The sequence below is a fragment of the Manis javanica genome, chromosome 14 (assembly GCF_040802235.1).
Source record: "Manis javanica isolate MJ-LG chromosome 14, MJ_LKY, whole genome shotgun sequence".
Taxonomy (NCBI): Eukaryota; Metazoa; Chordata; class Mammalia; order Pholidota; family Manidae; genus Manis; species Manis javanica.
In genome coordinates this window covers 6,841,892-7,119,629 of record NC_133169.1, presented here as the reverse complement: position 1 = coordinate 7,119,629, position 277,738 = coordinate 6,841,892, and the positions used below count along the sequence as shown (strand labels likewise).

Genomic DNA, 277,738 nt, shown 5'->3' with positions numbered 1-277,738 from the left:
TGACAATGCACCCGGTCACCCAAAAGCTCCGACAGAGCTGTACGAAATTGATGTTTTTGTGCCTGCTAACAAAACATGCATTCTGCAGCCCATGGATCAAGGAATCATTTTGACTTTGATGTCTTACTATTTAAGAAATACATTTCATAAGGCTATAGCTGCCATAGATAATGATTCCTCTGATGGATCTGGGCGAAGTAAATTGAAAACCTCTAAAGGATTCACCATCCTAGATGCCACTGAGAACATTCATGCATGATTCATGGGAAGAAGTCAAAATATCAACATTGAAATAGGTTTAGAAGAAGTTGACACCAACCCTCACAGATGACTTTGAGGAGTTCAAGACTTCAGTGTGAGAAGTAGCGGCAGATGTGGTGGAAACAGCAAGAGAATAAGAAGCTGAGTCTGAATTGAAACTGAATTGCTACAACCTCATGATAAAATGATGAATTGGAGAAGAACTGCTTCTTATGGGTGAACAAAGAGAGTGATTTCTTGAGATGGAATCTACTTTTGGGAAGATGCTATGAAGATTGTCTAAATGACAACAAAGTATTTAGAATATTACATAAACTTAGTTGATAAAGTAGTGGCAGGATTCGAGAGGACTGATTTCAATTTTGAAATAAGTTCTACTGGGAGTAAAATGCTATCAAACAGCATGGAAAGCTACGAGAAGTTTTTTGTGAAAGGAAGAGTTAATCGGTGCAGAAAATTTCATTTTTTATCTTATTTTAAGAAATTGTCACAGGCATCCCAAACTTCAGCAACCACCACCCTGATCAGTCAGCAGCCATCAACGTCGAGGCAGGACCCTCCACCAGCAAAAAGATTATGATTCACTGAAAGCTCAAATGATGCTTAGCATTTATTAGCAATAAAGCATTTTTTAGTTAAGGCATGTACATTTTTTTTTAGCCATAATGCTATTGTGCACTTAATAGACTTAAGGTTGGTGTAAACCTAACTTTTATATGCACTTGGAAACCAAAAAATTCATTTGAGTCACTTTACTGCAGCGATCTGGAACTGAACCTGCAATATCTCTGATTTCCCAAATGTTTTCATTACCTGCAATATTGTAATTTATAAGAATGATAAATTCATGTAAAAATGTAAATCATAAGAAATAAAGATTTAGCCATTCAGATGGCCAAAATATGCTTTTCATATATGTTTGGTCTCTGTCCATGGTTCCTGGCTCATAGCTCCCAAAACCCTTGAAATTTCCTGGGCAATTAGAGCTGTGGGAGAATTTTGCTCTGCTATTTGGTATCTTGTCCTCAGTTGCTGAAATCTCTTCAGAGCCATAGAGGTGAAATAGGTGTCTTGTTATTTAGAGCAGGTTCCTATCCATCAACTGGGTGACTTTCCCACTGCATCTAAGAATGAGGGCTTGTTGCCAGGGGAACCAACCCTGTGACTAGAGGATTGGACATTTCAGCCCCACTTTCTGACACAGGAAGAGGGGCTGGAGATTGAATCAATAGCCAGTGGCCAATGACTTAATCAGTCATGCATATGGAATGAAACCAGAGTTCAGACTGATGCTGAGTTGGTGAACACATGAAGATTTGGGGAGCATGCTGACCTCAGAGAAGGCACAGAAACCATTCGCCCTTTCTCCACGCCTCGCCCTCTGCATCTCTTCCATCTGGCTGTTCATGAGTTATACTTCTCGTAATAAACTGGTAATCTAGTACATAAAATGTTTCCCTGGATTCTATAAGTCACTCTAGCAAGTTAATTGAACCTGAGGGAGGGGATTATTGCAACCTGCCATCTATAGCCTTGGTCAGAAACCCAGGTGATAACCTGCACTTCTGACTGGCACCTGAAGTGGGGGGACAAGGAGTAGGGGCAGCCTTGTGGCACTAAACCCTTAACCTGTGGAGCCCAATGCTTATCTTTGGGTAGATGATGTCAGAATTTAGTTAAATTATAGGATACCCATGTTGGAGAATGCCCTGTTGGTGTGGAATATCCCCAACCCTATGCACACATGTTGGAATTGGGTACAGAACCCTTTTATTACCCCAAACAAAATCTCTGTAACCAATCAGCAGTGGCTCCCTATTTCCTCTTTCCCTCAGCTCCTGTTACTTTATCAACTTTCTGTCTTTACAAATTTGCCTAATCTTAATACCTCATATAATTGGAATCATACAATATTTGCTCCTTTGTGTCTAGCTTATTTCACATAGCATAATGTCTTCAAGGTTTATCCATGTAATAGCATGTATCAGAATGTCATTCTATTTTTTATGACTGAATACTATTCTGGTGTGTGTGTATATGGCATTTTCCTTACCAATTCATCTATTTATGGACACTTGCATTGTTTCTACCTTTTGCAAATTGTGAAAATGCTGCAATGAACATTAGAGTATCTGTTTGAGTCCCTGCTTTCAAAGCCCTTGGATACATACCTAGGAACTGGAATATGGTCATATGGTAATTCTGTTACTTTTTGGGGAAACACCAAACTGGTTTCCATAGTGGCCATACCATTTTACATTACATTTGCACCATCAATGCATAAGGATTCCAATTTCTCCATATCCTTGTCAACATTTGTTGTCTTGTTTTTTTTATAGTAACCATCCTAATAGTATATGCTTTTGATTTGCATTTCTTTAATAATTAGTGATGTGGAGCATCTTTTCATTTGCTTATTGGCCATTTGTATATCTTCTTTAGAAAAATATCCAAGTCTTTTGTGCTTTTAAAATTTGAGTTATGTTGTTATCAAGTTGTATAAGTTGTTTTTGTATTGTAGATATTAATGCCTTATAAAAGGTATGATTTGCAATTATTTTCTTTTATTCATGCTTGTGTCACTTGATAGGGTCTTTTGATGCACAAAAGTTTTTAATTTTGATGAACAATTTATCTATTTTTTTCTTTTGTCACCTATGCTTTTGGTGTCCTATCAAATAAATCATTGCCAAATCCAAAGTTATGAAGATTTTCCCAAGAGTTTTAAAATATTAGCTGTTATATTTTGGTCTTTGATACATTTGAATTGATTTTTGTATATGATTTAAAGTAAGAGTCTCCAACATCATTCTTTTAAAAATTTTTCAAGTAATTTTTATTGAAGTATCATTCATATATTAGTCTTATGTTCATTTCAAGTATACAACACAGTGGTTCAAAAGTTACTCATATTAAATCCTCACCCCCAAAAGTGTGGTTACTATCTGTCAACATAGGGAGATGTTACAGAATCACTGGCTCTGTCTCCATGCTGTACCCCCATCCCCATGATCAACTTCTATTATAATTGATAATGTTTGTGCCCATTAATCCTTCTCACTCTCCCAACCCCACCCTCCCCCATGGTAACCACCAGTCACTTCTCAGTGTCTATGAGTCTACTGCTATTCATTTTGTTTTGTTTCGTTTTCATATTCCACAAGTAAGTGAAATTATACAGTATTTGTCTTTCCTCACCTGGCTTATTCCACTTAGCATAATACACTCTAAGTCCATCCATGTTGTTGCAAATGGCAGAATTTCTTTTTTTATGGCTAAATATTCTATTGTGTATATGCACCACATCTTCTTTATCCATTTACCTGTTGATGGATACTTTGGTTGCTTCCATATTTATTTTGGCTATTGTAAAAAATGTGGTGATAAGCATAGGGGTGCATATATCTTTTCAAATCAGGGATTTTGTTTTCTTCAGGTAAATTCCTAGAAGTGGAATTACTTGATCAAATTGTATTTCTATTTTTAGTTTTTTGCGGAACCTCTATACTGCTTTCCACAGTGATAATACCAATTTACATTCCCACCAACAGTATAAGGAGGGTTCGATTTCTTCACATTCTTGCCAACATTTGTTATTTCTTGTCTTTTGGATGGTGGGTGGCCATTCTGACCGGTGTGAGGTGACCTCATTGTAGTTTTGATTAGCATTTCCCTGATTAACAATATGGAGGATCTTTTCATGTGCCTGTTGGACATCTGTATTTCTTCTCTGGAGAAATTTCTTTTCAGGTCGTCTGCCCATTGTTTAATTGGGTTATTTGTTTTTTTGGTGTTGAGGTATATGAGTTCTTTATATGCTCTGGATGTGAACCCCTTATCGGATAATCATGTATGAATATATTCTCCCATACTATAGGTTGCCTTTTTGTTCTGCTGATGGTGTCCTTTGCTGTATAGAATCTTTCTGGTTTGATGTAGTCCCACTTGCTCATGTTTTGTTTTGTTTCCCTTGCCTGAGGAGGTGTATCCAGGAAAAAATTGCTCATACTTAAGTTCAAGAGATTTTGCCTATGTTTTCTTCTAAGAGTTTTATGGTTTCATGTCCTACCTTTAGGTCTTTGATCCATTTCAAGTTTTCTTTTGTGTGTGGAGTTAGACAGTAATCCAGTTTCATTCTCTTATATATAGCTGTCCAGTTTTGCCAACACCAGTTGTTGAAGAGGCTGTCATTTCCCCATTATATATCCATGGCTCCTTTATTGTATATTAATTCATCATATATATGTGGGTTTATATCTGGGCTCTCTATTTAGTTCCATTGATCTATGGGTCTGTTATTATGCCGGTGTTGTACTGTTTTGATTACTGTGGCTTTGTAGTATAGTTTGAAATCAGGGACTAAAATCCCCCCAGCTTTGCTCTTCTTTCTCAGGATTGCTTTGGCTATTCAGGGTTTTTTGTGGTTCCATATGAATTTTAGAACTACTTGTTCTAGTTCATTAAAAAATCCTGTTGGTATTTTCATAGGGAGTGCATTGAATCTGTAAATTGCTTTGGGCAGGATGGCCATTTTGATAATATTAATTCTTCCTGTCAATGAGCATGGGATAGATTTCCATTTATTGATGCCTTCTTTAATTTCTCTCATGACTGTCTTATAGTTTTCAGAGTACAGGTTTTTCACCTTCTTGGCTAGGTTTATCCCCAAGTATTTTATTCTTTTTTTAAAATTACAGTATTATTGATATACACTCTTATGAAGGTTTCACATGAAAAACAATGTGGCTACTACATTCACCCATATTATCAAGTCCCCACCTGTACCCTATTGCAGTCACTGTCCATCAGTGTAGTAAGATGCCACAGATTCACTGTTTGCCTTCTCTGTGCTACACTGTCTTTCCTGTGACCCCCCATACCATGTGTACTAAACATAAGACCCCTCAATCCCCTTCTCCCTCCCTCCCCACCCACCCTCCCCCATTGCTCCCCTTTGGTAACCGCTAGGCCCTTCTTGGAGTCTGTGAGTCCACTGCTGTTTTGTTCCTTCAGTTTTGCTTCATTGTTATACTCCACAAATGAGGGGTATCATTTGGCACCTGTCTTCCTCCCCCAGGCTTATTTCACTAAGCATAATATCCTCCAGCTCCATCCATGTTGTTGCAAATGGTAGGATTTCTTTCTTTCTTATGGTTGAATAATATTCCATTGTGTATATGTACCACATCTTCTTTATCCATTCATCTGCTGATGGACACTTAGGTTGCTTCAACATCTTGGCTATTGTAAATAGTGCTATGATAAATATAGGGGTGCATATATTTTGATACAATTATAAATGGAATTGTTTTCCTGATTTCTCTTTCTGTTAGTTCATTGTTAGTATATAGGAATGAAACAGAACTCTGTGTATTAGTTTTGTATCCTACAATTTTGCTAAATCCAATTATTAGTTCTAACAATTTTTGGTGGAGTCTTTAGGGTTTTCTATGTATAATATCATGTCATCTGCAAATGATAACAGTTTAACTTCTTCCTTACCAATTTGGGTGCCTTTTATCTCCTCATCTTTTCTGATTGTTGTGGCTAGGACTTCCAGTACTATGTTGAATAAAAGTGGTGAGAGAGGATATCCTTGTTTTGTTCATTATCTTAGAGGAAAAGCTTTTAGCTTTTCACCATTAAATCTGATGTTAGCTGTGGGCTTGTCATATATGGCCTTTATTATGTTGAGGTACATATTCCATTTTGTTGAGAGTTTTTATCATGAATGGATGTTGAATTTTGTCAAATACTTTAACAGCTCCTATTTAAATGACCATGTAGTTTTTATTCTTTTTGTTAATGTGGTATATGCTATTGATTGATTTAAAAATATTATACTGCATCCTTGGAATAAATCCCACTTGGTCTTGATGGATGATCCTTTTGATGTATTTTTTAATTTGGCTTGCTAACATTTTGTTGAGGATTTTTTCATCTAGGTTCATCAGGGATATTCGTAATAATTCTCTTTTTTTGTGGTGTCTTTGCCTGGTTTGGGTATTAGAGTGATGGAGTGATGCTGACCTCATAGAATGAGTATGGAAGTATACCTTCCTTTTCTACTTTTTGAAATACTTTAAGAAGGATGGGTATTAGCTCTTTGTTAAATGTTTGGTAGAATTCAGCTGTGAAGCCATCTGGTCCTGGACTTTTGTTTGGTGGGAGTTTTTGATTACCAATTCAATTTCATTGCTGGTAATTGGTCTGTTCAGATTTTCTGTTTCTTCCGAGACCAATTTTGGAAAGTTGTATTTTTCTAGGAATTTTTCCATTTCTTCTAGATTGTCTAGTTAATCGGAATATAATTTTACATAGTATTCTCTAATAATTCTTTGTATTTCTGTGGTATCTTTTATGACTATTACTTCTTTGTTTCTGATTTTGTTTATTTGTGTACTCTCTTTTCTTTCTTGATAAATCTGGCTAGGGGTTTATTTTGTTTATGTTCTCAAGTCTGGGTTTCATTGATTGTTTTCTATTGTTTTATTCTTCTCTTCTGCTCTGATCTTTATTATGTCCCTCCTTCTACTAAATTTGGGTTTCATTTGTTGTTCTATTTCTACTTTCTTTAATTGTGAATTTAGACTGTTTATTTGGGATTGTTCTTATTTCTTGAAGTAGGCTTGTATCGCTGTGTGCTTCCCTCTTAGTACCACTTTTTCAGAATCCCACAAATTTTAGACTGTTGAATTTTTGTTTTCATTTGTCTCCATGTGTTGCTGGATTTATGTTTTAATTTTTTCACTGATAAATTGATTATTTAGAAGCATGTTGTTTAGCCTCCATGTGTCTGTAGGCTTTTTTGTTTTCCTTGTGTAATTTATTTCTAGTTTCATACCACTGTGGTCTGAGAAGCTGCTTGATACAATTTCAATCTCTGAATTTATTAAGGCTCTTTTTGTGGCCTAGTATGTGATCTATTATGGAGAATACTCCATGTACACTTGAGAAAAATGTGTATCCTGCTGCTTTTGGGTAGTGTTCTGTAGATATTTGTTAAGTCCATTTGATCTAATGTATTGTTCAGTGCCTGTGTTTCCTTATTAATTTTGTATGCTTGATCTGTCTATTGATGTGAGTGGTGCATTAAAATCTGAAATGAAGGTGTTGCAATCTATTTTCCCCTTTAATTCTGTTAGCATTTGTTTTATATATTTAGGTGCCCCTGTTTTGGGTGCATAGATATTTATAATGGTTATTTCCTCTTGTTGGACTGACTCCCTTTCTATTATGTAATATCCTTCTTTGTCTCTTATTATTTTCTTTGTTTTGAAATCAACTTTGTCTGATATAAGTACTGCTACTCCTGCTTTTTTCTCCCTGTTATTTGCATGAAATATCTTTTTCCATCCCTTCACTTTTAGTGTGTATGTCTTTGGGTCTGAAATGAGTCTCTTGTAGGCAACATATAAATGGGTCTTGCTTCTTTATCCATTTGGCCACTCTATATCTTTTGATTGGTGCATTCAGTCCATTTACATTTAAATTAATTATTGATAGATATGTACTTATTGCCATTTTTATTAATTGTTTTCTGGTTGTTTTTATAGTCCTTCTCTGTTGCTTTATTCCTCTCTTATGCTCTTGTTGTCTGATCATTTTCTTTGTGTTGTTATTAGACTCCTCTTTTTAAATTTTTTGTATATCTATTATAGGTTTTAGGTTTGTGGTTACCATAAGGTTCAAGGATAGCTTCCTGACTATACAACAGTCTATATTAAGTTGATGATTGCTCTATTTCAAACACAATCTAAAATGACTTCTTTTTTCTTCTTCTTCCTCCTCCACACTTTATGTATTAGATGTCATAATCTGTACTTTCTGTGTATCCCTTGACTGATTTTGTATATAGTTGGATTTTTTCCTTTTGTTTTGTTTTAATTTCATACTTGCTTGATAATTAATTGGTCTACTACCTTTACTGTGGGTTTATTTTCACTAATGAAAACTATTTAGCCTTATGAACATTTTTATCTATAGCAGTCCCTTTAACGTATCCTTTAATGTTAGCTTAGTGGTTATAAATTACCCGAGACTTCATTTGTCTTGGAATTGTTTAAACTCTGCTTCAAATTTGAATAGCAGTCTTGCTGGGTAGAGGTATATTGGTTGAAGTTCCTTTGGTTTCAGTACATTAAATATTTCATGCCACTCCCTTTTGGCCTGTAAAGTTTCTGCTGAGAAGTCTGCTGATAGCCTGATGGGGTTTCCCTTACAAGTAATCTTTTGTCTCTCTCACCTTATCCTTGATCTTAGTCATTTTAATTATTATATGTCTTGGTGTTGTCTCTCTGGGGTTCCTTTTGATAGGGGCTGTCTGCGCTTCTATGACTGGAGTGTCAATTTCCTTCCCCAGGTTGTGGAAGTTTTCAACAATTATTTCCTCAAACAAAGAGACTTTCTATCTCTTTGTCTCTCTGTTCTCCTTCTGGTACTCATGTTATGTGAATGTTGTTTCATTTGGATTGGTCACAGTTCTTTTATGATTCTTTCATTCTTAGAGCTTCATTGTTCTCCAGCTTCATTGTGTTCCTATGCTCTAACTTCCGTCTCATTGATTGTCTCCTCTACTTGCAGCAATCTGTTATTCATTCCCTCCATTGTATATTTCATATCAGTTACTTTATTCTTCAGATCTGAGTGCCTCTTTTTAAACTCTTATATCTCTTTGTTGAAGTCTTCCCTGAGATCTTCAGTACTTTTCTGCAGCTCAGTGACAATATTTATAACTTTTATTTTGAAACCTTTATCAAGAAGATTGGTAATCTGTTTCATTTAGTCCTATTTCTGGTGTCTTATCCTGTAGTTTTGTTTGGAAAAAATTCCTCTGCCTCTTTGTTTTTTCAGGGTTTCTGTGTTTCTTCCTTTTTATTAGATGGATCTGCTATGCTTTCTGGTCCATAAAGTAATGACTTAATGAAGAAGGTATCCTGTGGTGTCCAGAAGCTCAAGACTCTTTACTATCCAGTGCCTAGTTCTTCTTTGTGGTGGAGTCTCAGTTGCTGTTGGTGGGCAATGGGTAGGGCTGCCTTTCTGTCTCAGTTCACTGCAGCTGGCAGTTTCACTCAACCAGCCCTTTGTTATCAGAGCAGTGGCTTCTGCTGGGCTCATTGTGGGTGGGTCTGCCTTCTGCCTGCCCTGCAGCCATGATGGGGATGCCTTGCAGTGAGAGCTGGGTGTTTGCAGGGCACTAGGGTAGGGCAGGGCCCAGTGAGTTGTGCGGGTGATCCTTGGCAGCAGTGAGGCATGCAGCAGTAGGCTTGGCCACCTGCCAGGAAGAAGGCATTCTCAGAGCTAGCTCCTGCAGGCACCTCCTCAGTTGGGCTGAGACAGGGCCCAGAAATCTGGGAGAGCTCCCTCTGCCTGCCAGGCAGCAAAGTCCAAACACTGCTGGGATGATTGTGCTGGCACATTGGTGGTGCACAGATAGTGCCTGAGGGGTGAGCCAGCAGCAAGAGGTATAAAGTATCTTGGGCTCCCAAGATACTGTCGGGCTCAGGGAGGGCTGGGGGATGGTATATCCACCTGCCCTTTCTCTTGAAGAGAGAGAGCTCTGTCCAGCCCTCCCCCCTCTGGTACCCCTCCCACTGCTGCCCCAGAAGGCAGAGCCACCTACTTAGATACAGATGACAGAGCATAAATCCAAAAGTCTAGCCTGTTAGGTTTTGGATTGGCTTGGGTCCTGTGACCGCCTTCTTCCTTTCTTTCTTTCTTTCTTCCTTCCTTCCTTCCTTCCTTCCTTCCTTCCTTCCTTCCTTCCTTCCTTCCTTCCTTCCTTCCCTCCTTCCCTCCTTCCTTCCTTCCCTCCTTCCCTCCTTCCCTCCTTCCCTCCTTCCCTCCTTCCCTCCTTCCCTCCTTCCCTCCTTCCCTCCTTCCCTCCTTCCTCCTTCCTCCTTTCTTCTTTCTTCTTTCTTTTCTTTCTTTTCCTTTCTTTTCAGGTGTATAACATAATGATTTGATATTTGTATGCAATGCAAAATCATCACCACAATAAGTATACTTACCATACATAGTTACAAATTCTTTTTTTCTTATGATGAGAACTTTTAAGTTTTACTTTCTTAGCACCTTTCAGATGTGCAATACAGTATTGTTAATTATCCTCACCATAATGTATATTACATTCCCATTAATTATTTATTTTATAACTGAAAATTTGTATCTTTTGGCCACTTTCACCCATTTTGCACACTCCTCCCCTGCCCCAGCAAACACCAATCTGTTCTCTGTATCTAAGAGCTTGGGTTTTTGTTTTGTTTTGACTTGCTTGTTTGTTTTATTTTTCTAGATTCTACATATAAGTAAAATCATAGCACCAACAGGGATGGACCTTAAGGGTATTATGCTAAGTGAAGTAAGTCATACAGAGAAAGACAAATATCATATGATTTCACTTATATGTGGAATCTAAAAACAAACACGCAAGCAAAGTGTGGCCCCTTTCTTCTTCTCTATATCGCCCTTTTGGAATGGGAATAATTTCCATCCTTTGCTCCATCACTATATTTTGGAAGCATATAACTTGTTGGTGTCATAGTTTCACAACTGGAGATGGATTTTCCCTCAGGAAATCATACCTTGAGTTGCCCTCATACCTGATTTAGATGAGATTTTGGACTTGAGTTGAGGTTGGAAGGGGCTTTTGGGATGGAGGTGAGTGTAATTTGCATGTGAGAAGAACATGGATTAGGGGTTGCAGTTGGGAAGAATGTTATAGGCTGTAATGTGTCTCTCCAAAATTCATATGTTGAAATTTTAAGCCCCAGTAACTCAGAATGTGATTGTATTTGGAGATAAGGTAGATAAGGTCTTTAAAGAGGTAATTATGTTAAAATAAGCTCATATGAGTGGTCCCAAACCCAATCCTCATAAGAAGAAGAGATTGGAACACAGACATGCACAGAGATAAGACCATGTGAAGACACAGGGAGAAGACAACCATATATAAGCCAAAGAGAGGGGCCAGAATGAAGCCAACCTTGCTGACATCTTAACCATAGACTTGTAGCTTCCAAAATAATTCTCACAATAATAATTCTGTTGTTCAAGCCACCTGATCTGTGGCTCTTTGTTGTGACAGCCCTAGAAAACTAACATGGCTTTTATTATGTTGAGATAATTTCCTTGTATTACTAATTTGTTGACTGTTTTTAATCATGAAAAGGGTATTGAATTTTGTAAAATGCTTTTTCTGCATCAACTGAGATGATCATATGGTTTTTCTCCTTCTTTCCATTAATGTTTTCTATTACACTGATTGTATTTTTTTTGTACCATCCTTGCATTCCAGGAATAAATGGAACTTGGTCATGATGTAAATCATTGCAATATGCTGCTGAATTTGGTCTGCTACTATTTTGTTGAGGACTTTAAATCAATATTCACAAGGGATATTGTTCTATAGGTTTACCTACAGGTAGTACTGGTGAAAGACTGGAAGGTGGGAGGAAAGAAGAAAAGGACTTTTTTCATCATCTGATAATGTCTCCAGCAGTGGCAGCAATAGTGGTAAATGAGTGTAGCTCTATGGTTCCTGATGTAACAATGCAGTTCCAGCAGTCATTCCAGAAGAGTCTTGGCAGTGTGGTATTTGTGGGCTCTGGGTCCAATGGTGGCAGCTGCAGTTGTGGGTGACAATAAGCTCCCAGATGCTTACAGTTTGGGTGGGAGTATGGACTCCTAGCATCCTGCAATGTGGCAGCACTGGTTCTAAAGGCAAATTCCCTTAAGAGTGGTAACAGTGTCATGGAATAAGATTGTTCAGTAACCTCTTCTTTGTTTTACTCCTCAAACTTTTGTATTCAATTTCTTACATTCAGTTTGCTGGGTTTGCAAGATTTAACAGTTTCAGTTTTCTGATCAGACATTGAAACACCTATTTTTAGCTTGCTAACATTTTAACTGATCAGGCATGGGTGTTGAATTTTATCAAATATATTGTTTAAAATCTATCATGATGATTATGTATTTTTCTTTCCTTTAATGTACTTAAACAATAAATTACAATAGAAGGTTTCCTAAAACTAAATCATCCTTGCATTTCAGGGATAAACCCTACTTTGTTGGATTTATTTTCTTTAAATGCATTGTTTTGGTTCAATTTGCCAAAATTTAAATTGAGATTTTTATCATTTATAAGTAAGGTTGGTCTATACTAGGAACTGACAAATTTTTTTCTGTAAAGGTCAAGACGGTGAATATTTTAGACTTTTGGGCCATATATTTAGCTCATAGCGTGAAGGCCACAGTCAGTACATAAATGAATGAGTGCTGGGTGTGTTCAATTAAAATTTTATTTATGAACACTGGAATTTGAATTTCATTTAATTTTTACATGTCACCAATATTATTCTTCTTTTGAGTTTTTTTCAACCTTTTAAAATTATAAAAACTATTCTTAGTCCACAGGTCATATAAAAATACTTGACAGGCTGGATTTGTCCACAGGCTGATCCCTGGTCTACATTTTCCATTTTGGGGAATCATCCTCATCTAATTTGCAGTTAGTGTTACATTAATAGTGCTTATTGAACTTTGAAGTTTTCCACTGTTTTTATGCTTGGGAATGGTTAAAATTTCATGGGAATTATCCTTTTATTGAAGGTGGTAGAACTAGTTCGTAAGACCATCTAGGCTTGGTACATTTTGGGGAATTTGATGACTGAATATCTTTTTCAATTTTTCTCTGATTAACAAAGGGTTTCGAGTTACAAACTTTCAATTTATGAACGAACTTACAATATGGCTATGAAGCTCTCCATTAGAGCAATGCATTGGCTCTTTGTGCCACCAGATGGCGTTACCATATTTGTGTTTTGGAAAGACCCCTCCAGCTGTGGGGTAGAGAATGGATTGGACAGGGGCAACTATGACTGCAGGAGGTAAAGTGCTATTGTCTAGATAAGAGATGATGGTGGCTTAGGCTACAGCAACTACTGGTGGATGAAAAAAGGAAAGAGCTAGATTGAAAAATATTTAGGAAGTGTGTTTAGGGTTTCAGGACCACTTCTAGGTTCAATGATTTACTAGGAGGACTTACAGGATTGCTTAATCCTCATGGTCCTGCTCGTGGCTGTGATTTATTACAGTGAATAGATACAAAGCAAAATCAGCAAAAGGGAATGGCACATGAAGTAGTGTCCAGAAGAAACCAGGTACAAGTTTCCAAGAGTCCTGTCTCAGTAGAGATACACAGGATGCGCTTAATTCTTCTAGCAATGTGTTGTGTGACAACGCATGAGAAATGTTGTACAGTAGGCAAACTTGCCAGAGCCTAAGACTGCAGGGTTTTTATCAACAGTCAGTAACAGTGACTATGTAGGAACTGTTGCTTTATATGTACCCAAATTCCAGAATCCTAGAATGAAAGCAGTTTCAGCACAAACCAAACTGTTTGTGCAAACAGCTTAAGCTCAGTGAACCAAACACTCATCAGAAATGGCCAACCTCTCCCAGAACCCAAGCTCCCAGACATCAGCCAAGGGTCAATCTTGTAAGCATAACTTTCAAAGGATAGCAGTCTTAAGCCTCAATGTTAACTCTTTTCTGTGTTTTCTAATTCTTAACTGTGTTTTCTGCACAGAAAGTAAAGTCGATGTTTTTTTACTGCATTTCCACCCAAAAGTTGGAAAGTTATTAAGGATCCTAAAGTTAGAAGTAGGTAGCTTTGTCACTAAAATATGAGCCAAAGGGTTGTCACCTTCCAGGTAAGGCAGGTGGACTGCACAGACTGTTGCATCTTCATTAATTAAGCAAAATATTATACATTAAGGACTTCCTTTGTAACTTACACGGTGGATACAAATGGTAAGTAAAACCAGACACTGTCTGTGTCCTGTTGGAGCTCACAGTCTAGAGGGGAAACAGAGACATTAATTAAATAATCTCAAGGAGAAATATTTAAAGACAAAATTTGACAACTGCTATGAAGGAAAGAGATGTATGATGAGAAAAAAATATGGGCATCAGACATAGTCCGGGGGACCAAGGAAGACTTCCCCCAGGAAAGGGCACTTGAGCGGAGCGCTGAGGGATGAGTGGGCACGTCCGAGGTGAAGCCGTGTGCGGGAGGTAGTGAAGGGAAGGAAGGGAAGGCAAAGCATTTCAGGGGGGAGGAGCATCCCAGAACTAGTGTGCAAATTAAATTAAATTAAATGTGTCAAAACCTCAAAGGGAAAAAAAATCACCAAAGTTTTTCTGTATCTTCTCAAGTAGTTCCTATACAGAGTTTCTAGACAGGGGCTCTGAAATTCTTCAGGGTAGCGGTTTAATTTCCGTCCAACAAGAAAAGGGTGTAGAGAGGTAGCTGGGGAAGCTGGGGGCCTGAGCACACATGCAAAGAATTGCACAGAGCACAGAGTCCAGGCCTTTGATAAGCAGGGAGTAAAGGAAGTGGTCTCATATCTAAAGGTTTCCACTTGCTATCTCACACATCACCTCTCAGTAAGTCACTTCTGCAGTGTTTTGCAAAACATCCTGAGGCCAGGCACCCACAGTTCTGAGGAAACCACAGCCTCATTTTCACTGAAAAGTCTGGGTCCTTTCATCCCATTCATCCAAATGGCACTGTGGTGGCCCAGATAAACCCTATTCTCCAATCCCTTGGACCTGGACTGTGAAAGGGCTCCTTTTCTTCTCCCAGTGTCTGGGTCCCAATCTGAGTTCAGGTCAACAAATACTTATTCGCACATTTATGAAGCTCTACCAGGCATTGTCTTCCGTGATGAAGGGATGCTGTGAGCATAAAGATGAACAGGACAAATCTCCTGTCCTGGAGGGAGATGGACCTGAAAGCATGTGACTCGGGGCCAGCTTCCCCGACTCCAGGGTGGCTGAGGCGGGACTCCTGCCCCGCCCCCCGCCGTGCGCCCTGCGGTGCTCTTGCACCTGTGCTTCTGGCGTCGGTCCTCCCTGCCTCTGCTTCTCCGTCCTCTCCCGGGGTCCCGGCCATCTCTTTCACAGCAGGCTTCCTTTTCCTCATTCACCGTCTTACTTCTCCCCTCAGTCCCTCGGTCTGTCTGTCTGTCTCCTCAGGGCCTGCGTCTTCAGACTGCACAGAGCCTTTCTCGTGTCGCTGGTAGAACCTTCGCTGTTTCCACTGCTTAATTGATCTCTTTTTCTCTTGAAACACAAAACCAGTAAGGCACGAAAAGAAGATGCATGATGAAATACTTTCATGTGTTTACCTGCCGAAAGGCAGCCTGTAGTCTCATTTCTTAGGTACTTACAAGCTAAAATTTATGGACAATACATTTTTCATGGAAATGTACAAATGTGTGAATAAAAGATGCCAGTAGAGAGGATACACACGTGCCACCTAGCTTCTGAAATAGCTTTAGCAGCATTTGCTACTAGTGAGCATGGTTTTCATGTTCTTAATTAATTAACTAACCCAATAAACCTTTTTTTGAGGACCAGAGGTTCATTAGGCACTGTGGACACAAAGAAAAAGAAGAAACATTTCTGACCCCAAACAATGTATTGGCCTGTTGGGGAGACAATTAAGAAAATACCGCACTGTATAATGACAATAGAATGTGGTTAAATGCTACTACTATGCCCTTATGTACTAAATGTTGTGGGAGTGTAAGCAGGGAGCTACGTATCTTGCTCTGAGTGGGAGATCTTGGAGGGCTGCACAGAGGGGGGATGCCTGTCTGATCCTTGAAGGATGAAAAAGCCAGAGATGGAAGGAGGAAACAAGCATTCCAGGCGGAGGACACAGCGTGGCGACAGCATGTGAGTGGGAAAGGGTTGGCTGGGTTCATAGATCCATGGTATTTGCACATTAGGGAGCCAGGAGTGGTGCCCGGAAGACCTGAGGGCCAGATTGCTAAGAGCTCTGGCCCTGCAGGAAACTCTTCTCAGTAGGAAATGAAGAGATAAGGTTGTGTTTAGAAAGATGGCTCTTTCTGTGACTGCAGCCCAAGTAACATAGGATAAAGGAATGACCTGAGTGAATGGCCTGGAAAGGGAGGGTGTGTTTGAGAATAAGCAGGCTGAAGCACGTGACTGAGGAATTGACAGGACCTAATAACTGACTGGATGTAGGGAGGGGCCGGAAGAAAGAAGGAAGGGTCAAGGATAAAAGGGTTTTCCGCCTGGGGTAGCTGCTAGTTGGGGAAGCGGCGAAGAAGAGCCCTTCAGCACACAGGCTCTGGAATTGGAAGGCCAGGGGTCGAATCCTGGTTTTCATTTACTTGGATGAGTTACTTAACCTTTCTGTGACTCAGTTTCTTAATTTGTAAAATGGAGAATGACTGCATCCACTTCAGGGGGTAGATGAGTTTTAATGTCTCTTCTGGGCTTTAAATGAGTCAGTACATGCAAATAATTGCCATGGTAAAGTGTTAAGACTAAGCTCGTGGGGCATGGTGCATAGTAAGCACTAATAAATGTTAGCTAGTACGATTATGGCAGGTCATGAATTAGCACAGGGGAAATAGATGGAAAGCAAGTTGGGGGAGTCAAGGGGAGACCCATGAGTTCAACTTCTGGGCACACTGAATTTAAGATGACTTCTGACATCCATGCAGAAAGGACCCATAAACAGCTGGAAATACAGGTAAAAAAATGAAATGGTTGAGATTGTGTGTATTTTTAAAAATTCTCTGACAGATAAGTTACATAATTATTTGCCTACAATAAGGCATCATAAGAAAAAAAATAATCTCCACTTCTCACCTGCAAAGTCGTGGCTGCTCTCGGGGCCCAGAGTTGATGCAGCCCAAATACAGAGACAAACATAGGGCTGTTCAGAACTGTCAGGCACTCAGCCAGCACGAGTCAGTCATTATCATTCAAAGAGGGCTCACTCTGCTCTTTTATGCATTCTCGAAATAGATTTCTCAAAGACTCCAAGTCCCTAGAAATGTAGTAGTCATTTGCTTCCTCAAGTCAGAAGTTCAGGACCTTCACTAATGGTCCTTTGTCAAAATGTATTGACACTTTATTACGATTTGAACACCATCAAGGCTTCTCACACTTGGTGGAGGAATGATTGAAATGTAAATAGAAGTACACAGCTATTTTTTTAATGACTGCATAGCATAGCCCAACTCCCCAGTTCTTACCGCCTCCTGTTTCTGTTAGTCTTGTGATATTAACAGTGGAAATTAACACTGTGTTTCTCTCATTTTTTAACAACTCCTCAGAAATACTGAAGGCCTGGATCGCATTTTCCATGAAACCCCCTGAGCCCCAGATGCAGAGAGCTCAACCCCCAGCTTCTTAATGGATGTGCCAACAGAAAGTTGAAGGAGTATCCTGATAACAACAGAATTTTAATATATGAACACATTTGCTTTGGGCTGCTTATTACTATGTGTATATACTCATTCAAAAAATATTTATGGTCCACCTATTATGCATCAAACAAAGTGCCAGGTGTTGAGAATCCATAGTGGCTTGACGAGGCAGCATCAGAAAGCACAGGTGCATGGCCCTCGATGACAAGAAGGCTTGAGTTCAAATCCCATCTTCCCCTGTTTCCTGACTTTGATAAATTATCTATTCCCTCGGGTTAAACATAAACTATAAGAATTAATTTCTACTTTCAAGCGAGTTGTGAGTATTAACAATGTATGAGGCTTCTAGTCTAACAGATGGTATACAAGGTAAGCCCTCAATTAATTATTACAGGCTCCCTGTCTTCATTTCCATTACTATTATTCAGCCATAGGTCCTGTTCTCTCAGTCTAGCTGGGGAGACAGGTATAGTATTAGAGTGTGCTAAGTGAAATAATAGAAGGAACACTCATTCTGATAGGAGGATTGATAATTACAAGTTTGATAAGCAATATTAGAATAATATCAGATACATTTTTGTTGCAGGAACCTTATTTCATGTTTAGTTTAGCATCTAATGAAGGTCTCAGACTTATAAATACAGCTAATACAATCATCTAGGGCTTTACCTTTGTGCAGGCATGTTCTAACAGTAACACCTCATTCAGTCCCCACGTCAACCCTGCAAGGTAGGAACTATTATTACCTGCATTTTACAGATGGACAAACTGAGGCACAGAGAGGTTAAAATAACTTTCCCGACATCACACAACCCAGGGAATCCAACATCAGAGCCTGCATTTGTGACCACTAATTACAATTACACTTTTTCCTATTGTTGGCTTCTTCAAGCTTCATTTTACAGCCAGCAGAGACTTTCACTAATTATTCTTGAGAAAATTAAACAAATCAAGGAAAATTCTGGGAAAAGTCGAACAGGAGAAAAGTAATGGATCTGGAAGAAAATAAAACCCAACCATTAATATCTCCAGGTGGAAGCCAGGAAGGGTCCTGGGTGACCCAGCCTAGACCAGCCAGGCCCCTTCCTTCCTGTGTCCAGAGGTGCCCCAGCCAAGCAATTCTGTGGGCTGTGTCATTTACAGTGGTCTATAGCTTTTTTAAAAAAACACATTTTAAATCAGCTTCACCTCTTTTTCTGAGAGGCATTAGCGGCAACATTTCTCAGGGTGTCAGTGTTCTGGGGAAGCCCACGCTGACCTGCCGCAGAGGAACTGTCCTGGCTTCCTGGAGGGCCCTGCCCCTGTGATTTCAATTTCAAAGAACATTTTTTTAAAATTGGCACATCTTGGTCTGATGCAAGATCCTGTTCCATTAAAAAATATTTTGACTTTATAGCCCAGGTGGTCACAATCTAGCCACCTAGAAGCCGTGAAGTGGGAAATAAGAGCACATTCATTTTACAGAAGGAAAACCTGAGAACTAAGCCCTAGGGCATGGGGTGAGGAGCTTAGGCCTTCACAAAGCTCAAGACTCCTAAGAGGGAGTGAGAGACTGGAGGTCAGTGGCCCTGGGTCCCGAGAACCACTCTAGGCATTTCTGTGCTCTGGTTCCATTCCAGGTTTCTTCTTCTGGAAGACCTAAGGAATGCGTGCTTCTGATACTTTCCTCCCTCCCTCCATTTCTTCCCCCTCCCCTCCTCTCCTCTCCCCTCCCCTCCCTCCCCTTCCCAGTTAGAGAATGGGAATGTTCAGGAGAGATCCAACAGCTTAGGTAAAGGCGAAGGGGCTTTTATTTCAGGAGAAACCCAGCCTACTCCACGCCACTTCCCCATCCTTTATGACCAAGTCGGTTTGTTTTCCTCCTCCATGTCTCTCCCTAGGGCAACTGCCTCTCACCTCCTCACATCCGGTTCGTTGCTTCAGGTGATGTTTTAGTTGGTCTGTCCAACCCTGAAAATCTTTTCCCTCCAAAATGCCCTCCCACCGGGAAGAGCCTCTGACGTCTGTACCCTGATATTTAATGCTTGCCCTAATTTGACTCCACTCTGCTTATTGGCTGTCAGTACTCCCAACACGTACCTTCTGTTTGAGCTGGCCGGTCACTTTCAATGCTTTTCCACAGCATTAACTGCTCACAAGCATGGTACAAGGTGCTGTGCTGGTCAGTGGTAGAGGCAGAAGTGATCAAACTGCCACCTCTCCTGACACTTCTTCGTGATCATGAAGTCACAGATCTTACATAATGTATAATGCAATATATAATGTAGAGGGAAACAAATAATTATTTGTTCTGTAGGGCAGAATGAAATGAGTTAATAGTGATAGAAGGACCAAAGACAGGGGAAGGAATGCAAAAAAAGCCATAATTAATTTGACCAGTGACACCAAAGGGCACTTCACAGCGGAGGCTCATTTGAGCTGAGCATTGAGGGGTGTGTAAATGGGCAGGAGCAGGGGCGCACATTCCAGAGGAGGCACTCTGCCACGATAGACGAGGGGCTGTGAGGGTGCACGGGGAGTGTGGAGAGGTGCTCAGGAACCCCACAAGGCCCGGGGCCTCTGCTGCCTTCACTGGGATGCCCTCTGTCTTCTCCCTTCTTTGCCAGTCCATCCAAGGCCCAGCTTCAGCCCCACCTCCCCGTTGGTCTTTCCTGACCGTGCCAGCTCATGCCACTCCTTGCAGCATATAATTCAGGATTTGACTGTAATGTCTTCAGCTAAGACCAGAGCAGACATTATGCTCATCTTACGCCTTGGTGGTCCTTACAGCCCCCAACATAGTGCTAATGGTAATCAGGCCTCGACGGTTCTGTGGATCCATTCGCTGGGACCAACACCTCCATTCTTCATAAATGAAGCTTATTTCTGCTGTCCAGACCGGGATTGTTCATGGGGACTTAGGGTTCAGCTGGTTATGTTTGCTCACGCATAAGGGAAATGATTCTTCAAGTGCTCACTGGAATGTTTTGCTCAGCCATGGGCTACTGCTCCTTGTGCTGACAGGGTGGGGGTGTGGCACCCAAACACAGTTTGAAGTCCATGGCTCTCTGGGCTGAGCCCACAGTCATTTGCACCATATCTCCCGAGTTCCCTCTGAAGAATGACCCTGCTTCTTTCAAGGTCTCTGACTTTGATAGTTGGGATATATTCAGTTCCCCTGAAGTGCCAGAAATACAGCTGGTCAGTTCCCTTTGGAGAATGGGGACACTTGGCTCCTTTTTTGCTCAGGCTGCTTGGAGTGTGTTTAGTCTGGCTCTGCAGAGAAACACAACCAATAGGAAAATATCATTATATATATAACAAGGAATTGGCTCATGGGGCTATGGAGACTGAGAAATCCCAAGGTCTGTAGTGTGCACGCTGGAGAGGCAGTGGTATGAGCCCCTAGACCTGAGAACTGGAGAGCTGATGGTGTAGGTTCCAGGCCAAGTCCGAGTCCTAAAGTAGGAGAAGATTGATGTCTCACCTCAGAGACAGGCAGGCAGAGAGACAGGATGAACTCTCCCTTACTCTGTCATTTTGTTCTATTGAGGCTTTCAGTGGATGGTATTTCTGGATGAGATTAACATCTGATTGGTAGACTAAGAACAGCGAATTAATCCTACCCACCCACTCACACTATGGGTGGGTATCCCGAGCTGCTCTGTGGACTGGCGAAGGCTGTGCCCCAGGGCTCCTCACAGATACTGTGGGTGAGCGGAGCATTCTAGGCGGTATGCCGTGGCATATTACAGGTGTGCAGAATATTGGTCTTCTCCATGTATGGGGTGGCTGGGAAGGGTCATCAGTTCCAGCCATATGCAGCCTCCAGCCATATGCAGCCTCTAGACATGAGCGATCTTGATTGTTTATCCCAGTGTGTCATAAAAATATTGTCTTCTACATGTACTCTGATGTGAAGAAGGTTGGGAGGCACCGTACCAGGGCACCCGCCTCGTCGCTCAACTGCAAGGGACCCATTTCAGAATGGGCACATGTTTGCTTGTGATCTAGGCACAAGCTATGCCCAGCCCCAGAGCAGTTCCTGCTTTGCTTCCATGTTGGGATGTGGTGATTTGCAATCTCCAGGTAAGATCTGGGCAGAGAAATTCTGGGTTCGGAGCATCTGCGAGTGTCTATGCTGTAGCTCAGCTTCTATAGGGAGAATGCTGTCTGAGAGCTTAGATCACAGTTTCGTAGTTTGAAGTCCCAGAGCGTTTGCTGTCCTGAGCGCTGCTTTTCCCCTGTGAACAAGAGGGACAAGGAAGACAGGTCAGCTGAGAGGTGCTGCTGGGGAAGTCCAGCCCCGCGAGGTACCCAGGTGAGTTGTGCAGATGGCACAGCAAGATGCCTCAGGCCTCCCTGGTGCAGGGAATCTAGGGTGGCAGGGCCTTGCCCTTTGCTGAGTTCCTCTCCTCTGCTCCAGCCACCCTAGTTGAAGCCCTTGGGTAACCAACTTATTAGCCCAGGGGGAAAAAAAAAATCAGCAGGAGAGAATGGGGGTATCTGCACTGATTTTGATTACAGGCTTGGGGCAATACCCAGGCTCCGGCTGCCTGCCTGCCATGTTCCCAGTTAAGCCCCAGTTCCTCCTGCTCCCCAGAAACTGCACCTTCACCTAGATGCAGCGGTGAGTCACCTCTGCTGGCATCTCATGTGCTCTGGTTAATTATTCGGGGACTGCAGACCACCTTCCTGCTGGCCTGAGGGGTCTCAGGGCTGAAATTACGCACCAACCAACGAATCGTTGTCATCCCACTTGTCTAGGGTGTCTGCTTGGAGATGCCGCTATCCAGGCCTCCCTGATTAAGCCTTCAGATCTGGGCCTTCCCATGGTGTTTCTTCCTCCGTTTCCTCCCACTGTCCTTCCATCCTGGTGCAGACATGTGGGCACCCCACCCCTCACTTCCACCTCCTCCTCCTCTTTCTCACTCACCTCCTGTTCCCTCTCCCTACTTTCCTCTCTTGGTCACTGAGGACCAAGTCCTTCTGCCTTGCTCTCTAGGACCCGTGGCTTGTCTTTACATTCAGGCTGCCTGTGTGGTTCGTGCCCCTGCAGCCGTCCTGCTTGTCCAGCTCATAGACGCCTTACCACAGCAGCTCTCACTCTTACTCATGCACCTACGTGCATCCCGTTTCACTTTCCCCAAATTTCCTCCCGCTGTCCATTTGTCATCATTAATTTCCCGATCCTCTAGACTTCTGGGTTCAGATTTATCTTTCACGATTAGCTTCCTGCCTCTTAGCTCAGCTGTTAAACAGGGACACTTACAAAACATTTGATTCACCAAGAGACCCCCCTCAACAAGCCGTAGCAGAAATGAGGACACTCAGACAGTGACAACCCCTCAATCGCCAAATTGAAGGTCCTGTCACAAGGCGGGACTTACCTTCCGTCTTTGCATAACCCAGAGAGGGACACAGGCACTGGGAATTGTGTCACTGGACCCCACCCAGTGGCTAAGCAGGTTGCACACTGTAAAAGTCAGCTGAGGGAGCAGATGGGAACTGAAGTTCAGCCAGTGTGCTGCTTGCCAATCTGTGCCCCTGCTGTGGGCCTGTGGCGGGAAGGGCCTGTTTTCTGGTTTTCACACTGTGAGCTGGCTGTGGGAACCAGCTGGGCCCTGACCAAGTGGACAGGGAACAGCAGAGCGGCCGGGACAGATAGAGCAACAGGAAGAAAAAGTCATATAGGGCTTACCTTATCAGAGCACTGCACCATGGAATAAACTGTGTTCATTTGTTCCTTGTCGGGGAGCACCTGTAAAACACCCATCTACCCCTCAGTGAGGGAGCCCAGGAGACAGCCTATGAATCCCTCTTCCTAATTCTGCCCCTGCTGGTTACCCGACCCTGGTCCCATTTTCACCAGGTGGCCTCTTCTCCCAGCCTTAGCTCTGGTTCTGTCCAGCTTTGGAGATGATCAGGTGGGTGTGGGGTGGGGGGTACAGATGGGGCAGTAGTTGGGTAGAAAAGCTCAGGAGTGGAGAGGAGTGCAGATCAAGTCTCGTTCAGTCAAGATTCCCCTTTTGGTGGGCTCCGCAGACCCGGCTGTCCCAGCAGTCCAAGCACAGCACTGGGTTGGCAGGCGGGCCTCTGTTTTCCCCTTCACCCCCTTCAGGCTGCAGGGGAGCAGGTGGTGGAGGCGCCAAGGAAGGCGACCCCGTGTGGAAGTGGCTCTGAGTCTGAGGAAGTGAAGCTGTGCCGCAGCCAGGCCAGAGGGCTGAGTTCGAGGGCAGCTCTCTTAGCTCCGGGAGCTTGGATTCCCTGAGCAGCCTGCCCACCTGTCAGTGGCCTCACACCAGAGGCTCTCTTGCTGTTTGTCCGCTGTAGGGGGCACATCACTCCCAGGCTTGACTCTCCTCTGACCCAGAGCCAGGCCCCCATGTGGAGGCTCAGGGCTCAACCCCTGGAGGCTGTAGTCCTGTTGGGACCGGCCAGATTCTTAGCTGTGACTGCTGTCTAGGCAACAACAAGCAGAAGCCTGGTGCCCCTGCCTCCCTGCACCCATGAGTAGCATCAGCTCACCTTGGACTGGGGGATTTCATCATAGATTCTGAGCTCTGCTGGCTGGGCATCTCTTACAACCATGGCGTATGTGTATATTGTCTTCTTTGAGGCAGCATCTGTGTCACAGTTACACAGACAACCACAGTAAGTGAAAGGAGGATGAATTTTAAAGATGATCTAATCTAATGTTCTTTTTTTCTTTTTTTAAAAATTAAGATATATCATTGATATACAATCTTATGAAGGTTTCACATGAGCAACATTGCGGTTTCAGCATTCACCTATATTATCAAGTCCCCCCCCAACCCCATTGCAGTCACTGTCCATCAGCGTAGTAAGATGTGTGGAGTCATTGCTTGTCTTCTCCGTGCTGTACTGCCTTACCCGTGACCTACCTATGTTATGTGTGCTAATTATAATGCCCCACCCGCCCTGAAGATCACCAATTACCTCTGTGACCTCTCTACCAGAGGCCACTTGAGTTATGGTTCGTGTCACCAACCCTCTTCCCCTAGGATACCTCCTTCGGTGTGAAGCCCAGGCCCAACAGTTTTAAGTCTAGTAGCTAATGTTTACTGAGTACTTAATATGTACCAGGCACTAGGCCAAGTATTTCTTACGGGTAATTCCATTTAACCCATTGAATAAGTATATGCAGCATGCACTATTGCCATGCATACTTTACAAAGGAGAAAACAGACTTACAGTGATAAAATAACTGGTAGCTGATAAATGGCAAATAAAAAAAGCTGGGACCTTTACTCCAGACTGCCTGCAAAGCACGAGCTTAGTCTTAACCACTCCTCTGTGAACTCGTCTCTCTCACTTGTCATCCAGGGAAACATGTGGCTGAGAACTTACCAGGGTTCTTACTGAAGATCTTCAAGAAGGAACCTGAGGAATCAAACCCAAAGGAGAGTCAGGAACATGGAAGCAGAGGTAAAACCTCTCTACACCCAAGCTGGTTATTAACAATTGGTGGAAAAGGAAGATTTTGGGTGCATATGGGGTTAGAAGGATTAGGGGCCTAAGGCCAGGTTTCTGAATTGAGAATGCACAATTATAGAAGGACCCAGAGGGATCCGAGACAACTGTAGGACACAAAATCAGTTCATACCCCCCAGTGACTCCCCAAAGGTCATAGTCAAAATACAGTGGAATATTAGTCCAAACTTCATTTCATATGTGGGAACTCTGAGCCAGAGAGGGTAAGACCTATGCCCAGTGGAGCACAGCCTGGTAATGGCAGTGCTAACCTTGAACGCACATTGTCACCCACCAGATGTTGGTGATCCCAGTAAGAGATTCTGAAGACCATGCAGTCCTTGGGGCTGTCATTCTGGGAAGCAGTGGGGTAGTGGGGTGGGAATTGTAGGTAGGCTGATTCCCCGGAATAAAGGACCTCTCTACACCACTTTGGATAAATGACTTTGGTCCCAGGAAAAGGGAAGGTGCATTTCCATATTTTACTTTCTGGGAGACTCCTACCTTGTCCTCTCTTGCACAAAAGGAACAAGAGCAGTGAAGGTAGAATGAGGACAAACAGAGAGAGCACAGCCAGCCCACTCAGCAGCCCAGCATGACGGGTACCGAAGCCCATTGCGATGCCTGGAAATGGAAGATGCAGTGAGACTTAAATCTCAGGAAATGGGCCTAAGAAGCTGGGAGGGCTTGTCCACATTCAGGGGCTGGATACCCGCCAGGGGAGGGCTAAAGTTCGGAGGAAACTGTACTTCCTGCTATTAAAGCTGGGATGAGAAACCGAATCGGAGAGTCAAGCGGGGGCTGCCTCAGAGCACCCTGAGATGCCTGACATCTTGCAGAAGGCTTTGGACTCTTTCCCAGGGCTTCCTGAGGGGAGATGACCCTGGAGACTGGCCTGGCCGAGGGAGGCACATTGCCCTGGAGAGCGAGGCACAAATTCAGGCCACACAGCAATTCACAGTGATTTCTGAGATTCCAGGAGAGATGGACAGAGCTGGTTACCTGTACACAGCTGCTGGGCAGCGATGGAGTCAGAACTGTTGCTGACAGGGTTCCAGGCTGTGCATGTGTAAGTCAGCTCCTGGTTGTCAGGGGTCTGGAAGATTCGAAGGACATGACCCTCTTCCCCCAGGGGACTCCAACTGTACGTCACGTTCTTTTCTTCATTCTCCACAGAGCATATCAGCGTGACGTTACAGGTGTTGTTCACAGATGTCATTAAACTCTGAGTAATTTTTGGCTTCCCAAGCCGACCTATGAGGGGAAAACACATGAGCCAGGTAAGCTGCAGCTGGCCTCTTCCAGCCTGTGAGAAGCAACTGTTAAATTTTCAGAAATTTTTCATGATGGCTGTTCAACATAGACATCATGAAAACTTAAATTACAAAAAGTTACAAAATAAATGATATTAAAAAGGAAACTAATATATTAAATACTCCAAATTCATCACTTTCTAGTTTTTTGGATAATTGTTATCTACGCTCCCTAAGTTATTTGCATCTCTTGTGTCTTTCCTTAGTAATGAGGCACAAATTCTTTCCAACTCTGCATGTCTTAAAATCAGCCTCAGTGGGAGGGCAGGCAACCCCACTTCACTCCACTGCATTTTGCAGAGATGGCGTTTGTTAGTGAAGATTTGTGGCAACCAGGATCGAGCAAATCCATCAGCACCATTTTTCCAGCAACATTTGCCCGCTTCATGTCTCTATGTCACCTTTTGGTAATTCTCCCAATATTGGACTTTTTCATTATTAGTATATTCTAGTGGTGATCCGCGGTCAGTGATTATGACTTGCTGACAGCTCAGGTGATGGTTAGCATTTTTAGCAATAAGGTACTTTTAAAAATTAAGGCATGAATATTGTTTTTAGACATAATGCTATTGCACACTTAATAGACTACAGTTTGGTATAAACATAACTTTCACATGCAGACAAAACAATTCATTTGATTTGCTCTGTTTGTAACATTCCCTTTCTTGAGGTGGTCTAGAACCAGACCTGTAACATCTCTGAGTATATCTATATTTACACCAAGAAATTGGAAATGCTACAAACTAGGGCTTGATTAAATGCTAAGACTTCGGAGTCTGGTATGTATCTCACACTTATGACACATCTCAATTTGGACTCACCACATTTCAAATACTCAAGAACCACATGTAGCTAGTGGCTACCGTTATTGGACAAGGCAGTTAAAGACCAGTGCTTCTTGAACTTCAACACATATAGGAAGAGTCCCTGGGGGTGTTAAGACACAGATTCCTGGGCTTCCCAAACAAAGGTAAGGGGTGAGACCTGGGGATTTGAATTCCAGCAAAATCCTAGGTGACACTGATGCCACCAGACACTTTGAACAGCATTGCCTGCTGCACCTTGCACATCTCCCAGGGAACCATGGCAGTTTCCGTGATGATAGTTTTAATATTTTACCTTTTGCAATCACTTTGCATTAGCTACTAGAGAAGTCCAAATTAAAACCCAAAAGAGATAAAACTGTTTACCCACCAGAATGGCCAAAATGAAAAATAATGATAACACTAAATGCTGGTGAGGATGTGGAGAAGAATTGGATCACTCACCCATCATTGGTGGGAATATGAAACAATCTGGCAATTCTTTGAAAAGTAAAAATGACTCTTAAAAGTTCTGGAGAGAGCTACCAAGCCATGGAAAGACAAGGAGGAAACTTAAATGTGTATTATTAAGTAAAAAAAGCCAAACTGAAAAGGTTACATACTCTGTGAGTGCAACTACATGACATTCTGAAAAGGCAAAAACAGTAAAAAGATCAGTGGCTGCCAAAGGTTGTGGGGAGGAAGGGCTGAATAAGCAGAGCACAGAAGATTTTTAGGGCAGTAAAACTATTCTGTATGATACATGTAATGTTAGATACACGTCATTATTTATTTGTGAAAACCCACAGAATGTACAATACAGTGAGTGAGCCCTAAGTTAAGCTATGGACTTTGGGGGACAATGATGCATCAGTGTACGTGATCAACTGTCACAAAGGCCCCACTTTGGTGGGGGATGTTGAGAATGGAGGAGGTCATATGTGTGTGGGGGCAGGGCACATCTGGGGACTCCCTGTACTTTCTACTCAAGTTTTCTATGAACCTTAACATGCTCTAAAAGTAGAATCTGTTTAAAAGGAAAAAAATGTCCTGGAGATGGATAATGGTGCTGGTTATTCAACAATGTGAACGTGCTTAATGCCACTGAACTGTACACTTAAAAATGGTTAAAATGATACATATATTTTATCACAATAAAATATTGTTAAAAGAATAATAAAAAAATGAATTTTACCTTCTGATTTCATCCTTGGGCATTCAAAAACTTCTTTCCTGAAGAAACTTGTACCCAATGTTCAGAGTAGCATTATCTATAATAGCCCCAAACTGGAACCAACTAAAATACTCCTCAAAAAGTGAACAGTCAAACAAACCAGTATATGTAAGCCATGGAATAGTATACTGCAGTAAAAAGGTATAGACTCTTGAGACTTGCAATAATTAGGATGACTCTCAAATAAATCACACTTTAACATTTGTGAAATAATATAATTGCAGGTACGAAAAATGGATTAATGTCTTCTGGGAGTTTGGGAGGGGAAAAGAAGGGTGTAAGGGTGACTATAAAGGGATGAGGGATCCTTGCTGTGATGACAGTTAAGTATTTTGATTGTGGTCGTGGTTACATGAAACTCCATATGTGAATACACTTTGCAGAGTTACACACATACACCTCAAGAAGTACCCTTATAACTGGTGAGATCTAAATCACCTCTGTAGATGGCACTGATGCCAGTTTCCTGGTCCTGGTATTGTACTACAGTTACATAAGCTGTTACCATTGGGAGAGGCTGGGGAAGTGTGCACAGAATCTCCCTGCATACTTCCTTACATCTTGTTATGTATCTGTAATTATTTAAATACTTAAATATACTTAAATATATTTTTAATGTTTTTCTGAAAAAGTTCTTTGTATACATTATCTCACTGGATCTTCATGATAACTATGGGATGTGAATAGTATGATTATTCACATTTTACTGAAAAGCAAAACAAGCTCCATGGGACAAACTGTTGGTGAAAAATTGCATAGCTAACAAGTGAAACCACATCCTCTTTATAAGTACTAATATATTTATGTAAGTGTTCATAGGTAGAAAAAGATTTAGGGAACCTGATTGCTAGAATTATAGGTGCTCTTTAGATAGCAAATTTGCAAAACAAAAAGTAAGCCCCCCATCTTCCCACAACTTACGATAGACTTGGAGGTTATAGCACCTGGTGATGGTGGCAATCTTTTCAGAGGTCTTTATATTTATGTCAGCTTTGTAGATCCCTGCATCTTCCAGCCTCAGACGGCTGATCTCCAGGTTGTAGCTCTGACCTGAGACATTTACTCGTTTATAGTAATTTTGGTGGGTCACAGTAATCTTGGCTGCTGTCTCTGCATCTCCTGGTACTACAAAAGCAACAGATGTTCCAGAATTCCAAGCGATGCTCACAACTTGCTGTGATTCTTGGATATTTAAGGGGAAAGTAATTGACTCTCCCAGAATCCCATTCACCATGAGGATGTTTGTGTCACTTGCGACTGCTTCCAGACCTGAGGACATAAATAGAAAACTGTAGCCATTTGACTGTTGCATCTCTTAGAGTTCCCTGTCTCCCCAGGCCTGAGGAAATGCCATGGATGCAGCAAATTCAGTTTCTTCAGGATTTTTTTTTTTTTTTGCATTCTACTGTGGGGATATGTAATATGCTGTGATGGCTAAATTATCTGAACAGTTCTCATTCAAACCCTAAGTTTCCCAGTGAATTTCAAGTGATCCACTTCATTAAAAACAAGTTCATCTAGATTAATAGACTCTGAGAGCTAGAAGGGATTTGAGAGACAAAGACCAAAAATCTCTATGAGGTCCTAGATATTAGCTGTCTTTCTTTCCAAAGAGCATATTGGCAAGTGGCAGAAAAGTTGGGACAGGAGCCTGGGATGGTTACTGTGGTCTTTGCAAACAGAAAGTTGCATTTATGCCTCTATTCCTGGGAGATATAGGCATTGAGTACTGTAGAGGCTCTGGAGTAAATTTTTCCCAATTTGGTGATTTTGGAGGATCTTTCTTGTTCACTGCTAAATCTCTAGTCTCTAGAAGAGGACATAACACATGGTGGGTGCTGAGTAAATATTTGTGGAATTGATAAAGGAAACCCATGTGTTGCCTAGAATCTCTTGAAACAATTTCTGATACAAGCAAAGTTCACTTATTCATTCATACATTTATGAATGAATGTATGTATTTATTCAAGGTCAGCTTTGTCCTATGGCAGGTATTTATTAATTTAATTTATAACACAAATGGTTGCTGAGCTTTTATTCTCTTAAGCATAATGAAAGGAGCTAGTAAGTAAAGATAGATAGAGTCCCTGCTCTGGAACTTAGTTAAAAGAAAAGACCAATATTGGTCAGATAACCACAAGCAGTGAGATACAAAATTTTTAAGTATTATGGTGCTTTGAGAGAGAAGAGCAAAGGGGATTTGATCTGTTCTGGGGACCCAGGAACACTTTACAATAAAAGCTGGTTTCCTTTAGGTGTTATGTTTTTCTTCCTCTTCTTCTTTCATTACTCTTGTTATTCTCCCCAAACTCTACTTAGTGAGAAATAGTTTTTGGAGCCAGCATGGATGATATTCCAACTATTTAACCAACAGACACAGGCACTGACGAATCAGAAAAGGCCTCACACATAAACAACAATCAGACCTCTTCCTTGAGTCCTGATGGCATGGAAGCCCCAGAGAGAAGGACAGCAGTGGGTCCAGACTGACCCTGAGGTTTACCCAGGGCTTGGCATAAAAAGAGCAAGAATACAGGACATTGAATGCAAGTCATTTAGAAGTGTCAGAAAAGCAAAGGGATTTCTGAATCGAATGGTGTCTCACTGTCACTACCCTTGTCTTTCAGCCCCGTAACTCCTGAAAGAGCCCAGGGACTGCTAATATGAACTTCTTTCCCTTCAGACCCACCAAGATTCTCCCTAGGGGGAATATCCCAGGCAAGACCTGACAACTGATTTGGGGTAGGCCGCGCACAGAAGGTGTAATGGTGCCCTCTGAAGCAGGGGGGAGAGTAAGAACCCTTGTCTACAAACATTTATTCAATGCTAAGTGCCAGATGCTGTGTTAGGGACCAGGGGTGAATAGCCCAGAGAATGAGACAGTTGTGTGTACAAGTGACAAGGCAAAGTGAGAGTCTAAACGCTAAGAGCGAAAGGAACACACCACTGGGGGAACAGGAGAAACTAGGACCGCCTTTGGAGGCGGCAGTCATGGTTTACCACCACCCAGTTCCTTGAACAGGAATTCTCTCCAGACAGACTGTCTCCTTAGGCTGAGGGGATCTGGTAGAGAGGCATTTGGAGTGTGTGCCCTGGATGTCCCAAGCGTGGGCATGGGACCCGGGCTGTCCCAAAGAGCCTTCGGCTCAGAAGGACCCTGAACTTAGTTTACTGCTGCTGTGCCTCCTTGAAATTATTAATATCATTCAAACAAAGGGCCCTACAATTTCATGTTATACTGGGTTCCATGAATTATATAACTCGCCAAGTGCCCAATGTCCCATGTCTCTTAAGGCGTATTCTGAAGTCAGGCCCTAGGACCCGCTTGCATCCCACTCTGCAAATGTGCGTTAAATGCAAGGACAGGATGTGGGTTCCACAGGCTTGTAGTTCTGGTCTCCTCAAACCTCTAGAAAGTGTGTAGGCAGTTTGCTAAACTTGAGAATCTTCTTAGTGTTATACAATGGCACAGCCACAAAACGTTTGGCATGCGATAACCATTTTTGAAGAGTGTCATATTTCTCTTGGCAAGTCACTCAGGAAGTGACACTAGAGTATCAAAGGGGAATGGAGCAGTGGGGGCCGCAGATAAGCCAGCTGGGGAAGTCCTGCTGCTATTTTGCTGCTGTTTCTGTTGATGAGGACCCCAGCTCGCTGCAAAAAGCCACAGGCTGTGCAGAGGCATAAGAGGAAGATTCTGCCACTTTGAACACCTCAACTGTGGTCTGAGAGAGGCGGCTGCAAAACCATATCATGTAGCGGAAAGACAGCTGCAGACTTAGGTGCTAGAACTTCTACTTACAAGCTGAGCAACCTTAGGAAAGTCACAAAACCTTTCTGCGTGTTTGTTTCTTCATTCAGGGAATGGAAATAATAGCTATAAACCTGCCCTGGCTAATTCGGGATCAGCAAATCATATAATGTGAGTGGAAATGCTTTGTTAACCACCAAGGCTGAATAAATGTTATTTATTTCTGAAGCTGATAATGCTCATCGTAACAATATCATCATCATCTTAACAATTGGTACATGCCCTTTAGGGCTTCCCTAGGCCATCCCTGAAATGGCCTTGGTGACCCCAGGGCCGTAATGAAGGAAGTATAAAGAGCCATTACTAACGGCTTGTTCAAGTGAAGCCAAGAAGGACAGTTTTAGATACCATTCTACTTGGTGGCCTTAATTTTTCTCTTAAAGACTTCAGGTTTTAAAAAAGAAGCTCTGTTATCAACCAAACCTGATATTTATTTTTCTAGGTGCTGTAGGGACTTAAACCTTATATTAGTGTTAGAAGGGACCTTAGAAAAACTCAATCTCGGAGCGACCTTGTGGCACAAAGGTGTTCTGAGGACTTGTCGTGAAATGCACTATGCCAGTCTATGACCAGGAGAACCCTCTGGTGGCCAACCCCCTACCACCAACCCCCCCTCCCCTTTTTTTTTTTTTAGGAATTTCACATCTGGTTATGGAAATAAGACACACATACACATAACTCTCCTTTGCAAAATGAGGTAGTCAATAATAAATTCAAGCGAATGATAGAGACTGTAATTGCAGTAAGAATTCAAAGAAGGGAGTGGTCACTTTAAGCTGTAGTGGTCAGAAAAAAACTTAGACAAAGTAGAATTTGAGAACCTTGAAGAGAGAGTTGAAGTTTACTGGACAGAAAGTAAGGATGGGTGTCTCAGGTCCTTGTGTCTTGACTAGAAGTTTAGAAGTGGGAGAATGTGTGATATAGGTTGAATGAGTATAGATTTGTGTAAGAGAGTAGAGAGAAATGAGGCTGGAGGTGTAAATAAGGTTTGATTTTGGACAGCCTTGGGTTTGAGGTCTATACCACAGGCAAAGGGGAACTATTACAGTTTCTGAGGATGAAGATTAAAATGATGGTTTGGGAATCATAGTAATGCAGTAATGATGTAGAAGAAGGTAAAATAAGAGAAAAAGGGCTTGAGAGACCATTTCAGATACTATTATAGCCATCCGGGCATGAACCAGAGGATGACAGAGAGAATGAAAGGAAGGGCTTGATTGAGAGCGTGCAAAGAAATGCAAGGATGAAGGAGGCATCAGATAGAATTCAGTTGTTCAGTATGTTTTGAGTTCCTAATTTGTGCCCGGCTTCCTCCTAGCTTAGTTTGGTGAGATGACTGAGCGTTGCATATGACTCCTATGTCTCTAAGAAGAGGGCACTTTGCTTGCATCATCTCTTCCCTGCTTCTTGCAGGCTGGAATGCCGTGACAGCGGGTCTCAGACAGTTGGGATCAAGAAGAGGGGACCAAGTACTGAGGGTGGAGCAGGAATATTGAAAAAATGTGGATCTCTGGTGACCTCATGAACTATTCTAGCAGTGGAACTGCCAACTCCAGACTTTCTACATGAGCAGGAAATAAATTGCTCTCTTCTTTTCAAGTTCCTGTCCCTTGCTATTAAACTGAAGCCCAAGTGGTTTAGGAATCGTTCACAGAGAGGAGGTGACTGGAGGAGAGGAAGACCTTAAGGAGAGGAAGGCCGAAGTCCAAGGCTGAGCCTTGTGAACAGCGCTCATGGTCGTAGAAAACGCACTGTCGAAAGAAACCAAACAGACCAAGGGGCAAGAGAGACCAACGGTGGGCAATATCATGGAACCAAGAGGAGAAAGAGTCTCAAGAAGGGGACTGTCACAGATGTCTAATGGTTCACAGTATATAAAGACTGAAAATGGACCCTAAAGCTGTCTGTTAGGAGGTTACTGATGGCCTTTGAGAATATAGTACAAGTAAGATGATTCAAATACAGGCCAGAGTGTAGAGGATTGAGGGTAGAATACATGGTAAGGAAGCAGACACTTAACAGTGAAAGAAAGGTGGTAAAATAGGGCAGTAACTAAAGAATTGAATAAAACTAATTTATTTGATTTTTTTCAAATAGAAGAGATTGCCAACATACATATGGACAATTAATTCATGACAAAAGAGCCAAGAACAGACAATGGGGAAAGGAGAGTTTCTTCAACAAATGGTGTCAGAAAAACTGGACAGCCACTTTCAAAAGAATGAAACTAGATCACTCTCTGACACCATACACAAGAATCAACTCACAAGAGATTAATGACTTAAATGTAAGAGTGAAACCACAAAATTCCTAGAAGAAAACTTGAGCACCAAGCTCCCAGCACAATTGAGGATACACAGACCGCTGATGCCGGTCGTGGAACAAGATATGGAAAGGAAATGGTGGGCAGTGGAAGATACGGGGTTTCAGGCACAGCAGGGTTGTGCCTTTATCTGAAGTGGAAGGGAAAAAGGAAAGGATGAGTGAAAGCATCAAGTCTGAGTGATATGTTTGTGGATCTGATGCCAAATCGGATTACATCAAACTAAAAGGCTTCTGCACAGCCAAGGAAACCATGATAAAAATGAAAAGGCAACCCACTGAATGGAAGGCGGTATTTGCAAATGGATGGAGAAAGACAAATACCGTATGATGTCGCTCATGTGGAATATAAAAAAACAACCAAATGAAAAAATAAAACAATACAAAACAAGCTCGTAGAGCACAATTGATGGTTAACAAAGGGGAAGGTAATTGGAAGGTGGATGAAATGGGTGGAGGGGGTTCATTGTATGGTGAGGGATGATAACTACACTTTTGGTGGCAATCGCTTTGTAGTGTATACAGATGTAAAATTATAATGTACACATGAAACATAATGATCTTATCTACCAATTTTATCTCGATAAAAAAAAAGAAGAAATTTGCGGGGGAGGAGTTACAGATGGAGATTTCCTGAGCAGCCCTGCTCTGGGTTAGATGTTCTGCTCCTGGGCTCTGTGCAGCCCTGCACTTCTCTCGCATAGTACTTGCCACATTTTGTGGTATTCGTGAATCCACGTGTTTATTTCTGGACACTGTGAATGACTTGAGTCCAGGGATGTTGCCTTCAGGTCTCAGACCCATCACAGTCCAGGATACACAGACCACTAATGCTTGTCATGGAATAAGATACAGAAAGGAAATGGTAGGCAGTGGAGGACACAGGATTTCAGCCAGAGAAGGGCTCTGCCTTTATCTGAAGTGGAAGGGGAAAAGGAGAGGGTGAATGAATGGATAAGGGCATTTTGAGGCATTGTCGGGAGTGGGGATGGGAGAATGGTAAGGTGGAGGGAACACAGGTTTGAGCCAGTGGGCCTGTGTTGAAGTTCAATTCCTGACACTTACTGAGGCCCTTATCTTACTTTACTACAAGATAGGATATAATAATACCTGCTTCATAGAATTGTTATGAGGGCACACAGAAGGTGCTTAATACATAGTGGACATTTTGGAGTAGAGAGGATAGAAGAGAAGACATTCATGCTTGATGGCCTTCATCTCTTCAGTAATGTAGGAAGTGAGACTATTTTTCTAAGAGCAAAGAGGAAGGGTGAGACTAGTTAGCTCAGTATAAAGATTAGGACTAGCTAGTATAAAGATTAGGGGCAGAGGTTTTGAATCCAGGTATATTTGAACCTGTGTCTTCTTGAGAAAATTATTGAATTCTCTGATCATTAGATTTCTCACCTCTAAAATGTGGATAATTATTAAATGCAAGTATGTAGATAAAGCACTTAGCACAACGCCTGGCATATATAAATGGTAGTTGCTATTATTATTTTGATGAATGTAAAAATTTTGAGGAAATGCTACTGTAATGGATACCCTAGAGAATCCAGAAGAGATTTATTAAGGTTACGGAGGGGCTGCTGGGCAGCCTTGGGAGCTCAGTGAAAAAGAGGTGACTCGAATTTATAACATCTCCCAGTGAGTGCAATTTCTTGATTTCCATATGCCAGACCACAGAGGGGAAAGGGTAGCAGAAAGGCAATACTTCTAGAGAAGCAAAGGCAAGAAAAGGCTGGAACTCTGGGGTGTTAATTTGGGCAGAAAAACATGTTCGCTGTAATAACCCCTAGGTAGCTATGGTGAGGAGGAAATCCGCAGGCAGGATGATGACACCAGCTTGGACAAAGAGCACTGCGGGTAGGCTGTTCCACAGAGGTAGGCGCCCCCTCCTGGCAGGGGAGCTGGGCACCTTTCCCAGGCTACTATATCTTTCTGTGTATGAGGTGGTAGCTCCTGTTCCCCTGGGTGAACCCAGGTGTATGTGCGGACTTTACAATGTACTCTTCGTGATAAAGTAGCTGCCAGAAACCGCCGACTGGATGAAGGCAATAAAGCTAGGAGAAAAAGAAAGGCATCTGGGGAATAAACAGGATCAGAAACTTCATCTGGGTTAGAAATATTGATGGGGTAGGATTGCTAGAGGGAAACTCCTGAGAACTGAGCAAGAAAAACTTGCTAAAGAAGAGTTGGGTGGACCCCAAAGAGATTTTGAGATATCAAACATTGACGACAATAGAGAGGGCAGTTTGACCTAAAACCTCACAGTTCTTAGAGGACCAAAGGTGGTGCACACCTGCAATTTGGGGGGCCTCCTTCTGTTTACTCTGCCATCATCTGTAGGCCCTGCCTGCGCTGGCCACTGCCTCCTCACTCATTCCATCCCCACTGGCTTCCTCCCTGCTCAAACGGGCCGGGACCTCTTAGCGATTCTGTGCTTGCTGTCCTCTCGTGTGACAGCCCTTGTCAGCCTTCCCTCTCTGTGAAACTCTACCCCGGGGTCATCTCATCACAGAGAGCTTTCCTGATCATCTCTCCCCACCACTGTCTATTGCCTTACTTTATTTTTCTTCGTGACAGTTACCACTGCTAAAGCCTTGTATGTGCACTGTTCTTTATTGTCTTCCCCTCCCCGGCCCCCACTAGAATGTAATTGCCCAGATGGCAGAGTCTTGGTCTATTCTGGTCGCTACCATTTCCCTAACAACTAGTGGATGATTATTAAATGTTTGTTGGCAGAATGAATGTGTTTTTGGCTACTGACCCAATTATCCTCTTTCCAGCAATAAGAAGCAAGAGCTGGAATGTTGGAGAATGTCACCATGCAGCTATTGATGAAGGTGGAAGTGAGGACAACTGCACTGTAGCTTAACAGCGACCCAAACCCCCTTTCTTCATCGGGATCCTGCAAGTAAGCACTTCTCATTTTCCCTTTGGCCCTAGCCAACCGCCCCCTCCTTTGCAGCCCAGATCCAGAAGTGGGGGGGAACCTCCGTGAACATTGCAGGCCTGGCAGGACAACCAGACGTAGCTGCACCTTGTGGCACCCAAAGAGAGCTGGTTAGAGCCATTCAGGCTGAGTGAGGGGAAGTAGAGGGCAAAGAGGAAACAAAAGGCTGAGCCGCCAGAAGTTTGTGCCATTCTCCATGAGAATGGAAAGCCCTTGGTCATGAGGTCTTGGGAAAAGAACCTACCACCCCATAAAATAGTAAACAATTTTATGCTGGATTTTTTACTTTACATCATCTTTATTGAGATTTAGGTTGACTTGAATCAACTTCTTCAAAACAAACAAAACCAAATATAAAAATTATCAAAACAGAGATGGGATCCTGGCCAAATTGTTTCATCACCCCTCCCCTGTAGTAGCATATAGACAGAAATTGAGTATAATGGAGAAAACAGGGGTGCATACCTCCCCAAACATCAGTCCCCCAACAGATTGTTCATCCTCCTGCTTTTCCATCTTCCACATAGATGAGGCTAGTTACCCCAAAACTCACAGATTCATCCCTCTCTAGGGTTCAAGACAAGAAGGGTTTGATTCAGGAAATACTTCAGTAGCCTGAGCGGCCCAGCACTGACCTCAGCTCCTGTTGTGAGGTGCTCCAGCTGCTTTGTCCCTCACCACATTTATCTCTGGGGCTGCCTTTGCAGATGGGGCTGAAGAGGAAGGTCTTTACTCCCTCTTTCTGGAGCCCAGAGTTGTCACGGAGACGCAGCTTCCCACCCTCTATTTGGAAACTGCATTTTTGAGCTCATGTCCTGATATGCATTTTTCCCCATACATAATATATTTTTCTACTTCTGTAACTGGGCTTTCACTTTTCAGCCATCTCTGAGTGTCTGGTAATATTCTGCTCAAATCTTTTTCCAGAATGGAGGCTTTACCTGCATCTTGAAGGCCTCTCTCTGCAAGGACTTTGGATCAGTGGCAGACTGGCCCTCGCTAGGACTCCTCTCCAGGTATGAATACCGTTTCTAATCCCAGGATACTGGACCCTTGTGTGTTTTGAATAAGCTAATTTGTCAACCCAAATCATACTGACATGCGTGATATTTGAATCATGTCTGATATGCCTGGATATTCTGCCTTGCTGGCCTGCATAAACTTCTGTTACAGCCAAAGACCTGCCCACCAGCCCCCACCCTCCCTGAGAAGTGCAGAGACAGGCCCAGTCTATGTCTGAATAATCCTGTCTTTCTGGACAAATCTCAAAATGTGATGATGGTCAATAGGAGGGACAGTATTTTATTCCACTTCAGTGTCAAAGTAGATAATGGCAGCACAGTTTGTGGGCTAAGTTTGAAACACTATAATTCAAATCCTGCTTCCTCCTCTTTTTTGGCAAAGTGACCTCTAGTTTTCTGTTTCTACACTGTCATCTGTAAGATTGGGGTATTAATAGTACCCATCTCATGGGGTGTTGTGAGGATCAAACAAAATAATAAATGTGGACTACGGAGAGTAATGCCAGGCATGTAGTGATTGCTCCATAATGTTTAGTTATTGCTGTGATTGATGAGGGGCAGGAGAAGGGAACAAGGGGGAGGGACTGAAGAAATGAAGCAAGAAAGGTGTGGAGTCATGAGTGTGAGAGACAGCAGGCGGTGGAAAATAGGCGTGGAAAAAGTGGTGGGCTCTTCTGTCTTCTACCTTGTCAGGCAGGTGGCTGGTAGGGTTCTTGGAGGGCTGATCAGAGTCACCAAGTTCACACGTCATGATGGGAACATTGGGATCAGAGCATGAGACTGTGAGTCTTGGTCCTTAGAGAAAACTTTTCCAACATGGAAAACTCACGAGTTTGTATACTAAGACTTCTCTTATTTCAGTGACTTCAAGGGAAAATGGGGGTTTCTAACTTCCTTTCTCCACTGCTGCTTCAACAGCTCTGAATTTCAGGGCAGTGCACAAAATCCATAAGTCCAGTGCTGAATACAAAGGACCACCTTCACCAAGAGTAGCAACAGGAAGAATTTAGGGTGTATTTTTACACTCAGGAAATGTCTGTGGAATAATATTTAAGAGGCATATACTCCATGTAGCAAAGGCAAATAGTACATTAAAGTACTTCTTGTTTTACTCCTATAAAAACAAGCCCCCACCTCTGATTTCATGGACTCTGACAAACTGAGTGTCTCACCCCCGGTTTCTTCTTTCAGAACCCCAACAGTCCACGCATAAGCTCAAAGCCCTACCGCCTTTCCTTCTGCTCATGCTCCGTGGGTCATCCCAGAGGAGTCCTGCCCAGGGTCTCTGTGTAATATAGCCCCGGCCCTTCCTAATACTACATGAGAAACAAGTGGGAAAAACAACATCATTAGCTAATGTTTGTTAAGCACTTACTGTATTTAGGTATTGTGCCACGTGTTGTATGTGAGTTATAATTTTGATTCTCAAAACAATCCTATTGTTCAAATAGTTTCCCCATTTTGAAGTTAAAATAACAGAGCGAATTTATACAACTTCTCCAAAGTCACAAAGTTAATGAACCAATGATTCACTTCCAGCTAATCTGATGACTTTGATTTCAGTTTCAGTACATAAAGCACTTGCATCATAAGAGCTGATTTTTATCTTAGCATATGTTAGCTCTTTTAAGAGCGTCAGGACTTGAAAACTTAATGAATGAGGAGGTCAGAAAGAGCTATAGCCTTGGGGTCAGAAGCACCCATGTCCCTCTCCAGCTCTACCAATTTCAGGTTGTGAAACTGATGGTGAATTGTCTAACCTGACTCTTAGCTTATACATTTTTTTGCATAATGGGATTAATAATATCTCATATTTCATTGGTTTTAGTATGGATCACACAAGGCATAAAATTACAGAATGCTTTGCAAATTAAATGTTATCAAATGCCACCCTGGTCAGCCCTTCTCTGGAAGATCAGGGGCACCCCTAGGTTTCCATTCAGGTTCTATCCAACTTTTTTTCCCATCTACTTGCATTTGCTGTCTGCCTTGTCAGGGTGACTAGCATAGGCTCCAAAAACTTGGCTGCCTTGTGATTTGAATATCCATGAAGCTCAAATTAAAAGAGCCACAGCTTTAAATGGTCAAGGGAACCAGAGACCAAGGTGTATTGATTCTATCTTCAAGGGAAATCTTAACCCACTAGATTCACTGTGTTCTAGCTCATGCCAGAAATTTGCTAATGCACTTTCAGAGCTGATAAGAGGTTTAGAAATGCCAAACATAGTCAGTTTTTATATAAACAAGGCATTTGTTTGGATTTAGTGAGATAATACATGCAATGACAAAACACTTCCCGGTGCTATGTTAATATAATGTTACATAGTTTTTGTTGTACTAACATCAACCAAGATTCATTCATCCTTTTTAGTCAGTTTACTGTTAAGTCATAAGTAAGAAAACACAGAGTTTTTATTTCAAGATCTCCATTTCTTTTTTGAGAACTAACTTATTTGTAAAACAGGGATAACAATCTCTTTCCCATTTATCTAGGAGTTTTGGGGGGATAGAAGCAGAGTAATAGCTCTGACTGTGCTTTGAATGTAAAAGGGATGAAGTTTTTACATTAACTATAGTCATGCATCACTCTAATTTGATAGATCAATGAGATATAACTGGGGAGGGCATGTCTGTTAAAAACTGTGTAACGCATCCAAATGCCAAAAAGAAATTGCTTTTAAGTTATTCAAGATTTTGAATTATCTATCCTTTTGCTGGGTTTTCTGAGTGGGCTGCCATGTGCTCCCTCTTTGGAGCAGAAGGTCTTATCTCAGACCTTTGGAGATGGCACAGATGGAATTCAGAAATATAAAACCCAAGCTGAAAGTCAAGCTTGGATCTTAAGTCTCTCCCCAGCCAGCTGGTTCCCTTTGGAGACCCAGGCTGTTTCTGTTAACACAGACTGAACAGGCACTTCAATGTCTTCCTTAAGAGCAATTTCTAAAACTTATCAGAAAACTCTGAGGGGATCAGGAATGGTCCGAACTCACAGGTTTGCAGGCAAAGGAGCAGGATCCATAGGTAATGCCGAGCCATCTTCCTCCAGGGTTTAATCTTCTGTGGACAAGAATGGCAATATTCTAACAGTGAGTTTCACTTGAGTTTTCTTGCTCCCTTTTATAGCCACGTTTAAGGAAGGAAGTGTGAGTTAACGGATTTTGGAAACATTGACAGTTTCTTTTCTGTTAGATAACATAAAGTGCCTAGCATTAATTAATCATTTATTCAATAAATACTTATTGAATGCCTACTATGTGCTGGGAAGTATTCTGGGCACTGGTGAGATAAAAAGCAACAAAGCAATTGACCTCTCTCCTTTCATAGAGCTTATATTCCTGTTGGGCAGACCAACACCTAAACAGGCAATTCCAAGGTAGTGTGGTAAGTGTTGCAATAGAGAAAATAGGGAGCCACTGAGGAAGCAGTGGGGGTCTCTAACCCAGGCTAGGAGAGTGTGGAGAAGGGTTTCTGAAGGAACTACCAACAAGCTGAGACGCAGCTGATAAGTAATCAGCGTTAGTAGGTGAAAGGTTGTGGGGGATGGGGACTAGGAAGTATTGATGTGCTACCTTAAATGGTAGCAACTAATGTTACGTAATTATAGTTAGATATGATAATATATAATAGAATTACATATAGTCTACTACATATAGTTATAAAATTATTTATATTGTATAACACATCATATAGAATATATACTTTATATATTATATATAATAGGCATATAAATAAATAGCATATTATATATAATTCTATTGGTTATATAAATTATATATTATGCATATAATATCTGATATAATTATATTATGATTGAGCTAGATGTAGCACAGGACTGTTCTCTTAATAGAGCCCACCGATAGGAAGAATAACTAGGGCTTTTGTATGTGTGGGGGGCTTTAGGAAGTGGGATGGAAATAAATACGTGGGTGCAGAAGCCAAACAATTTAAACTTGAACCCAGCTGTCTTGGGGAATGCTGTGAAAGATGAGGACCCAGTCCCTGAGCCTTGGGGGAAGTAAGATTGTGTGTAGTTTTTCCCACTGAGAGGAGCTGTCAGCCAGCTAGCTCATTTCTCAGCAACCTGAGCCCCCAAAGTCATCCAGTGGACAACCCTGCACATTATTCTCCCCATGCATTTGTTCAGTATTGAATAGTTGAGTGCCTTTACGTAGACACAGTGACCTAGGCAGCTGTTTGGGACCAAAGAAGAACAGAGAGTAAAAATGAAATTTCCCAAATTCATTATTTCATTTCAGAAAGCAAAATCATATTGCATTCACATTTTTACCAAGCATGTCCTGGAGTATGTAATTACCACTTATGCAAAAATACACATCTATCATATATTAGTTGCACAGAGAAGGAAGAAAGAATAGGAAGCTGCCAAGAGCTGCTGAAAAGCTGGCTTTGTATCATCCTCCTTCCTTCTGCTTTCTTAGTAGGAGTGCCGATCTTCCCTTGCCATTTGAAACTCTTGCTTGGTCTCATGTCTATGTCTTTAGAAATCCCAGATTCGTATCCTACTTAAGGACTTACTTCATGTTGAGCCTGGACCCCTTTCTTCTCTGTCTTTCAGCCTTAGGCTGCCAGACAACTATTGTATTTTTATGGGGAAGTACTAGCTTTTGAGACTTCTTCTCTTGATATGATGTAGAAGGATATGAAAGTCCTTCTATTCCATGGTAACAAGAAAACCAAAATAGAAATCATACTTTTCTATAGGATATGCAATGAATGGTGCATGCAAAAAACCCTTGATAGACTGAATTCCAGAGAGAAACATGCCTTTTGTAGAAGAACAAAGAGCCAAATAGCTTGAGACCTGGGGAAGAATTCTGGTCTTGGGTACAGACCAATAGAAAAGAGAGCCTGATATGAACAGAGACTTTGAGAAGAAGGACAAATTAGGTGAAACTTAGGTGGCAGTATGGGCTGGCAAGACAGGCTGGAAACTGGAAGAGCCTCCAGTGCAAAATCAAATTGTTTTGCCCAATAATTCCAATAATCCCTATCCCCTCCAGAATTTTGCTGAGAAAGAGGTACTGAGACAGGACTAGGAAACAGAGACAAATTGTATGGTACCGCATAGTCCATAATAGTTGGATTATAGAATTTTAATGTGAAAGTAAACCAAAAATGCTGAAACTATTGCCAAATACTTACCACCCCAAACATTGGTAAGATCTAGAAGGCAATGGTGATGAAGGAAGTTGGGGGTTAGGCTAATTACAGGTGAATTCAATTTAATTAAAACTGAGGATCTATCCCAGTTCAATTTAATTCTAAGGGAAATGTTAATGATCAGCTTTGCACTAAAATTGCCAGGCAGAAGGAAGGGATTAGATTCCCAGGGAAATAAATAAAGCAAAGCAAAACAAAAAATATTACATTTGAATGTATGCTATTCTTGTTTTAAAGTCTTTTTATCTGATATCAGTATAGCTATTCCATAGCCTAACATATCATTTTCCATCCCTTCACATTCAGCCAGTGTGTGGCCTTCCAGCTAAAGTGATGTATATCAAATTACATAATGATAAATGGGTCAATCCAACAAGAGGATATAACATTTGTAAATATTTATGCACCCAACACAGGAGATCTAAATATAGAAACCAAATATTTACAAACCTAAAGGGAGAAATAGATAGCAATGTAATAATAGTAGAGGACTTAATATCCCACTTACATCAATAGAGAGATCACACAACAGATAAACAATAAAGAAACATCAACTTTAAATGACACATTAGATCAGAAGGACTTAACAGACATATACAGAACATTCTATCCAAAAACAACAGAATACACATACTGCTCAAGTTCACATGAAACGTTTTCTAGGACAGATCATATGTTAGGCCACAAAAGAAGTCTTAATAAATTTAAGAGGATTTAAATAACATTGAGCAGCTTTTCCACCCACAATGGTACCAAACTAGAAATTAATTACATGAAGAAGTCTGGAAAAGTCACAAATATGTGAAGATTAAACAACATACAATTGAGCAGCCAGTGGGTCAGAAAAGAAACCAAAAGAGAAATTTTAAAAATACTTTGAAATAATGAAAACTGAAATATAACATACCGAAATTTGTGGCATGCATCAAAAGCAGTTCCAATAGGGAAGTTGATAGTGATAAATGTTTACCTTAAAAAATAAAAGTCTCCAATAAGCTAATTAACTTTACACCTCAAGGAACCAGAAAAATAGGAACAAATGAGTCCAAAGTTAGTAGAAAAAAGGAAATAACAAAGACTAGAGCAGAAATAAATGATAGACTAAAAAGACAATAGAGAATATCAGTGAAACTAGGGGCTTGTTCTTTGAAAAGATAAACAAAAATTATGAGACTTTGGCTAGACTCACAAGAAAAAAGGACTAAAATAGAATCAGCAATGACAGAGATGTTACAGTTGATACCACAGAAATACAAAGGATCATAAGGGACAACTATGAACAATTATGTCAAAGTACAACCTACCTAGACTGAATCATAATGAAATGGAAAATCTTAACAGACAAATTACTAGTAAGGAGATTAAACCAGTAATTTAAAAAACCTGCCAAGAAATAAAAGTATAGGACCAGACAGCCTCACTGGTGAATTCCACCAAATATTCAAAGAAGAATTAATAGTAATCCTCAAACTCTTCCAAAAAATAGAAGAGGATGAAACTTATTTTATGCAGCCAGCATTAGCCTGATGCCAAAACCAAAGATGTCACAAGAAAAGAAATTACAGGCCAATATCTTCAACAAACATAGATGCAAAACTTTTTTTACATAACAAAATATTAACAAGCCAAATTCAACAATACATTAAAAGAATTATATATCATGATCTCAAGTGGGACTTATTCCAAGAAAGAAGAATGGTTCAACACCCACAAATCAGTCAATGTGATATACATCATAAACAAATTGAATGGTAAAAATCATTATGATCATCTCAGTAGATGCAGAAAAAGCATTTGACAAAACCCAACATCCATTCATGATAAAAACTCAACAAAGTGGATATAGAGGGAATGCACTTCGATACAGTAAAGACAAGTGCTCAGCTAACATTGTACTCAACAGTGAAAAGCTGAAAACTTGTTCTCTAAATTCAGGAACAAGGAAAGGTTGCCCACTCTCACCACCCCCTTTCAACATAGTGATAGAAGTCCTAACCAGAGTAATTAGGCTTGAAAAATAAATGAAAAGCATCCAAATAGGAAAGAAAGAACTGAAACTGTTTACAGATGACATGATATCATACATACCCTAAAGAATCCACCAAAAAGTTGTTAGAAGTAATAAGTGACTTCTGCAAAGCGAATAAATGATTGAGCAAAAATTGATAATCAGTACACAAAAATATGTTGTGTTTCTTTATACCAGTAATGAAATATCAGAAAGAGAAATTAAGAAAAAATCCCATTTACCATTGTATCAAAAAGAATTAAATACCTCGGAATAAATTTGACCAAGGAGGTAAAAGACCTCTTTATTGAAACCAACAAGACATTCATGAAAGAAACTTAAGATACACAAATAAATGGTAAGATAGTCCATGTTCAAGGATTAGGAGAATCAATATTGTTAAAATGTCTATTCTACCCAAACCAATTTACAGGTTCAATGCAATCTTTATCAAAATTCCAATGGCATTTTTCACAGAAATAGAAAAAATAATCCTAAATTTTATATGGAATCACAAAAGACCTTGAACAGCCAAAGCAATCTTGAGAAAGAAGAACAAAGCTAGAAGCAACATGCCCCCTGATTTCAAACTATATTACAAAGCTATAGTAATTAATTATGGTACTGATATAAAAACAGACACATAGATCAATAGAACAGAACAAAGAGTCCATAAATAAACTCACACGTATATGGTCAGTTAAGTTATGACAAAGAGGCAAGAATATAGAATGGAGAAAGGATAGTTCTTCAATAACTGGTGCCGGGGAAACTGGATATTCATATGCAAAAGAATAGAAAGAACATTTATATTCTACTCTCTAAGCGAATTTCAATTATACAATACAGTGTCATCAACTATAGTCACCATGTTTTACATTAGCTCATCAGACTTTATTCATATTTTGGCTGAGAATTTACTGACATTTTTATGAACCTCTCCCAATTTCCCCTAGCATCCAGCCCCTAGAAACCACACTTATACGGTCTTTCTGCGAGTTTGACATTTTCTTTTAGATTCCACAATAAATGATATAATACAGTATTTGTGTTTCTGACTTTCCTCTGTTAGAATAATGTACTCAAGATCCATTCATATTGTCACAAATGGCAGAATTTCCTTCTTTCTCATGGTTGAAAAATATTCCTTTATTTATTTTACCACATCATTACCCATTCATCCAGTGATACACACGTAAGTTGTTTCCCTATTTTGGCTATTGTGGGTAATGCAGCAATGAACATGGTAAAGCAGATATCTCTTCAATATCCTGTTTTAATTTCTTCTGGATATCTACCCATAAGTGAGATTGCTGGATCATATGATAGTTCTATTTTTAATTTTTAAAGGAAACTTCATGTTGTTTTCTATTCCATAGTGGCTACACCAATTTATGTTCACACCACCAGTATACAACAATTCACTTTTCTCCGCATCCCTGCCAATACTTGTTATGTCTTGTCTTCTTTGTGACAGCCAGTCTAACAAGTGTGAGGTCGTATCTCATCATGGTTTTGTTTTGCATTTCCCTGATAATGATATTGAGAATCTTTTTACATACCTGTTGGCTATTTGTATGTCTTCTTTGGATAGATAACATGCCTGTTTTTTAAATCAGTTTGTTTGGGTTTCTTTTGTTTGCTATTGAGTTATGTAGATATTGCTATTGGACATGGTTATATTGCATGTGGATATGGGTATATGCTATTGAGTTATATTTTGAATATTAACCACTTATAGTATATGTGGTTTGAAATATTTTCTTCCACTTCTTAAGTTGCATTTAAATTTTGCTGATGTTTTTCCTCTGCTGTGCAGAAGTTTCAGTTTAATGTAGTCCATCTTGCTGATTTTTTCTTTTGTTCCTTTGCATTTAGTGTCAAATACAAGAAATCCTTGCTAAGACCTATGTCAAGGAGCTTCCCTCCTATGCTTTCTTCTAGTCTTATGGTTTCTGGTCTTACATTTTTAAATCCATTTTGAGTTGATTTTTTTATATAGTGTAGGATAGGGGTCCAGTTTCATTCTTTTGCATGAGAATATCCAGTTCTACCAACATCATTTATTGAAGAGATTATCCTTTCCCAATTGTATATTCTTGGTTCCTTTGCCATAAATTAATTGGCCATATATGCATGAACTTATTTCTGAGCATTCTTTTCTGTTCCATTAATCTGTGTTTGTTTTGATGCCAATACATACTGTTTTAATTACTATAGCTTTGTAATATAATTTGAAATGAGGAAGTATGCTGCCTCCAGCTTTGTTCTTTCTAAAGATTGCTGTGGCTATTCAGGGTCTTTGTGGTTCTATATAAATTTTAGGATTGTTTTTCTATTTCTATGAAAAATGTAATTGGAATTTTCACATGGATTGCATTGAATCTTTAGATTGCTTTGGGTAGCATGGACATTTTAGCAGTATTAATTCTTCTAAACCATGAATATGAAATATATCTCCATTTATTTGTGCTCTTTACTTTCTTTCATTAATGTCTTATAGTTTTCATTTACAGATCTTTCACCTTCTTGGTTAAACTTATCCCTAGGTATTTTATTCTTTCTGATTCTATTACACCTGATTCTTGATTTGTTACCATCTTTAATTCCATGTTTGGGAATTCTTTACACTAGAGAAAAGGTAGATTAAAACAAAACAAAGCAGGAGAGTGAAACCCTGTGGGATGTAATTATGATTGGAAGAAAAAGAAACTGAGAAAGAATTGTTAAAGTGGTCGGAGGAAAACCAGAGAGGTGAGATCATGCAATTCCAACAAGGAAGAGTTTGCATAAGAAAGGAGTGTTAAAACATTTTTAATTCAACAGATGCTTTAAAGATAAATGAATGAGCATACACAATTTTCTAGTGTTAGGCAACTGATAACAATAAAAAGACATACTATCATTTATTGAGTGCCAAATGTGTTTCCAGGACTAATTTAAGTATTTCTAGATGAGAAACAGTTGAAGGAATTGGGGTTGATTGGCGTGGGGCTGGGGTTAAGACAGCAAATGGGACAGTGAGAAAATCATGGCCAGATATTTGAAATGCTGCTTGGACAATGGAGTCAGTGCCTCCTTAAGACAGAACCAGTCACCAGGGAGCTTGTTCCAGAAAGCCAACTGCAGTTGACATAAGGACTTACCCACTAACAGCTTGTAGTCATCCCACAATAGACAGAAGAGTTCAAAGTAAAAGTGGATGGAAGTCTGATAAAGATTTTATTGTGGGAATTTTTCTTTATGCAGTTGAATCTTGAATGTCCCCAAACAAAAATTTTAAAATTCTGTTTCCGTCTTATGAAATCCTCCCAGCTATGTGGTATGTAGGGTCATGAACTGAGATGTTGTTTCTCTAATAGATTTGTTTTTCTAACTGGATTAAAAACCATGAGCAGCAGCATATGGGTAACCTAACATGATAAATATCAGTGAGGGAGGGGATAAATGCTGTGAAAATTTTGGTCTTCTCAGCATGCAACTGAATTGAAAGGAACTAATCACTTTTTATATTAACAAATAAAAACCTATTTTGGAGTCATGAGAAACAAAGACACTTGTGTTTAACTGTTGATCAGAGAGAGCATGAAACATCAGCTATACCTTTTAACACTCTCTCTAGCTATTTGGAGAAAATTGAGAACAGTAAGCACCCTACACACACACACACACACACACACACACACGCACAAGTACACACACTCCTAAATTAGGTGCTCAGAATCCATGATTAGCATCTAATCTATATTTTCAGTGCATAGGGAGAGGTTCAAATGTTAAATAAAACTCATTTTTTTCTTCCTCTTTCCTCCTCTCTCTTCCTCTTTTTCTTTCCTTGTTTTCCAAAAATGATTTCATGAGAAGAGAACTAACTTAAAACAATAAGGTCAATGTTAGTTAAAAAATACATTCTTCTACAAATTCCAGGAATCGGGCATTACAGACCGATACAGCTAAAAAAACAAACAAACAGGAAATTTGGCAACTATGTACCAGGAATAATTCTATGTTACAATTTTACTTACAAAAAATACAAAATCATGGAATTATGCAGAATAAAAAAGAGAAAAACGAATGTGTCTACCAGAAGGGACACTACAGTGGCTCTGAGTGAAAAGTCAATCTGCCCCTTGTTCTTTGGACTGTCCTCTTTTCTCTGTCCATCCTTCTTCTCCAGTTCCTACCTCCTTACTAGACAGCAATCCAAACACACACATACACTCTACAACCCAGTCTCTAGAGTATATTCACCATAAACCATTCTTATTTTCTTTCCTCCCATTAAAAGCAGAATTTACTGAAATCTCCATATATTGTCATTCTCCCTTACCCTACTTTACTTTCTTATTTCAGCCCTCTCCAACACATTTCCTAACTCCACTAAAACTCCTTCTGTCAAAGGGGTGATTAGTTTATTACAAAGAAAATAGGATAATCAGCGGAAGGTTAGGACTAGGAGAAAAGAATCAATGTCTTTAAAAATATATGACTTCACTTACATGTGGAATCTAAACCAAACCAAACCAAACCAAACAGAAATAGACTCATAGACACTGAGAAGCCACTGGTGGTTACCCTGGGGGAGGCGTTGGGGTGGGTGGATGAAATAGGTGAAAAGGATAAAGAGGCACAAAATCTCAATCATAATGTAAATCAGTCATGGGAATGAAAGTACAGCATAGAGAATACAATCAATAATATTGTAATATCTTTCTATGTTGACAGTAACTACATTGGTTGGGGTGACCATTTAGCAATGTAGATGACTATTGAATCACTATATTATATACTTGAAGTCAATATTATATTGTGTACCAACGTCAATAAAAGAAGAATTATGTTCAGCAAGATTTAGAACAAAGTAAATCCATCAAAATGAAAAAGATCAATGTCTTTAAATGTTTGGAGGGTTTTCAGGTAGAAGGATTAGATTTTGGTTTACTCAGTTGCAAGTAGAAGAATGGGACTAGTGGAGGTGAGGGGTAGACGGAGGGGGCCGTGATAGGAGGACATTTGATCCATTTAAAGAAATTTCAACAACCAGGGGTGCCCTGTACCTCACTGAAGCAGTGAGTGTCTGCTCACTATCGGAGGTGGCGAAGCGTGAGTTTACACTATTATGGATGTGGTAGAGGAAATGGGCAGAATTGATCACCTTTAAGGTCTTTTCCAACCCTGCTACCCATAATCCTATGAACAGAAATGTTTGATTTGTGCTCCCAAAGGATCTTTGGGAGCAAGAAATGGCAAGAAATTTTTAAAAAGCACTGCCTTTCACTTGACCTAACAATCTTCGTGTCATTTTCCAAATCATCTCACACCCTCTGTGCCAAACCCAAACCCAGGGGCCCTTTCTAAGCTCTTCCTCCTCAGCGGTCTCTGGAATAATGACGGCCTCGTCCACCCGGGAATCTCCGCTGTTGCCTTCTGCGACACCAAGTGATCTTATTTGTGTCCCTGGCTGTGTGTTAAGTTCTTCTGCCTTTCAGGTGTGCATATGCATTATTATCAACAGTCTATCTACCTTCTTCTTTTTCACTTCTTAGTCTCACATTCAAAGTGCAACTACAATGAAGGTAACTCCTACCTCGGTTCTATTTTCTTTCTTTCTTTTTTTTTGAGAGGGCATCTCTCATATTTATTGATCAAATGGTTATTAACAACAATGAAGTTCTGTATAGGGGAGTCAATGCTCAATGCACAATCATTAATCCACCCCAAGCCTAATTCTCATCAGTCTCCAATCTTCTGAAGCATAACGAACAAGTTCTTACATGGTGAACAAATTCTTACATAGTGAATAAGTTCTTACCTGGTGAACAGTACAAGGGCAGTCATATCACATAAACTTTCGGTTTTGATCACGCATTATGAACTGTAAACAATCAGGTCAAATATGAATATTCATTTGATTTTTATATTTGATTTATGTATTGGATCCCACATTTCTCCCTTTATTATTATTATTATTTTTATTTTTAATAAAATGCTGAAGTGGTAGGTAGATGCAAAATAAAGGTAGAAAACATAGTTTAGTGTTGTAAGAGAGTAAATGTAGATGATCAGGTGTGTGCCTGTAGACTATGTGCTAATCCGAGCTAGACAAGGGCATTAAAACATCCACAGATGCAGAAGATTTCTCTCAAAACAGGGGAGGTGAGGTTCTAAGCCTCACCACTGTTGATCCCCAATTTCTCACCTGATGGCCCCCCTGCGACTGTGCCTGTCTTAGGTTGTTCCTCCCTTGAGGAATCTTACCCGTCTCTGGCTAACCAGTCATCTTTCCGGGCCATACAGGGAAATGTAAAGTTGATAAGTGAGAGAGAAGCCATATTGTTTGAGAAGGTTAGCTTTTTACTTCTTTGCAGATTTATGCCCTGTGGCTTCCATGCCCAGCATTTGTCTTGAGGTATCTTTACCACTTCAAGGAATTATGATACTCGGTAAATTCGATATGAGGCACAAATTCTATTTAAGAGTTGTAATTAGAAAGGAAGAAGAAAAGCTGTAGAGGTAGCAGATGGAAGAAAACAGGAGGATTGATTATTTCTTTGACATATCTTCTTGTAGAGTAACTTAAGCATGTATAGGTTTTAAACTACTAATTAAATTGCACACACACATTAACATAATAGGAATACAGTTACATAACCAAAGCAGATCTATAATTACCATCCATCTCCAGTGAAGCCAGGAAAACCAGTTAGGCACCCTGGGCATTTGTGAGAATTTGTCTATGATATGATGGATATTGTCCAACTGTACTTGAACAGTCTGAGAGAAATCAGACAAATTAAAACAACCCATTCCTGGGAACTGTTCACATCCCATATGTTCTTTGAACAGTAGATAGTCTGTAGTTGTAAGATTTTGGAGCGCTACACCTTGCACTTCTCCTAATTCTTGATTGAGTTCCAATAGTATAGATCCAGTCAAATTTGTTGTTTTACTGAAAGCACAGGCCAGCTTAGATATTTCCTTCTTCATTCCAGTGGCAAGTCCAGGAACCAGTGGGATGGATGCAGCTACAACTGCAGCATCGCCTGGATCTTTGTTGAGGTTTTTTGATGAACATCTTCTGGTACGACTCTTCCAGAGAGTGCTGATGTTGGAAATTCTTCTTCATATCATATCTTAGTTCATTTTCTGGGTAGCCAAATTAGGCTTTGATCTTCTGTATAAACACAAACAGACCCTTTGCCCACACTTTGATACACCCTTTATACCATTGTGTAGAACTCATTGGAGGTCAGCATACAGGAACTGCTTTTGTTTTTTTAAGAGAGAGGAATATTATCAGAAAAGTGTACCTCCATAGCCGATCATCTGACACCCTTTAAGTGATCAAAATTAAGGATATTTAAAGCATGCATTAATCGTTGATTTACAGTTAGTTTTATCCTATCAAGGAGTAATCCCCCTTTTCTTTCTTTCCTTCTTTTTTTAATCTTTAATCTACACTTACATGAAGAATATTATGTTTACTAGACTCTCCCCTATACCAGGTCCACCCTATAAACCCCTTTACAGTCACTGTCCATCAGCATAGCAAAATGTTGTAGAATCACTACTTGTCCTCTCTGTGTTGTACAGCCCTCCCCTTTCTCCCACCCCCCATGCATGCTAATCTTAATACCCCCCTTCTTCTTCCCCCCCCTTATCCCTCCCTGCCCACCCATCCTCCCCAGTTCCTTTCCCTTTGGTACCTGTTAGTCCATTTTTGGGTTCTGTAATTCCGCTGCTGTTTTGTTCCTTCAGTTTTTCCTTTGTTCTTATACTCCACAGATGAGTGAAATCATTTGGTATTTCTCTTTCTCCGCTTGGCTTATTTCACTGAGCATAATACCCTCCAGGTCCATCCATGTTGCTGCAAATGGTAGGATTTGCCCTCTTCTTATGGCTGAGTAGTATTCCATTGTGTACATGTACCACATCTTCTTTATGCATTCATCTACCGATGGACATTTAGGTTGCTTCCAATTCTTGGCGATTGTAAATAGTGCTGCGATAAACATAGGGGTGCATCTGTCTTTCTCAAACTTGACTTCTGCATTCTTAGGGTAAATTCCTAGGAGTGGAATTCCTGGGTCAAATGGTAGGTCTGTTTTGAGCATTTTGATGTACCTCCATACTGCTTTCCACAATGGTTGAACTAATATACATTCCCACCAGCAGTGTAGGAGGGTTCCCCTTTCTCCACAGCCTCGCCAACATTTGTTGTTGTTTGTCTTTTGGATGGCAGCTATCCTTACTGGAGTGAGGTGATATCTCATTGTAGTTTTAATTTGCAATTCTCTGATAATTAGCGATGTGGAGCATCTTTTCATGTGTCTGTTGGCCATCTGTATTTCTTTTTTGGAGAACTGTCTGTTCAGTTCCTCTGCCCATTTTTTAATTGGGTTATTTGTTTTTTGTTTGTTGAAATGTGTGAGAGCTCTTTATATACTCTGGACGTCAAGCCTTTATCGGATCTGTCATTTTCAAATATATTCTCCCATACTGTAGGGTTCCTTTTTGTTCTATTGATGGTGTCTTTTGCTGTACAGAAGCTTTTCAGCTTAATATAGTCCCACTTGTTCATTTTTGCTGTTGTTTTCCTTGCCCGGGGAGATATGTTCAAGAAGAGGTCATCATGTTTATGTCTAAGAGGTTTTTGCCTATGTTTTTTTCTAAGAGTTTTATGGTTTCATGACTTACATTCAGGTCTTTGATCCATTTTGAATTTACTTTTGTGTATGGGGTTAGACAATGGTCCAGTTTCATTCTCCTACATATAGCTGTCCAGTTTTGCCAGCACCATCCGTTGAAGAGACTGTCATTTCCCCATTATTGTATGTCCATGGCTCCTTTATCAAATATTAATTGGCCATATATGTTTGGGTTAATGTCTAGAGTCTCTAATCTGTTCCACTGGTCTGTGGCTCTGTTCTTGTGCCAGTACCAAATTGTCTTGATTACTATGGCTTTGTAGTAGAGCTTGAAGTTGGGGAGTGAGATCCCCCCTACTTTATTCTTCTTTCTCAGGATTGCTTTGGCTATTCGGGGTCTTTGGTGTTTCCATATGAATTTTTGAATTATTTGTTCCAGTTCATTGAAGAATGTTGCTGGTAACTTGATAGGGATTGCATCAAATCTGTATATTGCTTTGGGCAGGATGGCCATTTTGACGATATTAATTCTTCCTAGCCATGAGCATGGGATGAGTTTCCATCTGTTAGTGTCCCCTTTAATTTCTCTTAAGAGTGACTTGTAGTTTTCAGGGTATAGGTCTTTCACTTCTTTGGTTAGGTTTATTCCTAGGTATTTTATTCTTTTTGATGCAATTGTGAATGGAATTGTTTTCCTGATTTCTCTTTCTATTGGTTCATTGTTAGTGTATAGGAAGGCTACAGATTTCTGTGGTTAATTTTGTATCCTGCAACTTTGCTGTATTCCGATATCAGTTCTAGTAGTTTTGGAGTGGAGTCTTTAGGGTTTTTTATGTACAATATCATATCATCTGCAAATAGTGACAGTTTAACTTCTTCTTTACCAATCTGGATTCCTTGTATTTCTTTGTTTTGTCTGATTGCCGTGGCTAGGACTTCTAGTAATATGTTAAATAACAGTGGGGAGAGTGGGCATCCCTGTCTAGTTCCCGATCTCAGAGGAACTGCTTTCATCTTCTCACTGTTCAGTATAATGCTGGCTGTGGGTTTATCATATATGGCCTTTATTATGTTGAGGTACTTGCCCTCTATTCCCATTTTGCTGAGAGTTTTTATCATGAATGGATGTTGAATTTTGTCAAATGCTTTTTCAGCATCTATGGAGATGATCATGTGGTTTTTGTCTTTCTTTTTGTTGATGTGGTGGATGATGTTGATGGATTTTCGAATGTTGTACCATCCTTGCATCCCTGGGATGAATCCCACTTGGTCATGGTGTATGATACTTTTGATATACTGTTGAATTCTGTTTGCTAATATTTTATTGAGTATTTTTGCATCTACATTCATCAGGGATATTGGTCTGTAATTTTCTTTTTTGGTGGGGTCTTTGCCTGGTTTTGGTATTAGGGTGATGTTGGCTTCATAGAATGAGTTTGGGAGTATTCCCTCCTCTTCTATTTTTTGGAAAACTTTAAGGAGAATGGGTATTATGTCTTCTCTGTGTGTCTGATAAACTTCCGAGGTAAATCCGTCCAGCCCCGGGGTTTTGTTCTTGGGTAGTTTTTTGATTACCGTTTCAATTTCTTTGCTCGTAATTGGTTTGTTTAACTTTTGTGTTTCTTCCTTGGTCAGTTTTGGGAGGTTGTATTTTTCTAGGAAGTTGTCCATTTCTTCTAGGTTTTCCAGCTTGTTGGCATATAGGTTTTCATAGTAGTCTTTAATAATTCTTTGTATTTCTGTGGAGTCTGTCACGATTTTTCCATTCTCATTTCTGATTCTGTTGATTTGTGTTGATTCTCTTTTTCTCTTAATAAGTTTGGCTAGAGGCTTATCTATTTTGTTTATTTTCTCAAAGAACCAGCTCTTGGTTTCGTTGATTTTTGCTATTGTTTTATTCTTCTCAATTTTGTTTATTTCTTCCCTGATCTTTATTATGTCTCTCCTTCTGCTGACTTCAGGCCTCATTTGTTCTTCTTTTTCCAGTTTTGATAATTGTGATGTTAGACTATTCATTTGGGATTGTTCTTCCTTCTTCAAGTGTGCCTGGATCGCGATATACTTTCCTCTTAAGACTGCTTTCGCTGTGTCCCACAGAAGTTGGGGCTTTGTGTTGTTGTTGTCATTTGTTTCTATATATTCCTTGATCTCTATTTTGATTTATTCATTGATCCATTGATTATTTAGAAGCATGTTGTTAAGCCTCCATGTGTTTGTGAGCCTTTTTGTTTTCTTTGTAGAATTTATTTCTAGTTTTATACCTTTGTGGTCTGAAAAATTGGTTGGTAGAATTTCAATATTTTGGAATTTACTGAGGCTCTTTTTGTGGGCTAGTATGTGGTCTATTCTGGAGAACGTTCCATGTGCACTTGAGAAGAATGTATATCCTGTTGCTTTTGGATGTAGAGTTCTATAGATGTCTATTAGGTCCATCTGTTCTAGTGTGTTGTTCAGTGCCTCTGTGTCCTTACTTATTTTCTGCCTGGTGGATCTATTCTTTGGGGTGAGTGGTGTGTTGAAGTCTCCTAAAATGAATGCATTGCAGTCTATTTCTCTCTTTAGTTCTGTTAGTATTTGTTTCACATATGCTGGTGCTCCTGTGTTGGGTGCATATATATTTAGAATGCTTATATCCTCTTCTTGGATGGAGCCCTTTATCATTATGTAGTGTCCTTCTTTATCTCTTGTTACTTTCTTTGTTTTGAAGTCTATTTTGTCTGATATTAGTAGTGCAACCCCTGCTTTCTTCTCGCTGTTGTTTGCCTGAAATATGTTTTTCCATCCCTTGACTTTTAGTCTGTGCATGTCTTTGGGTTTGAGGTGAGTTTCTTGCAAGCAGCATATAGATGGGTCTTGCTTTTTTATCCATTCTATTACTCTATGTCTTTTGATTGGTGCATTAAGTCCATTTACATTTAGGGTGACTATTGAGAGATATGTACTTTTTGCCATTGCAGGCTTTAAATTCGTGGTTACCAAAGGTTCAAGGTTAGCTTCTTTAGTATCTTACTGCCTAACTTAGCTCGCTTATTGAGCTGTTATATACACTGTCTGGAGATTCTTTTCTTCTCTCCCTTCTTATTCCTCCTCCTCCATTCTTCATATGTTGTGTGTTTTGTTCTGTGCTCTTTTTAGGAGTGCTCCCATCTAGAGCAGTCCCTGTAAGATGCCCTGTAGAGGTGGTTTGTGGGAAGCAAATTCCCTCAGCTTTTGCTTGTCTGGGAATTGTTTAATCCCGCCATCATAATTAAATGATAGTCGTGCTGGATACAGTATCCTTGGTTCAAGGCCCTTCTGTTTCATTGTATTAAATATATCATGCCATTCTCTTCTGGCCTGTAGGGTTTCTGTCGAGAAGTCTGATGATAGCCTGATGGGTTTTCCTTTATAGGTGACCTTTTTCTCTCTAGCTGCCTTTAAAACTCTTTCCTTGTCCTTGATCCTTGCCATTTTAATTATTATGTGTTTTGGTGTTGTCCTCCTTGGATCCTTTCTGTTGGGGATTCTGTGTATTTCCGTGGTCTGTTCGATTATTTCCTCCCCCAGTTTGGGGAAGTTTTCAGCAATTATTTCTTCAAAGACACTTTCTATCCCTTTTCCTCTCTCTTCTTCTTCTGCTACCCCTATAATACGGATATTGTTCCTATTGGATTGGTCACATAGTTCTCTTAGTATTGTTTCATTCCTGGAGATCCTTTTATCTCTCTCTATGTCAACTTCTATACGTTCCTGTTCTCTGGTTTCTATTCCTTCAATGGCCTCTTGCATCTTATCCATTCTGCTTATAAATCCTTCCAGGGTTGTCTCACTTCTGTGATCTCCTTCCTGGCATCTGTGATCTCCCTCTGGACTTCATCCCATTGCTCTTGCATTTTTCTCTGCAGCTCCATCAGCATGTTCATGATTTTTATTTTGAATTCTTTTTCAGGAAGACTGGTTAGGTCTGTCTCCTTCTCAGGTGTTGATTCTGTGATCTTTGTCTGCCTGTAGTTTTGCCTTTTCATGGTGATAGAGATGGTTTGCAGAGCTGGTACGAGTGACGGCTGGAAGAGCTTCCCTTCTTGTTGGCTTGTGGCCTTTTCCTGGGAGAATAGCGACCTCTAGTGGCTTGTGCTGGGCAGCTGTGCGCAGACAGGGCTTCTGCTTCCTGCCCGGCTGTTATGGAGTTTATCTCCACTGTTGCGGTGAGCGTGGCCTGGCTCTGGCTGCTGCTCCAAAATGGTGGATCCCTGTTGGAGGGGGAGCGGCCAGGAGGCTATTTATCTCCATAAGGGGCCTCTGTGCTCCCTGCTGCCCAGGGGGTTAGAGTGCCCAGAGATCCCCATATTCCCTGCCTCTGGACTAAGTGTCCTGCCCTGCCCCTTTAAGACTTCCATAAAGCACTCTCCAAACCAAAACAACAACAGCAACAAAAAACAACAAAAAAAATTAAATAAATAATTTAAAAAAAAAAGAAAAATGCATGATTTTCTTTGTCCTCAGGCGCCGGTCTCAGGCACCTGCTCACCAGTTTTTCTGCCCTGTTTCCCTAGTATTGTGGTCCCTGTCCCTTTAAGACTTCCAAAAAGCACTCACCAAAAAAAAAAAAAAATGGCCGCTCCTGTTTCTTTGTTCTCCGGCGTCGTCCTCAGGCACCTGCTCACTGGTCCTGCCGCCTGTTTCCCTAGTATCCAGGACCCCATGCATGCACTGTGTCTGTGCTCTGGTCTGGATGGCTGGGGCTGGGTGTTCAGCAGTCCTGGGCTCCCTCCCCCTCCCTGCTGACTCCTCTCCTCCCACTGGGGGCTGGGGGGAGGGGCGCTCGGGTCCCGCGGGGCCGGGGCTTGTATCTTACCCCCTTCGTGAGGCACTGGGTTCTCACAGGTGTGGATTTGGTCTGGATGTTGTCCTGTGTCCTCTGGTCTCTATTTTAGGAAGAGTTGTCTTTGTTATAGTTTCACAGATATATGTGTTTTTGGGAGGAGATTTCTGCTGCTCTACTCATGCCACCATCTTGGCTCCCTCCCCTTGGTTCTATTTTCTTACTCATCGCTACAGTCTCTCATCTGTGGCTACCTCGTGGAGATTTTTAACATCGTTGCCCATGTTACTTCAAACTTCTTACCTAAAGCAAGCTTACTCCCTTCACTCTTGAGGTCTGTTTGGTGCCCCCCTATGTACTTACTGAAGATCTTTTTCTTCCTGTCCTTCGGGTGACTATTACACATTCTGGTTTTCCCAGTCATTGCCCCAGTGATGTTATTAACAGCATCTTTTTATTTTCAGTAGATCATGTGGTTGTCTACCTATCATAATATTTTAATTGCCTGTGTCCTTTGTATCTCCCACTGGATGACGAGGACACTAACACGTAGTAAGAACTTCGCTGTTTGTTGGCTGGGTGAAGCACTGAGTGAAATTAGAAGTCCTCTGTGAAATAAAAATATTGCCTGTTCACCTTGATTAGAATCTGTCATCAATCCACACTGGGCCTCCTTATCTCTAAAGGGAGGTGTCAACTCTCCCCCACTGCCTGTAAGGGTTGTGAACTGATGCACAGCCAGCTACAGTTTCACCAAGTCTGTGACTCAGGCCCACATCCTTGGGGTGCAAGAGAGCTGGCTTTGACTATAACGGAGCTGAGAGGATTATACTGTGACACCCCCCTCTGGTGGCTGCTGTGTAGAACTCTTCACAAACACCTTTCTGGTTATAGCCAGGTGTAGCCTACCTCGAAGCTGGGAGTTCTCCAGCTCTCAACCCAGATTTCACTTGGGTTGGAGGTAGGGTTTGGGCATCAGTATTTTTAAAAAGCTACCTGGGTAACTCTAATATTTAGATAACTTAGGAAATTTTGGCAGGTATGGGACATGCTTAAGTGACCAGTGATCCTTTTTGAAATGATTTTTTTCACCTTTTGAAACATAATATAGTTGATATACAATATTACATTGGTTTCAGATGTACAACATAGTGATTCCATATTTATACACACTACTAAAAGTTTGCCATGGTAAGTGTAGTTACCCCATGTTACCATACCAAGATATTATATCATTGGTTATATTCTCTGTGCTGTACTTCCATTCTTGTAATTTATTTTATAAGTTGAAGTTTATCTCCTTCACCTGTTTTACTCATTACCCAACTCCCTCCACCCCATGGTAACCAATAATCTCCTGTCAGCATTTATGGGTCTATTTCTTTTTTGTTTGTTTGTTTTTTGGATCTGCTTTCATATAAGTGAAATCATATGGTATTTGTCTCTCTCTCTGTCTGACTTATTTAACTGAGCATAATACCTTCTAGGTCCATCCATGTTGTCACAAATGGCAAGATTTTATTCTTTTTTATGACGGAGTAATATTCCATTTTGTCTATGTACCACCTCTTCTTTATCCATTCATCTATCAATGGACACTTACTAGGGTTGCTTCCATATCTTGGTTATTGTAAACATAGGTGCAGTGAACATAGGTGTGTATATATCTTTTTGAACTGGTGATTTTTGTTTTCTTCAGGTAAATTCCCAGAAGTGGAGTTCTTAGATTGTATGGTATTGCTATTTTTAGTGTTTTGAGAAAACTCCATACTGCTTTCCATAGTGGCTGCACCATTTTACGTTCCCACCAACAGTGTAGGAGGGTTCCCTTTCCTCCACGTCCTCGTCAACACCTGTTAGTTCTTGCCTTCTGGATAGTGGCCATTCTGACTGGCGTGAGGCGGTATCTCATTGTGCTTTCAATTTGCACTTCCCTGATGATGAGTGATACTGAGTATCATTTCCCAAAAGACAAGTTTTGATAGATCTACTTCTCAGTGTACAGAAGTATCTTTAGTCTCCATAAAAATAACTGGGAACCAGTATGTTTCTAGATCGGTGATCCTCCATTTCATGGTTTTCTATTAGTGGGAAGATTTTGTCCACCAGGGAATGCTTGGCAATGTCTGGAGGCATTTATGACTTAATGATCAGGGCCAGGAGATGTGCTGCTGGCATCTAGTGGGTAGAGGCCACCAGGGATGCTGGGAAACATCATGTGATGCCCCAGGAGAGCCCCCATGACAGACAATTACCAGGACCAAAACATCAGCAGTGCTACGGTTGAGAAACCCTGCACTATTGCCCCACAAGGGGAAATTGGAGTTCAGGCAAGGCAGTTTCTCTGGCAGTGACAAAAATAGACCATCCTTTAAACTCAGTTCTCTTCTTCATGTGATGCAAGGCTCCTGACTTTGGTGAAGAGGGCACAGAGCCAACCAACCCTTACCCACGCCTCAAGAAGAAGCGACCCCGTGGCTCATCAGACCCGACTGCCACCTTCAGTGTGTCATACCTACAGCTACAGACACACGAGGCCGTGAAACGTGTCTTGCCATACTGCTGTTATGAATCCTCCATAACCAGACAAAAATGCACCTTTCTGATGCACAGCCAGCTACAGTTTCATCAAGTCTGTGACTCAGGCCCACATCCTTGGGGTGCAAGAGAGCTGGCTTTGACCATAACAGTGTAGATGGATCGTCTGCATTTTGGTCATTTCCAGGAGGTAGAAACAAAAACTTCAGGAAGAAAAAGTAACTTACTGTAACCAGTGACTTCTCAGTCAGCGGACACACCCTTTCCCGATCACATCCTGGTTGTGTGACTAGAGTCAGTGTCCTAAAGGGGCTTGGGACTACGCCCAGCTGTATTTCAGGGCACCAGTGCCTCAAACACAAGAATGGGTCTGATCCTCCTGAATTCTCCAGAATTCAGTTATGCTTAGTCAAAAGAAAACGTTAAAAAAGAAACATGGGGAAATCAGACTCTAAAGGGTCAGTTTTATTTTTTTAAGCCCAAGGAAGAGGAAAGTTCCAACCCACCCCAGTGCCTTTGCAGAAAACTGGAGCGGAGAAGAGTGGAATCTGAATTCTCTGCTTTCCCTCTTGAACCTTGGGCCTGGAGGTGCAGGATGTAACATGGAATGTCGTTCAAAGGATGGCCTCAGAGACCAACACACAGCCTTCCTCCCCAGGGAGGTCTAGAGCCTCTGTCCAGAGAATTTTGAGGGCACAACTTTCCTTTCCCCCTTTGCTTCTGCCCTTCCATCAGGTAGAATTCAGCCACAGAAAAAGCCCAGGAGTCGGGAACTGAGCTGCTAGAACCATCTGAGCTGTCGTAAAGGAGTGAATCCTCATAACCTGAAGGTTTATAAATCCTTGATAGTGGCTCCTCAGTTTTGGGGAATAGACAGCTAATGAGCTGAAGGTGCTACAGGGTGGTGTAGGGGACATTCGGTTTGTTTGCATGTTCGTTTGCATGTGCCTGCCCGGCTCTGAGCCCCACTGCTGAGGTCTGGGGACTGCCTAATTCACAAGAGGCAGAGCCCACCAACCGCTGTGAAAGTGGAACATGCCAGATATTCAATTCCCAGCCTCCCTTGGAGGTAGAGCATGGACATGCGACCTAGCCATTCAGAACATGGCTGTCCACGCAGTCCCAGACTCCGAATTAGAAACCAGATGTGGGAAGTGAAGATAGAGAAGTCCCTTTGGTGCAGACAGCACAACAGCCATGATGAGTTCCCAAGTCCGGCTGAGGCAGAGAGGAGTGGTGGGGTCTATTCTAGTCCTGGGGGGACAAGGGCACTGCAACTGGTGCCTAGAGGTGCATCCCTGGGCTGGTTTTGGGATTTTGGTCCTAGCCAAACCTAAGTCTCTCTTTTTCCTGCTCGTTTTCAAAGCATGGTTTTACAGACCATCCTAGCAGTTATTTGAACTAACTAACAACTTTTCAGTAGATTCCTTTTCTACATAAAAAAAACAAAGTCAGTTTCTGTTGATGGCAACTAAGAACACTGCTACCAAAATGGGTACCAGGACATTAATGGGTGCGCCAAGTGACAGAACTAAATGTGGGTTGAATGAATAGAGGGGGTAAGGTACAAGGCAGTAGGGGCCTCAGAGTTTGAGCTGAAAAGGTGGTGATCCTCATTAGACTGTTGTAAAACGGTGATTTCTTAAAGTGTTCACTAGGGTCGTACAAGAACCCATCAGAAAGAAGAGGGTAAATCGAAGACTACCTGTCTAAAGACAGAACAGGAAGAAAATAAGACTTTACTGAAAGAGGTTCTGTCTGCAGCCTGCAATTTAAATTATTAAACATTCAATTATTTGATTCCTTTGAGCTAAAATATGTTCATCTGCTATCTCAGATAATTTCAGGGTGAGGAGAGGCATGCAGGAATTGGGGAGTGTCTTGTAGGGGTTCTGTGAACTTGAAGCCATGGAGGAAAAAAGGGCTTGAATCAGGTTGGAGAATCTTAGCAGAGGCTCCAGGTGTGTGGTTCAATGGAATAAACAGAGAACCAGGGTTTAAAATCACTTCAGGAAGTGAAAAGTCACCCTGGAACACGTTCTGATCATCCTGATTTCCTTTCTATTGGCATCACCAAACACCGGCTGCTTTCCTTTAAAGCTGAACGCCATTTGCACAGAAATACACTTTTAATAATCTCAGATGATTTTAATTCCATTATTTAGAGCTCAGAGACCTGAATCATGTTCTCAGTTTTTTTGACATGTAGTTTCTGGTTTTGCAAATAAAATACTGACTCTATTAGCTTCTTTTATAAAATAATCTCAGAGTGTTTTACATGTAAGAAGGAATTCACCCTTTCTTGCCCATCCAGAGAGAGAAACTGAGGCACAGAGCCTTCATCAGGTCTGCATGGCGATCAGGATCGGCTCACAGAATGGAGTCCAGGAGCCAAAACATAAACTGTTCCAGACTTTGCGGCTAGCGGTCAGCTGTCTGAGATGGTTAGTCCACCTCCTGGCTTTCTATCCTTGGCTTTTATTATCCAGTCCTAGTAAAGAGCAAGACGCCTGAAGGTCTGGACTCACTGGACCACCTTATCCATGTTGTCCGTTACTCCTCAGAGTTGAAACGCTCTCCCGGGTAGCTTTCTGTTCCGGGTCTGTGCCCTCGCAGAGCAGGCCTAGAAAGCCTCACTTCTGTGCCCATTTCACAGGTGATGTGGAAGAAACATGAAGAAACACGGACGTGGAGGTGATCCGAGAACAGTACAGATGTACAGAGCATCGCAGGGAACCTGGGATCCGGGCCAAGTTCCCTTCCACGTCCCTCCAGAAAGTCACCTTTCCTGGGTCTGCGGTGTCAGCTGTCTGGAAGTGTCACACTGGCATAGACTGTGAAGGAGTGTGGTTCCTGGGCGTAAAACAGAAGAAGTCTGTGAGTGGAGGGACTGGTACTAGCTTCACAGGCTTCAAATTGGAAGTGTGCTGCTTATGAAGAGGACAGTGTCTCTCACGTCACGTGGCATAGGGACGTGCTCAGGGTCTGTCCCATATGGGCATTCCTGGGGGCGGCACTCAAGGCCCCAGACTGCCTGCCTCTCTGCAAGACGGGCCTCAGCTCCCTTCCAAGCATATGTGTGCCATCGGGGAGACTGGGACGCCGTCCCGCTGATCTGAGGACCTGCCCTCGGTGCCCTCTCCCTCTCCGGCTCTGCCCTTCCATTGCCTTATAAGGAAAACCTTTTTTTTTGCTCTTAGACATGGGAGCACAGTTTGGAGAATACAAGAAACTTCTAAATTACTGAGTTTTAAACAGGGTTGGTGAGACTCAAAGGGAGAGAGAAAAAGTGGCTCAGACAGCAGAAGAGAAGAAAAGGATTATAGGCAAAAGCCTGTTTTTGAAGGAGATTCAAGAGTCAGAGAAAGAAAGAGGAATGGGGCAATTTCAGAGGTTTTTGGTGTAAAATGTGAACTATACGAGACAGTTTTTTCTTCCCCAAGATAACTTCATTAAAAATCTAAATGACTTCTGAAAGCTTTTGAAGTCAGATTTATGCTTTTACTTCCCCCGTGAAGGGGACAGTGCTCTGAGCATAGACCTCAGGATGAAGGCAGGGCCTCCTACCGGCTTCTTCTGGCTGTTGGTACAGTAGGAGCTTTGAAGCAGAAATGCAGACATTTCTATGGCCTTTTAATCCTCAGTTGGCTCCTGAAATGCTTTATTTAATAGAGTCCAACCGGAACCAAGATTTCAGCCCAGAATTTATTTCTATCCATTTAGCAAAATAAATTTTTCTTGTTGAGGAAACTGACCCAAGCCGATCTTGCAATGGGGCAGGTAGGCGAGGCTCACCCGGGCCCGCGGTCACACTCCCTCCCAGGCTTCCCCCCTCAGCAGGGCTCTGCTGCTAAATATTTTGATGGGATGGGGCTAGATGGAGCCCAGGGATGGGCAGTTCTATGAAGCTGCCCTGGGGATTCTGTTCCGCGACTGGACTGGAGCACCTCCGGACTCGAGACTGTGCGTCAGGCTCTCCTCGGGGACATTTTAAAACTCGTAGCTGCCTCGTTACACGCCACAGACATTCTGATTGAACAGAATCCTAAGTGGAAGACCCGGGGAATCTTTCTTTTTAACAAATATGCCAGTTGATTCTGATGCGGTTCTTGGATAACTTTGAGAGAAACACTAGTGATCAGAGCGTGAACTGGGACCCCGTGGAAACAGCCAGGAGGGGTTTCCTGGAAGCCTGACAACCAAGGCCACAGATTCTCCTTGCTGTCTGCTTGCTGAGGCCTGCTGTCTCGAGTCGGGACTGTCATCTCAGCCCTACACAGGTCCCTGCCTTGCCTGTCCGCCACCTCGTCCCTCGCCAGAGATGTCTCACCAGGACAGGCTCCGGGACGGGCTCAGTGGCAGCCACGTAAATGGTGGTGCAGGGATCTGGAGCCGGCAGGGGATCAGCTTTCTTCTGGACAGACTGCAAGAAAAGCGAAGAAAGAGGAAATTAGCTGAGTGCAGAGTTGCTTCCCATCCAACCCTCCCCATGGAGAAGCACAGAATTGAGAGCTTTGAATTAGAAAACTATGGAGTCACGATCCAGCCTCCTTCCCAGGTGGAAACACTCCCCCGAATTCCCTGGAATTCAATTCTCCAGACTTTGCCTGGACATCGTGGAGCGCACCACCTAGTGAGGTAGCCTACTTCATCATTAGCACTTCCCAGATGTTTTAACTGTCTTCCTCGCAGTGACCAAAATTGGTGTGGCTCTTAACCAGGGCAACCGAAGGGTGCAGGCCCTTCACGGTATTTTAGTCTGGCTCCTATAACCCACAACATGCGGGCGGCATCCATCCCACACTGTGTTCCTGCATCTCCTGCTTCTGAGTGTCTCGTTACTTCTCCTTCCAGCTCAAGAATTGAACTTAACTAATAACCACACATATATAAGTGTGTTACAGTTTACACAGTCCTTCATATGTCTTTCTCATTTGTCTCATGATCACATGTATGTTAAAAACTTTTGTCGCTCACATACTTTTGTCGCTACAGATGAAGACGCTAAAGCCCAGGAAGATTTAGTACTTCCCTAAAGTGCTCTTGCAAGAAGTATCGAGACCAGGAGTCCCACCACGGTCTTTAACTTAGAATGCACACTCTTTCCATCGTATTTCTTTGGTTACCCCAATTTCTAATGACCTACCCCTGTACCTAAACTCTTCATATATTTACAGTCTAATTCAGACATTACAACACATAATTGTATGTTCTATTTCAAACACTCTGATATATTTACACATTTCTCCAAACAGACTATCAATTCCTTGAGAAAGAGCCTGTATTTCTTTACATTTCCTACTAAACAGCGCTGGGCACATAAAATACCTTCAGTTGCTGTTTGTTGATGTTACTTTGAATGAATTAAAATCTGCGATAACCAGGATGAAGTCAGTGTTTAAGGGTATATTGAGACGTGGTTCCTGTAGGTGGAACAACGTGCTAGGGAAGCCACCCTTTCCACACATTTTGGGGGCACTGGTGTAAGGTAATGCTGCTCTCTATTTTCCCTGGATATAGAGTGCTGAAACTGAAGCACGTGGGTTTTAATGGGAGAGAATCTGAAATCTTGTCATGTGATGGGAGACGTAAGGAATTAAATAAGTTTACTAGAGGCAAAAAAAGATGGGACATGATCTTTCTCTCACATATTTGATGGATTGCCATGTAGAGGAGGGATTGGATTGGTGTGGCAAAGTCCCTCAGGTTTAAGCCAAGGATGGAATTTCAGAGAAAAATTGTGGTTCAGTGCAATGAAGATCTTTCGAAGAGTAAAAGGTACTCAAATGTGGGATGAATTGCCTTGGGAGGCAGTGGCTCCCCGTGTGCTGGAAGTGCTTGGGGGAAATCAGGGCTTCTCTCTCTTTACTGTGCATCGGAATCACTTGCGGATCTTGTCAGAAGGGCGGTTCAATTTCAGAAGCTCTGAGGTGGGGCCTGAGAATCTGTATTTATAATCAAGTCCCAGGTGATGCGACATTGCTTGTTTCCAAACTATATTTGAGTGAAGAGGAGCTGGCCAAAGCTTTGGGAATAATGCTGTAGAAGATAACTTAAGCAATAATTGGGTCATGCAAGCAGATGACTTTCAAGATCCCATACATTTTTGTAAATACTGCATTTTGGAGAAAATATGAATGTCTGGAAGAATTACTTGGAAGTAATGAGATGGATAAGGAGAATGTGAAGCAATTTGATTGAGAGACCTTTATCAACAGATGCAACCCCTTCCTGTCTTCCTGTCTGGAAGGACTTTAGTATGACCTGACTTAGAGGCGTGGGGGAGAAGGTAAATAATATACACTTTTAACATTCAATTAAGGCATTTTAGAAAGGAGAAAAGAGTATAAAGGAAATCACCCATAGTCCTATTGTTCCACCACAACATGGTTAATGTATTATGTTAGATTTTCCTTGAGGATTTTTATCTAGGTGTATGGAATTATTTCAGGCAGAGCTGTAATGATTTAGTACATTTTTGAAGCTTGGTGTCTTCAGTTTGGGCACAGTTCCAGGGAGCCCCAGTTACAAGAATCTCCAGGGGCATTATTCTCACATATTCATGGTGAATGGTTCCCTTGGAACTGTGCAAGGTAGTGTAGCCCAGGTAAGACTTAGAAGAGTTTAATAAAATTATTTATTAAATAATTGTCCACATTATGGTAATCTTTTTAATGGTATTATGTAACTATTACAAATAAGAACAAAGGAAATGTTAATTTTTGAAACACTGTCCATGTTACTATATCTTCATATGATAGCATATAAGCATTGCAAATATGAACAAAGAAAATTACAAGCATATAAATCCAAATGTATACTGATATCTAAAGCAGTGACAATTAAGTCTTGTGTGTTTCAAATACACATGAAATTAAATGGAACAAGCACATAAACCAGGCAATGAAGTTAAAGTATTGCCCAGGTGGGAAGTAAGTATTAGATTTTGAGAGGTCAAGGATGCATTTTATAATTTCTAGGGTAGCCACTAAAAGAATAGAAAAAAAGTAGTTTAATTACTAATCTAGTAGAGAGGAAAATGGGATAATAAAAATATAAAAGAATCCTCCCTCAAAGAAACCCCTACTAAGAAAGCTTCACCAGTGAATTCTGCCAAGTATCTATGGGGGAAAATAACATCAATCCTACTCAAACACTTAGAGAGAATAATGGAAAGGAAATGCACCCTGTAATGGGTTCCACTGTGGCCCCCAAAAGATAGGCCCACCCAGAATCTCAAAATATGACTTTTTGGAATAAGGTCCTTGCAGATGTAATTAATTAAGGTAAGGATTTCTAAATGAGGTCACGTTGGATTTGGGTGGTCTAAACCCAGCACTGAGTGCCCTCATAAGAGACAGAAAAGCAGACACAGAGACACAGAGAGAAGAAAGTTGTGTGAAGGTGGAGGCAGAAGTTGGAGTTAAATAGCTGCAAGCCAACAAATGCCAGAGAGCCTGCAGCTACCAAAAGCTGGAAGAGGAAATATTCTCCCCTAGAAATTTCAGAGGGGGCATGGCCCTACTGACACCTGCATAGTGGCCTTCTGGTCTCCAGAACGATTAGAAAATAAATTCTTGTTATTTTAAGTCACCCAGTTGTAGTAATGTGTAATGGTAGCATGAGGAAACTGACACTCATCCCAAGTCATTTTGTGAGCTTAGCATCATCTTGATGCAATAATTCAAAGGGTATTATAAGAAAGGAAATTAGGGGCCAATTCCACTCAGAAGCATAAACAGAAAAAAGAATATTAACAAATAAAATCCAGCAATATTTAAAGAAGACGAGAATATTGCTCTATTGCAGAAATGCGAAGTTGGTTTAATCTTTGAAAATCAGCATATTCATCAGATAAAGAAAAAGATAAGCTTCTTATAAAGAAAAAAATCCTGAGTATATCAATATATGCAGAAAGAGTGTTGAAAGAATTCAACATCAATTCGTGATAAAAATGTCTCAGCAAACCAGGAATGAAGAGAATATTCTTAATCAGATTAAAAAGGCAGCTATAAAAAACTTCCAACAAAAATCATATTTAATGGTAAGATATTGAAAGCTTTCTTTTTGAGTTTGGAGATGCCACTATTAGCACTTCCATTCAACATTATGTGTTGAAGCCAATAAACTAGGACAAAAGAAAGGAAAAGTTATGTGAATGAAAATGAAGAAATAAAACTGTAATTTTTTTACAGATGATACAATTGTGTGCAGAGAAAATCCAAATGACCAGAATTAATGAGTTCAGCAACATTGCAGATATAAGGCTAATATAAAAAAATTACTGGTATTTCTATGTATCAATAATAAACAGAAAGTAAAAGAACTTAAAAGATAACATTGATGCTAGTATCCCAAAATTCCAAATGCTCAAATGCAAAGTAATCAGTTATGAAGGAGACACAAGTCCTCTTATGCTGAAAACTGTAAAACATTATTTAGAGAAATCAAATAAGATCTAAAGAAAGGAAAGGATATATCATTTTTTGGGAACTCAAAGACTCAGTAATATAAATATGCATGATCTCCTCAAATTAATCAATGCAGTTCTAACAAAACCCTGCAGGATTTGCAGGTGGAACTTGATGAACAATCTAATACATGTATATATGATATGAGTGTGAAACAGAAGCAAAACAAACAAGTAGAACTGTATCAAACTGAAAAGCCTCTGCACAGCAAAGGAAACCATCCAGAAAACAAAAAGACAACCCACAATGTGGGAGAATATATTCGTAAATGACTTATCCAATCAGGGGTCAACATCTAAAATATATAAAGAACTCATACAACTTAACACCAAAAAAACAAATAACACAATTAAAAAATGGTCAGAAGACCCGAACAGACATTTTTCCAAAGAAGACATACAATGGCCAACAGGCATGTGAAAAGATGCTCCACATCACTAATTATCAGGGAAATGCAAATCAAAACCACAGTGAGATAGCACCTCATACCAGTCAGAATAGCCACTATCCAAAAGACAAGAAATAACAAGTATTGGCGAGGATGTAGAGGAAAGGGACCCCTCCTACACTCTTGGTAGTAATGTCAATTGGTGCAGCCACTGTGGAAAGCAGTATGGAGGTTCCTCAAGAAACTAAAAATAGAAATACCATATGACTGAGCAATTCCACTTCTGGGAATTTACCCAAAGAAAACCAAATGTCTGATTCTAAAAGACATATGCACCCCTATTTTATTGCTGCATTATCTACAATAGCCAAGATATGGAAGCAACCAAAGTGTCCATCAATAGATGAATGGGTAAAGAAGGGGTGGTACATATACACAATGGATTCAGTCATAAAAAGAAAGAAATCCTGCCATTTGCAACAACATGGATGGACTTAGAGGGTATTATGCTCAGTGAAACAAGCCGGAGAGAGAAAGGTAAGTACCAAATGATTTCATTTATTTGTGAATCTAAAAACAAAAGAAAACAAAACTGTAGTAGACTCCTAGACACTGAGGAGTGACTGGTGGTTACCAGGGGAGGGTTTGAGGTGGGTTGATGAAACAGGCAAAGGAGATAAAAAAGCACAAAATCTCAATCATCATATAAATTAGTCATGGGGATGAAAGTACAGCACAGAGAATACAGTTAAGTTTGTAACATCTTTCTGTGTTGATAGTAACTACACTAGTTGGGGTGAGCATTTAATAATGTATAAAACTGTCAAATCACTAGGTTGTATACTTGAAATCAATATGATACTGTATATCAGTGGTACTTCAATTTTAAAATATCAAAAAATAAAAATAAAAATAAATAAGTATGAAAATGCAAGGACCAAAAATGGCCAAGAAGTCCAGGAAGGATATGAACAAGCGAGTATGAACATTTTGCCAGGTATCAAATTTTCAATAAATCTGTGATTACTGATTTGCAAAGACAGTATGATACTGGTGCTAGTATTAACAAACATACCAATGGAGCAGGATAGAGAACCTCAAGTTAGATCCACACACATGCGGACCCTTGGTTTACATTTGACGTAGCACTGCAGCGGACAAGAGTAATCTTTTCAGTGGTCAATAGGCTACCGTGTGGAAAAAAAATGAAACTTGACCCTTTTCATACCATACTCCAGAAATAATTTTCAGGTTTTAACAGATATGAATGTGAAAGACAAACCATACAGCTTTGAAAAGATGATATAAGACCATCTTTATTACCTGGGAGTAGAGAAAGTTTTTTCAAATGGATACAAAAAGTGCTCTCTAAAGAGGAAGAGATGACTAAATTGTTCTACACTAAAATTAGGAACTTTTCTTTATCAAAAAGTATCTCAGAGAAATTGCAAAGGCAAGCCACAGAATGGGTGAAAGTATTTGCTAACATAGAATTGCCAAAAAGCCAAAAATGTTTAAAGAGCTTATACCGATCCATTAAAAAAAAATGCTAGAAATTCAAAGGAAAATGGGCAAGAGATTTAGGAGGCATTTTAAGAAAGAGGATATTAATATGACCAATAAAGATGTGAAAAGTGGTTCAGCTTTCTTAATAATTGGAGGAATGCAAAATAATACTGTTGAAAGACACATCAAATAGAATGCCTCAAATTAAAAAGACTAATAATACCAACTTGTGATTAGAATGCTGCAACTGAAACTCTTATATGTAGCTCGTAGGAAAGTAAATTGGTACACCCACTTTGAGAAACAGTTTGGCCATATTTGAGGATATGCATGCTCTATAATTCAACAATTCTACTTCTAACTATATACCCAACAAAAGTTGTGCACAAGAGACATACATATGAATGTTCAAGATGCAATTTTCATAACAGCCTCAAACTGGCAATCCTAACCCAAATGTCCATCAATAGTCAACTGGATAAATAAATTCTAGCATATTCATGCATTGATATTCTATAAAGCGATGAAAATGACTGCATTATATCTAAGCTCAAAGACACGTATGAGTCTCATAAAGGTAATACTGAGCAAAAGAAACCAGCCATCATAGGAAAAATACTGTAAAGTCATTTTTATAAAGCCAAAACAAAAACTAAGAGAACCAAACTGTATTTTTAGAAGTCAGGATAGTGGTATCTTCAAGGCGGAAAGAGAGGATACTGATCAGGTGGGGCACAGGGGGTCCCGTGGGTGTGCTGGCAATGTTCTGTTCCCTGATCTAGGTGGTAGTTTTACGGTATTAGAAGAGTCAGTTCTTAAAGTTGCAATTTCTCCTTCAAGCGATCTGTAGATTCAACGCAGTCCTAACAGGATTTTGTGATGCTTGAGAAGCCAATTCTAAAATACACATGATAAGCACAAAGGGACAAGAACAGTCAAAAGCTTACAGAGACTGGCTTTACTAGATATCAAGATGGGGCAATTGACGGAGCTGACATGCTTCGTGCACTTGTTGGTATATATATGCCACTCTCTGCAGTGAGATGAGAGATGCTAGCTGCACGGGACAGAGTGGGTAGGAAGGGGCCATGATGGAGCTGAACCTGGTTATTAATGTGTGAATGTGTGAATGCAAGGGTGGACGTTGCTCCTAGACTCCATGTATTTAAATGGAGCTTGGCGCTCAACTGTGATCAGGGCCTGTGTAATAAGCCTTCAAGCCACTAGGTGGCAGCAGAAAGACCTTTGTCCAAGGGTCGCTCTTTGGGTATCAGACATGCATGTATTGTCTTGTGATGCAATTTTCCAAAGTGCTAATCAAAGCTGTCTTTACCTTCACCTCCTTTACTCCAGAATTTGCCTTCCCCTACACCCTGAATGGTCAGATTCTGGTCTATATATCACCTAGAATTGCCTTCGTGTCTGAAAAATGGTATTTTCCTATTCAACCAAATTCGCTTTAGCCTCCCTCCTACTTCTAACGTATCCTCTCTTCAACTTCACCACGACCGTTGCTTTTTCATCCCTCTCTTGTGTCTCAGGGCAACCATCTCTCCATCACACTTTTGCTTTCTTTATCTCCAGCCTGCACACCATCTTCTACCTCTTGTGCCACTTTCTAGCCACAATCCTCAGGATCCTCCCTCCTTGACACTCGGGCACTTGGCAAACTCCTAAACTTGGCTCAGACCAACACAACACACAGTGGCGTTTCTAAACCTTTCCGTCTCTCCTCAAGCCTGCGCCTTTTCCCCTAGAGCAGGAGAGAGTCGATAACATGGAAGCACAGACACCTGGAATGCCAGAGCGTCACGTGCTTCTAGCTTCCTCATTTTTCCCTATGAAGACACAAATGACCAGAAGATTACCCAGCGTTTTCCATTATTTCAAATAATAAACAGTTCCGTCTGACACTGAAGTTTGATGTCCTTTTAGAGAACCCTTGTTCTTGACTTCTGCTTCCCTCATTTCCTTTGCTCCAGACCCCATGTAGAATCATGGATGTCAGACATACAGGTGGACTGGCCAGAAACCACAGGGGAAACATGACACCCCAAAGACAGTATAGAACTTACACCTGATTTCTGGACTTGAGCATAGATTGTAAGGTTCTTTGCTTCCACTGTTGGCCGGTATTGGTTTGCTTTACCTGGGAAAGGAAGCCACAGCGGTTATCTCCCTCTGCTTCTCGCAGGAACCCTCCGCTCAGACCTGCCTGGTCTTTCCCCCCCACCTCCCCATTGCATATCCACCTTCCCCAAGAGTACCAAAGGAACGAAGCACTGAGTCCCAAACCCCTGCACATTTGTCATATAACGTTACGTTAGTTACTTGATCTCTTTGGGCCTATATCTCTATTTGTGAAATGGGATTGAAATACCTCCCTCTCAGGGCTGTTGTGATGATTACATGTGATATTACTTGTAAAATGTTTGGGACACTGCCTGGCACATAGTAAATTCCCAGTACATGTTAGGTGTAATTGGTATGCCATTCCATTATGTGAATCTCTACTGTTCGATATGCTTATCTGGTCTCCTAATAGGGTTCTGAGTTCCTGGAGGACAGGGCTAGTTGTGATAACTCTTTTGTGTTCTGCAGCTGTACTGTGTGGCTTCACTCACAGCTTTCTCACCTGCCTTTTTCCGAGGGACTTTGTGTGTACACAGCTGGCAAGGGATGACCCACCTGAGACTACCTGGTAAACAAAGCCTACCATCTGGAAATTCTGTTCAGCGCCTAGGGTCTCTGGAAATTAATAAGTTGCAGGACATTTAAATTTTAAATCAATTTAAAATGTTTTCTTTTTAAATTGTACAAATAATTCATTATCATTACAAAAATTAAAACTGCACAGAGTAAAAAGTATTAACCAATGCAACTTCAGGCCCAAAAGTAATTGTTTTTAACCACTTGATGTATTTATATCCTTCCAGACTAACCCTGTGCAACAGAACTTTCTGCATGATGGAAAGGTTCCGTTCCAGCAATCTAACGTGGTAGCTGCAAGCCACCAGTGGCTACCGAGCACATGAACTGTGGTAAATGCACGTGAAGAACCGAATTTTAAATTTTATTTAGTTCTAATTAACTTAAACTCAAACAGCCACAGTGTGGTGAGCGACCACCACTCAGTGCAGTTCTGGACATTGGCTACACTGGTTCTGACATGTTCATGCAAATGGGGTCATTTGGTACATCTCTGTAACTTGACCTTTTCACTTAGTGTATGGAGGGCATTTTCCACACTAGTGTGGTAAACTTATCTCATTCTTTCAAGCGTTTCACAGTGTTCTTTGCATGCGTTGTATAATGGTGAGGATAGAGGGGAAGTAACACACTGAAGCATAGAGGCCTTTAGGGGCCCGCTGTAAAGTCCAGGCACAGGCAATGCAGGCTTGACCCAGAGGAAATCACACCAAGTCTTTAGCATAAGCTTGTTTTAACACCAATTAATTTATCCTCCTTAGAAAGTAAGAGCGTGTGTCTGAGGGAATAGCAGGTAGGAGAGATATACTTGATTTGGAAGGACAAGGCCTTGATGTGTGTGTGGGAAGGTGGTGCAACACATGCTGCAGAAGGACCTGATCCTTGGGAGGAAGTGATGGGGACCCACTGGGGAGGCTCAAAGCATTAAAAGATGATTTCCTTGTGTGGGTGTGGGTGGGGAGTGCCTGGTGGTCCCAGCTTGACTTTGGGGGTGAGGGTTAATACTGGCCGAGGAGGGTGCACATGGGTATGTGTGTGTGCATGTGCATAGAATAGAAGATAGGGAATAATAGAAGGAGTGCAAGTTAGTTGTGTGAAAAACATCCTTTTGGTTCAAATCCACCAATGTCTGAAAAGTTAGAAATGCCCACTCAGCACTGCCGTAGGTGCTGTAGGGGAAACAAATGGAGAACAAACCCTTGCAGATCAGCTGTGGGGAGTCTTTAGATTTACAATTTAGAATTCTAGAAACAAGTAAGGCTGGCCATTGTTTCTTAACAAAAGCAGTACATCAAGATAATTTTGTCTCATGTTTTTCTTCCCAGCAAGAACAGGTTTTTGGGAGCCAGCTCAACTCAGCTCAAAGTCAGTGAGGCCTTAGGATCTAATGAAAAAGGTCTTGGCTTTAAAATTAGGGCATCTAGATTCTAGCCCTTCTTAGCTGTGTGGCATTGGACAAAACATGTTATCTTTCCTTCCCATAACTGCAAAATGAAGACTGTAGACTGTCTAAATGCCCCTTTTAGCTCTCAGCTGAAACATAAAGTTGTCTTATGTCAGCTTGACTTCAACTGCTTTCTGTCTGCTCTGGGGACTGTTCCTGGATGCTTCCAGGGCTGCCCTCTGCTTGCCATAGGACTTGAACACAGATGTGTTAACTCACCTATATTAAGAGATGTCTGTCTGTCTGTCTGTGTATGGTGTGTATTTATGTCTCATCATCATCTGTCCTCTCCCCATGGAGGCTGTGTGTTCAGAACTCTCTGCACACCTACCCATGGCGCTCCACACACTACATGAGGTACATAACGTAACCCCACTTTGCAGAGAAGAGGTTAAGTCATTTGTTACCCAGTCTGCCAGTGGCAAAGTCGGGATTTGAATATGTTAGCCTAGCGGCGAAGCCCAGGTTCTCAGCCAGTGCACTGTGGCTTTGGCATCACTAGAGTCCGCTGCATAACCTTCAGAGGCAGGCAGCCTTCTGGAGACAACACCACAGAAGCCTTACCAGCAGAATCTCTGGAGCAAAGTCTGCAAGAAAGCAACTAAGTACAGGTTTTTTCCCCAGGTTCAAGGCATGATTTTTGTATTCCTGAGACGAGGATATGTATGTGCTTTGGGGAAGAGGGTAGCGAGTTATGGTCGGATGAAGGGCACTGTTCCCTTCAGAGCACAAGGGTGCGACCAACAGAATGTATTTGAGGAACGAATGTGGGTCGGGATCCCAGCACACCACTAGCTAGGTTAGTGTGGGAGCATCAATCTGTTTTTCTCAATCCTGTTATCTCACCTTTTCTCTATTATCCAAACCAAGCGTGGTACCCCGCCCCTTCCCCTTGGGCTCTCATCATGATTTCTGTCTGAGTCACCCCGCCCCCTCCTCCTCCCCACCTAACTCTTAGATGGAGGAAATGAGATAAAGGTAGGCGGCTGTGCTATGATCTCGATTTTCTTGTATAAGCAAAACCAGCATTAGAGTGCTGAGGTAAGGGCTTTTCCAAGGTTACGTGTGGAGGACACTGACCTACTTGAGGATGCGATCTGCCGTCAGCTTGGCAGTGTGGGGCTCATGGCCTCAAATCCTGCCCTCGTGGTGGGAGGCCAGCCCAGGGAGGGATCTGTCCTGGTCTCGGGCAGGGCCTCTGACTCTAGTGTGCATGAGCAAATAAAGTGTGGCCGACGGGAGCACAGTGCCCTGAGATGTTGAATCACAGGACAATTTGGAGGAATGTCCAGGAGATACGACTACCTCCAGGCACTTAAACTGCAAGGGAATAATGAGGCCTTAAGGGTTTCAGTCCACCCTCGGCAACTTTCCATCCTGGTTAGCTTGTCTTTAAGCAGCCTCACCAATTGCACCCTTTCCCAAAGGTAGTCAGAATCCGCACTGAACTCTCAGGAAGGAGTGTTCCCTCTGCCGTCTTCTGATGGCCTGTGGGCCTCCCCAGTGGAGCACACCCTGGGAGTTGGGTTTTTGGTTCATTCACCAACCATCATTAACCGTCACTTAGCCTCTGTGCCTGCTTCCCCGTTGCTAAGTCACAGAGAAGCAAGTCCCCTACTTCTCTCAGAGATTTATCGTAAGGATTACCTTATTGTTTAATTTATTTATCTCATTAAGGATAAAAAGGAATTATAGAAAGGTTTCAATCCTTGGGTGAAAACATATATCATAATGTCCTTTTATTAGTCAGTAATTATAACTTCTTGAATAAGACCCAGAGGCTCCTGAATCCTGCTGCTAGTGAGCATCGTGGAGCCTCCCGCTCAGACCCCCTCAGCACCGTGGACACACCTCACTGCTGGGCTAGTCACACTGAGTTGAAATCATCTGTGTAATATCTCCCATGTTAGATACATTTGGCTTATGTTTCTTTTCATGCCATAGCCTATACAGGGCATCAAGACACGCGGAATTAGACCAAACTGAGCAAAGTCCCAGGACGTGTGTATTTAGTGTTGTTGCGAAGGTGCTCCGTGCAGAAAGCCAAAGCTCTGCGAGCAAGTCTGTTTCTGCGGAGGGAGGCCGCCCTGCTCACCTCAGAGCCTCCGCTCAGGTCTAGTGTCAGACACCTACCTCTTCTTCTCAACAGGAATATCACCACTTCGAGAATCAAGACGATGCCAACAATGGCCCCTAAGAATAGCCCGGTGTACAGTCCCCATTGTTTGGAGCCTGAAAAAAAAGAGTCAAAGGCCAATCTCTCAAAGTGCTATGAGTTCAGAACATCCTTCACAGAGGTGGGGAGACCGAGCCTCAGGCCCTCTTCTGACATTCTTTCTTGAGGAGACGTTTGTTCCAATGGCTTTAGACCATTGAAGATTTCCGTATCATATGTTTTCTTTCCCCAATTTCTCTCACTACACTTGACTTTCATATTCCTAATTTCCAGAAAGATTTTTCTATCCAAATGTTTTATTTTCATCTCAACAACCACATATCTAAAATTAAACTTATCTTTGTCTTTCTAAGTCGAACTCCCAGCCCAGTTTCTCTATTTTTAAATCTCTAATGTGCCTTGTATCCATTCTGGTAAAATGAACATGACGGCTCGGCAAGCTGTCTCCATACTCCCATACCATTCTCATGAGACACCAAGAGGAACAAACATCTACTTTTGTTTCTTAAAAATAAACCTAAGTGCTATTATTGTCCTTCCATGCAAATAACTACATTGAAACCAGACCTGAACTGAAAGAAGAGCACGTATTTTTTTCTCTCAATGATAACCATGTTAATATTAGGCCAAGTACCAGGCCCCAAATCAGACAGCCAAATTTTATTGCCCTCTCTCCTTTGCCCATTTTACCAAATCCTTCCAAACCAGGAACAGCACCTTGGAAAACAGTGAATCACTATCACCCTAGTAAACAGGACATTTAGCTCAGTGAGATAATGACAGACAATTGTAAAACATTTACAATGGGCCAGGCATTTTTTCAGCACATCATGTATACTAATGTATTAGATCCTCACAACAGGCCTATGAGGTAGGGACCCTCATTACCCCCATTTTGTGGATAAGGAAGCAGGTGCGGAGATCCCCAAGAACTAGAGCTTGGCCTAGGGGTGGAAACATGGCTGAATGCTAAAGACAGACTTCTTGGACTTGGAGAGGCTATGGACTTGGGGTGGGTCACACCAGGGTGAGGAACAGTGGGGGTCTGCCTGAGGCACTGGGGCTCTAAGTAATAGCATTAAGGTTCTAATAGGATAATAGCAGCTGAAAACACTAATGTAAAGGCAACTTATGAGGATGACTGTGGAATCAGCCAGTTTGTGGTTGAACCTGTGATGGATTTTTTTGGAAGAAGTTGCGAAGAAGGCACAGGTCTGTCACAAAGGGGCAGAGTGCTTAGAGGCACAAGTTGACCAAAGATACAGATTGAAGGCTCAGTGAATTGATAAAAGGCATGCCACCAAGGTCCAAGTGGGCCTTTAGCCTGATAGCTGACCAAGAGTTGCTTCCTGGGTTTGAAAGGATTCTCTCTTCTTCTTCCTTAGACCTTTCACACATCGTTATCCCACGGAATCTCACTGGAATGACTTCGTGAACATCTTGATTATAGAATCTCTTCCCAAAATTCAATGTGCTTTAACCCAACGTCAGATCCCAACTTCAGTCTGCAGTCAGGTGACCTGAGCAAACAGCTGGGGGGCAAGCAGAGAGTTGTAAGAAGACTCCTGAATTTATAAAAAGCATGAAATTCGAGCCCAGAGCCACTGCAGAGGACGGAGATGCCCTATGAGCAGCTCCCTCTGAATGGTATGGTCACTGTGAACTCTACATTCGGGTGTGTGTGTGAGAGAGAAAGAGAGTAAAAGAGAAATAGATTATTCAGAGCTGATGTTGCGGATAGAAAGCTTTCAAATCCGAACATAAGCAGAGCCGGCAGCCTAGACGCCACCTCATTTCATCAGCCCCTGGACCTGACCCGGAGAACTGTTCTAGCAGTGCTCACTAGTTTGAGTCTATTTCTTCTTCCTTCTTCCCTCATGTATTTTGGGACCTTCTAAAACAAGAGTTAATATAACAAACACTTCCAACCATCTAAATCATTTTAAGATAAATTAAATACAATAAATTCATCAATAAAAATAAATAAATTAAAATCAACAAACAAGATGGTGCCTCTAAAACTAGAAAACAGCAGATGATTTAAAACTGCATTTGCAGTGCCTGCCAAGTGAGCCTTTCCCTGCCCCCTGCGCCCCATGCTCGTTGCTCACAGCTCTGCTGTACCCCTACACACATAAACTAAAAACGAGTGGGGCCCAGAGCACATAATAACGCCAGCCCTCTCTTTCTTTTCCAGGGTCTCAGGAAGATGAAAGCTTGTCCTATGACGTGAATGACCAGCTTCTGCTGGTCCAGCCAGATCTGCCAGGCAACGGGGCTACAGTCCTGAAGGATGTTTCATAAGCCCTCATTTTTCTCCTGGCCTTTGGATGCAGAGGAGTACGAATCTATCAGAGGATTCAGGTTACAGCACCACAGACCATGGCCCCTGACGGGCACTGAGCATCCCACCCAGCTCAATGGGTTATCCCACCCAGCTCACTGACTTCCTGTTGAGGGAACTGACTCACACAAGTGCACCCGAGTCACAGAGAATGTGAAGCTGAGCTGGGCCAGATGAGGGCTGCAGACTTCATGGTTTGTGGCTTAGCCTGTGGAAGTGGGGCCCCCGCAAGGAAAGCGGCAGTGGGTCAGGATGCCTTGGGCGACCCTGGGAGTCAAAAGCCCACTGAGGTGCCAACTTGAGCCTTCGCCATCCTCCATGCCATGCCTGCTCATTCTTGCCCCCATGCACCACCCCCTACCTTTCCTCTGCTGCACCTTTAGCTGCCCAGCAGGCCAGTCGTCCATCCTCTGACCACTTTTCCTGACCACTCCCACTCTCACTCTTCCCTCGCCCTCAAGCTCTCCTGGTCTACGCCACGCATCTTAGAACCTGAGTTCTGACATCACCTCTGCTGTGGAGACCATTTTCAGAGAGGGCACTTGGAGCCAGACAGATGGGTTCACATTCTGGGTCTACCACTTGATAGCTCTCTGACCTCTGACCTCAGTCAGGCTGCTCATACCCTTTGGGGCCTCAGTTTCCTTATCCGCAACATGAGCACGACAATATCTGGTTCAGAGTTGTCCTGAAGGACCGGCAAAGTGACCTATGCGAGTGCCAGGAGCGCAGCCTGGAATCTCGCACGTGGTGAGTCATGTCCACTCCTCCCACTGGCCTCTGTTCCCCAGCTGGCTGCGCGCCTCTCTTTCTGCTCCTTTGCAGCTCTCTCAACAATCGTGGCACCCCACAGATTCTCGGTAAATTCTTGTTGGTTGATTGGTAAGATGAGGAGAGAGGTTTGGTGTCAAGTCCAGGGGAGTCCCTTCAGCCCCATCCTGTTTACTTATGACTTAGTTTCCCGATCTGCCCAGCAGGCCCAAGTATTTTTATGTTTGGGGTTCAGCTATTTGGTACCATGATCTAAGTATGGTATTTATATGGAAACTAAATGTCAGGGACTCAATGCCCTCAGGAATTTGGATAAATATGGACAAAATGCTACCTTTATAGCTTGTTGGGATCAGGTTGCCTGTGATTTCTGGGAATAACTTTCCATGGTCCTCTAGGTCTTTGCTACAGCAGCTCTACTTGCTCTAGTCCGGGCTGTCCTGGGTGCAAGGTTCAGTCCCTTCACCAGTTTCCACAAAGACAAAAAGAAAAAATAACCCTATGCCAAGAATTTTGTGGGTATGAGTCCTCTACTGAAGATTTGAAGGGTCACGGGATGCAGAATCCATCGTGAACCAGAGAGCTTTCCGTCATCTCACAGCTCGGCCCCTCTCTTTCTCTCCCTATACCTGCACAAGGTACATCTTCTCCATTTCTCAGACAGAGCCATCCAACCCCCAGCTGGCTTCTCTGCGGGGGCGGGATGTCTCGCCCTCTGCCCACAGCATTTATTAAGGTGCTCTTCTAAACAAGTACTGTTCCCTTCCACAGAATTCCAGTAGGGGTTTCTTACTATGATATTATTTTCCCACCTAGTTAGGCATGGAAGTCCCACCTAGACTGTAAATATCTCGGAGGTAGACCCTGTACCTTCTGCTTTATTTGCATCCTTCATTACACCTGATACAATATAGGGCAGGGGGACACGCCATACGTGCAAGATGAGCTAAGTTAGATTAAATTAGCAGCCACAGAGCGAAGCTGCGAGAAAGCAGTCACCCATCCATTTGTATGAATTATCGATTGCTAAATATAAGAAGGTCTCAGAGCAACGCAGAGGCACCTTCTGAGTGGCCCAAGGTAGGAGTCAAAGAGAATCAACAACGACCTACTTGGCATATGCTTTATAATAGCAAAATGGAACCAAGAAAAAAGTGTTATGTCCGTGCTCTCTGCATCACCTGCGTTCCCATTCTCAAACCACCATTTCCTGTGGCAGAAAGTCCTGCTCTAACCTCTTCCTCAGTCATGTGGTGGGGCCCCTCAGGATGGCGATGCTCGAAAATCAGACCGTTTACCAGGCCCATTCTTCCTGCACAAAGAAACCCTATCTAAACATTCCTAAACAGGAGGGTTTTTTTCCCCCTGCTGCCTCTTAGAAGTAGCTGAAGAGGCTGGTTGAGATCTCTAGTGCATTATCTTCTTCTTTCGGGGAGATAAAGAAGGAAACAAGAAAGAATCTGAGAAGCTCATGTAGTTCACCCCAGGAGATACTGAGATGCTAATGTAACGGTCTGAGTGCACCAGGTCTCTTTCCTGCCTTTCATGTGGTTCTGTCAGCAAGGCTGCCTGCACGGGGCACATCTACTTGAAGAAGTCAACTACCACGAGATACCTTCTTGTTGATAGTGGTTTCCACTCAGAATTGGGGGCGGGGGAAAGATGCAGGCAAACTATATATGGTTGACCCTGAAGAACACGGGTTTGAACAGCATAGGTCCACTTATACGTGGATTTTTTTTCAATAAATTTATTGGAAAAATTTTTGGAGACTTGCGACAACTTGGAAAAACAGTTTCTTTCCTCTAGCTTACTTTCTCGTCAGAATACATCATATAAGATATACACAAAATATGTGTTAATAGCTTATGTTATCGGTAAGGCTTCCGGTGAACAGTAGGCTTTTAGTAGTTAAGTTTTGGGGAAATCAAAAGTTATATGCCGATTTTCAACTGACTGGGAGTTGGCAATGCCCCAACCCCTTGTTCAAGGGTTAACAGTTCTAATATAAGATCTGGGACCATTCAAGTAGAAATTTTTAGAGTTCACAGCTTCCAAAAAAATCCCATGCACCTGCTTATCCCACCCAGGATGGTGTTGCAGAGGCTACTAATAGGGCCCCTAGTGCCGGCTGCCTCCATTCCCCCAAGGCAACGCAAGTCTGGTCCAGTCACAGAGCTGCCCAGCTAGGACTACCTTTCTCAGCTCCCCCTGTAGCAGGTGTGGCCATGACAAGCCCTGACCCATGAGAAGTGCCCAGGGTCCATCCTTTCTCTACTGGCACACTTCCTGGACTGGGAGCACCATGGAGAGGGACCTACCTCTGTGCATGGAATATTTAGGTGACTCTGTAACTATGGGAGTCACTGTCTGAAGTCACAGGGAGTCACCCTGTCTGAAGAAATGGGTTTATTAGAAAGGGGAAGCCCCTGGGCTTACTGGCAAGTGTCAGCTTTTCCTTGCACTGATCTAACCCAGGCTTGCTGAGACAGCTTTTTGCTAATCTACTGAAAAAGGTCTTCTTTTCAAGATGAGCTCCCAGGGACCTTCCCTTTTAGTTGAATTATTTGAAGTTTCATATTATTCCTTCTAGCATGGACATAACTATTTCAGAACATGGTCATGAAGGATGACAGCAGGTCACATGCTGTCCAGTATTGACCTGCATCACCATGCTTTGCATGACCTCATGAGAGTACTTGGTAGCACTCCAGGATTTGGACTTTGCCCTAAAGATGCTTCATAACAATAGACATTAAAGTGTTTCTTACTATAAAACACTGTAATAGCAATTGGAATTAGGATGATTATATGACTGAGGCTGGACAGATGTCATTAGAAAAAAAGGTTTCAAGGAACAAATATGTCCTTGTGCAGTTTAAGTGAGTCCTGACAAGAGACAGTGTTGACATCATACACTTTGGCCTCATCACATCATTAACCACTTGGAGTTTCCATTAACAGAGGTGCAAAATATCTTCAAATTGCTGTCCTCTTTGTAGATGGTGAAGGGACCTCTAATACACCCTCAGACCTCACCACTTCATCCCAAGGCTGGGATTTCCCTTGTATGAAGTCTTTGCTAAACTGTTACTACTTCGGTCCCGGCCTCATCATCTCTGGATGGATTACTGCAGCAATGGCCCCTCCCCAGAGCTGGTTTCTCTTTCTTCTACCTTTTCCCCACCTCGTTTATTCTCCACTCCGCTGAACTTTCTCTGGATATGCATAGCTGATCGTGTTACTCCTTTGTCTAAATCGCTACTAGTTCCCATCACTTATGGGATAGTACAGAACAAGATAATACTGTATCTGCTTTCCCCCTGCCTGGAATATCTTTCTTTTATCTGCTTGGGTAATTTCTATTTATTCCTCAAAACCCGAATTAGGTCACATGCTCTGTGATGCTCTCCCTGACTCCAGGAGACAGGGTCAATCATTCTCTCCTCTTTGTCATCTTGCACATACTTCGGTTTTGCATCGCTCATACCACACAGTCTACGATAGTTAAATATTTATAGAACTCTCTCCTTCCTGAAGGGCAAGGACCATTTCCTTTTTTTGTCTTGGGTACTCAGCCCCTAGCACAAGGTTGGAACATAGTAGAACCTCAACCAATGTTTTGCTGAACTAAGCACAATATTTTAAGAATTCATAATATTCATTTGCAAGCACAAATCAATAAACGAATAAAACTATGTTTTCCATATTTAGGCAACCTGGCATCCTGGGACAGTCATGCTGCAAACAAGCTGTGTGACCTAGTTCTGATGCCCTATGGTTTCCCATTCCTGTGGCTTAGGGAGGGGCTCTCTACTGGTGTTATGGGTTGAATTGTGTTTCCCCCAAAATTCATATGTTGAAGTCCTTAGAATGTGACCTTATTTGGAGACAGAGTCTTTGCAGAGGTAATCATGTTAACATAAGGTCATTTTAGGATGGTGTAATGGGCTGAATTGTGTCCCCTGCCAAATTCGTATGTTGAAGCCCTAAACCCCAGTACCTCAGAATGTGACTGTATTTGATAACAGGGTCTTAAAAGAGGTGATTAAGTTAAAAGGAAGCCATTAGGGTGGGCCCAAATCTAATCTTATTGGTGTCCTTATAGGAAGAGGAAATCTGGACACACAGAGCCACCAGGGACACGTGCACAGAGGATAGGCCATGTGAAGACACGCTGAGAAGGCCTGGATTCCAGCCTCCAAAATTGTGAGAAAATTACTTTCTGTTATTGTAGCCACCTACTCCGTGGTATTCTGTTACGTAGCCCTAGCAAACTAATGACTGGTCATGACTGGTGTTCTTATAAGGAGGGGAGATTTGGGCAGAGATACACATAGAGGGATGATGATGCAAAGAAGCTCTGGGAGAAGACGGCCAACTACATGCCAGGGACAGGGGCCTGGGACAGATGCCTCCCTCCCAGCCCTCAGGATGACCAACCCTGTCCACCCCTTGATTCGGACTTCCAGACTCCAGAACTGTGAGACATTTTGGATGTTTAAGCCCCCAGTTTGTGGCATTTTGTTACAACAGCCTAGCAAATGAATACACCCTGGTAACCCTTTATTAACATTTCTTATTAATGTACACACAAACTGAATCACAGAATATCGACTCTAGAAAGAACTTCACTGGCTCACCCTTTGAATTTTACAATGATGAAACAGGCCCATGCCAGGTGGTTCCCCCAGTGACTGAGCTGAGATCCTGGCAGGGCTGTCCCGTGGTGCCATGTTTATGCTGCTCCTTGTCCCTCCACCTTTCATGAGAACCTGCTCCAGACATGGTAAACCTGCTCACATTTGCACATACTTGATCCTCAAAGTGTATTAGATGGGTAAGAGCATCCCCACATGTTTCTTTAGAATGTCCTGAGCCAAGTACCCCTAGCATAAGCTTTGTGGCCTACCAAGACTTTGGAATGTACTGATCAAGTTCTTGTTAAACCATATTGAGAAGCATCGGGAGATTTCTCCCTCTCTTTTGAGACAGGAGAGTGAAAAACATCACTCTGATTTGCTATCCCTGGAGAGGGCTATGTGGGGGTAAGGGGTACTGCTTCTTAGCCCCAAGAAAAAAAACCCCACATATTTATTTTGGCTTATAAGGCATTTTAAGTGCATTATCTCTGCCACTAGTACTTATGAGGATTCCAGGTTCAGACAGGTCAGCTCTGCCACTTGCTCTGTGTGTGAGCTTTCCTTCTTCATTTCCTTATCTGTACAGTGGAGATACTCTACTATTAGGTTGCTGTATTAAATGAGGTGCCACAGAACAGGCACATAGTGAGCAACAAAGATCTACGGGTTGTTATTATTTTAGATAAAGAATCTGGGTCTTAGACAGGCTAAATGACTTATCTTTGTAAGTAAAAAGGGGAGCAATGGATCTAGGACCCCTAGGGCCACATGCTGTAAACTCTGAACTATGCAGCACTGTTTTCTTGGTCCCACCAGCATGTTCTGAATAACTGTGAGCAAGGAGAGAGGTCTGGACTGGGCGACAGCGTCTGAATGTGGTTTGTGTGTAAGGTGGGCAAGCAGTCAGACACATCTAGCAGGTGGACGGGTGGTTCACTGCTATGAATGGATGGCTGGGGGAGGCAAAAGGTGGTGGGTTAGGTCCCCCAAGGAATTCTCAGATGCAGGCTGGAGGCCAGGTGGGATTTTCCCAGCAGTGCATCTGGGAATACCTCGGGGGAGTCTCTTACTACAAGTGCTATGCTGAAGGGCATAACCTGGCTGGATTTCCCTGTCTTACCCATCCCTGGTTGTCTGTAAAAGCCCTCCACACAGACATCAGGTCTAGTGGAGGGAGAAGTCTCCTTGGAATGATCCTACTTCCCCCCAGTGGACACAGAGAGGAGACTGTCAGGGCGTAAGTAACGCCTTGCAGAGCTAGCACCCTGATGCTACCTGAGGACAGACACAGGATCTGTGAGCAAATAGCGCCGGTGGTCTCTCCTGTTTGCAACCTCATGTCATTAGATGGGCTTACTTAATCAGCCCTCCCTTCCTTTTGATAACAGAATAATAATGTTTTTCTTTCTAGAGAAAGACCTGTCAAAAGATATAGAGTTCCATCCTGACCCTACTTATAAGTTGAAGACATTTGAGGAGGGTCCTTAAATGCTATGAGCTTCAATTTCCTCGCCTGTAAAATGAGGATGATACTATCATTTACCCAATAAGGTTATTGTGAGGAGTAAAAGAGATTATACAGCTGAAAGTGCTTTGTCTATAACGGAGCGCTATACGATTTATCATTATTCCCACACTTCTAGTCTGGTTTTTAGTTCGAGAGAGGAGCCCCTGGTCCTCTGACCTGCTATGGGGTTCACAGGCCATTCCACAAATGTGTCCCCTCATTACATCTTGCTTTTCATTACTGAACTCAGTAATCTTGACAACACGTTGCTGGAGAGCAGACGTGACGTATCGTATCTATTCCTAGTCTCCCACAGCGTGAGTGGCGGCTAAGTACTGACTGATTACGTAAAGCTGTCCCACCACCAGTGGGGCCCCGCTTTGGGGGTCAGGACTGGCCACCTGTTCTCCCTTCCCCCTGGACACAGCCTGGAGACATGGGCTGGGGGGTCCGGCTCCATCATTTCTCACTGGTTTCCTCAACTGGGACGTGAGCCTAATAACGCCACTCTGGTCATTATGAACAAAAGGCTCTCCCAGAATGCTCATGGGAGGGCTGTTTTATAAACTGTAGAGAAAATGTACAGTGTTGTTACGAAGATGAGGGCCGAGGCTGTGGAAGTGCAGGTGGGGACCGACCCATGTCATTATGGTGGCCCGCTAGCCACTCCCAGGGCACTCACCTGAGGGGTCTAGCCTGCAGCGGGACTGTGGGACGAAGGTCTGGGAGCGGTTGCTGACGGGGTTGCTCGCGGTACAGACGTAGACACTGTTGGCATGCTGGGGGCCGAGGGTGAGGGCAAGGAGGTGGGAGCCGTCAGCTGGGCTCAGCGGGTGACTGTCCGCCTCCTCGCTCCAGCTGTAAGCTACGTGGTCCCCCTTCTCTGCCACGCAGGCCAGCGTCAGGCTGCAGTTCCCATTCTGCTGCGTCCAGTTCAACACCTTAATTTCTGGAGTGGAGACCTGCTCTGTCAGGAGGGGGAGGAAAGAAGCCATCACTGAAGTGAACCCCCTGGAATGCTGACTTGAACATCTTGTTCAAAGAAAATGCAGCCCAAGGGTATTTTCCCTCCCTGTGGGTCTGTGGTGTGACTCACTCCTGTTGGAGACCTGGTGCTTCACTCCATCCCTCTCCCCCTGCACTGCTTCCCAGGACCATCCCAGGATAAAATAGAGAAGATGGTCTTTTGGTCCCATCCCGCCAATGCTGTTGGGGCTCCTCTTGCCCCCACCTGACCTAAACTGCTCTCCCATTTGTAGAGTTTGCTGTCAGCTGATCCCCCCACAGGCTTTAATTGTCATTGGCTGAAGTATTACCTCCAAGACCAAAAGGCATGACTTTTATTGGTGGGATTTTATATATACAGTGTGTGTGTGTGTGTGTGTGTGTGTGTGTGTGTGTGTGTGTGCATGCACATGTGTGTGTAGGGCTAGTGCTTTAGTGCATCTAACCTATCTCACTCTAATGCCATGAAATAGGCAAGGTAAAGGGGGAAGTTTTATTTATTTAGCAACTACTATAGGACAGCCACAATTCTGGACTTTCACATTCATCATATTCTTTCATCTTCTCAATAACTTCCTCACCAATTATAACCCTACTTATAATTATTCCCATTTTATGGATGAGGAAACTGAGTCCCAGAGAGGTGGGGTGTCTGACATAATGTCACTCAGCTCCTAAGCAGCCAAGTTGAGATCTGAACCTAGGTCTGTCTGACTCCAAAATCCAATCTCTTTCCTTGACTTGAGAAGAATACCATGGCTGCACAGACCCTATTTTCCAAAGTAGGAATTTAATCACAAAATGTGACAGGATATGAGAAAGACGATGGTGATGTGCGGTCTCTGTGCTCACGGCAGCCTTGCCCCAGGGCCACTACTGTCAGGATCAGAATTCCCTGGTACCTGGTGCAGGGCTGTGGGAACTATACACACTCCCTGGAAGAAAAGGAGTGCTAGGGGCAGGGGATGCACAGGGAGGACATTGCTGTCTCTCCTGTGGTATGTGAGGATTTCAAAGAGATGATGGGTTCATGGGTGTAGCTCTGGATCCCATCTTCAGAAATAAGGAAGTCCCTGTGAAGAAGTAAGAAGCCCACAAGGCTGTCAGGATTCCTGAGAATTGAAGGGAGCCTCTGGGGCCAAGAGACACAAATGCTGGGTGCATTCCAGAGAGACGGGCAAAGAGGTTCAAAGAAGAACTGGCCTCGGATTTTGACGGACCTAGGTTCTAGTTTCAGTTCTGCAGCCTAGTGATTCTATAACCAGAGCCTTTGCTTAAATGAGCAAAAGGCGCCTCTTCTAGCGGCAGATGCCATTCTATGGCAGGACGCAGGGTGTGGTGAATGGTGTGGGGGCTGAGTTTCAGCTCTTCTTTTCCCAGGATCCCTAGAGTGGGGAGCCACCCACACAGAGGTGTGTAACCTGCCAACCACTCCCTTCTGGATATGTGTCCTCATCTATGAAAGAGAAGTTAAGCTTGATCAGTGGTATTCAAACTTTTTAAAAATCAGGAAAAAAAACCCTCCACCTTTTTTTCAAAACAAAACCTGATTTACAAGTTGAGAGTCCTGAGGTCCAGGCCCTCTATCCCCAGGCAGCTGGACTCCTTTCCTCTGGGAAATGGGTTGAGGGCAGCTAGTGCTAATCAGCATGCAATTTGAGCAAAAGATTTTGTGAACCCCTAAAACTTCTTCCTGAAGCACAGTCTAGATAGCCCTGGACTAGAAGATCTTTCAAGTTCCTCCCAATTCTAAATACTCTTTGCTTCTGAGGGAGGCCTAAAATCCTAGGCGAGGGGCCGGCGTGGGCGGGGGAAGCCACCGTCATTACCATAGAGCTTCAGCTGCACGCACAGGCTCTGGACTGAAACGTTTTCCTCCAGGGTGATGAAGTACCAGGCCTCGTCCTTCCTCTTGCTCTCCACGATCTCCAGGCTCGGCTTTTCCAGATGAAACTTACAGCCATCCTCCAGATAGGGTGGTGAGGCCCCTTCCGGCAAATAGATAGACGCGATTTTCTTCTTGACGCTGTTTCCTGGTGATTCTGCCCTTGTGACAAGGACGTGGATGCTCTTATTCATGATCTTACTTAGCCCTTCAGATGTGAGGGGCAGGAGCACGCTGCTGCCCAACTGCCCGAGGATCTTTGGGCAGTTCATGCCCTCGCCTGTGGGAGGAAGGAGAAGCAGTCCCTCATTATGCAGGCCTTCGAGAATCACATCCTGGTGTGGGTCAGGAATGACAGACGAGAAGCTCCCTCTTCCTTTCGGGGTACCCCTGGGGTCGCCAGGTCCTTGGTCGTCTGTAAGGCCTGTCATGAGTGTCCCACTACATTCTCAATATTTCAAAAAACCCCAATAGGAATCTTAGAATTACTTATGACAGAGCTACAGAGACTAGCTAGGACACTAGGTGGTTTTTGATCTGAGAGGGAATTTGACCATCTCAGATTTATAGTTAAGGCATCTAAGAGAAGTGACATGACTTCCCTAAAGTCGCATAACTAGTAACTGGACTGGAATCCAGCTCTGTTAATTCCTTGACCAGACTGCTTAACACCATGGGGTACATCGTGTGCAGGATGGGGAGCCGTGGAAGTGACTGAGCCGCGAGCCCAGCGGCCATCATGGCAGGAGGCTCTAGAGGCATCCCTGCGGGGGATGAGCAGAGGAGAGAGCCCGAGGGACGCGGGGCCGGGAAGCGGGAGCCCATCGCCCAAGCTACGGAATCCTAGCTCTTCAAAAAAATGTAAGACAGTTAATAATGTTGAGGGAGAGACATTATTTTATCTCTCTTCCAAAAAGCTGAGCCAACAACAACTTAAAACCCCAAACCTTTTCAAACCACCGTGAAGAATCCTACCGATGACTGTTTCGCACCTCCTCTCCCCTCAAACCCACAACCTTAGCCGACGACCTTGCTTCTCAGGTCAGTGAAAAGGCAGAAGAACCACAGAGAGAACTTGCATTTGTCACACCACCGAATCAACCTGCCTGCTTGGACGGGTCGTCCGGGCTCCCACTGAAGGCTAGCCTCTGCCTTCACGCAGCCTCCCCTACGCCAAAGCTTTGCTCCTGAAACTGCCCCCACTTCTTGCACTGTCAGCTTTATTGCTGGGATGGTATGTTATTTCCATCAACACATAATATACAACATGTAATTTCCTTTATCATAAAAACTCCTCCCCTGATCCCAGGTCCATCCCCAGCTGCCTCCCCATTTCTCTGTTTTCCTTTGTTGCAAAGTCCTTTAATGTGTTTAAACTTTCCCCATTTCTTGACCTATGTTTTCCTTGTACCCGCTCCAAACAAGCGTTCTTCCCTCTACTCACTGGAACCACCCTTGTCAAGGTCACTCTACACTCCACGATACCAAGTTAATTCTCCATCCTCACCTTGCTTTCTCAGGAGCACTTGACATAGTGCATCACTACATCTTTAAAACACTGTCTTCATCTGGCCCCGGGAATACCTGGTCTTCTTCCTATTTTATTGGCTGCCTCTTCTCAGCCTCCTTGACTGGAACCCTCTGCTTTTAAAGATCTCTAAATATTGGAGCATCCCAGAAAGCAAAACTCAGACCTCTCCTCTTTCCCAGCCACACTCATCAGGTTGCATGGTTTGACATTATTTCTGGAGTGCTTACTGAGATAGATCTCCCACCCAAACCCTTCACAGTACTCCAGACTGCCTACACAGATCAGTGTTTGGAGGCCCAAAGGGCATCTAAAACTTATCAAACGAACACTTGATTCCACAGCCCCTCCTGCAAACAATTACAACTCCCCCGAATTCTCAGCCAAAACACTGGAATCAACCTTGACTCCTTTCTTCCTCTCATATACCGTGTTCAGTCTATCAACAAATCCTGTTGGTTTGGCCTTCAAAACATGTCTGGAGTCCTAGGACTTTGAACCCCCCTCATCTCTACCACCATCCTCACAAGCACGGGCACTGTCCTTGTCTTCCAACGAATCTCCCTACATGCATACAACGGACAGGAAATAATCCTTTTCTACTGTTTCCAGTTTTGTCTCTCTATTGCTTTCAAACTTCCAGGGCTTCCTTGCACCCATAGAATAAAAATCCGTAGTCCTTGTTATGGCTTCAGAGGCTCTGAAGAATGCAGTCCCTGGTACCTCTCCAACCCCATCTCCTGCCCTCTCCGCTCACTACCCTGTGGCCACACCGGTTCCAGCTGTTCATCACTCATCTAGAACATTCTCATGTCAGATATTTTGTGTTTGCTGTTCTCCCTCTCTCTGGACATCTCTTCCCTTACATACTGCAATAGCTTATTCCCTCACTTTATTTACGGTTTCTGCTAAAAAAATGATGTCCTCAGAGAGACCTGCTCTGACCATCCTACCCCAATTAGCATCCCCCTTCCTACTCTAGTTGTCACAGTCATATTGTCATTTTGTGGTATTGTATGCTAATTTTATGTTTTTCTCCCCCACTAGAATGCCAGCTCCTTGAGAGGGAGACTTTCATTGTGTCCCCTGTTCTGTCCCTTGGATCTACCGTAGTAGGAAGCTATCTGTTCAATTTATGAATTCTGAAAGCTAGGTTACCTGACTAAAATCTCTCTTATTGACCTTTACCCAGTATGTAACTGAACTTAATCATAAGCTAATGTTCATAAAAAGAGAAGTCCATGAGTCAAAGAGAGCATAGATTGTTCTAGCTGATAAGAAAGACAGAAGAGTAAAATAATACTGCTTCAGTAATACAGCCTCTTAGAAAAGACACAATTGACTTATGGTTAAGATGGGTTGTCGAGAAATTGGGTGAAATGGCCAAAATATTCTTCATATCATAATGTCTTGAAATCCCAACGCTGTCCTGTAAAGGGCGCCGACTAATATCAGGTTAGAAATCAAGAGATCGGAGGAAAAAAAAAAAGCAGCAGTCTACATGAGCTAAAATCAGGATTAGAGTGGTTGAGATTCATAATTTTTAAGGAAAAGTGAGAAAGGCAATTAGACATTTGTTCTTCTAAATATTGATAAAATATGAACTCTTAAAACAGCGCTGTCACGGAGAACAGTCAGTGATTCTGTAACTTCTTCCTGCGTTCATAGATCGTAACCCCACTAGAGGGTGAGGACTTCATGACATGGGTAACTGCTGAGCTGCTGTGTTGTATATTTGAAACCAATGTGAGATTGTATATCAATGATACTTTAATTTTAAAAAAGAAGAGTGCGCTCCCTTGTTCTTAATTCACTAGATGAGGAATGCTGGCTGTTGGGTTTGGGGTTGGAGTTTTTTACCAAGATAATTGGGAAGCATGTTGGCATTTCTTCCAGCCACATTTCTGAATGCCTGACTGTCCAGACAATCTAGTAGGTACAGAATAGTCTCTTGAATCCTGCATTTCAACCTCTACATATAAAGGGCTGATAGAAAATTAGAACCATACCTGAAAATAGAAATACCATATTGTGTGCAGGCCCCCTGAAATTATCTATAAAAAGTTGGGTAGATAAGCATATGTACATTTTCCTGGAAGCACACCCACAAATCCTCGGTCATCTCTTAAAGGGTCTGAGATTCAAAACAAGATTAAGAATCACTATCATACTATTGGTTTTTTTAGATCAATTTTGAGACAGAGAAAATAGGATTGGAAATGATTGCCATCTTCATCCCATAACCTTCCTCTCTTCTAGGTCTCCCACGTGCCCATTCCCTACACCTAAGTCAACAGGCTCTTCACACCGTGGGTACTTTTAGAACCTGTGATTGGTGGGGAGTGAGGGGGATGAGAGGGTATAGGGTAAGGAAGGGAATAGCCCCTCGCCAAATTAAAAAGGTTTTAATTTAAAGGAAACAAAAAAAAAAATAGGAGGGGAAAGAGGAAAAGAAAAGGAGGGGTAGATGAGAAGGACAGACTGAGTGATTTACGCACACGCAGTCGTGGGGAGCAGAATCAGAACCTCGTCAGAAGAGACCCTCACACTCCACAACCCACATAAAGGATGATGTAACAACCGGGTGTGTGTGAGTGGCACGGCCTGGAGGAGGCCCTAGAAACTATCACCACCTAAGCACGGGTGGAAAAATCAGTGGGGACTTCAAAGTCGTTCATAAAACCCTTCCGGTATAGCCCCTGCTCCTGAAACGTCGTCCTGCCTGATGAGTGTTTTCCGGTGGGTGTGAGTCAGCCGGCTCCTGTTTACCCAAACAGTCTGGAGGAAACACTCGTGGCTGTTCACACCAACTCACTTTCCTTTGAGTGTGATTCTACTTAGAAAGTAGAGTGATTCACCTGAGCCCGTGAATCTTTTCCTGAAATCAGCAGCATTTCGCCAACCCTTTCACAAGATGGGATTCCACCCAATGACCGCCTTTCTTCTTTTTGCCCTGAAACTTCCCCAGGTGCCTGCAGCATCTTGCTACAGCATTGCTTTCAGGTAGAAAAGGGGCAGCCTTAAAGGCCTCCCAGTTCTGGGCCCAGAAAGAACAAATGACTTGTCTGAGCTGCCTTTTTAAGTCCCACCAGCCACCCTCCTATTCCTGCCCTTGAAGCGGCTGGATCTTCCGATCTCAGAGTGTCTGTACTCCCCGTGCCCAGCCTGGAAGCCCGCTACCCACCTTTATTTGCCTGGTAAACTCCTTCCTTCCCACGGGTCCTGCCTCTGCCCCACAGCCGAGACTCAGGCTCCCTGCCATGTGCTTCCAGTGCATTTTGCATCGCTCCTTCCCGTCACTCCCCACGCTTTTAACTCTGGTTTGATGCCTGTCAACCTTACTCAATAGTAAGTTTCCAAAAGTGGGGACTATGTCTCTTTTGTTTACTTTTAAACCTAACACCTACCTAGGACAGAATAGAAACTCAGGTAAGTCCTCATTGCTCAAGAGAATGAAAAAACTGAATGAGATTAATGAATGAACAAATGACAGAGTTTAAAGTCTCCTCCCTCCAAAGTCAGAATGCCTTGTGCTCTAGCTTTACAACATCCTTAAGAGGTATAAGAAGGAAGGAAATGATGAAGACGCTTCTCCCTGCTTGTCAGGTGAGGAGATGGAAGTGTCTAGCCCTGAACTCTGGGATTCAGGGAAAGCAGACCACTTGTCATAGCCCCTGAACACTCATGACATTTCACCTGTGCATTTGTGCCATCGTCTGGAATACTCTCTTCAATACCTATAAATATGCAACCTCCCAGACGCACATATTTGGAAGGACACATAAGAATCTGCAACAGTAGTTGCCTCCAGTGAGAGGTATGGGGGGGGATCTGTCCCCATTCTATACCCTTTTGTATTGTTGCAGTCTTATAGGTGTATGTGGGATACACTTCCAAGAAACAAACTCGTTAACAAAAACATTAAATGAAACTAACATAATGAAAGAAGTTTCTATCCACTTTCCAAATTCCAGAGCAAAGACTTCCATATGCTCTCTACTTCTTTCTATGACTTTATCAACTTCTCTCACCTTTTGAAAATTCCTATACTTCAATTCATTTCAGTTCAGTTCAAATGAACTCATATACTTAAATTATTTATAGCATATTCTACTTATTACCATAGGACCTGGATACAAGGTTTAGCATTCCCCCCTGTACCCCACCAGCTCCCTAAATGTAAGCTTCTCCAGTTGTATTCATTGAAGCCTCTGAAGTCAGGCTGTGTGACCACAGAGAAATTGCTAAACTACCCTGTGCCTCTCTTTCCTCTTTTATAAAATTGTAATGGTTGCAATAATAACACATATCTCATAGGGTTGGCATGAGAATTAAATGAATAATACACATAAAGCACTTGGAACGGTGCCTGGTATATATAGCAAGCATGTTGTGCCTACTATTATTATTCATTCAACCAACATTTGTGAGTAGACGCTCATGTACCAGACGCTGGGTCAGGCTCTGGGAAGAAGCTGTGATTGTTCATTTTGCTTCCCCTACACCTCACAGAGGGCCTGCCACATCATGTGTCCTCAAACAGTGCCTGCCACATCATGAGGATTGTCCAAAGTCATTCTATAGTTAACACCAGACACCCTGATATTCTGATTTCTAGTCTGGCACTGCAGAGAGTGAAGGTGATGGCATTTATCATGGTGTTAAAGCTTTTGAACTATAGAAGCTCCTAGAGCTACATCTTGGGACAGAATGAGCCAGTGAACAAACAAGGTTAGGCCAAGTCTAGAAGCACACACTTGTCCCTCGCCTTTCCCCCATGTGTGGGAAGGAGGTGGGAAGAGCTGCTTGGAGGAATAAAAACATCCCACTGGGGTAGATTCACCAGTTGTAACAGATGTACCACTCAGGTGGGGGATGCTGGTAAAGGGGAGGCTGTGTACATGTGGGGATAGAGGAAGTCTCTGTACCTTCCACTCCGTTGTGCTGTGAGCCCAGAACTGCTCTAAAAATAAAGTCTGTATTAAAAAAAAAAAACATTGGGGGAAATGAAAAATTCACTTTTGGGTGGGGAAGGACATGTGGACTTTTTGATTTTTACAATTCTGACTGGGAATTGGGAGGTGAGCTGAGCGGGATGTGAAGGGGAGTGGGTACTGACTTTACAAGAATCAGGTTTATGGGTTGGGCGAAGCTGTCATGGCTGACCTGTCCCACTTGCAAAGCATTTCCGTCTGGGTTTTATTGGGGTTTCACAAAAGGGTGCATGTTTAAAAATAAAAACACTGTAAAAGTTTTGTGCCTGTTTCAGAGAAGATGGAATGCAAGGAAAGGGGCCACTGCTGATTGGCTAGACACGCCCTACAGGGCTGGGCTGTTCTTGCTAACCAGTGATCTCCAGCCTTTGGTGGGGCAGCTGTCAGCAGCCCCCGACACGCCACGGGCCAGCCTGGCTAGCAGGCAAGCAAGCACGGAGGTGTGAAGTCCAGCCCACCGTGCAGCCCCATCACTCCTAGCGTCACCAAGAAGTGTTCCAAAAATGGTAGAGTCACAAATGGGGTGCACCTGAAGGCTTGGTTCTCCCTGTGATGCCTTAAAGTGGTTCTGCTGGGCTCTCTGAGCCCAGAGCTCACTCATTTCCCCCCTAGACCTTGGAAAGCAAGAGCCACGGGTCTGCCTGATTCTGAGGGAACCTGGAGTCAGGGAAGGGCCTCTTCAGTGAGAGTCCAGCAAAGCCAGGATCCCATACACAGCCCCTCCGACATCCCTCGCTTTCTCTCTGGGCTTCTCATGAGAAAGTCCATAATGGATTTGCAGTCTTGAAAGCCCCGAGCGCAAAACACCCGGAGCCTCAGGATTTCCCCCCTTCCCTAACGCTGCTCCCACCCCAGGAGGCCTCCCACACTGATCGAGGTCCCGAGGCATCGAAGCAGAAAGGAGATTCTCACCCCACGCCGTGCTGAGCCCGAAGGCCACATCTTACACCTTGTCTCATAGCCCCGACCCTGCTGCACAGAGAAGAGCAGCTTGCCTCTGGAGGAACACCAGCCGCAAAGACATGGACAGGGCCCAGCCCTTAACCCGCTCCTGTGTGCCTGGCCCTGCCTACCACTGGAGCTGCCCTGACCTTCAGGGCTCCCAATTTGTATTTCCCACTTACTGTAACCAGCCCTGGGCTCTAGAAATCCTGGCCTCTCCCCCATCTTGCTGCCTGGAACCTTCTCTTCTAGGAAAGTCACCACCAGTATGAGCACCCTGTGGCCACCATCTGTCCTCAAGCAGTGACTGGAGTTTTCACTTCTACCCTCTCTTCCCACTGCAGCCCTTCCTTGTTGGGCCCTGTTTCTGGTTTGTCTGCTTGTGGGTGTGAGGATCCACTGGTAGAAGAGATCTTCTCCCACAGCTCCATCCCTCCGGCTCATCCCTAGCCTGGGTCTCTGCCAGAAGGACACCGGTGCAAACCCAACACTAAACCAGAACTCTGACCGGTGCCTTGTTTCCTTGGAAACTAGGTTTGGTGGGGCAGAGCCTTGGAGCCCAGGGGCCCAGGAACTTATGAGGTTCCTTCCTCTTTGAAACAGGCAGGCAAAACTCAGAGCCAATCCCTGAGGAAGAGGCAGCCAGAACACAGCCTGCAGCCCTTACATCTTCTCTCCCTCCAAGGGACTGGCTGATCCCTGGCAGGCAATCGCTGGACTCAAAGCCTCAAACAGATAAGCACCCACCTGTTCCGCAGCTCAGCTCAAAACCCAGGGAGAGGAACAGCAAGAAGTTCAAGGAGACGAGTCTCGTGGGATCCATCAGCCAGCGAGAAGGAGGAAGGGAGCCTGGCGAGGGGCCTGGCAGCTGCTTGCAGACGCCGCAGCAGAACCCGCTCCGTGTCAAGAGTGCTGCCTCTGCTGTCTAGTTTATACATCAGGAACCAGCAGGCTTCCTGTGTCACTGGGACTTTTTCTGCTTGTGTGTCGAGGATTGCTCATCTGCTTTCAGGCCTTAAATCACTTTGCTGTTCCCAAGAAGTCGAGTGAGTGCAAGAGCCAGGAAGACAGCTATGTGGTCACCTCGGCCAAACCCCAGCTTTGGGCAGAGATGTGCTCCCGTCCTCGTCATCTGAGCTGTCCCAGGAAAGGGGGGCTGAGCTTCTCAGGGAAGTTCTGTCTGGTATCTCTTCTTAGAGAGCTAAGGGAAGATGGGTTTTTTTCGGGCTACCCCCAAATCCGGGTCAGGTAGTTCAAAGCTGAACTTGGATGACGGAACTTTGAAGGCCTCGTGAAACTCTTACTTCTGATTTATTCCATAATTTTAGAAAACATCCTCTACATGCAGACAGGTTCTGGAGCCAGAAGTTACAGAAAGGTAGGGTGGGCAAGGATGAATCAGGTGGCAGAAACCCAATTTCCTTGCTGGGTACAAGTGGTAGAATTTGGTGAGCCCTGTGTTTTCTTTTGGGGGGGCTCCCTTTATGTTAGGGCTTGTACCTAACTTTTTATCACAGGGAAGAGACTAGCATTGACAACAGAAAGACCCTGTGCTTTTCCATGAGTTAAGCAATAAGAATGAAACACAAGGAAGATGATATTATCAGTGTTCACAAGGAGACTTGGAAAGGCCAGGCTAATATTTTTAACATCCATTTAACAGGTCAGAGTCCCTCTCCAGTGGGCCTTCCTAAGGGGATCCAGGTGGTAAGAGCTGGTGACACATGTGAACTTGCTTTGTCCTCACTTCCCCCCCATTCACCTGACACCCAGCCACCTCCCCCAGCCCTACCCAGTGGTGTGCTGGAGCCGATACCGACTCATAAGAGCCAATTATTAAATTTTCAGGAATCTGATAAACTGTTTGATTGATACACATTGCCATTATTAAAAATGGAGTTATATAAACTTACAATGAAGTAAATTATACTAACTATAACTAATATGTATATTATATTTATATATGTCCTATACAAATACAGATGTATAAATAATTATATTCTAAGTAAATTGCATTGAATATGAATTATATAAATAAATTATATATAAATATAAACCTGCAATGAAATAAATTATACTGAAAACTAAGGGAATAAAAGCTCAAAGCTCATTACTTCCTAATTGTTTTATGACACTTTACTACTATCTGTGCTTTTGAGGACATTGATGTCTATTATATCTCTAGAGTGGAAAGAAAATACCAGATCCTGTATGCTGTCATACCTCTTTTCCCAGCTCTGCGTGCAACGACATCAAGTTGGTAGCTTGAAATCAGCCAGGTGGGAGTGCATATGCAATGGGAATGACAAGTGATATAAATCAGAGCTTTGATTTCTTGTTTTGTTGGATGTCTAGATGTAAGAAAGTGATGAGAAAAGGTAATGATGCAGGTTAAACTTAAAAGTGTGTCAGGATTGTAGCCTTTGCATCATTAACAGCATGAAAATTTTGAGGACATATCTTTCCAGTATTCAGAAACTATCGTCTTATTCAACAAAAGACATAGTGTCATTAACCAGCAAGTGAGGTTGCAGTATACATCTTTGATGTTTCACATTTCTTTAATTAAAAAAAAAACTGAATACAAACAAGAAGAGAATAGAGTGAAATACCTAAGAGTTAAGAGGAAAAAAACCCCACCAGACTAGAATTCTGCATCCTGAGAAATTACCCTTCAAAAGGGAAGGAGAAACGAAGACTTTCTCAGACAAAGATGGAGGCCATTTGTTGCCAATAGCTCTGACTTGCAAAAACTGCCAAAAGAAGTTCTTGAGAGAGAAGGAAAATAATATAGGTCAGAGACTCATATCTACATAAATAAAGAAAGCATCAGAGAAGGAATAAATGAAGATAAAACCTTTTATTTTTCTTACTCTTATTGATCTAATAGATAACACATTATTAAAAAGGTAAGAGCAACAATGTATGCAATTATGTGTGTTTATGTATACTTCATGTATATGTATATATATATATATATGCTGTGTATGCTTAAATATAAGTGAAATGAATGACAGCAATGATACAAGGGACAGGAGAGAGGAATTAGGATACATTAGGAAAATATTGTTATTATAAAGAACTTACACTACCCATGAAGTAGTATAGTGTTTTTTGAGAATGTGCTTAGATTAATAATAAATGTATATGGCAAAATCCAGGTTAACCATTTAAAAAAGTAGAAAAAGAGAGAGAGAGGTGTATAACTGATATACTAAGAAAGGAGAGAACATGGAATCATATAAAATGCTCAATTAAAGCCACAAAAGGCCAAAAGAGAGTGGGAGGCAATAATAGCAACAAACAACAAGGGCAAAAAATACAAAAATACTAACATATATGGTACATATTAATCCCGCTATATTAATAATCACTTTGAACATCAATGGTCTAAATGAACTAATTAAAAGCCAGACATCAGCAGAACGGATCAAAAATAAGACCTGACTGGCTCCTGGCACCCGGAGGCAAGAGGTCAAGGCAAGAGACAACAGACTGGCAGGTCCAGAGCCCGGCCCCTTCCACCTCTCAGGTCTGACCTTCCTGTAGCTGGGCTGCAAGATAAGCTGACATTGACACGTTTTCAAGGTTCAGCCTGATACCCACTCTTACAACAATATGGTGGCATATTGGCAACAGGCTGGACAAAGCTGATACTCCCAGATGTGTGCAAAAGCGATGAGAGATGCACTAAAGACAGAAACCAAAGTAAATGCCTCAAAGACTTCTGACACCAGCATAAAAATTGTTAAAGTGGAAAAGGAATAATTTACCCTGACTAAAGCTTGACATGCTATATTTTCAAGGTGAAAATTTTTAGGCACATGTTATGACAGACTGAAAATGATCTCACTTCATGGAAAAAAGTACTCTTGTTTGCAAATTGACAGTGCTGATAAATTGAAGTATGGTAAAAAAAAAAAAGATCCAATGATATGTTATCTGTAAGAAATTCACTTTAAGTATAAAGACACATAGAGATTTAAATTAAATGGATGGAGAAAGAGAAAACATGCTAGTATTAATCAAAACAAAGCAGAAGTATCTATTTTAATTTCAGACAGAGCAGACATCAAAACAAGGAAAGTTATTGGAGATACAGAAGGATGTTACATAATGACAAAGGGGTCAGTTCTCCAAGAAGATGTAACAATCTCTAACACAAATGTGCCTAACAACAGAGCTTTAAATACATGAGGCAAAAAACTGATAGAACTGCAAAGACACTATTATAGTTGGAGACTTCAACACCTCCTCTATCAGAAATGAATATATCTAACAGGCAAAAAAAATCAGTAAGGACATTGTTGAATTCATCAGCACCACCAATTAATGGGATACAATGGACACACATACACTACTTCATTCAATAGCAGAATACACACTCTTCTCAAGCTCACATGAAATGTTCTCTAACATACCACCTTCTGGGCCCTAACAAATTTAAAAGAATAGAAACCATACAATATCTGCTCTCAGGCCACAATGGAACTAAAGTAGAAATCAGTAACAGAAAAATAACTGGAAAATCCCCAAATATATGGAGCTTAAGCAACATACTTGTAAATAACACTTGGGTCAAAGAAGTAATCTCAAGAGAAATGTTTAAACATTTTGAATATAATGAAAATGAAAGCACATTAAAATTTGTAGGATGTAGCAAACCTAATGCTTCAAGGGAAGTTTATAGCATTGAATACATATATTAGAAAAGAAGAAAGACCTTAAATCAATAATCTAAGCTGCCACTTTAGGAAACTAGTTAAGAAGAGCAAATTAAATTCAAAATAGACAGAGGAAAAGAAATCAAAATTAAAGCAGAAAGCAGTGAAATTAAAATCAGGAAATCAATAGAGAAAATCAATGAAACCAAAAGCTGGTTCTTTGAAAAGAAAAACAAAATTGATAAACCTCTAGCCAGGCTAAATAAGAAAAATAGACAAAGGACACAAATTACTAGTACCAGAAGTGAAAGAGGGGACATCACTACCAACCCCATGGACTAATATGAAAAGGATAATAAAGGAATACTATAAACAACTCAGTGCCACCAATTTGATAACCTAGATGAAAGGAAAAATTCCTAAAACTCACACAAAATGAAGCAATCTAAATAGGTCTATGTCAATTAAAGAAATTGAATCAATAAGTAATAACCTTTCAAATCAGAAATTATCAGTTCCAGATGGGCTTACTGGTGAATTCTACCAAACATTTAAGGAAGAAATTATACCAATTCTCTACAATCACTTTCAGAAGATAGAGGGAATTTTCCTAACTCATTCTATTCCATATTCTTGCTCACTTTAAGACCAAAGCCAAAGACATTACAAGAAAACCACAGACCAATATCTCTTATGAACACATATACAAAAAAACCTCAACAAAATATTAGCATATAAATTCAACAATGTATAAAAAGAATTATACACTATGATTAAATGGGACTTATACCAGGTACGCAAGGCTGGTTCACCACTTGAAAATCAATTAATCCATCATATCAACAGGCTAAAGAAGACTTACATGATTGTATCAATAGAAACAGAAAAATATTTGACAAAATTGAACAGTCATTCATGATAGAAAGTACCAGCCAACTAGGAATAGAAGGGAACTGCCTCAACTTGATAATGTATATTTACAAAAACCTACAGTTACGCCATCAAGTTTGTGGTCATTTGTTATGGCAGCCACAGGAAACTAATACAGAGCCTCAGGGGCAAAGTGACATGATAACTTATAGTTATCATGCCTGGTACACCAAGCTGCTTCCATCAGCCATAAAGAAGCAGGGTTGGCCAGACCAACAACAAGCGGTACACAAGTGATTAGTGCCTTGTATTTAAAAGCCATTTTCAAAAGCCTTCACAGTCACTACCTTGTTTGATCTTTACAATAGCCCTATGAAGGAGGCAGAGTGGGTGGGTGGGTAGCAGGGCCAAACTTGGGAGCCCCGACTGGGTCAGGACCTCTTTCTCTTTCCCTAGAGTGCAGTAATCCCCATGGATACTCGAGAGTGTAAGGAGCAACGAAATGCTACTAAAGGAACTCCCCAGATGCCTGGGACTTCCATGTGCATGAGTCCATTCATCTTTATAACAGTAAAAAGCAGACATTATTATCACTATTTTACAGCTTGAGGTACAGAGCTGCTAAATAACTTGTCTAATGGCTCAGAGTCAAAACATGGATGCACTGGATTCAAGTTCTGCATTATCGGACTCTAGAGTCCGTGCTCTATGCACTCACAAGACCACTTCCATTATACTGAACAAGATGGGTAGCAGGAGAATGCTGGGTGGGCACCAGTTCCTGCCCCTCACCTCCAGCACTGTGACAAAGCACCCCTTCCTTCCCTATGGCTACGTGGCACCCACCCTGAGAGTGAGGAGGATGGCATGTCTACACGTCTGTGGAAAACAGCTGTTCCCAAACCTTCTGAGCTGGACTGCACAATGAGGCCATCTGCTCTTAAGCAGGAGGACATACCATCCCCCTAGGACTTGCTACTCTCTCTCCTGACACTCTGTGGCTAGGGGTGGCAAGTGACCTCCTTGAAGGGGCCTGGGGCTGGGCTTCCCCTGAGCATCACAGTCCCTGTCATGTGCGCCAGCCCCACACTGAGTGCAGCAGGCCTGACCACCTGGGCGCTTGGAGCCCAAGATGAGCACACTTATCTGGATAAGTTCAAAAAAGAAAAAACCCACAAAAACAAAATGAAAATACAGAATTCCCCCAAACTCTGAGCATCTCCTAGGAGACCTGACGGCAGAGTCTAAAACTGGCCTGGGGAAAGCACTGGGAAAAGCACCTTGGGGTCAGCCCTGCTGGGTAAGAGGAGGAAGCCCACAGCGCAGGTGTCGGATACGGGGGCTGAGCAGACCGGTCGACCAGACAGCCCTGTCACAGGCTGGGCTTATAGTGGTTGAGGGAGGATGGAGAAGGGAACGGGCTGCGAGGTGGCTCTAGCCTAGACTAGGCCCAGGTTTTACCCAGTATCTTTACTGTGAGTGTTCATGCCAGCCAGTCACCTTCCTGAGCAGATGGGTGTGTTGAATGACCTCGGCCTGGGAAAGGAGCTGGGGGACGTGGCCCACCACGGTCTGGAAAGATGCCCACTAGCAGTGCCTTCTGGCCGTTACCTGGTCTGTGTTGTGAGATTGTCTTCTCCAAGGCCGCTGCCAGCTTTCCCATGGCAGTGCCTCCTCCAGGATTCAGATCTGGTTCAGAGCATTGGAATCTAGAGGTTGAGGAGAGATATCCGTGGGCATCTGTAATCTGAGGATTTCCTCCCTGAATTCTCGTTTCTTCCACCGATGATCTTTCCAGACCCCAGAACCAATGTAAGGGGATCCCCCTTTCTCGGGCCTTACCTGGACTGACCCTGAACTTCTCATATCCCTACAGGCTGAGCAGCTCTTTGAGAAGCACTCTGGTAGCGTTGGAGTTTGCTAGCCGGCTTTCTCCTGGCATAAGCTGCCAGGGAGAGGGAAACGCCCGTGTCATTCTGCTCCTTCTAGGAAGCAACAGGGTTTAGGAACCAGCGACAGTAACTGTTGAGTCACCAGCCTCAGACCTTTCCTGTACCAAGAGCTGCCTCCCATAGCTCTCACCTACCTTCTTAGACAGAATGATAAATGACAATAATTTACAAAGTACCTAGAAACTGTGAATAACCACCATCTGCCTCTCTTCCCTCCATACAAAGCTCAAACTAAGGCCTCCTCTTCAGCATTTCCAGAAGGCCCTTTGGCAGGGTCACTGAGTACTCTCCCTGCAAGGGCTGGTGAGGAGCAGAACTCGTTCCTTTCCGTCTGGAGAGACCCCGTCTCTAACCCAAGGCTGCTTCCCTAAGAGACAGAGGCAGCTCCGGAAGTGGGAGCTGCATGTGCATGAAGCCATTCAGTGATCTGAGACGCTCATGGCCCATGTCTGCAGTCCAGACGGGGATCCTGCTCTGCCACACCAGCGAGGCAGCTGACACGAGGTGAGTCCAGAGAAGGGCAAAAAGCTAGGGAACCTGAGCAGTTTGGAACACCAAACTCTAGACCAGAAAGCTTCCGTGAAGAACTCCAGTGGGGGCCACTGGAGACGGCGGTGCATTGTACGGCTGGCCCGGGACAGAGCCTGGTGGAGAAGCCCAGTAGCTTCCTCTTCTCCAACCACTCGCCTGTCCCAGCACTAACCGTGAGAAAACCACTCCACTGGGTTAAAATATAGTGACTCCAAACCTCTTTGATTATGTAATTATACAAGGACTAACACATTTAATGATCAACTACTTGAGTGGCTATCAGATCATATTTCTAGTTAAAAGCAGGATATTTTAAGGAAATGGGATTTTTAAACATTAGGTTCCCATTTTTGAAATTTTAAATGTAATACAGCATTGGGGAAAAAAATTAAAGAAGAAAGGAAATAAAATCTACCACAGTTTTCTAACCTTGTCACCATTCCATTCAGGCTTGCGAATCTCCACGTCGCTGTTTATAAGGCACCGGGGTAGACTGGTTCAGAGCGCTGGCTCTGTGTCCAGAGAGGCCTGGGCTCAAGTTCCCAGTCTGTTAATTATAAATGTGACCTTGGGCAGGTTATGTAATCTCCCTAAGCCTTTCCGTCCTCATCAGTAGCATCATTAAGATGAGGAACCATCTCACAGGATTGTTGGAGAACTAAATGATATCATGGCAAGCAAGGGGGTCAGCACAGGGCCTGGCGTGTGGCAGCCGTCTTGCATCTGGCGTCTATCACTTTCACTGCTTCCTGCAGATGGGCATGAATGATTCAATGGCGAACTTCATGGAGCGGCAGCTGGTGATACACAAGAAGTAAAACCTTGTGGTCGTGCTCAGGGACCGTCCTCACAGACCAGGAAGAGAATGCTCAGGCACCCTGGACATGAACATCATGCCTGGGCTTCTCCATAAGACGCAACAATACCTTTGCAGCATAAATTAAAGAGGAAACACATTATGGGCCATCAGGAACTTTAAGCAATTAAAGACAGAGAGGTGGACTTTCTGCAATTAGTATCGAAAAGCCCTGTTACAAGAGAATGAAGAATTCTCAGCATAGACTATCACATTTCATAAAGAAAAATAGTACATAAAACAGAACAGGAACAAGAAAATAAAATATGAATCAGAACAGAAAATGTGAAGCAGAATGAAAATATGAACCGAACCCGTAGTCACAATGGGTTGGGCTTTGCAAAATCCACGTCGGGGGATATGATGTCAATAGCAAAATCACACAGTATAGCAATTGCAGTTGTTGTTTATTTTAACTGTAACTGTATAAAACACTCAGAGTCCTCATTCTCATCAGGTCTAGACCTTACTATTATTAGCCCCTATACACAGATGGGGACACTGAGGCTTAGAGAGTTAAGTCACTTACCTGAGGTCACAGGGGCGGCACTTGCATGTAAGCTCTGCCAGCTTCTGCACCCTGGCCTGGGATACATGCTGCCTAGCAAAGCCATTATCAGAGCCCCTCAAACCCAGGGCAAGAAGGCTGAATAAGGAGAGACCAGGGAGGAGAGCCATCACGTTCTTTCTCTCCTAAGCTATTTATCATTAAGTGTCTGACTCTCGCCTTCTTGAGCACTTCCAGTCCTTCTTGGGAACTGCCTCCCTTCTGACCTTAGGCTCTCTCTTTCCCACGCCTCCTTCTGTCCTGCTTCCGTCAACACTTGACCTCCCCACCTTGCAGGCCACTTATGGCCACTGGTCCAGGTCTGCGATTGCTGCCATGTTGGCTTTTTCAGCTGCCAGCCTTCTACCAAGATCCATCCTGGGCCTGCCAAAAGCATGGTCCTCCTCTCCTTGTCCTGAATTTCACATTGAGGCCCCACAGGTTCTGATACAGTAGCTGCTCTCAGAAATCTCTATGCAGGACTCTAAGCACCTAGCCCCACTATTGCTCAGGTCAAATTCTTTCTCTAAGGATTAATGTGTGTGACATCTTATACTGCCAGCCGAAGTACCCAAAGGTCCCAGTTTGACCCTACACTAATTAAATTTTCCTGATTGCAAAGGTATATGTAGCCTAAGGAGCACGGAGTCTCTGAGAAGCATAGAGGCCTCACTCACTACTTGTACCGCCTCCGATAAGTCACACTGTTAGTGAGACTCAGCGTTCTTATCTATAAAACAATGCATTACAACTTACCTCACGCAAGGGATGCTGTGAGGTGCTACTCAGATCTCAGGGAAGCAAAGCTATCATCCCTTGTTGCAGGAAGCATTAGTGGCTGACAGCTCTCCACTGAGGGCCTCTCCAGAAACTTCCCTCAGCCAGTTCCTCCCCAAGGGCCATCCACTCCAACTGGTCAGTGGTCAATGAAAGAATATAAAAGTCCAGTGCCCCTGCCTCAATTTGGAGCAGCCCTGAAGGGGTACCCAACCCTGGGGTTCCTCATGGCGTCTGCAGAAGCTTTTGTTGCAACTACATCCAGAGTTCAACTTCTCCCTCTGCTCAGCCCTGTGTCATTCACTTCCCACAAGTACTCCCTCATCAGCTTCCTGCACATAAATCTCCATCTCTCAGTCTGCTTGCGGGAGAACCTGACCTAAGGTATCGCATATATTTTTTGAGTAGCATGTACAGAGCATGCTAGTTGATACAGCATGGGCTAGTTCCCTTCTCTGCCTCATTGTTCTGTCTTCCGTTCATTCATAAGGGTACTCAACCTACTGAACTTAGGCCCTCCAACGGGAGGCAATGCCCCTCCTCCCACATGACCAAAACTCCTTTTCATGTACAAATAGTTAAACATATTCTTGGAAAGGCATTCATCCTCTTGACAGGAGCCCCCAACAGTTTTAAGCAGGTGAGTGACCTGGTCATATTAATGCTTTAGAAAGACTGCTTTGGCCATAGTGTAGGAGGATTGAAGCAAAATTAGAGGCTAGGAGATGATTCCAAGAAATAATGGTTTACACTAAGACAGTGGCAGTGAGGTGGGAGAGAAGGATGTTCATTGGAGACTTTTTCCATAGGTAGATTTTTTAGGGCTTGGTGACTGATTGGATGTGGGATGTGAAGGAGAGGGGCTGTTAGCAATGGCCTTTGGGCTCATGGTGTAGTCTCCAGGCATATAGCAGTGCCGTTCTCTGAGACAGGAAGTATGGGGGTGGGGATAACATTGGACAAAATTGGGACCAAGGGTATAAAATTAGTTTGTCGGCTTGGAATATGTTCAGTTGAAGTATTTATGGTTCATCCAGATGGAGATTTCCAAGGAGAGCTTGAATATATAGAGTTGAATTTCAGAGGAAAGGCATAATCTGGAGAAGAAACAACAACCTAAAAAAACCCTTAGAAGCCCCCTTTTCAGCTCCCTCATCCCACCCTCAAAAACCTGAGACTTAGAGGTTAACACCTCTTAGGGACTCGCTGGAGGCCACCTGGCCAGTTTTGGTAAAGCCATGAGCAGAGTTCAGGTCTCTTGGGTCTAGGTCATCCCATCCTCTGACTGAGTTTCATTTTGCTCTATTTAAATTCATGTTTCCCCAGTCTAACAATGCCTGGCTTGCAGTAGATGTTAAAATGTTTGTGGGATAAACATACTAATTAAAACCATTCTTTGAGGTAGGGCTAGCCTCTTCTCTACATCATCACTGGAATTATATCTCAGCAGCATCTTGGAAATCATGAGACCCAGGGAGGTCCTATTTAGCCACCAAATTTGCATTTCCCCAAGTACCTCCCAACATCTCTCCACTTCCTCTGAGAGCAAAACCTCTGTCGTGTAGGTCACACCCAGAGGAGGCTTTGTGCCAAGTCCACAGACCTGAATGGAAAGACTGATAAAAGTAAAAAAGTACGAAAAGAAGGTACAATTTTGGGCAGAGAGACCACATGGATCTATTTCCTCTTATTTTACACTTGTAGAAATGTAGGCTGAGAGATCTTGTCTTGCCTCAGTCGAATTAAAATCCTGAGCCTGGGAGGCAGGAGGGAGCTGTATGGGACAGGCCAGGGAAACTACTGGCACTTTCTGTATGCCAGACCTTGCACTGGGTGATTACTGAGGTTATCCCCTTTAATCCTGATGGAAAGATCATCCACTTTTTTCATATGAGGAACCTGAAACTAGAAGGTTTACTTTTCCTGAGGTTCTAACGCTGGTAATTGGTGAGAAATCAGACCCACAACTGTCTGGCTCCAAAGATTAGGCTCTTTCCCTTACACCGTACTGCCCTCCCAGGGGCTTCTATTGTGTTGTGAATAAGCCTGGCAGCTGAACCCGTACCAGTGCTTTCTTCAGGTGTCAACAAACCCTCCAATGTTGCCATCTTAGCAGACCCTGCAAAATACTGTGGTCTTGGGTTTGAAAGAATCCAGGAAACCCTTATGAACATCAGCTGGATAATGGCTCAGGTCCCAGGGAGTGCCCAGTGGGCCTCAGAAAATTCCAAAGGATGGAGAAAGCATCTTTGACTCCCAGCCTGAGCTCTGCTGGTAACTTGTTATGTGGCCTTGGGCACGCCACTTCCCTTTCTTGGTTTTCCAAGATTGAATAAAAATATGGGAAATGCAAATTTTGCCAACTTCCCCATGATGATTTCCAAGTCTTCCCTGTAATGACCATCTCCACAACATAGGGGATGGAAAGAGGTGGTGGATAGGGGGAGGGAGAGCGTCTCATCCCTAAGAGGTGGTTTTGGACCTTTGCAGAAGAAAAATTGGTTTGAATCTTCATAAATGAGTAGGAGTTGTTAGGCAAACAAGAAGGAGGAGGGGAGATTCCAGGAAATGCAAAAACTTGAGCAAAGGCACTGGGTGAGTTTGGGGAACTGCAAGTAATTCAGGAAGGTTGCCACATTTAGTGCAAGAAGGGGCCAGGCTAGAAATTAGAAGAAATCCACAGAAGCCATGTCATGTGAGGCTCTGTGGTAGCCTTTAGACCCCCTAAAGATCCTATAGTTGAAGGTTTTAAGTGTGGAAATACCACAGTCAAACTTGTGTTTTAAAACAAAAAAACAAGATACTCTTCTGCTCTGTATTCCTACACACAACACAGAAAGGAGTCTCTCCTGTTGCCTGAGACCTGGAATGAAAGCCATTTGTGGGGCAGAGCCCTGCAGGGTGACAGCCAACCTGCTGTCCTTATCTGTTATTTATGGAAGTTTTCTTCTCTTGATTGATTTAATAGAAAGAATCAATTTGATTCTTTCAATCTCTTGTTGATTGACTAATAGGAAGAATCTGTTACCCACTGCCTCAGAGAGCTGCAGAGTTAACCAATTGCCTCCAGTTGTTTTTGACAAACACCTCCAGGGCAAAGGCTAGAAGGCTGCAGGGTATAAGGCGAAGGGCTTTCACACTCTGATCTCCCAGTCAGGTCCAATAAAGACAGCCTTGCCAGTAAGGTCTTTCAGGGCATCGCCAGATAGATCAAATAATAACACTTCTCTGGGAATGCGGTTTGAAAGGAGTACCCACCCCCTTCTGCCCCTCCAGTGGCTGCCAGGCCGTTGGGTTTCACCATGTTTGTGGGCTGCTGGTTTAAAGACAAGAGAGGCTAGAGAGAGTGGGATGAGAATAGGGCAAGTTAAAATGCCATAAAGCTCATTATTCTTCCTGGGGGTCAGCCATTTTTCTTGAATAAACACTCCCTGAATTGCTGTAAGCCTTTGGTTAATTTCTAGAATTCTGAAAAAGTTGATTCTGATCATTTTTTGCCATTTTCTCATTGCCTTTATGAGTGAGACTACTAACATCTACTATTGTTTTGTTTTTGGTGTAATTCTCTTTATCACGTTAATGGAATGCTTACCTACTAGGCTGATTTTGCTTAATTGTCATAAATGTCTACTTTTTTTCCCACTTACGGAAGTGATTATATGCTTTTCCCCCTTTAACTAGCCCATGTGATTAATTACATAAATAGATTTTTTTTTTAAGTTAAACTATTTTTGCATTCCTGGAATAAACCCTGTAGTATATATTATTATGTTAATGAATTCAATCTGGTTCTATTTTATTTAGAGAAAAAAGGAAGGTAAGAATTTGTTTAGCAGGTAATTAGGAGGCTTTGCCACCCAGAGAATGCTTTGAACATGTAAGAGTGGACATTTTTGTAATCAGAGGCATGGGAAGAAGGTGCATGTGTGTGTGCTTGAATGCATGCGTGTCTGTCAGTCAAGGAGGGTGAGGAGGATGTCTACACACATATGCACTCATCATCTCTTCTCTGAGAACAGTGTCACAAGCAAATTTATCCCTCACATTTATTAAAAGTTAATCATGAGTTTCTTGACCTCTGTGCTAACTAGAGAGGTATATTTACTTTGCAGAAATTTACCAGGCACTTTTCAGTACATATGTAATATTCCAGTAAAGAAAGATGATGAAAAAGAGTGGCTGTGAGAAAATACTGGCCTTTAAGGTTTTGTTTCAAATACTTCCTTAGCTTTCTCCATTTGACCCACAACACTTTGAACCTATTTTCTCCCCCCTTTCTATAGAAATATAAATTATTTAATACATAAAAATATTATTCATATTATTCCCAAGAAATATATTTATATTTATTTAATTATGACATATAAATTCATAAAGTTTATGTAAGTATACCTATTTACCAGGATAATTTCTAAGCCCCTGGATTTACATCTACAACCTCTGTATAGCATTACACTAATTTTTCCGTATAGAGGGAAAAAACTCATAAAACAAAACCAAATTAATATCTGGAGTTTTTCAGTAAGATATTTCAAATATTATAGTTTGCTAACTCACCTGCAGAAAGTTCACATAGAACTACTTCTATCAGTACATGTAATATCCTTGAGAGTTGCCATACAGCAGTGAGAGCGATCTTTCAAAATGCAAATCTGGCCACGCACATTCCCTGCTGAAGGCCCATCGATGGGTTGCCAGTGTTCTTAGGATAGAATCCTCTAGACCCTGCATGATACGGCCCCTGCTTCCCCACCAGTCTCCCGTTCTACCATGCTTTCTAGCTTTCCCAGACACACGGGTGGGTCTTCTTTCAGTCTTAATCTCAGGAGTGGCAAGTTTTCCCTCCTTTCCCTAAATTAGGGTTTCCTGAATTCAGTTGTGTGTCTTTGATGCTAGTGCAAGGTAGGAGGTGGGAACAAGGGCTGTGTCTCTGTAGGCGCTGGCCTATGGATCTGTGCAATGCTACCAATAACTCTCTCTGACTCTCCTGGGAAATGCATGAGGGTGGGGCTGACTTTCTCCCAGTCTTACCTGTCGGGAGCCCTCAAAGTGATTGGAGAGGAATCACTGACCCCTTTCAAGTGACTCCTGCCTTTCCAGTTTTTCTCAGAAAAATAATATCCTACCTTACCATGGATATATATAATTACTGAATTGTACAGTAGATCTCAAAAGCCCAGGGAACTTTAGAAGAAACAATGGTTATAGAAATTTGCATATGAAGCAGAGAGTCACAAGGCTGGAAAACAATTAGAGCTGATTCATCTTGATGGGGAACTCTAAAAATCTTGCTATCTAGACGCCAGCGTTTAGCTTTTCTCTTGATTCTTCAGATTACCCCACACCCCTTCAGTAAAATTCTCCCCCACCGTTTTTGTTCAGGTAACGTGCCTACAACCAGCTGATGCAGGAGGCACAGTTTCTGCCCCTCCACTCTTTTCTCATCTTTTGCAAATGTAAATACCCTGGCTCTGGCCTGATGCTAATTGAAATTCTCCTTTGCTCAGTCATGTTGATTTTGGGGTGGAGAATGGTAAATTCTAGTCTAAAGGGTGAGGGACAAAATGGGTCCACATCCTAATTGAGTCTCCTTCCCAGTGACATTTTTACAGCTGATTTTCTCACAAGTTTTCCCAAGAAACAAGCAGGCCTCAGTTGTATGAAGAAACTGAAATTTTTCTCATTGATGTGACCCTCAGTCTTGTGAAATTAAAGCCCTGGAATTATTATGCTAAGAAACTGTAGATTCTTTGAGAGCTGGTTTATTTTTCAAGAGCCACTACCCAAGATAGCTCTCTATTTGCCATCTAGAAACATGGCAATAGCTTTCTTTAGATATTTTTTTATCCAAATCTCTCCAGCAGCCAGGTTGTTCTTCCTTCTAGAGCATCTGTACCTCACGCTCCTTTCCTGTTAAGGGCTCCACACATGCTCTGCTGACCCGCCTAACACCTGCTCATTTCAGTCTCTGATTCCAAAGGGAAATCCTCTATGACCCTCAAAATGTGGCCCCATCTTTCTGATTTACCTTTGCTCGGTCCTTACTAGCTCTTTTGTCTAGCAGTTGTCATATTTGATACCTGCAGCATTGCCATCATTGAAATTAAATTACTGATTCTCCTTAGGGCTGTCTTCCAGATTAGAATGTAATCTGCACGAAGTCGAGCACCACGGCTCGAAAGCGCGGAATCTAGAACGGTGTTTCACGCACAGCAGCTGGTGTATAAATACATAGACCCCCTTTTTTCATAGTCTGAACTTGGTTGATTGGGAGCTAGCATCAGAGAATGTATTTGTCCCCCATTCACATGAGGACTGTGTCAAATCTGCCTTGATCACTTAAGGATGCTTTGGGAAAATCCCTCAGTTTCATTTTTACCACTTCTAGTAATTTAACAGTACAGTTCTATTGTACTGTCAACAAAACTCCCCTTTAGCTTCTTCCTGTCACTCCAGCTCAGGCTTGTCTCGTGATCCAAAAGACATGTAATAGGGCGGGAATCATGGCCTCATCTCCCTCTACCCTCCTATTTCCCCTCATCCAGTGCCAGCTTCTCAAGTGGCTTAGGGCAGGGAGGCGAGGGCCAAACTTCTCGTTACCTGGCTGCTTTTGTTATCTGTTTCCCTGGCTGAAGCTGATCTGCTGTGGATGTCTCCTGACAGACATCGAAATACGGGCTTTTTTATGGAAATGGGAGCAAGTGCTTTAAGGGTGCCAGCAGGGCTGGTGGGGGCGGCGTTGCAGGGAAGAGTGTGCTGACGCTAGGCAGACTCTCCGGCTTGGCCCTCCGGCCCTCTGCCTACTCAGCTGCCCCATGGCCAGGGTGGCAGAGTACCTGAAGCCCGCCAACCGTCTGCACCATCCTCTGTGGAAACTCCGACATCGCCTAATGAGCGGTGGGTGTGGGCAATGCCATGCATCTTGCTTCAGTGCCATGTTTCCATCTTAGGGCACATCAGCAAATCCCCTTCCCCACCAGGGAGCAAGGCATCGGTCTCCATTTCTTTTGCAAAGCTTGAATCTCTTCAGTGGTGCTTCCAGAGGCCCCTTTAATGGCATTTTGGGAAGGAGACTTCATTCGGGGGAGGAGATGGAAGGGCAGCAGGTCCCTCTCAACTCCAACAAGTCTGGTCCTGATGATTCCCTTTCTTCCTCCTGTCCCTCGTCTTCTGTTTATTTAGAATGGGGGGTGAACAGCACTGCCAGGGGGGGGGCGGTTGCTGGGGTAGCAAAGTCCGTTTGGTCCGGCTCCCCAAGCCCGGCAGCAGTGCTGTCTCTGACTTACTGTAACCGTCTCTTACTGGGGCATCAGAGGCAGAAATGGCTGGGTAGAAAGCAAGCGTGATGAAAGAAATGATCGGCAGGATGAGGTGGAGCAGAGGAATGAACAAATAAGAGGTGGGAGTAGAAAATAAGGGTGTCATAAATTTGTAAAGGGCGAAGATGGTGGAGGGGAGGAGAGGACAGACTAAGGAGGGGCCCCCTGGGCAGGGGACTGGGTGAAGGGATTGGGCTCAAGCGCACCCAGCTGGAGCCCGCTGGTGGAGGAGAATAAGGGCCTGTGACTAGCACTTTCCGGCAGGTGCAGGTGGTTCTGGGCTAAATCTGTCCCCTCCCCAGCCGCAGGGGACTACGCAGGCTGGGGGCTGTGGAGAGCAGCAGAGGTGGGCGCAGGTGGGAGCACACTTCTCCAGGTGCAGGGGCTGCCACTTTCACAAAAGCCCCGAGGCACCAGGAGATGTTGGTCCTGTTCTGGACACGCAGTGAGGAGGAAGGATGGGCCCTTCCCAAGACTGCTTTGGTGTCAGCGAGAGTTGTGTGGAATTACCGCGATCAACAAAGCCATTTAAATCCAAACCCCCAATGAGGAATTCTGGAAAGACTTCCCCACCCAACGCCCACCCCATTCCTTAAAGGAGAGCGTTCAGGAGACGAGCACATGGAGCCGGGCACCCAAAAGAGCGCAGTCGATGTTGGCTCTCGTGAAGCAGCTCCCAGCACAGAGCCTCAGCACCCAGCGTGGCCAGGCACTGAGCAAATGTGGGAGGGGAATGAATAAACTCATTGACCCAAGGGTCCGGGTCTAATTTCCATGTGCCTTACCAAGCCCCCAATCCAAGCCGTCTGTGCAGAGCCAGATAGGAAGGCTGCATTCTCTCAGTCTGCAGGGGAATCCATTCACTCTTGGCCTTGCAAGCTTCCAAGTGTCGCCTTGAGCTGCCTGCTAAGACAAGCCAGTCCCTGATGGCTGGTGGCATAGCCAGTGCATGTAGAGATCATGGGACCCTGGGAGAGACCACTGGAAATTTTAACTTGAGAAAGGAAGGGGGGTGGGAATGAGGAGTGGAGCGGGCAGGAAGTGCAGGACAGACCCAGTTCCCTGCACAGGCCTAGAATCCTGAAGCTAGAGGTCAGAACACCAAGGAAGCTGACAGACGGCTTGTGCCTTGCTGCTCAAAAAGTGGTCCATGGACAAGGGCGTCAGTGTCCTCTGGGATCTCATTAGAGACAGAATCTTGACTCCCCTGCCCCAGACCTACAGACTCAGTGTCCCCAGGTAATTTGCTGCAGTTAAAATGAAAGTTTGGCAAGCCCTGATCTAATCCAAGACTTTGTTTTATTTAAACTCACTGCAGTGGAGCCAGCAGAGGGCAGTGCTGCCGAGCTCACAGGGGGAACTGCGGTCGGGGCGGGGCGGGGGGGGGGGGAGGGCGGACAGGAAACAACTTGTCCTGAGACTTCAGTTCACGTGAGGCTGTTCACGGTGAGAACTTTGGGCAAATGCTGGAATATCTTCTTTGCACAAAGGCAAGTGGCTTGTGTTAAAAAACAAAGTTCAACTAAGTCCATTTTAAGGCATTTTAAAGATTGTATTGGCTTTGTTCAAGAATTCATGAATCAGGCAGCATCCTGTCTGACAGAAAGATGCTCTGAAGAGCATTACAAAGAAAGACTTTTTACAGGCAAAAGGGAGAGGGACAAGGCAGTTACTAGCAGGGTTTGGGTTGTTTCTGGCAATGTCACATCCCTTTGGGGGACAGCAGGGGTAAATCAGGCAGATTCCTCACTGGTACTGACCAGATAATTCCAGATTGACAGGTTGAAGATTCAACTCTGGGAGAGACTGAAACTGTAATTAAGTTAGGTATTAAGCCTTGGTTTGGTGATGTGGGCTTAGCACAAGTGACTCCATTTTGAACCTTTTGTCTCTCTTTTTAATACTTGAGTTCTCTGATAATCACCCCACTAAGTTTTGTTGTATAGAAATATTGGAGGGGTTGAAGAATACATGAGAATCAGGTCTTGGTCTTTGCACTAAAATTCCAAGAGAAGAGATTGTCTTGGCATAAGGTACCAGTATGTTAAGGTGAACCAGGTTTCATGGGCATGTGACCTATGCAGCCAAATAGGGCCCTTTCCACGGAAGATCTAGTGCTCTTGGCTAGTGCTCTGTTGTCACCATCTTGAAATTCTTAATAATTTTATCTTTCAACTTGTATATTTTAAGTGAAGTCCACTGAGACAATGGAGCATGCTCATGAGCAGAGGAGATACATGCAGTCTGCATGTCCATTGCTGTTTCTCAGCATTTCGTTCACAGATAACACCCCTGCTACCCAATGAGTACAGAACCCAGTGGACCCAGGATTATGGGAACTTAATGAGACTCAAAACAACAAAAAATGAATTGTGTTATGGAAGCCACTGGCTTCCCTGGCGCAGTGAAAGAATGTGTGTGCATCAAGAAATCAAATAAAAACAACTGTTAGATTTTTGCAGTATTTCCACTGTTCTGGTAAGAACAAAATACATATGTATGTACAAACTACAAATGTGAATTGAGTACTTTTGGTGAGGCCACATACAAATGAAATGTTCTTGTATTGTCTTTAAAAACAACATTACACAACATAGTAAAATTCATAGTAATGAAAATTTTTAATTTTTCTTCACTTAGAACTTTAAATAGTAATAAAATAAAATATTTTAAAGCATCCCTAATAAAGAAAGGCTGCAGAAGGAAAAGGTTTCATATTTTAGAACATTTAATGGCATTTTACCTCCTTTTTGAACACATTTATTTTATTTATTTTTTACTGAAGTTTAGTTGACATACACATTTTTATTTTGTGCTGAGACCCACAGATTATGTGTCTGGCACTGCCTCGAGGGATGGGAGAGGCGGGCAACAGCTGGTCCCAGAAACCAGGGATTTTTAAGGTGGGATTTGTTTCAGGTTCCCAGCTGGAACCAATAGTAACACGAAGCCTGGAGAGATGTGTCTGCTCCTTAGCAACCGAGGAATAGGCTTATTTGTGTTATAAAGTGACATTTCTTTCTTCTTACTGCTTTCCCCAGAAATGCCTTTTTATTCCATTCATGTGTGTGTGTGATGGTGTGTCTGTGCCAAGAAAACCCCTCTGCCAAGAAAAGGTGAGGGAAAAATGGAAAGACGTGCATACAGAAAGAAGACTCAGACAGGCCGACTGCAGGATGCAAGCTGATCAGAGGGGACACTGGAATGGGGCTGCAGATGGGGCCGAAGCAGGCGGTGGGTGTCTTCGGGGGTCTAGGCTGTCCTGTGGTAACAAACAAAACCCAAACTTTCTCATTATGCAAGACCAATGTAGATCAGGCAGATGCCTTCCAAACAACGACTTGGACCCAGGCTCCTTATGTTATGTGGTTCCACTTCCCAGGATCCCTCACTTCCTGTCACCTCAATTCCACCCATTTTCTATTGGCTAAAAATAGTTGCTTGGCCCCAGTGAGATGAAAGGGGAGCTGGGAAAGGGTGTTTTTTTATTAGTCCATGTATTTGTCAAGGTTCTCCAGAAAAACAAAAGCAACAGGACACACACACACACACAAGGATTTAGTACAAGTAATGGGCTTATGCAATTGTGGAGGCTGAGAAGTCTCAAGATCTGAATCAGCAAGCTGGAGACTCTGGGTTGCTGATGGTACAGTCCACGTGTGAAGGCAGGAAAAGTCCAAATGTTCCAGTTCAGAAGTAGTCAGACAGGAAGAAATCTTGTCTGTGGGGGATGAGCCTTTTGGTTCTATGCAGGCCTTCAACTGATTGGATAGGGCCCACCCACATGAGGGAGGGTAATCTGCTTTACTCAGTCTATTGATTCAAATGTTAATCTTACTCAGTAATACCTCCAGGGACACACCCAGAATAATGTTTGGCCCAATGTCTGGGCAACCCTGTGGCCTAGTCAAGTTGACACATAAAATTAACCATCAGAGCCCAGGAGGTAAATGAAAGGGTTTGGTGGCAGACACAGTATTGTCTCTGCCCCAGAAGAGGGTGGTGTGGGGGAAGGCTGGTTCAGTGTGAGGGGAAAGTGATCCGTGGTGGGCAGTTTCATGGAGGGGGAGCACATCCTTCATGACCCTTTCAACCCACGGGGAGCCTTAGAGGAGGGAAAATCAAGCAAAAACTCCAGGTGCCATGTCAGTGGTGGGCCTGGGGGCTCCTACCTTTGTGTAATGGAAGACACTGGTGAGAACATTTTGTCAATTTGATGATTGTAATTCATGATGCTTTCCCACACAGCAACAATGGTAGAAAGAGGAGGAGGGGGAACGCAGTTCTCCATGAAGGTCTTGGGAGCAAATCTCTTTATGTGATAAAGCTTTATGCTCAGTTCTGGAGCAATAACCCTGATGCCATATTCCCGGAAAACCTAATGAGCTTGTTCCTCAGAGAGGCCGGAACAAAGCAAACCACCGAGAAGGAGGCCAGAACTTGGTAGGAGGGCAGTTTGGGAGAGCCAGGGCCCCAGGAAGTCTGGCAAGGGTGTGGGAGCAAGAGTCAGAGGGAGCAGGAATGAACTCCTCGGCTGCACTGGTGCTCGGGAGCCGCTGGTTCCAGGCTTTTCTCATGTGTGTCTCCATGTTCTGGTGTGTTCAGGCTAGTGCCGTCGGCATTTGTCCAACAGATGTGGGGCGACTTCAGGGATCCACTTGGACACTAATCCCAAATGTTTATTTAAACAAGAAAACATTTTATGATGTCATCATATTTTTTTGGTGGGAAGTATGTGTATCTATATACTTGTTATAGTTGGAAAACAACTAAGGGATGTAAAATAAAATGTTAAACATGGCTTTTAGAAAGTTCATTTGAAAATTCTTGTAGATGCCTCAAAACACACTCCCCGCTTCCCCTGTAGCCAGAGCTACTGCCCTGGCTGAGAGCATCGTTACTGATGAAAGCAAGATCCTGTCGTCTTCAAGTTTCACTCTTGAGTTAGAAGAGCTCGTTTCAGGTCAACAAAGAGCCAACGATGAGTACCAGGACCATTAGCCAAGCTGCAGTCCAGGACACTCCAGATGATCGAGCTGGAAAAGCAAGAAAACCCCATACACTTTGATGTCTTGATTAAGGTGTTGAGAAGGGCCAGGGGTGCTGGGCCTCTGCATGGGAGCTTGTAGAACATTGTGGAAGAGGTTTCCTCCCTAAATCTAGTTCCAGCATGTCTTGGAACATCCCCTTCCCAGACCGGGCAAGAGCTCTCCGTCCCCCAGATGTGAAGTGCAAAGAACACAGAAACCCCTCAAGTGGCATGGGATTAGCTGAGTCCACGCTTGAAGGTTACCTCGGCATGCCTGTGGGCCTGGGAAGGGATCACTCTCCTAACTGGAGAGCAGAGCTTCAGGCATAGACAGATGACCGTATAATGCCAGGTGCAGCTGACATGAGCAGAGCTTCAGGAAAAGACAGATGACCGAGGCGGAGCCAACATGGCGGCATGAGTAGGACAGTGGGAATCTCCTCCCAAAAACATATATATTTTTGAAAATGCAACAAATACAACTAATCCTAAAAGAGAGACCAGAAGACACAGGACAATAGCCAGACTACATCCACACGTGCGAGAGCCCAGCGCCTGGTGAAAGGGGTAAGATACAACCCCCGGCCCAGCGGGAACCAAGCACACCTTCCCCCAGCTCCCGGCGGGAGGGAGAGGGAGCCCAGGACTGCTAAACACCCAACCCCAGCCACCCGCACCAGAGCGCAGACACAGTGCATGCGTGGAGGGCTGGAAACTAGGGAAATAGGGCAGCAAGACCTCTGAGCAGGTTCCAAAGCTGATGCCCCTGTGACAAAGAAAAGCGAGTGCTTTTTGAAAGTCTTAAAGGGACAGGGACATAACAGCTGGACGGATACAACACAGGTCACAACCCAGTGGCTGGAAATTACAGGGAAAACCGGGCGCACTAACCCCCTGGGCAACAGCTCTGAGACTCCTCACGGAGGTAAACAGCCAAACAGCCTCCTGGGTCCAGTACCCCTCCGGGCGCTGCGAAAGCAGAGAAACAGCCTAAGGCAGACCCCGCCCACAGAAAGGGAAATTCCTCCATATGGGCCGGGCAAGACAAAAAGACCCAGTCTACACGCAATTACCCAACACAAGCCACTAGGGGTCGCAGTTGTCCCAGTAAAGAAAGGCCAGTAGCAAGTGAAAAGTTTGGCCCTCACAGCTGACAGTCAATAGCACCTGTCAAGATGAAAAGGCAAAAAAATATGATCCAGACAAGACTAACCCAGACAGCTTTGGCATCTGCCACATCTTCCCCTGAGAAGGAACTTGGGGAGATAGATTTAACCAGTCTTCCTGAAAAAGAATTCAAAACAAAAGTCATAACCATGCTGATGAACTTGCAGAGAAATATGCAAGAACTAAGGAAGGAAATTACAGAAATAAAACAAGCTCTGGAAGGAATTCAAAACAGAATGGACGAGATTCAAGAGACCATTAATGGACTAGAAAACAGAGAACATGAACTCAGAGAAGCTGATGCAGAGAGAGATAAAAGGATCTCCAGGAATGAAAGAATTCTAAGAGAGCTGAGTGACCAATGGAAACGGAACAATATACACATTATAGGGGTACCAGAAGAAGAAGAGAGAGAAAAAGGGATAAAAAGTGTCTTTGAAGAAAAAATTGCTGAAAACTTCCCCAAACTAGGGGAAGAAATGGCCTCTCAGACCACAGAAGTACACAGAACTCCCATGACAAGGGATCCAAGGAGGGCAACACCAAGACACTTAATAATTAAAATGGCAAAGATCAAAGACAAGGACAAAGTATTAAAGGCAGCCAGAGAGAAAAAAAGGTTACCTACAAAGGAAAACCCATCAGGCTATCATCAGACTTCTCAACAGAAACCCTACAGGCCAGAAGAGAATGGCATGATATACTTAATGCAATGAAACAGAAGGGCCTCGAACCAAGACTACTGTATCCAGCACAAATATCATTTAAATATGAAGGAGGGATTAAACAATTCCCAGACAAGCAAAAGTTGAGGGAATTTGCCTCCCACAAACCACCTCTACAGGGCATCCTACAGGGACTGCTCTAGATGGGAGCACACCTAAAAAGAGCACAGAACAAAACACCCAACATATGAAGAAGGGAGGAGAAGGAATAAGAAGGGAGAGAAATAAAGAATCATCAGACCGCGTTTATAATAGCTCAACAAGTGAGTTAAGTTCGACAGTAAGATAATAAAGAAGCTAACCCTGAACCTTTGGTAACCACAAACTTAAAGCCTGCAATGGCAATAAGTTCATACCTCTCAATAATCACTCTAAATGTAAATGGACTGAATGCACCAATCAAAAGACACAGAGTAACAGAATGGATAAAAAAGCAAGATCCATCCATATGCTGCTTACAAGAGACTCACCTCAAACCCAAAGACATGCACAGACTTAAAGTCAAGGGATAGAAAAAGATATTTCATGCAAACAACAGAGAGAAGAAAGCAGGTGTTGCAATTCTGGTATCAGACAAAACAGACTTCAAAATAAAGAAAGTAACAAAAGACAAAGAAGGACATTACATAATGATAAACGGCTCAGTCCAACAAGAGGATATAACCATTATAAATATATATGCACCCAATACAGGAGCACCAATATATGTGAAACAAATATTAACAGAACTAAAGGAGGAAATAGAATGCAATGCATTCATTCTAGGAGACTTCAACACAACACTCACTCCAAAGGACAGATCCACCAGACAGAAAATAAGTAAGGACACAGAGGCACTGAACAACACACTAGAACAGATGGACCTAATAGACATCTATAGAACTCTACATCCAAAAGCAACAGGGTACACATTCTTCTCTAGTGCACATGGAACATTCTCCAGAATAGACCACATACTAGGCCACAAAAAGAGCCTCAGTAAATCCCAAAAGATTGAAATCCTACCAACCAACTTTTCAGACCACAAAGGCATAAAACTAGAAATAAACTGTACAAAGAAAGCAAAAAGACTCACAAACACATGGAGACTTAACAACACACTCCTAAATAATCAATGGATCAACGACCAAATCAAAATGGAGATCCAGCAATATATGGAAACAAACGACAACAACAACACTAAGCCCCAACTACTGTGGGACTCAGCAAAAGCAGTCTTAAGAGGAAAGTATATAGCAATCCAGGCATATTTAAAAAAGGAAGAACAATCCCAAATAAACGGTCTAATGTCACAATTATCGAAATTGGAAAAAGAAGTACAAATGAGGCCTAAGGTCAGCAGAAGGAGGGACATAATAAAGATCAGAGAAGAAATAAATAAAATTGAGAAGAATAAAACAATAGCAAAAATCAATGAAACCAAGAGCTGGTTCTTTGAGAAAATAAACAAAATAGATAAGCCTCTAGCCAGACTTATTAAGAGGAAAAGAGAGTCAACACAAATCAACAGTATCAGAAACGAGAAAGGAAAAATCACGACGGACTCCACAGAAATACAAAGAATTATTGGTGAGTACTATGAAAACCTATACGCTAACAAGCTGGGAAACCTAGGAGAAATGGACAACTTCCTAGAAAAATACAACCTCCCAAGACTGACCCAGAAAGAGACAGAAAATCTAAACAGACCAATTACCAGCAATGAAATTGAAGCGGTAATCAAAAAACTACCAAAGAACAAAACCCCCGGGCCAGATGGATTCACCTCAAAATTTTATCAGACATACAGGGAAGACATAATACCCATTCTCCTTAAAGTTTTCCAAAAAATAGAAGAGGAGGGGACACTCCCAAACTCATTCTATGAAGCTAACATCACCCTAATACCAAAACCAGGCAAAGACCCCACCAAAAAAGAAAACTACAGACCAATATCCCTGATGAACGTAGATGCAAAAATACTCAATAAAATATTAGCAAACCGAATTCAAAAATACATCAAAAGGATCATACACCATGACCAAGTGGGATTCATCTCAGGGATGCAAGGATGGTACAACATTCGAAAGTCCATCAACATCATCCACCACATCAACAAACAGAAATGACCACATGATCATCTCCATAGATACTGACAAAGCATTTGACAAAGTTCAACATCCATTCATGATAAAAACTCTCAGCAAAATGGGAATAGAGGGCAAGTACCTCAACATAATAAAGGACATCTATGATAAACCCACAGCCAACATTATACTGAACAGCGAGAAGCTAAAAGCTTTTCCTCTGAGATCGGGAACTAGACAGGGATGCCCACTCTCCCCACTGTTATTTAACATAGTACTGGAGGTCCTAGCTACGGCAATTAGACAAAACAAAGAAATACAAGGAATCCAGATTGGTAAAGAAGAAGTTAAACTGTCACTATTTGCACATGACATGATACTATACATGAAAAACCCTAAAGACTCCACTCCAAAACTACTAGAACTGATATCGGAATACAGCAAAGTTGCAGGATACAAAATCAACACACAGAAATCTGTGGCTTTCCTATACACTAACAATGAACCAATAGAAAGAGAAATCAGGAAATCAACTCCATTCACAATTGCATCAAAAAAAATAAAATACCTAGGAATAAACCTAACCAAAGAAGTGAAAGACTTATACTCTGAAAACTACAAGTCACTCTTAAGAGAATTAAAGGGGACACTAACAGATGGAAACTCATCCAATGCTCGTGGCTAGGAAGAAGTAATATTGTCAAAATGGACATCCTGCCAAAGCAATATACAGATTTGATGCAATCCCTAGGAAACTACCAGCAACATTCTTCAATGAACTGGAACAAATAATTCAAAAATTCATATGGAAACACCAAAGACCCCGAATAGCCAAAGCAATCCTGAGAAAGAAGAATAAAGTAGGGGGGATCTCACTCCCCAACTTCAAGCTCTACTATAAAGCCATAGTAATCAAGACAATTTGGTACTGGCACAAGAACAGAGTCACAGACCAATGGAACAGATTAGAGACTCCAGACATTAACCCAGACATATATGGTCAATTAATATTTGATAAAGGAGCCATGGACATACAATGGCGAAATGACAGTCTCTTCAACGGATGGTGCTGGCAAAACTGGACAGCTACATGTAGGAGAATGAAACTGGACCATTGCCTAACCCCATATACAAAAGTAAACTCAAAATGGATCAAAGACCTGAATGTAAGTCACGAAACCATTAAACTCTTGGAAAAAAACATAGGCAAAAACCTTTTAGACATAAACATGAGTGACCTCTTCTTGAACATATCTCCCCAGGCAAGGAAAACAACAGCAAAAATGAACAAGTGGGACTATATTAAGCTGAAAAGCTTCTGTACAGCAAAAGACAGCATCAATAGAACAAAAAGGAACCCTACAGTATGGGAGAATATATTTAAAAATGACAGATCCGATAAAGGCTCGACGTCCAGAATATATAAAGAGCTCACATGCCTCAACAAACAAAAAACAAATAACCCAATTAAAAAATGGGCAGAGGAACTGAACAGACAGTTCTCTAAAAAAGAAATACAGATGGCCAACAGACACATGAAAAGATGCTCCACATCGCTAATTATCAGAGAAATGCAAATTAAAACTACAATGAGGTATCATCTCACACCAGTAAGGATGGCTGCCATCCAAAGACAAAGAACAACAAATGTTGGGGAGGCTGTGAAGAAAGGGGAACCCTCCTACACTGCTGGTGGGAATGTAAATTAGTTCAACCATTGTGGAAAGCAGTATGGAGGTACATCAAAATGCTCAAAAAAGACTTACCATTTGACCCAGGAATTCCACTCCTAAGAATGTACCCTAAGAATGCAGCAATCAAGTTTGAGAAAGACAGATGCACTCCTATGTTTATCGCAGCACTATTTACAATCGCCAAGAATTGGAAGCAACCTAAATGTCCATCAATAGATGAATGGATAAAGAAGTAGTGGTACATATACACAATGGAATACTACTCAGCCATAAGAACAGGGCAAATCCTACCATTTGCAGCAACATGGACGGAGCTGGAGGGTATTATGCTCAGTGAAATAAGCCAAGTGGAGAAAGAGAAATACCAAATGATTTGACTCATCTGTGGAGTATAAGAACAAAGGAAAAACTGAAGGAACAAAACAGCAGCAGAATCACAGAACTCAAGAATGGACTAACAGGTACCAAAGGGAAAGGAACTGGGGAGGATGGGTGGGTGGGAGGGATAAAGTGGGGGGGAAGAAGAAGGGGGGTATTAAGATTAGCATGCATGGGGGGGTGGGAGAAAGGGGAGGGCTGTACAACACAGAGAAGACAAGTAGTGATTCTACAACGTTTTGCTATGCTGATGGACAGTGACTGTAAAGGGGTTTATAGGGGGGGGACCTGGTTATACAGAGGATCAAAGCCTAAGTTGGCTACCTTGAAAATGAACTAAGATACAATATGAAAAAGAACTTCCAACATCAGCACTCTCTGGAAGACTCATGCCAGAAGATGATCATCAAAATACCCCAACAAAGATCCACGCGCTGCTACAGGTGTAGATGCACTCATCCCACCGGTTCCTGGACTTGCCATGGGAATGAAGAAGGAGATATCTAAGCTGGCCTGTGCATACAGTAAAACAACAAATTTGACTGGATCTATACTGTTGGAACTCAACCAAGAATTAGGAGAAGTGCAAATTGTAGTGCTCCAAAATCTTACAACTACAGACTATTTACTGTTAAAAGAACATATGGGATGTGAACAGTCCCCAGGAATGGGCTGTTCTAATTTGTCTGATTTCTCTCAGACTGTTCAAGTTCAGTTGAACAATATCCACCGTATCATAGATAAGTTTTCACAAATGCCTAAAGTGCCTAACTGGTTTTCTTGGTTTCACTGGAGATGGCTGGTAATTATAGATCTGCTTTGGTTATGAAACTGTACTCCTATTATGTTAATGTGTGTGCACAATTTAATTAGTAGTTTAAAACCTATACATGCTGAAGTTACTCTACAAGAAGATACGTCAAAGAAATAATCAATCTCCCCATGTTTTCTTCTGCCTGCTACATCTATAGCTTTTCTTCTTCCTTCCTAATTACAAACCTTAAATAGAATTCGTGCCTCATATCGAATTTACTGTGTATCATAATTCTTCCAAGTGGTAAAGATACCTCAAGACAAATGCTGGGCATAGAAGCCACAGGGCATAAATATGCAAAGAAGTAAAAAACTAACCTTTTCAAACAATAAGGCTTCTCTCTCACTTACCAACTTTACATTTCCCTGTATGGCCCGGAAGATGACTGGTTAGCCAGAGACGGGTAAGATTCCTCAAGGGAGGAACAACCTAAGACAGGCACAGTCGCAGGGGGGCCATCAGGTGAGAAATTGGGGATCAACAGAGGTGAGGCTTAGAACCTCTCCCCCACTGTTCTGAGAGAAATCTGCTGCATCCGTGGATGTCTTATTGCCCTGGTCTAGCCTGGATTAACACTTAGTCTACAGGCACACACCTGATCATCTACATTTGCTCTCTTACAACACTAAACTATGTTTTCTACCTTTATCTTGCATTTACCTACCACTTCAGCTTTTTATTAAAAATAATAATAATAAAGAGAGAAATGTGGTATCCACATATAAATCAAGTATAAAAATCAAACAAATATTCATATTTGGACTGATTGTTTATAGTTCATAATGCATGATCAAAATCAAAAGTTTCTGTGATGATTGCCTTTGTACTGTTCACCATGTAACTTATTCACTATGTAAGAATTTGTTCTCCATGTAAGAACTTGTTTGTTATGCTTTAGAAGATTGGAGACTGGCGAGAATTAGGCTTGGGGTGGATTAATGATTGTGCATTGAGCATTGACTCCCCTATACAGAATTTTATTGTTGTTAACAACCATTTGATCAATAAATAGGAGAGATGCCCTCACACACAAAAAAAGTACACATTTCCAATTGTAAAATAAATAAGTAACCAGGATGTAATGTATAGCATAAGAAATATAGTCAAAATATTGTAACAACTTGGTATGGTGATAGCTGGTACCTACAATTATCATGTATATAAATGTTGAATCACTGTGTTGTACACCTGAAATTAATGTAATACTGTGTGTCAACTACCCTTCAATAAAAAATAATTACCTACAAAAAAAACAAAGACAGATGACCATGTAATGCCAGGTGCAGATGATATGGGCAGAGCTTCAGGTATAGACACATGACCATATAATGCCAGGTGCAGCTGACATGGGCAGAGCTTCAGGCATAGACAGATGACCATGTAATGCCAGGTGCAGCTGACATGGGCAGAGCTTCAGGTATAGACACATGACCATATAATGCCAGGTGCAGCTGACATGGGCAGAGCTTCAGGCATAGACAGATGACCATGTAATGCCAGGTGCAGCTGACATGGGCAGAGCTTCAGGCATAGACACATGACCGTATAATGCCAGGTGCAGTTAACATGGGCAGAGCTTCAGGCATAGACAGATGACCATGTAATGCCAGGTGCAGCTGACATGGGCAGAGCTTCAGGCATAGACAGATGACCATGTAATGCCAGGTACAGCTGACGTGGGCAGAGCTTCAGGTATAGACACATGACCGTATCATGCCAGGTGCAGCTGACATGGGCAGAGCTTCAGGCATAGACAGATAATCATGTAATGCCAGGTGCAGCTGACATGGGCAGAGCTTCAGGTATAGACACATGACCGTATAATGCCAGGTGCAGCTGACATGGGCAGAGCTTCAGGCATAGACAGATAATCATGTAATGCCAGGTGCAGCTGACATGGGCAGAGCTTCAGGAATAGACACATGACCGTATAATGCCAGGTGCAGCTGACATGGGCAGAGCTTCAGGTATAGACACATGACCGTATAATGCCAGGTGCAGCTGACATGGGCAGAGCTTCAGGTATAGACACATGACCGTATAATGCCAGGTGCAGCTGACATGGGCAGAGCTTCAGGCATAGACAGATGACCGTATAATGCCAGGTGCAGCTGACATGGGCAGAGCTTCAGGCATAGACAGATGACCGTATAATGCCAGGTGCAGCTGACATGGGCAGAGCTTCAGGCATAGACAGATAATCATGTAATGCCAGGTGCAGCTGACATGGGCAGAGCTTCAGGTATAGACACATGACCGTATAATGCCAGGTGCAGTTAACATGGGCAGAGCTTCAGGCATAGACAGATGACCATGTAATGCCAGGTACAGCTGACGTGGGCAGAGCTTCAGGTATAGACACATGACCGTATCATGCCAGGTGCAGCTGACATGGGCAGAGCTTCAGGCATAGACACATGACCGTATAATGCCAGGTGCAGCTGACATGGGCAGAGCTTCAGGCATAGACAGATAATCATGTAATGCCAGGTGCAGCTGACATGGGCAGAGCTTCAGGTATAGACACATGACCGTATAATGCCAGGTGCAGCTGACATGGGCAGAGCTTCAGGCATAGACAGATAATCATGTAATGCCAGGTGCAGCTGACATGGGCAGAGCTTCAGGTATAGACACATGACCGTATAATGCCAGGTGCAGCTGACATGGGCAGAGCTTCAGGCATAGACAGATGACCGTATAATGCCAGGTGCAGCTGACATGGGCAGAGCTTCAGGCATAGACAGATAATCATGTAATGCCAGGTGCAGCTGACATGGGCAGAGCTTCAGGTATAGACACATGACCGTATAATGCCAGGTGCAGCTGACATGGGCAGAGCTTCAGGCATAGACAGATGACCGTATAATGCCAGGTGCAGCTGACATGGGCAGAGCTTCAGGAATAGATAGATGACCATGTAATGCCAGGTGCAGCTGACATGGGCAGAGCTTCAGGCATAGACGCATGACCGTATAATGCCAGGTGCAGTTAACATGGGCAGAGCTTCAGGCATAGACAGATGACCATGTAATGCCAGGTACAGCTGACATGGGCAGAGCTTCAGGTATAGACACATGACCGTATCATGCCAGGTGCAGCTGACATGGGCAGAGCTTCAGGCATAGACACATGACCGTATAATGCCAGGTGCAGTTAACATGGGCAGAGCTTCAGGCATAGACAGATGACCATGTAATGCCAGGTACAGCTGACGTGGGCAGAGCTTCAGGTATAGACACATGACCGTATCATGCCAGGTGCAGCTGACATGGGCAGAGCTTCAGGCATAGACACATGACCGTATAATGCCAGGTGCAGCTGACATGGGCAGAGCTTCAGGCATAGACACATGACCGTATAATGCCAGGTGCAGCTGACTTAGGGAAGGAAGTACTTCCCCTCCGTTTCTCCACCCTATTAGCCATCTATACCCAGTGGGAGGGGGAAAGGGAAGGGGAGAGAAGGGAGTAAGACTAGAGGAGGGAAGGAAGCAGAAAAGAAGAAAAAAGAGTGATAAAACGGGGAAGGGAGATAAGGGATGCTTTTCCAGGATAAAGGACAGTTTAGTCCTCCCAGACAAAAGGGGTCTATTATTGTTTTTTATCCTCTTTGCAGATGAACAGTCAGCCTCAGTTAATAAAGGACAAGGAGAGTGTCTCTTCCTTTTTCTGGATCTTAGGATGGGAAGGTGACATGAAGGTGGTGTTGGAGCAGCCCAGCCACCTGTGGGCTCATGGTCAGACCCCACACTGTCACACTGGGTCTGCGGTGGCGGAAGAGCTGGTCACATCAGGAAGGACTAGAAGAGACATGGGCAGTTAGCTGGGGAGGACAAAGAGCATGCAGGTACCACAGTCCTCACGTGGGAGCAGAGGGCAGGAAAGCAGCACAGGTGGGACAGGAGACTTGGTCCACGAGCCCACTTCCATGGGGTCATGGTCCCAGATGACTGGGCACAACAAGGGTCTCAGGTAAAGACTGGCACCACAGGTACGAGTTATTCTGGAAGGATATGTGCACCAAGGTTCGGGGATGTGATTTCAGGGATATGGAGAGAACAAAGCCCAGAATGCTGGAGGTGGTGATCCGAGTTTATTAAGCGATCCCTAAAATCCCTAGGACTTCCAGAATCGAAGGGACTGGACCTAAGTTAGCTACAATTCACTGAAGACTTGTCAGGCATTGTGCTGGGTAGGTTATCTGTACTGTCTCATTTAATCCTTATAACAGTGTGAGGTAATTCCTGTCATTTTGTGTGTTATGTAAGAACATCACTGGAAGAAGCTAAGTAGCTTGCTTAGCTGGTAAGTGACAATCCCAGGATTAATCTCAGGTATCTGTCTCCAAAACCTATGATCTTACAACCCGATCTTAGCTGCCTGGCCATTAGACCTGTGTACGCTTGATAGAGAGCCAGGAGTGATGCTTGAGCCAGTGGGCCCTCCCAGGAGACAGAGGGACCTGAAATGTGAGACCCACTGTACGTCTTTCTCAGTTCATCAGGGCGCTCACACTGGGAGAACAGCCTCTCCTTCCGGGTAAGTCTTTCACTCCTGTTCTCAGTCATGCTTATGTACTTGGCCCTTCTTTCCTTTGCTGAATTGGTCTGTCAACCAGAAACCCCTCTGTGCACCTGCTCAGCAATGGCTGGGCTGCTCTCCCACCTGGGCTCTTTCTCCTTGCCCACCCTGATGCCTCAGATTGCCCAGCAATTACCCTGGTCTCAGATTCTAGGACCAAGCATTGTTAGAGCAGGGGCGCTGAAGGGGACATCCTGTGCCAACCGCCCTTTGCAGACGAGGACCCGGAGCTCCGTGAAGGCCAGATGAGCTTGCTGAGAGATGGTGGCAAAGACACGAGCAGAAACCAAGCCCCAAGATCGTGAGATTCTCCAACAAGATCTGTGCCAGGAGGCTGAACAGGATCCCCACATCTTTCTTCATGCAAGAGAAAACTATTACCCTGTGCCCACCCCAGTTCCCTTAGCGATATTTCTTACCCAGTTTACAAGGTAATGTGAAGTAAACGGTGTCATTCTCGCTGCTCACAGGATTGCTGATTTCGCAGGTGTAAAACCTGGAGTAATTCGACGGTGTAACAGTGATTTCAAGCACAGCACTTTGACGGACTTTTAAAATGGGCCCTGAGTCCCCATACCAGGTGTAGCGCACAGACTGCTCTGGAACCGCACACGACAGCTTCAGGTCACAGTTATTGTCCAATTCTCGTGTATTCTCGATTTTTATGGCAGCCTTGGGTACAGGATCTGAAGAGGAGGAGGATGTTGTGAGACAATAGCTGTGCACAGTTATGAGCTGTTTATGCCGCAAAGGACGAACAAAGGACGAAGGGAGCAGGAGAGGGGCCCCTGCGTGCCGTCGGGAGCAGAGACACGGACAAGAGGCCGCTCGCCGCAGAGGGAACCAGCCAGCAGCTTTGACTTCGGGCAGCTTCAGGCTGGAAGTTACTCCTCGGGGTGAAGCAGAACTGGAACCAGAAGGGGGAGCTGTGCACCCAGAAACTGAATGGGGTTATGACCGTGGCTCAGAAGGAACCGCAGTCTGAGCGCAGAGATGGGCTGCGTCGGATTGGGCACACCGACTGCCTGAGCGGCTTAAGGCCCTCCCCTGGCAACAGCCCACGTTTGGCACCTTGGCCCGTCTGTCCTTCGGGAGCTCTTGGACTCAGATTTAGCAGGAGTCCCAGGTGAGAGCTGCTTCCCTGCACACGGCAAAGCCCTTTCCTGGGCCTCGGCAGAGCTACGGAGCGCATCGTGGAACCCCTCCCTCCCCCCCCACCGCACACATCATCCGCGGCAAACAGCACCGCGTCTGTTGACTTTGGTATCTCTGTGTTGAGTCCGGTGCCTGCCACAGGGCCGATACTTTATAAATACCTGACAAAAGGATGGATGGATGGGGCAGTTCCGAGACAGAAAGGGCGGAACACCAGCTCTGAAGTAAGACCAGCCTCCGGTGCTGGCCGTGGCTGTGGAGGGGTGACAGCAGGCAAGATAATTAACCCCTGGCATTTCCCTCTCATCTGTAAAACGAGTCTAACTCACAGCACCACGTTAGCAAGACAAACCGGCTTTGTCCTTAGGGAAGCGCTGCGGCCGAGCGGGTCATGTGTGTGCTGGAGGCCACATCCCCCTCACTGTTTTTGTCCTGCCGCCAGATGGGTGGCTTTCCCTGAAATCCCTGGGATCTTTTCATTTTGGTCAAGGGTAAAACACCAGTAGAATCAATGCAACTCAGATATCACAGGATCAAAATGTGACAGAACTGACCAAATCAGAGCTTGCCCTGGGTGGCTACATGCGGGCAGGTGATGGGAGACCTACCAGGCTGGCTTCCCCAGCTCCGCATCAGTCTCCTCTGTGAAAACCTCTCAGATGGCTGGACTCCCCCTGCACACTTTAACTGAGCAATTTTCATACTGTTTTTCGCCGTTTCCTGTGGTCTGGCCTCATGTCTTACATAGCTTCCCCATTTCCCAAGGCGAGCAACCCAGCACCAGGTGCTTGTGGATGAGATTTATTGAGTATTGAGCCTGCTGGGGTAGTTGGACTCCAAGATGCCCCCTGCAAGCTGTCAGAAATTCCTGGGCTGGGCGGAAGGACGCTTCACCTGCTAATCATATCCTCAGTGTCTTGTCTTCAGGCAGATGTGCCGAAGTCACACCAGCCTGTGGATTTGACAATACCCAGAAATTTTGCAAGTTGGCTTTTTAACCATTGGTAGCTTGGAAATGACTGCAGTGGGAATATTCACCACAGAAATTGGTAAATGATACAAATTTGGGGGCCATTTTTTAACATCACTCTAAGAAATTTTGAATCTTTCCTGTTCCCAGGACCTCCTGAATTTTCAGGTCATACGATATGGAGGAAACGAGCAATGAGGGGACTCTAGCCTCTTAGAACAGGGACCTTCCGGCTGGTGGGACCTTATACACACTCCTTATTTGCACTGTTTTAGCATTTTAAAGATGTTTGCACTTTCATTATCTCCTTTGATGCTCATTCTCATACCATCCTGAAAGGTGGAGAGAGAGAGAGACTTATCCTCATAATATGACAAGGAACCCCGGCTCTGAGGTGAGCCCCCTCCTGGATGTCTGCTTGGAGCCTCTTCTGTAGTAATTGCCAACCTCAGTCCCACGGAAGCCTTCCTGGGAGTCACATTTCTGCTTTATTCTAGGGGCTCTGGACCGATCCTGATTCTCATTATTCCATGTGTTCAGCCCTTCCTGACTCTTCTAAATTCCTTGAATTGTTTTAAACAGCCCTAGTTCCTTCCAAAAAAAATCTCCTTTTTTTTGCTAAAGGTACATCAAATCGTTTTCTGTTACTTGCCATCCAAGGAAATTGACCTAATATGGGCACAGAGATGTTAACATCTTTCTCCAAGGTCACACAGCTGGTAAGTTATTACTGACCAGAGTTTTGGACCCGGGTCTGTCTGACACCAAGTATAATGTCCTATTCCATATATACTGGCTCAGCTGGTGCTATGAGGGCAAGTTTTTAATCTCACCCATTTTAAAAGGTAAAAAAAAATACCCTCCTTTAGTAGTTCCTTCCCCATCCTTTATCTCTTCTTTTTCCTTAAGTCTGATGAAGTTTTTTGTTCAGATACATTATTAAGATGAGCTCAGAACTGATTTTGGTTGCACACAGGAAAGCATGAAGAGAATAGAAGGCAAACCATCCCTATTGTTTGCCCTCTTTTCAAATCGTAGACTCACTAACATCAGAAGTTTTCAATGTCCCAAGGCTATCGATCTGGGTCTGCTGGAGAATTGGCTCCGGGAAAAATGAATTAAGCCTGTCCTGAGGTTTTGCTCTTCTCCCAGAGAAGCCCCCCAATGGCCCATCGCAGGCTCCAAAGCGAGGACCTCCCCTCTGGCTCCCCAGACTCACCAAACACCTGCAGGGTGACCTTCCATTCCTCCTCGTCCCCAGCCTCCTTCAACACCCTCACCAGGTAGGTGCTGCTGTCCTCTTTCTGCACCTTATAGATGTACAGTGCAAAACTTTGATGGTCAAGCATGACCCTGTCCTTAAATTTAAAATTGAAGTAATTAGTCTTGTTGAACTCCCATTCTACAATCTTCTGGTTAGTAGTGTAAAACCAGGTGAGTTGTTGGCAGTTTTTAGGCAGATTGTGGATTTGCAGGCTCACGTTGCTTCCAGAGAGGGCAGTCACCAGTCGTTCTGAATGACCTGTCAATGAGAGCCGGATTTGACACTTGTATACACTGCAAAATGATCACCACAGTAAGTCTAGTTACCATCTATCACTATACAAAGTTATAAAACAAATTTTTTTCATGTGATAAAACTTTTTTAAGGTTTAACTTTCTTAGCAACTTCTAAATTTATGATACAGTATTATTGACTATCGTCACTATACTATACAGTACGTCCCCATGACTTATTTATTTTATAACTGGAAGTTGTACCTCTTGACCTTTCACCAACCTTCTACCCTCCTCCCTCTGACAACCACCAATCTATTCTCTCGTCAAAATCATTTTTGTTTTGTTTGTTCATTTGTTTTGATTTTTAGAGTCCACACATAAGTGAAATCATACAGTATTTGATTTTCTCTAGCTTATTTCACTTAGCATAATACCCTCATGGTCCATCCATGTTTGTGCAAATGACAAGATTTCATTCTTTTTTATGGCTGAGTAATATTCCATTACATATATGTATCACATCTTCTTTATACATTAATCCATCAATGGTCACTTAGGTCGCTTCCATATGTTGGCTATTGTAAATAATGCTACAATAAACATAGGGGTGCATGTTTCTTTTAGAATTAATATTTTTGTTTTCTTCAGATACCCTCAATTGGAACTGCTGGATCATATAGTAGTTCTATGTTTAACTTTTTGAGGAAATTCCATACTGTTTTCCACAGTGGCTATACCAATTTACATTCCTACCAACAGCGCACCAGGGTTCCCTTTTCTCCACATCCTCACCAACACTTGTTACTGAGATATCAGCACAAGAATGAAGTGATCTTTCATTATGGTTTTGATTTGAATTTCTCTGATGACTAGTGATGTTGAGCATCATTTCATGGACCTGCTGGCTATCTGTATGTCTTCTTTTGGAAATACGTCTATTCCAATTATCTGCCCATTTTTTTTATTAGGTTGTTTGGTTTGTTTGTTTGTTATTGAGCAATATGAGTTCTTTATATATTTTAGACATTTATTCCTTATTGGACATATGATTTGCCAATGTCTTCTGCCACTCAAGTAGGTTGCCTTTTCATTTTGTTGATGGTTCCCACCACTACGAAGATGGCTTTGAGTTTGATGTTGTCCCATTTGTTTTTGTTTCTATTGCTTTCTTTCTTATGGTTTGAAGACTTTCTGTAGTGTCATACTTAGATTCCTTTCCCAGTATCTTTTGTGTATCTATTATGGATTTTGCTTTGTGGTTAACATGAGATTTATATATAATAGCCTTTATATTTAACAGTCTATTTTAAGTTGATAGCAAGTTAAGTTTAAACACATTCTAAAACTGCATTTTTACTCACCCCCCCCAAGTTTTATATTTTTGATGTCACCTTTTAGATCTTTTTATTTCATGTAACCCTTAATGAATTATCTCAGTTATAGTTGTTTTATTGCTTTTGTCTTTTAACCTACAAACTAGCTTTATATGTGATTAATCCATTTCCTTTACTATGTATTTACCATTACCAATGAGATTTTTACTTTTATATTTGCTTATCGCTAAATAATGCCCTTTCGTTTCAGCTTAAAAAGGTCCCTTTAACATTTCTTGTAGGGCCAGTTTAGTAATGAACTCTTTTAGTTTTGTTTGTCTGGAAAACACTGTCCTTCAATTCTTAATGATAACCTTGTTAGGTAGAGTATCTTTGGTTGGAAGTTTTTTCCTTTCAGCACTTTGATTATATCATGCCACTCCCTTCTGTCCTGCAAAGTTTCTTCTCAGAAATCTGTTTACAGTTTTATGGGGGCTCCCTATACATAACAAGTTCTTTTGTCTTGCTGATTTAAAGAGTCTCTATTTAACTTTTGACATTATGATTATAATGTATCTTGGTGTAGGTCTTTCTGGGTCTTGCATGGAGCTCTCTGGGCTTCCTGGATGTGTTTCCTTCCCCAGGTTAGGGAAGTTTTCAGCCCTTATTTATTCAAATAAGTTTTCTGCCCCTTTCTCTCTCTTCTTCTTCTGGAAACCCTATAATGCAAATGTTAATCTACTTGATACTATCCCACAGGTCCCTTAAGTTATCTCCACTTTTTAAAATTATTTTTACTTTTTGCTGCTGTCTGGGGAGTTCCGCTGCTCTGTCTTCTGGATCATTGATTCTTTCTTCTGCTTTATCCAGTCTGCTGTTGAACCCATGTACTTTTCATTCCAGTTATTGTATTTTTAAGCTCTGTGACTTCTGTGTGGTAATTTCTTATCTAGTCTATCTCTTTGTTAATGTTCTCTCTGTGTTCATTCTTCTCCCAAGTTCAATGAGTATATGATGATTACATTGAACTCTTTATCAGATGGGTTATTTATCTTTGTTTAGCTTTTTTTATGGGGTTTTATCTTGTTATTTCAATTGTAACATATTCCTATTTTTTCCTGTTTTCCTCATTGCTTGACCCTGTGTCTGTTTCTATGTATTGGGTGAAACAGCTCTCTCTCCCAGTCTTGAAGAGGTGGCCTTGTATGGGTGATGAACATTAGTGTTTAACCATGCCTTAGTTCTTGGTTTTCTCTTGAACTGTCTCTTGAATTGTTTCAGATCAATGGGACTCTTACCTGCCACCTCTGACAGGCTGTGGCAGTGGAGGGGTTTGGGGTGAGGAGACAGGCACTAGCAGGTTAGAGTGACAGTTCAAAAAACTGCACCTGCCACACCAGCACTAGCGAGGTAGAGGGAGAATGTTTAAAAGGCACTGCCTAGTGCCTCCATCCCTGGAGAGGCCCAAAAGACTGGCCCCTCTGGCAGATGCTTCAAAATCAGCAAGTGAATCTCCTTCATGTGTGATATAAGGGCTTTTCAAACTCTTACTTTTCTGCTGGGTCCTGGGTGAATGAGTCTGCACACAAGCCCTGTGAGAGTGGAATCTCCATTCCTTATAGTACTATGGTTCCCCTGAGTATAAGCCCCATTTCTTTTCAATACACCAGACATTTGGGGGTTCATTTCTCCAGTGCAGGTGCCAACGGTTGGGATGCTTGATGTGGGACACAAACCACTCACTCCTCAGGGAGGAGTTCTATATTTGTGGGATTGCTCCCATGGTGGGTCACCATGCTGGGGATGGGGTTTTTGGCAAGCCTGCATCTCTGCTTCTCCTACCCATCTCATGTGGCCCTTTTATCCTGTATTGTGGGGTAGCTGTTCAGTTAGTTCTCGGGTTCTTTTCAGAGGGAGCTGTTCTATATATAGCTGTAAATTTCTTGTGTCTGTAGGAGGAGATGAAGTCAGGATCTTCCTACACCACCACCTTGAACTGCTTCCTATCTTAAGGAAGTGATTTGGCAATAGATCTAAAGACCCCAGATTTGTACCATGGGTGACAAGATGAACAGTTTACCATTTCCCAGATGTGAAGTCTAATGAGTTTAATAGGCCAGATTGCAATGGGTCAAGGCTCTGTGACAGGCACCACACATTACAATAAGATAAATGTTAACTCCTGCCCTTCTATTGGAGCTTCTGCTCTAGTGGATACAGACAATTAATCAATGATTCCACTGTTAGTGATAATGTTAGGATAAGGAAAACACGGTATGCCAAGAGAGCACAAAAAAGGGAGCTTGTCACTTGAATTTAGGGATTAGGAATGGCTTCCATAGGAAGTGTGAGTAGGCATTGTAGAAATTAGCCAGGGGAAGATGGGGTCTGGGAGTAATGAGTGTTCCAACCAGAGGGGAAAAAGTAAAAATAGCATCAAGTGCCCAGAGACCACATAGGCAAGATTCATTTAAGGAAGTGAAAGTAAAGTTCAGTTAGAGCATAGACTAGGGGAGGGTAAGAACTGGCTGTTTAGTAAGTGTGAACTTCTTGCTCAGAGTTTCTGCTGTAACTCTCCCAGTAACCATGGTGGCTATTGAAGAGTCTTTAAAAGAAGAATATAATACACAGATAACCATTTTTAGAAAATTTTTACTGACAGCAGTGTGAGGTTTAGGCTAGACAAAGACAGTAGAATAAAAAGGACAGAAAATAGAATTAAAAAATAAAATAAGGAAACTATTGTAGTAATTGGATTAGAGAAAATTGTTTCTTGATCTACAATAAGTAGCTTGATCTGGTGGTGGAGGTAGAAGGAATTAGATATATTTGAGAGATATTTTTGAAAGCCAGATTAACATGATTAATTCATTGGCTGTGAGAGGCAAGGGAAAACAAAGATGGTGAGGATAACTCCTAGAATTCTGGCTTGGGCAATTAGACATAGAAATGCCATTTGTTGAAACAAGAAAGAGCTGAGGAATAGCAACTATAATAACTTCCTTAAAGTCTACAGATTTTTGGACACTCCTCCCATCAAGAGGTAGAGTCTATGTCCCTTCCCCCTTGATGGTTACCTCAATGAACAGAATGCAGCAGAAGTGTGACTTGCAAAGCTAGGTTAGAAATGACCACGCAGCATTTGCCTGTTTCTTCTAGGACACTCACTTTGGGAGGCTTCAGCTTCTGTGAAGAAGCTCAGCCAACAAGCTGTTTGAGTCTTGCTCAGTCTAGGCACCAGCCACGTGAGTAAGAAGCTTTAGAAATAACCCCAGGCCTCGCCATGTTCTGGTTGCATACACACGAGATACCCACGGTGCTGAGCACCGTCTACCCCCAGGTTCATGGGCACAATAAATTATTGTTATTATTTTAAGCCACAGTGATGGATAGCTTGTTACACAGCAGTAGATAGCTGGAGCAAAGAAAGCTAGTTTGGTTTTAGATATGTGTTTGAAGAGTCTGGAGGATACTTTAAAAGCAGTTAAAAATTCAGGTCTGGTGCTAAGGAAAGAGCTTTGAGATTTTGAGTTTATTTATACTCTTCCCAGGCTCTCACCTGTCTCAGACTGTGTAGCACAACTGCAAAGCACTTTCACATTCTTCATTTGATTTGATCTTAATAATAACCTCTTGAAGAAATGGGAAGCATATTACCATGCCCATTAGAGAGCTGAGGAAGCTGAGGCTCAGGAAGCATTTATGATTTCTAGAAAATCCCATGGCACAAACCTCAGGTAGAACCTAAGCCTTCTGATTTCCAGTATGTGCTGTTTCTACTGCACTCTGCTAAGTGCTGTGGGAGATGGAGAAGATGCCTAGTAATTAGGGGGTGAGGGGAGCCTGAGGTCAGAGAGCTGAAAAATGTAAGTATGAGAAATGGAGGAGGAAATTTAAAAGTGCTTTTTCACAACCAAAATATATGAAGAACTCATATACCTCAACACCAAAAAAAAAACAAACTAAAAAATGGGCAGAGGACCTGAACAGACATTTTTTCAAAGAAGAAATAAATACAGGTGGCCAATAGGCACATTAAAAGATGCTCCACATCCCCAATCATCAGGGAAATGCAATTCAAAACCACAATGAGATATCACGGTACACCAGTTAGAATGGCCACTATCCAAAAGAAATAACAGGTGTTGGCAAGAATGTGGAGAAAAGGGAACTACACAGTAGGAATGTCAATTGGTGCAGCCACTGTGGAGAGCAGTATGGAGGTTCCTCAAAAAAATAAAAATAGGGGAGCCAAGATGGTGGCATGAGTAGAGCAGCAGAAATCTCCTCCCAAAACCACATATATCTATGAAAATATAACAAAGACAACTCTACCTAGAATAAAGACCAGAGGACACAGGACAACATCCAGACCACATCCACATCTGCAAGAACTCAGCACCTCGTGAAGGGGGTAAGATACAAGCCCCAGCCCGGCGGGACCCAAGCGCCCCTCCCCCCAGCTCCCGGCAGTAGGAGAGGAGTCAGAGCAGGAGGGAGAAGGAGTCCAGGACTGCTGAACACCCAGCCCCAGCCATCCAGACCAGAGTGCAGACACAGTGCATGCGTGGGGTCCTGGATACTAGGGAAACAGGGCAGCAGGACCGGTGAGCAGGTGCCTGAGGCCGACGTCAGAGAACAAATAAATGGAGTGGCCATTTTTTTTTCCTCTTTTTTTTTTTTTTTGGCGAGTGCTTTTAGGAAGTCATAAAGAAACAGGGACCCCAATACTAGGGAAACACAGCACCAAGATCGCTGAGCGGGTGCCTGAGACCGGCACCTGAGGACAAAGAAAATCATGCGTTTTTCTTTTTTAAAATTATTTATTTAATTTTTTTTGTTGCTGTTGTTGTTTTGGTTTGGAGAGTGCTTTTTGGAAGTCTTAAAGGGGCAGGGCAGGACACTTAGTCCAGAGGCAGGAAATCTGGGGATCTCTGGGCACTCTAACCCCCTGGGCAGCAGGGAGCACAGAGGCCCCTTACGGAGATAAATAGCCTCCCTGCTGCTCCCCCTCCAACGGGGCTCCACCATTTTGGAGCAGCATCCGGAGCAGGGGCACGCCCACCACGACAGCGGAGATAAACTCCATAGCAGCTGAGCAGGAAGCAGAGGCCCTGTCTGTGCACAGCTGCCCAGCACAAGCCACTAGAGGTCGCTGTTCTCCCAGGAGAGGAAGGCCACAAACCAACAAGAAGGGAAGTTCTTCCAGCCGTCACTTGTGCCAGCTCTGCAAACTATCTCTATCACCATGAAAAGGCAAAACTTCAGGCAGACGAAGATCACAGAGACAACACCAGAGAAGGAGACAGACCTAACCAGTCTTCCTGAAAAAGAATTCAAAATAAAAATGATGAATATGCTGACGGAGATGCAGAGAAAAATGGAAGAGCAATGGGATGAAGTCCAGAGGGAGATCACAGATGCCAGGAAGGAGATCACAGAAGTGAGACAATCCCTGGAAGGATTTATAAGCAGAATGGATAAGATGCAAGAGGCCATTGAAGGAATACAAACCAGAGAACAGGAACTTATAGAAGCTGACATAGAGAGAGATAAAAGGATCTCGAGGAATGAAATAATACTAAGAGAACTATGTGACCAATCCAAAATGAACAATATCCATATTATAGGGGTAGCAGAAGAAGAGAGAGGAAAAGGGATAGAAAGTGTCTTTGAAGAAATAATTGCTGAAAACTTCCCCAAACTGGGGGAGGAAATAATCAAACAGACCACGGAAATACACAGAACCCCCAACAGAAAGGATCCAAGGAGGACAACACCAAGACACATAGTAATTAAAATGGCAAGGATCAAGGACAAGGAAAGAGTTTTAAAGGCAGCTAGAGAGAAAAAGGTCACCTATAAAGGAAAACCCATCAGGCTATCATCAGACTTCTCGACAGAAACCCTACAGGGCAGAAGAGAATGGCATGAGATATTTAATACAATGAAACAGAAGGGCCTTGAACCAAGGATACTGTATCCAGCACAACTATCATTTAAATATGATGGCGGGATTAAACAATTCCCAGACAAGCAAAAGCTGAGGGAATTTGCTTCCCACAAACCACCTCTACAGGGCATCTTACAGGGACTACTCTAGATGGGAGCACTCCTAGAAAGAGCACAGAACAAAACACACAACATATGAAGAATGGAGGAGGAGGAATAAGAAGGGAGAGAAGAAAAGAATCTCCAGACAGTGTATATAACAGCTCAATAAGCGAGCTAAGTTAGGCAGTAAGATACTAAAGAGGCTAACTTTGAACCTTTGGTAACCACAAACTTAAAGCCTGCAATGGCAAAAAATACATATCTCTCAATAGTCACCCTAAATGTAAATGGACTTAATGAACCAATCAAAAGACACAGAGTAACAGAATGGATAAAAAAGCAAGACCCATCTATATGCTGCTTACAAGAAACTCATCTCAAACCCAAAGACATGCACAGACTAAAAGTCAAGGGATGGAAAAACATATTTCAGGCAAACAACAGCGAGAAGAAAGCAGGGGTTGCACTACTAATATCAGACAAAATAGACTTCAAAACAAAGAAAGTAACAAGAGATAAAGAAGGACACTACATAATGATAAACGGCTCCACCCAAGAAGAGGATATAAGCATTCTAAATATATATGCACCCAACACAGGAGCACCAGCATATGTGAAACAAATACTAACAGAACTAAAGAGGGAAATAGACTGCAATGCATTCATTTTAGGAGACTTCAACACACCACTCACCCCAAAGAATAGATCCACCAGGCAGAAAATAAGTAAGGACACAGAGGCACTGAACAACACACTAGAACAGATGGACCTAATAGACATCTATAGAACTCTACATCCAAAAGCAACAGGATATACATTCTTCTCAAGTGCACATGGAACATTCTCCAGAATAGACCACATACTAGCCCACAAAAAGAGCCTCAGTAAATTCCAAAATATTGAAATTCTACCAACCAATTTTTCAGACCACAAAGGTATAAAACTAGAAATAAATTCTACAAAGAAAACAAAAAGGCTCACAAACACATGGAGGCTTAACAACATGCTTCTAAATAATCAATGGATCAATGAATAAATCAAAATAGAGATCAAGGAATATATAGAAACAAATGACAACAACAACACAAAGCCCCAACTTCTGTGGGACACAGCGAAAGCAGTCTTAAGAGGAAAGTATATCGCGATCCAGGCACACTTGAAGAAGGAAGAACAATCCCAAATGAATAGTCTAACATCACAATTATCAAAACTGGAAAAAGAAGAACAAATGAGGCCTGAAGTCAGCAGAAGGAGAGACATAATAAAGATCAGGGAAGAAATAAACAAAATTGAGAAGAATAAAACAATAGCAAAAATCAACGAAACCAAGAGCTGGTTCTTTGAGAAAATAAACAAAATAGATAAGCCTCTAGCCGAACTTATTAAGAGAAAAGAGAATCAACATAAATCAACAGAATCAGAAATGAGAATGGAAAAATCACGACAGACTCCACAGAAATACAAAGAATTATTAAAGACTACTATGAAAATCTATATGCCAACAAGCTGGAAAACCTAGAAGAAATGGACAACTTCCTAGAAAAATACAACCTCCCAAGACTGACCAAGGAAGAAACACAAAAGTTAAACAAACCAATTACGAGCAAAGAAATTGAAACGGTAATCAAAAAACTACCCAAGAACAAAACCCCGGGACCGGATGGATTTACCTCGGAATTTTATCAGACACACAGAGAAGACATAATACCCATTCTCCTTAAAGTTTTCCAAAAAATAGAAGAGGAGGAAATACTCCCAAACTCATTCTATGAAGCCAACATCATCCTAATACCAAAACCAGGAAAAGACCCCACCAAAAAAGAAAATTACAGACCAATATCCCTGATGAATGTAGATGCAAAAATACTCGATAAAATATTAGCAAACAGATTTCAACAGCATATCAAAAGGGTCATACACCATGACCAAGTGGGATTCATCCCAGGGATGCAAGAATGGTACAACATTCGAAACTCCATCAACATCATCCACCACATCAGCAAAAAGAAAGACAAAAACCACATGATCATCTCCATAGATGCTGAAAAAGCATTTGACAAAGTTCAACATCCATTCATGATAAAAACTCTCAGCAAAATGGGAATAGAGGGCACGTACCTCAACATAATAAAGGCCATCTATGATAAACCCACAGCCAACATTATATTGAACAGCGAGAAGCTGAAAGCTTTTCCTCTGAGATCAGGAACTAGACAGGGATGCCCACTCTCCCCACTGTTATTTAACATAGTACTGGAGGTCCTAGCCACAGCAATTAGACAAAACAAAGAAATACAAGGAATCCAGATTAGTAAAGAAGAAGTTAAACTGTCACTATTTGCAGATGACATGATACTATACATGAAAAACCCTAAAGACTCCACTCCAAAACTACTAGAACTGATATCGGAATACAGCAAAGTTGCAGGATACAAAATTAACACACAGAAATCTGTAGCTTTCCTATACACTAACAATGAACCAATAGAAAGAGAAATCAGGAAAACAATTCCATTCACAATTGCATCAAAAAGAATAAAATACCAATACCTAGGAATAAACCTAACCAAAGAAGTGAAAGACCTATACCCTGAAAACTACAAGTCACTCTTAAGAGAAATTGAAGGGGACACTAACAAATGGAAACTCATCCCATGCTCATGGCTAGGGAGAATTATTATCATCAAAATGGCCATCCTGCCCAAAGCAATATACAGATTTGACGCAATCCCTATCAAATCACCAGCAACATTCTTCAATGAACTGGAACAAATAATTCAAAAATTCATATGGAAACACCAAAGACCCCAAATAGCCAAAGCAATCCTGAGAAAGAAGAATAAAGTAGGGGGGGTCACACTCCCCAACTTCAAGCTCTACTACAAAGCCATAGTAATCAAGACATAGTAATCAAGCACAAGAACAGAGCCACAGACCAGTGGAACAGATTAGAGACTCCAGACATTAACCCAAACGTATATGGTCAATTAATATTTGATAAAGGAGCCATGGACATACAATGGCGAAATGACAGTCTCTTCAACGGATGGTGCTGGCAAAACTGGACAGCTACATGTAGGAGAATGAAACTGGACCATTGTCTAACCCCATACACAAAAGTAAATTCAAAATGGATCAAAGACCTGAATGTAAGTCATGAAACCATAAAACTCTTAGAAAAAGACATAGGCAAAAATCTTTCAGACATAAACATGATGACCTCTTCTTGAATATATCTCCCCGGGCAAGGAAAACAACAGCAAAAATGAACAAGTGGGACTATATTAAGCTGAAAAGCTTCTGTACAGCAAAAGACACCATCAATAGAACAAAAAGGAACCCTACACTATGGGAGAATATATTTGAAAATGACAGATCCGATAAAGGCTTGACGTCCAGAGTATATAAAGAGCTCACATGCCTCAACAAACAAAAAACAAATAACCCAATTAAAAAATGGGCAGAGGAACTGAACAGACAGTTCTCTAAAAAAGAAATACAGATGGCCAACAGACACATGAAAAGATGCTCCACATGGCTAATTATCAGAGAAATGCAAATTAAAACTACAATGAGGTATCACCTCACACCAGTAAGGATGGCTGCCATCCAAAAGACAAACAACAACAAATGTTGGCGAGACTGTGGAGAAAGTGGAACCCTCCTACACTGCTGGTGGGAATGTAAATTAGTTCAACCATTGTGGAAAGCAGTATGGAGGTTCATCAAAATGCTCAAAACAGACCTACCATTTGACCCAGGAATTCCACTCCTAGGAATTTACCCTAAGAATGCAGCAGTCAAGTTTGAGAAAGACAGATGCACCCCTATGTTTATCGCAGCACTATTTACAATAGCCAAGAATTGGAAGTAACCTAAATGTCCATCAGTAGATGAATGGATAAAGAAGATGTGGTACATGTACACAATGGAATACTACTCAGCCATAAGAAGAGGGCAAATCTTACCATTTGCATCAACATGGATGGACCTGGAGCGTATTATGCTCAGTGAAATAAGCCAAGCGGAGAAAGAGAAATACCAAATGATTTCACTCATCTGTGGAGTATAAGAACAAAGGAAAAACTGAAGGAACAAAACAGCAGCAGAATCACAGAACCCAAGAATGGACTAACAGGTAGCAAAGGGAAAAGGACTGGGGAGAATGGGTGGGTAGGGAGGGATAAGGGGGGGGAAGAAGAAAGGGGCTGTATTAAGATTAGCATGCATGGGGGGGTGGGAGAAAGGGGAGGGCTGTACAACACAGAGAAGACAAGTAGTGATTCTACAACATTTTGCTATGCTGATGGACAGTAACTGTAAAGTGGTTCATAGGGGGGACCTGGTATAGGGGAGAGCCTAGTAAACATAATATTCTTCATGTAAGTGTAGATTAAAGATTAAAAAAAGAAAGAAAGAAAAAAAAGGGGGATTACTCCTTGATAGGATAAAACTAACTGTAAATCAACGATTTATGCATGCTTTAAATATCCTTAATTTTGATCACTTAAAGGGTGTCAGATGATCGTCTATGGATGTACACTTTTCTGATAATATTCCTTTCTCTTAAAAAAACAAAAGCAGTTCCTGTGTGGTGACCTCCAATGAGTTCTACACAATGGTATAAAGGGCATATCAAAGTGTGGGCAAAGGGTCTGTTTGTGTTTATACAGAGGATCAAAGCCTAATTTTGCTACCCAGAAAATGAACTTAGATACAATATGAAGAAGGACTTCCAACATCAGCACTCTCTGGAAGAGTCATACCAGAAGATGTTCATCAAAAAACCTCAACAAAGATCCAGGCGATGCTGCAGTTGTAGCTGCATCCATCCCACCGTTTCCTGGACTTGCCATTGGAATGAAGAAACAGATATCTAAGCTGGCCTGTGCTTTCAGTAAAACAACAAATTTGACTGGATCTATACTATTGGAACTCAATCAAGAATTAGGAGAAGTGCAAGGTGTAGCGCTCCAAAATCTTACAACTACAGACTATCTACTGTTCAAAGAACATATGGGATGTGAACAGTTCCCAGGAATGGGTTGTTTTAATTTGTCTGATTTCTCTCAGACTGTTCAAGTACAGTTGGACAATATCCATCATATCATAGACAAATTCTCACAAATGCCCAGGGTGCCTAACTGTTTTTCTTGGCTTCACTGGAGATGGCTGGTAATTATAGATCTGCTTTGGCTATGTAACTGTATTCCTATTATGTTAATGTGTGTGTGCAATTTAATTAGTAGTTTAAAACCTATACATGCTTAAGTTACTCTACAAGAAGATATGTCAAAGAAATAATCAATCCTCCCATGTTTTCTTCTGTCTGCTACCTCTATAGCTTTTCTTCTTCCTTCCTAATTACAACCCTTAAATAGAATTCGTGCCTCATATCGAATTTACTGAGTATCATAATTCCTCCAAGTAGTAAAGATACCTCAAGACAAATGCTGGGCATAGAAGCCACAGGGCATAAATCTGCAAAGAAGTAAAAAGCAAACCTTTTCAAACAATAGGGCTTCTCTCTCACTTACCAACTTTACATTCCCCTGTATGGCCCCGGAAGACTACTGGTTAGCCAGAGATGGGTAAGATTTCTCAAGGGAGGAGCAACCTAAGACAGGCACAGTCGCAGGGGGGCCATCAGGTGAGAAATTGGGGATCAACAGAGGTGAGGCTTAGAGCCTCAGCCCCCCCTGTTTTGAGAGAAATCTTCTGCATCCGTGGATGTTTTATTGCCCCTGTCTAGCTTGGATTAACACATAGTCTACAGGCACACACCTGATCATCTACAATTGCTCTCTTACAACACTAAACTATATTTTCTACCTTTATCTTGCATCCACCTACCACTTCAGCATTTTATTAAAAATAAAAAAATAATAATAATAAAGGGAGAAATGTGGGATCCACATATAAATCAAGTATAAAAATCAAACGAATATTCATATTTGACCTGATTGTTCATAGTTCATAATGCGTGATCAAAACCGAAAGTTTCTGTGATGACTGCCCTTGTACTGTTCACCATGTAAGAACTTATTCACTATGTAAGAATTTGTTCATCATGTAAGAACTTGTTCGTTATGCTTCAGAAGATTGGAGACTGACAAGAATTAGGCTTGGGATGGATTTATGATTGTGCATTGAGCATTGACCCCCCTATACAGAATTTTATTGTTGTTAACAACCATTTGATCAATGAATATGAGAGATGCCCTATCAAAAAAAAAAATGGGTGGAGGATATGAACAGATAATTCTCCAGAGAAGAAATTCAGATGACCAACAGACACATGAAAAGATGCTCCACATCACTAATCATCAGGGAAATGCAAATTAAAACCACAGTGAGATATCACCTCACACCAGTAAGGATGGCCAGCATCAAAAAGACCAAGAACAACAAATGCTGGCGAGGATGTGGAGAAAGGGGAACCCTCCTACACTGCTGGTGGGAATGTAAGCTAATTCAACCATTGTGGAAAGCAAAATGGAGGATCCTCAAAAAACTAAAATTAAGAAATACCATTTGACCCAGGAATCCCACTCCTTGGAATTTACCCAAAGAATACAAGTTCTCAGATTCAAACAGACATGCACCCCTATGTTTACTGCAGCACTATTTACAATAGCCAAGATATGGAAGCAACCTGTGTCCATCAGTAGATGAATGGGTAAAGAAGGCGTACATATACACAATAGAATACTATTCAGCCATGAGAAAGAAACAAATCCTACCATTTGCAACAACATGGATGGAGCTGAAGGGTATTATGCTCAGTGAAATAAGCCAGGTGGAGAAAGAGAAGTGCCAAATGATTTCCCTTATTTGTGGAGTGTAACAACAAAGCAAAACTGAAGGAACAAAACAGCAGCAGACTCACAGACTCCAAGAAGGGACTAGCGGTTACCAAAGGGGAAGGGCGTGGGAGGGCAGGTGTGGAGGGAGGGAGAAGGGGATTGAGGGGTATTATGTTTAGTACACATAGTGTGGGGGGTCACGGGGAAGACAGTGTAGTACGGAGAAGGCAAATAGTGCATTTGTGGCATCTTACTACACTGATGGACAGTGACTGCATCGGGGTATGGATGGGGACTTGACAAATGGGTAAATGTAGTAACCACATTGTTTTTTCATGTGAAACCTTCATAAGAGTATATATTAATAATACCTTAATTTAAAAATTGTATATCAATGATACTTTAATAAAAAAAAAACTAAAAATAGAACCATCATATGACCCAGTAATTCCACTTCTAGGAATTTACCTGAAGAAAACAAAATCCCTGATTTGAAAAGATATATGCACCCCTATGTTTATTACCACATTATTTACTATAGCCAAAGTATGGGAGCAACCAAAGCGTCTGTAGCATGTTGCTATGTTGATAGATGGTAACCACACTAGTGGGGATGAGGATTTAATAATACCGGTAACTGCTGAACCACTGTGTTATATACTTGAAACCAATACAAGATTGTGTATCAATGATACTTCAATTAAAAAAAACAATGTAAATGTGCTTCTCAAATTTTTACACAATAGTATCCCTTTCTGGGGAATAGAGAACTACTATACGTCTGGGAAGATCTGGATGTACTGCCTGAAAGGAAGTTCTGTGAAGTCATCCATTCATATATTCAACAATTACTTACTGAGCCCAGACTACGTTCCAGACACAGTGCTAAGTTCGTTGTGCTAAGCACACTGCACACGGTCTCTGTCCTCAAGGAGCTCAAGGAAGGAAATAATCAGGCAAGCAATTCAGCAACCATCATTTGGAGCCTGAGATCTCCAGGAGGAAGTCCCATGAAAACAGAAGCCTAAGAAAGGCCAAGGTGAGGGGAAGGTACAGGGAATTCTAAGCAGGAGAAAAGGTAAGTACAGAGACTTCGAGGGAAGAGGGAAAACACCTCCTTCAAGGCGAACAGGAAATTTAAGTTTAGTCGGAATGTGGTTAATAGGGAGGAAGTCAGAATCTGGGGATAAAATGACCACCTGTAGGCAGAATCTATGCACAAAGCGATTTAGATACATTGAGCTCATGTCTACAGAGTCCTGAAATATTCCAGTTATCTTGTCAGCTCTAGCTTCCCCAACAGTGGGATGAATGGTTCATGTCCGTGCCTACTCCCAAGGCCGAATCAGTGTCCTGTGGGTTGAGTCAGCCCCACAGAGCTCATACAGTTACTAGTGCCCTGAAGATTTCACGTCTCCAGACTTAGAGTCATCAGCCCGATCCAAAGCATCGCCACCTTGAGAGGCCCTAAGGGAGCAGTTAGCAGGGTCTCCTCCAAGCATCACTGTCTCATAGTCCTAAAAGTTATATACTATCAGAATTTTAAGATGTTGTGTTTCTTCATTTTTTGCCTATTTTTCTCCCCTGGTGGTAAGCATGAAAAATGCCATAAGTGAAAAACGTATTTATTAGAGGGAGAAAGGCAATAACTTAACTCCCTCTTTGCAGCTGGCCTAAAGGACAGGTGCTGGAGGGTTAGGCATCTGCATCAAGCAAAGGGAAGTTAGCTCAGTCCCTGGGCACACAGGAGCCAGAACAAGCCCATGGCAGAGGCCCGAACCCTTCCTCTCAACCACCAGATGTCTGGGTTCCTTTAATGTTGAGGCACCTCAGACCTCTGCTCTCTCTTGTTCAGTGACACTAGACAGAACAATCCTTTCCAAGCTTTCTTTCCTACAGTTTTCATCTCTTTGGAGCAATGACAATGTCATTTTCTTTTGCTCAGACACAACTCCTTGCAAGGACAGGGCTATCTAAGAATGCTCCAGGGAGCACAGTGAACTGAGCATAAACCATGGCAGCTATCAGTGGAGGGGGGGGTTCCTCTTATTCAAAAAACATACACAAAAGAACTCGCAGACCACAAACCATGGGACTAAACCCAAGGGGCCTACTTCTCCATCTACCCAGGGTCCTTTTTTTCTCACGTCTCTTTGGGAAAAATGGAGCCCGATTCTCCAAGGCTAAGGAAGTCTCCCCACTCACCACAGCTCTGCTACCAGGATTGAAGCATCTCCTGCCTGGAGAACACGCTCCACTTCCAGGGCTGCGCACACCCCGGAGCCCTGTTTTCACCTGACTGGGCCGTGGGGTCACAGTGATAAGCAGACAGTTTGTGGAAAGTACCTTGAGTGCTCGTTGCCAGGAACAAGTGAAGCTGCAGTAGAAATTTCAGAGCCAGGCGCTCATCACACCTTTTGGAACACATGCTACTCTCCGAGCTGCTCAGGAATGCTGGAGACTTGCCAGAGCCAGGCTAGGCAGGCACTGAGGACCCCAGCGCGCTCAAATTCATGGCCCAGGCTTAGAGGAAAACACCCACTGATAGTGTGTCACCAGTCAGCAACCATGGGCGGGGACCGACACCGGAAAACAGGAAGCCCAGTAGATTTGTTAATCTGAGGACACCACAGAGATGGAAGGAATGATTTTGTTCAGTTTCCTGGGGAGAAGATCCACAGGTTCTGTTGGATTCTCAGCGGGGTCATTGCTCAGAAAAGATTAAAAGTGCCTGATAGAGATCATCTTCTTCTGGTTTCCCAGGTAGTAATCACCCTGATTAACCCAGAGGCTAAAATTAGCAGGTACCCCTCCCAAGACCACAGGGGATTTCTGGTCTGAGCCAACTCAGTCATGGGAGGAGTAGGTCACATGTGAGTGAGTCTCACTCAGAGCAGAAGCGTTGGGAAATCTACCTGCCCAGCCTCTGTGCTCCCTCTCCCACCCACTGAGCCCACCCTGGCTCTTCCTCCCTTACCTAAAATTCACTGTTGGGATGTTTACATTGGCCTATTCACTACTATTCACTGAACAATAGAAAAGCAAGATTTCTTGGCCTCTGAGAATGGATTCCCCAGCCTTGTGGCCTCTTAAGAAATTTCAGGCCATCCATCGTGAATGTACGTATATTATCTGCCTACCCAGAGCACTTTGGGGACCCACTAGGCAAGCTGTAGTCCCCAACACAGCATATATGTAACTATTTCCAAATTGGGGACATTTCTGATTCTCAACATAGAAGTGACCAATAAAAACGCTGCTCTTCTCCATCTGTGAACTCCCGTGATGGAAAGAGTCACCCTCCCCAGAGGATTAGAGTGAGGAAACTGAGTCATCTAAATGCCAGAAATGGCATATGAACACCCCATTCATGTGATGACATCAGAGCCCTGTGAGGCAGGTAGGGCACAGGCATTATCACCCTCATTCTGTGACCGAAACTCTAAGGCAGACTTGCCTAAGGTCATGCGTCAGCTCCAAACAACCCCAGTCTTCACTCTTCCCCCAGTGTGGGCTACAGTGAATCTTTGCAGTAAAAGAGGAGACAGAAATAGAGTGACCAAGGTTGAAGTGGAGTTTAGGAGGGGAGATCTTAATAGGAAATCATAAAAAGGAAGGAGGGGGGAGGAGGCTGTGTCAAATGAGGCAACAGGAAGGGAAGGAAGTGACGTAAACTGTGGGTGGCTTTGCTCAGACCCTGCCTCCTTTTGTGAGTCTTGAAAAGGGCTGCTGCTTAAGTGTTTGAGGTGTTGGCCAGCTGAGAATAACAAGACCTATTTCCACCCCCCTACTGTTGCTGGCTGCCCTCTGTTCCAGTAGGGGGTAGTACAACACTGCAGGTATCTGAGTAGGCTTCAGCTTAGAAGTTTCCTGAGTCCAAAGTGACTAAAAGAACTGGGAACCCAGAACAATGGGGGTGGGCGAATAAGCAAGTAGAAGTGTGGGGAAAATGGAACTTTCTGACCAGGATTCCCACATGGCCTTAATGGTGCCCACTGTAGGTTATTTGCACATCTATGGGATGTTTTGCTGGGGACCAAGTGGCTGGTCAGTCAGGGGATTGCCATTCCAGGGAAGGGGTGGAGAGGAAACACCCATTCTCTCCTCTTCTTAGTTCCTGATATGTAAGTGGTCAGGCTTCCTCCAGTCACCAGAGACCCACCTGCAGGGTGCTTCCTGGTGTGGGAAGAGAGCTGAGAGCAGAGAGGGAGAGAGAGAGCTTGGGAGCCGTGAGCCTGGGAGCCGTGGGAGAGTTTTGGGTGGGAAAGCAGAGAAAGAGCAGGGCAACTAGAGTTCAGAGCCATGCAAATGGGGTGGAGCCACGAGAGCTGCTGGTACAAGGAGAGACCTTGAGAATAAACCCTTTAATTCCAATGTCTTTCCCTTGCTTTTCTTTCATCTCATCAAATTCATGAAACTTTCCCTGAGCGGGATACCCCCTCCCCCAGAGCTACAAGAAGAAAGGGATTCTGAAAAGGAAAAGAAAAAAGATCCATTGGATAGACAAAGAAGACTCTAGTAGAAGGGGATGTCCAGATTAGCAAAAGTGTGTCCATTGCATTTAGTAATTGTGTGGTTGCTAGTAACCTTAGCTTTTGATGAGATTCATTTTACTGGAGGCAAAATCCAGGTTCTCCTTTCTTCTTATCTTCTCCCTTCTCACATTTACTGGACATTTCTTGAGCTCCATCAGAGGATGTAGAAATGAAAGCAACAATCCTCTTGCTCTTAAGTCAGTCTCACGAAAGAAACAGAGAAGTAAAGCATTAAAATGTGGTTGTGAAATAGGGAACATTGGGGTCATGCAGAACAGACTACGTACTCCGTATCTGTTTGAACCTTCACTTGGCTCTTCTTCCATAGCAACGTTACCCACTGCATGACCTTGCAAGAATCATTAACCTTGTCCTTTGTTCCCTTTTCTGAAATTGGTTACAGGACTGGAGGGGATGTTGGCTGATAACATTTATGTTGCAGAGCAGATACCAGACATGGAATCATGAACCATGCCAAGACCCCTAAGGTGGTGCCAGGAAGATGGGGTTGGCACATAATTCCAAGAAGTTTCAAGGCCCTTCCAGCTTCTGTGCTAACCCCACATTCCTTTGCCAATAGTATACAATCCATCCCTCAGCTGACTGGGGAAGAGATCTGAGAAAGCTCCCCTGTCTTATCATTGGGCTGCCCAATTATTACTTATTGTTAATAGATAATAAAGCTTTCTCTGCTTCAAACCCAGGGACTCAGAGATTGGCTTACTACACATGGGGCACGCAAATCCAGATTTGTAGCAGCTGCGGGGAGCTCTGTTCCCCACTCCTGCTCTTGACTCCCTGCTGTTCTCTCTCTCCCAGGAACAAGTCGGTCAGGATGCCGCAGCCATGGCTTTTGGAGATTTTGGGAAGACGCCCATGAAACCAGAGGTGGCAATTCACCTAATTAGAATTACACTAACCAGCACACTGTAAAATCTTTGGAGAAGGGATATGCTGACTTGATCAGGGGTGCAAAGGAAAAGAATTCAAAGTGAAAGGACAAGTTGGGGTGCCTACCAAGACCTCGAGAATCACTGCAAGAAAAATTCCTTGCTCTAAGGTTCTAAGACTTGGGATCATTTCCAGATGAGAATCCACAAGCAACCCAGTTCTTCTGAGATTGTTAAAAAAAGTTACTTCAATCAGTATTGAGACAGGAGTTGAGATTAAAGTGTTACCACTGAAGATGCTTAAATCAACCTTTTTAATAAATTATCAGTTGTTAAAAAAAAAAACAAGCCCAAAATGGAATCATTCATCCCACATCACAGCAAAAACTTAATTACAGTTTCAACCTATCCAAGGAATGTGATCTTTTCACAGTCTAAAATTTACAGATTTTACTAGTGATGGAACCTGCATGATAAATACCCTGCTGAAGGAGGTGTCCTGGCCTGAAACAATCCTTTCTTTCTTTTGCTAATAACATCCCTGCCCCACCCTCCTGCCTATAAAAACCTTTCATTTTGTACACCTCTCGAGCGTCTCTCTTCTTGGTAGATGGGATGCTGCCTGGTTCGTGAATTGCTCAGTAAAGCCAGTTGGATCAAATTCCCAAGGCTGATTTTTTTTAACAGGTGTGACACCTTTGAAGAAGAGGAAAGGTGTTTTCCATAACAAAGATGTCATGGGTAGTATCTGAGAGGCCAGAGAACTTGGCTAGTTTAGAAAAATGAGGTTATGTAATGCGGCTGCAATAAAAGAAAAGAAAATCAAGCCCAGATTGCAAAGGTTTTAGTGTGAATAATTAGTGAAAGGAAAGGAGCGACACACAGCAGCAATTCACCGGAGAGTTCCGCTTTATTAGGGAAAGGTGCTGGGTTATATAGGAAGGGGCATGAATTGATTGAGGTGTCACTTCTACGGGGCTGGTGGCTGTTGGCTAGGTGCTGGGATTGGGAGGGGGGCGAGAGGTGATTGGGCTTCAGGTGGCGCCGGCGGGAACTGAGGACCCCGAAGAGAAGCTGAAAGTTTGCCATCTTACTGGTGGGGACCCTTCATTCCCCCCTTTCTCCTCTATGGGTTTGTGGACGTTGCTTTCTCTCTGGCTGCTTCCTGCTGAACAGGGGTGGAGAAGGGAGTGAGGGCTTGAGGATTGGGAGGAAAGGATTGATAGGACTCCCCGCAGTAAGGAGGAGTAGATGTGGACTTCTTCAGGTTGGAAATCAATGAAGGTTCCCTGTAACCATAGGTTGGCCAAGAGGATATGGGTGTCAGGAGCCAGGCGTCTGTGGCTATTGTTTCCAGGAACAGTTTCCAGTGGAGAGAGGGGTCCATCTCAGCGTGTGGTAAGGAGGTCACGTGAGGGTGAGGGATCTTCTGTGGCCAGAAGCTGGTAGTTCCTGAGTAAAAGCTGGTTGAAAGCTTGATTAGAGATTTTTCCGACTTGGGATTTGATGAACTTTATTATACAGGGTAAGAAGAGACAGGTGAGAAGAATGATTATTATGGGGCCTGCAATGGGCCAGAGCCAGGTGAGGAGGAGGTTTGTTAGTATTGAAGAGAATGGGTTGGAATTGGAAGCAGAGTGGAGGCTGGAGGCAAGGTCGGTGAGTTTGGTGATGTCAGTTTCTACAATGCCGGATTCGTTGATGTAATAGCAGCACTCTTCCCGGAGGAAGACGCAGGTGCCGCCCTTCTCGGCTGTAAGCAGATCTAGGGCCCGCCGGTTTTGAAGGGTGACTTTAGCTAGCGAAGTGACCTGTCTTTGGAGAGAGGCTAGAGAATCGGCAGTGGATGTCAGGGCTCCCTCAAGTTTGGCGTTGAGATCTCTAACTGCCTATAGAGAGTGACCCAAGGCTTCTCCCGAAAACCCTGCCCCAATGGCTGAGGTGGTCCAAGAGATACTGACCATGATGGGAAGGAAAGCAGCCCTTTTTGTGCGCAAGGGCAAGGGAGGTTGGAGCTCAAGGAATTCTGCCATGCTGTAAAGTGTTAACTGTGGGATTAGGGTGACGAGAATGCAGGGTGTATCGGAGTTGAGAGGCAGTGAGTTGAAAAGACTGCTATTACACTAAAAGAAGTGTCCCGGTTGCGTAAAAGTCTTAGAGCCGGAGGTAGGGGTGTAGATAGAGAGGCAGTGAAGTGCGCTGGAGGGGGGTGGAGTTGGACCTACACAGTGGTGGATGGTGAGATTATCTGAGTATTCTGGTTCCCATAGGGGTATGTCTGCCAGGGGGCAGAGGGGTTGTCTTTCTGCATGGAAGGAGTAGTTGGAAATATTAAGGGGCACGGCGGCCAGCAGTGGGCGCTGTAGTGATGCGCACAAGAAACAATTGGCAGTGTTAAGGGTGTGGTTGAGAAAGATGGTGGTGTCCTGAATGAGCTGTAACGAAGAGTAGGAGAAATGGGAAGAGGGGTGGGGATAAGAAGATGAAGAGGCGCCGTCAAGAGTTTGGATAATGACTTTTTCGGAATGTCTGCTATCTGATGCAACTAGAGAGATCTGGGAATGAGAGGGAACATACTTTCGAAAGATATGAAGGGTACTGTGGGGGGTCAAGGACCCCCCGTAGTAAACTGAGGCTGTGACTCTGGCAGCCCATCGAGAGTCCCAGGGATCTGGGATTGATAAGGAGAATGAGCCGTTGGGATATTTCATGAAATGGTTGGAGGAGTAATACTGTGGGTACCGGGAGTTACCCATGTAGTGAATGGCTCAAGACCAGTAGGGACATCCCCCATAGGTGTCTGGCCATCGCCTGCAATAGGCTTGTTTTTGGTCATAGAGGAAGCAGAGGTAGGGAGAATAAGGGGAGCTGCTAGTGAACACTTCGGTGGAGGGAGGAAAGTGGAGGTATAAAGGCTCAGAGCAGCTCTTCAGAGGGCAGTCTGGTGTGGCAATGAGGGCAGTAACTTTTGTTTGATGCTGTGTGTAAGTCTGTCTGACTTTGAATCGCCATACAAAGGAGGCTGGGGTGGCGGGGAAGACAATCGGAATGAGGGAAAAAAGCGAGAGAGCAGTAAAGTAGGAAAAAGTCATGATTTGGGTATGGATGGCAAAGGGGGTGAACGGGGTTTTGGAGGAAAGAGGACAGTAAGCTCAGGAGTCTGGAGGGAGGGAGAGTCTGTAAACTTTTGTAGGTTAAGAGATCTTTTAAGTGATGTGGGGACAGAATGGTAAGGGGCGCCCTGAATGTCAGTTTATGAGCTGCCTTCTGCAAGAGCTGCCCAGCAGCTAATGCCCGTAGGCAGGGGGCCCTTCCCCGAACTGTGGCGTCTAATTGCTTGGAGAGATAAGCTACTGGGGCAAAGGATGGGCCATAATATTGGCCTAGGACTCCTAGAGCTTGACTGGACCTCTCATGAATGTATAATGAGAAGGGCTTCGACAAATCAGGAAGATGGAGAGCTGGGGCTTCCACAAGGGCTCGACGGAGCTTAATGAAGGAGTGTCGGGGTGAGGAGGATAATGGTTTTTTAGGGGGGGCTCTTGCTGAGGTCGTATAGGGGTTTTGCCAACAGGGAGCAGGGAGAAGTTAGGGATTTACGGTCTAAAATATCTAGCCAGGCTTAGAAAGGAAAGGATTTCTGTCTTGGTTTTGGGAATGGGCAGGTCAGAGAGGAGCCATTTTCTGTCTAAGGTAATGGACTTTCTTTGTTGAGAGAGAAGGAATCTGAGGTAAGTGACAGGAGGGGAAGAGATTTGAGCTTTGACGGGGGATACTCGGTAACTTCTGGAAGCTAGAAGGTTAAGTAGGGAGGCAGTGTCAAGTTGAGACTGTTCTCACGAGAGACTGCAGAGTAGAAGATTGTCCATATATTATAATAAGGTGGACTTGGAGTGATCATGATGAAACTGTTTGAGGTCCTGAGCTAGGACCTGTCTAAAAATATGGGGACTATCTCGGAAGCTTTGTGGCAAAATTGTCCAAGTGAGTTGTTCAGAATGTCTTGTGTATGGGTCCGTCCAGGTGAAGATGAAAAAATCTTGGGAGCAGGGGTCTAGAGGGATAGAAAAATGGGTCCTTGAGATCTAGGACTGAGAAGTGGCATGCTGAGGCAGGGATCTGCGATAAAAGGCTGTATGGATTTGGAACTAAGGGATGGATAGGGACAATGGCTATGTTGATGAGGCGAAGGTCTTGGACAAGGCGGCAAGATCCGTTGGTTTTTTTAACAGCTAATATGGGGGTATGTCTTTGAGATCTAGGACTGAGAAGTGGGATGCTGAGGCTGTATGGATTTGGAACTAAGGGATGGATAGGGACAATGGCTATGTTGATGAGGCGAAGGTCTTGGACAAGGCGACAAGATCTGTTGGTTTTTTTAACAGCTAATATGGGGGTATTAAATGGGGAGTGAGTGGGTCTGCTTGAATGATGGGTTGGAGGCCTATGAGGGCTGAAGTGGTTAGGGGGTATTGGGCCTGACAGATATACTGAGAGGGGTCACATAATTTGATAGAGGCAGGGGGACATAGGGCCACGGAGGGGCTTGTAATGTCCCAAACTTTGGGATTTACAGGGTGTATGAGGGCAGAACCGGAGCTTTCATTGGGTAGAGGGGGGTCATCGGCTATGAGGGCCATCAGAAAGGGAGTACTGGGGGCTGTGGGAGTGGATATAGTTATGGAAACGTGGAGGAGGGAAAGGATGTCTCATCCTAGTAAAGGGATGGGACACTGGGGCATAACCAGGAAGGAGTGGGAGAAAGGTATGGGATTGTCTTGGATTGTGCATAAAAGGGTGGGTGGGGGGTTTAATGGGAAAATCTGTTTACCTCCTACTCTGACTATAGGAGTAATGGCTGGCGTGGTAGGGCCCCGGTATTCTCACAAGACTGAGAAGGTGGCTCCTGTATCTAGGAGGAAGGAGATGGGGTGACCGTCTACTGTTAAAGTAACCCTGGGCTCCTGTTTGGTGATGGAAATGGTCGGGCGAGAAGCCCCCGGGCCCCATCAATCTTCTTCTGCCAGCCCCACTACGGCGGGCTTAGGATGGGGGTTGTTCGTCCAGCCTCCCCTTCAGGTGGTTGGGCAATCAGAACCCCAGTGGCCCTTTTTGTGGCATCTGGGGCATGGGGTGGTAGGAGATCTGGGGGAGGGGCACGCCCTTGACCAATGTCCCTCTTTTCTGCACTTGAAACAAGCTCTTGGGGGGGCTTGTTTGTAGAGGGGCGCCCAGGTTGTGGTTTTATCAGCTGGGCCAACATCTGGAAATTGGCCTGATCAGCCTTTTGTTTACGGCATTCTTTCTCCTCCTCCCGCTTATGGAAGACTTTAAAGGCCACTGTTAGGATCTCAGTCTGTGGGGTAGCGGGGCCCTGTTCTAACTTTTTGAGTTTAGCTTTAATGTCGGTGTAGCCTTGAGCTAGGAAGTATGTCATAAGGACATGTCTTCCTTCAGGTGTTTCTGGGTCCAGGCTGGTATACCGTAATAGGGCTTGAGTGAGTCTGTCTAAGAACTCGGAGGGGATTTCATCTCTCTTTTGAATTATGTCTTGGAGCTTTTGAAAATTGACTACTTTACAAGCTGCCCTTTTTCAGACCTGCTATTAAGCAGGAGGCAAAAATATCTTGAGAGCGGAGACTCATGGCGGTGTTATAATTTCAGTGTGGGTCTTGTTCGGGGACAGCAGTGGGGCCAGGGGGATAGGTGGGGTCAGTCCTGTGGGTTTCAGTAGCCTGCATTTGGGCGAAGTCCTAAACTCGTCTACGCTCTTCAGGGAGGAGAGTATTGGCCAGGAGCATGAAAATGTCATGATGTGTGAGGCTGTAAGACTGGAGGGTCTATTGAAACTCCCTGATGTATGTCATGGGATCAGTGGAAAAGGAACTTAGGCATTTCTCTAGTTAGGCTAAATCTCTTAAGGAGAAAGGGACGTGAACGTGCACGATGCCTTCGGATCCTGCTACCTCCCGGAGGGGGGCGATAATTTGGGGAGGCTCTCGGGACTGAGTCTGAGGGGGACTGAAGGGTTCTGGCTCAGTCTGTGGGGGAGTGACGCGGTCTAGCCGTGCCTAGTCGAGCAGGTCCTGAAGTGCAGAAGGGGGGCAAAGAAAATAAAGAAAGATAGAATCGGACCCACATGTCGCCAGCTAGCAGCCCAGCTGCTTGCCTCTGCTGCTTTAGTTGGGCTTGAACTCATGACTCTGAGGTTAAGAGTCCCATGCTCTACTGAGCTACAGCAGGGCTCCAGTTAATTGCTTATGGAATGCGTTGTTTTCTATTCCTGCCACATCGGCAAGTGGGGGAAGGGCATAGCTAGAAGCAGGGGCGGCGTTTCTACACATCTTCAAGGTCTCCCTATTTTCAGAGTGAGGAGTCTTGGCAAGATATGTTTTTGTGGACAGATAACTTCTAAGGACTGCACCGGTTGTTCTCTAGCTTGTGCTTTCCCATGCTGCGTTCAGACATGGGGGGAGGTGCTTTCCCATTCTCTCTACAAACATGTGAGAAGACAAAGGCGGTCCCTAACAGGGGAGAAACAGGTGATGAGGGCAAAGACGGAGGAGGCCCCTGGGACCTAGTTAAAGGGGGGCTGAAAGGCTCAGGCTTAATCTGCAGGGAATGAAGGTGGAGGAGGTGAGATGGGGGAGGAGATGGTTGGGGAGGAAGGGAGAAGGGCTGTTGTAGGAGAAGAAGGGGAAGGGAGTGAACGGGAGGCTTCTGCGGGGGCGGCGGCTTGCAGGCTAGGAGAACTTGGGAGGGGGCGGGGAGAGGAGGAGGCAGAAAGCTTCGATATAGGGAATCTCCTTCCATTTTCTCAGGCGCTGGCAGTAGTTAAAAAGATCACGAGTGATGTTAGGATCAAGAGTTTCCCCTGCGGGCCATTGCTTGTTATTGTCTAGGGGGTATGTCGGCCAATCTTGGGAGCAATATTTACGGAGAAGTTTTGGTTTTATATCAGGCGTCAGGGAGAGGGTAGCCAGATGCTTAAGCAGGCATTCAAGAGGTGAACCTTCAGGGAGGGATGAGGGGGCTCCCATGGCTAAAGGACAGAGAAGGAAATAAACGGGAAGACGAACGGAGATCCTCGGACTGGAAGCAGACCACAAGGAGACAAAGGGCGTCCCCGATGATCCTTGGTGGTCTGCGGAAACTCGTATACGAGTCGGAATTTCTTGGGAAGTGTGGGAGGGGGGTAAAAAGGAGCGTTCTCATCCACAAAGAAGTCACCTCGTTTATGGCTGTTGGAGGGGGGTGCCTGAGAGTCAGCCGCAGCTGTGAAGGCCTGAGGCGGGGATTTATGACTGTTGGAGGAGGGGTTTGAGTGTCCACCGCAGCCGTAAAGGCTTGAGGCAGGGATTTATGGCTGTTTGGGGAGGGGCCTGAGGGTCCGCTGCAGCCGTGAAGGCCTGAGGCGGGGATTTATGGCTGTTGGAGGAGGGGCCTGAGGGTCCACCACAGCCGTGAAGGCCTGAGGCGGGGAGAGTTCCCTCCTCATCCCCGAGTGTCAGGGCCTTGCCGGACGATGACGGTCAATGGCACTGCGATAGCTCGGGGAAGAGTGGCCCACTCCGGGGGGAAAACTTACCTAAAGGCCAGAGAGGAGTGGTGAGTGTGATGAGCCAGCGCCGGAAAAAGAGGACGAGGGCAAGCTGCTGCTGGTGTCGGGGGAAGACGGGGCCCAGTTGGGGTGTCCCGTCTCCCGGGTTTCGGCACCAATGAAAGGAAAGGAGCGACACACAGCAGCAATTCACCGGAGAGTTCCGCTTTATTAGGGAAAGGTGCTGGGTTATATAGGAAGGGGCATGAATTGATTGAGGTGTCACTTCTACGGGGCTGGTGGCTGTTGGCTAGGTGCTGGGATTGGGAGGGGGGCGAGAGGTGATTGGGCTTCAGGTGGCGCCGGTGGGAACTGAGGACCCCGAAGAGAAGCTGAAAGTTTGCCATCTTACTGGTGGGGACCCTTCAATTAGGAATTTGGATTCTTTCCTGAAGCCGTTCAAGGGGAGATAAATATAGGATTTTGAGCAGATAAGTGATAACATTTAAAGTGACAGGTCAGAAAGATAACTGAGGAAGAAGAAACTGAGACTAGAAGCAAGGAGATATTAGAAGGCTGTTGTAAGAATCCAACTAAGTAATAAAGAAGGTCTTAGCTGAAGCAGAGGTGGTGGGTTGAAGAGAAATCAGAATTAGCAGAACGCAATACCTGGTTTTGTATGGGGATGGAAGGAAAGGGAAAAAGAAGACTCATTGCTGTTTTGGGTGATCAAATCAGTGGATAAGAAAAGGGATAAGTTAGGATATGAGAGAAAAGTTCAGTTTTGGATTTAAGATTAAGATGTTTAAGACAGAGTTAAATATATAGATCTGGATCTCCAGAGAAAGACCTGAGCTACATACCAGACACATGAAAAACCAGAACACAAATTGTGGTTGAAGTCATACTGTGTACAAGAAGGAACTCTGATGTGGAGAAAAGGGAACCTCTGTACACTGCTGGTGAGATTACAAACTGGGAAGTGTGGCGGTTTCTCAAAAAACTAAAAATAGAAATTCCATACAACCAAGCAATTACACCCCTGGGAATCTACCCAAAGAAAGTGAAATCATTAATTTGAAAAGATACATGCACCTCTGTGTTTATCACAGTATTATTTACAATAGCCAAGATATGGAAGCCACTGAAGAGTCCATCAAAAGATGAATGGATAAAGAAGAGGTGGTACATATACACAATGGAATATTATTTGGTGATGAAAAAAGAAATAATTCCTGCCATTTGCAATAACATGGATGGGCCATGTGAGTATTATGCTAAGTGAAATAAGTCAGAGAAAGAGGAATACCATCTGGTTTCGCTTGTATTGGAATCTGAAAAAGAAAATAAGCAAAACAGAAACAGACTCATAAACACAGAGAACAGGTGGTTGGTTACCAAGGGGGATGGGGAGGACAGGTGAAAAGGTACAAACTTCAAATTATAAAATAATTTAATCCCCGGGATGGAAGTACAGCATAAGGAATATGGCCAATAATATTATAAATCTGTATGGAGACACTTATCCTGGTGAGCATTTAATAATGTATATAATTGATGAATCACTAAATTATTCATCTGAAATCAATATATTTTGTATATAAACTATATTTCTATGAAAAATATTTTTTTTTAAAAGAAGGAACTCTCTTGGACAAAATATGTAAGTTGGAAAGCAGGTTGAGGAGGGAATACCCTGTGTCCATTCAGGCTACTCTAACAAAAGTACTATAGACTGGGTGGTTTAAACAAAAAACATTTATTTCTCACAGTTTTGGAGTCTAGAAGTCCAAGATCAGGGCACCAGCAGATCCAGCACCTGGTGAGAGCCCCCTTACTGGTTCAGAAGCTTCTCACTGTGTCCTCACATGATCAAAGGAAGGAGGGAGCTCTTTGGGGTCTTTTATAAGGGGCACTGATCTCATTCACAAGGGCTCCAACCTCATGACCTAATCATTGACTAAAGGCCCCGCTTCCAGACACTGTCACATTGGGATTAGGTTTCAACATATAAATTTGATGGCCGGGGCACCTACATTCAGTCTATGCCACCCTGGTATTGCCAACATTTAAGGAATGGTAAAAGGAGAGGCATACACAAGGAAGACTGACAAAGATCGCTAGAAAAGCAGGAAGAGAATCAGAACATTTTAAAGGAAGACAATAGGAAATGAGAGAAATTTGAAAAACTGAGCTGTTAACAGTATCAAATGCTGCAGAAATGAAATGTAATAAGGTTCTGGAGACGTGTCCATGCAAAGTATATGTCAGGTAATTTACACAAGTAGGGTGAGAAAATGCTCAATAAACATGAAAAATGCACATTCATAGTAGGAGTTAAGGAAGTGGAAATTAAATAATGATAATATTGCCTATAAAATTGGGAAAAATAATTTAACACTTAGATTCCAGTGATAATAACAAAATTAGAGGAAAACAGACATTTACACTGTTTGTGGGAGTATAAATTGATTCAGTTATTTTGGAGAGAAATTTGGTGTTACCTGTAAAAATTTTAACTGCATACATAATACCCTTGGTACTCTGCTCTCCTTGTAATAATTTATATGAAAACATACTGGCACAATTGCACAGGGATAAATGAAACATAAAACAATGTTCATTCCAACATAATTGGGGACCAGCTAAAGTTGGATCCCGCAAATATGTCCAGGTACCAGTCCGCACAGTGATGTGAGTCCCCCAGTAGGACTCAGTGTAACTGGAGAAAGCTTACATGAACCCTTTCTCAGTGGGGCTCTAGCAATTTATTCTAAGAACGCAGTGGGTTGAGTCAAAGCCTCAGACACCAACTGAGTCATGTTAGCCAGACTAGTGGTACCATAGCAGAGAAAGTGAAAATAACCCTGAACTGAGGCAAATACCCTGTGAAATAATAAGAAATGATAACTATAGACAAATAGATGATTGATAGGTGACAGATTGATGATAGATAGATATAGATGATATAAATAGATAGATAGATAAATAGATAGATAGATGATAGATAGATAGACAGATGATAGATAGATGATAGATGATAGATAGATAGATAGATAGATAGATAGATATAGATATAGATGATAGATGATAGATTGGATAGATAGATAGATAGATAGATAGATAGATAGATAGATAGATAGATAGACAGACAGACAGACAGACAGACATAGATGATAGAGCTAGATAAAATAGATAATAGATATAGGTATAGATATAGAAAATCTGCCCCTGGTCCTGATATGGGACTCCTAAAATCCTTGTAAATAGGATAATAGGAGCATCTTTTGTTCTAAGACTTAATCTTTGACCCTAGTTCCCAACACAGGGCCCCTAAAGCCCTTATATGTTTTTGTGATAAGAGCACTAGGAGCAACTTTTGTTCTAATATTTGCTTTTTGACCCTGATTCCTGACACAGGGCTCCTAAACCTCTTGGAAGTTCCTGGGTGGTGGGAGTGTCTTTTTTTGAGGTGATTCTTGGTGGGCTCCTGGCTGGGGGCTGCTCACCAGAAAGACCAAGCCATGATGAGAAGCTCAGAATGTTCAGCCCCAGCCTGCATTATCCAGAGAGGAAAGAAGGACAGGAAATGAAGTTGATAACTGATCATGCTTATGTGATGAAGCTTCCATAAAAATCCTAATAGTATGGGATTTGGTGACTATGAGAAGCAATACCCTGGATTCAAACACTAATGCTCTAGACAGAAGACTTTGTCATAGACATTGATTGGTATTGGCAGTGGTCATGGTGCCTTTGGTAGGTGAGCCATCGAGTAGTTATGACTGTGATATCAGACATCAGCAGCAAGCTGTTGCCAAGGAGGAATGCTAAGTGCCCTGAGTGATACTCTGTGGTAGACATACTAGACACAGAACGAAGGACTTTACTTCTCTGATCCTTAATTTCCTATTTCACAGATGGTCATAATACTAGTATTTGTATCACAGGGTTGTGATAATACCTCCCTCACTTAAATTGAAACAAAACTTATCTGGAATCAGTATTCTCCTTTTTCCCTTCCCTTAAAAATCTGGTTCTTTGAAAGAAGAGTCTGCAGTCACTCTCCTCATCTCCCATACAGTCCTGAATCCAAGCCAGATAGGCCTCTGCTATCCCCAAGCCAATGAGACTGATCTTCTGGAGCCAGATACAATGGCCGTTCTTAACCATCATCTTCCCAGGCCCCTCAACGAATGACCTTTTGACCACTCCTTCCATAGAACTTTATGTTCTCTTTTCTCTATGATATCACTCCCATTTTCTTTCCACCTCTCTAATTCTCTTCCCTGTGTTCATTCTTACTATTGGTATTTCCCAAAATTATGTCCTTTGTCCTTTCTTTTCTCATATTTGGTCCCTGAAAGATTTATTCTTTTTCTGTGGCTTCATTTATACCCTCTCATATTATTCAAGAGGGAATTTTTCTACTATCAAGGAGAGAATGGTGATATCAATATAAACAATTATCATACCAGTCTAAACATGCATTGAATATAGCTCATTCAGTTATTGTCCTAATGACTCCAACTTTACAAGGATGGCATATGTTTTGTACATATGAGAATATTCCTTTTTTTTCCCTTGTGCAAAATTACAATTTGAAATGGCCATAGAATTGTTGGGTCAAAATCTCCACCCTCCCCAGCTCTATAGGTGTTTTTCAAGTCTTTTATGGTATTTTTGTGGCAGAAAGTAAAATCTCCAACCCTGCTCTTGCCAGTAGTGCTTCCTTACCCCCCAGATGAGTGTGGGACTCACCGTTTACTTCCTTGGATACACTGTTACCTTGCAGGAGAGTAAGTTTCAAGCCACCTTCACTCTACCCTCACCCTTGTCTGGTCTGCACAGCTTTCTCTCTCTAACAGGCAAGCCAACCCAAAGATGGTTTCTTTCAAAGTCTGAGAGGTCATCTCCAAACCCTTAGCATGTCAAGCCTGATAGAGTGTCTTCTTTGCCAGGGAGCCTGGCACCAGCCAGATAGTAACAATGTGACTTAGGGTAGGAAATTCGAACCACAGAAAAAAGGTAAATTAAGGCAGGGGTTTTGAGTCATATGTATCATCAGCTCAACTTCCTGAAAGGCTGAAAATTAATATCAGCCATGTGAGTGCCTAAAAATGAAACCCCAGTAATGACTCTGAACACCAAGACTTGGGTAAGCTTCCCTGGCTGCCAGTACTCCATGTGTGTTATCACACATCACTGCCAGGACGAGTTAATGCTGTCCATGGCTACACGGGCAGAAGGCTACTGGAAGCTCCATGTTTGAAACCTTCCTGGATTCTGCATCTCTTCTCTTGATCGATTTTAATTTGTATCCTTTCCTGGATTGTAATAAATCATAACCATGAGCATAAAGGCTCTCCGTAAACTCTATGAGTGCTTCTCATGAATTGAGTGTGGTTTGGGGAAGCCCCTGAACTTAACAATTAATGTCAGAAGTGGGGGAGTTTTTAGGGTCTGACCCTTAACTTCACCGTTGGCTGACTTTGACGATCCTTTCTGGAGACTGAGGAAGTGTAAGTAGAATACCTTCTCCCCTTTTGGATCTTCCAGAATTACAGGTATGCTCAGTCATCAGAGGTGGGGATTCATAACCAAGGGGTTAAAACAGTGGCCCTTTACTTTTCTATGAAAGCACTAGAAGGAATTAAATTACATTCATAGTTACCACAATATTCTTTTAGTCATTCTCCACTGCTCCCATTATTTAAATAGAACTGTTTATAACTCTGACTATACTGTTATACTCTCAGGAGGTAAATTTCTTGCATGTTCCAGTAAATGTGCCATCTCCTTCTAAGATGAAATAAAATTGGCAAAACTTTATCTGGACTAGGAGAAAAAGAGAGAAGACTCAAATTAATAAAAATAGAAATGAAAGAGGACACATTACAGCTGACACCACAGAAATACAAAGCATCGTAAGAGACTACTATGCACAATTATACACCAACAAACTGGATAACCTAGAAGAAGTAGGAAAATTCCCAGAAACATGCAACCTATCGAGACTGAGTCATAAAAATATAGAAAATTTGATTAGAATAATAATGAGAAAGGAGATTGGATCAGTAATCAAAAATCTTTCAACAAAGAAAAGGCCAGGACCAGATGGTTTTTTTCATGAATTCTGACATGAAGACTGGGACTGGGACTTCATCTATCTATGCCTAATACCCAAATCCTGGCTCTTTAGAAGTGATTAGCAGCTGTTTCAGATGAAATTAATTAAAATAATGGCTGATATTTACTGAGGACCTACTAGGTAGTCTCTATGCCAATTTTAATATGGATCATATCATTTAATACTTAGAGTCTTGTGGACTAAGAACTATGGTTGTCCCCATTTCCCAGATGAAGAAACTGAGGCATAGGTTCAAGACCAAAGAAGAAGGGACAGAACCAGGACTCAAGTCTAGGCGGTGTGGCTGGAGCATCTGTATGCTTACCCACTCACCAGGCACTGCTGCCAGACAGAGACGAAAGGCAGGAGTCAAAGTCAAGGGGAGGAGAGAGCAGGGGGACTGTGTTGCGAGTAATGAGGAACATGGACAATCTGCGGGAAAATGGGTTGACAGTGAGAACACAGGACATTCCTTACACCACCTCCTCCCCTATTGCCCCATCTTCTCAAAGGGGTTGAATGAATCAAAGAGAGCTTGTAATTTTTTTCTCCTCCAACAAAATCTGGAAATAAGTATACATTAAAGCAGGAGAAATGGAAGTTAAACTCAGAGAAGAACCATGTCCTGAGGTCCTGAAGTGGAAGACAGCCCAGAGAGGGGCTGGGACCAGCCCTGCCTGAAGAGACTGCACTTCCCAGTCCTTCGGGATTGACGGAAGTACCATTGGTGCAGGCACAAGGCCTGACGTACCCAAGTCTCTTCTGCTCTCCTTTCTTCCATCCTGCTTTTCACATTTCAGAAATTGTGAAAATGAGCTAGGACCAGCTCTGAGCTCTAGACATCTGGATAAATGCCTATACCCAGGGAAACTTCCCAGAAGCCCCACACAGGCCAAACTCTAACAGGACCGTCCCTCCCTCTGCCACTGCGTATGCCTCACAGCCACCATGGAATTGCCCTTTAAGGTCACAAAGTGCTTTCACATCCATTCTACAGTTTTGCCCCCACAACAACCCATGAAGTAGGTAAGAGAAGGGCCATTTTATTCTAATTATATGTGTGAAGAAACTATGAATCATAGGAATGAGATGGCTTAGAGTGGCAGACCCTGCCCTGGAACTGCTCTGTGCTCTAATAGCCCCTTAGACTTTACCCGCCACCCATTCCTGCCTCCACATTGTAATTGTTTGCCTTATCTGCCTATTTCCCCCAAGTGAGTATGGTTTATCTGAAGTTAGACAAATGTCTTTCAACTGTATTTTCAACTCATAATGCAGTGGGTGATACAAGCTGTGTTAATGATAAATGAGGGCTTTGGTCCAAGGCACCCCACCACAGAACTTGAGGGGATCACTGGGCATTTGGTGTCAGTGGGGGTGGGGGTGGGAGGGTCTGGTCACACCAGGCATAGTCCTAGGCATGACAAAGAGGTGATTTTCCTTCCCAGGGCCCTCTTCCCCAAAGGACATGCTGTGTGATTTGCTGGGCCCAGAGAGAGAATGTGAACTAAGAAAGCATAAAATTTGGAATGCAAAATAGTGATGTGAGATCTCATCATGATTCTCTCATCTCTGCCTACTAGAAGTGGTTCAATGAAACCAAGGGCAGTTTCAGGAAAGCACAGCCATACACTCAAAGCCAGCTGATCTGAACAGGATGTGACAATCAGCAGAGTCCAACCTCATTAATGGTCAGGAGGGGAACCAGGGCCCACAGAGAAAGGGGATGCATGGCCAGCTTCAGGCACCAGGCTGCAGGGTTTCAGCATGAAGCTCTGCCTACAGGAGTGCAGACCAGAGCTGTGTTGCACAGAGGTCACCAGCTAATGAGATGATACTCTCACTGAGTTGGCGGTTGGTTTCTACAAAGTCTCAAAGTATTCAAATATTCAAGTAGGTGCACCTCAGGAACATTTTAATACGAAGTAAAAATTTCAGAGTGAGTTTGAAGGAGCAATCTATTGAATATGTCCAAATATTTGGTCCAATTGTGATTGAAATACATTAGTGAGAAAGGTATCAAACTGTTCCTGTACTTTTTTAGCTTGAAATTTAAAGTCCTACTACATATTTTAATATATTTTAATGTCATGTTTACTTATTTTACAAGGAAAAAAATTAAATGATAATAGACTACAAAGTTGCATCATAAGAAAAGTGACTGCTACTCTTGCTGTATGGCCACTTTGACATAACATAGTCTAATTATAGGTCTTGAAAAAGAAATAGCTATAGAAAAAGCTAATTTATTTCTAATACGATGAATTGTAACAATACTGCCATGGTTAAGCAACAATCGTTTCTCACTTTGAGATGACTCAGATTTCCTCCTGGAAATATACAAACATTCCATTCTTTATAAATTTTTTGTCACCCTCCTCTAGTTTTCTGAAACTTCTCTCACATTCTGCGCCATCACTGTACCATCCTAACAGAAGGTGGAGTCCTGAGGTCCTGAGAAATCTCACCCCTTTTCTGCTCTCAATTTTCTTCTTCAAAAAGAAAGAAGGAAATGATGGGTATCACTCATCATTGTTCAAATTTTACTGGTTCAGGACACTTATTCATTCATTCAACACATGTATTGAGGATGTGCTATGTACCAAGCACTATTTTAGTTGTTGGAAATAGAGTGTGAACAAAACAGATAAAGTTCCTTTTCTTATAGTCCTTATACGTCAGTGTGGTAGATCCTATGTCTATAATAATAATAAAACATGGCGAGAGAATAGAAAAGAAAAGATCCGAGTGAGGCTGTATCAAGGGTACAGGAAGCCCTCTCTAATAGGTAACCTCAGGTCAATCTTAAGGAAAAGCGCCAGGCAGATGGATATCTGGGGGGAAGAGCCTTCCTGGAGTGCAAAGGTCTTGAGTGTGCTTGGGGTACTGAGGAACAGTGAGATATTTAGTGTGACAGATGGGGAAAAGGCTACGAGGAAAGAGTTAGGAGATGACATCAGAAAAGTAGGAAAAAGTCCTCATGTAGGGTCTTGGAGGCCCTGGAGAGGACTTTGTGTTTTATTCTAAGTGATATGGGCAACAATGGGCAAGCAGAGGAAAAACATGATCTCACATATGTGTTAAAACTATCACCCTATTGCCTGTGAAGAACAGATTATAGGAGACCAAGATAGAAACAAGAAAAGTAGATAGGTAGCCATGACGACAATGCAAGCAAGAGATGGTAGTGGTGAAGGTTGGTAAGGGTTGTAAGAAGCAATCACTTTCTGGGCATTTTCCAGTAAAACCAATAGAATTTGCTGGCGAGTGGATATAAGATACAAAAAAGTGGAGCAAGGATCATTGTAACTATCTGACATGAAAAATTTAAAGGCTAGAGCTACAACTTACTGGGATGAAGAAGAGAGGTGAGGGAGGAGGTTGAGGACAGGGAGGCAGGAGTTTGATTTGGCGCATGTGAAGTTTTAGATGCCTTCGAACGGAGAAGCCATGTAGTTGGCTGGATATACAGGGATTCAGGAATTCTGGGATTCAGAAATGAGGTCAGAGTTGGAAATAAAATCGGGTATTTCAAACCAAGAAACTGAGATCATCTAAGGAATTGGTATAGATAAATGCTGCTGGTAAGTTCCATATTTCCAAGTCAATTTCTTTGTTTTAACATAGGCTTTCTTTTTCAGTTCCTCTCTCTAGATGTGCCCTGATGGGGTGTCCCCAGGATTTTTCACTGATCTCATTCTACCCCATCCAGGTCTCTTCCCATCTCAAGATAGTTTCTCTCCCTATCTTCCCAGAAACGTTAAGCTGGTCATTTCTAGGACAAGGAAAGCCACGACATGGAACTGCTTCAATGAAAATGAAACGTTTGCTCCAAAAACACTGCTGGGTCATTTCCTACAAAACACCTCCTCTCATTTTGTTTGCCAAGAATATCGGGAATCAAAACTGCAACATTTCAAAACTGCTGTTTCTATCTTTGCCACATTTGTACTAATATGGTCTACAAATGGGAATGGCTCATAATGGAATAATCACTGGATTTGGAATCACAACATGTGGATACCTACCGGCTCTGTTAATAAAATGTTGTTTAACCTTAGGGAAAATATCTCACTAATTCTCGATTGAATTAGGTCAAGATTAGTAAATAAGTGTCAACCTGTGAAGCAAGTTAGAAAAATATCTTGTGTATACACTTATTAGTTCTATAACTTGTCTGCAGACTCTTTGGATTTCCTATGGCAGCAGTGATATGATCTGAAATAATGATAATTTGTCTCTCTTTTGCTAATCCACATTACATTTTACTTATTTTTCTAGTCTTATTGCTGTGGCCAAGACACCAGTTAATTAATCAATAGTAGCAGTGACTGAATAAATTCTTATCTTATTCATGACTTTGGTAGTATTGCTCTTAAAGATTCATCATTTAAGTATGTTTGCTGATGTTTCAAGTATTTGCTTACAAATTTTTGAAATTATGAGCATTGATTTTTATCTAAGATTTTATTATTCCTTCTGAGATGATGTTCTTTTGCCTTTTGCTGTTTTGTCAATGTGATAGATTATACTGTACATTTTTATCATGTTGGCCCATTCTCATATTCCTGGAATAAGTGATATTTTGTCATGATGTATTTTTAATTTTAACATGATGGAATTAATTTGTTAATGTTTCATTGGGGATCTTTGCCCACATTAGGATCTTGTTCATAAAGGACACTGGTCTATAATTTTCTTTTCTTACATTCACACGATTTGGGTATCAAGGTCCTTTTAGGTGTATATACATTCCCTCTCCTCATGTATTGTGGGTTTCTGCACCATTTGACATTCAAAGAAATTGTTCTTAATTTTGAGTAAGGCTATATGCTTTAATACATTTGAAAATGTTTTATGTAACATTACTCTGCTTTTTATCAAGTCAGATAAAGGAAGTATCCATGTTGGATTTATTTCATCAGTTAACAAGAAGCCTAAGATTTCATGATTATTTCAATGGGGACAGAAAAGAGAAAAGAAGTAAAAACACAAGATCAGACCTCTCATTCCAGAGAAGATGAAATGGCTACATTTCTCTTTATTTTTACTACTGAATACAGGTAAAAACCCTGGATGTTATATATAAAACACAAACACAATAAGATTCTAAAAGGTGGAGGGAAGAAGGCCAGCTAGGGACCTCTAGATCTGAGGAATGGCATGGCAGTTAGTTCCCTGGGTTCCCCTTCTGTCATGTATGTATCTTGGGTTGTGTGTTAGATAAGACTATAACCCAGAAATGCCAATCCCAAGAAAAGCCTGCTGTCTCCTGGCAAAAGACTAGAAAAGACTCAGCCTACCAAGACAGAAGCCTTTAGACAATAACCACCCTATTCCAGCCAAATAACATCGCAAAATGTGGCACCCACCCGATCATCAAAAGCCAAGTGGAAAGCCTAGAATTCCATTCTATCTTGGCAGTAAGCAAGAACACCTCTTCATCCCCACTGGGGTAACATCAGAAGAGAAGAGGCTGAATGGGAAAAATGATCTTCCCCACCTACTCTGAGGTCATAAGGTTCTACACTATTTCCTCTTCTTGATTGGGATGGTGTTGAGGAAGGTCAAGTGGAGATTCCAGATTTTCACAACAACCCAGTAGTAACAAGGCCACATCCCCACCACCACAGTGTCAAAAATCACTTATCATACTAAGAACCAGAAAAATATGAACTTGAATGAAAAGAAGGCAATCAATAGACACCAAAACCAAGATGGCAGATGCTGGAATTATCTGACAAGGGATTTAAAGTAGCCATGATGAAAATACTTCAACAAATAATTATGAACACAGTGGAAACAAACAAAAGTCTTAGTTTGTACTTTGAACAAGATTGGCTTGTATAAAGTACTTAGTTCTAAAGTTTACTTTATCTGACATTAACAGAGCTAGCCAGCCTTTTTATGCCTAGTGGCTAAATGATATATATATATATTTATCCATCCATTTACTTTCAGCCCAGTTGTATCTTTATAGTTAAAGTACACCTCTTATAGATACCATATAATTTGGTATCTATATTCTTTCTTCTCTCCCTCCAATCTCTTTGTGCCCTCTGATGCAACACAACAGCACGCCCAAAGCAATATCAGGTGGGGTAGCAGAGCCTTCTGAGTTGAGCCAGATGCCCAGAGTGGACCCAGGAGCCAGAGCTGTACCTCAAGATGGGCAAGACAGCCAAGAGAACAGAGGATCTGGCTGGACTCACCTGCGAGCTGGTAGAGCAGAAAGATGAGGATGGAGTGTGCTGAGGGGCCAAGCATGTTGTTCTGTGGACGTTTTATTTTTTTATCCATTTAAAAAGTCTTTGTTGTTTAAGTGGAGTGTTTAGTCAGTTTACACTCAGTGTAATTATTGACATAGTTGGATTTAAGTCTTCCATTTTATTATGTCTTCTCCTTGCTCATTTTAGTTTCACCATTTCTCCTGTCCTTTCTTTTTAACAAGTATTATTATTAGAATATTTTTTAGGATTCCATTTTAGTGCCTCTATTGACCTTTTAACATCACTGTTTGCATTATTTTCTTAGTGGTTTTTTCTTAATTTGCCATTTGGATATCTTTTTTTTAATGAAATATCCATTTGAATCTCTTGTTCATAGGGTTGTCTGCCTAATTCATATTGATATATCAGTTTCTTGGTCTCTGAACCTTCATCTATACAAGTACATAATAGAAAATGAAACCTCACTTGCAGAATTACTGTGGCATTTGAAATTACAAATCAAATGCAAAGCAGTTATAATAGTGACCACCATTATTTATACATTATGGATATAAGACTGTTGTGGAATAAATTATTAAAAGAACCTCTTAATTTTGCTGTAATATACTCTAAGCCCTCATTTCCTCGTCTGTAAGATAGGGTTCCGGGAGTATCTGACTCATAGGCTGTTATGAGGAATAGGCAAAAGGGTGCATATACTCCTGGCACTTAGCAAAGCTCAGTAAATATTGTTATCCCCACTGCCACATTTTTGTCCCACATCTAACCTATTTCCTCTTTTTCAGATCTCTGAGAGGTCGTATGGTATAGCAGATAAGGCTGACCGTATGGCCTTGATCAATTTCTAGCCTGTCTGAGCCTGTGATTCCTTATCTGCAAAACGGGGGTTCCATCACCTTTGGGATGCAATTCATTTTTTCCATCCGTTATTGAACACATGTAAAAAGGATGTTTTTCACTGAGAGAGCATACACAAAAAAAATAAGGATGACTCATTGTCACCTGTCCAGCACATCACATGGCTCCTCCTACGGCAACCCCAGCTGAGAAAGAAATGTGAGTGTTACCAGAGGGAAGTGAGTCCATTTAGTGACTGACGTCCACAGAACAACATGCTTGGCCCCTCAGCACACTCCATCCTCATCTTTCTGCTCTACCAGCTCGCAGGTGAGTCCAGCCAGATCCTCTGTTCTCTTGGCTGTCTTGCCCATCTTGAGGTACAGCTCTGGCTCCTGGGTCCACTCTGGGCATCTGGCTCAACTCAGAAGGCTCTGCTACCCCACCTGATATTGCTTTGGGCGTGCTGTTGTGTTGCATCAGAGGGCACAAAGAGATTGGAGGGAGAGAAGAAAGAATGACTCCGGGGAACGACTCCCCTTCTGATGGTCCCAGGGCAGAAAGCGCTGAGAGAAGTGGTGTGAGGTATCAGAAAAACCTGTTCTAATCTAGATTCTTCCATGAATTAGATTAAGAATGGCATCTTCCCCGGACCTCAGCCCTCCCTCCCTTTGAGGGCAACGTTAAAAGTAAAAAGAGATTGTACAAGTGTATATTTACTTATTTACAAACATATACTTTAAATGTTTTATTTAAATGTATTTGTAACATTTGCAAAAAATGTATTGTTATATATCATATTTATATAAATAGATATTTAGAAATATATTTAGGAAAATATTTTTAAATGATTATGCATAAAATGATATGATGGGAGGAAACAGTTGAATTTTCTCTCTTAACCCAAGCAATCCAATCACTCTTTACTTAGAAAACCAACTCACATTGTAGGCATTTTATGTGTAAGGCCATGAAGGATTGAGGACTTTTCTGACCCTGTCATAGGGATTCTAATCTTTGAAGATATTACTTTCGTCAGAGCTCTCAGGAAGGACCACAAGCCCCGTAAGTTAGTAATATCTCTCCAGTTGTCAAACTTACAGGGTGTCACCATGAGGTACCCCTCGGAGGATGTGGCAGAGCTGGATCACTTCTGAGGGCCTCAGCTCTCCCTGAAGGGACCGAAGTGGCTCCCAAGACCAGAGCCAGTCAGCCCTCCCAGGGCTCTCCTCCAGCTACCTGGCTTCTCCAGGTACTCTGCATCAGTGGACTCTCACTTCCTGGAGTTCATTAGAAATTTGCATTTGAGGGGAGCACCTGGTTCTAAGCAAGTAGTCCTAGAATAGGCTGTTACTTTAAAAACCACTCCTTGAACGGAAATGGTGATCAGAAGTAGACCCTGGAGATGGTGAGGTGGGGGAAGACATGACAGGACTCTTCAGAAAGCCAGGCATCCACCTGAAACCCGAACTATGGGCCACAGGGCACAAGTGTGTACCCTGCCCCAGGAAGGTGTGGACAGCCTGTGTGGTACACCTCCCATGGCTGAAAGGAGTCTGAGATTGTCCTAAAGCCTCCAGTGGGCAGGACTGTTGCAGTAGTGCTGGCCCTGGACAACAACCTGGTTTAACTTAGTAGCTAGATTATTGTGGGTAAGTTCCTTGGTCTCTGAACCTTCATCTATACAAGTACATAATAGAAAATGAAACCTCACTTGCAGAATTACTGTGGCATTTCAAATTAGAAATCAAATGCAAAGCAGTTATAATAGTGACCACCATTTATTAATCTCCTACTATGTCTAAGGCATATGCCGTACAATCTCCTCACAAGTCTCTAAGACAGTGATTATAATTTTCATTTTACACACAGGAGACAGACTCAGAGGAGGTCAGTGTCTCAGGCAAGATCAGGGAGCCATGAAGTAGAGCAGATACTGAGCTTCAAAAGTTTGGAAAACAGTGCTGCTTTCATTACACCAAACCTCTGACAACTGTACCTGCCCCTGGGGGAGCCCTCAGGAAATGCGTCTCCCCAGGAGAGCCCTTTGTAGTTCCTTTCCTCTCCAACTATGAAGCCAAGGTGGGGACTGAAAATGCCAGGAAGAGCAGGTCACTCTATTTCCGGGGTGCGAGTGCACCAACGGGGAACTATCCTGTCTGGGTTCAGAGGGGCCAAGGGGCAGCCCTGTAGCCTCAATGTTCCCACCTGGGCAATGGGCACAATAATCCATACCCCCCCCCCAGAGTTTACGATGAAATGATACTGCAGTGTTGACAATTAATAAACGGAAAACAGAGAAAGTGCGGGAGGATGTGCTGGGGAGGTGCTGAAAAGAACCAGAAGAGATCAGACGGAGGGAGCCGAGGCGACGGAGAAGAGCCCAGGAGCCCACACAGGGTGGCACCTTGGCTAAGGTGTCTGGTGAGCTGGGAGGGGTGTGAGCCTCTGCTCCGTGCACATCTTACATGGCACTGATTTTAAATTCTATTTTCAGGGTACATCAGTTAGGGGGAGGTTGGGTAAAGAGCAGTAGTTTCCAAAGTCGGTTTTTTTATTTTTTAAGCTTTTTGGAGTTTCCTTTTATGAAATGAAATCTTACACCGACACAAACTACACTCTAATGTATAGAGTCGAAGCCTCCCCAGCGGAAGGGGAGTTCCAAAGCCTCTGCTCCACTCCCTCCTTAGACCTTCCTCCAAGCTCCCCAGAAATACACGGAGCCGTGCCACCGGCCTCAGGGGTGGAGGGGGCGCAGCCTGGGAAGCCCACCTTAGGAGCCTGCGTCTGAGTCCCGGCCTTCCCCTGACTTGGCGCACGTCACCACAGCCCTCAGAGCGTCCAGTCTCTTCATCCGTGAAACGGGAGTGGACTGAGTCGTTTCTAAGGTTCCTCCCAGCTCTGAGACGCCCTGGTCCTTGGTCTCCATGAGGAGCGGGCAGGCCGGTGCGTTCTGATGGAGGCGCCCAGAACTGGGGGAGCTGCTCTGGGACCGGGCCGAGGGTGAGCCTTCCACCTCCCCGACCCCGAAGTCTTCGTCCTGGGTCACCATCCCTTGATTCTGGCTGTTCTGATGATGTCCCTTCCTCTTACTTCAGCTCTCTCCCCCCACTCAACTCCTGAGCCTTGGGGAAACAGTCTATGGAGCGGAGGTGCTCACCCAAAGGAAAAGGGAGTGACAAAGGGGAGAAGTTGTTGTACCTTTCTGTTGGGGAAGGCATCTTACGACTGACTGACTCTCCTGATGCCAAAACGTCTGAGTGTTGGCGGGGGCAGAAGGCAAAGGGTCTCCCCTCCAGAGGCAGGCTCATGAGCTGCTCGCTGCAGTAGGTACCCCCCTGAGCGGTCATTGCACGTACTACTTTGTTATGCATTAATCAGTGACTGGTCTGCAGGCATGAGTTCCAGGCCACCTTCTGAGGAACTCACCTTACTGAGAAGCCACCCAAAGAAGTTTTGTGAAATCTCCACTTCTCACTTTCAGCTATCCTTAGAGAAATGAGACCAAAAAAATGAGAAGCTTTTTTAGGCCCGTCTCTTATAACACCAGTGCTTGCCCTTCCCTCCCACTTCTTACCGTGCTGCAGACACTCTGTACTTCTCAAATCACTTTCAAATCCCTATTTACCCTTCATCCCCCACCCCAAAAATCCTGGCAAATAAAGGTTATTATTTTTCTCCAGTGAGAGTTGAAAAGACTGAAACTCAAAGAGGTGAGTGGGGAGTCAGTAGGGGAAAGAACACAGGCCTCTGAGACCTGGAACTAACTGGTTTCTCATCCCACTTCTGCCACTTCCCAGTTTGGGCCTGAGAAAGTCACTTGGCATCTTGGAGCCCCAGTGGCTTATCGATAAAGTGGAGCTTCCCTCTATCTCCTGGAGTTGCTTTGAGGATCAAGAACTAGTTTATGAACTAGAGAGCGATACCAAGTGTTCATTGCTAGAGTTGTTATTACAGAAGCACCCCAGACCCTACCACCAGGTGGTCTGGAACCTAATGCCTATAGATCAGTCATTGGCTAATTCAGCAAAATGGTAAATCCAGTCACCACCCAGGGGAACATCTCCTTCTGGGGAATTTAAAGTGGAAAATGAAGTGATATTAGTGGTGGAAGTTCAGGGGGTGGGTGTGAGAAAGGGTTGGAGACTTCCTCAAGAAAGGGCTCTGAGATAGGATTATGGGTCTTGAATAAGATTCAGATGGGCAGAGAGAAGAATAAAGCACAGACAAAAGCAGAAGTGAATCCTGGGGAGGGGGAGGCCTTGCTGCTTGGCTGCTGGCAGTAAGTGGGTGGCATTCCCAGGCTTCCCATCTTCCCACAGCATCTGATGGTCAGCCAGGCCTTGGAACAAAAGTCCTGGGCTTCTCTCAGATGTGATCAACCCCAGTCATGTGACACCCTGGAACTAATTACTATGCCAGAGGAAGACCACCACTTGAACTGGGTGTCTGTCAGCCTTACCCAAGCCACCTGGCTGGCCCAAAATGAGGAAGGGATGCAGGAGACAAGTTACGGCATTCACCGCCTAGGGGGACGGTGGATGAGCCACGGGGCCCCATCCTTCCATGCCTTGTTGACAGGTGTTAGTAGCCCCTCATTCTGGAAAGTCTGATGATCCCGCAGATCCCGGTGAGCCCTCCCATTGTTCTCTCCCCAAATGCCCATCACTTGTCCTTTCATAATACCTATAGCTACTTATTTAATGACTATCAATGCCATGAGTGCAAGATCATAACTGTCTTGCTCCCCAGTTATATCCTCAACTCCTAAACAGTGCCTGGCAGGAATATGGAACTATGTAAATTCTTGCCAAAGAAAGGAATGACTGAATGAGAAAAGCGTGACCTACCTAGACATGGCATGGTAAACCCTATAGGGTCACAAGCTACAGGTGGAGAAGCCTTCACAGGAAAGGGAGCTTCAGTTCAGCCTTGGGCAGCGGAGAAGAGAAGTCTCCTGTTTCTGGATCCCTTTTCACAATCACCTGGGAAGAGTAGATGAAACCGGTTAGGATTCACCCTTTGTCCTTTGAATGCACCTTGAGGAAGTAGCAAGGATCTGCTTTCATCTTTCAGGACCCCTCTTCCACCCTAAAGATACAATTAAGACAGGAAAATATACTCCGTCTGGCTTAGGCAATTTGCACTGTGTCATCACCCAATTTCATTCTACCAAGGAACAATGAATTTGGAGACATTTTCTTATAGCTTTACACATTCATACCTCTTGACATTAAGCCTGAGAATATAGCACTACATGTGTGAAGGCGTGAAAAGAGTAGCTGATCATGGCCAAAGTGTGCTCATACCTGTTATAGCACCATGGCCACATCTTGACAGTTTGAGCACTTCGTTGAACACCTCCCACAAACCTCAAGTGAAAATGAAATCACTCAAAGATGCCCTAAATCCAGAGACTGCACCCGCTTGGGGGCAAGTGATGCCCAATCTTTATTTGACTGCAAAATATTGTCCTCTACTATCTCTGTTGTTGAAGTAAAAGAATTCATTAATGGATCGATCAGAAATTCAAAATCCAAAAAATTGACTTTGTGACATTTACTGGGACTATTTTGATACCCCTTGAAAGGATCAAAGAGAGAACAACTGAAAAACCATCCTGCCTTAGTATTAAGGAAGCAGGAGAGAAGCGTTTTGAAAAATCAGGTTGCTTAACAGAATGAGTTGATAAAGGCTTGAGGGACCCAAAGTATCAGCAACTGATAAATTAAAGGGGGAAAATGTTTGAAAACAAGAATCATCTCTTAAAAGGCATTTACCCAGGGAAAGCCAGAAAGAGATTCAGCAAAAAAGTTAGTCAAGATCCCATACCTGTAATCAGGGACCTGGTCAACATTTGGTAGCAGCAGATTCCCTGACCCTGGGGCACTGGTAGGGCAGCTCGTGCTTGAGTTAAGGTCACCAGAGACCATGAAAGGGGAATTGGGAATGTGTGAGACCCAAGGGCTTCAGAGTTGACACCTGAGCCTTTGAGGGAGCTGTGAAGGGGAGTGAAGGGTAAGGCTGGAGCTGTTGGAGATGGTACAAATGCCAGGGGGCCTTCAAATCGAGCCATAGTGGAAAGAATCCTGGCCGCAGATTCAAATAACATTGGGTTAAATCATCAAATCATCACCTGTTAGCTTTGGGCCTTTGCACAAGTTAGATGTTTTTGAATCTCAGTTTTCTCATCAAATCAATAGCTAACAAACTTCTGTTGTGAATATCCAGATAGGAAATGTTTCAGGCTTTTCAGGCCGTGTGATCTCTGTCACAACTAGTCAACTGAGCAGCAATAGACAATATGTAAAGGAAAGAACATGGCTGTGTCCTACTGAAACCATTTACAAAAACCAGTGGCAGTAGGGTGCCTAAATGGTTTTCTTGGCTTCACTGGAGATGGCTGGTAATTATAGATTTGCTTTGTTTATGTCACCGTATTCCTATTATGTTAATATGTGTGTGCAAATTAGTTAGTAGTTTAAAACCTATACATACTTAAGGTACTATACAAGAAGATATGTCAAAGAAATAATCAATCCTCCCAAGTTTCCTTCATATGCTACATCTATAGCTTTTCTTCTTCCTTCCTAATTACAACCCTTAAATAGAATTCGTGCCTCATATCGAATTTACCGAGTATCATAATTCCTCCAGGTGGTAAAGATACCTCGAGACAAGTGCTGGGCATAGAAGCCACAGGGCATAAATCTGCAAAGAAGTAAAAAGCTAACCTTTGCAAACAATATGGCTTCTCTCTCACTTACCAACTTTACATTTCCCTGTATGGCCCCGGAAGATGACTGGTTAGCCAGAGACGGGTAAGATTCCTCAAGGGAGGAACAACCTAAGACAGGCACAGTCGCAGGGGGGCCATCAGGTGAGAATTTGGGGATCAACAGAGGTGAGGCTCAGAACCTCACCCCCCCTGCTTTGAGAGAAATCTTCTGCATCCGTGGATGTCTTGCTGCCCTTGTCTAGCCTGGATTAATACTTAGTCCATAGGCACACACCTGATCATCTGATCATCTACATTTGCCTTCTTACAGCACTAAACTATGTTTTCTACCTTTATCTTGCATCTACCTACCACTTCAGCATTTTATTAAAAATAAAAATAATAATAATAATAGGAGAAATGTGGGATCAACATATAAATCAAGTACAAAAATCAAATGAATATTCATATTTGACCTGATGGTTTATAGGTCATATTGCATGATCAAAACCGAAAGTTTCTGTGATGAATGCCCTTGTACTGTTCACCATGTAAGAATTTATTCACTCTGTAAGAATTCGTTCACCATGTAAGAACTTGTTCGTTATGCTTCAGAAGATTGGAGACTGATGAGAATTAGGCTTGAGATGGATTAATGATTGTACATTGAGCATTGACCCCCCTATACTGAATTTTATTGTTGTTAACAACCATTTGATCAATAAATATGAGAGATGCCCTCTCAAAAAAAAAAAAAAAAAAACCAGTGGCAGGCCAGATTTGGGCCATGAGCTATGGGTTGTTGATCTCTGTGTAAAAGGGATCAAAATTTCTAATTTTCAGGATTGCTTTAAGTATTAGACATGATCTTTACAACAAACGTTTTGGCACAGAATAAGCCCTTGATGCATAGTAACTATAATTACTTGGGACCTCTTGCCAGGACAGCTGAATTTTAATAGGAACTAAAGAAATAAATTTCCAATGAAACAACTTTCAACATCTGGATGCGCCAGTACAGGAACTTGTCTTTTACTGGAAGAGACATGAGTTATATCAGTGCTAGAGTGGTAGAAAATATTATGGTAAGTGATCAAGGTGTGAAACAACAGGCTCTTCTGAAAGTTTGGTCAGTCACATAGGCTCCGAAGGGTCACCCAGGGGTTGGTTGGGTTCCTCTGGGCCTTCCCAGGACCCAAAGGGGGTGAGCAATTGGTAGCAAGAGCAGAGACTCAGGTTGATTTTATGGTTTTCTGTGTCTGCAGGACCAGCAGCATCTGGAGCCCTGAAGGAACTGGTTGGTGCCCTGGGTGGGTCTGTGACCTTCCCCCTGAAGCTCTCAGCAAATCAGATCGATAGCATTGTTTGGATATTCAACACAACCACGCTTGTCACCATACAGCCAAAAATGCCAGACAAAGAAGACATTATCATTATAACCCAAAATCACAACAAGAAGAGGGTGGAATTTCACAGAGATTACTCCCTGAAGCTCAAAACACTGAAGAAGAGTGACACAGGTCCCTACCGTGTGGAGATATACAGCTCATCTCAGGGTCCTTTCAGCCAGGAGTATAGGCTGCAAGTCTATGGTGAGCAGAATCACTTCCAAAAGGAACGGATCGATTCCCTGATGATGGAGATGCTCAAATAAAGGGCAGATAGACAATCAGCCGGATGTGGAAGAGGGAACTCCTTCAGGAATGAAGTAAATGTAGCTGAGCTCTGAGGTCCCTCCCTGCTCAGCAATTCTGTTAGAGGCAGTGTGGGGAAGCAGATGGGCTCTACGGCAAGCGCTGATCACACAAGTTAGATACAGGCTTCTCTGCTTCCTAGTTGCATGGCCTGAGGAGTTTCCAGGTCTGTAATGGGGAGGAAAGTGATAGCTACCTTTGAAAGATTATTGGGTATACACATCAATCATACTCCTTCCCCTACAGTTACCAACCAGTTAAGAAATCTACAGGAAAATCAGAAAGAAAGTTCAAATACCTGCCTAATTTTTTTATGGTAGAGTTAGATAGAAGGATTTTCCCCCAAGTCTAAACATTGGAGCCGATTATTGGAAAGATGAACTTAGAAAGCTACTATTCAACCAGCTGCAAGAAGCTGACTCGCTCACTGAGCTGCAATAGCAGGGACCTCCTGGTGGTGCACCTTGACCCAGGTGTGTCCTCCATGTAGACATAGTTGAAGAGAACAGAAGACATGCACTCGGTGGGCAAAGTAGCTGGTAGAGGAGGAAAGGGCAAACCACACTGAACAGCAATCTAGCAGCTCAAAACCATGAATAGATAAATGACGGATGTCAGACTCTTAGCATCTCAGCAACGAGCTAATTGCTTGTCTCTGGAGAAGAGTGAGCACAAGGTAGAGGGGAGGACCAGAAGTTTTATCCAATGCTCTTCTCTCCTGGAGGGTAAACTCAAAGTCTCTTCAAGGGGAATAGGGAGCCTCTAAAAACAATGTTAGCCAAACCCAAAATGCATTTAACATAGTGCTTGCCATATGGCTGCGCTTGGTAAATGGCAACTACACTTTTGTTGCATTGCATTATCATTTCTATGACTATTGCTGTTGTTACATAGCTGCGGCTAGCAGACCTACATAGTTCTCCCAGATAAGAATGAGAATTCTGCTTCCAATTGCTGTCGCTTCTCTTCTTCGTAGCATCCCAGAGAAATTCAGCTCCAAGGTTTACAAGAATAACTCAGGAAAAGGAGGGTTACAGCGTAGTTCCCACACTTCCATTTCTCTTTTTTTTTTTTTTTTTTTTTTGAGAAGGCATCTCTCATATTTATTGATCAAATGGTTGTTAACAACAATAAAATTCAGTATAGGGGGTCAACGCTCAATGTACAATCATTAATCCATCTCAAGCCTAATTCTCGTCAGTCTCCAATCTTCTGAAGCATAACGAACAAGTTCTTACATGGTGAACGAATTCTTACATAGTGAATAAATTCTTACATGGTGAACAGGACAAGGGCAGTCATCACAGAAACTTTCGGTTTTGATCATGCAATATGACCTATAAACAACCAGGTCAAATATGAATATTCGTTTGATTTTTGTACTTGATTTATATGTTGATCCCACATTTCTCCTATTATTATTATTATTTTTATTTTTAATAAAATGCTGAAGTGGTAGGTAGATGCAAGATAAAGGTAGAAAACATAGTTTAGTGCTGTAAGAAGGCCAATGTAGATGATCAGATGATCAGGTGTGTGCCTATGGACTAAGTATTAATCCAGGCTAGACAAGGGCATCAAGACATCCACGGAGCCATTTCTCTTTTTACAGAGCACGTGTCAAAGCCCCAAGTCACCATGGGTCTGCAGAACAATGAGAATGGCACCTGTGTGACCAATCTGACATGCTTCATGGAACAGGCAGGAGAGGATGTCACCTACAGCTGGAAGTCCCTGGGGCAGGCATCCAATGAGTCCTATGATGGCTCTACCCTGCCCATATCTTGGAAGCTGGGGAAAAAGGACATGACCTTCATCTGCACGGCCAGGAACCCCATCAGCAGCAATTATTCAAATCCCATCTCTGTTTGGAAGCTCTGTGAAGGTGACTGTCTCTCTTTTTTCTCCAGGAGCCTCCAGTCATAGGATTTACACCTTCTTTAGCTCCTGGTTCCCATGGGAACAGGCACTGTGTTGAAAACTGGAGGCCACTGGGAAGTCACCAGACTGGGAGGAAGGTGACAGTTGGGTCATTTCCCTTGGCTAACTCTTCTCCCTTCCCTGTGCTTCCACCCATTCTCTCTATAAAGGTCCTGCTGGTGTTCCAAATGTCATGGTCTGGAGCCTCCTGGGGGTGTTCTTCCTGCTCGGTGCCCTTGTACTGCTGCCAGCTATTTGGATTATGAGGAGAGGAAAAAGAAAAGGTAGGGAATGTACAATTTCTGTCTTCACCCTCGTTCATGCACTTTCTCCCTCACTTATTCAACAAGCATCTGCTGAACCCTGTGCCAGGTTTGGTGCTAGGCACTAAAGGTACAGAAATGAAGACAGCCCACTCTCTGTGCTCAAGGTGAGCACCATCCGCCTGCGCTCCTTGGCTTTGGAGTAAAGAGGGTGCTTGAATCCTTAAGTTCTCCCCTAAGGCTGAGGCCTATCCCAGTTCCCTCTCCAGTGCCTACCCCACTCCTTCCTACAGACGGACTTAGTGATGTAGCCCCCCCACTGACCCAGGCCACACTGCTGAGTCCATTCCTCTGACCTGGGAGATGATGACCTCCTAGTGTGAGACCCCACGCACCCGCGCCCTCCAATCAACCTTCCCAGTCCCCATCCCTGTCAGAGCCCCCAGTCCAGCCCCCGTCCTCTCCACTGGATGGTCCCAGAGACTTCTCGTTTCTCCTACCTCAGTCTAGGCACATTCCTCCTGGAGAAGCCTGTCTCTGTCTGTCTCTGTCTCTCTCCATGCCACACCTCATGCTCTGTGTCCTTTGACCCTGTTGATTTGCCTTCTTAGGTTCCCACTAACACTGTCCCCGTGGGGTGCTGGGGAGGGACCTAATCATCAACTGGGTGTGAACGGTAGATTTTAAGATCTTCCCTCCCACTTGGAAGCACTCTGAAAGCATTTATGACCCTCTCTTCTTACCTCTTTGGCTATCTTGGTTCAGAGACTGGGAAGTGAAGGGACAAGGGTAACTACTTCATTGTGGCATTTCCCTGAGTTTAATGCTGGAAGTTCCACGTCCTGGAAAACCCTTTGGTTACAGGAAAACCAGGATTGTTGGTCACCCTTTGTGGGTCATCCAGATGGGGTAGTAGGCCAAGGGGGGTGGTGAGTGGAGAAGGGGCCATGCCTGATTCTCTCTCAACTTGGTTTCAGAGTCCACTGAAGAGAAGAGAATGGGCACTCAACAGGAAATTCCTAACTACTGGCCCCCTTCCAGAGAGATCTCCGAAAACTACACGATCAGTCACGCTAACGTGAGTTTTTCCCATCTCTCCTGGGGCCTGATCCTCCTCTCTGAGGGCCTCCCTCTTTTACTTGAGATTTTTCCAGGGATTTGGGCAATATGGGAGATAAGGATGGATAGCCCTGAAACTGAATGCACCTGCGTCCCCCCAAGTCTCTCTAGATGCTCTCTTGCATAGGAATTGGTGGCCTCTGGAGCACCTGGTTTTGACCCCACCAGGTGCGCTCACAGTGTGAGTCACCCCTCCCGCCACCGTCACAGCAGCCACTCCACAGGCCCAATTCCTTGTGCACAGGACAACGGGTAGAGAAGTGTGACTTTGACATGATGGTTGAGTTGTGATGTCAGAAGACTGGCTCCACAGATGCCTCTTCCTCTGAGGTGACCCACAGAGCCATCAGGAGGGACTCAGAGGCCCACATGCAAAGCCTCCCAGTGCAGGGGGCCACCAAACAGACGTGAATCAACACAAGGTTAATTCAAAGGAAACTCTTGGAAAAGAAAATCATCGGAATACAGTTTAAAGAAATCCAAGTAACAAGAGACGATTTGGAGACCTAGGTAGACAGCTTCTAAAGGGCCCCTGGGAACAATCACCACAGCCCAGGTAGACTAGCTCCTTACAGGTCATAGGGCAATTTCCACATTAGCCCTTTTAACAAAGAAATAAAAACACTTTAGAGCTTCAAAATCCCAGTTTTTTCTGCCCAGCTTTGGTGCCTTCCAATCAGGCTGCATCTTCCTGCACTGACCTACAACTTCCCAAGAGAAGACATTGCATTTCCTCTTTGGAGTCGGTCTTGTCCTTCCCTCCACACAGGCCAGGTCGCTCTGTGCTTCCCTCAGCCAGGCTTATGTCAAAATTGATCGCTTTATACCATCTGCCTTCTTCTCCTGCTCCAGACACATTTCCAGGAGACCACAGCACTGTCCTGAATGTTCGGGAATAAACTTCATGGACCCAGAATATTTTTCTCCAGCCTTAAAGGAGCTTGGGTTGTTGCTGTCATTGTTGTTTTGTTTTGACCCATCAGTCATTCTCACTGAATTGCTCCAAGGGCCCTTTAGACTGACAGAAATGTTTATTTGCAACATTAGCAATGTACTTTAAATGACCCTGTAATCACCTTAGGAAGTTCATAGCTCATGGGAGTGATATATCTTATGTATTTTTTTAGTTCATTGAAACACAGCACAGTTTACAAGTAATGCAAATGCTTCTTTTAAAAAAAGTTCTTAATAGTTGTAACAGCTGCCACCAAGAGCCCTTCCCACTATCCACCCCTGTGCCAGGACTCTCTCTCCCTCCTTGCCCTCTCCTCCCACAGCTGCTTTCCTTTTCCAGATTCTGGGGGTCTCTTTGGCCTTGTCTATGTGTCCCAGAAGACAGGTGATGATTTCTTTTGTTTGTTTTTTGTTTTTGAACAGAAAGCTATTTCAGAGGAAAATCCAGCAAACACACTTTATTCCACTGTGCAAATACCCAAAAAGGTAAGATGCTTTAGATCTGAGCTTCATCTAAGTTGTCCCATAATTTGTTCTGGTTCAAGCTTAGTTGAAATTTTCCTGAACCCCAGGGATCTCATATTCTGTGATATTCGAGGGTATCCTGGTATGGCCCCATTCCCTTTGCTTAGGGTTACACCAGAATATGGAGCAGAGAGGAGAATTCTGTGTTAGGAGTTGAGTGGGAGTACTGTGGAACAAACGGAGCAGGAGAGAGGTTCCAGGAAGCAATCTTCGGGAAAATCAGCAGAATCCTGATTGAGGGCATGGATGGGGAAAGAGTCCACTGGCTTAGGCTATGTCTGGAGGGGAGGGATAGGGGGGAGCAAATCCATCTTGCTTCTGAGCCACCAGTAAACTGGAGGTGGGAGAGATTTCGCCTCTTTTCAATGGTCCGGCTGAAGTACATCTGATTTGCACCCTCCTTCCAGTCAAACTCCTAGTGTAGTAAGATTTAAGGCTTATTCCCCCACAGCTCCACCTTGGCAGAGCAATGATCCCTTCCCATCTCCTCTCCCAACCAGACCAGAAAGGAGGAGGCTGGGTAAAGCAGTTTGCTTAGTAATAGGAAAGGTTGTTTTGATGGATTATTGGAAGGAATTTTTGGAAGGATTATTATTAGGTTCATTCATCATTTAACAAGATAAATGTGGGATAAATGTAACTAACCCTTTAGGAATTATTCTAAGGAATAACTAAACTAAGGAATAATTTCTATAAAGCTGGAATGCTTAAGCAGTGGGTGCAAGCACAGTGGGAAATGTGGATTGGGTAACCTTATCAGTGATAGAGGTTGGGGATGGTGAAGGTGTCGAGGAAGACCTACCTCCAGCGCTCTGCATCTTTTTGTCTGCCTAACAGGTGGAGAAACCCCACTCTCTGCCCTCATCGCCAGACACACCAAGGCCATTTGCCCATGATCATGACATCTCTCCACCTCAGGGGTGAAGAGAATAGTTCGTTTCCATATCAATGGATAATTATTGGGCAACAGAGGGCTTATGTGAACCTGAGATGTTAGATTCTGCTGGCTCAGGAAAGAGAGACGGCCCCAAAACACAGTTTGTAAGCAATAAATGAATTTTGAGCTTTATTTCTCCCCTTGACTGACTTTGGTTTTAGAGATATTTTGCCCCAGGATTTCCTCTCCCCGGACTTACATCTGGCACAGTCGGCAGGATCTCTGAACCCGAAATCTGTCATAATGGGTGTGACCTTTGGGAGGGCTGCCCCTAGAGATGATGGGGAGAAGTGGCGCTCACGCTGAGGGACGTGTGTCTGCACCCTTGTGGCCATGGGGGAGCCACCCCCACTGCTGGCTGTGCCAACGCCGGCCTGTGGCCCAAACCAGAGGCTGCTGCTGCTCCTGCTGCCAGCTGGGGCCCTGCAGGCCAGGGAGGCCAAGGAGAGGCGCTGAGCCTGTGGAGAGGAGTGCCTTGTGTGCTCTCATGGGGACTTACACCGAGTCCAGCAGGAGCATGGGACAATAGCAAGGTGGCCGATAGCCCTCCTCAGGCAGCAGACAGACTATACTGGGCCTCTGCCCATATCAGAAGGGTATGGTATGCCGTGACATGTGTGGACACGGCTACTGGACTATTGGTTGCCTTTCCTGCACATTGTGCAGATCAGCCGCCAAGAGGGGCTGAGAGCATCTCTTTGCAGCCTATGGCTGGCCGCTGGTGATTGAGAGCGATCAAGGCACCCACTTTACTGGACATGCATTGCAAGGATGGGTGCAGCGATTAGGAATAAAGTGGAAATTTCATGTACCAAATAATCCTACCAGGGCAAGCATGATAAAGAGGTACAACAGTTTGTTGAAATCTGGCCCAAAGTTGGACACCAGTAGTCTAAGGGGCTGGTCAGTTTGCCTATGGACAGTGCTACCGCATGAATGAGAAGCCACGTAAAGGAGCTTTGATCCCTGTGGATATACGACTGTATATGCAAACCAAAGAAGAGTTATTGAAATCAGGATATGGCCAGCAGAGCAACTTCCTGCTGCCAGCCCCAACTACATTAAACCCTGGAGACACTGTTGAATGGACGTGGCTCTGGACATTTCAACACATGGACTGGTGATGGCTGGTACCCTGGGGAAAAGGCCTAGAAGCTGGCCTCTTGTGTAGTCAAGGAATAACAGCAGAGTGGCTCCCAAAGATCACAGTTATTTTCTTCTATACTCCTTGTGGCCTGGATGCACCCCCCTGGATGCATCCCCCTGGCTGTAGCTACTGCATAATGGCTGGAAAGGATGAACTTTGGACTTAATCTGCATAGGACTTTGAACCTAACTGAATCCTCCAGATTGAGGATTATCATGATTTTATTGTTGTTGCTATTGTATATCATCAGCCTGATCACAATGCTCCAGTTTTCTTGACGAGGGACCATTGCAGAAGAGGGGAAATGAGGAAATTGTAAGGTGATATTTCTGCAAGGGTAGCCCATGGGTAAAATTGCAATATTTCCATAATATCTTGCCTGGCTTTGGTGCATCTGCATATCAACTGGCATTCCTCAGGGGTGGAGAGAGTAGTTCATCTCCCTATCAGTGGGTAACTACCTGGGTGACAGAGGGCTTATCTGAACCTGAGAGGTTAGGGGGAGTGCTGAAGCAGGAAAGAGAGATGGCCCTGGACCATAGTTTGTAAGCGATAAATGGGTTTTAAATTATTTCTCCCTTTGACTGATTTCGGTCTTAGAGGTATTTTGCCCCTGAATTTCCTCTTCTCAGACTTACACATGCTCTCTGCTCTCATGAAATTGGCCCATCGTGAACTATTTCTGTGGGCATTTGCTGCAAGCCTGATCATTCAGATTCCTTCCCCAGAGGGTCAGGGGTGGAGCAACAGGACTTGAGGGTCAAAGTGCACAAGGAGAGAGGAGCCTAGAAGACTAGGTTTAGCTGAATGGAGACTCAGAAGTGCGTTTGGCCCAAAGACAGGGATTATTGCCCCAGCGTCATTTACCCTCATGCAGCAAGTGAGCCCAGGAGGCCATCTCAATGGAGAAACTGAGCCTGAAGACACATTTTGGATCTTTCACAGGAGACCTGGAGTCAGGCAGTGGTCACTTGCAACCCTTTAAAATAGCATGATTCTTTCAACCAATATTTATTGAGAACATCTGCCAGGTCAGCCTGGCAGATCAGACAGACAGGATCCCTGCCCCCATAGAATTCCCCTTCTTTTTTAGGAAGTGAAAACATAGGGAAGAAGAGTGTTGCTTTTAATGTGCTCCTGGACACTACCTTGAATGGAAATGTCTGGAAGGGATCTGATGTCCCAGGTCTGGGGATGTGAAGTGTCAAGTGACAAGAGGATTACAGTTTCGTGTGATGTCCTTTATTCAAGGGAAACAGTCCATGGACTGGGGGAGCACAGTGCCTTGCAAACGAGGGAGCGCACTTCCCAAGGGATCTTCGGCAAGAGCCAGTTTTATAGCTGTAACTCTGGGAGTTTCAGTTTGCTGGGCCAAAGCAGGCCCCTCTTGGGCCTAGAAATGCATTTACCACTGGCTTACAGCAGAGAGGGTCAGGAAGACGGGGGAAGAATGAATTCTGCTTTTTCCCTCTCTTCCAGAAAATGAGAATATAGAAACTGTCATTCAGAAAATGTGAATTCATCCCTCCCACCCCCACCCCAGTGTTGAAAAAATTTAAAAGCAATGCTTCCTGGGCAAGAACGGGATTGAAAATCATCTTGTCTCACAAAGGCACTTTGTAATGTACATACGAAAGCATGCATTATTTTGCCATACGTGGTAGTGAAATTCTGGAAACTACCTAAGAATCTGACTACACAGAAAGATTTAGTGAACACAGACATTGCGAATTACAGATTATAAAGCTAAAAACTGTTATGACATTATTTTTTTTAATTGATCACACACCTCACTCCCATCCAGAAATTAGGTATAATATATTTTTTTTGTATCATTAATCTCCAATTACACAAGCAACATTATTTTTACTAGACTCTCCCCATCACCAAGTCCCCCCAACATACCCCATTATAGTCACTGTACATCAGCGTAGTAAGATGCTATAGAATCACTACTTGTCTTCTCTGTATTATACTGCCTTCCCTGTGTCCCCACCACCACATTATGTCTGCTAATCATAATGCCCTTTTTCCCCCTTATCCCTCCCTTCCCACCCATCCTCCCCAGTCCCTTTCCCTTTGGTAACTGTTAGTCCATTCTTGGGTTCTGTGAGTCTGCTGCTGTTTTGCTCCTTCAGTTTTTTCTTTGTTCTTATACTCCACAGATAAGTGAAGTCATTTGGTACTTGTCTTTCTCCACCTGGCTTATTTCACTGAGCATAATACCCTCTAGCTCCATCCATGTTGTTGCAAATGGTAGGATCTGTTTTCTTCTTATGGCTGAATAGTATTCCATTGTGTATATGTACCACCTCTTCTTTATCCATTCATCTAATGATGGACACGTAGGTTGCTTCCATTTCTTGGCTATCGTCAATAGTGCTGCGATAAACCTAGGGGTGCATCTGTCTTTTCCAAACTGGGCTCCTGCATTCTTAGAGTATGGAATTCCTGGGTCAAATGGTATTTCTATTTTTAGTTTTTTGAGGAACCTCCTTACTGCTTTCCACAATGCTTGAACAAATTTACATTCCCACCAGCAGTGTAGGAGGGTTCCCCTTTCTCCACAACCTCACCAACATTTGTTGTTGTTTGTCTTTTGGATGGTGGCCATCCTTACTGGTGTGAGGTGATATCTCATTGTGGTTTTAATTTGCATTTCTCTGATGACTTGCGATGTGGAGCATCTTTTCATGTGTCTGTTGGTCATCTGAATTTCTTCTTTGGAGAAGTGTCTGTTTAGCTCCTCTGCCCATTTTTTAATTTGATTATTTGCTTTTTGTTTGTTGAGGTGCATGAGCTCTTTATATATTTTAGATGTCAACCCTTTATCGGATCTGTCATTTACAAATAAATTCTCCCATACTGTAGGATGCCTTTTTGTTCTGTTGATGGTGTCCTTTGCTATACAGAAGCTTTTCAGCTTAATATAGTCCCACATGTTCATTTTTGCTTTTGTTTCCCTTGCCGGGGGAGATATGTTCATGAAGAAGTTGCCCATGTTTATGGTTATGACATAATTTTAAGCTGACTGTTTTCGAGGAACAGCAGACGCAGGAGAAACTCAAAAAAGCTAGCAGAAGTTATCCTTTTGTAAGGGGCATCTCCTTTTATAAAGGATATCTCCATATATAGGAACATCCCCATCTCTGTATGGGAAAGAGGCTAACTCTAAATCACAAGAAACTCTTGTCAATGGAGAAGACACTGGCGTAAATCTAAATAAGAAGCACCCCCTTTACTGTGCTTTTCGAATAGCCTCCCTTAACTGGCTTCCCTATCAAAATTACTTCTTTTGTCTAGCTGAAGATGGTATTTCAGGTGGTATATGGGGTCACTTCTGGAGTTTTGCTCTGTGTTCCTGGGTCTCTCCCATGTATACGGGGGTTATAGATGTTATTACACTTCCGTTTGTTTTTCTCTTATTAATCTTTTGTTATGGGGAGTGGGTTCTCAGCCATATAACCCAGAAAGTTGGAGGAGAGATGATTTTTCTTCCCCTATAACCTCACAAGTGAAAAAAAGTAGAATATAAAATTTAATGTGCTATATGATTACAATCATGTTCTAAAAACATCCATGCATGAAAAAAATCTAGAAGAAAAAAACAACAAAATATTAATACTGGTTTTCCAGGGGCAGGCAATATCTTTTGTGACTTAGTTCCCTGCTACCTGTCTTCATTTTCCAGACATTCTTTAATGAGAAAGTGTGTGTGACATAATGGAAGGGAAGGAGTTCTAAGTGTTCAGCGAGGAAAACAAAGAGGCAGTGCCCACGGTGAGAGGCTGAGGGGAAAGTCTGAGACCCGTATGTGGGGTACAGTGGGGGAGGATGGAAAGTGCCTGAGGTGGAAAGAAGCCCCTGGGTGTGATGATCAGAGGAAACGATTGCTCCCCTCTGAGAGGTGATTTGGGGGAGCCTCAGAGTAGGTGGAGATCGGGAGGGGGGAGAGTTGCAACTGCGGGGCTTCAGAATGTATCCACTCCTCCACCCCCCTCTCTTCTCTGAGCCAGCTCAGATGGTGCAATAATTACAATTAGTCCCTCCCCCTCTTTTTAACCAGCGACAAAATTGGGCTCAGGGATACCAGAAGACCTGGAGTCCCGACACTCAATAAGATCTTTCCCACAGGCAGCTGCAGAAAGAGGCTCTACCTCCTTGAGTGCAACCAGCAGGTAAAGGAAGCCACCAGCTTGTTAAGGCAGGAAGCCATGTGCAGCCCCTGAGCTGTGTGGTTTGGGGTTTGTGAGCTAATAAATACCAAGTTCTCAAGTATAAGAGCCTTGGCGGGAATCGCCACAAATGAAAGAAAAAACGCTCAGCATCACAAATCAAGAGAAATCCAAATCTAAACCACAGTGAGATATCACCTCACACCAGTCAGAGTGGCTAAGATCTCTCTCTATATAATATATATATATATGCACACAGAAATAATTTGTCTCTTCTTTTCTGTTGAACTGCTTAAGATTGCAAACAGTGGAAATATATGTCAGTGTTTGAAATCCAACAGTTCTAAAGTGAGTAAAGGGTTCCAAACTTGTCAACAAGACAAGAAATAACAATTGTTGGTGAGGATGTAGAGAAAAGGGAACCCTTGTGCACTGTTGGTGGGAATATAAATTGGTGCAGCCACCATGGAAAATAATGTGGAGGTTCCTCAAAACATTAAAAATAGAAATCCCATACAATCCACTAATTCCACTTCTGGGCATTTACCTGAGGGAAACAAAGTTACTAATTCCAAAAGATTTATGCACCCCAATGTTTACTGCAGCATTACTTAGAATAGCCGAGATATGGAAGCAACCTAAGTGTCCATCCACAGATGAATGGAACATGCATGCAATGGAATGGTACTCAGCCATAAAAAAACACAGTTCTTACAATTTGCAAAAACATGGATGTACCTAGAAGGTATTTTGCTAAGTGAAATAAGTCATACAGAACAAGACAAAACTAAATGATTTCACTTATATATGGCGTCTAAGAAACAAAACAACAAAAAATAGAAAAAGACTCTTAAATACAAAGAACAAACTGGCAGTTGCTGGAGGAGAGGGGGAAAGGGCAAAATAGGAAAAAAAGAAAAAACATATTTACATCAGCCTTTTTAGCTTTACACCACCTCTATGTAGCCAAGAAAATGTGAAACCCCAAGACTGTATTAAGGTGCTTAATGCATTGGAATTGGATTAAGCATCAAGACTGCTAGTGCCCACAAGCACCTGGCAGAAGCAAAGAAAGACTGTTTCTACAAGAAAAGGACATTTTTTGGCCTCAAGTTTTTCCTACAAATTATTTTTCATAAAAACATTCATCACACAATCAGAGATAACTAGGCACCTGAGGAAGCAAGACACTCGGACCCAGAACCTCCGGCTGGGGACAGCCTGTCATGGACTCTAGTCCAGAGTCGAAATGGCCCCTTTCTCTTTTTTTCATCCCTAGAAGAGGCAGAGAACTGCAAACCCTCTTCATTCATGTGTCTGTAGAAAAATTTTAATTTGGTGCTTTTGATTTTAATTTGATGCTTTGGGTTCTGTCTGGCTACAATCCTAAGCGTACCCTTTACTACCATCTGTCAACAAGTTAGCCATCAAGAGAGAAGAGTTCCTCAACCATATAATGGTTATCTATAATATTTAATACATATAGAGTATTGAGTGTATGCCAATAATCATTCTAAACACTTTATGTGTGTGTATGTGTGTGTGTGGGGGGGGGGGCTCCAGTTTCCTGTGTCACTTGTTCTCTGGACCAGACTGAGCCCTAGCCTGACTTCCTACCCAGGCCCACATCCTCTTCTGCTCACACCTTCCCATCACTGTCACATGGCGCCAGAGAGCTCAGGAAGGCCCCACCAGAATGGAAGCCTCATAAGGGGAGGGAACTCTAGTCTGTTTGTTCATTCTCGGTCCCCAGAGCCTACGTCAGTGCCAAACTTCTCCTATTTGAACCTTACACACAGAATTTTGGAGGTGGAAGCGACTCTAAGGATCCTTTAGTCAACTGCATCATCAACTGCATCATTTCACACATAAGAGACAGAAACAGAGGGAGAGAAAGCAGTGACATCAACGTCACAATGCGAAGTAGTGACTACGACCAAGTCGCACAGCAGGCGCTGCTGGGTCAGCTCACTACTTCCCCTCCCGCGGCCAGTGGTAAACCATGCACAGATGGTTTTATTTTGTTTTCAAGAAAATAATAAACCTTAAAAAAATATTTGCACATTAAACATCATGAGCACCGGGCAAGACACACAGTATGTCCACTGAGTAAAACTGCCAACTTGTATGTATATTGTGAAGTCATCTGAGGGAAGAATATTGAACTGACATAATCTGGATAAGAGTCTAAAAAGAACAGAAGGAAAAAGGCAAACAGGACTCCTATAGGAGACATATAGTCACCCTAAAATACCCATAAGAATAACGGGAGGGAGTATATAGGTATCCCTAAGTCTTGTGTCCATTTCTGGGCTCCCTTTCCACTTCAAACTTTTTTTAAGAAGCATCAGCAGAGGTGTAAATGCTCCCAACTAGACCCTCCTCACTGTGATGCAGGCAAACAGAAATGGAGGGGTTCCTTTCCCCACAGAGAGTTTAATTCACTCATTCATTCTTTTTTTCATTGATTCAATCACTCAACAAACATTTAGTGAGCACCTACTATGGACTGTGCCCAAGGGTAAAAGGAGAAGCATGTGTGACTGCTGGGAAAATGGAACTTTCTGACCAGGATTCCTGCCTGGCCTAGTGCCCATTTTGTATATAATAAGAGCCTGTTTGCACATTTATGGAATGTTTACCTGGGATAGAACCACTGGTCAGTCATGGGAGTACCTGCCAGAGGAAGGGTAGAGAGGAAACACCCATTCTCTCCTCTCCCTGTGTTCCTGGTATGTAATTGGTCAGGTGTCCTCCAGTCACCAGGGACCTGCCCACAAAGTGGCTCCCAGAGCGTGGGAGCAGGGAGGTGAAGCTAGGCAGCTGAGGAGAAGAGAGGAAGCCGTGGCGCCCTGGTGGTCCTGGAGAAGTAAGCTCATGATGGGGAGCAAACCTGCAGCTGGCTTGGGGAGCACATTCGAGCCAGCCGTGGGTACGGGGTTGTCTGTGACTGCTGTGGGAATAAACGTGTTAAAAACAAAACCAACTTCTTGCCCTTGCCTTAACTCAGTCTCTTCAAATTCAGAGTGAACTTGCCCCAGGCAAGGAGCCCCCTCCTCCCAGAGCTACAGTGGCACAGAGACTTGTGTAGCAACTATGGGGCTTCATGGCTGCACTTCCAGGGGCAGAGAGGAGGCAGGTGGAGAAGCCAGATGGTGGAAATCTGTTTACTTTTCAACTGAGGAAAGCTAAGGGAGCTTCCCCAGCAATTTCTGTTTAGTCTGAACTTCCAGTTTGCTCTTTCAAAGGATTGTAGTTAATTTACTTCCAAGGGTCAGCCATTCCCTCCTCTTTCTCCCTATCCTCACCTCTTCCTGCCACACAGGAAGTCCTCTGGAGGCACTCAGACACACACCTAAAAAGGCATCCAATGAACACCCACTCCCCCAACTTTCTTCAGATAAAGGCCAGAGTTTGAGCCTCTTTTCCTCCAGGGATCTCAGGGCTTTCAGTAACTCAAGACCGTTTCCATCAGGAATGAGCCTCCCATTTGCTCCCCAGCTAAGGTTGGAGGCTGAATGGTGAAGCATTCCATGCCCGCAGAACCCTGGGGACTTCTCCAAGATCTCTAAAACAGCCACTGAACTAATTCAAATGCTCAGGCTACAGCCCATGAGGGAAGAGTGTTGATTCTCATCAGAGGCAAAGGTGAGCAGAGCTCTGTGACACAGGTTTGCCTTTGCAAGTCTGTGCCTTCAACAGCTGTGTATTTCCGTTCAGGATCATGCTACATGGGATGCCTGACTGTGAGTTGTGTGGAAAATAGAGAAGATCACTGATGGCCCTAGAATGACTTCCCAGATAGGACCTTTATTATATTGTTTATAACTATTAACTAGTTAGCCATGCTGAATTATGTTGAAAGCATAACTTAGAGGTGGAGTTACTGAAAACTATCCACCTGTACTTAAGTTTGTTTCAACTAAAATTTTCCTAGGTAATCTTTGCATCTTTGTTTAAACACTTCATTTACATTTCCTCCTGAGGATCCCCATCTCCAATCTAAGTCTTCCCAATATCATCTGGTCCATTCCTAGACCCTAGAGTTCTCTTTTCTGTTGCTGCTTATCTCTTTGTGATTTTAAAATATTTTAAAGGTTTTCAAAGTATTATACATATTCATATAGTTTTAAGATTCAAGAAGTACCATAAAACTCACAACAAAAAACAGCAACCCTCTGCCACACCCCAGAACCGCTGTTCCACATAAGCAACTACGGTCAACTTTAAATAATATGTTTGTTCTGCTTTTTCTTGACTGTACAAATCATATACTGACTTTAGCTATGGAGGTGTCAAATTTGGATCTCTTCTGCCCTATCCCTTGCTTTGCCCATGCCCATGCCACTGCTGGGGAGGAAGAAATCTCCTCTACCCTTCAAAGTTCTTGGAGCTGGTTCAAGAATCAAATTGACTTAAGACAGGTTAACAGAAGGAAAAAAAACAAAGTTTAAAGACAGACAAGGAAAGTGAAGTGTATATGCCATCCTGAGCCAAGGAGAAGGGGGTAGGGGTCTGAGACTTCAAAGGGAAAGGGAAGCAATTCATAGGAATATGAAAAGAGTAAATGTTGGTAAACAAAATACTTGATCACGCAAAACAAAAACAATGGGGCACAGAGAGGAATTTTAACAAACAGTCTTTGTCACATTCTTTCCTTTCATCTAGTTTACATTGTAATATAAGTCTCTAAGGTGATAGCTCTCCCCCTGGTGCAGTCCTCCATTAAATTCTCTTTATTCAGTTGTGGGGGTAGGTGGGGCGGGGTGCAGTGTCAAAGTATCTTCCTGAGTCTTTTGCGCCTTGATGGTTTTCAGCTCAAAATAATCTGCATGTCACAATGGCACATCTTGGGGCGGCCTGCCCCTGGTCCCTACGCCACATTTCCTCTAATACCCCTCAACAACACACAGGCCTTTCCACCCACTCTACCAGGATAGCTATGGCACAACTTTCTGTTAAAGTATTCGATATTTATCATAATATGTATTCACACTTGAGCCCCATGGAGTGTTATGATTCTATTTCCTTTCTAACAACTCTTTGTTTTTCCTGTAATTGATCATGTCTTTTTTCACTGTAAAACTTATCTTAATAGGGTCAAACATATTAGACAACCAAGTAATCTAGAAATTCCATTTTTTCTATGCCTCCAGAACTCTGAACTCCGCCTGTAGGCATTCATAATATGTTGCCCCCTAAATATGCCACTTTGACATACTGATTATTTGGAATCAAAAGTACTTGAGGAAGAACTGTGCAAAAAGGACACTCTGACCCTCCTTTTCCCCCTAAAAACAGGAGATAAGTCTTCCATGTGCTAGTTACCAGGAGGGTGAAAGGCATCTTCATCCACTGTGAGGGAATTTAGGGCTAAGAAGGCTGTATAAACAAACCTTTTACTTCTTCACCCACTTTCTACCCTAAACCCAAACCCCTTTGTCATGTCAATTCTTCACAAATTGATTGTTTCTCTGTCTAAAAGGTATAAAAGCTGTCTGCTTTGGACACGTCTTTAAGTCACATATTTTGATAAGGCTCCCATGCATATGAAATTAAAACCTTTTTTCTCCTGTCTATATGTCTTATGTCAGCTTACTTATTAGACCAGCCAAAGAACTAGAAGAGAAGAAGGGAAATTTCTCTGCCCCTTCGGGCCCCTTCTGAGCTGGACGCTCTCTGGCCCTGCTGCACAGCTTTCGTACTGAGACCTCCAACCCACTAATCTGGAAATCCCTTTCCCCTCTCTCTCATTCCTGCAGTCCTTGTCCCACTCTCTCTTAGTTTACTCCCTTTACTGTTGTGAAGCCCATCTTCCAGCAGAGAGAGTGTGTGGGGGAAAACTTTTTGATTCTGATTCTGGAATAACCAACGGTGCAGATCTTTCAATCTAAGCCTCCATTGTTAGTTTGAATGCTAATTGGTATGATTTATATAGACTTCTGGGCTAAAAGTCATTTTTCAGGATTTGAAGGCATTGCCTCATTGTCTTCTAGAAGAGCTGAAGTTTCACGCCACTCTGATACCCAGCTTTTTGTTCATGTTTCTCATGGGTGTTTTCCAACAACAATGAGCGATTAATTCAGTTCTGAAACTGTTTACCTGGAGATAGCGTCAGATCCCACAGGTAAAGGACCCACAGAACGGTTCCCACTTCAGATATCTATTGCAAATCTAGGTTAACTGTGCTTCTGAGTAACTGGCTATAAATTGGAGGTTCCCACCACAACACCTTCCTCAGTTTTGATTCATTGCTAGAGTGGCTCACAGAACTCAGAGAAATATTAACTTACGTTTACCAGTTTACTTTAAGGGAGACAGATGAACAACCAGATGAAAGTACAGAGAGTGAGGTTCCTTCCTTTGTGCTAGGAACCAGGAACTTCTGCCCCCGTGGAACTGGGGTGTATTGCTCTCCAGGCAAGTGGATGTGTTCACCAGCCTGAAAGCTCATCAAATGTTGTTAGAGTTTTTATGAAGCTTAATCTGTAGCATGCTCTTCCCCTTCCCAGAGGTCCTTGGGTGGGACTTAAGTTTCCAACCCTGTCATTACTTGGTCTTTCCAGTGACCAGCCCCATCCTGAGACTATCTAGGAACCCCATCCTAAATCACTCATTAGCATAAATTCAGCTGTGCTAAAAAGGAGGCTCTTTGTGAATAACAAAGGCACTCTTAAAACTCCAGAAACTCAGGTTTTAGGAGCTGAAGGGCCCCCACTCATAAGATGGCAAACTTCCAGCTTCTCTTCCAGGTCCTCAGTCCCCAAAGGCGCCACCTGAAGCCCAATCACCTCTCGCCCCCCTCCCAATCCCAGCACCTAGCCAATAGCCACCAGCCCTGTAGAAGTGACACCTCAATCAGCTCATGCCCCTTCCTATATAACCCAGCACCTTTCCCTAATAAAGCGGAATTCTCCGGTGAATTGCTGCTGTGTGTCACTCCTTCCTTTCAGGAGCTTTGTGCTAGGAACCAGGAACAAAGACCTAATATATTTATTATACCACAGAGACCTATTTTTAGCTCTCTGAACTTTTGAAAACTTTCTTCTATTCCTAGTCGTTTTTCTATTCATGATCTTGACTGGATGTGGGTATTTTTTTCACTCATTGTTTTGGAAATCAGGTGGGCTCTTTCAATTTACAGACATACGTTGTTTAGCTCTAAGAAAAAAATATATTACTTCTTTCTTAAATTTCTCTGCTCTATTTTTTCTATTCTCTCTTTCTAGAATTTGTATTTCTAGATGCTGGTCTTCCTAATTTGATCCTTTAACTGTCTTATTTTTTCTCTTTTGTATTCATCTCTTTGTTTTGTTTAAAAAAAAAAATTAGCCATAAGCCTGTTAGGGAAGTGTTGTGTATTTTCCTCAGTTCTTGTCCCTGCCTCAACAAAGAATTGAAGCAGAATAAAAGTTTCATTTAAAATGCCTTAAAGAGAGAAAAAGTGCAGGCAACCTCAGGGAGGAGAGGCACCCTGAAAGATTGGGAAAAGGTCTTAACGTAAAAAGGTTAAGCATTAGAAAGTGCAGGTGACCTCGGAGAGAGGTCTGAGGCTATAAGGTTGAGGGTTCTCCCTTGTAAGGATTTTTCAGGAATGTGACAAAGGCTAGGGGTGTGGACTTGTTAAGTGAATATTTAAAATTAACTTAACACAAGAAATTTACTGCTCTGATTTCTCCTGATATATCAGTTTCTTGGTCTGGGAGCATATCAAACAAGACCACCTGCCTGGCCCCCAAGGCGGGCTGAGTTATTGTCTGTTTGCTAAAGAGTAAGGTAAGAATCTTACTTCTTACTTCCTGGGTTTTAAAATGCAATCTTATCTTTAAGGTGGAATCCTTTCTGCCTTTTACTGTATTATTTATAGCTGGGCCTGCTTGCTAAATTAGTTGCACAGGCTGCAAATTACTTGATTAAGGCTGAAGAAGAAAAAAGCAGTATATAGGTAAAGTTAAAAAATAAGCTGGGCCTGCATGATTAACATCATAAAGACATGGGCTATGCTGAGATACTGTCCTTTATCTGGGGAATATTCAAACATTCCCAGGCCAAGTTGCTCCTGGCCTTTTGAGCTTTAACTGATTAATTCATTAACTCTGGGTCTTTCTTGCCTCTCTAGTTTTAACTGGTTAACATTTTGAGTCCCTTCTAGTGGAGTCCCTTCTAGTGGGCTTTATGGCCTTATTCTCTTTCTGTCCCACTCATATCTGTTTTCCTGCCTAACAAGCCCAAGGAGAAGTCAGGTTCCAAACCAGGGCTTAATGCTTGACCTAATTGCAGTTTCAACTCCCCCCAGAAATGCAGTTTTAATGTTGGAGGAGGTTGAGTTAATTTTCCTCGGTTCTTGTCCCCACAGCAGCAAAGAACTGAAGAGCAGAGACACAGCAGTGAAGCTGAGTAAAAGTTTTATTTGAATGCACTCCAAGGGAGGAGGAGGCAAGAGTCAAGGTAGACAAAAGCAGGTTTACTTGAATAAAATAGAGAGGAAGGAAAAATAGAGGGAAGAAAGGGAAGCTCACTGAACTGCCACTCAGCCTAAGGGTATAATCCCTGCCAACTGCTGAAGCCAGTGCCACTGGCATCCAGTGTCCGCTTGGATCTGCACAGCATGGGAACTAAGTCCCCACCACCCCAGGATGTGGAGAATCTGCAGAGCACTGGATGGAGTGAGATGATGTTCTGAGAACTTCCCAAAGGCAAAGAAAGGAGACTTTCAGGCAGGCTACTCAGGAGCATGACCATACAGCTGCAGTCCTGTCCCAGGCACCCAGGCGACAGGAACTTCAAGCCCAAATCAGAGCTCTCAGCAACCCCTCCCTATTTATCTGAAGTAAGACAGGCAGAGTGACACGCTCAAAGAAAGGCGAGTGTGGGCAACCTCAGAGAGGGGGCACACTTACAGGTTTGGGTCTGGGGTTTTATAGGTTTTTGGGGTATAGGGGTCAGCATAAGGCATGATCTGTGCAGGTGATTCATAATTTCTTTGGAGTTTTGTATTATGAACAGGGTTTTTTAGGTGACTGCTGTTTGGGGACTTCGGTGTTCTTTGTCCACATAGGTTTATTTACATTTCGGAGGTCTGTTTCCTGCCCTGGTTACAAAGTTACTTGATTAGGGGCTGGAGGAAGAGGAAAGAACAGCATATAGATTAAATTAAAGAATAAACTGGGCCCTTTAGCAGGCTAAAGTAAATTTTACAATGGCTTGATCTAATTGATAACAATGAAGACATGGGCTGTGCTCAGATACTTTTCTTTACCTGGGGAATATCTGGGCATTCCAAGTTACTCCTGGCCTTTGGAGTTTCAACTGATTAACTCATTAACCCTGTGAGTCCTCTCTGGCCCTCTAGTTTTACCTGGTTAACTCTTTGAGTTCCTTTTAGTGGGCTTTACTGGCCTTATTCTCCCTCTACCTGCTCTTATCTATTTTTCTGCCTAACATTAACAGTCAACCAAGAATTTTCTGGTTAGCACCAATGAAGTAATCTGTCACGTGAGCCCTCACCATTCCCCTACAAAAGACGAGATTGTCTGCATGATAAAAACCCCTACTTTTCCCCTAAGGGAAAGTGACCTTGCCTGAAACAATCCCTTTTTATCTTTTGCTAATAACTTCTTGTGCCAGCCACCCTCCTGTCTATAAAAACCTTCATTTTCTGGACTCCAAGAGCATCTCCCTACTTGCTAGATAGAATGGTTCATTAATTGCTTAACAAAACCAATTAGCTCTTCAGATTTACTCAACTGAACTTTTTTTTAATAACCTTTTGCTCTTCTTTCTGAGTTACTCAATTTTAAATTTTGAAAATTTTCACTGATTTTTTAAAATATTTCTGCTATCACATTTTTAATTTTTTAGATCTCTTATTCTCTATTTTCTCACTTCTCTTCTTTGCCATTCTGTCCTATTTTCAAATGCAGTATCTTCTCAATGTCTCTAAGAATATTAAGTATAAGTTTGGGGGTTTTATTTAACATTTTCTTGTTCCCTGCACTCTACTTTTTCCAAGTTCCTTTATTTATGTTTTTTTAATGATTTAGTTTTTTTTGGAGATTATCTTTCATATTTGAGGCTTTCCTCAAATATCTAGTGATGTCAGTTGTCCGTTTATATTTCAGAAAAAATCACTAACTTCTTGAGTGAAATTTTTGTGTATAAGGGATAGAGTTTGTCAATCTTGGTTACAAGTGAAATAGGAAACAAAGTAATCAGCTTAAGGTGAAAAAGCAGTGGTTGCAAGGTTTCTCTCTTACCTAAACTTTGCTTTGGGTTCAGTTGTTTATATGTGTGTAGGGAAAATGAAAGCTCCTGTGGCCAGGATCCTCACCTGACCCTAAACTACTTGGTGATGTAATTGCCCTACTGTGTAGGCTAATGCTGACACACCCATTGGCAGTGAGCCCTTACCAGTTACTATATAAAGAGCTCCGCCCATTGCTCTGCAGAGGCAGGAAAGCAGACGGACTGTGACTGGCCTAGAGGCAGACTTGATGCCAGCACTTGATCTGCCACCCTGAGAATAAAGCTTGGTATAAATCCTTTTACCTCTAAACGTTCAGTTGTTATTCAGTCTCACTGAAAGTAGAGTGAAATTGCCCAGGGGCAATCCCCCTCAGGCACGACAATATGGCTCAAACTCTTTATCAGCCTACTTGGCATTTCCAAGCAGTTTGATGACAAAACCTCCTATAAGAGGCTTTTTTCTGATTTTAGCCTTCCTTTTGCCAACTGTTGAGCATTCGAAGAAACTTCAGGATAAAGATTCCATTTCCTTCTTCCTTCTATCAAAAGCAGAAAGAAAACACTCACTCACAATGGTATAGGTCCCAGATTTTTAGGAAAGCTCCTGCTATTCTTCAAATCTCAAGAACAAAGGTTCTCCACTCTCATCCCGTTAGTTATACATTCACTCAAAAAACACTGAAATTTCTACTGTAAAAGCCAAACACTCTATTACCCCCTGGGCTTCCCACTGTGAACACAACAGAAACAGTTCTTAAACTCATGCAGCTGCCTGTATTGTGGGAGAGACAGAAAATAAGTAAGTAAAGCAACAAATAAATTTATATTTACAAATAACACTAATCTGACAAAATTGGACTGGGTGAGATGATTGTGAAAAAGAGGGAAGATCTACGTAAATAAGGTGGTCAAAAGGCTGCTCCAAAGAGATGAAATCTGAGTCGAATCTAGGCCCTCCGAGCCCATTAACTTAAGTGTGTTAACAAAACATTAATAACATGCACAACCCTTAATAACTTTCTTGTGTTTAAATCATTCCATTTTTTCAAAATGAATAAGCCCTCTTTTCTTTCTGAGAAGTTTAAAACAGAATTAAACAAAATATAAACAGATTAAGCAGAAAATATATAGCAGTCTCTTAGTAATTTTGAACTCAGTTGGAAAATGAAAGAGGCTTTACGCCTGCATCGGTATCAGTCCCTGTCACTCACACTGGGACATGCTGGCACCAGTCGCGCTCCATGTACAGCCTTTGTCTCTGTCTCTTGTGTGCCCCCACCCACACCCACACCAATCTCCCATCCCTCTTCTTGGTTTCTCCACATATCAAGGTCAAATCTATTCAGTCTACAGAAGGATCCAGAAGAGAAGAAATTCTTTCTTTAGGGAGCAGTGTAGGAAGGAAGCTGGATGAACAGTCGTTAGGAATTGGGGTAAAAGAAAGAAGAAATGGGAAGATGGGAAAACAGGGGAAGGGACTTTCAAGCAGTTAAGTCAGAGGTGGGAGTCAGTCCAGGGGTCCCTTCAGAAGCGGAAGCTAGGATGGAACTGGAACATCCTCCAGGCCCCATTGAGAGGGAGGGAGAATATGCTAGTGTCTGAAGTCAATCACCATGTTGCCTTGTGTCCGGCATAGGCTGCTCCTTAAATACTTGCCGGATCCACATTGGTAACACCTAGTACGTGTATCAGAGAAAGGTAAGAATGGCCTTTGCTCACGATTCAATGGAGAAGACAGACATATCAACAAAGGCCATAATACAATCCGCTCAGTACTCTTCTCCTAATGTCATTTACAGGGTTAGCTGTAGACCGTGATGACTGTAAGTGATGGGTGGGCGTTTATCCGGACCTCTTCCTCACTGCATCTTCAATGTCTAGAACAGCACAGGGAACCTAAAAAATGCTCTGTAAGCATGCATTGCTTAAATGAGTGAAGAGGTGCTAAAATAGATGTCCCTTGGACAGTGGGCAGACTTCGTAGTGTTTTAAGCAGAAAGTTGCAAGAGCATTTCCTTCGTTTAGAATAACCCCCTAGCAGCACAGTCAGGAGGGTGGCGGAGGGGCAGGAGTAGTTAGGAGAAGAGGCGAGGAATAAAGGGAAGGTGCAAACGCTGCAGGCAGTGGTGGGGAAGACAAGGGCTCCAAATGACACCAGCTTTCCGCCCTGGGTCACAGAGAGAGGCCTGGGCATGGAGCAGCATGGATCCTGAGAAGGACTGTGGTCCTGGAGAAGAGGTTCCAGGGAAGGGCCGCCCAGGGGTGCCGGAACGGAGGAGGAGTCCCTGAACTTAGCAGTCAGGATGTCACTGGGGACAACCAGCCCAAGGAGGGCGGAACTGGAGACTGGGTCAGTGGAGGAGAGGAGAGACAGGATGTGCTTGGATTAAGGTGGTTTCCTACCAAGGCCTGTGATTTCCACCCTTGCTGCCAGAGGAACACGGCTTCAGCTTCCCTTCAGAGCACTTCTAGGTGGGGGCGGGGCTGGGGGCTCTCTGAGGACACAGCCAAGGAGATAAGGGACCCCTCGCCCATGGGCTCTGCAGGACCAAGTGGGGAGGGAGTCTCAAGAATGAGCCGAATGCCCTGCCGAGTCTGCAGCAAGCCCAGGCACAGGGGGTCCGGCACTGACAGCGAGAAGGTGGACAGAGGGGGGCTGGTGTGCTGACTCCAGAGCCCCTTCTGCTGCCACCCAGAGACACTCCCTGCTGCAGATAATCCTGTCCTCCTTTTCTTCAGCCACTCCTGGAACCCCGAGGAAGGCCAGCAGGGATGCTGAGCACCTGACAGAGGGTGCCCAGGAGGGAGAGGTCCACGAAGGAAGAGGGTACCTGAGCAGAGGGGCCTGGTGGGATGGGGCCAAGCTCTGGCGAATGGGGTTCCTAACAGGGCAACGGCAGCTGCCGCTGACCCCGGGTCTCCAGGACACACGGAGAGTGGTTCTGAGGTAGTGCAGGGAGGTAGGTCAAGGGTCATGCCACTGTGAAATCTACTTGGCCTGCAAAGAAGGCCTAGGTTGTTCTTTAATTCACTGCGCTGTTCTTCCTCTTCTTCCCGCCCCTTCATCGATGAAGCGACTTTGTAACCAGGACAACAGACAGACCTCCAACGTGTAAACAGACCTACATGGGTAAAGAATGCCGAGATCCCGAGCAACACAGCCACCTGCATGACCCTAATTCTTATGACAAAACTTCAAAGGAATTATTAATCACCTGTATGCATCTTGCCTTATACCAACCCCTACCCAAAGGCCCTATAAAACCCCAAACCCTAAACCCTTAAGCGCACCTTTCCTCTGAGGTTGCCGGAACTCCTGTCTGAATGCTTTCTGATCTTAAAGTCAATCTTTTTCTCTCTCCTTTCTATTTCCAGTAAGTAGGGAAGCAGCTGCGGGAAGCTGAGCGGGCAGGGGCTCACGCTCTCCCAACGTCAGGGTAACCCCGCAGAACGGCAGCTGATTGATCACGTGGTTTAGCAGCCTGCGCTGAGAACGTCCCCCCCTCTTGCTCTGGGACGTTCTCAGAACATAATCTCATCCCATCCAGTGCTCCAAGGCTCCCCCAAATTCTGCAGTGGTCGGAATTTAATTCCCACACAGTGCCGATCAAGTGGACACTGGACACCAGGGGACCCTGGCTGTAGGAGTTGGCAGGGGATTCCCCCTACGCTGAGGAGGCATTCGATGCACCTTCCTTCTCTGCCTCCGTTCTGCTTTGCTCTCTGCTGCCTGCCTGGCTGCACAAATACAGGGTCACTTTTCCTGGCACTACGCAGCTCTGATCCTTGCTGCTCCTCCCATGTTAATGAATTCCTTTCTTACCCGCACTCCCTTGGCCTGTTCTCAAATTCCTTCTCTGTCCGGGTCAAGAGCTCTCCCTCCCTGGTCTGGGTTGAGGTTTCACCCAGCTGGCAGGAGAGACCTCCCCAGGCCAGGCTGCCTGAGTCCACCAGTAGCCTTGCAAACGTTCCCCGTGGGACACGACCACCCCGGCCGAGGGAGTCCTGGACGCACTGAATAGCCTCGCCAGCCTGTCCCAAGAAGCAGGCCAAGGTGACAAAGCAGGTCCCATCCTTCATGATCTGGGAGCTGGCAGTGATATTGAGCTCCTGCAGCCTCTCTGTGCCAAGAAGGGCAAGTTCAAGCTCTGAGAAGGCTCTGGTCTGGCCAAGCAGGGGAGAAGAAAGGTCAAAGTTCAGATGTGGGCTCTCTCCCTACTCACCATAGGCACACAGGGTGAAATCCTTGGTGATGCTGATCGGGGGTGTATGCAGAGTTGTCCAGGCTCTGTAGGGGCCTGAGTCCTTCAGCCTCAAGGGGGTGATCTGAAGACAGCAGCCATAGTGGGGGATGCTCAGCCTCTGCTGTAGGGTCCCTGAGTCCCAGAAACCAAGACTGGTTTACTTGCTGGTCCTGGTTGCAAAACAACAATAAGCCCTTGAGAGTGCCAACTTTTCTATTCTACCGGGACCTTCAGGGGCAGAGAGGCCAACTCCCCAAGGGTGCCAATCACTATCTCCCCCACTCTGTATCTTCCCAGGATTCTTGGCCCTGCAGACAGAGAGGGAAAAACCACAGCTTCAGGGGATCCCTACCCACCCAGGACAGCCCAGGTTCCCCCAAGTTCCCTCTGCCCCAAGTCCTCCAGCCTCCCCACTGCCTCCAGGGGCCTTCAACCTCTCCCCTGATCACGTGATGCAACCCACCCACCCTGGCTCACCCCCAACTCTCAAGGGTGTTAGCCCCTCTCCTTCCTGCACCTTCTACCCCCACCCCCAGGGCTGCTGTGCAGGTGTGCCCGCTGCCAGGTACCTGCACACAGGGGCACCACTAAGGCGGGGGTGGGGGCTGCTGCTGACTGGGTCCTTTACCACACAGGTCAGGGGCACAGCACTTTCCCCAGGCCTCAAGGAGACACTGAGATCAAACCCTCCACAGGACACACAGTCCACTCCATGGACACAACACAATACCCAGGGTATCCAGCTGTAGGTCACAATGCCTCCTCTGCTTTCTGCTACTCATGTTAGGATGACGATACAGTGTCCATTTGCAGCAGTCCTGGACCTCAGTGTGACGTGGGCCGGGCCAGCTGCACTGTATGTGCAAAAGAACAGAGGACTGGACAACTGCTCGGGGCCTCCCCCTCACCAGGCATTGAGGCTAAGACCCCGAAGTACCCTGAATGCACATAACGACCAATAATAGAGGCAGAATCTGCCCGCATCCATTCTAGTGGTTTAAGGCCATGTCACTTGATACCTCATTTGATTCCCAGAACAGCCCTGTGAAGTAGACAGGGGACGTGTTAAACCTACTCTATTTAACAGGCTCAGAGAGCATAAAGTAACTTTCTCAGAGTCTCATCTATTAAGACCCAAATTCAGTAATCTGACCCCAAAGCCAGGGTGCTGCCCTTGAGCTGAGCGGATGGAGGCTCTGTCTGTACTCACCAGCGTGGAACCGTGTTGTAATCATCTCTTTCCCCAGCAGGGGGCTCTGCAATGCACACTGAGCTCCCAGATGCTGCTGGGGGACCTAGAGGATGAGGCTCCTGGGGATACAGGGCCTGTGCCTTTGTGGCTTCTCCGGCTCCTCTGCAGCCCCTTCGACCTCCACCCCATTAAGTCTTGGGCTGAGCGCAGGCACCCAGATGCTCTCCTTAAGGTATCCCCAGGCCAGAGCCAGGAGAATTTAGGTGTGTTGGCAAGAGCAGCCGCAGACAATCAGGACCGGCTCCCCAGATTCGGCCTCAGTCCTGGGGCCTCTCCAACAGTGGCCTCAGGGGCAGCTCAGCGGTGCGAAGTGGGACCCCCAGCCCTGCATGTCCCCTGGGAGACAGAGAGGGGGCCGTTTCCTCTGCCGGGTAACTCTCTGCAGCCTCCTCCCAGTGCGCCTTCTACAGACCGGGGCCTGGGACCCCAACTCTCTCCCTGACTTCTGTAGACCCTTCTCTCCTCAGCATCCTCTCTAGTTCAAGCAGTTAAATACCAGACACCCAGACACCCAGGGAGAAGGGGTGGCGTCAGGGTCCCTGAGCTCTACTCCTGGCTCTTCCGCTTTCTTGCTCTGTGTCATTTTCCTCTCTGAGACTTGGTTTCCTGAGTTTCCTGAGCCTAGAAATAAAAACCCCTTTCCTACCTGCTGGCCAGGCTGTCACAAGGCTCCCGTGACTTGGGAAGCACCCACTGAAGGATAAAAAATCCGGCGCGTTGTCATTGCTGTTGCGGCTGGAGCATCCGCCTGGAGAGGACTCTCTGGGAGACGCCAGCCCTCCTGGTTAAGCGCAGCCTTCTGTCCTGCCCCGGATCCCCGGCGCCTCTCCACGCTGAGCTTGTCCTGCCAGGTGACCGTCAGCATAGCCAGAGCGACTCTCCCACCACCTCTGGGCCCACACTAGTGAACAGCCTGCCCCCAGGCCAGAAGCCCCACTCCGGCGTCCCCACCTCCGTCTGAGAAGCGGGCCTGATTTACGGCACGAAAGCTTCCTCCGCAGCCACGCAAACCTGAACAGGGAGCAGTCCCAGCATCCCCACTAGACAGCGCCTCCGTCTAATAGGGGTGCTTCCCATCCAAAGCCCCAGGTTCTCCCCTTTCCCTCCATCAGTCAGCTTCCCCATGTTCATCCTCGCTCATCTATACCCTCCGTGTTTCCCACCATAAGGGAACAGCTCTGTCATGGCCCCCTGGTGACCCTGCCCACAGCTGGGGTCACAGTTAATCTGGGTCTTGGCCACATCCTGAGTGTCCCCCTGAACATGAGAGGGTGGCGGCTGGGAGGCACTAGCCTGAAACCATCTCCCACTCACCTCTGCGGCTCCTCCTGAGGCAGCTTCGTGACATGCGGGGCTCCCTGCTCCATCCTCTTAGAACAGAGCTGCAATCTAGAATCTGTCCCTCAGCCACAGGGGTCCCACCACTCACCCTGCACATACTGTGGTCGTACTTTCTGGGGTGTGGGACAAGGGCCCAGAGGCCTGCAATTTTGGTTACTCTCCTTTTCACTACCTATATGAATAATAAGCTTTCTGAATCTAAGAGTGGTTCCCTGTGTCCTCACCGGCCAAATCGCTCGGGTGTCGGCCTTCTTGCTGCTGTGTGTCTGATAGGCACCCCTGTTGTCTTGTTTGTAGTTTCCCCTGCTAAAACAACTTCTTAATTTCTCTAAGGAATCCAATGCCCGTACATTTGTACAGATGTTACGAAGCTCTTTCCCACACATGTAGGCTGGGGCAAAACTCAGTTCTCAGAGCCTGAAACGGGGGTTCTCTTCCCACTCCATAGGTCTGGGCAGGTCCTGGGCCTCAGCCTAGTTCAGGAGATCCTCTGAGCAGCTCTACTTTACTCATGTTTTTACAGTGAGCATCTATTAGCATTGTAGTCAGAAAGAAAATTGTCAACATCACAAAAGGGGAAGTGGGAAAGGCTATAAGAATGCCGGGAGCCCAGGCCCCCAGGTCACCGCCCCAGGTCCCTCGCCAGGAGCTTACAGTCTGTACTCCCCGGTATGCGTGATGAAGGTGGGCTCCACAGGGCCCTGCTCCCCACCAGCTCAGGTTGCTGATCTGTAGGGAGCAGCTGGGGCCCACCACACTCACATGACCTCAGTACTGGGTTTCTACCTGGTAACAGGTGTCTGGCCCTTCAGCTTGTACCAAGGTTACTGTGGCTATTGTCATGGGGACTGAACAGGGCATCAGAAGATGCTCTCCACCCGCTTGCCAGCCTGTAGCTGCAGGGACAGAGTGACAGAGCCCCTAGGGTCCCAGCTATCACCACAGGGTCTGGGTCCCCCCTGGAAGCCTCCAGCCCTGCAGACAGAACAGAAGCTGCAGGGGCAGCCTGACCAGGCCAGAGGCTCCCAGCCGTGCCAGTCAGGTATGTGCTTGCTATTCCCATTTTATAAATGAGAAAATAGAGACCCAAAGAACTTAAGTGACTTGCTCAAGACTATGTAACTAGTTAGCGGTAGAACTAGAGCCCAGATCGGTGCCCTTCCCTGCACACTACAGTGGGTTCCTTGAGCGTCTACTTAATTAAGTAACACATAATGAAGTAATGAATGACGGCTGTCCTAAGGGTTATAAATGCCAAGTGGAATAGAGAGGAAGGAGAATTCTTGGGAAGTATCTGTGGGGGGGACCTCTGCTGTTACTCTGAGTCACCCTCCTGCCAATCTGGGCAATAGGACTGGAACTCACTTAGCTCAACCCCATCCACAGCAGAAACTCCCTCGTAGTATCACCCTAATTCCTTGTTCAGCCACTTCTGAAACAGAGGCCAGCTCCTCAGAGGCCAGCAGGGATGCTGGGAACATACCGTTCTAGAGCAGGTGGGCTAGCACTGTGCTGGCCACTCTGTGTCTATGGGTGGTCGGTGGGACCACGGTTGGGATGCCAGCCTATAATGCATTTGACTGGAGAGCGAGCGCAAACACCAGAGCACTAGTCAGGCTGCCTGAGTTCAAACCCTTCCTCTACCAGGTACTAGCTGTGCAATCTTGGGCAGGTTACTTAACCTCTCTGAGTCCTGGTTTTCTCACCTGAGAAACAGGAAGGGCCATTTTCTGGAATTTCATGAGGGTTAAATGAGCTAATGCAAGCAAATACCTCACTAGAAGTATTGTCAAAGCTACTTCAAGTCGCTGCAATAAGTTAGTGACTGAGACTCATCTGCATCCTCCCGAAACCAGGCAGGCCTTGTGTAGACAAGTGCATAAATGCACTCCTTGCAGCAGGACCCACCTTGGGGAGGGTACTTCTGCAGCACCCACCCTCACTCCCCGGAGGTAGAGGATTCGAAACTGACCCAGGTGAGCTGCACAGTTGTTTAGAAAGGACAGGCTGCATGCTCAGGGAGGGATCTGGGTCTTGATTCAAACTGGGACCCAGAAGTACTGGCTACATCGCTGTTTCCTAGGCCAGGTGGTGAGGCTCTTTGCCAAAAGAACCAAGAAATCCTGTGACAATAGCTTCAGTGACGGGGGTGGGAGAGCTGTTGCTGTCTGTGGGAGTGCGCCTGCCAAACCGGGGGTGGCGCCTCTTCCTGGGCCCACCACGGAATCCACACAATGGCCAACTTCATTTCCCGGAGCCGTTTCTGATTGCGCCTGGGGAATCATGCAAGCTGGCGGGAAGCACACCGTGTCGGGGGCTGCTGGGACCAGCCGCACCTCCCCGAGCCACGCGGGGCTGGGGCCTGATGTCTATCCTGGAGGAGCTCCTCCTTGACCCAGCAGCCTGGCTGGCCCCTGCACCCTCAAGGGCACTAACTCAGCAGGTCTGCTTCCAGCGCCCCTTCCTTCCTGGGCCTCGGCGGCCCTCCGCGCTCCTGGTCCGGCCAGGCCAGCCCCCTGGCTTCCTTCAGCCTGGACTTCTGTTGGCCCCTCTTGGTTTAAGCATTTACTTCATTCTGCCTCACAAATAACTGCGCTGTGTGTCTCCCCCCGTGGCTCATGAGCACCCCAGGAGAGAAGATGGAAGGAAATTAAGCTCAGAGTAGTGAGTGAAGGAGGGCCAACGGCCTAGCTCTGTGGCTAGGTGCAGTGCAGGGGGCAGAGCCTATCGGTCCAGATCCTGTATCTGGATTCAAGGTTGGTGAAAGAGACACAGAAAGATCAGATCAGGGCATGAACCCCGAATGCCAGACACCGCGCCGAGTACATTAAACACACTGACTGTTTCATTTAACCTTCCCAACAGACTTGTAAGATAGGCGTTCTTATCCCGCTTTACAGATGAAGACCATGAGACTCAAAGAGCTTAAGAAACTTACCCAAAGTCACTAGCTGGGAAGCAGAGTCCAGATGGAAACCCAGGTTCGTCTGCCCCCAAAGCTGATGCTCTGCTGGTTGCATTGTGCTGCCCAGAGGACCTCACCACACTTAATTCCTCCCCGTAGCCCACCTCACACACAGCACAGGACCTGCACGCAGAGGGCTCAATAGATCTTTGTAGAATAGGACCAAAGAACTGTGAACACTTTTTAAGGCAAGAGCTGTCTTACTCATTCTTTTGCCATATACCTGAAATGCCCCTGTGGACAGGGGCCAACAAGAGCCTGGTTCGGACACCATGGAGAAGAAAAGCTCACAGATGTGCTTGCCCTGTGGCGGGTAGGAAAGTGGGGAGTGGAGCCTCATGGGAATCCAGCCTCTCAGTGTCAATTCTGTGACTTTGGTTGGGGACATTGTAGTTCTCTGAAATATTCCTTATGGCTGCTGCATTCCCACGGCTGGGCTACACTGACCTATTTTCAAAAACCACGTGAGCCATGTGCCAGAAGATGCCATCTAATCTCTCTGAGCCTCAGTCCATCATTTGTATAAAATGGACATAATACTATCAGGCTTGTTTATATGTCACAAGATTGTAGTGGGGATCAGATTTCTTCAAGTAAAAGTTCTTTATAAAGTGCCAGGTTTTATGCACATTAACGGATTCATCAGCAGGCCTGCAGGAGGCCTTAAAAATTGAGGGAGGACAGCAATGAAGGCAGGTGACCCTGAGAACCATTGCAAGCTGCGTTTCCCCTGAAAGAGAATGAAAGTAAAAGCTGTAAACTGGCGACTAAAAGCAGAACCTGGTCTCTCAGCGTGGATTTCTCAAGCGCTGTGGTCCCTGGCCTCTGGTCCCCAAGCCTACTCGGACCACCAGGGGGAGGAGGGTGAGCAGGAAGAATCCAGAGGAGCCCAACGTGCAGGGGGAGGTGCCTGGGAGGGAGTGGAGGGGCTAGAATTTCCCATGACAAGACCCAGAGCAACGACCGCTGTGGAGAAAAGCCCATAACACTCAGCAGCCCACTGGCCTGCTTCCCGGCAGCCGGCAGACTGTGCTGTGCATGTGTAAACATCAGCCTGCAGTCACTTCCCGTGTTGAGAGTTCACCAGTTTTAGCACATGTAGCTTTTGAGTCACAGATGTGAAGATGAGGGGACATAAAAGAAAGAAGGTGAAAGGCACCAGAGTGAGCTATTTAAAAGCCAAAGCTGACATGTCACAACCTAGCTTGAAACCCTCCCGAGGTCCCCAGTCCTCTCCAAGGTAAAGTCCAGGGTCATGGTCCTGATGGACAAGGCCCTTAGTGATCTGCTTGCTTCCTGCCAGCCTCTGGCCTCGTGTTCTGTCACCAAGTCTCACATCTTGGGCTCCAATCAGCACAGACTGTTTCTCGAGTCTCCCCACACACCCCTTGTGATTTCTCACTGTTGTAAATTGCCTTTTGCAGTTCATCTTTCTGAACTGCCTCCGTCCCTGCCACCTGCCTCACCCACCCTTCCCTAACATCCCCTCCATCCCAGCCGAAGGCATCATCGCCCTGGGAAAGGCTTCCCGGAAGCCCCAGGCTAGATAGGAGCCCTCTGCTGGGCCTCTCGGGGGCCCTGTGCTTCCCTCTACTATAACACTACCCCATTGCCTCATAAATATCTGCTTGCTTGCACACTGTCCAGGGGGGCGGACTCTTGGCCCCTTGGGGGCAGGATCTTCCTTTTTCATCTTTCCAATTCCCAGGGATTAGTCAGCATCAGCACACAGTAGGGCCTAGTTCCTGCATGCTCGGTGACTACATGGGCTGACACTGAGTCAGCAGGCAAAGAAAAGCAAGCCCAAGATCCGGATCACAGCCCAGCTGGGGTTTGATGCTGCCTGGGGGCAATGCCCAGTAGGTGGCGATTCTGGGGCCTGGTACCAGCTGGACTCCCAGGACAGCAGGAATTTTCTAGCCATTTGCACTCATCTGCTGGCCTGGTCCAAAGACACTGAGGAACCACAGATGCCAGGGAACCAACCTTCCCCTCCTTGCTTCCCAGCACTAGATGCCTTGGCATCCATGCCCAGTGAGACAATTAGCCCTCCCTGGGTGAGGACAAGGGCTGGGCAAAGACACGACCCTTTTGCCAATTGTATTATATCAAAATTCACATTATTTAAGGTTTTTACTGTATTAGTATACTGTACTTAAATGATACTTCATTTGGATTCTGCGTATCAGAAGACCGTATCCATTTGTGTTTGAAACTTTGAAGGTCATTCTGTGGCATTACCCTTGCTAAGCCTCAGTTTTGCCATCTCTGAAATGGAGATAATAGGAGTATCAACCAAAAAGGGTTGATCTGAAGATTAAAAGAGTAAACATATGTAAAATTCTGAGCACAGAGCCTCACTCGTAATAATTAGTAATGTTAGTGACTATTTTTATTATTGTCGATATCGTTGCATCCTCCCACATCTTTGTCCTCTCCTCCCACCCTGTTCTCATGCTCTTACCTGGGCTCCTTAAGAGCCCCCTTACTGTCTTCTGGGGTCCTAGTCTCATCCTTTCCACCCCTCTCCATTCTGCTACCAGAGTAAGCTTTCCAAAAGTTTACCTCTGCTTAAAAACATGGATAAGGCCACACCGCTGCTTAAAAACACCTGCTGGATCCTCATGGCCTTTAGTCCAAAGCCTTAGTCTGTTAAGGCTGCTATGAAAAAAATACCACAGACTGGGTAGCTTATCGATGACAGAAATTTACTTGTGACAGTTCTGAAGGTTGGGAAGTGGGAGTCAAAGCGCTGGGAGGTTCGGTGTCCAGCAAGAGCCCACTTCCTGTTTCAGAGACAGCCACCTTCGCACGTGGCAGAGGGGCTGAGAGAGCTCTCTGGGTTTCTTTTATAAAAGCACTAACCCCTTTTCTGAGGGCCCCACCCTCATGACCGAACCTCCTCTCCAAGGCCTCACCTGCTAACACCAGGAAGCCCTGAACAGACCTGGGGCCTCTACCCTAGCCTGAGCACATGGGAGGAGGCTGGTACCAGGTATGAAAACTCCAGGACAAGTATGTGCACTGTCACACCACGAGTACATGTGCACGGAAACTGCGGTGACTGCTTCCTCTTTCAGCCTGAGAGCTGCAAACACATCCTCATGGCGGGCCCAGAGGGACATGGAGGTGACGGGACCCTGCGGCTTTTCTGCAATAAGCCACCAGAGTGTCAGCCACATGTATTCTCTCTCTTTCCATGGACGCATCTCCTCTTCCTGCTCATGGGTAAGTGCACACTGCGGTCGCCAGCTGCTCGCTCCTGGTGTGCCCCTGAGGCTGGTCACATTCCCTGCAGGTAAAATCAGGAAGCTCCACCCCTTGTGGTAATCCTTCTGCAGGTTCCACTGTTTGGAGCTCTGGGGGGCGGTGTGAGTGTGCGCCTAGTCACACACCCTGAGGAGGTGACATTCCAGACTGGTTTCAAATAACTCTGGGCTCAGACTATGTCCCTCTCACTCTCGCCTTTTCCTGCTAAGAAATGCCAAGTGATGGGCTGGTTCCCTGTGCAACGTGACTAAAACCCAGAGAAATACAGGGAAATTTCCCTAATGACAAGCCACCCCACAACTTCCCTGCAAGGGGGAGAACTGCTGGGCCTGTCCTCTGTGTCCTGCCTTGGCTGTACGTACCTGGGCTTAGGGCTTCACCAGGGATTGGACACAGTCTGGTGGCCCCGGGCTAGGTGACCTCTGTCTGCATATTCTTTTCTCCCCACGTCCACTTCCCCATAAAGGCCCAAGCCCCGCTAGTTTCTCAGAAACATCTCTGAGCAGCTTGACTTGGGTCCCCTCCGTCCAGCGGGCACAGCGGAGCCCGTACCCCTGGGAGGATCTCACCCACCTGGAACTGGGGGGGCTACTGTGCCCCTGGGATCCTGCTTTCCCCAAGCCTGAGGAGCGACGGGTGCAGGGAGCTCCAGGGACCTGAGAACAGTGGGGGGTGGGGGGACCGGGGGCGGGCAGTGAGGGCAGTTCTAGTAAAACTCCTAGTGTGGGGGCGGGGGTAGGAGAAGCTTAGAGCTACAGGCTCAGCTCGAACCTGGCTTCTCTCCCTTTTCAATGGCATCTTTGCTCACCATGAAAGCATAGGAAGCCCCAGAGCTGTTTGTAGCCACACGCAACTCTTGGGGTGTTTCTTGGTTGTGTTCGATAAACCTGAAATTAACACATGCAATGTCATCGGAGCCTCAAATGATCAACACAGAGAGTTTCAAGGCAAAGCAGATCTCCCTGTGGCTCCACCAGTTGGAATAATATCAAACCTCACTGTTTCGGTTGAGCAGGGAGTTTCATTGGTGCTTTTGTGTCTCCAAGGAGTTGTTTCAGGAAGTAAAAGATAGTAGGGTGAAAAGTTCCCCTGTTTTAGGTTCAGGAACATTTTAAATTAAATCCGTGCTCCATTATTTGCTAGCTCTGTGAGTCTCTATTTCTTAAGCATAGAATGCAATTAGTAAGATATGTCATGCAAGATTCTCCCATAGATGAGAAATGATATATATCAAGTGCCTGGCACATAGTGGAAGCCGATTGATGATAACCACTGTGAAGTGCATTATTCTGAAGCTATTAAAGGTTCGGCAAGTCAGATTCAGTCATCACCATCTTTGAACCCCTTTTTATTATTTGTCATACAGTGTGGTTCAGAATAAGGTGGCTGATAGCTGGGACTCCTGTCACTAGACTGGGAACACTGCAGCCCCGTTTGCTACGACAGGATTTGACCTACAGGAGTCGCACCCTGCTCCCCAGGGGCAGACTGTGAGGCTTTTCTGGTCTTTAAACGAGGAGAGATGAGGTCAAAACACCATCACAGGCACCCAGCCAAGACCTAGCACCTTCCGGGCGTCCGGGATGGGGGTGGTCGGCACCCTCGACCTCCATACTGGGGGGCATCGTGTACAAGGAATCCAGGCTGTGCAACCGACCAACCCTGTATTTTCAGGCTTACACTCTCTAAATTTCAGCTCCTCATCTATAAAATGGACTAGTTATCAGAGAATCTTGGACATTGAATGAGGTGATTTCTGCAGCGTGTCTAGCACCCACCCAGCAGTCATAAGTGGCAGCTTCCAGTTGGGAAGAGCTGTCTTTAGGCAACTTCAAACAAACATCACATGACTCAGCTTCTGTCTTCTGAGCCTGTCCCCAGAGCCCACCTGAACTGACCTTCTCACCACCAGGGTCCCGAGCCACATGTCCTCCCTCCCCACAAGGTCCAGGTGCTCAGCTGATGGAGGCCCGGGCAGAGAAGCCCCTAGGCCTGCCCCAGTCAGGATGGCTCCTGTGTCTGCACATTCTGTAACCTCTGGGCCTGCAGAGCCTACCTCAGCCTTTGCCCATCTCTCCAGTCTGTGCTTGGCCTCTCCTCTCTCTCTAACATTTCCTACTAAGTTTTCCACCCTTACTTCCTGGAGTAGCCTGGGTGCTTAGCCCATCTGCTTGGGCCTAAAATTTCCAAAGGATTCTCCAGAGCCTCATAGGAGGCTTGGATCCTGGGAATCAAGGCTGGGGTCCCATCACAGACACCCACAGGGCCCCTCTAAGGAAATGAGCTGCATTGGCCAAATGCTGGGCCTCTGGAAGCCTTGGTAACAATGTTTATCAAGGATCTGGTCCTCCCTGAGATGAGGAAATCGGGAGCTCAGTCAATGCTAACTACTATTTCTAGCCCCAAACCTTGTTCCAAAGGCAAGAAAACATTTTCACGGCCAAGCCAAAATCGGTCTGAGATCCCCTGGATGATGAGGAAAAGGTAGCATGAGGTAGAGGTGAGAGATACTCCTTTTGTTCTCAAGGTTTTATTATGAAAATTATCAAACACAGAGAACATTTGGAAGAGTTCTGCAGTGAACCCTCAGTATCTCCCATGACTCTACTTGTAGAAGGGAGGTGAGTATAATACTTGCTTTGTCTCACATCTGCTCCTCTTCTACTCCTCTAGCCAGCCATCAACCTATCCTATTTTTTAAAAGAGGCTCTTTTTTCACTTCACTTGTTCATTATGACTTAGAGCAGCCTGTTTTTGTTTAATCACTAACGTATTTCCAGAGGAAGATGGCATAGGTGTGAACATTTCCATCTTGTAGATCAGTAAACTGATTCTTAGAGAAATTCATAATTTCACCCAAAGTCCCAAAGCTGATTTCCCTGTTGGAACAGAAACCTAAAAGGTCTGTTTGACTGATTATTGTAGCTACATGTGTGGAAGAGAGTGTTCGGTAAATAAATAAGTGAGTGAATGAGTGAATGCGTGAATGAATGGAGTGAGTGAATGGTTTTATTAGGTGCCAGGTCTAGAGAGAGAAGACCAGGAATCTCATTTCACTTCTCAGCACCTGGCACATGTTTATTGAATGAATGCATGAATAAAGGCTGGCTTGAGGGTTCAGCTGTCTCTCCAAGTCTTTCTTCTATCTCTGCAGGACTAGGAGCCTCTGGGAAGAACTCAGCCCCTACAGTGGTGACAGGGATTGCGGGAGGTTCAATGACTCTCTCCCTGAACATTTCAGTAGAAACAGAGATTGAACATGTCACCTGGACTTGTTCCCAGAAAGCTCTTGCTTTTGCGAAGCCAGAAGGACTTGCTATCCTTATGGACAAAAACTACGAGGGCCGACTGAACTGGAGCTGGAGGTACTTGTCCATCAACAACCTGACCCTGGAAGATGCGGGATCCTACAAAGCCCAGATAAACCGAAATAATTATAAAGTCACCACGTACAAGGAATTCACCCTGAATATCTATGGTTAGTTTCAGAGAACTTCTGTGGATTTTGATCTTTTATTTTTAAAAGCAGATTCTCTCTCTCTCTCTCAGGAATTTAACTCACTAGGACATATAGGACTGTCACATTGGTTATTTTCATCCAATCCCATAAACACAGATGTCAAGAATAAAAAGCACAGCCAAAATGTGTTTAAGAGTCATTGGTGTTCTTTTCTGCAACTCCGTTAATATCCTTTACCCATCGGTATTAGCTCGCTAGCCCTGCCATAACAAAATCCCGCAGACTGGGTGGCTTAAACAACAGAAATGTATTTTCTCACCATTCTAGAGGGAAAAAGTCCCAGACCAAGGCACCAGCAGGTTTGATCTCTCAGCTTGCAAATGGCTGCCTTCTTGATACAGCCTCACATGATTATCCCTCTGCTTTGCTTGTGTCTTAATCTCCTCTTTTTATAAAGATACCACTCATATTGGATTAAGGCCCATCTAACTTGATTATTTCTTTAAAGGATCTGTTTCCAAATACTGCCACTTTCTGAGTACTGGGGAGTAGGACTTCAATCTATAAATTGGGGGAGACATGATTTAGTCCATAACACTCTGTCCTCTGGACCCCCAAAATTCATGTCGTTCTCACCTGCAAAAAACATTCACTCCATCTCAACAGCCCCCAAAAATTTTAACCCATTCCATCATCAACAGCAAGATAAAAATCTTACCCAAGTATCCTCTGAATCAGACATGGTTGAGACTTGAGGTGTAAGTCATCCTGACGCAAAATTCCTCTCTAGCTGTGAAAGTGTGAAACCAGACAAGTTACCTGCTTCCATAATACAGTAGAGGACAGACATAAGATGGACATTCACACTCTAAAAAGGAGAAATCAGAAAGAAGAAAGGGGGCATGGGTCCCAGGCAGGTCTGAAACGCACCAGGGAAAACTCCATTCGATTTTAAGATTTGACAATAATCCTCTTTGACCCTCTGAGCCCACTAGGTTGGCAGCACTATCCCCTTGGCCCTAGGCAATCACCCTTCCCCATGGAACCAAGGCAAAACCACTCTACCAGCTGCTCCTGCACCTGTGCCCTCTAAGCAGCAGCAGCCCTCTTGACTTCTGAACTGCCCTGGGGTTCATTCTTCCCCTTTCTTGAAGGATAAAGCCTGGTCCCAGTCAGACAGTGCTATTGGCCCATCCTACAGAATCCCAGAAGTCAGATGGCCTTGCTTCACTGCGTCCCATCTTTGTCCCTCCGGTCCATGCTGGTAACATTTCTGCTGAGAGGGTTGCCTGGATCCATGGGTCACACTGTAATCTCTTTAGCAAACATTGTTTAGCCATATTCTTAGTATGCTCTCCAGACACACTTACTTATCGTTTACAATATGGATAGACTGAGAATTTCCCAAATCTTCTTGTTCTCGTTCCTTCCTGCTTAACAATTCCTCCTTCAATGACATTGAATAGCATCTCTCTTCTCTAAGAGAGGATTTTACTACATGTAGGAAGGAAAAACCCCACACTGCCCTCAACATTTTGCTCAGCAATCTCCTTAGTTAAACACCCAAATTCACCACTTACATGTTCTACTTGCTGCACAACACTAGAATATAAGTGGTCTTTGTCTTTTGCTACTTTATAACAAGTATCACCTTTATCCAACTTCCAATAACATGTTCTTCATCTCCATCCATTATCTCACCAGTAACACCTTTAACGTCCATATTTTTACAGCACTTCATTCATGATAATATATGTATACTCTAGGTTAACAGACGCCTTCTCTACGGCTCTCCTCTTTTCTTTCTGAGCCCATACCAGAATCCCCTTCATCACCCATAGTCCTATGAGCAGTGTCTTGAGGACAACCCAGGCTCTTTCTAACACACACATCAAAACTCTCCCAGCCTCTATCCATTAACCAGTTCCAAAGCCACGTCCACCTTTTCAGGTATTTGTTTCAGTAGCATCCCACTTCTGGTACCAAAATCTGTAGATTTCTTAGGGCTGCCATAATAAAAAGCCACAGGCTGAGTAACTTAAGCAACAGATTCATTTTCTCCCGACTCTGGAGGCTGGTCAAGGTGTCAGCAGGCTTGGTTTCTTCTAAGCCCTCTATCCCTGGCTTGCAGACAGCTGCCTCCTCCCTCCATGTCTTCACATGGCTGTCGCTCTGTCCATGCATCCCTGTCCTCATGTACTTTTCTTGCAGGGACTCCAGTCATATTGGATTAGGGCCCCATCTCAACTGAATCACTTCCATCTCCAAATATGGTCCTATATCCAAATGCAATCACCTTCTGAGACCCTGGGGGTTAGGACATCAACATATGAGCTTGTTGGGGGTCACAATTCAACCTATGACACTGTCTTTCTATTAGGTAGTTTGTCCTTTTTGTATTAATTTGTAGGAGGCTCTGTATATATTAAAGAAATGGAATTCTAAGTAGCTAGTAGAAATAGAATGAATCAGTTCAAAATGTACTGTTTTATTTATACAATTTATATAATTTCCAAGATATATTGTTACATTTTTAAGTTTCAGGACAGTATGTATAATATCATATATGTATCTATACCTAGAATGTATCTACAAAGATCAAATTCTTAACAGTAGTTTCCTCCAATAAATCCTGGGAAGAGGAAATAGGTGACTGGGGCTAGAAAACTTGTTTTTTCTCATTATGTGCCCTTTTGTATCTTTTCGGTTTCATGTATTACCTATTCAAAAAAATAACCACTTACACACACACACACACACACACACACACACACACACACACACACACTGAGAATAGGGAAGATGGGACAAAAGGGAAAGATAGGCCCAGGAAGAAGGTCTGGAAGCACAATTGGTCTTAAAATCAAATCAAAACTCAATGGCAACTCGAATTCTAAAGGCAGAGCTCCCCACTCCCCAGTGTTTGGGGCTGTCCTATTCATCTATTTAATTCATCAAAATTCATGGCTGGCTTTCATGGTCCATAGATGTTCGGACACAGGCATCAGCCCTGTCCCCGCGGAGTTCATCTACTCATGGGGGAGAGTGAGAAGCAATCAGACTGTTTTGTCCTGTTGAGTCATGGTGGTAACACCCAGAGAGGGTATTATGGAAGAATAGAGGAGAGGCCCTGCAGGGGGAAGCTAGGAGAAAACACCCCAGAACAGCTATGCCGGCCCCTCCCTTCTGCCCCCAGCCCCTCTACCACTCACTGTCTTCTCTCAGCCCTCTCCTGCTGGGGAAGGCATATGAGTAGTGTCCTCATTGCTACTGTCCCTACAGAGCAGCTGCAGAAGCCCCGAGTCACCATGAAGTCTGTGAACATGTCTGAGAACGGCACCTGTAACATTACCTTGATATGCTTTGTGGATGGGATGGGGAAAGGTGTTCTGTACATCTGGACCCTGGGGGACACCCATGCATCTGAGTCCTTTGGGGGCTCCACCCTCACCGTCTCCTGGATGCCCTGTGATCCAGACCTGCTGTACACCTGCACAGCCAGGAACCCGGTCAGCCAGAGCAGCTCCCATCCTGTCCATGTCCAGCAGTTCTGTACAGGTAAATGGTCCACTAAGGCCCCCCAGGGGAGAAACAGTCTGAGCAGCTATGGAGTCTAAAACCCAGGGTCCTGGCAGGACATAGATGGAGGGGGGAAACAAAAAGACAAGCCTGAAGACCCCCTGTTCTCAACCCTCAGGGGCCTGAAAGAGCCCAGCAGGGAACTTGGGAAATCCCAGGGCACTATGGAACTCAGGGGTGGAGTAAGGGAAGGGAAGAGAATACTGATAAAGAGACCCAGATTGTTCTTTGCTGAGATGGAGTTATCCCCTGGAGTCTCCTCAGAAAGGCAGAGAAGGCAGGAGAGGTCTGGGCAGGCAGTAGGCAGAGCCAGATGCATACCTGTCCACGACAAGTTGGCCTTGGGAAAGCACCTGGTCAAGAGGGCCTGTGGGGATCCCGTCCCCTTCCGTCCAGGGAGGAGGTCCAGTGACTGAAGCTGCAATGTCTCATCTCTGACTGCAGATCCAGGAGCCTCCAGAGGAAGACCAATGGGGGAACCGGTGGTGGGGATACTGGGGGAGGCAGTGACACTGCCCCTGGAACATCCAGCCAGTCATCCCATAGAGAAAGTTGTCTGGATCTTTAACACGTCTATTATCAGCAACAAGCAGGAAGGGGCAGCAACGGCTGATCCACTCATTAAGTCCAAGGATCCTGACAGGAACACGGTGTGGGTCTCCGACCAGGACTACTCCCTGAAAACTGGCCAGACGAAGGTGGAGGACGCCGGCCCCTACCACGCCTATGCGTGCTCAAACGCCTCCGGAGTCATCAGCACAAAACATGTCACCCTGCTCATCTGCCGTGAGTTTCTGAGCAGCGTGCTGATCAGTAGATTCCTTCCCTGAAAGGTTTCCCCCTTTTGCTGCCTTCTCCCCCTTCCGTCCTCCCTCAGGCCTCTCCTCCTACCTAAACACCTCAGACCACTAGGACAGCTGTTCAGTTCACACTAATCAATTCACAGGAGTTAAAAATCACAGCCATTGGCTGGGCAAAATCTACTTGCTGACGTCTCCCTTCCTCTAGGCTTCAGGTTAGGCCCCAACCACCCAGCTTTCAGTACTGCCCCTGTCTTCCTGCATTATCAGGTGGGACCAGGAACTTTCCAGCCTGCATTTTTTATAGACTATTGTCATTTTGGACAAGAGAAGATCTGGCTGGGGAATCAAATAAGATCAAGGAGAAAGCCTTTAGTGTCCAAAGACCATGTGATTTCCAAGAGGAGGGCTGCTTGGCTCCTCCAAGTGTGAACGACAAGACTCACAGTCCTTAGCCTTGGGCCTCATAGCGGTTTGGCTTGACAGTTTGCGTATTTTACATTTACTGCTCCTTCACCTGCACCAGTCAATCAGGGTCATCATATCCCCTGCCTGGATGTGTTAGTGTCTAAGCACCCGTGGAAAGAGTCACTGTCCATGGTGCTGTTAAAATATGCAGTAAGTCAGCTAGTCCACATTGACTGCATACTGTGACTCAAATATAAAAGAACCAGCAAGAACTGTATGTTAAAATAATAATAAACTGGGAACAGTTTGTATCAGTCTTATATATTTAAAACTGCTAACATTTATTAAGCACTTATTCCGTGACTGCTGGGCTTGCCTCTCTACATTCCTTACCTCTTGTGAATAAACAAATTAGGTGATGGCCTCTCCAAATGTAAGCCTTGAAGGGCCTTCAGAACACAGGGAGGCATTATTTGTGTTGATCAATTCCTTGTTCTCCACGTCAAAAATCAAAGGCCCAAATGTAACCTCCTAGAGCAATGCCGGCTCAGTAAGTTCAGTAATTGTAGAATGAGTGAATGAAAATGAATGTTTTCTACAATAGCATGGGATTTTAACTGGATGGAACTGTACAGAATGATATGGTCATCTTTCTGTTTTCACTTTTTAATATCGCCTTTGTTTCACACCTGAGCATCAGAGGCCCAAAGGGGTGAAGTGATATGTCTGAGATTTCACAGCTACCAAGGGTGCATTCCAAACTTCCTGGAACTCCTGCAGGACCTGTCCCAGCCCTATTTCCCAGTGTCAATACCCAACTTCATGACTACATTTTGAATGAGTGAGGATGTGGCGAGCGCCCAGTGGGCAGGCATGACTCGATATCAGGTCTGCCCTTCTCTCACAGGGAAGCTGCAAGAGCCGAAAGTCACCTGGAGCCACACCCTCGCTGAGGACGGCAGCTGCAGGGTCACCCTCGTGTGCTCAGTGGATGACCCTGGGCACAATGTGACCTACAGGTGGACTTTCCTGCAGAATGGAGCTGTCACATCTCAAGAGGGATCTCACCTCACTGTCTCCTGGAGAAGGGATGAAAATCAAACCAACTTCACATGCACTGCCAGCAACCCTGTCAGCAACAGCACCTGGCAGTTTCCATCTGGGGACATTTGTCCAGGTTGCTCTCCATCTCTGCTCCACTAGACCTCAGGGCCTTGGACTGTTGGTTCCAAGAATTTGCATTCTGAGTGGTTCTTTATGAAGTACAGTGAGGGAGGGTGGGCAAGAGCCCTTTAGAGCAGAACATTCCAATAGAAATATGGTAGCAGTTACATATGTAATTTAAATGTTCTAATAGCCATGTTAGAAAATGAAAAAAGAAACAAGAAAAATTAATTTTAATGATATAGCTTATTTAACCCACTATATCCAAAATATAATCATGCAACACCACAGTTATTCACAGGGAAATTTACATTTCCTCCATCATACTGGCCACATTTCAAGGGCTACCATACTGGATGGCACAGTATCTGAAGTTTGTAGAGAAGAGTTGATGGGAAGTTGATACAGGAAGGGATGCAGGCCACAAAGAAACATGGGCTGTGTCTCTGGGAGCTAGAAGGGGCCTGGTAGGTCTTACTAGATGCCAAGCACTCTTCTAAGTCCTTGTACATGTTAGCACACTCAGCCTGCACAATAACCCTGTGCAGCGGGTATTCTTATTGTTCCCCATTATATAAAGAACAGAGAGTCAGGAAGAATAAGAGACTTGCCCAAGGTCACACAGCAAAACAAATATTGGAACCCTGAATTCTGTGCTCCGCTTCTCCCAAGAGGGAAGTAGAAAAAAAAGGAAGATCTACTCAGGATGTGATAATGCTAGATTAGGTTGTGTCTGGCAGATGAAGTTAGAGCCCTTTTAAGTAGAATTCTTGACTTTTTCTATCTCAAGTCCCTTAAACCATTTACAGACAGGATGAGTGCAGTGTGATGGATAAGGGAGCCTGCATTCAAATCCCAGCTCAGGTATTTATAACTGTGACACCGGGCAAGCCATAAACCCCTCTACCTAGGGACGCTGTCTGCCTTATATACACTGCTGTAACTTTGCACCTAGAACGCCTGCTCAGTAAGTATCATAACTGTCAAATGAATGGACGAAAGGCACATTTTCTGCACTACCATGGGGTTTTAAGAGGGAAGTAGGATGGCCATTATGCTCTGTCCATTGTTTGTTCTACTCTCCTTTATCATTGTTTATACTAATATCACTCGTTTCCTCTTCAAAGGGCGTGAAAGAAGCACGAAGCTTTGGATCGGACTCTCCCTGATGGTCCCCATCCTTCTGTGCGTGGGGATCTTCAGCTGGTGCGCTCGGAAGCAAAAAAGACCACGTGGGTTTCTGAGATCAATGGCCGCGGCCAGCACTAGGCCGTTTCCTGGGCCACTTCCCTGGGACCTTTGGAGGCTTCTCTGTCCTCTCACAATGCCCTCCTACCTTTTCTCTCCCAAGACCTCATTTCTTCTCAGAGTGATGGAGGAAGGGGTATTAGTTGGGACTCTTTAGTTACAAATAATTAAAAACCCAAATCAAACCGGCCTAGTCGAAAATGGGGAGGACATGCAGGGGGCATGATTTATTACTTTGGGATTCACAAAATCAGTCTGTGGGGAAAGCAGAGAAGGAGACCATCTTAGCGACAAACATCACCAAAGGCTCAACAGTCACCAGGGCGCCCCACCTCTCATCCCTACGTTTCCTCTGAGCCTCTTAATTCTCTCCTACCGCAGCCAGCTGAAGGGCGAGGGTGAGGGGTGGGGTATTCACAGCAACTGGTAGCTCCAGACCCAGGCGGACAAGCAGCTCATGGCAGGAAGGGGAGAAGATGCTGCTCCAACTCTGCTTTAAAAACTCAGAAACAGATCTGATTGGCCAGGCCTTGGGTCATGTGACCTCCGTTTGAACCAATCACTGTGGCCAAGGGGATGAGCTATTGTGATTGGCAACTCCCTTTGAATTGGAGTGGAAATGGAGTCGTTTGCGGAAAGAACATGTTGGTTAGAACACATGGGGCCCGTGGAAGATTTACTGTGAGCCACTGGGCCCCTCCCTGCGGCCCCCACCCCTTCCCATATCAAATTTCCGTCAACTTTGGGTCCTCCACACACTTTGGGAACTGCGAGCGAGCAACCAATCTGACCGGTGGCCGCTACAGAGGGCTTGGAGTTCTCCCTTCCAGCAGAGCGGCAGGAGCTCCAGCACCTGCTCCACAGCTGAAGATGAGCCCAGACTTCAGCCGCCCTTCCCATGGACCAGTACTCACATCGGGGTTCACCCTCCTCCCTCACGCCTTCCCCTGGCTAGTTCCGGGGGATTGCTCCCCCTCTCCTTTGTCGCCCCCAAAATCAGAGACGCCTTTTTCCTCCCAGCCCTGCTGATAAACTTCTCTCCCGCAGGTTTCTCAGGTTCCGCCCCAGACTTCAGTTCCAGCCCAGCTGAGGCCCCAGCTCACACACCAGGTAACATCCCCGATGATGCTGGCTATGGGGTCGCTGGGCCAGATGGGAGCCCCAAAGCCTGGCCACCCAGTGTGGTCTGCTGACTGGCAGCATATGCTTCACCTGGGAGCTCGTTAGAAATGGACATCTTGGGCACCATCCCTGAATACTGAATTCTAATCGGCATCTTCACAAGACCCATAGGTGAAGCATATGCCTCTTAACGTGTGAGAAGCAATGTGCTAAAGGAAGGTAGTTTGGGGAACAATAGCCACAACCAGGATGGTGGTGAAAGATGCTAACCAGGACTGAGAGAGGTGGTCTGTCCTCTGGGGTCTCTAGGCTTTCTCAGGCATTGACCATCATATCATCACTCCATGTGGCCTACAGTTGTTTTCTGTTCTGAGAATGGAGAAGCAAAGGCCAGATGGAATGGTAAATTTGTGGGAAGACAAAACTAAAAATCAAAATTAAAACCATGAGGCTGTCTAGGCATCGGTTACCCTAGAGCATCGCTGAGGACGTGGTTCTCCAGTTTTTGAAAAGCTAAAGAATGGGTTCTTCAAACAAAATATTGTGCCACAGCCCAGCAGCACAAAGCTGTAAAAGCGGCTGGTACTGACGAAGGTGGGCGGGGGAGCTGAGATGTCTGCACCTTTCTCTCCCTCCCACCCCTCCGGGTCCTAAATCACCGCCTTGACCTCTGGAGCTCTGGAGTTCTAAGGAACCCCAGGCTCAGACAAACCCTGCTTTAAAAACCCCTATGTCACAGAGGGGATCCCCCAGGAGATCGAGTAGGAGAAGGGAGGAACTGGGTAGGGGGCCAGGGGTTCACATAATCCAACAGTGCAGGCTTCTCCGACAGGAGAGTGTGACCAAGAGAAAGGGGCCAAGAATGAGAATGAGGCTGGGTATGGAGCCGCCCGCCAGCTCCCTCCTCCACCGGGCAGACCCTGGCCTCCCGCAACCCGTGCCCCTTTCTCCCAGCTCTCTCCTCAGCTCCCCAGGCCTGCTTCTCCAGGCCATCCATTGTCTCCCCACGTCTCTTCTGCCACTGCCAGTGTTCAAGCTGTCGGCAATTTTTGTCTTATTGACTACATGTCTTCTGTTCTCATTGAAGAGTCATATATTCACATAGTATATAATTGAAAAGAAAATCTTCCCAATCCCAGTCTCCAGGTCTCTCCCCTACAAGACCTCCATTGTTAAGATCTACATGTGTCTAATTCCTTCCAGAGCCTTCTAATGCATTTATAGGCATCACACTTATTTGTGTGTGTGTATGTCTGTTTAGGTGTTCTTTCTTTAATTACACATATGGGAGTAATCTATAACATTTTTTTGGAACCCTGCTTTTTTAACAGACCATATATAGATTAAGACTGACTCCTATTCTTTCCATCCTACAGATGTACCTTAATTTTTTTAAGTAGTCCTTTTTAACAGACATTCCCATTCCTTGTTACTTCTTCCTTAAAATATTATGTTTCCTAACTGTCTATTCCTTCTCCGGAGTTTCTCCTTTCTAACCTGCCTGCTCACCGCTTTGCGAGGCTCAACCCTGACTCCTCTACCACCACCAATGGCTCCTCGTGGCCTCTGTCTGTTATTCAAAAGGTCATTTAACCTAGGGGTCAGCTGTGTAAGTTCTGAGGTCAGGCAATCCTGTGTTCAAGTCCTAGCTCTTCTCCTTATCAGTGATCTTGGGCAATTCAGTCTCTAAGCTTCCTTATCTTGCAAACTGAAGGCACCAACCTCTCAGAGCTGCTGTGAGGACTGAGAGGTGCAGTGCCCACAGTGCGCCCCCAACAGGTGGCACCTAGTGTTCTGCCTCAGCATTGAGCCAGATCATCCTGTATCTACTTTTTTCCTACACAAAGCCTGTAGGGGGCAGTACTGAGTAGTAGTTCAGTACATCAGGGAACAGATTACCTGCCTTCCAGTCCTCACACTACCTCTAACTTGGGCAAATGCTTAACCTTTATGTGATCCAGTTTCCACATCTGCAAAAAATACATAAAGATGATGACTCTCTATGCTTCTTGGGTTTACACAGATTAGAGAAATGTGTTCACGGGAAGCATTTAGAACAGTGCCTGAAACACGGTAGGCACTCAGTAAATGTAAGTCATTATTACTCTGTGCTCAGATCAGTTGGGCTGCTTGATGTGAGAACGTCCACCAAAGGCAGGTAGACGTCTACCCAGTGCCACACCAGTTGTTCCCAGCAGGCATGCATTCTGATGGTCCTGTGCCCAAGTCACAGCAGTTGCTAAATATTTTGAATATCATCCTTTCCTAAAAGAGAAGGTGCCCCAGGTTTCACACCTGCCTTTGATCATGCTGCTCCCTCCACCGAGAATACTGTCACTCGTCAGAATCCTGCCCCGATGTCAAGACCCACCTCATTTCCTCCACTTTATGAGTTCTTCCCTGCTTCCTAACCAGACACCATCTGCTCTCACCTCTGCACTTTTATACTTTTCCCATGATCTGTGTCAGAGCCGATTTATATTAATTGATTTATGTATGGCTCTGGCCCCCAGCTACACGTTGTACTCTTCCAAGACCAGGTCTCATTTATCTTTTTACTTCCCCAGAGAACCCATCCCAGCACTGAGGATGGTTTATCCAGCGGGCTCGGTTCTGCTCACTGAGAGGTGCGAAGTCCACCACACATCATACTCAGTGGTCAATGAATGTTTATCATATGAATGGATGAGCAAATGCATGAAAGGAAGGAGGAGGGGGAGTGCAATGGGAGGAGTCAGAGCAGCTTGGAGCTTTGCACAAAGCAGCAGAGCAGAGGGGTTGCCACGGTTCCTACCAACCCTGCACGATGTGTTGCAGAGCCCGCTGCTGGCCACCAGCTCTGCGCCCTGCACTCCCCAAGGCACCAGAAGCTGGACACTCCCCCTCAGCCTGCCAGGCAACAGCCCCAGCCCCGCTCTGACAGCAGCTCTGACAGCGATGAAACAACTGAGGAGGAGGAGGAGGGGGGGGGAGGGGAGGACGGAGATGCGTAAGCCCGGCAGTGGCAGAGGCCACGTGTATGACTTGGACACTGGACATGACTTGGCCTCTGAGGAGCAAGCAGAGGATGATCTCGCCACTCCGGGAGGCGGGGCATCTGCATCTGTGGGCACAGGGCACACGGTGTATATGCAAGTGAACTTCAGCCTGCAGGTGAGCCCATTCAATCAGTACACCTTCCCTTCCCCTCCCACTTCCAGGCCCATCTACCATCCAGGGTGCTTAGTCGCTCCAAATGGGGGCTATTATTGGGGAGCAAGAACAGCAGCACATGGGCAGAGAACTGTAGCTTTATCCATGTCCCTCGAAATGAAGGAATTCATCCTTCAGCTCCCATCCTTGGGCCATGAATAAGGGAGGTGCGGGGGAACCAGAGGCTAAGGCAGCTGCTGCCCTCCGTGTGAGAGCAGGGCCAACTGTCCCCTCTCCTCAGGGGTTGAGGGAGGAATTCTGGAACTCTCGCATTTGGTGATCATGGACAGTCTGATGTTGGTCTGTTTACAGGAAAAGACAGCAAATTCTCAGAATAAAGAAGATACAACCACGATCTACTGCTCCATACAGAAACCTCAGAAGGTGAGAACTACTTTCTCTTTCTCCTAAGTCCTGGATTTCCATGGATGAGGGGGGACGCTAATGTTCCACCCACTGTGCACCCCTCCAACACATTCCAAGGTCAACAAAGATGCCTAAACAAATGATCCTGATTTACACGTGTGCAGCCAAAGGCTGAACATTTCTAATGGATTTAATAATATCTTACATTGATTAGTCTTAACACTGACCAAAATGAGAGATTGTCAGCCCAAATATTTTTATGGTGTATGTCTGTTTCCAAATCTATCTCTAACCCTAATCCTAATCAATCCAAAATGATAACTTTCCAAATACTGGAAATCACCCAACAGTCCAATGTCAAGAATTTTGGGGAAATGTGCAATGAGCAATGACACATTCATTTTCTTGTAGTGTTAAAAGAGATTTTAAGGGTAGGATTTACCATGAAATAATAACAACAGAAAAAAAAACTTTTGTATAAAGTATTACAGTTTACCAAACATTAACAAACATTCTCGCCTGATCCTATAAACACCTCTACAAATGTGTCATCACCCACATTTTAAAGCCAAAGATGCTGAGATTCAGAGTTCATTTTGCCTAAGGTCACATAGGTAGTAGTTGAAGTTTCAATATTAAGAACCACAAGGAGTTTTAAAATAATCCTGAATGACCATGACCTGAATCTGACTGTCCACTCCACTTTCCCTTTCCTGAAAATATTGGGTCCATACATACTTTCATTTTCACATGTCCCCAGAATTCCCTCCCTGTAAATGTTCAAACAAGATTTAAAGAGAAAAAGAAAAAGATCTCAAAGTCTTTCTGTGATGTTATTTGTCTGTGACTGATGAATCAATCAGTAGATATTTATTGAGCAGCTTTTGTTTGCCCAGAACTTGGCTGAGTGCCATGGCCATTCAGATATGTTTAAGACACCATCCTTGGGCTTGAAAACTTGTTTTCCTATTTGTCTTTTGGTGGAAGGAGAGTGGAGCTGGTGCAGCCATCTGCAAGGGGAATGGAAATGCCCTGCACGGCTGCTTATTATGTGTGCGATTGCCAGGGGTTTTTCAGTCACCAGAAGTGGGAGAAATCACTGCACTGAGGTAGACAGGAAAGGCTTCATGAAAAAATAATTTGGATTTGACCTGAACAGATGGATGGAATTTGCTCACTCAATACTTGTGTAGATGGGCAGCTCAGTTCAACAATCATCTTCCTCATGTGCCATTTCAGAGCGAGGCCGGATGCTTAGCCTGCTAGGGACTTCACCCTTGGCCTTGAGGCCAAATCTGTTCTGTCCACCCCACTCCCAAAGCTGTTTTCCACTCTCACCTGGCCCCTTGTGTTTGGGCCAATCACGGTCAATCTTAAAGTCATGGACATCAGTCTCTGCGTGGAGTTTCCGAACGGTCATGTGTCATTGGTCTGGTCAGTCCTGCATGGCTCTCACACTACCCTGGGGACTTCAGGTCCTCACAACCACTCTCACCCACAGAGTAAGAGAATTCAGTGCATTTCTTCAGCCAAGGTCTTGGCAGAATTTATCCATTGACTTCAGAATTTTTAGGACCAGGAATTCTGGTTCTGGGTCCCCTAAAGCCATTTTGCCCGCTTGCCCAGGAAACTCTCAAACCTACTTTAATTATGATTTTCTGACACATGTCTCTGCATAATACACGAAGCTTTATGCTATTCCCAGACTAGTGCTGGCACCCAGCCTTCCCTCCTCTCTGTTCTCCAGGGCCTTCCCTGAACACTGAGACAAGGGGTCCTCAGACCCGTTGGAACATGAAGGTCTGATGGTCCGGACCAGTTTAGAACTTAACCTCCACCACCTGAATTATCTCTCTGTAAAGGTTTGTCCTATTTCTCCAGCTAGGGCAGAGATTGGGTTCATAGTAGCTCCTTGAGAGCAAGGCCTTTTATTGTCATTTTTGAATCCCCTCAATTCGCTGCTTTAAACTTCCTTATATCTGGAATACAGACTCTCACCCACTTACCAGGAGCGTCTCTGTAAATGCTCGCCATCAGCTTGGTTGACGGCTCCATTATGACCTGACGTCTATAGGAGGTACCAGTCTTAGCCTCGCCTCACATTCCTCTCTCTCTCCCCCCAGCACAAGCCAAAGGAAACCGGAGCCTTCCAGGCTTTAGTAACCATATTCTTTTGTGTCTTTTGGCCCACAGATAGTGCGACCACCACAACAGAGTGATCCTGAGTCTCCTGAAATCCCTACCTACGAAAATTTCACCTGAAAAGAAGAGCAGGAGAAACAGGGGCAGCTGGACCTTTGCACCATCTTCTAAATCGTTGCTGAAATAAATGCAACACGGACTGGCAGATCTATGTAAACTCTGCCACTGCAGTATTTTCTTTTAAGTAAAAGGAAATAACCTAAGTGTCCATATAGTAGGAGTCTGCTTAAATACCCCGCAGTGTACCCATGCAATAGCAAACCCTGCCAGATTTGTAAAGAAAGGGGAGACTATTCTGTGCTAATAGAGAATGAGCTCTAAGATACATTGTTAAGTGGAAAGAACAAAGTCCAGGACAGTGTGTACCACATGCTACAGGTGGATAAAAAAGAAATGCATATCTAGGTATAAAGATGTTCTGAAAGAAAGTACAAAAAAATGTACCAAGGGCTGCCTCTGGAGAGGGAACTGGGTTTTTTTTTCAGTGTATACTTTTTTGTACTGCTGGATTTTTTAACCGTATGTATGCATTACTCTTCTGGTATACATCTTTAGTAAATATGCTTCCTATATTTACCCAAAAGAATTTCCTTCTTTACTGTCAGGTCTGGATGCAGCCATCTGGATGCAGTCTCTCTCTTCTCCCCTAAACTGTGGCCTCAGCCCTGTCCCCCCACCTGTAAGTTGCATCACCCTTGGCTTATATTCATGACATTCCAGTGTACAATTGTGTGACATGCTCCTTGCAGCCCATGTATGTCCTTTAATATGGTGCTTCTGCTGTCGCGCGCTCCTGCACACAGTCGGTGGAGTTATATGTCTTCTGTGGCCTGCAGAAGACATATACTCCCAGGGGCCAGGCGGTGCTTCATAGACAGCAGGAGCTTGATTGTTGCTTGTTCACTGGCTGGTCATTGCAGGAATGATTATTTTTGTAAGGCATTATTGCAGCATCCCAACAAAGCCACATAATACGATACTGTTGTATGTTATTACACTCCAGAACAGTGCATCTCAAAAGCCCTGGGCCCTTAAGGCCTCTTGCTCCTTAAATAAATCTGGCAAGCTCACGATCTACACAACTCAAATCACATGAAAGGCCAACTGCAGGCAATGGTCAGTGTCTCTGGTGTCCATCCGGACTGCCGCAACGCCATCATTTCCGGCTCCCTCGCTCACGAAATCCCTTGACTCTACAGCTCAGCTCCCATATGCCTCAGGCCTGCCAGACTCCTTTTGCACATATTTTCCTGGTTTTTTTACCCTTGACGTTCTCTCTAGGCTGTGGAATGTCCACACTTGTCTCCAGGAGAAAGCCAGCCTGCCAGCCTCATAGGGATGAGGCGGGGCTTGAGCAAATGCAAGTTGTGGCTGCTTCCCCTTAGCCTGAACGGCCCCAAAAACTGGGCATCCTGGAAATCTGCTGTTCATGGATGAACAAGACAGGGAGACACTGACAGCTCACCGGGAGGCAGACCCCTCTCCAGCAGGAATTAAACAGATATGCATTTATTGATGGACACCAATCAGTGCCCCTTGGCTGCTGTAGAGAGGAAAAGTGCAGAATGCAAAGAAGACATATAAATTGAATTCAGGAAATAAATTTAGATTGCCTCTGAATAACACCACAGTTTTATATTAAATTTGTACATTAAATACCAAGTTCCACGTGGTACTATCGCCTGTTGGGGTGTCTGGGCAGGGCCTCCTTCGGCCATCCCCCGTCCCTTTCCTGGGCTCAACCAGTCACAGCCCTGGTCCCCACAGCCCTGGGGGAGGGTCCAGCCTAAAGACTTGGGGGCCCAGTATACTGTCTGCTTCCCCGCCACCCAGTGTCTGAGGCCTCCCTCCAGCAGGAGCCATGGGGAACGCTCATCAGAACTCAGAACTTACATAGCAGATTGTTCCTAACTGTGAAAAATTTGAAGAAGCCAAAATGGATTTCAGATCATGTGGGTTTTTTTTTGAGAGGGCATATCTCATATTTATTGATCAAATGGTTGTTAACAACAATAAAATTCTGTATAGGGGACTCAATGCACAATCATTAATCAACCCCAAGCCTCCAACCGTCTCCAATCTTCTGAAGCATAACGAACAAGTTCTTACATGGTGAACAAGTTCTTACATAGTGAATAAGTTCTTACAAGACCATGTGTTTTTATAAATCAAACAACATGCTTTAGACAAAGCTGGGCTCACCGCCCCACTCGCAGCGCAGCACCGGCTCAGGGTGGGTTTTCCACGTGGGGATGGGCATGCCTGTGCCGTACACTCCCGCTCCTGCCCGCTCGCCCCTGCGGTCAACAGGCAGAGGTACAGATTTACTGCGGTGGGAGAGGAGGCTCCTTCCTCTGTGTCTGAGTAAAGCCCAGGCTGGCCCCTAGGAGGGCCTGCCAGCCACTCACCGCCCACCCTCGTGGAGTGGGGCTCCTTCTCCTTCTCTGAGCCAGCAGGATCCCTCCTTCCTCTTTGGAAGATGGGCCTGGGCAAGGGAAGGATCTAAATGGGCTCATCCAAATTAGGGAAGACGGGAAATGGGTAATAGACAGAGAACCAGGGGACTGGAATCTTGATGCTAATAACAGCAACACCCGACGTCCTCACAGCACTGGACAGATTCCCAGTGCTTGGACTCTCTGTATAGTCTTTTGTAAACTGTCCAAACCTCTCCATTCTTATCTGGTCTGCCGATTGAGGGAGATTATATCACAGCCTTGCTTTCACAATGGCTGTTAGAAATCATCTTCAAAGCAAAATACAGGCCAAGAACAAACTCCCATGTCCTCTCCAGACTAGGAACCATTCTGTAGACACTCGTGTGGCACCACGCATCGCTCTGATTCCCCAGCCGGGGCCGGGCTGTGAGAGCTGAGGAGGACTGTGACCACTAGGAGTACATGTAAAAGCTCTCCAGCTCCTTGCAGCTCAGCCGCACAGGGTTCTGGGCTCTGGGCTCCCTCCTCCCAACCTGCAGAAGAAAAGGAGAACCTCAGACCCTCCCACTAAGAGGTCCTCACAACAACCCTCATGACCACTATCCCCGTTTTAGATTATAAAAATGAGGCTTTGAGTGGGGAAACAAGGAACCTGGGGTCAACAGCCAGTATGAAGTAAAAGGTTTGATCCAGTTCTTCTGGCTCCAATTCCAGTGTGTTTTTTTTAACCACACCATGCTTCCTCATGACCCCGCAGATAGCCTCGGCCCACATGGTGTCCTCCGCAACCCCAGACTAAACGTGGTTAAATGTGGGACAACAGCCGAAGTGCCAGAAATCCCAGCAGGCACATATCCACCCTCTTCCTGTGACCAGTGGCAGCATCGTTACTGGACAGCAGGGGGAAGTGTGGGTGTAGCAGGAGGCTAATGAATGGGGGTGCTCCTCATGCTTGAATTTCTCTGGGTATAAATGGGAAGTATAATTATACCCACCACACAGCATTTTGTGAGGACTGAATGAGATAATTCACAGGAAGCCACTAGGCAAGCTCCTGTATACATCATTAGCCCCCAGTAAATGTTGAGTCCCTACTTTCCATTCCCTAAAGGCCTGATGGGAATCCATTAGGCTGGTGCAGCCACCACCTTTTTTCATTATCCAACTCAGACCAGCTTAAGATCACCTATACCCCGGGAGGTTCCCAATTACTTGCTAATGAAGAACACCATGTAGATTTCACTTGTCCTCCCTTCTCTGCCCTCCACCCCTCACCCACACACACCCTTGAAAGGTAGATGTCCAGCATGTAGCCCACAGCTGGGGGACCAGCCTGGGGACAGTCCAATTTAAAATCCCAGTAAGAGTCAAACCCCATCACATGGTATGATGTCCTTGGGTTAAACCTCACCCTCCTTGGACTTCAGTTTCTTCATTTCTAAAATGAAGATCTGGATTAGAAGACCTCTAAAATCCCCACCCCTCTGACACTGCGTATGTGACTTTTTCACAAATGTAGGACTTCAGAGGTCTGTCGTGGGCACAAAATCCACTCAGCAACAGACTCTTACCTCGTCATACACAGTGTTGTTGAGGGAAGGCCCGTGGCTCTTCTTCTTGGTTCCAGACTGGAAATTCATAGGACAAAGAGTGCTTAGCTTCACGTTAGTAAATGATGCAAGAGGCCCCAAAAGATTCAGGGCCCAGAAATTTCCTAAGTCCCCCAGCCAGAAGTGCACAGAGCCTCCTACCCCCGGAATAAACAATGGTGTTTATGGTTCCAGAGAAGATACAGTACATACTTGCTTATGACATGATATTTCTGAACCAGCCAGAGTTTAGTATCCCACTCCCACATGCCCCTCCCACCCACACATGCCAGCATACACAGCCATACACAGAGCCTTAGACAAACCTAATTCAAATGCTGCCTCAAACCTTCTATCCCTCCAATGCACACAACCCTAGTGTAAATACTTCTGGTGCACACGTAAGTACCACGCCCAGCCCATACCCTGACGAGGTGAAACCCTGGAATTCAGAAGCACTTCCAGTAAGAAACAGAGTTTTCATAACATAATACCAAAGCACATATTCATGGCACCTGTGACCATCTGTATGTCCATGTACTGTAGCAGGTAATGTAAATATAAATACCTCTCATGGTGGAATTCAAGTTGTTGAATCACTTATTGGAATGAAAAATCTGAAAATCTGTCCGAAACCTCTCCCCAGTTTGATAGAAACACATGATCCCTGACCTGTACGTGCTCAACACTTCCACAGTTTGTCAGATTCCCAGTTTCCCATACTAACATGGTAAGGTTATGGCTTCACTCTGTGACTCCAGCCTTGGGAACGCCATTCAAGGTTGGTCACTATGCGGGGGGGGGGGGGGTGCCATCCTGCCCACCTCCCTCCCACCCAAAGGGTGGGCACCAGCTTACCCAGTTCTGTGGTTCCAGGTACACAAGAGCTGTGAGCCCAGCCTGGAGCAGGATTCCAGGGGACCATGAAGGTTGCCACAAGAGGCCTCCCCAAAGGGTGACTGGCCAGACCGTTTGTCTGGTTCCCTAAAAGTCAACATCCTATCTCCCTAGATCCTGTCTACTCCTCCAGCTCCACGCGCTATGCCCGTCTGGGAAACCTCTCCGATATCTCGCACTGTAGCTTCGGCTGGTCGGCTAAGACTCTATGGTCCCTCTGCACAAAGCACCTCTTTTCTGCCTTGTTTGTTTTCTGCCTCCCACAGAAACTCCTAGAGACTCCTTTAATCCACTATCTTAGTCTCAGAGCTGTTCTTTCTCCAAACGGAACCAGAAGGCATTTCTAGTTGGTCCATTAGCATTTAAATGCAGTCATTTAACACAAGCTGCTCAGATACACCGGTAAACAAAATCCTTGAAAAGTGCTGGTGCGCTCACAGGAGAAACGCGCGCCTGCAGGTGCCCAGGGGTTGGAAACCGACACCTGCATCAATAGCGCCCCCTGGAGGAGCGGACTCACCTTCCGGGAAGGCTGGACTAGTGAATACAGTGTAGTTTCTTGTGATGTGGAAGCAGAAGGCTAATGGAAAGAGAAATAAAATCATTTCAGACGCATAGATCCAGCACAGCTCCAGGGCTCATCTCTCCCATCCCTCCCTGCCAGCCTTGCCCGGACAGAAGAAGACTTAGGTGTTAGTGGAAGGAGCACTGGACTAGTCGGGAGGTCAGGCAACCGAGTGCCGCTCTGCCAGCAGAGAGCCGCTGTTGGTTGGGCCCTGGTTTAGTGCTTACGTCCTGACACTTAGAACGCCCTACACGATAGGAAAGATCATAATCCACCGCATTGTACAGATGAGCAAATAGCCTCAGCCAAGGTGTTCACAGTAGGGCGGTATTTAAACCCCAGGACTTACAGGGCTCCTTCCTCCACCCCTCAATGCCTCCTTCCTTCCCTGGACCTGACCGGGGTGTCCTTGATGGCAGTGCTCCCGGGTCCTCTGGAAAGACACTCCGGAGGAGGAAGCTCATTCTCACTCAAATCTCAGTCCAAGAGGAGCTCTCCCCTGCCATGTATTCAAATTCCTCTTGTTGGAATTCAATGTGACTAAAGCCAGACAACTGGCAGGGATCAACCACTCTTACAGCAGTCAAACAGCTTTAGCCCTCTGTTAGGGAATCGCATTATCTTAAGGCGAACAGGAGGACGCGACACCCAACCTGGGAATTCTGCAGTGGCTCTGAGTAGGTGAGCATCTCCCTCCCCTCCGTCCCCGTCTCCTTCATCTTTCCCCCGCTTTTCCTCTCCACTTCATTGCCTACCCTCCCCTCTTCCCCTCCTTCCTTTCTCTTCTTCCTCCTTTTCTTGATCATTCTCTGAAGCTTATCACCATTCCCCAAGGATTTTCTCAGCCACCAAACTGAAGAAGTTGCTACTTCAGATATGAATTTGTTTTAAGTCATTTTTATCAGAAATTTTTCATCACTGGTCACCCGGTGGGTGGTGTTTCCCTTGAGAAGATGACCCGGTCTGGGTTATCAGTAACGTCATCTTAGCTGTCACTATTAGAGGATGCTTCTCTAACTTGTGGGTGAGTTTCCAGAATCCCAGAATGTTAAAGACAAGGTTGGGGAAGGTGGAGCAGAGACTCAAGCATTTGGTTCAGCTTTGCCACTACCCAGCTAGGTGGCCTCGAGCCCATGAGTTAATCTCTGATCAGTTTTCCCATCTGCAAAGTGGGGTTTGTATTAGACCTACTTCATGAGGCCGTTTTGTGAAATTCATTAAGAAAGGAGGCACAGTTCCGTACTTAATAAATGTTATCATTAAGAAATAATAAGATAAAAGAGAACACGGACCCAGGCTTTCCTGAAAACAGGCACAATAAGGAGTGGAGAGAAAAAGTCCAAGGGCCCCAAGACTCGGAAGCAGCAAGGCGGGAAAAGAGGAGTCCAGGCCCCTGATAAGCTTCCTCCACCTACTGACTTTATCTGGGCCACACCTGCCGCCCAGGCATGGAAGAAAAAAGTGTGTCCACATCAGCCCTTCCAGCTCTGCTCTGCTCCGTCAAGAGACTCCAGAAATACACCGAACTTTTCAAACAACTCAGTTCAGCTGAAGCCAAGCCATCTTCTAGACCCCAGGAGTACTGAGGTTTCAGTCTGCCACTCAAGGGTGTAAGGGCATCAGGAAGCCCCACAGACACGTACGGATGGGTGTGAGAAGCCGGAGTGGTACCTGGGACTGGATCACGGAGTAGACGGTGGCGCCTTCTCCGGGGGAATTCTGCTTCTGCCTCTGCACGAGAAATAATGAAGGGACGTGTGGTGACATGAGCAGACAGCCTGCGCCGAGTGGGGAAAGACAGCACAGAGTCCAGGGAGGGAGGCAGTCACGGGCCACCCCCAGGATGGGGGGGCTGTGGGAAGGGAGACTCCCAGTGGGACAGCGAGAGTCTGGAGCGAGGAACCACCCAGGTGTGAAGGGACAGCACGAGTGGTCCTGCCCACAGGGGCTCCTGTCGCCTTCTTGACTTGGGCAGCTTAGAAACCTGCCTTTACTGGCTACCTTCCTGACTAAACTTACCACATAACCACCAATGATGCGCTGAGCTCTGAGTAGGGCTCTGATCTCAGCCATACCTCAGGACGCTAAAATTCAGAGGCTTCAACCGTTTTAAAGACCAAGCACATTAAAGCTTCCTCTCTAGATCCAGCTTTGTGGCCAGCTCGCCCTCGGCCTCAAGCCAGTCCCCTGGGCAGCCACGGAGCCAGATGGAGCCCCGGACACATGGCCGAAAGCCAGGGGCACACACCCTGCCTGCTTCCCTCTTGCCCCACAGGAAATCGGGGTTCGGGATGGCTCATGCTGTTCGTTCCCTGAGCCCATATTGCAATGTCCGGCCCTGCGGGGAGACCAGCAGTCATGAGACAAGGTACAAGCCTGCTCCCCAGAAGCAGGGAGAGGCCAGGAGGAGCAGAGAAACACCAGCTGTCCTTGGAGGCTACAGAGTCATGGGCATCTGGCAAGAAACAGGGGTTTGTTGTTTTCCTCTTCTGCCCGGACCTGAGGGAAGTGTTTCCAGAAAGGTCTGGGGCCCCAGAATGAGGCCACATGAAGACTGAGATTTAAGCCTTCAAAGGCAACATTGCAGACACTGCAGGGAGAGGCCAGGGAGGGAGGCCGGGGAGGGAGGCCAGGGAGGGAGGAGCCGAATCGGTGGCAGGCCTGAGGCCCCAGGAGGTTTTTTCTGGAGTTATTTTCCTCTGTATTCTCCTTCATGTACCGATCCAAAGTAATCTTCATTCTGTGGGCTTGGGGAGGCCATGGTTAGCGGGTGTTTGGGCATCGGTGGCTGCAGGCAGGTGCTCTTGTTCTCAGCGTGGTCGTAATAGGAGAAGCAGAGCCTTTTCTTGTTTCTCACACCCCGACATTCCGCTGCCGAGGCGAGGAAACAGGCTAGGGGAGCTTGATTCCCGAGGAGCCCAGACCTAAGGGAAGCCGCCTCTCTGCAAGGCCTCCCAGGGCCTCAGGCGCAGAAGGCGGAAGGGCCCCCACCCCGACTCTGGCCCCGCCCACTCAGGCCGAGCCCCGGGAATAAGGGTGGGAAGAGCGCCGTTCCTCTTCCTGCCGGGAGCTCAGCTGGACCCTGTCGATGCCCTGGGCCTGGGCCGCCTGCTGCCCTGCTCGGGGGCGAAGCAGCAGGGCCGCCCTTCCGCTGTCTGCAGTCCACTGCTTTTCCTCGGCCCTGGGGGCCCCACTGAGCTGGCCGCTGCTGCACAGCCGGGCCTGGAGCTTCGCACACCGGCTCATCTGCTTCCTGCTAACCTGGTTATTGTCTCTAGCATCTCAGCCAGACTGAGGCCTCTTCTTCCCAAGACACTGTGAGCACAGAGCAGCGTACATTGTGGCTGGTCAGGCTGGCACCCTCCCCAGCCTGGGCAACGGTCAAGGGGCCCATAAAAGTGAGCCTAGGCTTGCAGGGATGTGGGAATTTGTGGTTGGACACAACACACAAGAAAGTTGGACCCTTCCTGGGGGCTGACCCAGCGGGTAAGGACCCTGGGTGCCATCTGGGGAGGCAGGAGCAGCATGCCCTACGCACTACGCCATGGCCTCTGCTGTGCTTCATCCCTTCCCAACAGGGGCAGCTCTGCACCAAGATGCCCCCTGCCTGCTGCCGTCTCCTTAGCTCCCTTGTTTTCCTCTTTTCCTTCTTGGCCAGAGCTGGGAGATTGATGGAGAAAAGATAGATGGGCAGGCTGAGGATCCTCCTGAGGACAGCTGTCGGGTTCTCTTTGTCCCCTGCTCCTGATGGCCATCCTCCCAAGGGCATCTTCCACACTAACTGAGAGAAACCCCAGCCCCTAGGGTGCCGTACTTGATTTCTCCTGATTTGCGGGTTCTTGACATCTTCATAAATTGTCAGAAGTTCCTCCGGGCTGGTCTCTGTGAGGGGAAAGAAGCACAGCAGAGAGCTGCAGAGACCTCCAGGGGCTTCTGGTCCTGGAGTCCCACCTTCATCCCACATGGCCAAGACCTGGAGAAATGTTCTAGAAAGGAGGCAACTTAGTGCTCTTCCCGGGATACCCAAAGAGCTCATGGCACCCACCACCACGGACACACCTACTCATCAAGCCAGACGGTCCCCCACCAAATCAGCCACCTGCAGGGAAATCTGCACATCGGGGACCAGACTGTGAACCTCCCAGGGCCACCCCAGAAGGCAGGACCGGAAGAAAGGGCTCAGCAGCCACTGCCTCCCCTCCAGACCATGCAGGTGCATCCCAGTGCTCCCCAGGAGAGGCAGGGGCCATGCCCCCAGGTGCATGCCACTGGGGATGTTAAGCAGGCAGCAGCACCTGCTAGGAACCCCACTTACCTGACTTCTCCCTCTTCCTCCTCCGCACACAGAAGCAGGTGAGGGTGCCCAGGAACAGTGAGACTAGGAGAATCACGACCGCCACCAAAAAGGGCAGAAAGCCCAATTCTGAGGGACATGGAAGGCAGGAGGCCTGAACTCTCGCCTTCTCTCTGCTCCCTCCCCACCTGTCTCCCGTAGGAGCTGCCTCAAAACCCACACTCCTCTCCTGGGTGGCTGGGCTCCCCATGCCCTATGCACTCACCTCAAGGTGGTCTCTCTGCCCAATTGGGTGACCTCCCCTGAGTGATGCTAAGAATGTGGATACTAATATCTGACAGGACTTCCTCAATCTCTCTGAGCCTGTGTTCACTTACAAAAATGAGATAATGTTATCTACACATGGGGGTTTAAGTACCTAATTTAACCTATGTTATGTAACAAATGTTACATCCACCAATTTTTTCATTTTTTACTCAACAAACATTTTTTGCACACCGACTATGTGGGAGGCAAGTCTTCCCTTCCACCTTTCTGCTATTCCTGCCTCTGCTGACCTTCCTCTTCTGAACTTCTGCATTTCACATTTGTGACCTGCCTGTAGCCTGACATATAAGCCGGCAAGTCAAGAAGGGAAAGGAATTAAGCATTCCGGGTGCCAGCTGTCTAGGCGCTTTACAGATATTTTCTCATTTTATCTTAACGAGAATTCTGTGAGGTCCTTTATTATTAACATCCCCAGTTTACCCAAGAAAAAAATCGGAGCTCACCGAAGTTAATGAATCTGCCTGAGGTCACAGAGCTAGTGAGAGGTGAAGCCATGGGTGACACTGTTGGCTTCTTTCTCACCCATGAGGACTTAAGTTTCGTTAGCCCTGTTTGGCTGTAAATTCTTCAAGGACGGGAACAACAGTTGTTTTTTTCCCTGTTATGCCCGTGCTGATGACACATTAAATTATTTGTTTACCTAATAAAAACTGGTGTGAACTTAACTCAGGGTAACTCTCAGAATGACCATGAGCAATAAACTCTTCCGGGCAGCCTGGTTTCAGCCTGATGCTCCCACGACACTGTTGTGTCTTGTAGGGGAACCATATCGCCTGCGGGAGTTACCACTCAGGAGGGGAAGCAGGCCTCTATCAGAGTCTCAAAGGAAGAAAATAACGATCAGCAGATGTGGCTGGGCAGTGACTCACTAAGCATTCCAGGAATAATCTTGCATCTCCTAGAAGGAGATTCTTGCTGGGGATAAAATTATTCCTAGACTAAAACAGGCCTGCCTTATAGGAACTGTGTGCCCAGAGGCCAGGGCCACCCCGGGAAAGGGCTGCAGGGCACCGGGGGAGTCAGCCAAGAGATCTCCTGCCCGGGTCTTCTTGCACATGAACCTGGATGCGAGGTCTAACTCCTGCCCCTGTTATAAGCCAAAGTGCTCCACTCACTCTGGTGGCCAGTCAGACAGCCTGGGGTGAGCGTGAGGGTGTTGTCTGCCCAGCTGACAGGGTTGCTGACATTGCAGGTGAATGTGTGCAAGCTGTTGATGTCAATCTGCACTTCCAGTCTGGTGAGGTTCCTCGATGTCCGGATCATCTCACTCCCTCTGTACCAAGCATAACTCACATCACCACCTCTGGAGACCAAGCAGGACAGAGTCACCTGGCACTTCCCCGTGTCCAGGGCCTTCCACTGACCCAGCACGCGGGGCTCCTCGACGTGATCTGGAAGCAGAGATTCTGATCAGACAGGCACTGGATATTCAAGCCCTGTGTGAGTCAGAGGGGCAGGGTGAGCTTTCCTGAGGACTCACCAAATACAGAAACCTGGAACTTGTGCTGTGACACGTGCCCAGATTGATTGGTGAGCTCCAGGAAGTAGAGGCCGCTGTCCTGATGCTGAGCTGCCTCGATGTGAAGAGTTAAGTCCTCGATCGAAAATCTGAGTCTATTGTTGAAATGATTCAAAGTCCGATTTTCGTACTTCATACCCAAAGTATTCTTCCAAGTCAGTATCACATAACACTTTGAATTTGAGGGCCATTGCACCTTCCACTGAACAGAGTATGCTTCTATCCTTACGGTGCTGGAGGGCCGTAAGCAGACAGATGCTCCTGAGAGTCTAACCACATGGTGGGCAGAATCTTGGGATTCTAGAAAAGAGAACCCAGGCTGGAGGTGGCAGAAAGGGTGTCAGGCCCAGTGCAGTAAGTGAACAACAGTGGAAGTTCCTGTGACTATTTTTAGCAGGGAAGCTTTGTGGCATGGCCAGTCGATGCAAGAAATAAACATGTCTGTCTGGGTGGGATGGAGAGGATCAGAGAGAGTTTGGAAAAAAGAATAGGAGATGGGGATAGTTATACAAATAAATCTGTTAAAATGGAGGACACTGAGAGGACAGCAATGGAGAGAGAGGGATTTTTAGGTGTCCATATGCGTTATAAATGCCCTCACTCCCAACCACACCTTCACTCTGGCATTTCCTCAAGAGACTGAGTAAATTATTAAAGAACTTGTAATTACTGTTTGGGGTGGTTCATTCTGCAGCAACAGTAACCTGAAGCCTAGATTTTTAAAAGCATAATTGGACAGCCAAGAAAGGAGAGAGAGATAATTAAAAAGAGATATTGGATAAGAATTTTACAAAATGGACAAAAGCCATTGTAAAATGTGCTACAAATCTGAAGCAAGAGTAAAACAAAACAAAAAATTTATACACATCAAAAAAAATTTATTTTCAAACCAAAAGACAAAGAGAAAAATCTTTCAAAAGGCAGAAGGGAAATATAATTCCTTTCACAAAAGAAACAATTTACAGCTGACATTTCAATATAAAAGATAAAAAACAGGAGACAGTGGGATAATATCTTCAAAGTGCTGAAATAAATAATTGCCAAGCTGGAATTTTACACCAGTGAAACGATATCTCAATAATAAAAATGAAATAAAGGCATTTTTAGAAAAACAAAAATTGAGAGAACTTGTCTCAAATAGAGCTGGAGTAAGGAAAACACCAAGGGATACTCTTCAGTAGAGAAAATAATCCAAGATGGGAACTCAGAGATAAGAACAGATGACGAACAATAGAAACAGTAAATATGTAGTTCCATATGTAAATGAATATTGACTGTTTAAAGATATAAGAATAATGTCTTACAGAGTTAAAATATTGAATTAAAGTAAAAATAAATAAATAAATAAATAAATTTTTTTCAGAAATGGGCAAAGAAAATTAAAATGTCTAGTCCAGAAAGTAACAAAAAGTGCTATTTTATATTCACCTTTGATAAATCAAGAACACATGCTCTAATCTCCAGACTAATCACTAAATGAATAGTGAAATAATATAAAATGGTAAAGTTAAAACATAATGTGAAGAAGAAATAAAGAAATAACTATCATCAATCCAAAAGAAGGAAATAAAGGATAGAAAAAGAAAGATAGAACAGGCAGGGCCATAGAAAGTAAATAGTAATATGGTGGATTTAATTCCAAAAGACAAAAAGTAAAGGGATGGAAAAGATATTACATGGAAATAATAGGGGGAGAAAAACAAGAGTAGCAGTACTTATATCAGGCAAAATTGATTTCAAAACAAAGAAACAAGAGACGAAGAAGGACATTACATAATGATAAAGGGATCAGTCCAACAAGAGGATATAACCATTATAAATATCTATGTACTCAACATAGGAGCACCTAAATATGTAAAACAAATACTAGCAGAATTAAAGGAGGAAATAGATTGCAACACATTCATTTCAGAAGACTTTAACACACCACTCACATCAATAGACAGATCAACCAGACAGAAAATAAATAAGGAAACAGAGGCACTGAACCAAATGGACTTAACAGATACCTTCAGGACACTCCACCCAAAAGCAGCAGGATGCACATTCTTATCAAGTGTACATGGAATGTTCTCCAGAATAGATCACAAGAAGAGCCTCAATAAATTCAAAAATATTGAAATTGTATCAAACATCTTCTCAGACCACAATGGTATAAAACTAGAAATAAATTACACAAAGAAAACAAAGACTTAAAAACACATGGATGCCAAACAACATGCTTTTAAATAATCAATGGATAGATTAAGAAATTAAGACAGAATCAAGCAATACATGGAGACAAATGAAAACAAAAACACAACAACCCAAAATCGGTGGGACACAGCAAAGGCAGTTCTAAGAGGAAAATACATAGCAATACAGGCTTACCTCAAGAAACAAGAACAGTCCCAAATAAACAATCTAAAATCACAATTAAAGAAACTAGAAAAAGAAGAACAAATGAAACCCAAAGTCAGTAGAAGGAGGGACATAATAAAGATCAGAGCAGAAATAAATAAAATAGAGAAGAATAAAACAATAGAAAAAAATCAATGAAACCAGGAGCTGGTCCTTTGAGAAAATAAACAAAATAGATAAACCACTAGCCAGACTTATCAAGAAAAAAAGAAAGTGTACACACATAAACAGTATCAGTAACAAAGAAGGAATATCACAATGGATACTGTAGAAATACAAAGAATTATTAGAGAATACCATGAAAAATTATATGTCAGTAAATTGGACAACTTAGAAGAAATCGACAACTTCCTAGAAAAATACAACCTTCTAAGACTGACCCAGGAAGAAACAGAAAATCTGAAGAGATCAATTGCCAACAATGAAATTAAATCAGTAATCAAAAAACTCCCCCGAAACAAAACTCCAAGTCCAGATGGCTTCACAGCCAAATTCTACCAAACACTTAAAGAAGAGCTAATACCCATTCCTTCTTACAGCATTCCAAAAAGTAGAAGAGGAGAGAATACTTCCAAACTCATTCTATGAGGCCAGCATCACTCTAATACCAAAACCAGACAAAGACACCACAAAAAAAGAAAACTACAAACCAATACCCCTGATGAACATAGATGCAAAAATTCTCAACAAAATATTAGCAAATCAAATCCAAAAATACATCAAAAAGATCATCCATCATAACCAAGTGGGATTTAGTCCAGGGATGCAAGGATGGTACAATATTCTTAAATCCATCAATATCATATAGCACATTAACAAAAAGAAGGATAAAAACCACATGATCATCTCAATAGATGCTGAAAAAGCATTTGACAAAATTCAACATCCATTCATGATAAAAACTCTCAACAAAATGGGTATAGAGGGCAAGTACCTCAACATAATAAAGGCCATCTATGATAAACCCACAGCCAACATCATACTGAAGAGTGAAAAGCTGAAAGCTTTTCCTCTAAGATAAGGAACAAGACAAGAAGACCCACTATCCTCACTCTTATTCAACATAGTACTGGAGATTCTAGCCACGGCAATCAGACAACACAAAGAGAAAAAAGGCATCCAAATTGGTAAGGAAGAAATTAAACTCTCACTATTTGCAGATGACATGATATGATACATAGAAAACCCCAAGAAATCCACCAAAACACTACTAGAACTAATAACTGAATTCAACAAAGTTGCAAGATACAAAATTAATACACAGAAATCTGTTGCATTCCTATATACTAACAACAAACTAGCAGAAAGAGAAATCAGGAAAACAACCCCATTTACAATTGAATCAAAAAGAATAAAATACATAGGAATAAACCTAATCAAGGAGGTAAAAGACCTATACTCTGAAAACTACAAGACGCTCATGAGAAAAATTTAAAAAGACACCAAAAAATGGAAATCTATCCCATGCTCATAGGTAGAAAAAATTAATATTGTCAAAATGGCCACCCCACCCAAGGAAATTTACAGATTCAATGCAATCCCTATCAAAATTATTCAATGAGCTAAAACAAATGGTTCTAAAATTCATATGGAACCACAAAAGACTCCAAATAGCCAAAGAAATCCTGAGAAAGAAGAACAAAGCTGGGGGAATTATGCTCCTTAACCTAAAGCCATACTACAAAGCTACAGTAATCCAATTTGGTACTGGCACAAGCACAGACCTGTTGATCAGTGGAACAGAATAGAGAGCCCAGATATAAACCCACCCATCTATGGTCAATTGACATATGATAAAAGAGCCATGAATAGGAAGTAACAGCCTCTTCAACAACTGGTATTGGCAAAACTGGACAGCTACATGAAAGAGAATGAAACTAGATTGCTGTCTATCTCCATAGGCAAAAGTAAACTCAAAATGAATCAGACCTGAATGTAAGTCATGAAACTATAAAACTCTTAGAAGAAAACAAAGGCAAAAATCTCTTGAATATAAACATGAGCAACTTTTTCCTGAACATATCTCTTTGGGCAAGGGAAACAAAATAAAAAATGAACAAGTGGGACTACATCAAACTAAAAGGCTTCTGTACAGCAAAGGACACTAATCAGCAGAACAAAAAGGCATCCTACAGTTTGGGAGAATATATATGTAAACAACTCATCTGATAAGGCGTTAACATCCAAAATATATAAAGAACTCATACACTTCAACACCCTAAAAGCAAAATAACCCGATCAAGAAATGGGCAGAGGACCTGAACAGACACTTCTCCAAAGAAGAAATACACATGGCCAACAGGCACATGAAAAGACACTCCACATTGCTAATCCTCAGGGAAATGCAAATTAAAACCACAATGAGATATCACGTCACACCAGTTAGGAAGGCCACTATCCAAAAGACAAGAAATAACAAATTCTGGTGAGGATGTGGAGAAATGAGAACCCTCCTACACTGTTGGTGGGACTGAAAATTGGTACGACTGCTGTGGAAAGCAGTATGGAGGTTCCTCAAAAAACTAAAAATAGAAATACCATTTGACCCTGGAATTCCACTCCTAGGAATTTATCTGAAGAAAATAAAATCCCTGATTTGAAAAGATATATGCACCACTATGTTTATCGCCACACTGTTTGCAATAGCCAAGATGTGGAAGCAACCTAAGTGTCCATCAGCAGATGAATGGGTAAAGAAGAGGTGGTACCTATACACAATGGAATATTATTCAGCCATAAGAAGAAAACAAATCCTACCTACCATTTGCAACAACATTGATGGAGCTAGAGGGTATTATGCTCAGTGAAATAAGCCAGGGGGGAAAGACAAGTACCAAATGATTTCACTCATTGTGGAGTATAACTATAAAGCAAAACTGAAGGAACAAAACAGCAGCAGACTCACAGACTCCAAGAGGGTACTAGTGGTTACCAAAAGGAAGGGGTTGGGGAGGATGGGTGGATGGAGGGAGCAGGGAATTAAGGGGTATTATAATTAGCCCACATAATATAGGAGGGGCACGTGGAAGGCAATATAGCACAGGGAAGACAAATAGTGACTCTATAGCATCTTACTACACTGATAGACAATGACTGCAATGGGGTGGAGGGGGGACTTGATAATATGGGTGAATGTTGTAACCACAATGTTACTCATGTGAAACCTTCAAAAGGTATCTTAATAAAAATAAAATAAAATAAGGAAAAGAGATCTTGCCATTTACAGCAACATGGATGGATCTAGAAGATATAATGCTCAGTGAAATAAGCCAGGTGTAGAAAGACAAATACCATATGATTTCACTTATTTGTGGAATACAAAAACAAAGCAAAACATAAGGAATGAAACAGCATTAGACTCATAGACACTGAGAAGTGACTGGTTACCATGGGGGAGGGGAGTGGGCAGAGGCAGGAGGGCAAGGGGGAGGGGGACTGCTGAACCACTGTGATGAACATTTGATAAAAAAAAAAAGTCAAAAAGTCAAAGTGGAAACTTACAAAAATAACATTCAGTTATTGTACTTTCCAGGTCCAGAATTTCTTTTTTATATGTGGTTCTTTTTTATAATTTATACCAGTTTATTAATGTTCTCTATTTGTTGAGACATTCGCCTGGCTTCCTTTAGATCTTTGTCTATAGTTTCCTTTAGCCTTGAGCATATTTAAGACAGTTGATTTAAAGTTTTGGTCTAGTAAACCCAATGTCTGCTTCTTCAGCGGCAGTTTCTCCATTAATTTATTTTTCCCTCTGTAAGTAGGCCACACTTTATTTTCTTAATATATAGTTTGTTAGTCTTTTGCTTAGGATTTTTGCACCCATGTTTTTGAGCAGCCCCTTTAATTTTAAGACATAAATGCAGGTTTTGGTGTCACGGTTATTTTAACCTAATAAAGAACATTTGGAGGTATAATCTGTTTCTATCTCTAAAAGCATTGGAGTAAGATTGTGTAAGATTTCTCTTTAAATATTTGGTAGAATCAATCAGTGAAGTCAACTGGGTATGGAGTTTACTTTGTGAGAAGGCTTTTCAGTATAGATTCAATTTACTAAATAGTATATTTAAAAAGAAATAAAACCCTTAGAAATTCCTAAGGTAAGAGAACTGATATGATCTTTTGTTCTACTGAGGTGACCCTCAGTGACTCCTGGCTGGGGGCTGGCCACCAGAAAGTCCAAGGCATGATTAGAAGTTTGGGATTTTCAGCACTGTCACCCATCCTCCCAAGAGGGGAGAGGCACTGGAAATGGACTTAATGATGGATCGTGCCTACATGACGAGGCCTCCATAAAATCCCAAAAGTACAGGGTTTGGAGAGCTTCCAAGTGGTTGAACACACCCCTCTGGAGGGCAACATGCCCCAGCTCTAGGAGGACAGATGCTCCTGAGCCAGGGACCCCCCAGACCTAACCCTATGCCCTTCACCTGGTTGCTCATCTGTATCCTTCATCATATCCTTTAACAAACTGGTAAACGTAAGTGTGTCTCTGAGTTCTGTGAGATGCTTCAGCACATTAGTAGCACCTGAGGAGGGGGTCGTAGGAGGGGGTTTATAGCTAATTGGTCAGAGGTACAGGTGACAATCTAGGCATTTGATTGGCACCTGAAGAATGAGAGTCAGGGGGGCAGTTGGGATAGGGGGGCACAGTCTTGGGGGACTGAGCCCTTAACCTGTGGGATCCGTTGCTATCTCTGGGCAGATAGTGTCAGCATTGAGTTAAACTGTAGATGCAGCTGGTGTTAAACAGTATTGCTTGGTGTGGAGGAAAAGCCCACACATTCGGTGACCAGAAGCGACAGAAGTAAGGTGTTCTGTGTGAGTAGGAGAGGAGGCCATAGGAAAGAAACACAGAAGAGGGGACAACTGGGAATTTTCCCAACACAGTTTAAATGTGAGGAAAATGATCTAAAGGCAGAAAGGGGGTAGTTGAAGAAAGATCAGAGATGTCACTGTGGGCCTAGTGGCCCTGGACAGACTCCCGGATGAAGCAGTGAGGTCCAGAGCACATGAGGAAGGACTGGCGATGAAAGGAGGCGAGCACCCCGGCACGGATCAGAGGCAAATGTGCTCGCATGTGGGGTGTATGAGGGGGCTGACCTTGGGGAATCCCTTCCCGGTGTCTCCGAGACTGGGGAGTTTTCGGCAGAGTTGGTGGGGTCCCTAACTGGTGTCTCTGTTCCCTTGGAGAAGGAGGGTGCAGGCTGACAGAGGCCACAATGGTGGAACAAGACCTTGAAGAAATGGTGAAGGTGTGGAATCACCTCTGGGGAATGGGAGAAGCCGTGCATCAGACACAGGCTTCCCAGGCCCCTGGGGGCCCTGCTGAGAGTGCCGGCTCTGAATCTGTAGTTGCTCTTCGTTGTTGAATTTTCTTGGGCAACCCTCATCTGTGTGGGGTGGGAGGAGGAGGCTGGTGGGAGTGAAGCTGGCCAAGGAGGGGTCAGGGCAGGGGCGAGGCTGTGGGGTAGACACGGTGGAGAGGTGAGCAGGCGTTGTGACCATATAGGAAGACCACAGCCCGGTCCTGGCGGGCATGCATTGCCACATGGAGAGACAAGAAATGCCAGGATGCAAAGCTAGTTCAACACAGTTCTGACATGCTCGGAGAGAGCTGGAGGAGGCCCTGACAAAGAGCTCTGGATGGTTCAAAGACGAGTACCCACAACAGGTTTCGGTGGTCAGGGGAGGCCCCAGGGCCGCTGCCTCTACTGCCTCTGCTGCTCAGCGGCTTTGGGGCCCCTCTTCCAGTGTTTAACGACAAACAGGGTAAATGGATAATTCTGCAGAGAGAGGGCAGGGGGCAGGAGATCAAGTCCACTGCCTCCCCAGGAAGAAATGGCAGCCAGCATGCAGGGTGCTCAGGGAGACCATCTGACCATGCACTGAGTTCCACTCAGACCCGAGCTTGTGTGCATAGCCACGGTGTCCGCAGTGAGCCCAGCCTCCTCGGACCTGGGCCCGCGGGTGGAGGAGGGGGAGGCCTGTGTGCCCAGGAGGTGGGGCAGGGGAAGGTCTCAGAGCAGCACCACTTCCTCCGGCCAGCAAAAGGATGTTGAGGTTTTTCTCAGCTTGGGGCTGTGCCACTAGGCTTCGGGTGCCAGCAGGAGGAACGGCTGCTGGGGACTGCGCACAGAGAGCACCTTGAGACCTCGGAAGCGCCGGGGCAGGGTCAGCCCTGCCGAAGGCAGCGTCTCAAAGTAGAAGGAGGCCGCTGCATGCCCACCTCCCACTTCATCTCCTCTCCTCCTCCCAGCTTGGCCCACCCATGCAGATTTCATACTGACCATACTGACTCCTCAGAAAGTGCACCCCCTTACCTCTGTCAGACTTACCCAGCCCACGTCCCACTGCTTGTACCGGTAAACAGAAGCATCTCATCCCCAACACCATCTTTCTCCGAGATGACAAGTGATTTGCTTTTCATGTTCTCCCTGCTTCTGTTCAGGCTGTTCCCTCTGCTCTTGTCCTACCTTATCCCTGTCTTCTGAACTCTTGCTCATCCTTCAAGGCTGCATCCCACTGTCCCTACCTAGAAGGAGCTCCCGTCTATGCTGAATGTACCTTGCCTGCCAGTGACACGGCATTTTCTGTCTTCCCTTATCACTGTGATTGTACAGGGCTATTTTCCTCTATCTGTCTGAAAGATTCTTAAGGATTGAATCAACCTCTGTTTCATGTTTCCCTCACAAAATCTTGCATTTCTGGAAACACAGTAGAGCTTACCGAAACATTCAATCGATTAATTAATTAGTTAAATTCAAGAATGCACCTCAGTTAACTCCCAGAATAACTCTAATATAGAAATATGCAGAATGCGTAGGGAAGCCACAGAAATGTGGGTCCCTCCACTTCGGTCTTAACCTTCCAGGCTCCACACCCTTGCACTTTTGTTCCCCATTGTCAGGCCCTCAGAACAAAAAAGCACGGAGCTCTCTCATGCACTGCTTGCTCTGTCCACTCTGGAAACCAGTTTGTCAGCAGCTGCTAATTAATTAATCAATTAGCAGATTGATAATTAATTAATCAACAAAGAATTGCTGAATAGTCTCTCATCTTGACCCTGATTACAAAACTAAGTGAAATATATACCCTGACTCTGAAGTGCTGAAAAACATGAGTTTTGATTTGGGGGGACTTGTTAAAACTTGACACTCTAAGCAGTTTATATTCTCTCATCTAAATCTTACATATCTCTACAAAACAGACACCACAGTTGACATCATTTTATGGATGAAAAACTGAGAAACCAGAGGTTAGTTAACTTCCTCAAGACTGTGTGGTAGCCCGCGGTTTGAAATCTACATAGAAGTCACTCTAGGGATAGCTGAGCCATCGTCTTCATGAACAAACCTATGAGGTACATACACATACTCCATGATTCTACCCCTACAGGGGCACCCAACAGACATGCAGAAACAAAAAGCATGTACAAAAGGCTCACAGCAGCATTATTACAATAGGAGGGGAAAAAAACGACCTGGAAAAACCCCAAAGGTTCTCAATAGAAAGAATGGATGAATAAATCTATATACTGTGAAATACTATACAGCCATGAAAACAATCAACTCCAAGGAACAACCTGGATAATTTCATCAGATGTTGAGCAGAAGAAGCCCAACACAGAGCACATACCATATGATTCCATTTACATCCAGGTGAAACTAACCCATGATGTTGGAAGTCAGAACAGTTGCATTTGCAGAAAAGGGAAGAGGTAAGAGATGGGAGAAAACTTGTGGTAGATAGAAGGGCATGTTCACTTAACAACAACTCGTTGAGATGGACCTTGATAATTTTGTGTACTTTTCTGTACTTGGGTCACACTTTCATGTGAAGGTCTGTTCACGAAGATGACGGCCCAGCTATCCCTAGAATGACTTCTACAGAACTGGTTCCCTCCAGGAAGGTGCTGCAGACCCGAGATCTCTGGCCGGTGCCCACTACTTCACCATTCACACTTTGTTTGAGGGAGGTACAGTGCGGAGGAGAGGAGCAAAAATCACTCCAGCCTTCTTAGAACTTGCCTGGATCCCAGCCAGAGCAATTGCCATCAGAGGCTTCTCCCTGAGAAGTGAAAGTTCAGCATAATCTATACAGCCAGCAACCCTCAGAACTACTCCACTGGATGCTGCCCCTGCCCTTTCTCGTCCAGCACATCTCACCCCTGGCCCCACAGCATTCCCAGCCTCCAGCGTGTTCCTTGGGGTTTTTTGCAGAAGGCACAGCCAAAGCCCGAAGTTAGGGTCCACAGCGAACTTCAGGGCTGAGGCCCACTTCTGTGGGCAGTGATTTGAAGGTTCCTGCTCCCCAACACATCTGACCGCAAAACCATCCCAATCTCCTGCTTAGAGATAATAATTCATTTAATCATTCAGATAACATGTTTTGAGCACCTACTACGTTGGGCACCCTGTTGTTCACGGATCACAGATGTGATTATATATTGATTCATGTGATAGACATAGGCTCCCTGATTGAAGGAGCTGTGTGCTTGTTCACCACCAAATCCCCAGCCCAAGGCCCAGTTCAGAGCTGCTCAGAACATACACTGGAAGGGTGGGAATAGAGAGGATGATGTTTTTGTGAAGACAATTAGAATATTTTACAAGATGATGCAACAATATGATTGAATGTCTTAAATATGTGTTCCTTTAAGTTAAAAATGTTGATGTCTCCCTAATGTCATGGTTAGGATGATGAGAAATTCTCAGGAAAGGGTACCAATGTTAAAGCTTTATCATCTTACCAAGGATTCTCTAAATCTCTTTCCATTGAATTAATTAATCAACAAAGAATTGCTGAATAGTCTCTCATCTTGACCTTGATTACAAAACTAAGCGAAATATATACCCTGACTCTGAAGTGCTGAAAAACATGAGTTTTGATTTGGGGGGGCTTGTTAAAACTTGACACTTTTCTAAGCAGTTTATATACTCTCATCTAAACCTTATATATCTCTACAAAACAGACACCACAGTTGACATCATTTTATGGATGAAAAACCGAGAAATTAGAGGTTAGTTAACTTCCCCAAGACCATGTGGTAGCCCGCGGTTTGAAATCTACAACTTCTCCCACTGAAACTCGCTGGTAGACAAATAAATGCTCTCTTTATTCCATGGATTATTTAAAGTCCTCATTCATTCATTCATTCAATTTTTATTGAGGGTCATTTGTTCTAGATCCTGAAGATACAGCAGTGAAGAAAACTGGAAAAATCCCTGGCCCCAGGAATCTATCATTCTAGTGAAGTAAGAGGAGCCTGGGAGACAGAAAATAAAACTAATAAGTAAACAGTATAGTATGTAAAAAAGAAAATTAAATAGAGGATCTAAGGAGATGCAGGGTGGCCAGATTGACATTTTTAGTGAGAACAACATCACTGAGAAGGCGGTATTTAAGCAGAATCCTGAGGAGTTGAGGGAACAAGCCATCTGGCGAGGAGCGGAGCAGCATTCAGGGTGGGAAGACTGAGTGCAAAGCCCTGAAGCGGAACGTGCCCGAGGGCTATGTCGATGTGGCTGAAGGACAGTGAGCAAGAGGAGAGATGGAAGGGAGGTGGTCAGGAGGCCCGACCACGCAGGCCGTGGTAACATGGACATGGGACGCCAGGCGCCTTTGGAAGACTTCTGCAAAGCTCAAGAGTGCTATGAGCTTCTTACATATGTATTATTCATATTACAAAGTTTTTGAAAAGATGTTACACTGTCATCATGTCTCTTGATGGGATGCCCCAAGAAAGACACATCATTTCTGTGGTTCGCCTGACAAAAATGTGTGACCTGAATCATACGGGGGAACAGCCCACAAGCCCAGATTAAGGAGCACTCCACAAAACAACTGACTTGTACCCCAAAAATGCCAGTGTCATGAAAGACGAAGAAAGAATGGGGATAGTTGTATATTACAGATGCCCTAGGAGACACAACGACTGAATGCAACACGCAATCCTGACTGGGCGGAAATGCCATAAAGCACAACTGGGACAATTGATAACATTAGAATATGGACTATATATTGGACTGTATCAATGTTAAATTTACCAAATTTGATTGATAGACTATGATGTGATATGGGAATGTCCTTCTTAGAAGACATATTCTAAAATACATAGGAGCCAAGGGGCATGATCTCTGCAACTTACTGTCAAACGGTTCAGCAAAAATTATCATTATGAATACATTTATATGCACATACATATACATGGAGAGAAAGCAAATGTGTTAAGCTGTTAACAACTGGTGGATCGCGATAAAGGAAAGACAAGAGTTCTCCATACTATGCTTGCAACTTCTCTACAACTCTGAAATTATTTCAGACTAAACAGTTTAAAAATGGAAACAGATAAGCCAGCCATTTCACTCAGCTTACAGCAGGCCTGCTCCACAGACACAGGGCGGAGCAAGGCGCAAGGTAACTTCCCTGAGACCCGGGCCCATCCCTCTCGGTGCCCAGCTTCCCCAGCATGGCTGCAGCATGGCCAGGCCCAGAGAGAATGCTGAAGCCCTGGGTGCTGGGGTGGAGGGGGTGCCGCCCTCCTGTCACCCTGCCTCAGGATCTGAGCCTCAGCCTCACCTTCTGTCACTCTCATCCCCAAAGCCAGGCACCAAATCTGTCAGCCTGACCTCAGCTTTCTGAGATGCTGTCTGCTCCTTAGACCACATTCCATCTCGGCTCTCTCCCTGGGACCCTGGGTCCCTGGGTCCCGGGCCCCAGATGGCTCTCTCTGCTCCCTGTTCCACCCCCTGCTCTGCCACCCTCCGCCTGAGTTCGCTACAAATGCTGAGGCCACGGGGCCTCGGTTGCATCTTCTTGAAGGACTCAGGAGGGCCCAGGGGCTCCGCCACTGAGCCATGTAAGAGGGACGGTGGCTCCCAACAGGCCCTGGACAAGTGTGACCCGAAACCTCAGTTCCTCCCTTTGCACCCAGAGCGTGCCCTCCTCTCGCTCCACACCAACCACAGCCATCTGCAAAGAGCCACTGACCTAAAATGCAGGCTCCATGCCTCCAAGCACCCTAGACTCCAGGGTTAGAGAAAGAGGGGGCACAGCCTTCAGGAGAGAGCCCCCAAGTAAACATTAGGTGGCTCAGTGCCCAGCTGACGGTTCTCATTTGCTGTGCAGCTTCCTAATACCGGCCCCTTCGCCCCACTTCCCCAGCCCCTGCCCCAAGCCAGCATCTCCCCAGTAACGCTCAGACTCCCCTGGCCTCTGGGCTGCCAGAAGGATGAGGGAGCAGGCCTGGCGGGGAAAGCCTCTGTCCTGGGCAGTGGCCCCACCCTCCCGCAGCCTCGGCAACTCAGCTTGTGGCCACAAGGAACAGTTTGCCGATCTCTGAACTCCAAAATCACCCAACTTCCCTGAGAAACCCAAGCCCGGGGACCACTTCTCTCTGCTGGTAATCACACCCGATTAGAGGATATTTCCTTTGTCCTGACAGCTGGCAGGGAGGAGACTCTCTCCCCACTTTACAGAAAGGTCAGTGAAGGCCAGTGGAAAGGAATCTCCTTGCCCTCGGCTGCCCGGACTGCTGACGGCACGGCCAGATGCAGTGCACAAGGCTGTCCCAACCCCCCGTCAGCCTGTCCTGGGTGGCCTAGCCTGCCCAGAGCGTCAGGAGTGCAGGGACAATGCAGGTGGCACAACCCAGAGCCTCTGGGCCCTGATCTCCCCTAGTCCATTCCAGCCCCCACCCCCGCCAGGCTGGGCCTCCTTACCTTGGCCCCAATGCCCCTGGAGGAGCAGCAGGAGCGTGAGGGCAAGAGCCGGCCCCAGCATCCCCAGGGGCAGCGGGCTCAGGCCGGCGGCACCCCCCCACCAGCTGCTGTGCCGTGCACAGGCTCCGCAGCGCCAGGCAGCAGGAGGGCGACGGGGAGCAGAACTGCCGCGCTGGCTGGCTGGCCGCAGTTTCCTCAACTGGGGGCTTTCTCATCAGCTGAGAGTAACAAGGCCGTTCAGAAAGCCCCAGTCCCTGGACCTGGGCTGACAGTTCCCACAAGCTGAACTTGCAGTTTGCCTCAAGTGGGCGGGTGCTCGGGGTTCACAGTGAGTCACAAAACCAGCTTCAAAACAGAGTCCATCTCTCTGCCCCGGGCTGGCAGATGCCCAAGATAGTTCTCCGTCCTCTCCATCCTACTGGCGATACGGAAAAACCTACATGGGGACCAACAGTCATTATCCTAGACTGTCCCATCCCAACAGACATTGTGAAGGTGGAAGGGAGAGGGTTGGGGCAGGTGTGGGATGAGAGGCACAACCCTCGATTAGGGGCTGAAATGTTGAAAGAGAGGAGTGAGGGGCACTCGAGAAATCTCACAGAACCGGGCATTTCTGCAAAGTGACAGCCAAGTCGAAGCACATATGCAGTGTTTTCCTAAGCATCTGCTTTTGCTCCGGTTTTCTATCTGTGCCTCTGTATTCGCCCCTCCCTCTTTTTGTACTTTCTTGTAGCTCTCCCTCTCTCTTCCCCTGCCTTTTCCCACCCAGATGGGATGCAGACCCACTTTTGCTGTCCCCCCTCACACTTCAATTCCACCCTCCAGAAAGTCCAGGCGGCCTCGGGCCTCCTCGCGCCCCCCTGGAAGGAAGAGGCAGGGCAGTCACCCTGCACCACCCCACCCTCCACCCCCACGCCGCCCCACCCTGTCCCTCTGCTCAGGGGCCACTCCGCAGGGTTCCACACCTCGTTCTTCTGCTTCCCGCTTAGCAGCCAGTGCTTTCAGTTCCCCTCCAGTCAGCCCTTCTCTTTTTCCACCGTCTGATCCTTTTCCAGTCACCCTGTCTGAGGCTGGGCTGAGGGGCCGCCGACTCAGCCTGGCTGCCCAGTGGTGTTCTGGGCAAAGCAGTGGGGCTGGAGACAAAGTCTCAGATTTGAATTCTCATACAGCAATTTTCGACCTTTGTGATCCTGGCCAAGTTACTTCCTCAGGCTGTTGCGGCAACAATACTGACACCTGCTTCTCAGGAGGTAGTTTTCAGAACCAAATTACAAACTGCACCCAAGAGGATGCATGTAAAAAATTCCAGACAGAGGTGAGGTTTCATCTTGTTTTTTTAAATGCAGCCCTGCGTGGCTTTTTCCAGTCGGTCTAATGGAACTGAATGTCCATTAGTCACTGTCTCTGAACATCCTGTCCCGTGTAATGACCACTACGGGTTCACCATGCACCGCTCCCTGACCTGTCAGAATTTTGGAGCCCCACATTCTCGGGCTTCTCCCCAGATGGTTGTCCTCCCAGCTGTTATCCTTAGAACTCTGCAGGATGTCAGTAATGGCGTGGTCGCAGTCCCAATACTTAGCGTTATAGTCACCACTTGTCAGGCTGGGTGGCAGGTAATGATGAGGCCCAGGGAGAGTGTGAAAGGCCGGGCCCTGCCGTCTAAGAAAAAGGTTGGAGCCTGCAGGGAAGGAAACCAGAGGGAAGGGAGTATGTTGAGCTGAAAGGTGGTGAGGGAAGGAAAGGCAGGAAGAAGCCTTATGACTCCAGGGGAGAACGGAGCCGGGGTTTGTACTGGATGTGGGACCATGGAGCAAGGCCTTCTGGGGCTTAGAGAAAGATCAAGTGTTTACCTGGACTGTTATGGGAAAAGATACAAATTAAAAAACTAAGTCCTCATCACACACAGACAGAGATTCCACGTTAATCATCTTAATGCTCACAACAACTTTGAAAGATAAGTACCATTAATATCCCCACTTGTCAGATGAGAAAACAGAGTTTCAGGTAGAGCTCAGATTTGAACCCTGGAGGGAGTTCAAAGCCTAAGCACTGAATCATTAACTATGCAAACAACTGACCACATCAAAGGAATTTCTTGAAAATAAGAACTTTTATATATTCCTACTGAGAGAGGCAGGAGAAAGGAAGGGGAAAATAGAAGCCAGAGCTCTGGAGGGGTCGGGTCCATCATTTTGCAGGCTTCTGGAGGGGCTTCCTAAATGCAATGGACCTGTGGCGTTAATAATGAAGAGCAATGACTCCTGCTGCTCAAAGTCCTGTCTCTCAGCTTTGCTGAGAATCTCCACCAGAACCATGGAAAATGCCTTGGGGCCTGTGGAGACAATGCAAGAAACTCAGACGCTGGGATGTCAGCAAAGCTGGTGGGTGTTCCAGGCTCGTTTCCTGAGGCCCCAGCTCCGTAAACAGGATGCCAGGCTGAGATGCAAAATGAAACCATCCCATGGGCATCAAGGAGATCCAGCAATACTACTCCCAGTGAGCACTTCAGGAGCTCCAGGTCCAGGAGGCAGCTGGACCATAAATCATCTCCTGAAACTCCATGTCCATGAGTGATTAAAAAAAAAAAAAAACAATGTATCTTTGATCAGCAAATGTCTGAGTAATCTGTGAACATCCTTGCCTGCCTACAGGGTCATCCTGGAGAATGTCAAGGAAGCATCAGCAAGTGTGTTCAAGGACCACCAACGATCAGCCAATGAGGTGGGAAATTCTGCTCTGGGACATCAGGAAAAAAGAAAAGATTCTCATTTGAAACTGAATGAGGAAAATAAAGCAGTAGACACTAAATGACAATTCACTGCCTTTATTTCCCAACAATCTGGATGTTGTCTGAGTTCCTGTTGGCATGAAACTATGACCAGGCTTTTAAGAAGCACAGCCATTATCCTAGTCTTGTGTGTCTCTTTTTCAGAAAGGCGAAAAAAATTGTTTCCCCTCCTATGTGTATTTATCTCCCTTGGGCTTTCACTTTTCAGAAGAGAATCAGCCAGTGATTGCTTATTCACTGGCTGTGATAACTTTTGGGTTGAGGCTAAATGGGAGGAATATCATACATAAGGAAGATGGGAATATTTAATTACCTTGCAGTTAGTTGCATAAGGCAGTTCACTGATGCATTTCTCCTGTGGTTTGGGAAAACTCTGTCATTCATTTCCCATGTAGAAACATCCCCAAAGGAAACATTCCCTTAAGGAAACCTTTTAAAATAATACACAAAACAACAAATAACCTGGGGAACCCACAACTGAGCTAAAGGACCCAGGGGCCAGAATGTGCATCAACTCTCACCTCGGACTTCCTCCACAGTAAGGACCTGGCTATTCGAACTGCAGCCTGCAGAAACAGCTCCCACATGGTGGAGAATTGGGGGCCATCTCCCTGACACTAATATCATGGTCTGGGGAGGGGGAACCAATCTCTGCTTTCCTGCTCCGGAACAAGATGTTTCTACATGGGAAATGAATGGGGTTTTCCCAAATCGCAGGAGAAATGCATCAATGAACTGCCTTATGCAATTGCAAGATAATCAAATATAAATTTGTCTTATACATTAGTAGCTTTTAATATAGAGAGTATAAATCTGAATCTGATCTACTATCAAATTATATACGGAGATTTTTATATTTGACATATTAATACATCAGTGTTTTGTCAAGAAGAAAAAGAAAACATAGTGACTTCTAGGTGCCCTGCCACCTGGTTTGTGGGTTATACCTAATTTGTAAATTATAAATATAGAAGATCAAAATTGAGGCTTTAAGTGATAAGGTAATTTGGTACATCTAAAAATACGTGCACTTGATCCACGTTTGGCAGTGTAATCAGAAACTTTAAACCAAGTTAACTTACAGTTTGAATGATGTGAAAGTTCTCAACTGACCACAGATGAAATCATTTTGACATGGAGAAACTTCATTCCGGAGGATTTTATCCCATCCCACACCGCTGTCTGTCCGTCACGTATAACCCACATCGGTGCTGGAGTTGCCCTGATTCTGTGTGCAGCGTATCGACCGCACAGTTGCACGTGCCCGCATACCTACTCAGTAGACCACAGAAGATGAAGAGCCTAGATTGGATTTCCTCTTCCCCTCAGAGTTCTCCTTCTCCTTCCCCCTTCTCTGCCCACTCCCACTCCCTACAGGACGTTCTTCAAGCAAACTCTCTGAGTCCTTCTGGCAGCCCCCTGCCCGGCTGCCTCCTTCCCATATCCGTGTGCTTCCCCCTTGGGAGGAAGAGGCTTGGGGAGGCACAAGCTTTGACCTCCCCTTGCTCCACTCTTTTCCCTGAGATGTCTTTCCTGTCCCCCATCCCAGCCAGTACGATTCAGCACAAACACAGGCAGTCAGATACATCATTAAACGTCTCTAAGTACACCAGCTTCACTCTTCACTAATGCTTTCGAAGCGAACTTTCAGATTTTAAGTCCTTCACAGAGACTTCTGTGGTCCTGTGTTTTCATTCTAATAACTCTTCCAGGCCTATGTCAAAGGCCAGCTTCTGGGTCTTGGACCCAGAAATTGTACTCCCATTCCCTCCCTCAAGTCTGGAAAAATACCATTTTATTTTTCACGTCTAGCCCCTTTATCATTTTTTAAATGCGCTGGCTACTCCTGCCCTGCTCTCCCTTTTGCTCTTGGTTCGTCAGATCTTTAAAATGTTGTCTTTGGGGGATCCCTCCTACACTGTTGGTGGAAATGTAAATTGGTGCAGCCACTATGGCAAGCAGTATGGAGGTTTCTTAAAACACTGAAAATAGATTTCTAAAACAAAACTAGTTTTCTCAAAAAACTAAATACCTATGATCCAGCAATTCTACTCTGGGAATTTATCTGAAGAAAAAAATAAATAAATAACCTGAAAAGATATATGCACTCTTATATTTATCATAACATAAATTACAATAGCCAAAATATGGAAGCATCCTAAATGTTGACCCAGAGATGAATGGATCTGGAAGACAAGGAATATACATACATACAATGGAATATTACTCAGTCATAAAGAAAATGAAATCTTGCTGATTGCAGCAATGGGCCTAGAGGGTATTATGCTGAGTGAAATAAGCCAGAGAAAGACAAATGCCACGTGATTGCACTTACAGTGGATTCTAAAAAACAAAACAAAAAACAGAAATAGACTCAGACACAGAACTCAGTGGTGGTTACCTTAGAGGAGAGGGGTGAAGGGATGGGTACAACTGGTGAAGGCGAAAAATATCAGTGAGAATCTTCGCTATCTTGATCTGCAATGGTTACATACATGTATACACAGGTCAAAATTCATCAAGCTACACACTAAGATTAGTGCATTTTACTATATGTACATCAATAAAAAAATAAAAAATAATTGCTTTTTTCCTGGTTACAGTCCAGTTGCAGATTCTACATGCACATTATTTTTCTTAGCATGAAAGCTCTTGTCTTATGTACTTTTACATACATATACACACACACACACACACACACACACACAACATACATTTATCTTTCCAAAGCAGTCTCCTAAGAGCTTGTTTTTATTACTAAAAACCTTCCACTCCACCTGATGGAAGAAAAACAAGTTGGAATTCCACCAGCCTGAACTTTTAGATGCTGTCAATGAAATAACACGATCAATATGCTGTGCTGAATGAAAGACAGTGGAATTTCCTGTTTCTCTGTCATTTCAGCCATTAGCGACTCTCTGAGACTTGGTTATATATTTTCCTCACAAAGAGTGAAAGCTATTGGGTTCTGCCCAGAGGAAGTAGTTATTAAACAATAAGTCTCCGTTCACCCCTTCCCCCGGTCTGGCAACCACCATTCTATCTGCACAGAATAATTTTTTCCCTCCTTTTACTTTCTACCTCTTTGTGTGTCTGGATCTAACATGAGTATCTTGTACACAGCATATAGTTGGGGCTTTTTTTTTAAATTCATTCTGCCAATCTCTGTGTTTTGATCAGAGAATTTAACCATTTGCATTTAAAATAATTATGAGGAGAGACTTACTTCTGTTATCCTGCTTTGTTTTCTATGTGCCTTACAGACTTTTTTGTCCCTTATTTCCTGCATTTCACTCTTCGTTTGCATTTATTTTTTTATGCTGAATCATTTCAGTTCTTTGCTCCTTTCCTGTTGTGTATATACTATGGCTAATTTCTTTGCAGTTGCCATGGGGATTACACTTAGCCTCCCACATTACAACATTCTAAATTGAATTTATTCCAGCTTAGCTTCAGTAACATACAAGCCTCAGCTCCTTCACAGCTCCAGCCCCAACACCTTCAGTGTTTGATGTCACAAAATTACACGTCTCACATCATGCGTCAAAAAACATAGTAATAATGTTTTCATGCATTCATCTCTTAAATTAGATAATGAACAAAATGCATTTATAGTGTTTGAATAATCTGTTACATATATGTCTCCCTGCCATCCCCCTGGCTTCCCCCTCTCTCCACTAAACTCTACAAGTCAAGGAACATGTTTTAGTTTACAGCTGCTTTCAAGTTTACCACAATGCGTGACACAGTGGTTCTTCAGCGAAAGTTTCCCAAGACTTCTTTTTAATGAATAAGTGAAACTTAATTGAAGTAGGCTTTTCAAAACCCCCAAGAAGACAACATAATAGTAGTTAACATGTACCGAGCAGTTACTACAAACCAGGTATTCGTTTAAGGGCTGTGTGTGTTATTTTGTTTCATTTTTATGAAAATCACATGTGAGGACTTTACTATTCTTATCTGTATTTTATTATTATCTGTATTCAGTTAAAGAAACTGAGACTCTGGTATATTAATACTCTCCTAGGGTCAGATGAACTTAGGGAGCCAGGATTTGGACTAATTACACTTAATTCCAGAGCTCTGACCTTTAACCCCTTCAGTCTACAGATGTGGGGCTCAGTGAAAACAGGGAAAGGTAAAAAGTTCCCCAACTCAGAGATCTCTGTGGTCGCTCCAGGATGGAAGAGAAAAGAATCATGGTCAGGCTGCCCTCTCTGAAAGCTTCTCTTTAACATCTTTTCTGGAATTGAGCCATTTCTCTGGGCTTCCACAGTATCTCTGGAAATCCCCATCTGGGCACTTATCAACTTGCACCAAAAAAGGCCGGTTGGGCTTTACCACCCGCAGCTGTTGAATGGGGTTCCCACGTCTTCTCTACCACCATGTCCCCAGCACGTAGCCCGGGAACCAGCACGCACTCGGTAATACCGCTGGAATGGATGCGTGAAGGGATCCGGGGAAAGAGAAAGTGTTCTCACCTCCCCCAGGCCGGTCTGCGCCCTCCCACACAGGTGGCGGGCCGCACGCAGGGGAACAGTGACCAGAAGTGAAATTCTAATCAGGTTCCCTGGCATCTTCTCCAGCTGGAGGAAGGGCAGCCGAGAGCGATGAGTCGGGGGGACGCCTGTGTTTGGGGACAAAGGGTAAAAGAAGGCGGGAAAGAACAGGTAACAGAAGACAAGTCATTAAGGAGGTAAAAAAAAGAAAAGAAAGACTATAGGGAAATACTAACAATTTCTGGCAGACCCGCCAGGCATTTCCAAAGCAAACTTCCCCTTCTTCCCATTAGGTCCTTCTTCCTCTTCGTCCTCCTTCTAATGTCCCCAAAGGCTAAGGACTTTGAACTTCGTGTGCTAACCAGTGGGAAATAATCGACTCTTGGTGTCGGGGAACTGGAAGAGCTTGTTACCAGCTTTGCATCCTGGAGGAAAACACTGACGCGGTCCTGGCTCAGGCCTGGTGCCATCCACATCCTGTCTGTACCGGTAACACGTGGGGGACAGTGGGACCACTGGCTCCTTTGGAATAAGCACCTGAAGATGGGAGCCCAGGAGTGTCATCGAGGCCTGCCAGCCCCGTCTGAGAAGGGCGCCCTGACAGTTCAGCTAGAATATACCAGATACCGGCCCGGGGAGTGTCTCTTTCCTTCTTCAGCAGCCCCACCTCCCAAAGTGACCTCTTTTCTTCATTAGGATCTTCAGGTAAGGGGGCACATTGATCGGTCCATGTGAGTGAATTAGAAAGGATTAGGACAAAATGCTTTCCCCCTGCCCTTTGTTCCTCTGGCTATTGCAAGATCTACCTGGAAGGTGGGTGGAGGGTGGCATGTTCCTCTGTCAGGATTCCTGGGTCCTCGCACTCCAAGCACAAAAGCGGTTAAAGCAGAATCAACCAGAACAATAGGCATTTGTTTGAACTATCCTACAGTGCTTCACCCTCCACCGGAAAAGAATTCACAGAAGCATCAAACCTTGGATAGATGTGATGCATTCTCCTCTCTTCTGCCATTAACCTCCTGGTCACCACGGGAGCTGGTCTCCATCCTTGGGACCTCACGGCTGGGAGAAGAGGTCTGGGACCCCTACCATGAAGATCTCACCAGTAGAACAGAAGCCTGGCCACCTCAGTTCCTCCTGGCTATTGCTGAAACTAGCTGAAGTTCCGTATCTATTCCCATCAAAACCAGAGAAATCCCCACATGGCAAGGGACTGGACTCCGGGGAGAATCCTGCACAGACGCCGTGCTGGGAAACAAGGAGAAGAAGGCACGGAAGTGAGGGAGCTGCTGGTCAGGCCAGTGGCACCTTCGTGGCCAGATCCAGTGGCATCTGCTCCTCAGCAGACTTGCCTGGGCTGTGTGGATCTGTTCCTCACATTGAAAACGTCACTTCCTTTAGCTTTCCTGACATCATTGTCTTCTGACTTCCCCTGGACTTCTCTGCGCGTTCATTCCCAGGTTCCTAGGCTACACTCTTCCTTCATGATCCCGCCCACCAGGAGGGGAGGCATCGCCCTCTCCCGTACAGATTGCCCTTGGCTTCAGCTGCCCATAATTCCCTGAGGGCCCCCAACTCTCTCTCTCCAGATGCTTCTGGGGCTGAAGACCCCACAGTCCGCCTGCCGCCTAGATGTAGATGTCTACACAGGCACCCCAAGCTCCACAGGACAAAAGAGCTAATTCTGTGCCTTCGTGGACCCCAAGCCACTTCGTCATCCAGACATCTTGACTTGAGAAATGACACTCGGGCACCCAAATGAACCATAAAGTCTTTCCAAACTTCCCTTCCCACCTTGTGTGTTCCAGGGGCCATAAATTTCAAGCCTTTGGATTTGATCAGCATGGCAGTCCATCCCCCAGGGCACTACCCTCATCAGGTCTGCATCTGGGCCAGGCCATTGGGCCTTCCTCAATACTGGTTTCTTTGTCCCTCGTCTCACCCCACGAAAAATCTGTCACCACTGTGCTACCAGCCTGATCCTTGTAGAACACAAAGGTGAAGAGGTCCGTCTTCCCTTTCAAACGTTTGAATGCCCCCATCGCCCACAACACAAGGTCCCTACCACTGGCACGAGGTAAATGTCCCTCCACAGTGAGGATCCTGCTCCTGGGTCCAGCATCGACTCCTGCACCTCCCCAACACACCCCGTGCCCCAAAATTACAGAAGAGCTTGCTGCTCCCTTCACGTGACAGGCTCCTCTCAAACATCCATGCTTCTCACTCGCTATTCACTCAGCCTGAAGTGCACTTAGACACCATGAACTTCTATACATCTCTCAAGACCCAGCTCAGAAGTTACCTTTCCTTCAGTCATCACCCCTGACACCCCAGCTGAGTTAGGGGCCCATGGAGCCCCTCACTAATATTTCTATATATCTTGGGACCATCAGATTATACTGACGTGTTTGTGTGACTGTCTGTCCTGCTGGATGCTGAGCAGGAAACATGCCACAGCATAGGCGCTGACTGCACGCCTTGTCTGGTGCACACAGGCATGGGGCACACGATGGCACACATGCTCTGGCCCGTGGCCGGAAGGAGCCATGGGTGCCAGGTAATCCCAAAGAGAAGGAATGCCCGGTGACCTTCCCCTTGATGCCCTCACACTCCTCATTCTCCCTTCAGATTCCAGGTCCTCCCTGACAGCAAATCTGCCTAATCCAGCCTGGGAAAGGGACAAGCTGATGGCAAAGGGCAGAAGATAGCTTCCTCAGGGCCACCTGCCAGCAGCTAAGGACACTTGTCTCAGGCTGCTAATTTGGAGAGGGTTGGGTCTTGAGTGGACAGGTGCACCCATGACAGCTCTAAATCTGGGCAGCCTGTGGGTCCCCCTGTCACCCTGCCTCTGGCCACACCCCTGAGAGGCGGGAAACCACAGGGATGTTGCTATCCCTAGCTGGAGGGAACATCAGGTTGCTGCAGGCGAGAGGTGAGCCCGCCTGCCCTGGGGGTCAGCCAGAGAGTGTGCCCCAGGCGCCGAGGGGCGGCCTGCGTGAGGGTCCAACTGGGTGTCCAGGATTCTCCCGGGACCCCCCAGCAGTGTGCATCTTGGCCAGGGCTGGGGACGCCAAGTTTCACTCTGAGAAGCTGAGCCTCAGATGGAGAATGACCACACCTTGTGTCTCTCACAGTTTTCAGTTCCAAACAGCTTGCACAGGATGTTTCTGCGCACAAGCCTCACCCACCTCCAGAGAAATGAGCGTTTTACTCCTGGGGCTAAGCACCCAGCAATGGTGCTTTCGAAGCCCCAGCCCTTGCAGTCTGATCTTTAAAGGCAGAGGATGTGTGGACCGGGACAGAGGGTCCCACAGCTGTGGCCGCTGAGACTCAGGAAGGGGTGAAGAAAGGTCACATTCCCACACGCGTGCGCGCGCTGACAGCCTTACGCATGCGCCCTCTTGCTCCCCACGAGGATTCATGTGCTCCGTTACATCCAGGGACTCTCACTCCAGCACGCGAAGCGCTGGCTGCTTTCTCATTAGTAAACACCCAGAACTGGACAAATCCCCAGTGAATCCCTCTGAAAACAAGAGGCAGAAAACAGCATTCAAGGAAGATGCTAGAAATAGCCTCCCTAGACAAGCCCAAGCAGCCCCGCCCCCCAGACTGCACTGGCGGAGACCAGCACCTCTGTGGGCAAGTGAGGCTGGTGCACCTCAGCCCCAAACTCAGTCAAGAGGGTCCTTTTCCCAACCCAGAGCCCAAGATCCTCGGAGAGGGCTCCTCCCCGTCAGAAGCTTGCAGGAAGATGGCCGCCGAGCACCTCAGAGCCCAGCACGGCGCAGGCAGCCCTACGCACTCTCTTCCTGTTCACACTCTTCTTGTTCTCCTTTAAAGTTTCAAACAGCGTTGACTTTTGTCTCATAGGCTCAGCCTCTCTGAAGGTTATTATGCTGGCAACTTTAGAATCACGGACAATAAACTCACAGTCACCCCTCAGTACAGAAATAAAACCACATCAGCGTTGTGTTAGCTATTCTGCCCCGTGCACACGAACCTGGCCTGGTCCTAACACGTTATGGAGGGGCTGACAGTGAGGTTGTCAGGAGGAAAGAATCTGGGGCCACATTTCCCCAGCCCAGATGCTGCCTCTCCTGCATGTGCCCTGTGACCCCGGCAAGTTTTTGAACCCCACGGTGCTTGAGAGTTCTGATCCGTAAAACAGAGTGTTGGTAAGAGTTTAGACCTCAAGGGCAGCCATGCAGTTAAGTGGGACGGTACACGTTAACATTCCCGGGAGAGAACCAGGCAGCAGTAAGTGAAAATAACATCACCTATCATATCTTAATTTTCACCATTCCTACTAAGAGTTCAAAGGAGCATCAGAGACTCAATCTGGCCGGGCAGCGAATAATAAGATGCTGTCTCCTGGGCTGCACCACACTCCTGGACCACAGGGGTGGGCAGGCCATTGTCAGCCCCACACTTTCCTTCTCCATATCTCACTGGGAATTTCCACAAGGAACAGAAAGGAATTACTGAGGAGCAACAATAGCTTCACCTCTCTCAAAGATGCTGCCGTTTGCAGAAGGGGAACAATGCTTTCTCAGTAACCAAGATTATTTCAAAACCAGTCAAAATAAGAATCTTTCCTTTTGCTGATGACAGTCAGGAGCTGAGTGTCTTGGACAGGACACTGGCTCACTCTGTCTCTCTCGTCTCATCCCTGAGTGTCCCCAGAGGCACGGGACTCTCCCCAGATTCAGAAGATTATGTCTTGTAACTGAGGCAGACCATTGCATTATCAAAGCTTCCAGGGAAATTCCCCAAAGTGTAAGCATTGGATTATCACATGGCCCGGCAACTGCACCCCTACGTTATTCCCAAAGGAATCAAAAGCAAAGACTCAATACTTGTACAACAATGTCCAATGTAGCATTATTCGCAAAAGCCAACAGGTGAAAACAACCCATGTCCATCAACTGATGAACGAATAAGTAACATGTGGCAAATGCATGCAGTGGATAAAAAGGGAGAAGTTCCGACACGCGACCACACGGATAAGCCTTGAAAACATTATGCTGAGCGAAGTAAGTCAGGCCCAAGAGGGCAAATACTGGGTGATTCCATTTATACACAGAACCTAGAATAGGCATACTCATAGAGACAGAAACTAGAATAAAGGCTACCATGGCTGGGGGAGGGGAGGCGTGCAGAGTTATTGCTTAACGAGCTCAAAGTTTCTGTTTGTGGTGATGAATATTCTGGAAAGAAACAGTGGTGATGGTTGCACAACACTGTGAGGGTAATTAATACCACTGAATTGTACGCTTAAAAATTATTAAAACGGCAAGTTCATGTTACATATATTTTACCGTAATTTTTTTTTAAAACCCTGATTGTCCTGGCCGGGCTCTGTTTAGTGCCCCAGCATCACCGCATGTGCTTCGGTGCTTGTCTTTGATTTCCTTGCAGCTTCTGGGCAGAGATGGGGTCAGAAAAACAGGCCCATTTCCTGGGCGGAGCAGCGACCACAGCTACCAAATATGCAGAGCTGGTTTGATACAAAACCCAGCCTTCCCTGGCTGCGAGTCCCTGCCCAGCTCCGCCAGCAGCAAAGCCTGGGTCGTAAGACCCTGAAATTCCTGGCATGGCATCCACACAGCCTGTCCCCCATTGCATCCAGCACAGGCTCCTCCCCGCCTCCCTGCACACCACCGCAGGCTGGCCCCAGACCCCGGGAGTCAAAGAAATTAAACATCCCCCAAGAGCTTAACTTTAGTGGGAGTTGCTGACAAGTCAACAGAAAAATCATTTTGAGGAGAATAAATGTTAGGAGAAAGATAAGCCCTGGAGAGCTAAAGAAAGACTTGGAGGTAAGACTGGAGAATGGAGAGGTCAGCCGGGAGGCAGGGGGTGGTCTCGGGAAAGGATGGCGGTCGTAGGTCGTGGAAGGCTTCCCAGTCCCAGTGACTCCTTGGCTTACTCTGAGTGAATAAACATCACTTCATCAGGAGGAAGAAGAGAGAATTCAAGGCAGGAAGAAAAGCATGCCCCACGGCGTGGAGGAAAGAAAGAACGTGTAGCCCGGCCTGTTGTGGAAATGTAAGTGGTTTGAAGTGGCTAAAATATACAGTGTGAGGTAGGGAGTGATGCACCTATGAGAGGCCAGCAGAGGCATAGAATGAAGAACCACATATACGGGTCTAAACTTAAAGAGTCTGTAGACATCATGAAAGTTTAGAAGAATGGAAAAAAATCCCAAGCTTTGAAATCAGAGGTATTCGGTTGTAAGTAGCTCAACACTTACCGGTTTGAGTGCCCCTGGAATCGTGCTTCACACATCTGACCCTCAGGCTCCTCATACCTAAAATGAAGCTGGTAAACATGATTCTGTGAGCATGATTTTCTTTTTTAAAATATAAATAACAATGAAGAAATAACATCAATTGTAAAAGCTCTTGTTATTCTTGTTGTGGAGAGGAAGACGGTGAAGAGAGCCTTCCTGGGAGCAAAACAGATCGAGCAACTCCTTCTGGAAATCCCAGGCCAAGGCCACTGAAGTAGGGAGTGGCTGGAAGGGGACACAGCTCTTCCCCAGCCTCCTCAAGGTCACCCACAGGCACAGAGCCTGGACCCAGGACGTGCCTCGGCCAACCTGCTGCTAGAGGCCAGATCCCACCAGACGTCAGAGACCAGCACTCGGCCTACATCTCAAGTCTGCAGTAGTACGTGGCCGCTGTGCGTCTCAAAACATCCATCCCCCTGGCCCGGGAGAGAGGAGAACCCTGGGAGCAGCCCCACCGGCTCTGTTCTTGAGCACTTAGACGTCAGCCAGGACTGCTGTTCCTTTAGCTGTGACGCGCCTGCACTGCCCTCTGGTGGCCAAAATGAGAAGCAGCAAGAAGCTGGCAAATGCATGCAGTGGATAAAAAGGGAGAAGTTCCGACACGCGACGACACGGATAAGCCTTGAAAACATTATGCTGAGCGAAATAAGTCAGGCACAAGAGGGCAAATACTGGGTAATTCCATTTATACACAGAACCTAGAATAGGCATATTCATAGAGACAGAAAGTAGAATAGAGGTTACCATGGCTTTGGGAGGGGAGGCTTACGGGGCCGCCGTAAGCAAAGTACAAGGTGACTGTGGTCTTGACCATCGTTTTTCTCTGTCCTCACCGCCAACCCCTACCCAGTCCTACAAAGACTCAAAGGCCAAGGGCCCTTTCCCTAAACTCCCAAATCTCTGAGCTGGAATCAGGACTCCTCCACTCACAGACCTTGTCTGAATCTCAGCAGCTCTTCCCCACCACAGAGAGCCTGCTGGTCCCCTTCACACAGGGGCAGGAGCGGGGAGGTGCCAGCTGCATTCTTGCCTCGGCTTACATCTGTCCTCCCACAGCTGTTCTCTTCCCTCCAGGGTGTGCAGGACCAGGTCTGGGCCCACCCCTGTCGTGGGCAAAGCACCAGGGCAAGGCAGGTGTGCAGACTGCTCCTGAAGGTTCTGGATCATAAAGCGGAATTACCTCACAGCCCAGAAAAGAAGTGAAAATGGGATACTGGACATCTCCGCCCTCATGTTCCCCAGCATCCCTCCTACCTGCTGATTTTCCTCCTCAGAAGTGTGACCCTGCCTCCGGCTTCCACAGTCTCCCACGTCAACGCACTGCCGGCTTCCCGTGTTGTCTGACCCAGTGCAGGCTGACTTCTTTGGGAAGCACTTCCTGTCCAGGGGGGGCTCTCACAACCAAACATGCCCATTTAACTTTTCCTGACCAAGAGTTTACCACTGTCCTCTAGGACATGCTCTACCTAGGAGCATTTACTACCTTCTGAGCCAGGCTGTGGTAACAAGTGCCAGGATATAAAGGCGAACGCAGCCTGGTTTCTACATTAAAGAGACTCAGCTGTCATTTCTTAAAATCTCATCTTCCAGCTTCAATGCATTGTCTGACTGCATTAAAATGAAATAAATCTCCTGGCTCTGCTTCAACAGCTTGCACTATGTTAATAGTAGTCAGGAATCTTTTAATTATAAGTAATATGTATCTACCTCAAACCACCGTAAGCAAAAATAGCGGGATTTATTAGCTACGTAACTGGGAGTTCTGGGGGTGGAGTCAAGGGCCTGACAGGATGAGGAGGGGCTCGGATGAGGTGCTCAGGCTCCTCTCTCCTGCCGCTTCTGTTTCTTTCATTCATTCTTCACTTCTGTAGACAGGCTGTCCCCAGTGGTAGGGAAACTGGACTCCCGGTCCCTTCACTCTATGCAGAGGGGCACAGATGTAAGACTAGAGTGGGGCCCCTAAAGCATAGGACACTGAGCAGGAGCCCCCTCTTGTCTGGGCCTAAGAAGGGAACTAACCATCGTTCGAGCTGTGTTAGAAGACTCAGGTTCAAATCCTGCTGAGTCCCCCTTCTAAATACCACGGAAGGCCTTACACCGCCCCCTCCATCCCCTGCCATCAGTTCCCTTCCTTTCCTCCACAGGTGTGGATTCCAGAAACATCTGTACCTCGAACTCCTTTTTGGTGTCTACAACCAGAGACACCAACATGGAACACCAGCCTCTGTT

At 44.5% G+C, this 277,738-nt stretch overlaps 6 protein-coding genes, 1 long non-coding RNA gene and 3 pseudogenes across 22 annotated transcripts; 5 read left to right on the top strand and 5 right to left on the bottom strand.

Annotated features, from left to right (window-relative positions):
• Positions 1–12,556: 12,556 nt before the first annotated feature.
• Positions 12,557–41,597, bottom strand: CD84 (CD84 molecule). 4 transcript variants are annotated; one of them, XR_012125318.1, is made up of 9 exons: positions 41,438–41,597; positions 29,258–29,605; positions 25,989–26,240; positions 25,491–25,610; positions 24,864–24,896; positions 24,021–24,118; positions 23,194–23,253; positions 19,593–21,736; positions 12,557–15,387 (listed from the first exon to the last, which is right to left on the bottom strand). XR_012125318.1 is itself a non-coding variant. In XM_017669756.3 (8 exons), exons 1-8 carry the CDS (start codon positions 41,481–41,483, stop codon positions 21,674–21,676), a joined length of 1,020 nt encoding a protein of 339 aa, XP_017525245.1. In that variant the 5' UTR covers positions 41,484–41,597; the 3' UTR covers positions 19,281–21,673. The 4 variants fall into 4 exon arrangements, 1 of the variants encoding a protein (XP_017525245.1); XR_012125319.1 differs by lacking the exon at positions 12,557–15,387 and adding an exon at positions 16,004–18,235; XR_012125320.1 differs by lacking the exon at positions 12,557–15,387 and having other exon boundaries at positions 19,281–20,768; positions 20,980–21,736.
• Positions 41,598–61,894: 20,297 nt separating this feature from the next.
• SLAMF1 (signaling lymphocytic activation molecule family member 1) lies at positions 61,895–99,789 on the bottom strand. 2 transcript variants are annotated; one of them, XM_037023933.2, is made up of 7 exons: positions 98,684–99,785; positions 90,417–90,752; positions 88,265–88,549; positions 78,275–78,373; positions 74,064–74,137; positions 65,954–66,046; positions 61,933–64,476 (listed from the first exon to the last, which is right to left on the bottom strand). In XM_037023933.2, exons 1-7 carry the CDS (start codon positions 98,757–98,759, stop codon positions 64,426–64,428), a joined length of 1,014 nt encoding a protein of 337 aa, XP_036879828.2. In that variant the 5' UTR covers positions 98,760–99,785; the 3' UTR covers positions 61,933–64,425. The 2 variants fall into 2 exon arrangements, with proteins under 2 accessions (XP_073078243.1, XP_036879828.2); XM_073222142.1 differs by lacking the exon at positions 78,275–78,373 and having other exon boundaries at positions 61,895–64,476; positions 98,684–99,789.
• Positions 79,834–98,673, top strand: LOC108402937 (uncharacterized). 2 transcript variants are annotated; one of them, XR_001854569.3, is made up of 4 exons: positions 79,834–79,964; positions 80,515–81,411; positions 85,541–85,641; positions 97,850–98,673. It is a non-coding gene; the product is annotated as an uncharacterized lncRNA (long non-coding RNA). The 2 variants fall into 2 exon arrangements; XR_012125317.1 differs by lacking the exon at positions 97,850–98,673 and having other exon boundaries at positions 85,541–88,250.
• Positions 99,790–101,554: 1,765 nt separating the features above from the next.
• Positions 101,555–101,704, top strand: LOC108402927 (ATP synthase subunit epsilon, mitochondrial-like; annotated as a pseudogene).
• Positions 101,705–120,105: 18,401 nt separating this feature from the next.
• On the bottom strand, positions 120,106–152,314 carry CD48 (CD48 molecule). Of its 2 annotated transcripts, none has more exons than XM_017669709.3 (4): positions 152,053–152,267; positions 135,253–135,555; positions 132,328–132,594; positions 120,106–120,488 (listed from the first exon to the last, which is right to left on the bottom strand). In XM_017669709.3, exons 1-4 carry the CDS (start codon positions 152,132–152,134, stop codon positions 120,412–120,414), a joined length of 729 nt encoding a protein of 242 aa, XP_017525198.2. In that variant the 5' UTR covers positions 152,135–152,267; the 3' UTR covers positions 120,106–120,411. The 2 variants fall into 2 exon arrangements, with proteins under 2 accessions (XP_017525198.2, XP_073077369.1); XM_073221268.1 differs by lacking the exon at positions 120,106–120,488 and adding an exon at positions 130,557–131,127 and having other exon boundaries at positions 152,053–152,314.
• Positions 152,315–155,063: 2,749 nt separating this feature from the next.
• Positions 155,064–156,314, top strand: LOC108402897 (small ribosomal subunit protein uS10-like; annotated as a pseudogene).
• Positions 156,315–176,061: 19,747 nt separating this feature from the next.
• Positions 176,062–190,130, top strand: SLAMF7 (SLAM family member 7). Of its 3 annotated transcripts, XM_017676324.3 has the most exons (7): positions 176,062–176,198; positions 183,852–184,178; positions 185,893–186,165; positions 186,371–186,484; positions 187,441–187,541; positions 188,960–189,022; positions 189,899–190,130. In XM_017676324.3, exons 1-7 carry the CDS (start codon positions 176,144–176,146, stop codon positions 189,983–189,985), a joined length of 1,020 nt encoding a protein of 339 aa, XP_017531813.3. In that variant the 5' UTR covers positions 176,062–176,143; the 3' UTR covers positions 189,986–190,130. The 3 variants fall into 3 exon arrangements, with proteins under 3 accessions (XP_017531813.3, XP_073077492.1, XP_073077493.1); XM_073221391.1 differs by lacking the exon at positions 187,441–187,541; XM_073221392.1 differs by lacking the exons at positions 183,852–184,178; positions 187,441–187,541 and having other exon boundaries at positions 176,097–176,198.
• A 17,920-nt stretch (positions 190,131–208,050) lies between these two features.
• Positions 208,051–215,707, bottom strand: LOC108407173 (uncharacterized; annotated as a pseudogene).
• Positions 215,708–217,902: 2,195 nt separating this feature from the next.
• On the top strand, positions 217,903–236,381 carry LY9 (lymphocyte antigen 9). Its single transcript, XM_017676334.3, is given in 11 exon segments — positions 217,903–218,595; positions 221,792–222,115; positions 225,380–225,655; positions 226,121–226,462; positions 227,792–228,061; positions 229,176–229,280; positions 230,344–230,406; positions 233,236–233,393; positions 233,395–233,571; positions 233,923–233,994; positions 236,170–236,381. Coding segments are annotated over 11 exon segments (2,067 nt in total). The 5' UTR covers positions 217,903–218,384; the 3' UTR covers positions 236,239–236,381.
• Positions 236,382–238,119: 1,738 nt separating this feature from the next.
• CD244 (CD244 molecule) lies at positions 238,120–275,974 on the bottom strand. 8 transcript variants are annotated; one of them, XM_017676333.3, is made up of 10 exons: positions 275,819–275,969; positions 275,471–275,538; positions 247,769–248,107; positions 247,404–247,679; positions 245,983–246,090; positions 245,482–245,549; positions 243,339–243,398; positions 241,623–241,682; positions 240,188–240,244; positions 238,120–239,149 (listed from the first exon to the last, which is right to left on the bottom strand). In XM_017676333.3, the coding sequence occupies exons 2-10, from the start codon at positions 275,523–275,525 to the stop codon at positions 239,069–239,071; spliced, it is 1,104 nt and encodes a 367-aa protein (XP_017531822.3). In that variant the 5' UTR covers positions 275,526–275,538; positions 275,819–275,969; the 3' UTR covers positions 238,120–239,068. The 8 variants fall into 8 exon arrangements, with proteins under 8 accessions (XP_017531822.3, XP_017531819.3, XP_017531818.3 ...); XM_017676330.3 differs by having other exon boundaries at positions 243,311–243,398; positions 275,471–275,974; XM_017676329.3 differs by having other exon boundaries at positions 245,983–246,045; positions 275,471–275,973.
• Positions 275,975–277,738: the final 1,764 nt, after the last annotated feature.

What these genes read in the sequence shown, in the direction of transcription:
- CD84 (XM_017669756.3), bottom strand. Translation starts at nt 41,483, where the DNA reads ATGGCTCGGCATTACCTATGGATCCTGCTCCTTTGCCTGCAAACCT. An exon ending in TGCCCAGCAGCTGTGTACAG is followed by an intron (nt 25,611 to 25,988) that starts GTAACCAGCTCT and finishes TTCCATTTCCAG; the next exon opens with GCATCGCAATGGGCTTCGGT. An exon ending in GATCTTCAGTAAGAACCCTG is followed by an intron (nt 24,119 to 24,863) that starts GTAAGTTCTCAG and finishes ACTGTGACACAG; the next exon opens with ATGCTGCCTCAAAGAAGACA.
- SLAMF1 (XM_037023933.2), bottom strand. Translation starts at nt 98,759, where the DNA reads ATGGATCCCACGAGACTCGTCTCCTTGAACTTCTTGCTGTTCCTCTCC. An exon ending in CGTGCAGCTGAAGCTCTATG is followed by an intron (nt 88,550 to 90,416) that starts GTAATGACGGTG and finishes CCCTCCTGACAG; the next exon opens with AGCAGGTCTCCACTCCAGAA. An exon ending in CCGTCCCGGAGCCTGTCCTG is followed by an intron (nt 64,477 to 65,953) that starts GTGAGACATCTC and finishes TTTTACGCCCAG; the next exon opens with GAACCACACTCCTTCACAGT.
- CD48 (XM_017669709.3), bottom strand. Translation starts at nt 152,134, where the DNA reads ATGTGTTCCAAAAGGTGTGATGAGCGCCTGGCTCTGAAATTTCTACTG. An exon ending in CCTGGCAACGAGCACTCAAG is followed by an intron (nt 135,556 to 152,052) that starts GTACTTTCCACA and finishes TCTCATTGACAG; the next exon opens with GTCATTCAGAACGACTGGTG. An exon ending in GGTCACCCTGCAGGTGTTTG is followed by an intron (nt 132,595 to 135,252) that starts GTGAGTCTGGGG and finishes CCTCCTCTTCAG; the next exon opens with ATCCTGTACCCAAGGCTGCC.
- SLAMF7 (XM_017676324.3), top strand. Translation starts at nt 176,144, where the DNA reads ATGCTTGGCCCCTCAGCACACTCCATCCTCATCTTTCTGCTCTACCAG. An exon ending in GAGGAGAGGAAAAAGAAAAG is followed by an intron (nt 186,485 to 187,440) that starts GTAGGGAATGTA and finishes ACTTGGTTTCAG; the next exon opens with AGTCCACTGAAGAGAAGAGA. An exon ending in ACACGATCAGTCACGCTAAC is followed by an intron (nt 187,542 to 188,959) that starts GTGAGTTTTTCC and finishes GTTTTTGAACAG; the next exon opens with AAAGCTATTTCAGAGGAAAA.
- CD244 (XM_017676328.3), bottom strand. Translation starts at nt 275,606, where the DNA reads ATGTTATTTCTTCATTGTTATTTATATTTTAAAAAAGAAAATCATGCT. An exon ending in GAGGAAGAGGGAGAAGTCAG is followed by an intron (nt 245,550 to 245,982) that starts GTAAGTGGGGTT and finishes TTCCCCTCACAG; the next exon opens with AGACCAGCCCGGAGGAACTT. An exon ending in TAGTCCAGCCTTCCCGGAAG is followed by an intron (nt 240,245 to 241,622) that starts GTGAGTCCGCTC and finishes ATGAATTTCCAG; the next exon opens with TCTGGAACCAAGAAGAAGAG.